The sequence below is a fragment of the Balaenoptera musculus genome, chromosome 13 (assembly GCF_009873245.2).
Source record: "Balaenoptera musculus isolate JJ_BM4_2016_0621 chromosome 13, mBalMus1.pri.v3, whole genome shotgun sequence".
NCBI classification, from domain to species: domain Eukaryota; kingdom Metazoa; phylum Chordata; class Mammalia; order Artiodactyla; family Balaenopteridae; genus Balaenoptera; species Balaenoptera musculus.
The window spans coordinates 10223392-10473791 of NC_045797.1; the positions used below are offsets into that span (position 1 = coordinate 10223392).

At 45.5% G+C, this 250400-nt stretch overlaps 4 protein-coding genes and 1 pseudogene across 10 annotated transcripts; 2 read left to right on the forward strand and 3 right to left on the reverse strand.

The window, feature by feature from the left end:
• Positions 1-11170: 11170 nt before the first annotated feature.
• Positions 11171-30091, reverse strand: LOC118906065 (myelin and lymphocyte protein). Its single transcript, XM_036873310.1, has 4 exons — positions 29904-30091; positions 17281-17448; positions 15954-16079; positions 11171-11720 (listed from the first exon to the last, which is right to left on the reverse strand). Exons 1-4 carry the CDS (start codon positions 29994-29996, stop codon positions 11646-11648), a joined length of 462 nt encoding a protein of 153 aa, XP_036729205.1. The 5' UTR covers positions 29997-30091; the 3' UTR covers positions 11171-11645.
• Positions 30092-68438: 38347 nt separating this feature from the next.
• Positions 68439-172252, reverse strand: NPHP1 (nephrocystin 1). Of its 5 annotated transcripts, XM_036873324.1 has the most exons (23): positions 172145-172252; positions 168815-168888; positions 161823-161883; positions 160608-160732; positions 153443-153602; positions 149521-149622; positions 145919-146019; positions 145547-145589; positions 144489-144576; positions 142902-142996; positions 140818-140946; positions 130617-130691; positions 128184-128294; positions 126674-126756; positions 124764-124840; positions 123731-123830; positions 115307-115419; positions 112787-112860; positions 110830-110874; positions 97110-97310; positions 74416-74583; positions 72067-72189; positions 68439-70063 (listed from the first exon to the last, which is right to left on the reverse strand). In XM_036873324.1, exons 1-23 carry the CDS (start codon positions 172211-172213, stop codon positions 70001-70003), a joined length of 2280 nt encoding a protein of 759 aa, XP_036729219.1. In that variant the 5' UTR covers positions 172214-172252; the 3' UTR covers positions 68439-70000. The 5 variants fall into 5 exon arrangements, with proteins under 5 accessions (XP_036729219.1, XP_036729223.1, XP_036729224.1 ...); XM_036873328.1 differs by lacking the exons at positions 68439-70063; positions 72067-72189; positions 74416-74583; positions 97110-97310 and adding an exon at positions 108033-109345; XM_036873329.1 differs by lacking the exons at positions 68439-70063; positions 72067-72189; positions 74416-74583; positions 97110-97310 and adding an exon at positions 108807-109345 and having other exon boundaries at positions 144489-144573.
• Positions 172253-175943: 3691 nt separating this feature from the next.
• On the reverse strand, positions 175944-177009 carry MTLN (mitoregulin). 2 transcript variants are annotated; one of them, XM_036873394.1, is made up of 2 exons: positions 176657-177009; positions 175944-176041 (listed from the first exon to the last, which is right to left on the reverse strand). In XM_036873394.1, exon 1 carries the CDS (start codon positions 176962-176964, stop codon positions 176794-176796), a length of 171 nt encoding a protein of 56 aa, XP_036729289.1. In that variant the 5' UTR covers positions 176965-177009; the 3' UTR covers positions 175944-176041; positions 176657-176793. The 2 variants fall into 2 exon arrangements, with proteins under 2 accessions (XP_036729289.1, XP_036729290.1); XM_036873395.1 differs by having other exon boundaries at positions 175947-176041; positions 176566-177009.
• A 29094-nt stretch (positions 177010-206103) lies between these two features.
• On the forward strand, positions 206104-244967 carry LOC118906439 (two pore calcium channel protein 2-like). Of its 2 annotated transcripts, none has more exons than XM_036873982.1 (19): positions 206104-206227; positions 213700-213788; positions 214776-214890; positions 217210-217338; positions 221372-221488; positions 221827-221945; positions 222150-222251; positions 223753-223879; positions 227080-227281; positions 234335-234479; positions 235926-236111; positions 237644-237708; positions 238509-238596; positions 239586-239655; positions 240342-240561; positions 240663-240753; positions 242941-243054; positions 243290-243414; positions 244364-244967. In XM_036873982.1, exons 1-19 carry the CDS (start codon positions 206153-206155, stop codon positions 244507-244509), a joined length of 2325 nt encoding a protein of 774 aa, XP_036729877.1. In that variant the 5' UTR covers positions 206104-206152; the 3' UTR covers positions 244510-244967. The 2 variants fall into 2 exon arrangements, with proteins under 2 accessions (XP_036729877.1, XP_036729879.1); XM_036873984.1 differs by having other exon boundaries at positions 243290-243418; positions 244364-244523.
• LOC118906555 lies at positions 242450-242548 on the forward strand (annotated as a pseudogene).
• Positions 244968-250400: the final 5433 nt, after the last annotated feature.

A 250400-nucleotide genomic window follows, 5' to 3' on the forward strand; every position in this document is an offset into this window, starting at 1 on the left:
GCAAGCTGTGTGCAGGCTGCTCCAAGGACACTTGCACAGCTGCCTGCCAGGTGGCTTAAAGCAGGGGTGGGTGGCTGCTACTGTGCTGAGTGACGAAATTGCCCAAAATTAGCCACAATTTACCATCCATGCATTTCCCTGAAAGTCAGAAACCTTCAATAGACTCCACAGTTCCAAAATAGTTACATCAGATTCTGCCAGCACAGTTGTCATTTAGGTGGGGAGACAGATTCCTGGTGCCTGCTACAACCAAAGGGTTCTGAGAACCCTTTCTTGTTGCCCTTGTTCTCTGTTCCTATTGTTGTCTTCCACCCCATCTGCTTTGTGTGTGTGTGTGTGTGTGTGTGTGTTGTTTTAATTGAGCATTTTATATGATTTCATTTTCTCTCTCAGCATGTCATTATACTTTTTCTTTTTAGTGGCTGCCCTAGAGTTTCCAATATAAACTTACAACTAATCCAAGTCCACTTTCAAATAACACTGTACCACTTCATGGGTAGTGCAAGTACCTTATAATAATAAAGTATTTCTAATTCCTCCCTCTTGTCCCTTAATGTCATTCTTTTCACTTTTACATAATTTATAACCAGTGATGATACACTGTGACTATTTTTATTTTGAACAAACTGTTATATGTTAGATAACTAAGAAAAATATTTTATTTTTCCTTCACTTATTCCTTCTTTAATGCTCTTCCTTTCTTTATGCAGACCTGAGTTTCTGGCCTATATCATTTTCCATCTTTCTGAACAGCTTCTTTTAACGTTTCTTACAAGGCCAGTCTACTTGACAAATTCCCTCAATTGTTGTTTGTCTGAGAAAGTCTTTATTTCTCCCTTGCTTTGGAAAGATAATTTTACAGGATACAAAATTCAAGGTTGGTGAGATTTTTTTCCCCTCAACACTTTAAACATTTCATTCCACTTGCTTCTTACTTGCATGGTTTCTGAGAAGATGGATGTAATTCTTATCTTTGCTTCTCTATGGGTGAGATATTTTTTCCCTTGGCTTCTCTCAAGACTTTTCTTTACCTTTGATTTTCTGCAATTTCAGAGGGTACTTTTTTTTTTGGCCATGTGGCTTGTGGGATGTCAGTTCTGTAACCAGGGGTTGAAGCCAGGGCACAGCAGTGAAAGCCCGGAATCCTAATCACTAGGCCATCAAGGAACTCTCTGATTTTCTGCAATTTCAGACTTATACATACATGGTCAAATGATTTTTGACAGACTCCAAGGTAATTCAAGGAGGAAAAGAATAATCTTTTCAACATTTAGTGCCTGGAACCCTTGGATATTCATGTGGAAAAAAAAAAGCTTGACTTTACTTCAGGCTACACACAAAAGTTAACTCAAAATGGATCATAGACCTAAATATAAAAGTTAAATCAATAAAATTTCTAGAAGATAATCTTGAAGACCTCAGTGTAGGCAATAACTGATGTCTTAGAAACACAAAAACATAAATCATAAAAAAGATACATTGGTAGACCAGTCTTCATAAAAATAAATGTTCTGCTTTTCAAAAGACAGAAAAAGAAAACAAAAAGACAAGCCACAGATTGGGAGCAAATATTCACAACACACATAACTGACAAAGGACTTGTGTCCAACTTGGGTCATGCATCCCTCTGACAATGTGTACACTTGCTTCTCATTATTTGTTCTGTACTGTGAATTTGCCAACTGCTAATATTCATTTGTACCCCTGAAGTGGATCCTTATGGTACTTCTGGGTCATTTGTGGACATGTGCAGAGTGCTTGGGAACTTGAGTTGCCTGATGTGCACATTCTGGCTGAGGTTGAACAAGGTGATGCTCTGCTTTCATGTTTCAGCCCTCGTCCTGTAGCCAAGTATCCTTTTCACGGTCTATTTAGCACCATGTGTTTTGCATTCTTGTGCTTTTTGTTGGTGATTTTACTTTTTAAAATGGTGCTCAAGCACAGTTAGTGCTGACTAGTGTCCCTAAGCGCAAAAAGGCTGTAATGTGCCTTATGGGGAAAATACCTGTGTTAGATAAGCTTCATTCAGGAATGAATTACAGTGCTGTTAGTCATGAATTCAGTGTTAATGAATCAACCAAATACATTAAATAAGGTGTCTTTAAACAGAAACACAGATAAAACAAGGTGATGTATTTGCCAGCTGGTTAAAATGTCATGACCATAGGCTTATAGAACCTAATGCTGTATTTATCCTAGGAGCAGTAGTTCAGTATTTACTAAGCCAGTGTTTGTGGTGACTTTATAGAACCTAGTTACTGTGAATAATGAGAATCAAATGTATATCTGCTATGTATATCTGAAGTATTGCTCTGTTGCATTCAAGATTTCAGAGCTGTTATTTGATGATTGGAGGGAAATTATTTTTAACCCAAATTGTATATCCTGCTAAACTATTAATCAAGTGCAAAGGTAGAATAAAATATTTTCAAACACAAGTAGTCTAAAAGCAATCACCTCAGTCCCCATTGAACTATTTCCTAGGAAGTAACTAAAGCATGTGCTCCCCCAAATGAAGGAGTGAGCCAAACAAGGGGCAAAGGTTGTATGGACCACAGGAAACCAGAGAGCAACGTGGCAGGGAGATGAGGGAACATGCAGAGTGATGATGAGGGGACATCTGGGCACAAGGTCCCAAGAGGACAACCAATGCAGATTGCAAAGCTCTGGGAGAGACTTCTTAACGTCAAAAAAACTGAGGGAATATCCGACACATCTCACAACTTGAGAGATTCAGAAAACTACTACAGTATTTCGGTTGAATTAATAATAGAAAAAAATAAAACCCTCCCCTTTAAAAACAAACACAAAACAAAAAAACCACAGATATTAACCCTATGGGAAATAAAAATATTTTTTTAAGGAAAAGAAAAGTAGCCATGTTACCGACACTTTGGATTCAGGCCCCAACAAAGGTCCTTCTGTCCGGCATCACTTGTGCCAATTGGACGAGATGGAGTTCCATTCGGAAGCGAAGGGAAGCTTTATTCTCTGGTAAAAGAATGGAGAGGTGTGAGCGGCCTCAGAGTACACGCTTTTCCCGAAAGGCTATGGGCGGGGCTGCTCAATCGGGTTCTCTTCCATGGAGGGCGGGGTGGGCTCCTGCAGGTCCGGCGCAGGCGCATCGCTCACTGCCCTTAACACTGAAGGGCGGGGCAACGTCTCTGCACACCGCCCGCCGCCGCCATCTTGGATTGAGTGTCTTGTGCACCGTCTGCACACGGCCCGCCGAGCTGAGGTGTTAGGCGCAGCCACTGGCCGTGGGAACTCTGTCCGAAGTGCCGGGTGCGAGGCCTCTGCTCGAGGCACCCTTTGATCAGGTGACACCAGACTAAGCACAAAGGAAAAGAGAAGGGGAAAAGAGATTAGACTTTATTATTCAGATTCTGTTTTTATCTAGGAATTGTTAATGAGCTTTGCCAGTGACGCTAGTGCCCACCCTCTGGGCAAGTGACAGGAGAGCCGTCTTGCATGTCGCTTTGGTGCCCTTGTCCCGGGCACCTCTCCCTACCTCCTGCCAACTCCGGACCCCGGCGGCTTCTGCAGCCGCGTCTGTTCCTGTTCACAGCTGTTCTGGGAAATGACTTCTCTGGGCCCAGGAGACCGGAGCTCGCGGAGTCCAGCGGGGGCTCCTTACTGCTCCTCAGGGTTGGGGGTGTGAGGGGGGTCCATTCCCTGTGGGTCTGTTCTCTCACCCCAGCGGGAAGCAGAGTCTCCTTGAGAGAAAGGTTTCGGGGCCGGGAAGGATGGGATCCTGGTGGCCAAACACCGTTAAAGCCTTCCTTGCAGATTTTCAGGGTCTCCTGCTAAAATGCAACCATCCTTGGGGGCCGTAGTCCCTTTAAGCCCCGAAGGTGAACGGGGGCAGCTGAGAACCTGTATGGAGCTGGCGGAGCGGGGGAGGCAGGTGCTCGAGGGGACCGGGGAAGGTGGGGAATGCGATATGCTTCTGCGGGGATGGCTCCTTCCCTGCCGGGGCGCCCGCTCAGCCTGCCTGCTTCAGGGCCGGGCTCAGCCTCTTAGCAGCGGCCTCAGCGGGGCGTGATCCAGAGGCCGCGCCGTGGAAACGGTGATCACACCTGCCTGGTAGGATCACCGTGAGGTAACGGCAGAGAACACGTGGGGAGCTCTTAGCTTCCGTCCCACTGGGGATGCACGCCAGCCACTGGGGGCCCTCGTGTGGATCACGGGAGGGAGCAGAGCTGAGCGGGTGGTGAGGAGGCAGCATGGGGCCCTATGGTGACCACGTGGCAGCTCCCCCTCCCCCTAAGCCTCCCCCACCTCCCTGTCTGGTGAAGCCAGAGTCCCCTGCGCCTTCCATTACCGCTGGGGGCTGTGCCGGGCCACGGGGGGCACCCTGTCGGGAGACCCCCGAAAGGGTCCGGGGTCCTTCCCCTGTTAGAATCAGAGGCCAGAAATCCACCTGACTTAGGTGAGTGGGGCGAAGGGCGGGCAGCCCTATCAGAGCATCTGGCGGACGAGGCCAGCTCCCCAGGCACGCTGTCTCGGGGTGCATTCCAGGCATTGTTTGCCCAAGGCAGGGCACAGGCCGAGACTGGAGGCCCCTGCCCCACTTTTAGAAGCGAGGGCTTGGCAGAAATATGCTGTCTGTCCACCTGCACTTGCCCTGCCTGCCATCCCTTCCCGACCTGGGCGATAGGAATGAGTCCCAGGAGGGGCCCTTGGGACCAATTCAATTCTTCCTCCTGGGAGCCGCTGAGAGCCCCTCGGTCCTTCTAGCCTCACTGTGTCCTGTTGGGGGGTGGGTAGGGTGAGAACCTACCTTCTGCAGAGAAGCAACAAGTCAGGGCATCTGCCTGGGAGGTGAGGGTGGGCGAGGTGCTTGTAGGTTTACAGAGCAGAGGCTGGCGGTGTGGAGAGCAGGAGCAGGCTGGGTCTGGGGACCCGTCGGCATCATCACAGACGTTCGTGGTACAGTGTTCGAAGAGTGGGCTGGGTGATCTGTGCATGACTCTCAGGGACGGCCGTGCCCCTCCCTAGCCGCTGGTGGATCCTGTCCTGTGGTCCCCAAGGTTGTCATCCGTTCTTACCCCAGAAACTGAAGTCCACAGGGCAGCTGGTGGGCCCCAGAGCCCGCGCACTGGACCTCCACACTCACAGGGATGGCTCTTTTTGACCTCCTGCCCTGTCTTCAGTGCAGGTTGCTAATTTAGCCCCTCTCTCTCTGTTCTGCCTCAGTGCAAATGGCAGAAAGCGGTGGGATATCTTAAAAGAGGAAGACATAACGCCCTCAAGTTCCTGTCAGTGGACACTTGGATTGTTTCTGTGTCTTGGCTACTGTAAATAATGCTGGAGTGAACATGAGGGTGCAGGTGTCTCTCTGGGATAGTGATTACCTTATGCTAAGTGAAGTAAGTCAGAGAAAGGCAGTGTACGATCTCACATATGGAATCTAAAACAAACGAACAAAAACTACCTCATAGAAACAGATCAGTTTTGTGGTTGCCAAAGGTGGGGCTAGGGCGTGGGAGAATTGGGTGAAAATGGTCAAAGGTACAAACTTCCAGTTAGAGATAAATAAGTCCCGGGCATGTCTGTACAGCATGATGACAATAGGTGACAACACTCTTCTGTATATTTGAAAGTTGCTAAGAGAGTAAATCTTAAAAGTTCTCATCCCAAGGAGAAAAGATTGTGTCCACTATGTGAGGTTATGGATGTTAATTAAACCAGTTGTAGCATTTCACAGTATACACATAGATGAAATCATCACGTTGTACACCTTAAACTTCTACAGTGTTATATGACAATAGTATCTTAATAAAACTGGAGGGAAAAAGAGGAGGGCAGCAGGGGCAGGAAGACAAGGGGGGCGGCTTTCAGAGGTGCGTGCCCAGGAGCCCTGAGGCTGCATGCCCACTCCAGCACTAACTTACTGGGTGCTCAGGTGAGTCTCTTGGCCTCTCCAGCCTCCTGTTCTTCATCTGTAATGTCCCCGACCCCTCCCAGCACTGCCCCCAGGAGGGAGGAGTGAAGCTTGTTAGGTCTGGCTACTCATGCCTGGGCAACTGAGGGACTGAACGGTCTGGTCAGATGACCATGACCATGACAGTGACCTGCACTTGGTGGTCAGAGGGCTCTGGCAGAAATGGCTTCCTTCCCAAGGGACTGAAAGTTTGTTTACTATGTTAACCAAAATTTTGGGAATGAAGACTTAATGGAAATAAAGAGGCATTTATTTGGGGTTTTTTAGGACTGCAGCCCGGGAGAGCCAGATTCAAGAAGCACTTGAATTGTGTTCTGCTGGACTACAAAATGGAGAGCGCTTATAAAGGCAAAACCCGCAAGGCCACAGTTAGTTACGAGTTGTTGATCAAGAATTATAATTGGAGCTGGCAGGAGGTAAGGATCAGTTGGAGTCTGAAATGATTGTATCGTTAGAAGGGGGAACAACCTTGAGACCACAATTTTGCAGCTGGCAGATGTTGTTTTAAAAACAACTGGTGTCCTTGGTTTGATACAGTTAAGAAAATGTTGAAGTTCTCAGTGGTGCAGGGACGTGTCTGAGACAAGATTCTCAATGGCCACCTGCCCTGTTTTGTATTCCTGAGCTGTGATTACTTCCGTATGATTTCAGTCTGTCATCAGCTAGGTGGGGCTATTTTAAAGTGTGTCATGGCTGATTAAATGTTCAGTTCTGTGGGGAAAAGCAAAAGTGTCAGTCCAAGTTTCTGACAATGTCAGGAACATGGTTAATTAGTAAACACAATGCCAATAACTATCATCTGCCCAGGTTAGAGACTTAGGATCATTCTAGACCTTTCCCTCCTTCATTCCCATGATGGTGAGCCCAGCTGACACTTCCTCAGCCTTCCTTGGTCCTAGGTGCTTACCTGAACCAAGTTCTTGAATCCTCCCAACAACCTGGGAGGCAGGCTGAATATTCCCCTTCTGCAGACAAGGGCCCCGAGGCTGAGAGAGAGGTCACACACGTGTGCAGGCTCAGGGTCCATGTCCTCAGCCACTGCCTTCCGTGGGATCTCTGTTCACCAAAACCTGGTCAGATCTATCCCACCTCCCCAGCCCAGCCTGTCTGCCGCTCTTCCCCCACCACCCCTGCTAGTGCCCACACCCATAGCATCTCTCACCTGGAGAGCTGCCCCTGCCAACAGGTACTCGCCTTCAGGGCCATGTCAGACTCTCCTAACCACCGGAGGCCTCCCCTCCCCAACCCCACCTGGCTGGATCATTGCCCTGGCTCTGCCTAGGGAAGACTCCCTGCCTGCAGGTGCTCTCATCTCAGACGCACTTCCTTGGCGGGTTGGGCTTCGGCCTGTGTTTCCCTGAAAATCCCTGTGTGTAGTTTGGAACCTTCAGTATCGTCTGTCAGTGTGTGGGTTTGAAGGACTTACTTGGCAGGTCTGTACCCCCTGGTCCTATGAGATGTGGCACGTGACAAGTAACGCTGGGGGCTGTGGAGCCAGACCCTTGGAACTCGAGTCACACCTACTTGCTCTGTGACCTTGGGTAAATCATTTAACCTCTCTTCGCCTCAGAGTCCTCATCTAAACAGTACCCACCACATAGGGTTGTCATGAGGATTAAGTGAATAAAGTGCTTTAAGCAGCACTGGGCAGCCAGTGTTGTTGGCAAGGCTTCTCCCATCATGTCCCTGGGCGCCTGCCTCCTACCAGGCTCTCCTTGACTACAAATTGGCTGAAGGACGTCTTGGAAGCTGAATTCCCTGCATGTATCAAACCTCTCTGGGTACCATCTCTAGAGCCTGGCACTGTGATGGTCCCAGATTACCTGTGAGAGAAGAGAGAGGTCACAGCTAGGAGCCCCAGCATCTGCCTCCAGCACCCCAGTTCTTAGAGGCTGCCATGACCATATGATGGAGACAGAACAAAGCCCATGAGTCACGCAGAGAGTGGGGAAAATCACTTTAAATCTTTTTCTCAAGTCGTGTTATTCTGAATGCCCTGGGCGGATGCCCATGTGTGCAGGAACACTCGGCCAGGCCAGAGGCACTTTGCCCCTCAGAGGCCCCATTGTGACCCCGAGCAGGCCCCGAGTGATCCCGGGAACAATAATCCCTTGTGTGGACCTGAAGGCTGCACTGGCCCACGGCCCACGGGCCACGGCTGGCAGTGCAAAGCCTCTGTCTCTTTAAGGTCAGCATGAGGAGGCCTTAAATCCCCCATGTGGGCTGCTGCAGGGGTTCTGATAAGAGGTGCTTTTCAGAGTTTGGTTTGGGCATGTCGGTGAAGCCCAGCTCCTCTAGACTCTGTCCCCTCCAGGAGAAGGGCGGATCTGGTGGGACCAGCTGTGAGCAGGGCAAGGGGTAGGGGCTCGGTTCCCAGAGGAGGGCTATCTGTGGATGAAGCCCCTCCCAGGCCACCTGCCCTGCGCAGGGAAGGCCCTTAGGATGTGTCCCCAGAGCCGCCATAAAGCAAGGGGGCCACGGGCACTGAAGTCACAGGTCGGAGCATCCAGAATATCCTGGTGGGATTTGATCCACAGCTGCCTCTCCTTCTTTCCGTCCGGAGATGCACACCCTCACCCACGTCTGTAGTCACCACGGTTTGTTCTGTGCTGCAAGCTTTGGCTCTTGGTCACATACAGACATTGACTTCTCACTCCTTTCTCAGGCCCGTGGAGGGACAAGCTCTTTGTTCTATGAACTTAGAGACACCCAGTTATTCACCTTCTTCACAAAGCATCAGCTGGCCTGGGGGGCCTTTGGCTTTGTCGGGGCTGCAGCGTGGGGCTCGGCAGCTGCCTGGACGGGCCTGGCCATGACTTTGCAGCTCAGCGCAGCCAGCCCCTTTCAGGAAGACAACGGTGCCCAGGACCTGGACTCGGCCATGTGGCCTCCTGCAGGCCCTGCTAGTGGTCTGGGTCTGTCCCACATGCCCGGCTTCATCCCCCTCTGACGTCCTCTGCCCACTGGTGTCAGGTCTACTACAAGGTCTTGGCTCACTGTCACTTCCTGAGAAGCAGCCAGAGAACAGACCCTCATGGGGACAGGTCTGGACACGTGAGGACAGTGAGCGAGCACAGGGCTTCAGGGACAGAGGCCCCAGACCCAGCTCCAGGTCTCACCAGCTGAGTGAGTCTGTCTCCTTACCTGCACAAGGACAGTCATAGCCGTCTACTGTGCCCACTGGGAGGGTGACAGGAGGCTCTCTGTATGGGAGGTGCTTCCACAGTGCCTGACCCAAGGCAAGAGCTCCAAACATGGCAGCCAAGATGGTCACACAGTGCAAATGTGGGTCCTTTGTGCAGTCGCGTTTGGGTGTTGGTGTGACCTGCCCTTTGGTCCAAGTCAGGGCCACCAAGCAGGCAACCTCTAAGGCATGTCCCACCTGCCCTTGGGGTGGCAGCCAGATGTGCCCCATAGGAGGTTCCCTCCTGCCCAAGACCCAGAGGCAGAGCTGAGGCATGCCAGCCACGAGAAGCTTTGGGGGGCAGACACCATCCCACACGTGAGGGACCAATGGTCCCAGCACACAGTAGGTGCTCATTTGACGCCCAGTCTCTGTGATCTGAGGACCTTTCTGCTGTTGCCCAGCAGGCTTCTTAAATGCCCCCTTCCCCAGGCCACGTGGGCTCCTGCGAGCACTGCCCTTAGCAAGGAGGCCTGCCCACTGGCCAGAAGTTGTACCTGCAAACACTTCCTAAATAGCTGGATGCAGATGGAGCTGAGCAGTGAGATGCACCAGCCGGGAGACTGGACCAGGGTCTGCTGGGGGTGGAGAGAGGCGGGGTGGTCTGGGTGAAGGAAAACAGGACCAGGAGAGGGCATTTTTTGTGGCTGCCCACCCTTATTACACCCAATGCAAGAGGAGGCAAATCAAATGCCCAATGAAGCTGCAAATTATAATAATGACTCAGGATAGAAGGAATGAGAAGGTCATGTCAGAGAATCTTCTGCAAAGCTTGGGATTAATGAGGGTTTAGAATTAGACAATTCCCAACTGAAAAAGGGAAAATAGAGAAAGAGCACATCAAATTTCCTTTAAAGAGGATAATTGAAAAAACATTGAGAAACCCTTGGGAAATTCGACTAAGCCTCTGGTTTTTTTTTTTTTTGATGGGGTCGAATATGAGCTTCTATTAGCATCTTGGTGCATGATGAAAAAATTATAGACTTCCCTCAGTCAACACCTGGTAGCAAATTTTGTTAAACACGTGACAAACTTCTTATCATTTCTTAACTTGTATTTGTATTTTTCAGGATATAGCCCCAGTCACCTTTTGCTCCTAATAATGTAAAATTTTACCTTAAATTTAAGTGGACTCAGTGAAAGTGGCCTTTTCTGGTACAATTACCCTGGGATAACAGCTCCTGAAGATACCACTGAGATCCAGTTTAGTCACAGGGTCCCCATGTTGGAAGGGGAGTAAGATGTCAACTAGTCAGACCTCTGCTTGAGGCTTTCCGTCTTTGCTCTGCGTGCCTGCTAGCAAGCGGTCGTTCAGCCTCTGCATCTACACCTCCACACTGGAACGTGACTAGCTTTTGAGACACCTGTTCTGGTGTCCCAGCTCTAGAATATCATTACCTTCCTGTAATGAAGGGATAAAGGAGCATTTCGTAACGGGAGCGGAGTTTTCAGGATTCCTTACTGAGTGCCCTCCTTCCTAATCATCCTTTCTCCTCCCGACCCAGACCTCTCGTACCTGAAAGGTAGCACTGCCACTTGTCATACTACTTCCTTTCACACTGTGGCCCGGTCCCCTTTCTCTACAACAGTGTGGTCCAAGGAAATTCTAAAAACAGTTTCTTATCCACGTTCCTAATGGGAATAGAACATGGAAGATACTTCCCAGAAAATTTCTGATCAGCTTCATATAGAGTGAGAAGAACTTCTGCCCCTGTTTTCTTTTGGCTTAAGGATTTTCTAATTTAGCACAGACCCTCCCCCTCTTCTGTTTTGTAGGAAAAAGAAGGGGTCCCCCAGGCTGGTACTTGGTTAGTTTCCAGAGATGGTGAAGCCCTCTGACCTCCCTGGTTCCTGGGGAGGATGGGATACCCACGCCGGGCTCTCTGAGATGCAGTGGCTGGGCACACTGTCACCTGAACTGCCCTTTGATGCTGCCTCTAGAGATTTGGTCTAAACCAAAGATTCCTCAGAAAGCTGACATGATTGTGTTCTCTATACTGGAGAATTAAAAAAAAAAAACAAAACGAAAAACACCCCCATGAAAGTATTAAACATACAGGTACTTTATAAAGTATTTCAAAGGTTTATCACATCCCACTGTGGACATCTGCAAATATTTGTTGGGTGAATTTTATTCCCCATGACAGAATATTCTTGAAGACGGAGAAACTTGCTGCAAGATGGACACTCAAAAGAGCCGGAGGAAAATTCCAGTAGACGGTTCTCACGATCCGGTCCAGGAGTCAGCAGTCCAGTTCTGTGGTCTCTCAGATCACAATCCTCACTTCCCACTCCCACTGCCCCCTTTCAAATAGGAAACGATCTTGGAAAGACAGCTCAATAGTTGGAGGATAAATGTAGCAAGCCTCCTACTCTGACATGAAGGTATATGGGAGAGTAAACCTCTTTCTTTATCCACTATCAAGAGCATTTCTGCATTCTAAAGTGTTATGCTGGAAGGCGGGCCGATCAGTTAACACCCTCTCGGTTTTCAGCTAAAGTTCTTCTGCTGCTTTAGGAAGACTTCCATCTGATTAAAGAAAACACTGCATGGACCACGTACAGCAGAGTGGCTACGAATGAAAACACCTGAAACCAAGATAAATGACAATTAATGGCCGTGCATGGGGAGAGGGAAAGGCATGGGCTGTCCACACCGGGGTCGCCACGTGCATGGCTTGCGGTTGACAGCCCTTAAGTCTGTGGACTGCCACTGCTTCCCATCACACATGCAGATATGCTTTCCCGCAGAGCCTAGGTGTGACCCAGAACGCTCTCAGCACAGACTCCAGGTGACCTGATGTTATACTGAACTTGGTGTGCAAGGTCAACTATTTGCCATCACACGTCATCATATTGGTGCCATCCAACTGGAAACGAGGGCCCTCAGAGACCCTTCGAGTGATAATTGCAGGGAAGTATTCCCCTGCTCTTCATGGAAAACTTCCTTCCTGCGCACCAGTAAGACCAGAGTCCACCAGCTGTGATCCCGGCGGCCTTGGCTAAGAGAGTTTGAACACTTGGGTTTGCTGCCTGGACATCTTCAGACCCCGGCCAGAATTTTATTCTAAGATTCTGAATTTCACAAGCATGGGCCAGGGAGCCAGGCCACAGGAAGTGAGGGGCTGGGATGGGGAGGAGGGATTTTGAGCTTTTGGCAAAAGGAGGGAGCTTACTGAGAAAGCTACTACTGGGAACAGAGGCTGGGAAATGTGGCAAAAGGTCACTTTGTGCCCTGTCAAGGCTCTGACCTGCCGTTGTGCACCTGGGCACCATCTATCCTATCACCCTGCTCTGGGTGGCCGGCCCTGAGGGCTGACTGCTCCCAAGCAAATATCTGCACCTGGCTTCTGACCTTGGGTGTAGGGTCAAGAGTTTCTAACCCAGGCATAACATCAGGGTGGCTACACTCCCGTGACTGTTGAAAATTCCCCTAAAACCAGCCGTAACTGTGCCTGCTCTTCCCCTGCCTCCACACCTGGGCGAACCCTCACCCTCACTGCCGGAGGCGGTAAGTAACCTGAGTTATTTAATAACCAAGGTAAGAAAATTTATCTGGGAATCAAATACCCTGTCTGAAGGGAGCAGTCACACACGAGTGAGAAGCCCCTGGAAGACCCCCCTGCCCATCAGGAGGGAGCAGTGTGCTGTGTCGGGGACCCCGAGCCCAATGGAGACCCTTGGCAGGAGCACCTCAGAAGTCCCCACAGGAACAGGAAACACTTATTTTAAAGGGGGGTCAAGAAATGGCACACGGGACATTGAGAGCCAGGGCCATGAATGGACATGAACTTGGGCCCTTAAAAACCCCTCTCCCTGAACAGCTGCCATTATTGCCCACCACAGTTAAGATCCAGGAACCTCTAGATTTCTCCAGAAATTTCCAGCTACTCTCAGGCAACTCTCACCAATCCCAGGGATCCCTCTGGTGCACATTCTCTGCTGCCAGCTGAGGAGAGAGGGAGAAGCTCAGCTTTTGAGGCAGGTGAGGAGTCCCAGAGGGGTGAGAGGAGGCCAGATGCTCCCAAAGGCCAGGGGTGTGTGGGAGGTCGTGAGATGCCTGCTCACATCCCCGGACTGCCGCAGCCCCGCCCCACCCTGAGACCGTGGGAGGGGCATGTGGGTGTTGGGCAGCGTCTGGGGTCAAATCCTGAGCGTGTCATCATGATCCTGTCTCCCATGTGCACAGACACAAACTGATATTTTGACTAGAAAGACGTGAATTTGCATTGAACTGGGCTCATATTTCCCCTGGGGGTTTCCAGCCCAGCGTTTCCGTCTGCTGGCAACATTTAGAGTCCTGATTCCAGCCCTGCTCACTTTGCCTGGGCCTCCTCATGGTTCTCCAGCTCAGCTCCCAGAGATGTGGGGACGTGATCAGTCGTGGAAGGGATAAATAGATGTTGGCATAGTCCTCAGTGGAACACTGAACAGCAAAGAGAACGAACCTCTACATCCCCACCCAGCAAAGTGGATGTGCCTCACAAACCCGAGGTGAAGAGAGAGAAGCCAGACATGGGAGAAGGCACATCACGCTCATGAAGATCCAAAGCGGGTGAAGTGGAACCTGAGCTGGAAACCAGGGCCGTGCTTATCCTCAGTTAAGGGGCACAGTGACTGCGGCAGGACAAGAGGGGACTCCTGGGAGCTGCTTATGTCGTTTCTTAATCTGGATGCTTTGTTACACAGAGGACTTGTGAATTATGAATAATGGATGGATTATGGAAATTCATCAGGTTGTACACATGCATCCAGGTCACCTCTCTGGATGCCTGTGTATGCTGCCTTTTGGTGGAAAGTAAAAGGGAGAAGTCAGAATATGGTAGAGCCTGGTAGAGCCCAGTGGTTCTCAACTAGATATCTGCCCAGTGGGCAGGTCATTAACTCCCCCCTCCTGCATTGTTCAGTCAAGGGCTGGCCCGCTATCCACATTCCATCTACATTTCACTGCCCTCGTCTGCAATAATTTTACAGAAATGGTTGTCAGATGCCTGGCTGATGTCTGTTCAGAGAGAAGGCTTCTGGGGTTGGGATGGGGGAGGTTATGTATGGGTTCTCTTGTGAGGGGGTGATGAAACAGTCATTTGAAGGTGACAGAGGAGGCAGATGACCAGTCTCCCAAGAGGGAAGAACAGCCAAGGTGCTGCGTGGTTGGGAACCAGCCATCTTGGGAGACGAGCCCATATGGGGGAGGGTCCCACACGGTGGGACATCTGAGGGGGTGCCAGGGACCAGGAGGTGGCCCTGCTTATGGAACTGGAGAGTGGCTGGGAGCTGAGGGCAGTGTGTGGCTTCCCCAGGGAAGGGGGTGGGCCCCTGGGGACCAGCAGACAGGCTTTGAGGAGCTTTCCCCCAGACCCCTCCCTCTGGGAACAGGAAGGGCACCCTCACTAACCCCCTTCCCAGAGCCCAGCTGCGCCCACCCTGTGGGTTTTCTCTCAGCCTCTGCTCTACCCTTCCCAAAGAGAGGCGGGGGTGGCACAGATTTGGCACCTGGGGCGGACATCTTGTGGTGTGTCATCACATTTGACCTTGGGATTTGCTTAATTCATAGGTCGATCGCTAGAAATCTGAGTGCTATTTCTGAAACTTTTTCTTAGTTTTTAAACAGTATCCATGGTTAGAAATACATCTGATATCATGAGTTAGCACACTGGTGCAAGGACACACATGCACAACTCTGGGAAAGAGTTTCATGAAACAATACATTCTCATATCCCCTGTCATTCTGATCCATTCCATCAACAAGAAAATCAGGTCATGACCTCACAGCCCGCCATGGATCTGGTCCCCCAGTTGGAGGTTGTTCATTTTAAAGCTCAGAGACCTACATGCACTGTGCTCCCCAGACACACAGTTTCACCCCCATCTCACCTCCTAATGGGGTGAAGGAGGTTACAGCCCTGTTCCACACATTGCTCATCATGAGGCCTTGGACGAAAGTGGTTTAAGAGCTGTCTCGTTCTCCAGGGAAACAACAGGAATTACTGTCCCATTTTATAGATGAGCAAACCAAGGCTCAGAGAGCACAAAGGGACTTGCACAAGGAATGGGCGAGTGTGAACTCCAGGCTTCCTCCTGCACAGGTTCTCAGAGCTGTCAGGCAGGAGACACCGTCGTCAAGGGACGAAGGCCTAATCCCAGCAGCAACCATCCACGGCTGGGGGTCTGGACATGCTGCGCGTGGCAGGGCCTCCCCACAGCCGCAGAGCCAGGGCCTGGGAGACACTGGCCACTCGACTTTCCATCTGTGGTCTCAGCACTGCCCCTGCCCTGACTGTGTGCTTCCCTGGAAGACACTCATGGAAAGCCAGGAACCCAAGTGGCCAGACATTCTGCTCACACTGGTGGTAAGAGTGTGGGTGAAAGAGCACCTGGCCTGGACACCAGGCCTCTCCAATTCCTGGTGACCCTGGGGCAAGTTGTGCATGCTCTTAGGGCCCTAGTTCTCCATCTGTGAAATGGGTATAACGGCACCTCCCTCCTAGGGCCGTTGTGAGGGGTAAACAAGATTGTTCACAAGGGCTCAAGACAGTGCCAGGCCCCACGGTCATGTCTCCTCCCGCATCTGCCTCAAAGCCCACCCAGGCTTGGACCCCTGGTCAGTGCAGGCCTGGGCAGTGCAGCACTGAATGATGGCTGAGGAAGTCTGGGGCACATCATTTCCCTTTTCTGAGGCTTTGTTTTTTCAGAAATGAGGAGAAGGTTTATTTTATTCAAAATTTAGTGAACTAAAAAAAGTGCGGGGAGGGCCCGGGCAGCCTTCCACTCAGAACCTTTTCAGTGGGAGCTGTGAACAGGGCACATTGACTGGGGGCTCACCACAGCAGCGATGTTTTCATGGTAATATTTGTAGGTGAAGCCCACTTGCAGCTGGATGGCGGCCAAAGCTTCCAGGACAGAGGCACCAAAGTAAAACAGGGAGGCGATACAGTGGTAGGTTGCATCCTGCGGGGTGAGAAAGGGCCATTAGAGAGGTGGGGCACCCAGATCTGGAGATGCGGGGCAGCTGTGTTCCCAGCAGGGCCTATCCACCCCACCTGTCCCTGCCTGGCACGGACCAGGCTCCCCGTCGTCATCTGCTACTCCCTTTGACACCCCCCAACCCTGCGCCCCTCCTCAGAGACATTGATTAACCAGAGCTGCCGAGCTGAGTCATCTCACTGGTTTGGGGCCAGAGTAAGGACTTTGATGGAGGAAGGATACTGCTTCCCCTTGAGGTGGGATCTAGTAAGCGGTGGGGAGGTGGCCCTTTGGGATTGGTAGCAGTTGGTTCTGGGCCTGAGAAGTGTCAGCTGCGGTCACAGTCCCCAGTTCGGGTGTGGCCTTGGTGGCCAATACAGAGCGAGAGGCTCAGGCCACTTCCGCTGTTGTGTTGTTGTTAGCTTTTTCCTGGGGGGAGCCAGGGATTGGGGCTCCAGGTATGTTTTAAAAGCAAAAAAGCAATAGAACAGGTTTTTGAGTAGTTACGATTTGGAGGTGGTTTCTAAAGTCTAGGTTGGAGGCCCTTTGAGACTAAGAGGCCTGGCTAACAGCCCCACCCCCTTCCAGGGGAGATAAGGGCAGGTGGCCCACGTGTAAGTTTACCCCCTTCATGGGCCTCAAAGCAGAATCATACGCAAGAGAGATCATAGGCCTTCCCTCTTCCCGGGCCAAGTCCCTCTCTGGTGACCCTGCTCTAGAAGGTGCTGACTGAGAGCTGGGCAGTGAGCGTGGCCTCACGCTGGGCAGCCAGGACCAGCCCCCAGCACCCTGTCCCCTCCCCCGAAATGGAAGCCAGCCCTCCTGGGTGGTGGGAGATGCCAGCTGGCCCCTGGCAGGTGCAGGAGGTACAGGGAGGGTTGGTTGGGCTGCCGGTTTGCATGAAAAGGGCATTCACACAGGAGAAAGCAGAGCAGGCCCACAGAGGGTCAGGCAGCGACAGTGACGGTCTGCTTCTGCCTTCACCTCTGCCTGACCTCCTGCGGCGGGGAGCCGTGGGCTGCTACGCGCAGCTCGGAGCTGAGGGCCTGGCGGGCTCAGCCTTGGCGCATGGGTGGGAGACGTCTACAGGGCACCTCACCCAGCACTGGCAAAGCCAACCTGCCAGGGGCGAGGGTCCAATGCCGCACCCCACCCCCACCTCAAACATCGCAGGACTGGGACTCACCAGGGTGATCCAGGAAGTTCTGCTGCCGTGGGCACCAATTACACACAGGAAGAGCAGGAGAGTGGTGGCTATGAAGCAAAACACAGACGTGAACATGACCCAGCCCTGGATCAGTGGGATGGGCACATGGGACGAGGCAATCAGGATCCACACCAGCCCCCCAAAGACCTGCAGAGGGAGGGAGAGAAGGGGTGAGGGTCAGACCGGGAGAGCCCATGCCCAGGTAGGGCCAGACCCAGAGGTCACGCTGGGGAACCAGGGGCACTCTATAAATGTTAACTCAGTTAATCCTCATAACATCCCTGTGAGTGTGGTACTGACCCATTCGTGAGATGGGGAAACAGAGGCACCTTTGAGTTAAAAATTTGTTATCCCTAGAAAGGACTTAGGCCATCCAGTTTTTTTTAGTAGAAGGGCAAATTCTGAGATTATAGCCTTCCTAGTATTTTTTATAGAAAACTATCCCTTTTGTTTTGTTTTGGCCACGCTGCATGGCTTGTGGCCCAAGGCTTGAACCCGGGGAGTGAAACCCATGGCAGTGAAAGCACTGAGTCCTAACCACTGCACCGCCAGGGAACTCCCCGAAATATTCTTTCTTTTAGAAAATGGTAGTGGCCAGCAGATGTTTTTGGTCTTTACTTGGCAAAACAAATTAGCCACACTATATCATTAGCATTTAAGAAAAAACTTGACCTTTAAATCCCCAAGTCCCAGAAGTCCTCTGACTTTTGGAGATGGGGTTGGAGTAGGGAGGGCCCAGGTCAGCCTGGTCTCCTCAGAGGTGAGAGAAGCATTCCTCCCCCTGTCATTATCCAGAAGACATCCCACTTGGTGTCCTCAGGGTCAGGGAGCCCCATATTTTCAAGAGAAGCATAAGGACAGACTTAGGGTTCATAATCTCAATGGTACAGTCCGGCTCCCCCTGTGGACGAGGTACAACCCAAGCTGGGATTTCCTGTACTTGTCTTCCCTTCTCCTTGTTCCTCTCCATCCCAGTGAAGTCACCTCAGCCTCCTCCACCGACCCCACCCAGAGAAGGACTGGGCTGGGACATGGATGGAGATAATCACAGGGTCCAAGGTACTGCAGAGCTTAGCACCATCCTCCTGAGGGTCTGGGGGCTGAGGACAGGCTGCCCTCCCAGCCCTGCATCCCCGGGGGTGAAAATGCACGTGGTACCCTGACCTTGTCTCCCTGTACCTGCTGCCCACTTGCTGGGTAAGAGATAGTGCTTCCTTAGGTGTTCTCTGAGACTCTTAGCTGAGAAGCTTCAGGAGACCATCACATTTGGGTAGGAAAATCAGTGCAGTGAAGAATCTGGAGTTATCAAAACCAAGTTGGTTGGATATGAATTGGCTATTGGATATGAGTTGGTTGGCTGATGAATCATATGTGGGCATCTCTGATCAGAAAATTCCTCTACGGATGACTGAGAGGCAGTGGGACACACTTTCCAACTTACAATAAGTGGAGCAAAATGGATTAAATAAAAACCCTCAGACTGCTGTAGAGTAAGATGTGTGTGTAGATTCATCCATAGTTGCCTCTAAGATCAAACAGATTGCTGGGCCTTTATCATAAGGGACGCTTAACAAAAGGATGTGATTGTGCCGATGGCTGAGACAGACTTGGGTTTAGAAGGCACGAGAGTGTGGCATGGAGACGAGGGTGGACCTGGCTTGCGCATCTTGTGAGCGGAGGTCTGCTGGCACACGGCGTGAGAGGGCCTCTCTGCCGAATCCGCTGGAGCATGCTGTAGCATGTGGTTCCACCTCTTGGGCCCTAGCTTCCTCCACTGTACATGGCACTTGGCAGCTCACTCCCCATGTTGCCGGCTGCTGCGAACCGCCTGAAACTGTGGGCGTTGAGTGTGAAGCTTCTGGCCCTGTGCCCCCTCACCAGCCAACAGCAGAGGGAAGACTGCTCACCCAGGATGCCGGCAGCCCAGTGCAGACAGGCGTAGAGTCAGCCAGTGACAGCGCAGGACGATTACCAGCCCCGAATGGGCAAAGCGGCCCCGACTGGGACATGGCCCCAACTGAGTCTTGAAGGGAGAGGTGGACTTAGGCCAAAAGGTCAGGACGAAGCTTTCCGGGGGAGGAAAGGGTACATGCCAAGCCCAAAGGATCTGGAGCAGCAGTGAGGGCTTGGGAAGGCCGTGAGTTGGCATGAGGTTGGAGAACAAGGAGCGGCAGGAGGTGCAGCTTGAGGAAGGGTGACCTTCACACAGGACTGATCGTTGGGCCACCTCAAAGGCGTCCCAGGCCCCGCTCAGTGGAAAGCTGAGATTCAGCATGAATCATGGGGCAGAGTCAGTGCCTGCCTCACTCCACCTATAAAGTTTGCAGAGAGCAAACAGAGCAAGTACAGCACCCACACCTAGGAGATAGGGCATCCCGGGCAGGGATCAGTCCACTCCACCCTGGCCTCAGAACCCTACTGGCCAAATATTTGTCAAGAGCAAAGGGGTAGGTGAGGGTTCAAGCACTTCCCTTCCTAAAGAGAACCCGAAGGGGCTCCCAGCTCTCAGGAAGCACACTGAGAGGCAATCGTTTTGACACATCAGTTACACAGGTGGAGGCATGGCCCCAGTTTCCGTTCATCTCTGTCAACAGGCCAGATTCCCACCACACTCACCTGAGCCCAGGTCACCGTCTTGCATAACAGAGATGGTGCAGCCGGCCGGGGTGGTCTCAGACAAACATCTCTTAGCTGAGTGGCCCGAGAGTCACCAGGGTTGAGCTTGCTCTCTGGGTCCCAGATCCCCACGCTAGAAAACGGGGGTGGGGCCTGGGCTAAGGCTCAGTGGTCCTCAGCCCTCACTCTACACTGGAATCGCCTGGGTCACCTCGAAAACCCCAGTGCCCAGGTCTCATGCCAAGGAGAGAAGCAGAGTGATAGGACAAGAAGCAAACATCCCAGGCTCTTTGCCAAAGACTTTGGAGTATGTTTCCATAACACAAGTGGTCCATGGATGGAGTTTTAGTAACTCCTGTCAAACACGGAGAAATGGCTCCTGTCTCCAATGTCCAGCAGTGCCGGCCAAGATGCCTCTCCAGTTCCTGACTGGCTCTGATACAAAGTTTCCTTTCCTCTCCTTAAGCTTCCATCCCTGTCTTGCTCTGAACGTGAGATCGCTCACCCTTGGGTGTCCTCTAGACACGGGGACACAGCCTCAGTGTCCATGAATGGGGTGGAGCTGGGGATCTGAGGCCTCTACCCACCCTGCTGTTTCAGGACTGGAAACCGCCCATCTTTCATTCAGTGTGGTTTTGGAGGCGGAGTAGAGGTGAAGTTCTGTAAGAACCAAGGATATTGTACAAATCTAGACAAAAAATTTCCAAAGACTTAAAAAAGTTTTAATCTGTGGTCTACCCCATCAAATGATTTTTGTGAAAAAAATTTCCTCAGGAGATGGTCTTGGGGAAGGCTCTCACGTGAACTCAAGGGTAGGTTCTTTCTTTTCTTTTCTGAATTAATCCAGAGGAGGCAGGCAAGGGTGGTTAGGGGTGTAGACTTCAGAATTACTGAATCTGAATCAGCTCTGCCACGTTTTGCTGGGTCACTGGTTGTCTCTGGGCAAGTTACTTCCTCTCTGGTCCCTATCTGAAAAATAGTGATAGCAGTAGTGCCCACCCAATGGGACTGGGGTGAAATGAGTTTATATCTACAGGTGCCTGGCACACGGCGAGTGCTCTAAATACTTGCTGTCATAACTGTCATACGATGGGGCGAAGCCTCTGCTGTAACCACGTGAAAACCCCAGCAGGTCAAGATCTCAACATGCACAATTATCCCCTCCAGACCTTGTTGGGACCCAGAATTTTAAAATAACTTCAGAAGCATCAAAAAGAGAAAAACCTACAATCTCCCAGAAATCAAAAGCTGAGGAAAATGTGTCTGCCTCTGCCGAAGGAAACACAAAGGACATAAAAATATGAGAAAGCCTTCCTTCCAACAATGAGCTTTGGTTACAAAAGTGGGAAAAGGACTCCTTCGGCACATTCTTGAGATTGGTAGGGTGTCTCCATTGCTTGTGCAGGGCTGAGAGCTCTGGGTCCACAATTGTCCAGTGTTTTTGCTGCAGGACTTGGATCATTGAGGTCAAGGCAGAAGAATCGCTCAAATTCTCTGAATATTTTTCTGGGGCTCCATTTTACTCTGTCAGGGTTGCCGCAAGCAGGCACTCTTCCAATAACAAGGCAAGACGTGACCCAAGGAGGACGTCCACGTGGGGCTGTTCACACACACACACCTAGTAGTAAGTCCCTAGGAGCCCAGTGTCAGAATTCCCAAGCTCCGAGGGCATGGTGTGGTCTTGAAGGCACATGTGAACAGGAGCTTCTGCCTTGAACTCTGGAGAAGGAAACTGGCCACAGAACGCAGGTGGCGCACCCAACCCTGAGCAGTCCTGCTACTTTGGTCAGGTGGGCAAAAATCACCTCCCCAGGAGGGAGAAGAGAGATGGACACACCAGTGAGACTTGTCCCGGCTGCCGAGAGCTCCGAGCCCTTAGGTGCTCTCCCAAGGCCACCAGGAACAGCAACTCCAATTTGTGTTTCTGGAAGTGTCTCTATCCACTGAACTCTTTTGGCAGTCAGGGGTCAATGCAATGCTGGGAGGGCCTATGCAGGTGACTTGACCAGTAGAGTAACGGTGTTCCAGGAGAAGCAGCAGTCCCAGCTCTGAGCCTTGGTTGACTAAAAAAAATCAGTCATTCCGTGAGGTAGAGTAGAGGGCATTTTCTTGTGCGTGTGTGTCTGGAGGCTGAGCTACTGCAGAGAAGGGAATAGGCACCAAGTCAAGAGGACATAAGCACCAGGCAGCAGGAGAGTATAGAGAGAGGGAGGTCAGAGCACTGAAGCCTTCCCCAAGACCCAAGAAAAGGGCTCTGAGAGGGAGGCTGGGGACTCCTCCTGTTCTGAAAAGCACAGAGAGCAGGAAGCAAACACTAGTTGTCATATGAGCCCCACCACCCTGGTATGGAGGAACTGGGCTCCCAGCAAGTCAAAGGAAAGCCTTCCTTCACTTGCTCACTTACTCAGCCACCCATTCATTCATTCATTCACTTATGCACTTAACAGATACTGAGAGGAAATGGCAGCACTGGGGGCAGGTACGTGCAGGGAGACAGACTTTATTCAAAGACACACTAGTAAATGGAGCCCATCTCTCCCATCCTGGCCTCTCTCCTCCAGTTTTGCTGCCAAGCCCCACTCAAGCAGCTCTGGGGCCACCAAGGGCAGAGGCAGGTCCTGGTGAGTGTCGGGGCCCCAGTGAGGGTGACCAGCTGAACACCTCCGCCCAGGAGAGGGAAAGAGCCCAGAAATTTGCACAGCGTCCTCTCCTTGGACCTCATGGAGGTATCTGGGGGAAGGTCAGAGATTCTCTCTGTGAGGACCCTCTCCCCCTCTGCCAATTGAGGAGTCTGACCTCTGAGTTTACTCCCATGGTGAACACCAGGAGTGGTGCTGAGGCTTCGTGACTCAGTTTACCTATGCCAGGTGCTCTGCCCTCCTGGCCCCTTTGTCAGCAGGCTCCTTCCTTCTGGGGAACCATCATTACATGACCCTTCCAATATAGACTGAGATAATGTCCCTTTAATCTGAGGGTGAGACCAGGACTCAGGGGACCTTGAGTCTGTTTGTGAAGAGGAGGATAGAGGTCTGGGATTCCAAAAGACAGGGTGTGAGTTCACGTCTGTAGTTGATATTAACAGGGTGAGTGTGGAATGGGAAGTGGCCCCCTGTCCAGGCCTGAGTCCCTCTTCCCTCAGGTGAGTACCCACCCCACCTCTCTGCATAGCACTGGTCATTAGCATGCGGGGGTACTTCTCCCCCTTCTCCCCCTCCCTCTCTTTCTGCCCCCTCGTCTCCCAGCCTGACTGTATTCTAATAGGAACCAAGGCTCCCGTGTGGGATTTCAGGTCGGCTGAGACTGGCTGTGTGGCCCTTCTTCTCACTGCACATGCACATCAGTGTGTGATGGCTGGTGACAAGGCTTTTCTTTTAGTTCCTACATGTATTTTCTAGGTCCGAGGACCTTGGTGTATTAAAATGATTCAACACAGGGGTTGTTTTGCCCCAATGTGAACAGAACATTATTCACGTGGTGGGAGGGACAGAGAGCCTTGGCTAAGTATGGCAGAGAATCAAGGCCACTACATTACCCTAGGAAGTAGTTATGCCACTAGAAGCTACCCATCCAGAAGCTACCAGGAACCACAACTTCCCACCAGAATGCAGAAGACCGGTCAGAGCCCCACGATGCAGAGAGTACCAGGGCCCTGCTTCATGCTCTGAGGAATAATCTGGAACCCGTGAGGAGTTGGCCCACACCTCCCCAAGACGTAGTGCTTCAGGGACCAGGGCTGTCATTCACCTGCTGTCCTCACATTCATCAGCATCCAGAGAGAACACCTGCTGGGGCATCTCATCAGTGCCTGACCCTGGTGGCCTCTGGTCCAAAGCACCAAGTCCAGGGACCTATACTTGAGAGCCAAGAAGAAGCGCAGCTGGGCTTGTATCAGGGGTGGAAGCCAGGGCTCAGCACGGAATCCAGGGGGAGTCAGCCCCCAGCCCCCATCCAGGTCCAGACTGGCTGGCCCCATCCTGCCTGGAGGCAGGCCCCCGGTGGCCCAGTCCCCATGCCCAGCCCTTCCCTCAGGTAATGTGTCCTGAGTCCAGAGCAAAGCCAAGCTATTCCTTGGGTAAAGAAGATGCGGTACATATATATAATAGAATATTACACACCCATAAAAAAGAAAGAAATAATGCCATTTGCAGCAACATGGATGCAACTAGAGATTATCATACTAAGTGAAGTAAGTCAAAAAGAGAAAGACAAATACCATATGATGTCACTTACATGTGGAATCTAAAATATGGCACAAATGAACCTATCTACAAAGCAGAAAAAGACTTACAGACATAAAGAATAGACCCATGGTTGCCAAGGGGGAGGAAGGGAGAGGGATGGACTGGGAACTTGGGGTTGGTAGATGCAAACCACTACATTTAGAATGGATAAACCACAAGGTCCTACCGTATAGCACAGGGAGCTATATCCAATCTCCTGGGATGAACCATAATGGAAAAGAATATTTAAAAAAAGAATGTCTATATGTGTATAACTGAGTCACTTTGCTGTACAGCAGAGATTGGCCCAATGTAAATCAACTATCCTTCAATTAAAAAAAAAAAAAAAAAAAAAGCCAAGCCATTCCTAAGACTCTGCAGAACCAGCCTCGGCTGGCAGCACAGCACACCTCCCCAGCGCTCCCTGGCAGCCAGCGTGGAGGGAGTGGGGGTGAAGAGCCAGCCAGCCTTTGTCCTGGCCTGACTTGAGTGTGAGCTGTGCCTTGCAGGGGCATCTGGAACCTGCCTACTCTCTTCTGAAAGCACTGGGACAGAGAGGGGGGCCCATCTGCGTCGAGTTGGGGGTGACCTGTGGAAAGCTTAAAAGCCATCTTTTCCAAGGCAGCTTGGCTGTGACGTCATATGCATGAGGATCCTGGAGCTGAGCTGCACCATCACGCTTAGCGGTTTCTAGAGGACAGCTCTGAGTCACTGACTTCTGATCAAAGCAGGCCTCCCATTCTGGAAAACCTGGAAAAGTCACTTCTCAGCTCCAAGGACAAACCCCTGAGAGACCTCTACCTATAATTCTTCCCCTCCCTTTAGAGAAGAGGAAAGGAGAAAACCCAGCAGTACCCTTACCTCCTTCTAAGCAGCTCCAGGGAGGGGCCTGCAACACGAGGAGAGACACAGGGCCAGGAGTCGGTGGGCACAGCCAGGGAAGAGAGGATCAGCCACCGTCCTGCGCTGGCAGCAGGGCCGGCCCGCACTCTCTGGTGACTGTAGGAGAGGCCCCTGGCTGGGGCAGCAGGAAAGTTTCCCTAGGAGCAGAGAGGGTGCTTCCCCCGAATCCAGGCGAACCTCAGGGCGCCTGGCTTCTTGCCCAAGCCTTTCACTGAGAGCCGTCTCCAGTATCCTGTTGCCCATTTAACGTTGAGGGGTAGACTGGCCTCCCGCTGACCACTCCAAACCTAGCTGGATGATGCTGGCTGTGCAGTGCTTATCAAATGCAGATTCTTGGGCCGGCCCAGGACCTAGTGACTCAGGACCTCCAGGGTGTTTTTGACAATAAGGCCTAGGCAGCTGTGAGCTCCCCAATGGCTCCGAGCTGTCCCTTCACTCGCTGGGGGGGAGAAGAGGGAACCAGGCCTTGCCCAGGGCTGCCTGGTGGGCAGCGTGGTCCCTTCTGCTGTAGGCGGAAGTTCATCGTGGGTGTTTGGGTGAATGCAGGAAACTGCAAGAGCTCTGCTGTCACTGCAAGAAGTGCCACTGGAGATGGAGGTACCAGGCGAGCTGCCTCCCCTCTCTGAGCCTCAGTTTCCCTCCACCTCTTAAAAACTAGGTTTCTGTGATTCTACATCTCTCACCTCCTAGGAGTCCTCATGCTGCCTTCCCAGTGTAGCCAGAATGTGGACCACCCGTCAGAAAAGTGCTTTGTCATCCTGCCCCCACCCCCACCCCTAGGTGCTGCTGTTCCCCAGACAGGTGAAAATCTAGGGCAGGTCCCAGGACTTTTCTGGTCACTCTCAGATAATAAAAAGTCCCCAGTCACTTTGGGTCCTAGAAGCAGTCTCATTTCAGTAAGTACTCTGTCCAGTTCACTGTAAGAATGGACACTGCCAGGTGATTCCGGGTGACTCCCCACTCCCACCCCCCCCCCCAAAGGGCACACTGCAGGCTTTGCCCCGAGCCAGCTGACCTTCTCCGAGTTCTCCTGCGCACTCTGAGGTGCGCACACTCTTTCCAAAGAAATGTTCTCTCAGTGTCCAGCCATTCTATCAGCGGCTCCACCTCTAGCAGGCTGGGGAAGAGGCAGTTGGGTTAAAGATTATTACATAACCTGTTTTCAGGTATCCCCTTCACAAGTTTCGAAAGGGAGGCGTCTCTCCCAGCACTTGGGGAGACCGGAGCTGACCAGAGCTGAGACAAAAAACATCCTATGTTAACATCCCATTTTCTGAACACATCCCAAGTGTCACGAAGCCGCTGGCTCAGAGGGAAGAGGAGGAAGGGGAGCCAGAGCCTTGGCTCCAAAAGGAAAAATTTCCTTGGGTGTCAGCGGGGGAACAGGCCAGAAGCAAAGCCCTGGGGGGAGTTGTTGGGGGAGGGGAGACATTGGGCATTCCACCTGCACCTGAATGGGGGTACACCTGTGACCCCACCGCCTGCAACAGCAGCATGGCCTCTGGGGTGCTCACAGAGGCAGGGTCACACCACCTGGTTGGGCCTGCCTTCCCCTTCCTGTGAAGACCCTGCAGCTCTCAGAAGTCAGGAGCTCAGGGGTAGGGGTGCAGGGCCAGAGTTGAGCTGCCCTGCGCCACCCTGAGCTACCAGCCTTCCCTGCTCTGTGGGCAGTTTCCATGTCTTGGGAGCTGGGCAGAGGTCCACCCTGTTAGTCCTGGAGGCTGAAAGTTTGGCATCTGCACCTCCCAGGCTGTTGGGAGGTCAGGCATGAGAATACGGACTGGGAGTAATCAACAACTCGCTGGACCACAGATTCAAAAAATAATCAAGCATTTCACACCCTCTGGGCTAGCAGAAAATTACAAAGTCTGACTCTACCGAGTGTGGCAAGATGAGGAACAATGGAGACTTTCATAAGCTGCTGGTGGGGTCAGGAAGTTATACAATGTGGGGACCCTCTTTACGAAAGCATGCAGAGTGAGTCGGAGTCTTGGAAGGGTCCTGAGCAAGTGGGGGTCCTGAGCTTAATTAAGCTTCATCAGCTTCCTGGAAACTTCACTTCTGGCTGTGTAAGTTGGAATAACCCTTTTGGACATCAATGTGCTAGCATCTGGGAGAACAAGGGTGTGCATTCCCTATGACCCAGCAAGTCAAATCTCTGTGTGTTCCCACAAGAAATTCCCAAAAGTAAAGAGGCAAATACAAGGATGTTCTTTAGCAGTTCCATCTGCGCTATCAAAATGCAACAAATTGGAAATTGCCCAAATGTCCATCAATAGAAGACTGAATAAAGAGTGTCAACATGTATAAACCTCAGAACAAGGTTGCATGAAAAGCATGTTGCAGAAGGATGTGTACGGGGTGATAGTACTTTCAGAAAGCGAGAAAATATATAAAACCTCACCATGTGTAGTCATAGATAGTTAGGTGTGCAGTAAAGGTCTAATCTTGAACACACATTCAGCCCAGGGGTCGTCCTGAGGCTGGAGGGAGGAGATTAAGATAATAGCAGAATATCCAGGGGGCTTAGATGTCATCTGAAAGCTCTATTTCCTTAAATACTGAGAGTAAATAAGGCAAAATATTACGATTTGACAAAGTTGAGTGTTAATTACATGGATGCCTATTAAAGTATATATACTTTTCTCTCATTTTTGAAATAGTTCTTAATTTTTAAAAAATTGATTCGAAGTTGGTACAACAGAAAACTAACCATTTAAAATGGACCAGTTCGATGGCATTTAATACATTCACAATGTTGTGCAACCATCACCTCTAACTCCAAAACATTTTCATCACCCTGAAAGAAAAGCCCGTACCCATTAAGCTGCTCCCAGTTTCCCTCTCCTCTCAGCCCCTGGCAAACCACCAATTTGTGTTCTGTCTCTATAGATTTACCCATTCTGGACATTTCATATAAATGGAATCATACACTATGTAACCTTTTGTGCCTGGCTTCTTTTACTTAGCGCAGTGTTTTCAGGTTTATCAACCTGTATCAGTACTTCATTCCTTTCTACAGCTGAATAATATTCCATTGCATGGAATATTACAGTTTGCTTATCCATTCACCCGTTGATGGGACATTTGGGCTGTTTCCACCTGTTGATTATTGCGACACACATGTTCATGTACCTATTCAGGTCAGGGCAAGAGGAAGAGGGTGTGCTAGAGGCTTTTGCGTGAAGCCCAATTAACACACTTAAAAAAAAATTATTTATTTATTTGGCCATGCCCTGTGGCTTGCGGGATCTTAGTTCCCCAGCAAGGGATTGAACCCGGGCCCCTGGCAGTGGAAGCACAGAATCCTAACCACTGGACTGCCAGGGAATTCTCAACACACATTCTTATGATTCTTGTTATAATGCTCCCCAAACAGCTACAAAGGCAGAGTAAAAAACTCATTAGGGCAACTCAAGAGATACTAGCAAGTCATTTTGTTGCTTAAAAATCTCTCTGCCCCATCTCACCTCACCTTTAGCCATCATCACTTACAGTCACCAAATTCTGCCTTTGTAAATACAGTAGCCTCTGAAGGAACCACCTGTTACTTATTACACATGCTCATTTTCAGGCTAAGTGCGACTGCAAGCGCAGAGATGAGCCATTTGGGGAAGGAATGTTCCAGTGACTGCAAGCCCCTTCCACTCTGGGCCTGGGTGTCCCTACCTGTAAATGGTGTGGCTAACCTTAGAGGTGTCCAGGGTTTCTCCCAGATGTCACTTCCTTGATATGGTGCCATCAAACAAACTTAACCCCCCCTTCCCTTTCCCCCAACCCTCCATGGATGACAGAACCTGCTCCCTTTGTTGTTCACACCCTCCCTGACCATCAGGAGATAAGAAGCTGGGGTCCCATTTTTAAACAGGCTTGGACGTTTTCTTTTCCAGCTGACTCTCCAGGCAGCCACTTCTGCGGTGGGGACGCAGGGAAAGGAGTCTCGGAGCCCATGGAACCGCACCCACAGAAGAAATACCGCACCCGCTCCCACCCCCACACCCCCCTTAGGTGAGGCCCTGGGGCCCTGGGGAGTTTAGGCTGAAGGCGGGTCTGCAGCCTCCCCACAGTGAGCACTTTACAGGAGCCCAGAGTAGGAAGCGCTTTCCAGCGGCCACGGGCTGAAGCTGTGCGCCTCCAGTGTAAGGAGAGACCAACCGCGGTGCAGAGGTCTACAGCCTGCTCAAGGTCAGCCAAGGCAGGGGACGGCTCTCACAGGTGCCTCTGCCCTCGCACACCTCCACACTGGGCACCGCGGCTGTGGCGGAGCAAACGACAGCGTGTTTGATTATTTCCAGATCCAAGTTGGAAATAATTCGCGAATTCCTTCACTCGCCAAAAACGTTCATGAGAAAATAATCCGGATTCGGCTCCTCCTATGACACCAACTCAATCTCCACACTTCGCTTGGTAATACTCAGGTTTCTTTTGCTGATTTTTAAAATTTTAAGCAAAATCCTAACCCTGGAAAGAGCTGGGCCCCTCTACAGGGACGTCGCTCTCCAATAAGGGCTTCCTCTGCGCGGCCCATGGGAGACAGGTCCGCAGCGCAGCATCGGAACCGGCGCGCAAGGAGTGGACCGGGGCCGGCTTCGGATATCTGACCCGTGTTGTGAGTTCGTTTTTTCCACCTATGTCTTGGAGACGGTTTCCCCATGGCCGTTAGCCAGAAGCGGCCAAAGTATTACTGCGGGGTGGGCGTGCGGGAGAGTCTTTCCTCCCCGGGCCCGGCTACCGATGCTCAGGGACCCTCGCTGCTTGCGGATCAGCCGGCGCGCTGTGCGGATCCCCCAGGAGAGCGCGCGGCACGACCCATCCCATCCCGCCTTCCCCGGCGCGCGGGCGCGGGGCGCGCCAGCCACTCACAAACTCGAAGAGGAAGAGCAGGTCCGGGAAGGTGGTGAAGACCGCGAAACCGCTAGGCAGGCTGCTGCCGCCCGACGCCGCTGAGGGGGCCATGCTGGTGGGCTGGCGACGGCCTCGGAACCGGACGCGCGCAGCTCTGGCTCTGCGCTGACCGCTCGCTTGCTCGGCGGAGCTCAGTGGCCAGGGCGCCCCCGCGCGCGGGTTAAGAGCAGGGGCGCCCCTGACGAAGAGGGAGGAGCCCCGGCCGCCGCCCGGCCCCCGCCCTAGACTGAGGGGCGCACCCCCAAGGGACCTGCCCAGCGCCAAGGGCGCAGCCCTGAACCACCCCGAGGTTGGAGCGGGGGTTTGACTCCTGATTCCCACGTCTCGTCGCCATCTCCCACCGGGAGCCAAAGCTACCGCGGTGAGGCGCTTCGCACACTTCGCACACTTTGCACTCTTTGCAGGTGATCGCCATTTCTTAAGAATGATCACCATCAACCACTAGGCCCCCCAAACTCTCCACCGTGGCACCCCTCGGGTCACCACTGCTCGAACTGTTCTTAAGTTGGAGCTCTTTCATCTTTCTGCTGGGTGAGTTAATATGCGTGACCTCTGGGTCCAGGCTCACCGTGGGACCAGTTCCCTGCCCTGCAGCGGCGGTGCTGAGACCAGCTCCGGCCACCCATTCCTTCTCCCTGCATCCTCAGAGCCCAGAGCCCGGAACGCTGCACCCCGGTCCGCATCACTCCGTGGTGGAGCTGCTGGGCGGTGGATTAAGGGCAGTCACAGCTGCCTTGGACCTTGGAGGGTGGAGGGGAGCCAGCACTGCTGAGGGCCTACTAAGTGCCCAGCACTGCCATAGGCTCGTTGCACACATGACCTCATTTAATCGCACAGAGCCTTTCCAGTAGGTGTCACCCCACCTACAGGCTCAGAGTGGGGAAGGAACATGCCCAGGCCACATGGAGGGCAAATGGGCCTCTTGACTCTAGAAGGCAGACTGTCCCACTGCCTCCATGCCCCCTGCATAAAATCCACACACTTGAAAACTATATCTGTGAGTCTGCTTCTTTTTTGTTATATTCACTAGTTTGTTGTATTTTTTAGATTTCACATATAAGTGATATCAACAATATTTGTCTTTCTCTGTCTGACTTATTTCATTTAGCACGTCTTCCAAGTCCGTCCATGTTGCTGCAAATGGCAAAATTTTATTCTTTTATATGGCTGAGTAGTATTCCATTGTGTGTGTGTGTGTGTGTGTATGTGTGTATATCTCACATCTTCTTTATCCATTCTCTGTTGATGGACATTCATGTTGCTTCTATATCTTGGCAATTGTAAATAATGCTGCTATGAACATTGGAGTGCATGTATCTTTTCAAATGAGTGGTTTAGTTATACCCAGGAGCAGGGTCAGATGGTAGTTCTATTTTTAGTATTTTGAGAAACCTCCATACTGTTTTCCAAAGTGGCTGCACCAATTTACCTTCCCACCAACTGTGTATGGGGGTCCCCTTTTCTTCACATCCTCGCCAACATGGATTGGAAGAATTAATATTGTTAAAGTGACCATGCTACCCAAGGCAGTCTAAAGATTCAGTGCAACCCCTATTAAAATACCAATGGCATTTTTTGCAGAACAAGAACAAATAATTTTAAATTTTGTATGGAAACACAATAGACCCTGAATAGCCAAAACAATCTTGAGAAAGAACAGAGCTGGAGCAATCATACTCCCTGACTTCAGACTATACTACAAAGCTACAGTCATCAAACCAGTATGGTACTGGCACAAAAACAGACACATAGATCAATGGAACAGAATAGAGAGCCCAGAAAGAAACCCACGCACTTATGTTCAATTAATCTATGACAAAGGAGGAAAGAATATACAATGGAGAAAAGACAATCTTTTCAATAAGTGGTGCAGGGAAAACTAGACAACCACACATAAAAGAATGAAATTAGAACATTCTCTAACACCATATACAAAACTAAACTCAAAATGGATTAAAGACCTAAATGTAAGATAGGAAACCATAAAACTCCTAGAGGAAAACACAGGCAAAACATTCTTTGAAATAAATCGTAGCAATATTTCTTGGATCCATCTCCTAAAGCAAAGGAAATAAAAGCAAAAATAAACAAATAGGACCTTAGTAATAAAACTTAAATGCTTTTGCACAACAAAGACAACCATTGACAAATGAAAAGGCAACCTACTGAATGGGAAAAATATTTGCAAATTATATGACCGATAAGGAGTTAATATCCAACATATATAAACAGCTAATATAACTAAAAAAAAAAAAAAAAAAGATTTAAAAATGGGTAGAAGAACTGAATATACATTTTTCCAAAGAGGAAATGCCTACGGCCAAGGGACATGAAAAGATGCTCATCACTAATCCAGGAAATGCAAATCAAAGCCATGGTGATATATCACCTCATACCTTTCAGAATGGCTATCATCAGAAAGAACACATATAACAAATGTTGGCAAGGATGTGGCTCCCTGCCTTTTTCAAGCTTACCCTAGGGAAAGGAGAGAGAGAGATCAATCAAACACTGTATGATAAATGTGTAAAGGGTTTGGTGCTGGGAGGAGACTGCAGGGATCCTCAAGGGCACCCAGCAGCCCAGCCTGGCTTGGCCTAGGGGTGGAGGGAGCTTGTGGGAGGAAGTGACCCTTGAGCAAGTGAGCAGTGGTTAACTAGAGGGAGAAGGCAGCCTTCCCTACAGAGGAACAGCAGGCATGGGCCCTGGAGGATGGTCAGGCCCTGCTCCACTTGCTGCGAGGGCTGCAGGATAAATAAGGGAATCCCTGATAGGGGTCAGAGCCACTGTGCTGGGGGAGAAGGGAGAAGAGCCACGGGTGTCCAGGGCAGAAGGAAATAGGCACAGATGGTGGGTTCTGGGAGAAGAAGACCGGACAGATGCTGACAGGGCAGTCTGTGCAGGAAGAGGGAGGCAGGGTGCACCTGGAAGGGTGCTGGAGGCTGGAAAGCCTTTGATCTCTGTGGGGAGCAGGGTGGCTCCTGAGGCAGAGCTGGAAAGGCCAAGGGCAGGCTGGGCTCAGAGGAAAGGGGTAAAATTTAAAGAGTACTAAGCATACCTCAAGCGTAGTCATTTCCCCCTGTTCAGCCCTGAGAATAATCAGGTTCATTCTCTCTACCCCAGAGAGGGGTAGGGACCCTGCCCCTCTGCAGGAGAGCTCACCGCCTGCCCAGTGAGTTACACCTAGAGTTTGGCCCAAGTTGCCCAAAACATCAGGAAGCATCAGATGCACAGAGAGGGCTGGGCCAGTGGGTCCCCTGGATGCAGACTCACTACTCAAGCTGTGCAGGCTGGGGCTTGCAGGCTGCTCCCTGTTAAGCACGTCCCTTCCAGGTTTCACTTACAGCACCTCTCAAATAGCCTTTGCCACGCAGCATGCTTCTAAGACTCAGAAGAATTGTTGAGAAAACACCAGAATTTAGCAGGTGCATCCTGGAACAGCCTTGATCCCAGGCCTTTCACTCTCAGACTCACACTTCTACTTGGGGCTTCCTCCGAAGGCCTCCCCATGGGGACTGACCCCTCATGGATGACCAGGAACCCACCTTCTAGAGAAGCCACTTGCCTCCAGACACTGAGAAAATAAGAAAAACCTTTAACCTCCCACCTACCGTGCCAGAGGGCCCTCTCTTGCTATCTGTTCTCTGCATTTCCATTTTCTTTTGAAAAAAATACACTTGCACTTAGAAAACATAGAAAGAAAAATTGTACTAATGCTCCCTGATTCTTCCAAATCAAGGCAAATATTTTCATCTCTGCATATAACCTCTTAGAAGTCATGAATGGCAGACTTGTGACCTCTCGGAGTTTCTGTTTCTACCTGGTGACCTATTCACTCATTCAGTCTCAAACACACCCTCTGAGTGCCACGCTCAAGCTGTCTGAGCACAGGTGACCAGGCTGGAGAGGGAGGTATATGTGGGAGCCTGGGTGGTGGAGGTGAGGCCATTGTACCTGGGAGCATTCCAGGTGGCAGCCATGAGGGCCTTTGACAAAGCCATTGTGAGTTCTCCTCCAAGGAAGAGAGGGGGTTCCAGCAGGTGCCCATGTTTCTTCAGTTCTTGGAAGGCTTGGTCAGTGCAAAGCACTTGGGACAGAGCCTAAAGAAACAGGGGTCCAGGGACCAGTCCATAGTTCTCTGAATCAGCATAGGGACCCTCGATATCTGAGACAGCAGGAAATCAGAAAACACAATAAAACTATAAAAAACCTCAACCGGGGCTTCCCTGGTGGCGCAGTGGTTGAGAGTCTGCCTGCCAGTGCAGGGGACGCGGGTTCGAGCCCTGGTCTGGGAGGATCCCACATGCCGCGGAGCAGCTCGGCCTGTGAGCCACAATTACTGAGCCTGTGCGTCTGGAGCCTGTGCTCGGCAACAAGAGGCCGTGATGAAGAGTGGCCCCCGCTTGCCACAACTGGAGAAGGCCCTCGCACAGAGGCGAAGACCCAACACAGCCATACATACATACATACATACATACATACATAAAAAGAATGTAAGCAGACAAGAATAGCATTAAAAAAATAAAAAATAATAAAAAAAACCTCAACCAAGTGGAATTTGAAACTCGGTGCAGAAGAAGATGGCATGCCCTTATGAAGAGTAGTAGGAACTTGCTAATTCACCTTTCGGTGCCCAGTACTTACCACAGTGCCTGGTACATGTGAGGGGTGACGAGTGTTTGTTGAAGGACAGAGAGAGAGGGTCGGGGAGGAAGAGAAGGGAAGAAGGGGGGAGAAATTAAGCATGCAGGCAGGTTTCTGGAAAGCCCAGGAACCTTCAGATTCCAACGGGGCTGTGTCCCACTGGTTTCCTGAACTTGCCAGGAAGTGTGTCCTTTGGGTGAATTGATTTCTATCACTATAAACAGACTGGCTTTTCCAGATGTGGGGAATAGAAAGGAGGAAGAGCTCTTGGCTGCTCCAGGTCTCGGTCTATGACTCAGAGCAGCCAAGCCCTTGCAAGGAAGGGAGGGCACCTTGTCGCTGCTTCACCTGGATGACAGAGGAGGCTCCGGAGAGCTGCACACAGAAGTGTGCAGGACACAGCCTGGCTGAACAGGGTGGATGGTGCCACAGCCCCTGGGGACGAGGCCTGGCCCTCATCTGACCAGCCCAGCTGTTTTGGGCAGCATTCGTGACAGTGCGGAGCAGCCATTGCATCATGGGAGGTGATTCAGACCCCAACTTAAACATCAGAAGGACCAGAATCCTGGCCTTACCAGGTCCTCTGAGACACGACATCCCCTCCCCACCTCTGGTCAGTTGATGGGAGGGAGCAACTCTGTGGGAAAGGACAACCCATTCTCAAGAAGCCCTGTGACCACATCCACTCAGAATAGGACAAGTCACCCAGACGCACGAGGGCTGTGTCCATTCTGTGGGAGGCCCACTCAGAGCTGGAAAAGGCACAGTAGACATGCATGTGCTGACACAGGAACATGACCAGGAGAGCATAATTTGGAGGTGAAAAGAAGAAGCTGCAGACCAGTACATAGAGACGTGAGGCTGAGGGTAGGAGAGAAATGACACTTTTTCTTGAATAGTGGACATGGAACATAGAACTTGTCGTTGCAAACCCCATTCAGGAAAGCACATCTTGGCTCTTTGCTTGCTTGGGCTGCCTCAGGTCCCCTGGTTGTCACAGTTCTCTTGCCTGGGTTTCCTTCCTGCAAGAAGGACCTGAGCACTCAGGCATCTGGCCGTTCTGAACTGTGGTCTCTGGCTTTCTCTTCTGCATCTTGCGTTCCACAAAGACAGCCACATATTGGGTCAGGGCTGCACCCCTAATTTTATCACAGTCACGGCCCTCCCTCTGGTCCCATGTTGAATATACAACAGATACTTAGTGAGAGACCTTGGCGAGCCCTCAGCTTATAGAGTGTGAATGTGGAAACTGGGTTAAAAGTCTCTCCTGAGAAGAAGAGGTAAATAGAAGTAGATAGAAATATACTCGCTGCAACTTCAGATGAATTACTTGATTTCTTTGCCTTGGTTTGCTTGTCTATAAAATGGCAAGAGTAATCCCTCTCTCACAGGGATATTTGTGAATTAAATGAGGTAATATGTGTCAGGTGCCCTTTGCAGTGCCTGCCATGAGGTAAACTTCAAGACTTGGAAGTTTGTATGAGTAGAGGCTCACAAAATTCCCCTGGGATTCATCATTGCCATGTGTGTGCCCTTTCACACACCTTCATTCTGGGTCCAATAAGGGAGAGGATAAATTTTCCCCCTTATTGAACCCAGATTCCATTAGAGAACATTCTGGCTTTTATTCACATCCCTGCATCCCTGCCTGGTTTCGTGGTGGTCACTTCCCGGGCCTGAGCCTGTTTCTGTCCCTTCCTCTTTCAGCAAGTGGGAGTTTCTGTTCTGGTCACTCAGGAGACACTGATAGTGAATTCCTTTAACTCAGAAGGTGCCAAAACTCTGGGACCGATCCACATTTGGCCTCTGAGACCTATACCAAAGGATTATCCTTGTGTATCACCACTGCTTCACTTTGTACTCTTTAAGGGGTTTTCCTGGCCTTGAAATCCCAGGGAAGTAAACAGGTTCAGAAAGGTCCTAGAGTTTTCATCAGCAAGTAAAATGTCTCAGCCCAGGAGAAGCCCACCCTTGGCGGACTTGTTCCTCCATGGCTCACTCCCATCGTGCCCACTGTGCCATCAGCTGGCATCATCTCATGATGGGAACCAGGCGCCGGCCAGGGAGGCAGCACGCAGCTGCCTCCTCCCCCCCCCGCCAGCCTGCTCTGGACATTCCACCCTTGGGTGACCTCCTGGGCCTGTGGGGTGAATGGGGGCCCACCCAGCTTGGAAGCAGGGGACAGAAGCAGAATTCCCCCTGGCAGCCCCTCGGGCTTGGCCTCGAGTCAGGCCTGGCCCCTTGGGTGCTGAGCAGCTGCCTTCAACCCAGAAGGCTCCGTCTTGCCTCCACGAAAACCTCTGGCCTCGGCTCCAGCACCTCTGGCTCAGAGGGCCTGGGTCCTCTCACCCACCCTACACCTGCACGCAGCTTGTGTCTGAGTCCCGGCCCAGGGAGGTGGAGAAGCGCGAGCATGGCCACCCTCTCACCTGCTCCTTAGCCCTGTGCTCTCCACCCCCATGGCCTGCTCACGCTTCTGCCACCCCGTCCCAATTACCATCTGCAGGAGCCCCTCCCAGCCCCCAGGCCCCTCCTCTACAACCAGTCCAGGCCCAGCTCAGTCACAATTTCTCTTTCCCTCTCCAGAGATCTCCTGCAGTTCACACGATAGATTTACATCTTTCTTCCGGTGATACAGTGTGGGAGTGTGTGTTCCTAATTGTGTGAACAATACGGGATCCCTTTTGTTCATGTAATTCCCTGTGCTCATGAATTTACATACATTCTCTCATTAACTGCCCAACAATTCTACTTAGAAAACAACTGTTTAAATTGTGGTAAAATACACTTAACGTAAAATTTACCATCTTAACCATTTTTGAGTGTGCAGTTCAGTGGTACTGAGTACATTCACACTGTTGTGCAGCCAGTAGCACCGTCCAGCCCTGTGACTCTTTTCCTCTTGTGAAGCTGCAGTTCCATAACTATTAAGCAAAAATTCCCCACCCCCTTTATCCCCAGCCCCTGGCAGCTGCCATTATACTTACTGTCTTTATAAATGTGACTACTCAAAGTACCTCATATAATTGGAACCATACAGTATTTTGTCTTTTTTTTTTAACATCTTTATTGGAATATTTTGTCTTTTTTTGTCTGGCTTATTTCACTTAGCATATTGACCTTAAGGTTCATACATGTTGTAGGCTGTGTCAGAATTTCTTTCTTTTTTAGGGCTGAATAATATTCCACTGTATGTATATAGCACATTTTGTTTATCCATTTATCCTTAGATGGACCCCTATGTTGCTTCCACATTTAGCTGCTGAGAAGAATGCTGCTATGAACCTGAGTGTACAAATATTTCTTCAAGACCCTGTTTTCAGTTCTTTTAGGTGTATACCTAGAAGCGGAATTGCTGGGTCATATGGTCATTTTCATGCTAATTGTTAGCATTTTCATGCTAATTGAGGAAATCCACTATACTGTTTTTCTTAGTGGCTGAACCATTTTACATTCTATATTAGTTTTAACAGGGTTTTTTTGGTGGAATATTTAGGGTTTTCTACATGTAAGGTCATATTATCTACAAACAGAGATAATTTTACTTCTTCCTTTGCAATTTGAATGCTTATTTCTTGCCTAAATGATTTTGCTAGAACTTCCAGTACCATGTTGAATAGAAGTGGTGAAATTGGGCATCTTACCTTGTTCCTGATCTTAGAGGATACACTTCTAGCATTTCACCACTGAGTATGATGTTCATCATGGATTTTTCGTATATGCTTTTATTATGTTGAAGAAGTTTCCTTCTATTCCTAATTTGTTGAGTGTTGTTATCATGAAAGTTCATTGAATTTTGTCAAATGCTTTTTCTGCATCAATTGAGATGATCATGTGGTTTTCTCCCCCTTTGTTTTGTTGATGTGGCATTACATTGATTGCTTTTCTTATGTGGAACCATCTTTGCATTCCAGGAATAAATCTCACTTGGTCATGGTGTATAATCCTTTTAATATGCTGCCAAATTCTGTTTGCTAGTATTTTGTTGAGGATTTTTCCATCGGTGTTCATAGGGGATATCAGTCTATGGTTTTCTTGTAGTGCCTTTGTCTGGCTTTGATGTCAGGGTACTACTGGCCTCATAGAATGGGGTTTGAAGTGTTCCCTCCTCTTCAATGTTTTGTAAAATTTGAGAGGGATTTGTATTAGTCCTTCTTTAAATGTTTGGTGGATTTTACCAGTGAAGCCATCAGGTCCAGGGCTTTTCTTTGTTGGGATATTCTTCATTACTGATTCAAATTCCTTACTAGAAATAGATCTATTCAGATGTTCTATTTCTTTGTTATTTAGTCTTGGTAGGTTTTGTGTTTCTAGGAATTTGTCCATTTCATGCAGATTATCCAATTTGTTGGTGTACGGTTGTTCACAGTACTCTCATAATCCTTTTTATATCTGTAGAGTTGGTAATTATCTCCCCACTCTAATTTCTGATTTTAGTAATTTGAGTCTTCTCTCTTTTTTTCTTAGTTTATCTGTCTAAATGTTCATCAATTTTGTTGACCTTTCTGAAGAACCAACTTCTGGTTTCATTGATTTTGTCTATTGTTTTTCTATTCTCTATTTCATTTATCTTTGTTGTAATCTTTATCATTTCTTTCCTTCTCCTAACTTTGAGTTTAGTTTGTTCCTTTTTTTCTAGTTTCTTAAGTTGTAAAGTAAGGTTGTTTATTTGAGATATTTCTTATTTTGTAATATAAGAGTTATAGCTATAAATTTCCCCCTTAGCACTGTTTCACTACACTCATAATTTTTGGTATGTTGTGTTCTAGTCTTCTTTTATCTCTGAGTATTTTCTAATTTTCTTTCTGATTTCTTCTTGATTTATTGATTGTTTAAAAGTGTGTTGCTTAATGGAGAAAAGACAGCCTCTTCAATAAGAGGTGCTGGGAATACCAGGCAGCTACACGTAAAAGAATGAAACTAGAACACTACCTAACACCATACACAAAAATAAACTCCAAATGGGTTAAAGACCTAAATGTAAGACTGGACACTATAAAACTCTTAGAGGAAAACACAGGAAGAACACTCTTTGACATAAACCACAGCAAGATCTTTTTGACCCACCTCCTAGACTAATGAAAATAAAAACAAAAATAAACAAATGAGACCTAATGAAACTTAAAAGCTTTTGCACAGCAAAGGAAACCATAAACAAGATGAAAAGACAACCCACAGAATGGGAGAAAATATTTGCAAATGAAGCAACGGACAAAGGATTAATCTCCAAAATGTACAAACAGCTCATGGAGCTCAATATCAAACAAACAAACAAACCAATTAAAAAATGGGCAGAAGATCTAAGTAGACATTTCACCAAAGAAGACATACAGATGGCAAGAGGCACATGAAAAGATGCTCAACATCACTAATTATTCAAGAAATGCAAATCAAAACTACAATGAGGTATCACCTCACACCAGTTAGAATGGGCATCATCAGAAAATCTACAAACAAGAAATGCTGGAGAGGGTGTGGAGAAAAGGGAACCTTCTTGCACTATTGGTGGGAATGTAAATTGATACAGCCACTATGGAGAACAGTATGGAGGTTCCTTAAAAAACTAAAAATAGAACTACCATATGACCCAGCAATCCCACTACTGGACATATACCCAGAGAAAACCATAATTCTAAAGGACACATGTACACCAGTGTTCATTGCAGCACTATTTATAATAGCCAGGACATGGAAGCAACCTAAATGTCCAATGATAGATGAATGGATAAAGAAGATGTGGCACATATGTACAATGGAATACTACTCAGCCATAAAAAGGAATGAAACTGGGTCATTTGTAGAGATGTGGATGGACCTGGAGTGTGTCATACAGCATGAAGTAAGCCAGAAAGAGAAAAACAAATATCGTATATTAACGCATATATGTGGAATCTAGAAAAATGGTAGAGATGAACCTATTTGCAGGGCAGGAATAGAGACGTAGACATGGAGAATGGACATGTGGACATGGGGGGAAGGGGAGGGTGGGACGAATTGGGAGATTAGGTTTGACGTAAATACACTACCATGTGTAAAATAGATAGCTAGTGGAAACCTGCTGTATAGCACAGGGAGCTCAACTCGGTGCTCTGTGATGACCTAGATGGGTGAGATGGGGGGTGGGAGGGAGGTCCAAGAGGGAGGGGATATAGGTATACATATAGCTGATTCACTTCATTGTACAGCAGAAAGTAACGCAACATTTTAAAGCAATTTTACTCCAATAAAAGAAAAAAGAAAAAAAAGCGTGTTTTTTAATTTCCATGATTTTGTGGATTTTCCAGTTTTTCTCTTGTTGCTGATTTCTAACTTCATCCCATTGGGGTCAGAGAAGATGTTTTCTATAATATCTATCTCTTTAAATCCATTGACACTTAATTTATGGCCTAACATATGGTCTATCCTGGAAAATGTCCCTTGTGCACTAGAGAAGAACGTATATTCTGTTGTTCTTTGGTGGAGTGTTCTCTACAGTAAGTCCCCTACATACGAACCTTCAAGTTGTGAGCTTTCAAAGATGTGAACATGCCCCTGTATGCCAGCTGTTGTACTGTACTATTGTACTTTTCATGGCACTGTACTGTAAGATTAAAAATGTTTTCTTTATTTTTTGTGTTTGTTTTTTATGTATTGTTTGTGTGAAAAGTATTATAAACCTACTACAGTACAGTACTGTGTAGCCGATTGTGTTAGTTGGGTACCTAGGCTAACTTTGTTGGACTTAAAAACAAATTGGACTTATGACTGTGTTCTCGAAACAGAACTCGTTCGTATGTAGGGGACTTACCGTACATGTCTGTTAGATCTAGTTGGTTTATTGTGTCATTTAAGTTTTCTATTTCTTTTCTTTTCTTTTTTTAAAAAATTTTTTGGCTGTGTTGGGTCTTCGTTGCTGCACACGGGCTTTCTCTAGTTGTGGCGAGCGGGGGCTACTCTTCATTGCCGTGCGTGGGCTTCTCATTGCGGTGGCTTCTCTTGTTGCAGAGCATGGGCTCTAGGTACGCGGGCTTCAGTAGTTGTGGCTCACGGGCTCTAGAGCGCAGGCTCAGTAGTTGTGGTGCACGGGCTTAGTTGCTCTGCAGCATGTAGGATCCTCCCGGATCAGGGATCAAACCCACGTCCCCTGCATTGGCAGGCGGATTCTTAACCACTGCACCACCAGGGAAGTCCTGGTTGTTGCTCTTCTTAACAGGCAAAGGACAGCTGGCTCCCTGGAACTTCCGAATAACTTGTGGATACACCGCAGGGACTTTGTAAGCACTGCTAAATCAGTATTCATAAGTGATAAGTTTGGTACTAGAGTTTTCTGAGGCCTTGTTCAGTATTTCCCTAAGAAATCTGTCTGGCGAGGAGTGTTTAGCTAAGGTGTCCATTGCTAGGCCTGCACATACCCACACGGTGGTTATAATTTTTATAATTTTGAGAAAGGTCACCATAACACAAATGTCACCCTGAGTTTCTCATGGGTTTCAAATGCTACTACACTTGTATTAATTAATACAGCCTTAGAGTAATTCACTGCTTTCTCTTGTTGATTGCTTTGTTCCTGTGTCGACGCATCATTTCCACTTTGTTTTGGTCTTTGTGGGCACCAAGTTCTCTCTGCACCAGAAAGCAGGAACCACTCTGGTGCCTGGCCACCAAAAATCTTCCAACTCTTGGTTCAAAAGCCCACAAGCTGGGGCCAGAAGGAAAGCTGTATTCTTAGCTCCCGGTTCTGGGTTCTGTCTGCCAATGCATCCAGTAGAGAAAAGTAACAACTTGGGTTTGTTTTTATCAGCTGTGGCCTGATGGACAGAGTTGATGGCGTGGAGAAGAGAGCCCAGCCCTTGAACGAGCAGTAGAAACTGCAGCTCTGGGCGGGGCAGGGGGGCAGGGTGGGACCAGTGCATAAGTGGATGGTGGGAAGGAGGGCGTGTGGAGCCCTAGAAAGCAGCAGCGAGACTGAGGCCAGAAGGCGCCGCTCTCCTGCCAGAACCACAGATTTGTGGACACTTTGGGCAGCTTGAGTTCCCTCTCATCATCCTCACACCAAAGCACGTGGAGACTCCAAAAGATTTCACCCTCTGTCCATTCTCTCCCACCGCCCTGGTCCAAGCCCGAGGCCTTCCTCGCCACCGCCACTGTGCAGCCTCTGTGCTGGTCTGGAGGTGCTTTCTGCAGCCGTGCTCAGGGCACATCAAGCCTGTGCTTACAGGCTTCTGGTGGCCTCTCCTCCCCAGCGCTGCCCGGCTGCCCTGCCCACCCCACCCGTCCCTCCTCTCCACTCCTCGAGCAGAGGAAACAGGTTCCCACGTCCAGACCTCTGTGCTTTCCCCACCTGATCACCTCTTCCTGGAGGACTCAGGCACCTGATCTCTTAGAGACCTTCCCTGAGAAACCCTCCTCCCTAGATCATTTATTCTGTCCCCTGATCATTTCTCATGGCACTTTCTTCAATTGAAAATCATCCACTATTAACTTGTTTAATGAACGCTTGCCCTCTGGGACACCTTCCTTGTTCTCCAAGCCTGGAATACCGCTGGCACAGAGAGGGTCCTCAATCACAGTTGTTGAGTGAGTAGATGAATCTCATCAGGTAACATGGTGAGATCCTTTGAGAAACGGGAACGAGGCCTAATTCAGGAAGCATTGCTGGTCCTTCATGTTTCTACACATGAGAATTAGTCTGCAGTTAACAGGATGCTGGAGCTGCCTCAGAGCAAGCGTGCGCAGCTGCGCCCTGGGATGGGGACTGCGGGCTTGTGAGCGGGTCGGGAAGCAGCACGTTCTGAAGTGCCTAGAGTCTGGTTCATGATCTGCGCTGCCTACATGAGGCTGCCCTGCTTTCTAAGATCTCCGATCAGCATCTCATTTTCTCTGTTGATGCACATCGTTCTCTCCCTTGGAGATCAGCCAGAATTCCGTCCACGTGCACTCATTTTGCCCTTGAACTGATGTCTGATGTGAGGCTCACAGGTGATCAGAACCTTCCTTGCCTTGTCTGCATCTGTGCATTCACCTTCCGCCTCTGCTCCACTTGTTGCCTCTCGACTCCAGGTACCCACTACCTGTGCGGTCCCACTATCTCTCCTTCCCACACTCCCAGGGCAGCTCCTTCCCAGGCCTCTCCTGGCACTTTATTCACTCAGCATTTCTCCTGTAGTAATTATTTGGTACCCATGGAACAGGTCTGGGAGCTTTTCAAGGAAAGAACAATCTTAGTCATCTTTCTATGCTTAGCGCCTAGAGCATACATGTTTGATGAACAAGTAGTGAGTAAATGAGTGAATGACCAAGTGTGTGAATAAGTGAGGGGGTGAATGAATGATCTATCCTTCCTGGCTGTCATGGTGTCTGTCTGGTGGTTCTGACACAGGACAAGCAGGGGACAGAATTGGGCAGACAGCAAAGTTTGTCCTTTGAGGCTGACCCTAGAGGCAGTATACCGCCCCGCCCTCCGACCTCGCCTTCTTCCTTGCTCGAGCCCCAGATTTTGGTCAGGTGCTGGGTCCCTGGAAGCTCCGTGACACCTTCCCAGGTCCATGGCTTCCTAACGTTTCCTGAGCCAGAAAGGGTTTGGTCTGCTGGTGTCTTATAAGATTTAAAGATTCTTTTGATAGTGGACACAGCATATTGACACCGGGATAGATAAAAGCAGAATTTTTTGTTCCTTTTGGCTCCAAATGGGAGAAGGCCTCCAGGCAGGGCCACACCAGGGGACGCGCACCTGGGGGCAGAATAACAGGCAGCGGGAGCTGTGGAGCAGCTTGGGTGTGGCCAGTGAGGTGAGCTAACTAGGTTTCACAGGCTCCCCGTGGACTGGCTAATTTGAATAACTTGGAATTACAAGCCCCAGGGCCTAGGGCCTGTCCCTGGTTGGCAGGTACCTGTGGCACCTGGTCCCGGGGCCTGATGCGTAGCCGTCCACAGTGGAGAGCCTGATAAGGGAAGTGGTTGGAGTGTGGACTTAATCATCTTCTCAAGAAAAGGAACCGACAAGCCTCTAGCCACGGCCTCAAAAGTGGGTCAAGATAGTGTTCAAAACACAACTCTATTACAGTTGACCCCTTAATGTCTTGGCATCAGTTTTGAGCTTGATCATTTGGGGTATTACTAGTGGCCTGACTAGTAGAGGAGACTTTTAGAGCGCAGGGCATACATTGCTGTAAATGGTAGGAAAACAAGAAGAAATATCTATACAGGGATTCCGTAAAGGCTGGCCCATAACCAAGTTTCCTAGTGACGTGGCATTAGCTAAGAAAACAGATCTGAAATGTTTTGGGGTCTTTAATAATATCTTGGTGGAATTGTAAAGTATGTTAAAAGTACAAGTGACATTTTTATGACAATAATGTCTTGGTATATTTCTTGGGCCGAGGGGGCAGGTCCAGCAGCTATGTTGTTGGAGGGTCTGAGCTGATAGTTCAGTGAGATACATGGACAAAGGACAGTGGTACTTGCTGGTGACCAAGGGGAAGGAGGTGCTTGTGGTGAGCATGGCTGCACATGCATGGACAGTAGTAACACCTACAAGATTTCACCCCAGGCGTGGGAATATAGAGGTGTACGTTTTGGCAGAGAGCGAGGAGTATACAGGATCATGGGCTAGGCAAACAGCAAGCTCCAGAAACAGAATAGAATCCCTAGTATCAAGGGAAGAAAAGCCATAAATACCCTGAGTCCAGTTTGTCAGCCCCTTAGGAGCGGCCCCCGGCCTTCACTGTGGCAATGGTCTCATTGTCTGGAGCAAAGCCATCTCTAACAATCAGGTCTTGGATGTGGATTGTGGGACTGGGGTAGTCTTTCCAAGTGGAGATCCACTTGGGTTGATGTGGGTTGTGTTTTTGTGGCTCTGTGGCTGAGCTCCTTGTGATTTGAAGCCTGGGAGCTTGATGTGTGAATATCTTTTTTTTTTTTTTTTTTTGGCTGTGTTGGGTCTTTGTTGCTGTGCGTGGGCTTTCTCTAGTTGTGGTGAGCGGGGGCTACTCTTCGTTGTGGTGCGCGGGCTTCTCTTTGCGGTGGCTTCTCTTGTTGCGGAGCACGGGCTCTAGGCACGCAGGTTTCAGTAGTTGCAGCCCGCAGGCTCAGTAGTTGTGGCTCACGTGCTTAGCTGCTCTGTGGCATGTGGGATCTTCCCGGACCAGGATCGAACCCGTGTCCCCTGCATTGGAAGGCGGATTCTTATCCACTGCGCCACCAGCAAAGTCCCTGTGAATATCTTTTAAATCAAGGGGCTTTGTGGGTGCACAGCCAGCAAAGGTGAGCCCAGCATCTTTGATATTGTTGTAACTGGACCAAAGCTCCAGAACCCAACTGGCACAATTCAGGCCCTGTTTAAGCGTGGCCGAATCTAATGGTTTCCAATGTTCCAAGCCTTTGCCCAGATGGGTGATGAGAGGGGTTTTGCCGCAGATAGGCTGGAACCATATGGCCTGATTTGGGCTCTTAAGAGGGTGTCAGGTTGTTTGTCAATTGAGATACCCGTGGCTGAGGTAGGAGTTTAGCATAGCCTGGGGGCAGGCCCTCCAATCTGGCAATTGCCATGGGGCTCCTGGCTCCTGGTGCTGGTTTGGTTGGTGATGGCCACGCCAGCCGGGTCTTTGGGCTTCAGAGCGTGTATCAGCCTAATACAATAGAATGCGTGCGGGCCTTGGCATTTGCCATGGTTGGTTGAAACAGTGGCTCATTTGGAGGGTTCTGGCCTCTGAATTGCAAAGCAGTGAAAGCACCCAGATCAGTATTAACAAGACCAAGAGTTAATAGCATGGCGTGTAGTTGTACCAGACAGGCTTTTCTGGTCTGCTGTCGGTTTTCCCCTGGCGTGTGTTATTACAAATGAAGGATTGGCTGGTTTCATCATTATGGGATACAGTGATTTTTATTTACTGAGTGGACCTTTTGTCTTTTTATCTCTCTTTCTGGTAGTCCACACTATCTGTGGGAACGGCTCTGAGGAAATATACTTTCCTGGAGAGGATCCTTGGGGAAGCCCGGATGAATTATGCACCCTTAGAACCCAGTCGTTGAGGAAGGAGTTTTAGATGGTGGAAGTTTAGTTTCAAATGGGCCCCATACCAGATGGGCAGGTGCCTGGCCCATGAGACAATCTGTGGTCAATGCGTCCCGAGGGAACATATGCCCTCAATCTGGCCTCCAGCCCTTATGGGATGGGGGCAGGATTGAAAATCCATACAGGTAAGGAGAGATGTGAGTAAAGGGCCTCATGTGTAATGAGTCTTCATATATATGAAGTTGAGACATATCTCCCTTTAAATATAGGAAAGGGGAATGGGAAGGTATTTTTATGGTTGGTGTATAATTTATATATATATAATATATATATATGAACCTCCTTCTGTATCCAGGTTTCTTTCTTTTGGGGGGCTTCTAGCAGCCTAACGCTGTGTATTTTAGCTTTTGTCTGTGATAATTGATAGTGTGGGCCTTCTAGGAGGTTAAGGAAAACGAGTGGGGAAAGGGCCTCCCCCTCCCAGAGATGGGGGTTTGCATTTAGAAGAGCGTTAGCAGCCTCTCCTTGGGACAGCACAGTTGGGCCCTCAGTCTGAGGGATCAGTCCCTTTGCATGTTAATATTTGGGGGCGCTTAGTCAGGCCCAAGCACACGTGGCTTGGGCAGGGGCTGGGGGTGGGTGAGGGAACGTGTAACTCACAACACCCCTGAGGGTCTGGGGAGCGGGGAGTGTGCAGGTGAGAGCAGTGAGTTATGCAGCCACAAAGACACAGAGGCCGCCAGCGCCACCTGAGCAACACCGACAGTGAGACGGGGCCCGTTGCTCTACCTCGGGGGGGTCCAACCAGCACACCTTTCCACGGAGATCACCCAAAACACACAGACAAACCAGAGTCCCGCCCCAAAGGACAATTTAAAAAATGACACCGAAGACAGGATGAGGTCCTGGATAAATGCTGGAGACACATTGGAACAACCAACCCAGAAAAGTGCTGCTCTGGTGACCCACATCACTCCTGTGGCCCTAGAGTGGGCCACCTGAGGGGGTAGGCGGTCCCCCGAGCTTGGTCAGTTAGCACCCTTCATTTGAAGGTTCCCATGCTGAGGACGCTTGGGTGAGGGGAGAGTAGCAAGCACACAGCAGCAGCAACAAGCCCGACACGCGAGCCCCAGTTCTGTCCCAAGCCCTCTCACCATGGTCTAGAGCCAATAAATACACCAAGAGCGGTCTCCCGACAAAGCTCTCCAGAAGCCAACGGTCACGGCCCCGCCCTCCTGCTCACAGCACCAATTGTTTTCTAAGACTTAAAGGTCCCTTTGATGGTGGCCCTAACACAAAGATCCTCAGATGTATGAAAGGCAGACTCTGTTACTTACAGCTCCAAGGCAGAGCAAGCTGCCAGGCAAGGCCACACAGGGGCTCGTACCCGGGGACCAGGCAGCTGGAGCTGTAGAGGGCAGCTTGCGTGTAGCGAGAGGTTAGCTAGGTTTCTCGGGCTCCCTGTGGATTGGCTAGCTTGAGTAATTTCTCATCTCCTAGAGTGAAGCCCTGGGCTTTCACTCACAGTCACAGTGACCCCACCACCTCATCTCCCCCACTGCAGAGACCCTCGCCCCAGCCTCTGACGTGCGGGGAGCTGGAGATGCACAACGGCCGTGTACACACAGGGGTGGGGTCGCCAACCGGCTCCAGGGTGTACAGCCTGGCGAGAGACCCTGGAATGTAATCTGGGTTTCCGTCACTCCACAGCTGGAACAGGACTGGCCATCGCCGGCCCGTGCTGGGCTGGGCCACTGGTCACTGGGTGCCTTTAAGTCTCTGTCCGTGGTGGAGGACTGGAGCCCAGGGAGCCCACGGTGGGACTGACTGGGGCAGAGCTGGGTCCCCGCCCCTGCAGCTCTGCCACCTCCAAGAGTGCTGTACCAAGTGCTCACGGGAAGGCCTGTTCCAACTCCTGGCCCCTGGTGTGGATAGTATGGTAGTTGTCGGGCAGGGACAACAGGGATCTCAGGAAGGGGCCCTCGGCGGGCGCTGTGAAGTCTGCTGGGTGTGGGTCACACAGCACGAGTTCAAGTCCACTTCTGTCACCTGGAGGCTGTATCGAGTCATTTCACCCCCCGAAGAAGCCTGTCTCCTCACCTGTGAAGTAGACACACTTGTGGTACCTCCCCTTGCGGCTGCTGAGAGATTAAACCAGCCTTTCCTACCTGGAGCCCATCCCACCAGCGGGCTAATCAAGGACAGCCTCAGGCACTAGTGATGATGCAGACGCCTTCCCGTCTCTCCTCCTCTCTGTAAAACCCACCCAGCCTGCATCCCCCCCACCCCGCCGGCCTTCCCTGTGTCCTGGCCCGGGATGGTCCCTTCCACTTCACCCCCAACTCCTGCTCCTCCAGCAAGCTCTTCCATGAGCCTTCCAGACGGCAGGGGCCTCGGGGCACAGGTTGGAGACATCATCTGAGACGCTGCTTTGACCGCAGTGGAGCCAAATGAGCAGTGTGGTGTTGAAGAGGATATTTCCGGGTTGAAAGGAGCCCTCATGCACCCCAACCTGCCAGGGAGGGGAGGCTGCTTCCCTCTCAAGGTGCCACACTGCTTTCTAGACAGACAGCTGCAACAGAGACAGGGGACCGCAAGCCAAGCTAGAGGGGGTTTCATCACCCCTGCCTTGCAGAGATTCTGGGATCTGCCATGTGGAAACTCTAATGTGAACCTACAGTCACCTGGAGACATGTTCAAATCTACTACATGGAAGGGAGTGTGTGTAGGAAGAGCCCATTTAGCTGCACACGTGTGCAGCGGATGTTAGCACAGAAATGTCAGTTTAGGCAACCATGGACAGTAGATGCTGCATTTCACAGGAGAGGCCGGACCCCACTGGGTAGAAGGAGGAGGGGGCCAAGTGCAACCTACTAGAAGTCAAGAGGCCTGGCTCTGAACTTGACTGAGGACATGGAGGATGTTAGGGCCCCGGTGCGCAGCTGCGTGAGAAGGAAAATGTTCTAGAACAGAGACCAGAGCGACTGCTCAGAGTGGAACCATCTTCATGGGAGTGAGCAAGCTCTGTGAGGTCATGTGTACCACCGTCCATGCATTCACTCGACGAGGAAACCCGGACAGGGCCCAGGGAGGCCATCCCTGCAGCAAGGCCGCCACTTTAGGTCACACTTAGGGAAGCTTTGGCCTGGCAGAGAGGGAAGTTCTCATGGGAACCCCCAGGCACGCTGTGCCCTGGAGCTTTGGAAACAAAGCCATGAAAATCAATTACAAGACTCCTAACAGTGGGCTCACGTCGTGGGGTAAAAGGCTGAGAGTTGGAAATGAGAAGGAGTTCGGCGGGCCTCAGGAGTTTATCCCCAAGGGGAGGGAGGGGGTACTCTCTGCCTCAAGTGAAGGGCTTTAAGGAGGCTGCTTGAAGAGGCTAACATGTGACCCCACAGTTTGGGGAACACAAGGACTGGTATGGGATTCCAGCCTGAAAAATCCAGAGAGTGAGTGACCAGCTGGTGGTCTGCTCTCCTGCTGGAGCCCCCAAGGGTCGTGGCAAAGGATGCTGGGAAGGTTTACTGTGGACCAGAGAGCGAGGGAGGGGCCCGGGGTGGTCTTGGCTCCCATGGGAAGAGGGAGGCTGGAGGCAAGGCTGGCTTCCCAGGGCTCCTTAGTCAGCAGTCAGGGTGGACGGAGACAATCTCCCTCCCTCCGGGTCTGTGGGTCACAGGTGCGCAGCAAAGCACTTGACGGGGGTTGGGGATCTCCCTAGAAGTCACGAAAACACCTGTCTAAGAAAGAGGCAGCTCCCACCTCTGCCAGCGCCGGATCACACCACAGGACCCGTCTGGTAAATCTGGTCAAATCTTTCCCACTGCCATTCCCTCCTCTTCCCTGATTCACCTGGAAGCATCAGAAACTGCGCTGGCAGGAAGCGACATGACCAAGGAGGAAGAGAGCTGCAGCAGGCTGGAGCTGGAGCGGGTGGGATGGGGGCAGTGAGAAGGGGTGCCACATTGGATCCAGTCTTTAGTACCTAAGAATGACCTGACCACCTGTCTTGGCTGGTATCCAGGATGAGAACTAGCCCTGAAGAGTGAGTTGAAGGGACAGAGGGAAATTAAAATGCAGCTGCTTTTCAATTGCTTTGCACAAGTGCCCATGAACATCAGTCTGTTGGAAGGGCTGGGCTGGGTAGGAAAAATAGGAGCAACTTTCTTTCTTTCTCTCTCACCCCGCCCTTCAAACGCCACTCGGGGTCCTTCCTCTCCACACTCCTGGATGACCTCTCAGCTCCTCTCCTCACAGCAGCGCTGTCCGACAGAAAGATAACGTGAGCCACAGTTGCTGCGTGCTGAAGTCTAACATCCTAGTAACCACAGGAGAAAAAGCAAAATGAAACAGGTAGAATTAATTAATTTTAATAATGTATTTTATTTAACCCAGTGTATGTGAAACATTATCATTTAAACATGTAACTAATATAAAAACTGAGCTATTTTACGTTTTTTCCATACTAAGTCTTTGAAATGCAGTGTTTTTTAAAATTTTTTGTTGATGGTTTCCTTGGCTGTACAGAAGCTTTTTAGTTTGATGTAGTCCCATTTGTTTACTTTTGCTTTCATTTGCCATTGCCTCTGGAGTCAGATCCAAAAAAAATACTGCTAAGAGCAAGGTCAGGGAGCTAGCTTACTGCCTATGATTTCTGCCAGGAGTTTTATGGTTTCTGGTCTTACATTCAGGTCTTTAATCCATTTTGAGTTAGTTCTGTGTGTGTGGTGTTAAGTTAGTTCTGTGTGTGTGGTGTTAGGGAGTGTTCTAATTTCATTCTTTTACATGTAGCTGTCCAGTTTTCCCAACACCAGTTATTGAAGAGACTGTCCTTTCCCCAGTGTGTATTCTTGCCTCCTTTGTTGTAAATTAATTGACCATAAATTTATGTTTATTTCTGGGGTCTATTCTGTTCCATTGATCTATGTGTCTGTTGCTAAAGGAAACAGAACAAATGAACAAAGAAAACAAAACAAAACAAAAAACCTCATAGATACAGAGAACAGATTGGTGGTTATCAGAGGGCCAGGGGCTGTGGGTTGGACGAAAGGATGGGAGCTAGACTTTTGTGGTGGTCACTTTGCAGTGTATACAAATATCGAATGATTATGTTGTACACCCGAAACTAATATACTGTTAATACTGCTTTTACGTCAATTAAAAAAATGAAATGCAGTATGTATTTTACAATTCCAGCACATCTCTGTTCAGACCAGCCTCATTTCAAGTGCTCAATAGCCTCATTTGGCTCTCAGATATCGAGGAATGGTTTTGTTTTCAGGTCTTAAAAAATCCAGTCCAGTCTGGAACCAAAGCTGCGATCTTTTATCCAATTCAGAAGTCCAAACAGACTTGGGCTTGGAAACCAGCAGTAGAAGGGACAGAAGGTGGCGGGGTGGGGGGCTGCTTTTCTCTCTTCCTCACTTCACCTGTTCTCCCACTGATAGGTAGTCTTTCTGCCCCTCCACCCCACCCCTTTTCCTCTGCCCAGGACCGGGGGCAGGGGCCATTAGAGGACAAGGACAGAATCCTGGGCCGCTGTGTCTCCCTGAAGTTGGTCCTGTCCGGGTAGCACCCTGGGCTGCCTTCTGCCACCGTGTGCTCCTGTGCTGGGGAATAGCCACCCCTGGTTCCTTGACAAGGGCTCCTCCCCTGCTGGCTGTTTGCACTCAGCTCTGGGCTGCTGTCTGCCCTCCACTCCTGGATTCCCCGGGGGGAGGTCACCTTGCCTCTCCAGGTCTCCCGGGCGCTTTGGAGATGCCTGTTCCTGAGACTGGCCCAGCTGCCCACCCACGGAGGGCAGTGCGCTCCCTGCATTACTCTCCCCGCTCTGCTCCAGGGGCAGCTCCAGCCCAGCTCTCGCTCTTAGATCCTCCAGGCACAAATCTGGTGCTGCACCCTGGCACCTACCTCCCCAACCCCCAGGCGACCCAGCCAAGCTCTCTGGCAGCTCCTTTGATGCCCCTTTGTTTGCTTTGCGGGTACTGTCCTCCCTTACCCTCTACCATCGAAGTGGGTAATGGACAATAATAGTGGTAGAATATCCCTTTGATAAAACCTACGTGGCTGGACTTCCCATCTCTCCACATGGAGATGCCAAGACCCCATTATCACCCTGTCACATTTACAAAGACCGTGTCAGGAAGGGCACGCCCGCACCAAATTATTAACTTTGGCAGTCCCCAAGGTAGAAGCGTTCCAAGTGAGTTTTATTTTCGCTTTTTGCACCTTGGAATTCCCTAAAATATTATAAAAATGTCTGCAATTTACTATTTCTATCATGAGGGTTTTTTTTTTGAGAAAACCAATGAGCCTAGGAATCAAATAAGAATATGAATATTCTAGAGAAAGTACGCATCAAAAGTAAATAGCCGGTGTTTGTGTTCCGGGCTGTGTAAACAGGCTGCTCTGTATTTGGAGAGTAAAACTTCTCACACAGCAGCTCTCCTCCCTTCCTCGGCTCTGTTCTGCGTCCTCTCCCAGGCTCCTCACTGGCTGCTGGTGTTTGGTTATCTTCGGCCAATGGCAGAATCTAGCAGGATGTTGGAAGGTGGTGGAAGGAAGGAGCAGTCGTTCTTTCCCTCTGCTTCTGGCGGTCGTTCTGGCTGAAGGGGATCCCCCGTGGCCGTGTCCCACTGCAGCAGTGCCAGCCGCAAGGCCTCCTGGCGTCTCCACCTCCCCTCCGTGTTCCCCTGGCACTTACCTCCTGCAGTTACTAATCTCTGGGTTACCTCTCATTCCCTTTGTTTGCTCCTTCGGCCCTTCAAACCATCGGTAACAACTTCCCTGAGTCAAACCCCTCTTTGTGGAACACCTAATGCAGTTTTATTTTTCCACGCTGGACTCTGGCTGATTCAGTCAGCCAAGCGCTTTCCCATCGTCAGCCTGGGTGGCTATGTGGGCTACCCAGCATCACAGTGTGCTTGGCCGCTCTGCCTCTCTGCCTCCCGGGGGGAGCAGGGGTGTGGTCGCAACAGGGAGCACCTGCCCTAGGCCAGCTTGTGCCTGGCCTGCAGCGCCAAGTGACCGCCTCAGGCCCGGACTCCTGGTCTCTGTACCTAACATCCTGCGCCACGCCTGCCCCGGCACCCCACCCCCAGGGACAGCGCACACCTCTGGAGACCCGTCTGTTCCATAGACTCGAGGAGCCTCTCACCTGTGGCCTCGGGTCACACTGACACCATAGCTACGACTCCAGACCGTCCACGCTGAAGGACCCCTTCGGGACATTTAAACCTTTATCTTCCGGGTGAGGAAATGAAATTGACACGGAAGCAGAGAGAAGTGATCTGTCCAGGGTCACGTAGGGACTTGATGGACCAGCCAAGGCCAGATGCCAGGCCTCCTGCCTCCTGATCCTAACCACTTAAAAAAAAAGCAAAAATCTTTTAATTTTAGATCATTGCAGATTCCTATGCAGTTGTAAGAATAATACAGAGAGAGACCTTGGTACCCTCTGCCCAGTCTCCCTCCATAAGAACGTGTTGCAAAACCATTGTACAGCATCACAACCAGGATGTGACACTGGCATAGGCCACTGGTCCTGCTCAGATTTCCCCAGTGTTATTGTACTTATTTGTGTGTGTGTGTGTGTGTGTGTGTGTGTGTGTGTGTGTGTGTGTACTGAGTGCTATGCAGTTTTATCACGTGTAGATTTATGTATCCACCACCACAGTTAAGATATAGAACATGTCCACCATCACAAGGAACCCTCATGTGTCCTTTATAATCACACTCAGTATTCACCTGCCCCACCCCCTCCTTAGCCCCAGGCTCACTGTTCTGTTCTTTATTTCTATAAAGTTGTCATTTTTTAAAAAATTTATTTATTTTATTTACTTATTTTTGGCTGCATTGGGTCTTCGTCGCTGTGCCCAGGCTTCTCATTACAGTGGCTTCTCTTGTTGCAGAGCAGGGCTCTAGGCACACGGGCTTCAGTAACTGTGGCACGTGGGCTCAGTAGTTGTGGCTTGCGGGCTCTAGAGCGCAGGCTCAGTAGTTGTGGCGCACAGGCTTAGCTGCTCCGCAGCATGTGGGATCTTCTTGGACCAGGGATTTAAGCCGTGTCCCCTGCATTGGCAGGTGGATTCTTAACCACTGCGCCACCAGGGAAGCCCCTATAATGTTGGCATTTTAAGAATGTTTTTTGATAGAATCATATACTATGTAACATTTGGGGATTTTTTAACTCAGCATAATTCTCTGGAAATTTATCCAGGTTGCTGTGTATATCAATTGTTCTTCCTTTTTAATCACTGAGCAGTGTTCCATGGTATGGATGTACGACTGTTTGCAGAACTAGTCACCCGTTGAAGGGATCTGGGTTGTTTCCAGTTTGGGGCTATTACAAATAAAGCTGCTGTGAACACTCATGCACAGAGTTTTGTGTGAACGTAAGTTTTCATTTCTCTGGCATAAGTGTCCAGGAGTATGATTATTGGATCATAAGGTAGTTGTGTGTTTAGTTCCACCGAGTGCTATGCTATTTTACATACACTCCCATCAACAATGTATAAGTGATCCAGTTTTTCCATATCCTTGCTAGTTTTTGGTGTTGCCATTGTTTAAAATTTTAACCATCCTGATAGATATATGGGTTTAATTAACATTTTCTTACTGGTGAATGAAGTTAACTGCATGTGTTTATTGGCCACTTGTATACCTTTTTTTTTTCATTCAGATCCTTTGTCCACTTTTTAATGTAGCTTTGTCTTTTTACTATTGAGTTGTAAGAGTTCTTTATATATTGTAGATACAAGTCCCTTCTCAGATATATAATTTGCAAATATCTTCTCCCATTCTGTGAGCTGTCATTTCACTCTTTTAATAGTGTCTTTTGAAGCATAAATGCTTTTAATATTTATCAAAGCCAATTTATTTATTTATTTATTTTGCTTGTAGTTTTGGTGTCATGTCTAAGAACCCATTGCCTCATCCAAGGTCATGAACATTTACTCCTATGTTTTCTTATAAGGCATTAGTAGTTTTAGCTCTTACATTTAAAAAAAAATTTATTTTATTTATTTATTTTTGGCTGTGCTGGGTCTTCTTTGCTGCACGCAGGCTTTCTCTAGTTGCCGCAAGCAGGGGCTACTCCTTGTTGCGGTGCGCGGGCTTCTCATTGCGGTGGCTTCTCCCATTGCGGAACACGGGCTGTAGGTGCGAGGGCCTCAGTAGTTGTGGCATGTGGGTTCAGCAGTTGTGGCTCGTGGGCTCCAGAGCACAGGCTCAGTAGTCGTGGCGCACAGGCCTAGTGGCTCCGCGGCATGTGGGATCTGCCCGGACCAGGGCTCGAACCCATGTCCCCTGCATTGGCAGGTGGATTCCTAACCACTGCGCCACCAGGGAAGCCCTTAGCTTTTACATTTAAGTCTTTGATTCATTTTGAGTTAATTTTTGTATCTGGTGCAAAGTAGGAACTCAAGTTCATTCTTTTACACGTGGATATCCAGTTGTCAGCACTGTTTGTTGAAAAGACAATTCTTTCCCCATTGAATTGTCTTGGCACTCATGTCAAAAAACAATTGACCATAAATGTGAGGGTTTAATTCCGGATTTTCAACCCTATTCCTTTGATCTACATGCCTAACCTTTCGCCAGTACCACACTGTCCTGACTACTGTACTTTGTATTGTTTTAAAACTGGGAAATGTGAATCTTCCAACTTTTTCTTTTTCAGAGTTGTTTTGGCTATTCTGGGTCCTTTGCAGTTTTGCATGAATTTTGGGGTCAGCTTGTCAATTTCTACAAAAACTGCCACTGGGATTTTGATAGGGATTGCACTGAGTCTGTTGGTTAAATGGGGGAATATTGCTATCTTAACAATATTAAATCTTCCGATCCATAAACATGGGATATCTTCCTATTTATTTAGGTCTTTCAAAATTTCTTTCAACAATGTTTTGTAGTTTTCAGTGTGTACAAGTCTTGCAATTTATAAATTAAATTCATTCCTAAGTATTTTTTCTTTTTGATGTTATTTTACATGGAATTGTTTTCTTAATTTTATTTTTGGATTATTCATTGCTAGTGAACAGCCAGCACTCACTTTTAATGGGCCTTTGACTAACATTTGTTTTCAACTGCAAACTTAATTAAGGAAAACTCTTCTAACATTTAAAACTTTATAAGTTTAATATACGTTTTCCTTTTTAAGTATTTCAATGGTCTGATGACAAAGTCATTTTGAGCCTTTTAATTTCAAATTCTGAATTTGAATATGATGAACCTTACATCCTCTTAAATGTTCCAGCACTGTTTACAAACTTAGATTTCAGCCTAAACCACAAATCTAAAGCAATTGCATACCAGAGCCTGAGAGTCTCCAGTCTCTAATACATTACTTGCAAAAAATTCCAGATATGAGACTCCTTCCTGACACCCAGACCCGAATACCCAAACATTTCTGAATTCATGCGGAGTCTTTCTGATCTGGGCATCCAGGTGCCTGCTGGCAAGGACAGTTCTTGTGCCAGTTACCTGAAGACCTTGGGGGCAAATGCACTCACTCAACTGAGAAATGATCTAAAAGTCTTGATCAGGAGCTGATTGTAGCCAGTTCAAACAAACAAGCTTACCCACAAAGGTATGTACATAAATGCAAGCGCAAGTTTTTTTTTTTTTGAAAATGTATTTTGATGTTTCATACCAATTCCACATTGAATATCTCCCCCAAACTTTTAAATTTATCTTTATCATAATTGTTTATATACCTAAAGATAATGTAATGAATTTCTTCATTAAGCCCTATCTACTTATCTCAGTTTATCCCAATGTGCAAAAAGAGTTGTATTATTTTCTCTGTGTTCCACGATGTGTAAAGGATTGGGAAGTAAAATGTAAGGAGGTTCTACTATGTGCCTGGCTGTCGATCCACCTTACCTTACTTAATTCTCACCTCTGACTGCTGACCAGTTGGCTGTCAATAAACATTTGTGAAGGAAGGAATGGCCTGTGCCCGCCGCTTACATTTTGGTGTGAAGTTATTTCTAGAGCATTACTTCACCTCTATGTGTGACATGAAAGGCGAAGGTTTCATTTAAACTGCATCAGTAAGAGATGCCCGTGGAGCCGGCTGGTTTCAGCCACACAAGTGTTTCGATCCAGGGCTGCAGAATACTCTGGCCTGATTCGGCACTGAAAATCCAGGAGGTCTGTCGATCTTGGGCAGATGCATCCACCTGCCTCGGGAACTGTGACTTCAGGCAGAGGGGAACCAGCAGCTTCCTGTGGGAAGCCCACTGCTTTGGCCCCAGAGCTGGGGTCATTCATGCCCTGCTTTTTTTCCCTATCTTTCTTTTTTTTTTGTAATTGAAGTATAGTTGATTTACAATATTATATTATTTTCAGGTGTACAGCACAGTGATTCAACATTTTCACAGATTATACTCTACTAAAAGTTTTTACAAGATAGTGGCTCTAATTCCCTGTGCTATACAATGTATCTTTGTCGCTTATCTATTTTATACACAGCAGCTTGTATCTCTTAATCCCATACCCCTAATTTGTCCCTCCCCGCTTCCCTCTCCCACTGGTAACCACTGCTTTGTTTTCTATATCTGTGAGTTTGTTTTGCTATATTCATCCATTTGTTTTATTTTTTAGGTTCCACATCAACCCGTGGGGACTAAAAAATATGCTACTAAAAAAAAAAACCAAGGGGTTAAAGAAGAAGCCAAAGAGGAAATCAGGAAACACCTCGAGACAAATGAAAATGGAAACACAACTTTCCAAAATCTATGGGACGCTGCAAAAGTAGTTCAAAGAGGGAAGTTTCTAGTGATACAGGCCTAACTCAAGAAACAAGGAAAATCTCAAATAAACAACCTAACCTACCACACCCTGCTTTACCTTACCCTTTCTGGAATGCATGGGAGATATTACTAGCCAGTTTCTCACAGAAGCCACCTGAGGTCAAGGGCGGAGCCCTTGTTTCCCTCAGCTTCCCCCAGCTGTACAGGCCCTGGGGGCCTTCGCCGGTCAGACCCAGGCCTGAACGCGGCAGTCCCCCTGGGCCTCTGCTTCATGAACTGTGGCCTGGCTGGGTCCCCCCTTCCACCACCCATAAGCTCTCAGCCGAAACCGAGCGAGGACCCAAACCTCCATCCCAGGGAAATGGGCACCGGGCGACTGACTTAGCTGGGCCACCGCAGGCGTCCTGGAAACAAGCCCACGTGAAGCAGGGCTGTGCTGGGGGCAGGACTGTCCCTTCTGACATCTTTCCAGGTTGCCCATTGCTCCTCGCCTGGCCTGCCCCTTCCCCTCCCTCCTGAACAGAGGAAGATGGAGGCGGACAGGCTTTCCCACAACCCCTGCAGGTGTTCCCTGCAGCTTCCAGCCAATCCCTACAACACAGCACTGGGCGACAGCTGCTCTGGCCTTTGCTTGTGGGCTGAGCCGAAGAGGAAAGGCTGTAGTGTCCACAAGTGCGAGTTCAGGCTCAGAGATCCCACTGTGGGCAGCACCCTACGCTGAGGGGGTGTGTGTGTGTGCAGGTATGCGTGCAGGTGTGCACACATGTGTGAGCTATGCAGGCTGTAATTTCCAAAACCAAAATGGACTTTTTCCTGCGTTGCACATTCTTTTACATGAAAGAATTTTACAGAAGCATAAAAATGAAATCATAGTCAGCTATAGTTCTAGTGGATCACCTCTGAATAAAAGAAAAAAATTACTTTCTATGAAATTGGGGCTCTTCTAAGAAACGCCAAGATTCCCAGCACTAGAGATACCGGCTAAAGACAAACTCAGGCCAGTGGTCAAGTGGCAGGTGGGGGAGTAGGAGCAAGATAGGATCCATGGCCTGGTTTGGCCCTGAAGATGGCGGTCACTGGTGGTGGCCTCCGTGACGCCCACCTCCGAGCCCCCAGCACCTTGCTTGGCCTCTTTCCCCTGGTTTCTCTTTTCAGGGGTCTGTGAGCCCCTCAAGGGCAGAGGCCATTTCTTACTCATCCCGGCATCCAGTGCCCAGTGCCCAGCCTGGGATGCAGTAGGTGCCCCGAAATTGTCAAGGAGTACCTAGGACGGGGTCCTGGGTTGGGGGGAACAGATGGTCCTGATTCTGTGCTTTGTCGCCTCCTCAGATCCCAACTCTTCTTACTCTGCCCCTTCACATTTCAAGTGACCTCCAGCCAGGACCAAGGCCTCCCAGCCTCCTTGGAGACGGGGGCTCCGATTGGACTTGGGAGAGGCCCATATTTGGAGCACCCCCCAAACCTGCTTCTGAGCTGGAGCCTCCTAGGAGCTCCAGCGTGGGGAGCATCTGGGGGCCTTGGAGATGTGGCCCTGGCGCCAGCCCCACCCCTCCGCCTGGAAGGCCCCACCAGAAGACAGCGCTTCCCACTCACTTGCTGGGAGACAGCGAGGCTGTCACTTAAGACCTGTCACATCTCCTCACAAGTAGACACCCCGATGGCCAAGGGAGAAGAGTCCATGTGAGGGCTTGGGTCTACAAGGCTCTATGAGAGTGTTGGCTATTATTCTAAATTACTGATCTAAATGACCAATTTATGACTAATATGAAAAGTGTAATCCTCCTTATATATGTATCATGATGTGGAATCCAGAGTAGTAGTGTTGGGCTTCCCTGGTGGCGCAGTGGTTGAGAATCTGCCTGCCAATGCAGGGGACACGGGTTCGAGCCCTGGTCTGGGAAGATCCCACATGCCGCAGAGCAGCTAGGCCCGTGAGCCACAGTTACTGAGCCTGCGCGTCTGGAGCCTGTGCTCCACAACAAGAGAGGCCGCGACAGTGAGAGGCCCGCGCACCTCGATGAAGAGTGGCCCCCACTTGCCGCAACTAGAGAAAGCCCTCGCACAGAAACGAAGACCCAACACAGCTATAAATAATTAAATAAATAAATAAATAAAAGAAATAACTAATAGCAACAAAAAGAAATAATGCTAATAAAATCTTTAAAAAAACAAAGTAGTAGTGTTTTGTTCTTGGAGAATTCAAGGATACAGATATTTTTTGGCTGCACCCCGCGGCTTGTGGGATCTTAGCTCCCCGACGAGGGATCGAACCCGGGCCCTCGACAGTGAAAGCACGGAGTCCTAACCACTGGACCACCAGGGACTTCCCGAGAGTACAGATTCTTAACGAGGACACAAGTCTCCAAAGATGCTCTGGTCAGCAGGGTGGCCAGTGTAGGCACAAGCATCAGAACTCCCTGCTTAAGCCGCACCTCTACCCCGAGCTCCTCATCCCTGTGGGAGAATCGTGGTAACTGCTAAGACCTGTGAGCCCAGGCGCTGTCACAGTCACCCGCCCCCCTGGCTGCTGTTGGCTCCAGAAACACAGCTGCTTTGGACTCGGAGCCCTTCCTTACACAGTTCCCCATCCCGATGGCCCTCTCCCACCTAAAGGCTGCATCCCACCTTTAGAAGCCCAGCCTGCGACTCCAGGTGGGGGAAGGACTCCAGGTGTTTGATCGTGCTGGTAACTTTCAGGAGGTCCCATTTTCTAGGAGGCCCTTTGTAAATCCCTCCCCGCTATTTCTGAGGCAGGAGATAGATGGGCCCCAGGCCGAACAGCTGGAGTTGGTCCCCTGTGGACAGAAACTCCAAAATAGCAGGAGGGAGGAGAAGCTAAGCCCTGCCCAGATGAGAGACAGGAGACCACATATTTCTCAATCTCGAAGTCAAGGAGACCTTCTCGACTGTAAAGCTTCTTGGAGGTCAAAAGGGGAGTGATGTCGAGCTACCCACAGGCCTCTTCACTGGGATCCATCTTGGCTTAGAGATGCGCGCACACACAAGGGAGGACCCTGAGATAAACCGAATACGGACTCAGAACCAGGCAAGTCAAAATGATTGGCCGAAGGCAACCCAGAAGAAATGCCCCATATAAGTGATTTAAACCACCACGAGGGCGCGGCTCTCTTTGAGCCCGCCTGTGTGTCTATCCACATGTACTGTACTCGTTTCCTCCTAATAAACACTTTGCTTGTTTCACTACTTTCTGTCTCTCTGTGGAAATTCATTTCTACACAGCTGACGGGCCAGGGCCTTGTCACTGGCAACTGGTCCCTGGTGGTGTGAGGCTAGGATTCAGTGCTCTCACTGCCGTGGCCTGACCTCAACCTCTGGTGGGGAACCGAAACCCTGCTTCAAGCCGCTGCAGGCCGAGGCCACCCGAGATCACTTCCAGTTTGGGTCAGTGCCCCATCGCCCTACGACGTGAGCCCTGTGGCCCCTGCCACACCCGACTCCTGAGTCCTTGAGAGCAGAGCCCTGCCCAGGGCCAGGCACACAGCAGAGACTCAGCAAACATGCAGGCGACAGAACAAAACCTGTGAGTTTTTGCTGACAGCAAACATCGAGGCTGCCCCTAGAAGGCATGCGCCCTGCCCCAAAGCTCTCAGCTGCTCCCACCCGTGTCTCCTGAGTCCGCACCAAAGGAGCCTGGCTCGGAGGGGACCCCCCGGGTTTGACTTGGGCCTCATGACCTGCCCTCCCATTGCACAAAAGTGGCCTGGGGTCTGCCTCCTCGATTTTCTCCTCCACCCTCCCTGCCCGCCTCTCTAGGAGGAAGCGGTGGCCCCAGAGGGCCTTCCAGGGCATCTTTGCATCCACAGAGAAGCAGACCCAGGCACAGAGTAAAGGCACATGTCAAGGGTTGCAGGTGTTAGTGCACGCTGGGGGCCCCTCCTCGGACCCAGCTGCAGAATTTCAGCAATGGGTAGGGCCACATAACAGGGCTGGGGCCCAAAACACCTGCATAAACGTATCTGTTCAGGGGCGCTGGAGGGGGCTGGGGAGCTGGGTGGGTGGGGTCAGGGATGCCCCTGGAAGCGTCTGGAAACCTGGGCATATACCTGATAGAAGCTGATTAAAGGAAAGGCTGGCTTTTGACATCGTGCTGTAACCCTGGGATCCCCCATGCTCTGCCCTCCCTCACTCAGTGGCCCCTGGGAGCAGCCTTAGCTCAGCTCCCACCCAGCACGTGTCCCAGCACGTGTCCATCCCCGGTCCAGGCTCATCACCCCAGGGCCCAGGAGTCTGTGGGCGCTCGGTGAACATAGCCCAGTGAAAAGAGTGGAGTGGGCAGTGATGGCTGGGAGGGCATCAGACAGAAGTCCCTCCGCCCCCCTTCCAGGCAGAGCAGACCTCTCCCCTGGCTTGGGCACAGCTATCCCCCCGCGACAGCGACGGTGGATGGACAGAGGGGACCTCCGTGTGACACCCGCCCCCTCTCCTTCAGCCCTGACCCAACATGCAAACTGTGCCAGAGCAGGTCCCTGGGCCTCCTTCCCCATGTGTGAGGCAGTGGGTAAAGCTCCGAGGGCAGGGAGCACCTCTGCTGTCTCCTGCGGCACGGGCAGCTTTCCCTGGCAAAATCCCCAAAGACGCCCGCCTGCGTCGGGTCCCCACTTCCCGCCACTTCCGGCCCGATCACCTCCCGCCACCGGGAAGGTCCGCTCTTTCCCGCATCGGAGCGGAGCCCGCGCGCCACCCAGTGGAGCACTCGGGTAACTGCACCGAGCTCCTTCAACCAGTTTCCCACCTCAATCTGGCTCCTGAATTATTTTCGCTTAAAAGGAGTCAACTGTGAAAGGAGAAATAGTTTCATGATCTTAATGGAGGTGGAGTCGTTTCCTATTGTTGCTGAAGGAAGGGACCTTACCTCGCGGGCGCCCTCGTGGGTTCCTTGCCAAGTCCGATTACACAAGTCAGTAATGATCCCGCTTCACAGGCTCCCATCCTACAGCTGCCATGGCGTCGACAGGTGCCCCGTAGCTGACCTACACCTTGAGGTAACTTGGCATGAGTACACCATAACATAAGCGCATCCTGGTATAGCTCCACTGAACCTTGACATAATACCCCGTGACATATCTAAATCTTGCACAACTGCATCTTGACTTAAACACACCTTAATATTACTCCACCTCCGCGTAATTACAGCTTAACGTTGTCTGTTCCTGGACCTAACTCCACCTCGGCATAAGCCTACCTTGACACAGCTCGTCTTGATGCAACTGCACCTAGATATTATAGTGTAGGGATCCCGTGCCTCCCACTTTACAGATAGGAAATGGGAGTCCTGAAGCAGTGATGCGCCTTGCCTGAGTTCACAAGGCTGGAAAGAGGCAGAAGCAGCCTCCTCTGCACAGCCTTCCCTGCCCTGCACCATCCCCCCACTCCAGGCCTGGTGGAGTTGGCCCCCAGAGAGATGGCCCCTGCATTTGTTTCTTCCTAAAGAGCTGCTCTCCAGGTAAAGAAACAAAGACATGAGGAAGGAGGTGCCCTAAAAAGAGCAGCCGCAGCCCAAAGCCAGGGTCCTCCTAGTGCAGAGAAGAGGACCTGGCTCCCAGTAGCACCCGAAGCTCCCAGTTGCCCCTCCCAGCTCCCAAATCCCCGTGCTTCTCACATCTGGCTCTGATGTTTTTGGAGGCATTGTCTTAACAGTTCCCTCGGAGGAGCCGCCTCATACCCGGGCCCTCGGAGCTCTAGGGCGCACTTAATGCCTTTTTATCCACCCTGCTGTGTGCTGGGCCCGGAACCAGTGTGGACTGGGAAGCAAGCCGGCCAGATGGGTAGCTCCAGCCGACTGCAGCAGGGCCACCAGCGCTGGACTGGGCCCTGGCGGTGACACACTGCGCTCTTCCTCATTGTGGCTGGGATTCTAGGGTGAAAGGAGCTGAACTGTCATGTGAAAGTCCAGGAAGAAAAGGGACAAGGCAGAGAACACCCGTTTGCCCCCGGGATGTCAGACCGTGGGCTGGAGGTGAGACCTGGGAGGGAGGGCTCTGGAGGCAGCTCTGCCATCAGTCCCTGCAGGCCGGCAATGGCCTTCGCAAGGCCGCATCTCTGTCATCAGTGCCGGCCAAGCACTCAGAGCTGAGGTTGGGGGGCCCTGGCAGGGGACGGTAGGGAAGCGCAAAGACAATAAAAACATCCAAGACCCAAACCCCTGCCCTTGAAACGTCCTGGCTGGGTTGGGGGACAGCACAGCATTTAGAGCAACGCAGTGGGACGGCAGCACACGCCCCAGGTACAGAGGCAGCCTGAGAAGGCAATGATTAACTCCAGGGGACAAGAAATCCGTCTTGCAAGATAAACAAGAGTTTTTTACGCACACAGGAAGGTCAGGGCCTTCGAGTTCCCAGGAAGAGGGAATGGAACGTCCACCACATGCACAGACACAGCGGCAGTGCTGAGCTGGACCATCAGAGCTGGGTGAGCCCGGGGTGGCGGTGCAGCTGGACCTGGGACAGGGGTCAGACTTGCATTTAGAGCCTGCGCGGTCACTTTCCAAGGGGTTTGGACTTTATTCTGAGGGCAGTGAAGGATTTGGAGCCAGGGAGGGACAGAATCTTATCCACGACTGGCTGCCTGGCTCTGAGGACCTAGGTCCTGGGATTCCCAGTGATGAGTACCTGGGAGGTAGTACGGAGAAGACAAATTTCAGATTCATTCAGGACCTAGAGTGTCTGGGGATAGGGCTGAGGGGAGGCCAGGCTTTGGGGGTGCAGGGGAAGGCAGGAAAGAATACAAGTCTCAGGCAGCTGCGCATTCAGCCGCTGTATCGGCCAGCAGACCACGGTGGATTAAACAAACAGGGAGTCATCTTTCTCACATAATGAGACAAAAGTCTGAGGAAAGAGGTGGCTATGTTTGCCCAACAGTCACCCGTGTCTGGGCCGATGTCTTTGCCCTCTCCTTGACAGTGGCCCGGCCATGATGTTCTTGCTCGCGGCAGGAAGGGGACATGGCCGAGCAGTGGGCGTGGCGGTGCCTGCCCAGCCCACCTCTTCACACGGATGGACACGCCCCCCCCCCCTCTGGAAACGACCTGATACCAGTGACTGCCAATGATGGCTGATGTGGGAGACGGAGGCGCTGCCCTCCGGACTCAGGCAGGGCATCCCTGCAGGGGGGCCAGCTCATCCACCAAGGCCTCGGCTGCAACCTCACTGCAGGCCACCGCCTCCCTCTGCCCGGCCCTGCGTCCCCCACCTGTCCCAGGTGCATCTCCCAAGAGCCCTCCCCGGTGAAGCGGCACACAGGCAGCCTCGGTCTCAGAGCCTGTCCCCGGGGAAACTCAATCTAAGACAACCAGTGATGTCTGACCCTTTTATCCAGAGAGCAAAAGGTTTCCCCAGTCCTGTACCCCACCCTCCCCTGGAGCAGACCTCTGCTTCCCTCTCAGTAGCCAGAATCGAGCCCCAGCTGCAAGGCAGCCCAGGTACGTTGCTGCTGTTAGCAATAGCTGGATCCTGCCGGCAAAGGGGGAGCCAGACGTGGGCGAGGGAACCCTGACTGTCACACGCGCTTAACTTAACAACTCGGCGCTAACGTGAAAGTGAGAAGAAAGTGTGATTCAGGGATGCACAACCTTCCTGGGATGACGTTCTGCATGTTTTGATAAACTGGGCCGTATTTTTGTGTTTCCTGTGATTTGAGGACGTCTCCTTACAGCTAAGGGTCAAGACAAGGAAGAAAACTTGGAGAAACACTGGGGCTTTGAGCTATGGCTTGATGGTGCAGCGTTCTGGATGTGAGATCCAGATGTCTTCCTCTTCTGTAAGGTAAGGATGCACCGCCTCTGAGGGGGCTGATACAGGGAGCGGGGCTGGTGCAGAGGCCTGGGGGGCGGGGCTGGGAGGGGAAGGATGGGCCAGAGATGACCCTCCTGGCTTGAACCCTGCAGGAGATGCAGCCAAAGGCCCTGGAGCAAGGGTGGAAGCGGGGGACTGGGGCCAACGGGACACTTTAAAGTGGGCAGAAACCAGTGTGCTTCCTGGTCGCCCTGGTGGATAAGTTAGAATAAAAGAGGTGTCTAGGTGGGGTCTTGACTCACCCCATGTGCTTAATCACTACCTCTAACATTTCTTCTCTGATAAGACACACACACAGAAGAGATAGAGGGTCTTACATGCCCGTTCCAGATTTGTATGCAGAGATCAATCCCAACGCAGTCAGGCCGAGGTCCACTAGGTCGGTACAAGTTGCTGGGAGTAAAGCCTCTGTGCAGGGGAGGTCCAGCGTCACTATGGAGATGTCACCCAAAGCCTCCACCCCCCAGCCCACAAGTCGCTGAGAGGTGACGGGCCAGCTGCTGTGTAATGACCAGGCTAGGACAGAGGCAGGGACATGCGGCCTTGGAGATGGTTGACCGAGGGACAGCAGTGCTGGGAATAAGATTCGTCATCTTCTGGTGTCCCAGGAAGCACCAGGTCCCACCCGGGAGAATCTAGCAGCAGAACGTGGGGTGTGAGCTCTGCGGATGTCGGGGGACATCGGCACCGCTCCCCCACTGCCCATCATGTTGATCAAGGGCTGCCTGAGGTCCTCCATGGTCAACGTCCAGCTTTTACTGAGAAGTGTTCCCCGGCAAATCCCTAACGGGAAGGTCAGTGACAGATCTGGGGGCAGGAGGGGGCAGGAGGGTGAGGGTAACACCCTGTCAACTAGAGATTTTCCATTCCTGTTGAGGTAGACCCCAGAGCCTGTGGCCCCAGTGCCCAGCATGGGCTTGAGGCTCAGGACAAGGTCGTGGGATTGAGGCAGGAGATAGATGGGCCCCAGGCTGAGCTCCAAAATAGCAGGAGTGAGAGAGGAGCTGAGCCCTGCCCAGATAAGAGATAGAGACCGCATATTCCTTGTTCTCGAGGTCAAGGAGACCTTCCCGACTATACGTGGCGTGCTCAGGAGGTCAAAAAGGGAGTGATGTCAACCTAGCTATACTCCTCTTTGCTAGAACCCATCTTGGCTAAGAGACGCATGCGCACACATGGGAGGACCCTGAGATAAACCAAATATGGACTCAGAACCAGGCAAAGCAAGATAATTGGCCAAAGGAAACCTGGAAGAAATGCCCCATGTAAGTGTTTCAAACTACCCTGAGGGCGCGGCTCTCTCTCTGGGTCCACCCCTGTGTCTATCCACACGTACTCTTTTTCTTCCTAATAAACACTTTACTTGTTTTGCTACTTTCTGTCTTTGTGGGAATTCACTTCTGCAAAGCCAAAGGGCCAGGGGCCTTGCCACAGGCCATCGTGGTCTAGAGGCTAGGATTCAGCGTTCTCACTGCCTTGGCCTGACTTCAATCTCTGGCTGGGGAACCGAAACCCTGCTTTAAGCCGCTGCAGGCTGAGGCCACCTGAGATCAGGATGTCTTAGTCTGAGCTCCCCTGAAGCCCACCCTGAGGCGAGGACTTGGGTGCAGGATCCAGGGAGCCCCGTGGGAAAGCGGGGGCTCCCTGGATCCTGCTGGGTGAGGGACACCCAGCAAAGCCCAGCCTCGCTCGGCCCAGGGGGTGCACCCCTCTGCTGGGGGCTCTGAGGAGCCTGGTAGGCTGCCTCGGGTCTTCCCCACAGAAGATGAGAGCTAGGGAGAGTCCTAGAGAGAGAGGACAGCCGTCCTGAAGGCAGGAAGGTGGCTGGGAGCTACAGCAGCTGCAGGTGAACTAGGGGGTGCCGGGGTTCAGGGCTGGGTCCACAGTGTCTGCCCAGTGGATGGGGGGCGTTGCAATATGATGGGAGGACAGGACAGCACCCCATGAAGGAGAGCAGGGACATGAGGGCAGAGGGCTGGGTAAAGGGTCTTCTCCTGCCCACCCAGGCCTCTGCACCTCCCAGGCCTGGCCAGGGCATCCCTGACTTTGCTTAAGCTGCATGAGTTTGGTTTCTGGAGCTTGCACCCAAACTATTCTTACTGAAGTGGAAATGACACCACAAACCGGAGCCCTGGAGACAGTCTCAGTGCCCCTGTGTAGCTGCCCTAGAAGCAAGGCCGGGTGGGCTGGGCCTTAAAACCCTCCACGATGTGCTTTCTGTGCAATTGCTGTCGGGACCTGTCACATGGCGGCCAGTTCCAGTGCTGACACCACGAAACCGACCAACTCCAGGTTTTTGACTGTACAAATGACTTTTATTTGGATGTGGCTACTCAGTAAATATTTAACAATGACCATCTCAGATAGCCACCAGACAAGAACGTGAGAGATGAACGGTGGCTTTTCAAGCTATGGGAGCCAATAGAAAGTGAGTTGTCAGGGAATGAAGCCAGAGTTTTCTCTCCGGTGACTTCCCCTCCTGCCTCCCCCTCCCCTTCAGGAGCAGAAAAGAGTCAATACAAAACTGTAAGCCCTAGAATAGGCTAAGACAAGTCCCTTCCACATAATAATTTATTTCATTTCAAAACGGCATCGGGCGCATGCAGTTAAGGGGCTGAGCCCTGACTCAACGTTAGAGATTGAGGCCAAGCAGCTGGAACCCCAGCACAGGGACAGAAACGCCAGACGGCACAGCCTACTTTTGAAAAACATTTACCTGGGAATCCAGCACCTCGATTTTACATTTCTCTGTGCCTTTTCTTTGAGAATGGCCCCGAAGTGCAAATACATTTGCATGTCCTGGCCCCTGGGAGCCCTTCACTGCAGGAGGCTGGCTGGGTGGTTCCAGGCCCCTCCCAGCTGGACCACTCGGGGATGCATGGGAAACAGGAGGAACCCTGGGATGGGTCCTTTCCGGCCTCATCGATGTCCCACGTGTGACAGGAGCCCAGAGGAGAAACGTGGCATGTAACGTCCTGCCGGCTTCCTTGATGGTCTTTTCTGAGGGATAGGGTGACTCCCAGTCCTTAGGGGGTGGGGTCCGGAGGCCTGACCCAGGCGTCCTGCAGCCCTGCAGTTCTCTGAGCAGAGCGGCCTGACTTACAGTTATAGAGAAGCGGATTACACCCTTCCCTCCCTGACCCCCTCCTCCCCTCCCCCAGGTCTTGCTGTGTAAAAATTTTGTAGAGCCAATCTCTTATTATCTACCCTCAAAGCTGATTTTACACAGATTTCCCTTGGCTCCCAAAGCTGGGGAGGAAAGGGGAGGGGATGTGAATGGGGGTCGGGCAGCGTGGGAGGGGGCAGCGGGTTTGGACCACCGCTGAGAAGCAGAGACAGGACCACGGGACAGGAACAAGGTCTGTGGGTCTTCAGATCTGAAGGTGTTGACAGCACCATTTCGATTTTAAGAAAATTATGAAGGTTCCCATAGACCTGCTGTGGGGAATCTCGTTGCTGAGGCAGAATCCCCAAACAGGCCTGATGATGGTAGACCTGGAATATTCAGGAGTGAGGGCTTACAGATGTTAGTTTTCTAGAAGAGCGAGGTTCATTGTCAGATAATTCCAAGAGACAGTTACTTTCCCAGGCAAAACAAAACAAAACAAAACAAAAAACAACAAAGCCCTCCTCCCAGCTTTTTCATATTCATCACAATGAATTAAAAATGTCCAAACAGATCTTGCCAGCATGTGATTTCATCACTCGTTCTGAAAAGATGGTCTGTTGATCCGGTGATGTCATCGCTGAGCTTCTGTTTATCAGCCAGATGGCAAATGTTGAAACCCACTTTTGGGAGCTGATACTCCAGGCTTTAAAAGAGCGTTTCCCACGTCGGCCCAGCTCCCTGCTTCTTCAGTGGTAATAGATGCTGAAGGCGTGGAGGATGTAGAGCAGGGAGGTGATGAAGGCAAAGAACTGGAAGAGCCGGGGAGTTATTTCCTCAGGGATGCTGGTGATCGCTCCCCGCTCCCAACCCACACAGGCCCTTCGCTGCTGGGAGGCCCTCGTTCTGACCCTGCTTCGTCCCCTCTCTGCCCAAGCCCTGCCTGGCTTAAGGGCGGCAGCCACTGGGCAGCCCCTCCATCCTCCTCGAAACGCTCCATCCCCGTGTTCCACTGTGACTTTGCAGCGTCCCTCTCACCTGCAGACGTGTGCTCCTCTACCTGGCCATAAAGTGGGTCCATCTCCATCCCTGCCCTGGACCCTCTCCCCCTCTTCTCTCTCTCTCTGTGTCTCTCTCTCTTGCTGTCTGGTTCTGGGCACTCTCCCCCCACTCACCTTCAGCCACTGTCTGTGCTCTGATGACAAGTTTCACTCACTGGTCCAGAACTCAACTCTGCGCACCCATCTCTCGGCTCCTCAGTGCCTCAGAGGCCCCTCGAGCTCTCTATGGTCCAGACTGAACTCCTGAGACTTCCTCACTAGCTCAGTCAGCCCCAGGACCCTCATCTCATCCAGCTACCCAAGCCACAAACCTGTGACCCCTCCCTTCCCAGGGGTCCATCCCCAACCCGCCACGTCCAAAGCCATCCCCAGAGTTGCCCAACTGCGCTGCCTGATGATGTCCTGGCCCAGCAGACGACTCCAGCCTCACTTCAACCCTCTGTCCAATCACACTCTGTTCCATTCATTCATTCATCCAACAAATATCTTGTGAGCACCTGCTGTGCTTCAAGAGCAACTGTGGCTATAATGCTGAACAAAAATTCAAAAATTCCTATCCTCCTAGAGCTTACCTTTTAGTGGCAGAAGCAGACAATGAGCAAGATAAACCAGTAGAGTAGTATGGAAGGTGGGGCTTAAGCGCGCAGGAGAAAATAAAGCAGGAAGGGGACGGGGAGGGGAACGGTCTCACCCAGAAGGGGAAACCAGCAGGAGGAGACGGAGCTGCGGTGCTTGTCCTGGGGCCAAGGCCAAGGCCAAGGCGAGAGCGGGTCCAGGGGCAGCAAGGAGACTGACGTGGCTGGAGCAGGAGGGCAAGGGCGAGCAGCCGGGCTGGGGGGGCAGAGTGGTGCTGGGCCAGGAACGGGAGGGAGCAGACCGGCCGGAAAGGCAGCCAAAGCCCCCTGAGGCCTCCCTAGTGGGTCACCTCGCTTGCCCGGCATCCTTCTTCCAATGGGGTCAGCACCCTGCGCCACACCCCTTCCTCCTGCTGCCTGATCCCTGTGGGAGTGCCCGACTGACACAGGACCTTCCCGGTCACAGCGGCAGGTGGGGGAGGACTGGGACCCAGCCTGGGGATTAGACCTTCCTGGGAAGGTGTAAGGAAGGTTAGGCGGCGCCAGAGGTGAAATTCCCCAGCTGTGAGCCACCTGCCACGTGAGGGCGCCATCCCACCAAGAGAGGAAGGAGGCTGCCTCGCGGGGACTGGAAAGGCCGGGCCCTGCTGGCCTAGAGTCTCCGGTCCCAGTGGACGTAAAGGCCAGGGGTCCTGCGTGTCCCATGACTCGCCTGGACCACCTTGCCTCAGATTCCATCAGCCAATACGTTACCCTGTGCATGTCTGTCATTGAAATAAAAGGACACGAGAACTTGAGCCATGCTGAGGAATTCCGGCTCCATTCCAGCAGCAATGGGAGTCACTGAAGAGTTTTCAATAAGAGATGTGTATTTTGGAAAATTTACGTTTTGGAAAAACATATTCTGAGGGCAGCGTAGTGGGTGTAAGAGGGAGCAAGAAAACCCGAGACGAGAGATGACACCTGAACTTGGACTTGGTACCCTGCGAGCTTGGGCACACCTGATTGCGTGTGCATGTGTGCACACACACACACACACACACACACACACCCCTCCTCCTATCCTGCAAGGCTCCTTCAGCCTGAGGGCTCAGGAACATCTGTTCTGCAGGAGACAGAATTAAGCCTCATGCATTTCCCTCCATGGTGGCAGCTGTCATGTTCTTGCCCAGCACTCACCGAGGCTGCAGTGTTTATGTAGTAGTTTTTCAGGTCCGTCTTCTCAGATATGATCGTGGCATGTACTTGTAAGACGGCGGCACTCATGTACAGGATGCCAGTGGTCCCGTGGTACAGGCTGTCCTGGAAAGATGGAGCAGAGGCCATGGCCACAGTCACGCGGACATGCGAGCAGGTAACACTTTCCTCTTTGACTACGTAGCTGGGAAGAGGGGGCAAAAGAGATAAGCCTGCTCCCGAAACTCCTGCTTTTTTCTTTTGCAGTGTTTCTAATGAAATTTCTATGTGGTGAACAATAGTGGATTAATATATGGCAATAATAATACCAATATGAACCAACATTTATTGAGTGCTTCTTCCCAGCCAAGCTCTAGGCTAAGCCTTTTCCCCATTTATCTCATTTAACCTTGTCAACTATGAGGTCGGTACTATTTATCGTTAGTGCCATTCTGAGGAAAGAGAAGTTCAACGTTAAAGTCAGTGAATAAAAGCTGAGCCAGGATTTGAGCCCAGGCCACATTAACACCAAGCCTGTGCTCCTAACCATTAGTGCTATGAAGACCTGCTGTGTGCTGGGTGCTGTTCTAACGGTATACACATGTATCATCTCATCTTCACAGCTAATTTCATAAGGCTGCTACTATTAACATCTCCACTTTACAGATGAGAAAACTGAGGCTTAGCTGACACATGGCAGAGTCAGGCTAATCTGACTCTAGATTTCAATTTTTGAACCTCTATGCTAAACTCTCAGCAGAGTTCTTCAATACCACAAGGATGTCATAGTTATCAATTCTGGGAGGAATATCATAATAGGCAAATCGGCATTTTGCAGCCCCTAAAGAATATTCATCAGTAGATGAAAGAAAGCATTAGAGAAAAAGTTGATGGGGTAAGGTTGTCACAGTGAAAGAGGGACCAACAGTCACTATGTGTGATGTCACTTGAAGCCACTTATGAAGCGTTCTTGCCAGAAAGGTTTAACCCATCTTCAGTTTAACCTTTAGATGCGAACTTCCAGCTTACAGAAAATTCAGGGACTAGACCAGCAAGTCAAATCACACCAGGAAGAAGCAAACAAACCCAAAATGTGGGACCTTCTACAGGACAGCTGACCACCCAGTTTCTTTAGCAAGTCCCCGTCAGGGAGAATCATTCTAGATTAAAGGCACCCAATAACCATCACTACCAAGTGCAAGTGGGCGTGGTGAGGACCCCGATTCAAACAGGCCAACTGCAAAAAGATGTTTCAGTTACAATGGGGGAAACCTGAATGTGACCTGCGTCTTTGATGATACCGGGGAATTATTGTTAACTTTATGTTAAGTGTGATAATGTAAGAAAGTGTGTGTATTTTTTGGAGGTATACTGACGTGTCTGGAATGGAATGACATGATGTTTGGGGTTTGCTTTAAAATTCTTCAGGGGGAAAAATAAAGGCTAAGTGAAGCAAGTGTGATAAAATCTTGAAAATTCTGGAATCTGGGTTATGGTTACATGAGGGTCCATAATATAATCCTCCCTACTTTTTGTATACGTTTTGACTTGTTCAATATAGAAGAATTTTCAGTGGTCATCAAGATGATGTGATGAAAAAAATTTAACGACATAATATTAAACGAAAGACTCTACATCCAAGATTATTGGTTCAGTGCGATTTATACATTTTGCATAAAATTTGCCAGGAATATGGAAGATTGAATTGTGATAGGTGATTGTGGTAGGATCTTGAGATTGGGGTGATTCTTTTTTGACTAGCCTTTCCTTCAATGCTGCTCCAATGATTTTACCATAAATTAAATCTAGAGGGAAAACGCTTCCAGATGCACTTGCTGCAGGAGTAGCTGGGCCATGGATATTCCCTAATGAGGGAGGCAATAGGGGGGAATACAGTGAAGGATGGACTCTGGCAGAGGAAAGCTTTCATTCCGACCTAATAGACCTAATAGTAAACACATTCAAACAAAAAGTCGGGGTTCCCTAGGGCAGGGGTTCCCAACCCCTGTTAGGAACCGGGCCTCACAGCAGGAGGTGAGGGGCAGGGGGGAGTGAGCAAAGATTCATCTGCCACTCCCCATTGCTCCCCATCACTCCCCATCTCTCCCATTACCGCCTGAACCATTGCTCGTATCACCGCCTGAAGCACCCGCCCACCCCCACCCCGGTCCATGGAAAAATTGTCTTCCACAAAACCGGTCCCTGGCGCCAAAAATGTTGGGGACCGCTGCCCTAGGGGCCCAGGCCAGGGAAGGTCTCTGGTTCTCCTTCCCGCCCAGGAGGCCTGCTGTCCTCACCACACCCAGGACGTTGGCCTGGGAGGAGCCAAGTGTCGCTCTCACTTGTTCTTACCAGGATTTTCCAGGACTCGAATCTTTTGTAAAATCCGAACCCATAAGACAAGAGGAGCATCAGGGAGATGAGGAACGAGGTGAGCGAGACGTACATCACCCATCCTTGTAGCAGTGGGTCTGCTACCTGGGTGGCAGCCACCAGGATCCAGACCCAGCACCCAAATATCTGTAAGAGAAAACCACAGAAGGGGCTTTATTGGCTGGTCTGGGGCACGTTTCCCTTTGCGGGTCACCTCTCTCCTCCTCTGGCTCTGGTTAAACGCTCTTCAGGTGGAGTTAGGTGGGATTCAAGAGGGAAATGGGGAAGGAAGGCTGGCCCCTGAGCCAGAGTAAATTTTGTTAGGAAATTCACGTGGTTAACACAGAGGTTTCCAATGGAAAGACTTGGCTAAATTCGGCCTGTGGATGTGTCTTCTTGGCCCAAACAGTGTTGGTAGAGTTTTTGAAACATTTCTGCATACGTTGCCAACATTTAAAAAGGGATATTGCACACGAAAAATTCAGATTTCAGACATTTTTTTGAGAAATCCATAGTTCTGGCCACAGTGAACCCATTTCCCCAGCCAGAGTAGCCTGAAACCAGTTGTGACTGGCTCTTTAAAAAGGACCTGGAGTTCTCAGTGGACCACATCCCCAACCTTCCCAATCCCTATGCCATTGTGTGGCACATTCCCGGTTGCTCACTTTCACTGTGGAATAGTATTCTCCTTCTGGCTCCCTTCATCCACTGACAGTGCCTGCCTAGCCCTGTGGATATTTGGTTTGGAGCCTCCTGGGTATAGTATCTGATGCCCTGGAGTCAGTTACCAGTTGGGCAATACAGTTCCATTTAAATCACCTCTCAACTCTGTCTAGCCACTTATTATCCCTTTGGCGGAAAAGCCAAAACTTATTCCTGTTGCCTCGGGCTCTGCACTTGTTTGCTTTGGGGCTGGGCTTGCAGCCATGTTGGTGAGCCCAGGGAGAAACTAAATGTCCACCAGACAGCACATTCAGTTAGAGGCCTGGAGGACAAGGGTTTACAGGCACATGAGCACCAAGGATTTTTGTTCTTGGTTTGTCTCCTCTCCTTCCCGGCCCTCCTTAGAATGTCCTGGCGAGTCTCCTGGGTTCCCCCTGTCTTCACTCCTGTTACATCTGTGCTTTTAAGCACCACATGGGCTGGTGATCCCAGGAACCCAGTGCAGGTCATTTCTCTCTCTGCAGCCTTCAGCCCGGCATGCCCGCTTGATGTCTCTACTTGGACATCTCTCTGCACTTGTATGACCCCTGAGAGCAAGTGCCTCATTACAATTTGCACCCTAGGCACCCCACGTGCCTCACCCCACTCCTGGCCCTGCCTCTCAAGCTTTTCAAGTCTAACAGGTACAAAACCTGAACTCATTGCCACTCCCCAATTCCTTCAAAACCCTCATCAGCACCTCCTGAGAATGATCCTTCTGAGGAAGAGAGTTATGGGATTGGGAACGAGTGTACAGTGGCCTCCAAAGATAATGATAATGTTCTATTTCTTTCACTTCATAGTAGGTACATGGGAGTATATCTTTTATTAAGTAATACGATAATTCTGAAAAAGAAGAATTTGTTGGACTATGAGACCACTGGAGATTTGGAGTGATGGGAAACGGGGAGCCAAGGATGTCTCTTGGGTTTGTGGTTTGGAGGATTCACACTACTAGATTAAAAAAATTTTTTCTCTAAAGTTACAGCACTCAAAATAGTTGTCAGTGCAGGTGACTCACATTTCTGCCCATCTCAGGAGAAAACTCATCCCCTTCCCTAGTTCTATTGCCTTTTCACACAAATTTTATTTTAATTTTTTTTTACTTAAAAAAATTTTTTTATTTTATTTTTTGGCTGTGTTGGGTCTTCTTTGCTGCTCACGGGCTTTCTCTAGTTGTGGCGAGTGGGGGCTACTCTTCGTTGCGGTGCACGGGCTTCTCTTTGCCGTGGCTTCTCTTGTTGCGGAGTATGAGCTCTAGGCGTGTGGGTTTCAGTAGTTGTGGCACACAGGCTCAGTAGTTGTGGCGTGTGGGCTTAGTTGCTCCACGGCATGTGGGATCTTCCTGGACCAGGGATAGAACCTGTGTCCCCTGCATTGGCAGGTGGATTCTTAACCACTGCACCACCAGGGAAGTCCCTCAGATAAATTTTAGAATCAGGTTATCAATATCTACAATATATATCTGCTGGGATTTTGATTGTGTTAAATCTATAGAACAATTTGGGGAGACTTGACATCTTTACTATGATGAGTCTTCCAATCCATGAACATGGTATGCCTCTCCAATGATTAAGATGTTCTTTGACTTCTTTTATCAATGTTTTGTAGTTTTTAGCATACAGATACTGTACACATTTTCTTATAGATACGCATAAGTATTTTATTTTGGGGGAGCTATTGTAAATAGTATAATTTTTTTAAATTTCCATTTCCCAGTTGTTCCTTGCTAGCAGATAGAAATATGATTGACTTTTTGTTTGTCAATATTGTATCCTGCAACTTGCTAAACTCACGTATTACTTTAAGGAGGGTTTTGGTTTTTGAGGGGGGGGGGGATGTTATTTGGTAGGTTCCTTGGGATTTTCTATGTGTCTCATTAGATTTTAATCTTTATGATTACTAATAAGATTGAGTCTATTTTCATATGTTTCATGTATTTCTTCTTCTGTGCAATTTTTTATTGTTGTTTTTTAATTGGTTACATATTTCTTACAGGTGTGTCTTTTTTTTATTGATTCATAGGAATTCTTCCTAATAGTGTGGATCTCATTAACTGTTATAAATATGGCAGATATATTCTGCCAGCATATGTCTCTCACATTTTTTTCTGTTTTGTTATACTTGTTCATTTGTTTTATTTTTTAGATTCCACATATAAGTGAAATCATACAGTATTTGTCTTTCTCTGCTTTATTTCACTAAGGATAATACCCTCCAGGTCCACCCATGTTGTCACAAATGACAATATTTTATTCCTTTTTAATGGCTGAGTAATATTCTGTTGTGTGTATATACCACATCTTCTTTATCCATTCATCTGTTGATGGACACTCAGGTTGCTTCCATATCTTGGCTGTTATAAATAGCACTGCTATGCACTATATGCACTGAGGTGCATATATCTTCTTGATTAGTGTTTTTGCTTTCTTTGGATAAACACCCAGGAGTGGAATTGCTGGATCATATGGTAGTTCTATTTTTAATTATTTGAAGAACCTCCATATTGTTTTCCATAGTGGCTGCACCAATTTATGTCTCACATTTTATGATGTCTTTTGGTGAACTGAGTTCTTGATTTTAACGTAATTGAATATGTTAATTTTTTCTTTTATAGACTGTGCTTTTTCGGTCAAGTTTAAGATCTCCTTAAGAAATGAAGATTTTCTTGCATCTCAGATATTCTTCTGGGATCACTTTCTTTCTTCCTGCAATACAACTGTTAGTAGTTTCTTTAGGAAAGTTCATTTGGCAGCAGTCAGTTTGTTGGAAAACTGTCCTTATTTCCCCCCTGACAATTATTTCCTTTGAAGGTATTTTCTGTGTTCTACATCTTTCCATAGTATTCCATTTTGCTCCAGCTTCATTGCCGCTGTGGAATCTGTCTTAGGTATCTGGCTGCTTTTAGAGTCTTCCCGCTGTCTCTGGTGTTCTGCAGTTTGTGCAATAGTGGTACAGGGTGTTGAGATGTTGTGTATCTTTTCATTAATTTTGCTTGGTATTTATTTTATATTCAATAGCTGATGATTCCATTGTCTTTGTCTTGGTAGCCTGATTCTGTAGTTTGTGGCTTCTGTTAACTTTCATTCCTGTTCACTTTTTCCCTCCTATGTTTATTGAAGTTTGATTGTGATCACGACTGTGGGTGTAGCTCAGTTCTGAATGATGCTCTTGGAGACTTCCTGGATAAACAACTCCACTTACTTCTGTCCAGCTCGGCTGAAAGATATGCAGCTTTCGGGTCCTGCTTTTCTGGGACTAGAGTTCTCATCTTACAAATAAACAATAAGGTTCCCACTGCCGTTGTCCTGGAGAGGAAAAGTACGTTTGAATTTATGGAGAATTCTCAGGTTCTTCTGAAGAGAAAGGCACCAGGAGGAGAAGCCAGAATAGACCAGAGAGTTGGCAACAAGGCAGAGCTTCCTAGGCTCTTGTATGGCTGGGCAACATCCCCAGAAGCCTGGACGCCTCTGAAAGCACCAGCTCTGGGAGCACATCTCCCCAGACCTCAACAAACAATCTCCAAGTGAATTTTGGAAGTCCTAGGCTGGGCCTGGGACTGCCAGTGAGTGAGCCAGGGCTGCTCTGTCCTGAGGAGGGAGTGTTGCAGGATGACAGCCGCTGTCCCCAGGTTCTTGCCTGTTGATCCCAGTGACGGGGGCACTGATGCTGCAGGGAGGTGCCAGGGCTTGGCTTGTGGGTACCCGTACCTGCCAAGCACCTTCCCCACCAAGCCATGGGAAGTGCATAAAGATGCTGGCCCACCGCCAGTACCCGAACAATGCTGGCTATTAGTGGGAATGGCATTCGGGAGTTAGTGACTGCACCAGAACCTGTAAAATTTTAGAGTCACTTGAGACCTCCGAGGGCAGAGAATGGTCTGTGCCATTCACCATTGTATTCCTAGTTCCCAGCACAGGGCCTGGAACAAAGTAGGTGGGAAGGGTGTCAGAGAGCATTCTTTCAACTGACTCAGTGATAAGCCCACCACCGCCTCACATTCACTAGGGGCTTTACAGTTTATAAAATGCATTGCACTCAGACGGCCTCATTTCTGTACAGCAATTCTAACTCCCTTGGGCTTTCTAAGACCAGAGAGCTGCCACTTGATACCTGCCGCCACTTACTGCCAGCTCACCTGTGCCAGGTCCAGGGGAGCGGGCGAGTGTGCCTCAGCCCCACCCGGCCTGTCAGTGCTGGCAAAGGGGTCCCCGCCCAGCTCCTGCCATCAGAGGCCACACTGGGCAGACACTGCTGCATGCACGCAGTCTATATGTCCCCACTTCATTCTCACCACGGTCTGTGAGGTGCTGCTGACCTGGAGGGGACTGAGGTCTGAGGCCACGCAGGGCACAGGGTAGGGTACCTGTGCGTCTCGCCTCACAACCAGATTTCACACCCCAAAGGTAGGACCTCTGAACATTTGGGAATCTACTCAAATTGCACGGGAATCTTCTTGGCATAAAGTTTGCATAATCCATAATCAACATTACACAGAGGAATGTTATTTACTTTTTATTTCCACACCCTCTACCTTCTGAACAGTTGAAAGGACCAGGGCCAAGGACAAACTCCAGGTGAACTGAGACCCAGTGGAGTTTGTTATCCTGTTTCTGCCTCAAGCAGCCTAGGTTGGATTCATTACAGGGAAGGCAATTTCGAGTATTTGTCCTGACTTTTTTTTTTAAACTTATATTTAGCTTTCCAAATTTTCTTTGGCAACCTAAACTGCTGTCTCCTTTTAATCCTCATTTTGTATTTCTCAAGAGCAGGAGATATTTTTAGATGTTTGGGGCTGGCCTTCAACTTGGAAGAATATTTTATTAGAGGCAGACATTTTGAGCAAGTGTATTGCAAATACAATTTTGGCAATTTCTTAAGTCTGTTCCTTAAGAACAATCACGGATTACTCCTCTATGCATTTTCTAAAGGCTGAACCGAAACTGGAAAGGATCACTTAAGGGAGGACAGAGCTTAACAATAAGTTTATTAATTACTCATTCTTCTCTAGAACATGGAGAATAGCTCCCTCACGTTTAGAGAGCTGGTTAAAGAACTAGAGGATGAGAACTGGGGTAACAGCACCCAGATGGGAGCGATGGCTGATTCCAGGTCTAGGGTGGGAAGTTGGGCCTGATACCTCATCAGAGCAGATAGCAAAGGCTTCTGGGGTTAGGTCAGAAGGATTCAGAAGGCTCCTGCTGGCCAAAGATGGGACAATTTGACCTCTAAATAAATATAATAACTACTATGGGATTGGACTGTATCAACCAAGTCGCAAGTCATGAGTTGAAAATGATACTCTTTAAAAAGCCCTACTTTGGTCACTTTTGGAAGATGCTTATTATTTTGGAAGGCAGCTATGTTCACCACTATACCGCCAATAATTATTATTTTGAAAAATGCTTAATAAAGGAAAAGAATTAAGCCAAAAATATGGCATAAGGGTAAGGAGCTTCTAAAATACATGGATTCCTGAGTCTTAACCCTCAGAGCAGCACCCTGAGTCTTGCTACTCCTAGAACCATCCAGGGACTTTGAGGAAGCCCCAAGGTCTGGATCCTGCCCCAGAGATTCTGATGGAACTGGTGAGGGAGGCTGCGTTGTTAAAAGATCCCCAGGTCATGCAGCCAGGACTGAGAACCCCCAAAGCCCCTCTCTTTGCTTCCAGGCTCATCCACTTCAGTTCATGAGACAAGAAGCATCGATGTTCCCGGATTCAAATCCTACCTCTGCCTATTGGGCAGGTTATTTAACTCATCTATGTGTCCATGTCCTGGTCCATCAAACAGAGGAGGTGGGGATGGCTTCTCTCTCCTGGTTTCTGTGAAAATTAGACGAGTTTCTCTGGAACAGGGTGAGTGTTGAGTAACCATTTTTGGCCATGTTGTTAGCTATAAGGAGATTGGAGGGAATCTTCCCTGAGAAAGACCCAGAAGAGGGAAACTCCAAGGCCAGCCTTCCTGAGGGATGGGAAGTTCACTTCTGGAAGAGCTGGAAGACTAATCAGCGGGGTGAGTGAGAACATTCAGTGGGCACAGACCCCTTTAAGGAGTTGATGAAAGTTTTGGTCACCTAGAAAAATGTACCGATGTATGTGCACGATTTTTGTCTACAAATCTTGGGACTCACAGACCCTCAAAGTCCACCTGCAGCCCCCAGGTTGAAGTCAATTGCCATTGCCATTGCCAGGTTAAATAACAGTGCCGTCAGCCAATCTACTATTTTGACAATATTGATCAAGACATTAAATGCACATATTGTTCGACCCAGTAATTTCACTTTTTGGAATTTGTCCTATAAATAATGCACGTGCACAAAATGATGAATGTATAAGGTTGTTTATTAAATCCTTGCTGCAGAAATAGAGACACAGATGTAGAGAACAAACGTATGGACACCAAGGGGGGGAAAGTGATGTCGGGGGTGGTGGTGGTGGGATGAATTGGGAGATTGGGATTGGCATGTATACACTAATATGTGTAAAATAGATAACTAATAAGAACCTGCTGTATAAATAAATAAATAAAATAAAATTTAAAAATTCAACCCCCCCCCCAAAAAGCCTTGCTGGTTACAGAAAGATAAAGAAACATCCCAAATGTTCATTCAGAGGGGGCTAGTGAAAGCAATTACGTCTGCACAATGGAACACTCAGCAGCCTTCAAAAAGAATGAAAACTCTGTATACCAAAATGAAACAAACTCTAAGAATTGTACAAGGCAGAGACCAGCGTGCCCAGTGTGCTATGATTTATATAGAAAAAGAAGAAAATGTATGTGCGTGTGCTTGTGTATATGTGCATTTGTTTGTAGATGCACAGAATGTTTCTGGAATGAGACTCAAAAAACCAATCAGTGCCCTGGCCTCCTGGGAGGAAAATTTCTTGGCTCAGGGACAGGGTTGGGAAGGTTTAAACTAATCCAAATCACCAACATATACACTGAAAAAGAAAGAAGAAAGACGCTGTGCTGGATGATGGATGCTCGTTTCAAAAGTCAAAAGATTTTGTAGCAACATGGATGGACCTAGAGATTGTCATACTGAGTGAAGTAAGTCAGAGAAAGACAAATATCATATGATACCGCTTATATGTGGAATCTAAAAGAATGGTACAAATGAACTTAGTTACAAAACAGAAATAGAGTCAAAGATGCAGAAAACAAACGTATGGTTACCAGGGGTGAAAGGGAGGAGAGCGATAAACTGGGAGATTGGGAGTGACATACACACACTATTATATATAAAATAGATAACTAATAAGGACCTACCGTATAGCACAGGGAACTCTACTCAATACTCTGTAATGACCTATATGGGAAAAGAATCTAAAAAAATTTTTTTAAAAGAGTGGATATAGGTATATGTATAACTGATTCACTTTGCTGTACACCTGAAACTAACAATATTGTAAATCAACTATACTGCAATAAAAATTAAAAAAAAAAAGATTTTGAATGGGAGAGACAAAAAGAGAATTGCCTTTCCTTTGATCTGTCCACCTGGACAGAGCAGCAGAGAGCTGAGGGGCCTCCGAAGGGCCCATGCAGGGGCTGGGCTGCCACAGGGCAGTGAACTTCACACCCTAAGAGCTTCTGAAGACAGTGCTGTCCTAGCGATGACCCCATGTGAAGGGGGGAGGAGGAGCCAGAAAACACCTGGCTCAGGTCTGCACCTGGGCTCCTGGCTGCACCTAGGAGGTGTGGTCCAGGTGGGGCGGACCAGGTGCTGAGAACCAGGAGGAGATGCTGGCGATACTACAGGTGATACTACAGGTGATAGTACAGGTGATACTACAGGTGGCAGGTTTTTCTGCATAGCTGGGCGGCATTTCAGCCTGGCTGGTCCAGTCACCACCAACACTGCATTCCTTTTCTTACCACTTGCCTTAATCTTCATGAAGCGTTCACGGCCCCTCCTTCCCTTTCCTGGTACTCGGGTGAACGCGGACTGTACCACGAAGCCTGAGAAACTGCAGGCTGGGAGGAAAAAGCCTGACTCAAGACGGGGAGGCCCAGGAGGTCAGCAGTGCCAACTGAACTGGGGGCTCCCACCCCTTCTGATGGCCCGGGAGGAACGGGCTCCGCGAAGGACAAGTTCTGGCCTTGTCCACGGTGGGAACCAGAACTCCCTGAGGGCTCCCTCTGATGCTGAGATGTCTCGAGACGAAGACAATGATTGTCCCTCACATTCAGGTGTCCATGGCCCACGTTGTGTAAGTCCAGGGTCTTTTGGCCATTGTTTACCCCCCTCCCCTTTAAAAAAAACTGTGGTAGGGCTTCCCTGGTGGCGCAGTGGTTGAGAATCTGCCTGCCAATGCAGGGGACACGGGTTCGAGCCCTGGTCTGGGAAGATCCCACATGCCGCAGAGCAACTGGGCCCGTGAGCCACAACTGCTGAGCCTGCGCGTCTGGAGCCTGTGCTCCAAAACAAGAGAGGCCGCAAGAGTGAGAGGCCCGCGCACCGCGATGAAGAGTGGACCCTGCTTGCCTCAACTAGAGAAAGCCCTCACACAGAAACGAAGACCCAACATAGCAATCAATCAATCAATAAATAAATCTTAAAAAAAAAAAAACTGTGGTAAAATACACTGAACAAAATTTACCATTTAAACCATTTTTAAGTGTACAGTTCAGTGGTATTAAGTGCATTCATGTCGTGTAACCATCTCCACCGTCCATCCATCTCCAGAATACTTTTCATCTGGCAAAACTGACACCCTGCACCCATTCAACAATAACTTACTATTTCCCCCCTCCCCCAGCCCCTGGCAACCATCCTTCTTTTGTCCCTATAAATGTGACTACTCTAAGTACCTCATATGTGTGGAATCATAGAGTATTTGTTCTTTTGTGTCTGGCTTATTTCACTCAGCATATTGTCCTCAAGGTTCATCCATGTTGTCAGAATTTCCTTCCTTTTTTTTTTTTTTTAATTAATTAATTAATGTATTTATTTATTTACTTTTGGCTGTGTTGGGTCTTCATTTCTGTGTGAGGGCTTTCTCTAGTTGTGGCAAGCGGGGGCCACTCTTCATCGCGGCGCGCCGGCCTCTCACTATCGCGGCCTCTCCCATTGCGGAGCACAGGCTCCAGACGCGCAAGCTCAGTAGTTGTGGCTCACGGGCCCAGTTGCTCTGCGGCATGTGGGATCCTCCCAGACCAGGGCTCAAACCCGTGTCCCCTGCATTGGCAGGCAGATTCCCAACCACTGCGCCACCAGGGAAGCCCTCCTTCCTTTTTAAGGCTGAATAATATTCCATTATACCATGTACCTATTTTGTTTATCCATTCATCCGTCGGTGGACACGTGGGCTGCTTCCACCTTTTGGCTATTGTGAGCAGTGCTGCTGTGAACATGAACGTACAACTACCTGTTCGATGCACCTCCTTTAAACGGGAAAAATAAGAGGAGATGCATCCAGGGGCTGCACTTTGGACCCCGTCGGGCAGTTCTGGTGCAAATGCCCGAGAGACACAGCTCCTTTGAACAGAGCACCCCCTGTTCGTGCCACTGTGGCCAGAGCACCTGTCCCTCGGGAGTTTGGTACCGTCCACTCAAAATGCTTTAACTCTGGGGTGATGTTAATGGCTTAAACGGCATGCCAGGAATTAGATCTGTTATTATTTTTCAACCCTAATATTTTAAATTGATTGTAAAAATAATGTTAACAGCAAAGGAATTTTTTATTATGCTTCTTCCCAGGCCCAGCGCTGGTGTATACATATTCTTTATAAAGTTGTAAATCACAGTGAACATACATTTTGTATTCAACTTTCCATATTTTTCTATTTTGCTATGTGGCTCAATAATACAGTCGATTCTTGTCGTTCAAGGTAGTTCTGTAAAGTTGCCCTCAGCACTGGAAAATTTAGTTGTGAATCGTGAAGCATTGCTCCTGGGAAAATACAGAGCTAGGTTCCTGCGAGCTTGTGGTCACAATATTTTCATCAACTGATCAACACATAACTTTGTTTTATGTGTGTTTCTGTTTAAAGACACCTTATTTTAATATATACTGTTGATCCATTAACACTGAGCTCTCAGCCAACAGCTCTATAACTACAAGCTTATCTAACACGTATTTTCTACATAAGGCAAATCACTGCCTTGTCAAACTTAGGAACACTAGAAATAAGTTCAGCAGAGGACTTGGGGCTATTTTAAATAGCAAAATCACCAACAAAAAGCACAAAAATATGCATGACATGGCACTAAACAGACCTGGGAAAGGACCCTGTTTACAGTATGAGCTGTAAGAAGGCAGCTATCAACCTCAGGTTTACTGTGTGTGTCTCTAATTTGTGACTTAAATGTTTTTCCACTCTGCACATGTCCTCGAATGACAGTGACAACACTGCAAGTATTGATTTGGGGGTTACACATAAATTTTAGTAAGTGAATTTGCAAATGCAGAATCTGTGAGTAATAAGGCCTGACTATACTTTCAATGCCACCATTACATTCCATCAAGTTGACAAAACTTCATTTACTCAATGAGGCCCCAGGGCAAGGAGGTTGGATGTTTCTAGCTTTTCCTGTTATAGATGATGCCACAGTAAATAACACTGCAGAGATAGTTGTCTTCTTCTAAATTCTTTCTATGGAGTAAATTGCCCAACTGGGCGTACTGGTGGGTGGCGTGGGGAGAGAGGGGATGTAGTGGGTGACTTTCCAACATGCGTTAGGTTCAACGCATCCCTTGGCTGGGACACATATGTGACTGCCCTGGCCAGTGAGATGCAAGCCTTCTGGGGACTCCTGGGAAGGGCTTCTTCCTGCCTCAGTGATGAGACAGTCCCACTCTTGCTCTGGCCATGGCTGTGTCTGGTATTAGGCCTGGAGCTATGATGAGGAAGAGGAGAGAGAGAAGGAAAGATGGACAGCACAACCAGCCCAGGCAGAGCCTGCCTAACTTCGGGCTTCCCGGGACATGAGATTGCCTACTTCCCTTCTGCTGGAGCCAGTCTGAGCCAACGACAGCCCTTGTCATAGCCCTGCTGAGGATGCGGGATGCGAGTCTTCGCACATCACCCACACCCCTCACCCCCTCACTGGCTCCCCGTGACCCCCAGGCCACACTCGGCCACCACCCAGCAGGCCCCGCCTGTGCCAGTCTCCCTGAGGCCTCTGCAGTGACCCCAGCATCGGGCCTTCCAAATGTGGGCTGAGATCTGTTAGTGGGTGTTGAAATCCATCTAGTCACCACCAGCATTAAGAGGTTAAGTAGACCAGCAGCAACATGGATGGACCTAGAGATGATCATACTAAGTGAAGTAAGTCAGACAGAGAAAGACAAATATCTTATGATATCACTTATATGTAGAATCTAAAAAACGATACAAATGAACTTACTACAAAACACAAGCAGACTCACAGACATAGAAAGCAAACCTATGGTTACTAAAGGGGAAGGGGTAGGGAGGGATAAATTAGGAGTTTGGGATTAACAGATACAACCTACTATATGTAAAATAGATAAACAACAAGCAGCTACTGTCTAGCACAGGAAACTATATTCAATACTTGTAATGACGTATAATGGAAAAGAATCTGAAATAAAATATATACATATAACTGAATCACTTCGCTGTATACCCGAGACTAACACAACGTTGTAAATCAACTATACTTCAATAAAAAGTAGCTTGTTTTGAAAAAAAGTTAAGTAGACTAGAAGAAAAAATACAGTGCATTGTCCATAGAAAGGGAAATACTGTTTCCTGAATCTTTTGTTTCAGTTACACACACACACATACACACACACACACACACACACGAAGTTGCCATGAAAATACATTTCTTCAGTGCATCACGGTCAGCTGTGGAAACCCCAGCTCTAGCCTGCCTTCCTGCCTCTGGCCGAGGCCCCCTGTCCCTCTCCACAGTCCCTCCCTGCACTGTGCCAGCGGGAGGACACTCCCCCGACGTCAGCTCAAAGCCCTGGCAGCTGCTGCAGCCAGAGCCCCATCCCGGGTCCTGGGGGGCCATGCTGAGGCCTGTGTGGGAAGCATGAGCCACTGAGAGGGAGGGAGAGGGGACGGCGGGTTGTCAGACACGCGGGGGAGTCCTGGAACGTCCCGTATCTGCGGTGATGGGACTTAGCATAAAGGCACGGGGGGCTTCCACAGCTGGGGGGTTGGGGCCCAGCCTCTTCCAGGCCGCACGCCGCCCCTCCGTGGGGTCAGGCACCCCTCAGCAGTCCTCCCCTGGCTGCGGGCCTCCCTGCGGGCAGCGCAGGGCCCCCAGTGCCCACGTGGGTCCTCTTTAGCACCCACGAGGCCACTCCCATCTCCACATCTGGGGCCCGCAGCCTGTGAGGATCTCTGGGCTGGCAGGTCACCTCCTCTGACCCGGGAGGAAACCGGTTCTGAGAGGTGGAGTGACTTCCCCGGGAGGGCGCGGCCAGCCCGGGCTGCCATTCCGGACCCCGAGGCCACCCAGGCCACTGGCATTGCGTGGAAGCGCTACGCTCCATAATTCAACCCAGGACCCTTCCATGCACCAGCCGCTCCGTCCTGACTCCCCGAGTGAGAATTTTCTCTCTGTGGCTTTAAGGTGAGCAGGAAATTGCCGGCCCAGGCCCCTTGGCCTCCGCGTGAGGACCCCTGTCTTATCCGGTCCACTCCAGGAACAATGGTGCGGGCCAGAGTTTCCCCCCCCCCAGCAGAAGAAATCATATACGAACCCCTGGTACCCACGAGGGCTCTCAAGACTGGGCTGGCCGCGCGCCAGGAAATCAGCCCCTGCCCTGGGGCGTGAGCCTGGGAGGGGCAGGATGCCGCCGGGAGGGGCTGGTGAGTCAGCGGCCAGGCCTCCTCTGCCTTCCTCCCCGCCCCCCCCCCCACCCAATCGGCTTCCTCCCCCAGGACCGCGCCTGCCCATTCAGACACCCACCCCCACTGGCCCCGCTTCTCATGGACTCAACAGTCCAGATTTACGATGTAACATAAACTAAGATAATAATAAACCTTCTTATTCCTCCAAAGTCTAAAGGGCTTAAAAAAACAAACAAAAAAACTAAGCATTTTAGGGGCAAATTTGTTTCCTTTTTAAAAAAAGTTTGTGCGCCTTAGAAAAGTTAGAAAGTACAGAAAAGATGTAAAGAAGCAGGATAAACACATCCCACTCCCCACCGTGATCCCCATTTCCCAGGCCTCCCCCCTGGTCTCTCCCTCCTTGCCTCCCACTATGTTTATTAAACTTGGCTCCCTTCACATGTCCCCAGATGAGCCCTGGAATTGGGCTCGGGGGAGGGCTCCACCTTCTCCTTCCCTCAGGAACCGCAGACATCCTGTGACCCGTGGCCATGTTCCTGCCCTTCACCAGGCACCGAGGACCCACTCACTCTAGTTCCAGTTGACTCTTGCTCAGCTTGCACTTCCCCTGCTTGTCTAAGACCAGACCCTCGAGGGCAGGGACCAGACCAATTGTCACCTCCTCCAGGAAGCCTCTCCTGACTACTCCTCCCCAGTCCCTGAGCTCCTAGCTCCTGGATGCAGGACTCTGACCTGTGATCTTTGCGTCCCCGATGTGGGGCACGGAGCCTGGCATGAAGCAGGTGTGCAGCACGTGCTATTGATCCACTCAAGAGGCAGGTGGCAGCTTGCTGGACTCTCCCCTCCTGGCAGCGCAGTCTCATCTTCCTGGGCCTGATTCCCACACAGGTGGCAGCACCTGACGCCTTCTGGGCCAGCCACTGGCCCAGCCACGGACTGGCATTTCTGCCAGGAGCCGGGACCACATGGGGACAAACACCCATCTGTTTCATCCTCACGCATTTCCTACTCCATCACCTCCCGGGCCCTAGAAATTCTCTAGGTCAGGAGCATCTCCCCTGGGAGAGCAGCTGGGCTTCCCTGGAAAGCTTTTCCAACCCCCTTCCTCCTCCCCGGGCACGTAGGAAGGACTGGGCAAGAACGTGCTGTCGGAGAGGATGGTGTTCAAATAAACACACACACTCCCACTCCGACCCAGCATCACGTGGGCAGAGAGAGGGGCCAGGTGTCAGGGGGTGGAAACGTAAGCAGTAAGCAGTAAGCAGTGCAGGCGCAGAGAAGCAAAGCGCAGAGAATCCCTCCAAGGGAAGGGGCTGGGGGGCGACGTCCTTGAAATAGGTCAGAGGACTCTGGAGCCCCAAACCCGTGATGTCTGGCCCCCCGTGGGTGGGGAGTCCACAGAGGCCCCACTCTGGGGCCTACGTGGTACCTTCTGGGTCCAACCTGAGGCTGGAGGTTGGGGGGAACTGTGGGACATGGGCACCGGCCTACTCTGCTACAACAGGGCTGGGCCGAGATGGGGAAGGTCTGACCAGGTGGCGACAGCTGAGGGGCAGCCTGGGTGGCAGGTAGGGAAGGAAGCAGGGAAGGGCTGGGGAGAGGGGGGAGGGGTCAAGTCCAGGGAACCGGCGTGGGGCTCCTCCGCCCACCCTACTCTGGCCTGCTTCTCTACTCCGCCACTTGCCCACCTGGACGACACTCTAGAAGCCTCTCCTGCCTCCCACGGGGAAAGTTCCGCAGGTGGAGAGCCCCTGGCAGGGCACTGGCAGGGGTGGAGCCTTCTTATCAGTGAGGCTTCTTATCTGGGGCTCCCTCGGCCCAGCGGGACTCAGCGTGCTGGGCCCCTCCCTGGTTCCCTCTGCCCGGGGGCCCGGTTATTTCCTTCAGGGCACCTGCCGGTTAAGAGAAGTCCTCCTGGTGGGCTGACCTTCCAGCAGCAGCCTTGGTGGCCTGTCTTGTCTGAACTGAGAGAGGCCACCAGCTCAAGGAAGGTTGCTTATGGTTTGGCTGAACGGTCGGGGGAGGAACAGGACCAGACGTCCAGACACAGGCAGAGGGGAGTGTGCAGATGTGGGGATGTGGGCTGTTAGTTAGTTAGTTCTGAGGGTCTCAGCTCAAGCCCATCCTGCCGTGGTCTGCTCTGCCATGCGGCTGAAACCCTGCAAGCCACGTTTCCCGGTTCCCTTTGAAGCTGGATTCTTGCTAGGTTCTGGCACTGGGAGGACTTGGAGGGGACTGGAAAAGGAGACTTTTCCAGGTCCTGTCACCGTCACACCAGCAACAGTTGGCTCCAACCCCAAGGTCCCTGTGACCCTCCTCTGGGGCAGCCACTGCCTCACTGCAGCCCCACCGCACCCCCGCCAAGGCTGGGCTGCCTCTAGAGGCTGGAGGACGCATGGTGCTTGCTTTGTGTACTCATCACTCTCTGGTGCTTCAGCGTCTCCTCGCTGCTCCTTCAGCCTTTCAACTGCAGGAGCAATTCCCTATGTCGAATGCCCTCTGTGGGCAGAACCCCCTGTGCTTTCTGTTCCCTCCTGCACTGAAGGGCACCACTTATTGGTCTCCTTGGCTAGTCTCCATCTGCCCCCATTAAGCATCAAACTCCCTAAGACGGGGCCATGTCTGTCTTCTTCCTCACTGTATTCCTGTGGTAGGCACAGGGTAGGGGCTCAATACATATTTGTTGAGTGAATACATGGGATTTAAGTGGGGCCGACTTCTTCTTTCCTTACAGCTTGATTTTATATATTTGTTAACCTCTCAGACCTAGGAAGTCTTAGTCTGAACAAGCAAATATCTAATCCCTAATCCATATTCTGTAAGAATGCCAAGCCCTCACCCTGAGGGAGCTTGTCCGGACAACTTCTCTAGCTGCAGGAGCCTTTGACAAGTGAGGCTGTGCACCCCTGCTTTTTACCCTGTTTCCTATCTTGGGATGCTCTTCAATGTTCATGCATCACTCCTTTAAGACAGGGTCCAGGATTTACCATATCCCTCTTATTATTACCTTTTTATTCTTGTATCTCCCAGAGATCAAAGCATGGGGCTAGAGCAATAGTAGAATCTCAGTAAATATTTCTTGGTTTACAACTGGGATTTGCTCACAAGAGACCCATGCTTTCTAGTAAGAGGTCCAGACGACCACCAACAATAACATAGTATGGGCTCACATTTCTAGAACAGTTGTTACTGAAACCCCAGAGCGGTCTTAGGAGATCTTTGCTGCTGCTGCCCCATTGTTAAGGCTCAGAGTGGTTAAGTAACCTGCCCAGGGTCTCACAGCCATTAGGTGGCAGAGCCAGGCTTACCCTTCCCAACTGACTCTATTTTACTGAACCTGAACAGCACGGGGGGGGGGGGTGGGCTCCCAGGGTAAGGGCTGGGCCTGGGGCCGGGAAGCCAAAATGGGTCCAGGCAACGGGGGAGGCTGACATCCGACTCCTTTCCACACGGCCCCTCCCATTCTTCTCAGGATGCTTGCTCTTCCCAGCCCCACACTTTAATTTTCCTTCTCTTTGCCCTGTTCTCCCTCCCTGTCGCAGCTTTCCTGGGGCCTCCTTGGGCATCACTGCGTTGGGTCTCAGTGGTGCCCTGGCCATGGAGGCTGTTGGCCCCTGGTCCTGCAGGGGCTGGGCAAGGTCAGGGGCGAGGCCGGGGACCCGGTGTGGAATGAAGGGAAGGACAGACGCCACAAAGATGAAGTAAAGCTGGGGCAAACTGAGTTTACTTTTACTGCTCCCCAGAAGTATGGAGAATTGAAAAGAGAGCAGAGGGAAACAAGAGAAAGGATTTTTCCTTTTGGAAAACTCAACTTCTAAAGAAGTGTTATAACAAAGGGGAGGTACCCGCCCTAAGCCAGGCCCAAGATGAGCCCTAATTCCCTCTCTCAGCCTCACACAGTTGATTGACGGCTCTGGGGCTCAGTAAGCTCTCAAACAGGCTTTTACATATAAACAGAGTAGAAAAAGAAACAGGCTGAAATGAAGGGGAAGCTGGGGATCTGGATAAGATATAAAGGTGAGCTTCCCCAGCGGGAAGTTTCTGGAATGAGCTCCTAGGGTGGTCAGAGTATTTCCTTCTGACCACTGTGTGGGCAAATTAAAAAGCTGAAAGCATCAAACACCAGAGTGTCCAAATTGTCTCTCCTTTTAACTGGCTGACTCTCTAGAAACCTTCTTAGCTGTTTCTTTGTAATTAGTCAAGTATCTAATTAATAAGTTAACTAGTGAAAAGGCTGAAAGTTAAAAGACTTCCTTGGACTCTTATTTATAAAGTTGTCCCTCAGTTGAAGTCACCAGGGCCAGCTGTGTGTCCATCTTTCATCCTGTAAACAAGCTGATGAGCCAACTCACAGCAGGCAGGTAATAGTCACGTGATCCCTGCCCCAGGCCGGCCACCCACACACTGTTTGCTCTGAAGAGCCAGGCAGTGGGGCTGTGAGCCACCTGGTCCGCAGCCCGCGGGGCGCTGGTTCCAGCAGGCTCCCACACTCACTGAGGAAACGAGGGAATAAACAATGCCTGTTCACTGAATGAAGGAGAAAGGAAATAAACGACATCTGTTCTCACCTTAAAATGCACTGATTCAAAGGCTCCTCACGCTTGGAGCTTACGTTTTGAAATTAATATTGTTTTCAGATGAGAAATCTGAATTCAACGGTAAACCAAACAAAATACAAACTTTAATGTTAAAATCTCCAAAGTCTTGTCCGTTGCCGGTGGGAATGTAAAATGGCCCAGCCACTCTGGAAAACAGTTTGTCTGTTTCTTAATAAAAATGAAGCAGACACTCTATTATACAACCCAGCAATCACACTCACTCTGGCATTTCCCCAGAGAAGTGAAAATTACATCCACCCAATAACCTATATGAGAAAAGAATCTTAAAAAGAATGAATAAATTATATGTATAACTGAATCACTTTGCTGTACACCTGAAACTAACACAACATTGTAAATCAACTATATTCCAGTAAAATTAAAATATTTAAAAAAAGAGAAAATTACATCCACCCAAAAGCCTGTATGTGAATGCTTATAGCAGCTTTATTTAGAATAGCTAAAAACTGCAAACAACAAAAATGCTTCTCACTGGGTCAATGGTTAAACAAACTATAGTAAATCCACACTGTGGAATACTACGCAGAAATGAAAAGGGAGTCACTACTGATATACACAGGACTGGGATGGACCTTGAGGGCATTTTGCCTAGTGGAAGAAGCTAATCTCTAAAGACCACGTACTGTACGATTCCATTTATTTCTACAACTTTCTTGAAATAAGAAAATTATAGGGATGGGGGGCTTCCCTGGTGGCGCAGTGGTTAAGAATCCGCCTGCCAGTGCAGGGGACACAGGTTCGAGCCCTGGCCCGGGAAGATCCCACATGCTGCGGAGCAACTAAGCCCGTGTGCCAGAACTACTGAGCCTGCGCTCTAGAGCTTGCGTGCCACAACTACTGAGCCCGCGTGCCATAACTACTGAAGCTGGCGCGCCTAGAGCCCATGCTCCGCAACAAGAGAAGCCACCGCAATAAGAAGCCCACGCACCACAACGAAGAGTAGCCCCCGCTCACCGCAACCAGAGAAAGCCCGCGCACAGCAACAAAGACCCAACGCAGCCAAAAATAAAAATAAAAAATAAATAAATTTATAGAAAAAAAATTATAGGGATGGAATTAATAGTCTCCAGGGGTGAGAGAGAGAGTGAAAGAAGACAAGATGGGGTGACTATAAAACAGAAGCAGGAGGGAGATCTTCATGGTGATGGAACGGTTCTGTGTCTTGGTGGTAGGGGTTACGTAAATCTACACGTGTGAGAAAATGGCATGGAAGTAGAGACATAGCTTACGAAGGTCGGCTCCCTGGTGTCATGTTGTAAGAGAGAGTTACTACAAAAGGTGTGGCTACAGGGAGAGGCTGGGGGAAGGGTGTGGGAGGCCTCTCTGAACTATCTTTGCAACTGTCTATCAATCATAACTATGACAAAGGTCTGAAAATGTGCATTTTAGTGTTAAAAACTCTAAAATAAAGCCACTTAGGCAAAGATCGTTAACAGCAGGCTGTGGGGAGCAGAGCTGGTAGGGAACACGCAGACCCCCTGGTGTCTGGGCCATCCTAGTCTGTCATCATCATTGATACAAAAGAGCTGGAGGCTGTTGGCAGCGGGGGCTGGCGTGAGGCCTCAGGGGAGCCCTTGTTGAATTCTGCTCTCCCTGTGCTTTTGGGCCCTCGTTTTATAAGAAGGCCCTCGCTGTCTTAGGAAACAGTGGCTGGAGGAAGGTGTGCCTGCAGTCACCCCCGATGTGCACCCTGGCCGCCCCCATCATGGACCACATGTGAATCCAGGTTATAGATTTTGCTTTCTCTGCCCCTTTTTGCTGGCCTGAGCTCCCAATTTGAGAATCCACCCTCTGGACTCATGGCCTTAGAAAAGCATACGCCTGTCCCTGATGCCTTAGGCCCCCCAGACTGAGAATCTGGGACCCCCCAAGGCCTGGGGCTCTGTGGTCAGCCCCGTGGGTGGCAGCAGGCAGCATTATCCAGGCGGCTGGGGACAGAGGGGCTTCTGCTAGGCTGATCCTGCACTCTTCTCTCCAGCCCAGCACATCTCCTGCTCATGGGGATCAGAATTCCCTGGCGGTTCAGTGGTTAAGACTCCGCGCTTCCACTTAAGGGGGCACAGGTTCGATCCCTGTTTGGGGAACTAAGATCCCGCAGGCCGCGCGACGCGGTTAAAAAAAAAAAAAAGAATTAACCACCAACTGGACATTCTCCCATCCTCTCCTGTTTACCTTCCCATCCGCACCCCAGATATGCTGCACACTTGGTCCTATATTCCATGCTAGGAACGCTCATTTAAGGAGAAAGCAGGTGCAGAAGAGCATGTACCGAATAAACCCATGAAATATATGTGTATAAATACGAATATATGCATATACATGGATTATAATTCTTTCTGTATTTTCTAAGTGTTCAGCAATGAACAAGGATTACTTATGAATTAAAACGAAAGTTGTAATGAGGAAACATCAGACAAGGCCAAATGGAAGGACTTTGTACAAAATAACTGATAAGTATTTTCAAAAGTCTCAAGACAAAGATGGAGGGAATCGGCCCAGATTAAAGCAGATGAAGGAGTTACGGCCACCAAATGACATGCAGAATTCTGAACTGGATCCTGGACCAGGAAAAGGACGTTTGTGGGGAATTCAGCACAATCTGAACAAGGTTCATTAGAACAGTGGAAAGCATAGTATCAATGTTAATTCCCTGATTTTGGCAGTTGTACTATGTAAGATGTGGCCCTTAAGGGAAGATGAGTAGAGTATATGGGAACACTGATCTACTGTTACTAGCATTGCTATACATCTAAAATGATTTCAAAAGAAAAAGAAATGAACGATATGGAACCAGTGACATCATCCCACCCCCTGAGATACTCAAGGCCCCGGAGCCCAGCATAATCAAGCACTTTTCTTCCCCGCCGGGAATTCCGCTGCAGGAGCCCAGCGTCCTGGGGCTGCGGGCACCAGATGGCCCTTCTCGCGACTGCCGGGTACTTTCCTGACTCCTGAAGCCCCATCCCTCCAGGCTCCTGCCTGCCAGCCTCTCCTGGGGTCCAGGCCTTTCCCTCTCCTGCCCCCCAGCCAGGAAATCCAGCCTGTCCTTTGAGGTCCAACTGCAAAGTCGCCTCCTCAGTGACAGGCCTGCACCCCTCTCCGAGGTGACAAGGTCGGATGGCCTCTCCTTGCTGGTGTCACAGCGCAGGACCTTCGCCCCCTCAAGCACCATCCGACTGTAGCGAGGAAGTGCTCGCGGGCCTCCGTCCAGCAGACAGGGAACCTGGGAGGGCATGGGTCCTGTCGCCAGTGGCTGGTGTGACTGACACGGAGCATGTGCTCCATAAAAAGGGGAGGAGTTGACCCCACCCTGGCCATTCTTGTGGCTGTTCCGAGGCGAGGGGCACACCTGGTCCAGAGAACTCACAGGAGCGCTGAGATGCCATCAGTCTGGCGGGACGCCCTGACTTGTATCCCCCTAGGGGCCAGGCCTGGCAGAAACCTGCTTCTTGGGTGGGGTTTCAGCTGGAGCCACCCAAACGCGGGGCCCACCCTGCCTGGCTTCCCTTTCTTTCTTTCTTTTTCTTTTTTTAAAGGCAGTGCCACACGGCATGCAGGATCTTAGTTCCCCGACCAGGGATCGAACCCGAGCCCCCTGCAGTGGAAGCACGGAGTCCTAACCACTGGACCACCAGGGAATTCCCAGGCTTAGCTTTCTTGTTGCCATCAATGGGCTCCCTTTAGCCAGTTTGCCAAAAGATCACTCAATCAGGCCAGCCTTCCAGGCAGATGACAGGGTGAGAGGATCGTCAGTTCCAACTGGAAGTTGGAACCACTTTCTGTCTTTTCCTCCCTGCCCAGGGGCGGCACTGCCAAACTCAGAGTTGGTAAGAAAATATCACCCACAAATTAGAAATTTCAGAAGGTGTTCGAAAACCAAAAGAAACTTCTCTGCCCTAAATTGTTCACCAGACTTGTGATCCGCGTCGGTGAAAAGGACACGGTGACAGCTGCTGGCTCAGAGTGGACTCGAGTTCTGTTGAACACTCTGGACCCAGCAGGGATTGGGGCCCCGTTTCAGCTGCAGGGACCCGGAGAGGAAGGCAGTGACAGGTCGTTGAGAGCACCCTGGGCATCTCACACGACTGTTTATGGCAGATGTCATCATAAGCAACTTCCCACACAACTCCAAGTTCAACGTTAGCTGACGTGACAATTAATACTGGAAGAGCTGCTCTCAGAAGGAAAGACAGAGTGCCCCCGTTGTGAACTTTAGAAAAGCACAAACAACAAGTAGTTGGAGAAAAGAAACCACATAATAAAAGTCCGTTCCCAACATCTTCCTGAGGACCCAGGATACTTTAGCAGTTTGCCCACACCTCCGATCACCAGGTCGCCTGCCCAGTTATCCCGGTGGGTTTCATTTTGGGAGGAGGTGACCCACCCATACTGCAGAAGCCCAGAGGCGCTCAGGGAAGGGTTAGGGGGACACCCAGCCTGGAGCCCCGTGGGGGAGACTGGAGGCCACGGCAGCTCTGGCCTTGGAGCCCCTTCCCCTTGGAGCTGCTTCCAGCTCCAGGCCGGCATCTCCCAGCCCCCGCTTTAGGCAGGTGGCCCCCACGGCCGCACTCACCAGCTCAGGCAAGAAGAAGGCGTAGGGGATGGTGAGGAACAGCGCGACCACCGAGGGCACTTCGGGCTGGGCGTAGATGGTGGGAGGTGGGTCGCGGGAGGCCATGCTCTCACCCACTGCCTGGCGCCCTGGCTCCACAGCCCGTGCCCGCAGCCCTTCAAATATCACCTCCTGCTCGACACACCCATCAGAGGACGTTGCCTGGAAGGAAAAAAAAAAAAAAAAAAAAAAAACCGTTCCAGCTCAGCAGGTCCTTCCACTGGCTCCAGCCAAGAGAATCCTCGGTGAAATGCGGTTTGTGCATCAGACAGGTTTTCGCCCGGGCTGGGGCAGAGTCGCTAAGGAAGGAGAGCCGGAGCCTCTTCCTAGACTTTTCCTCCTAAGGAAGTTTTGAATCCCAGGAGTGCTACTCCAGGGGAGGCCAGCTATAGCCACCACCCCAACCGGGTGCCCAGAATGCAGGCTGAGCCGCTTGAATGACAAGGACCGTTTACTGAGGAGCTACTAGGCGCCAAGAAATCTGCAGTCAACTCTGGTGCTCCCCACAGACCGGCACGTGGCTGGTTTGCCCCTTTGCCAAGTGAGGAGACCAAAGAATCTGCCAGGTCAAGTCAAGGTCACAGCATGCCCTGCTCCGGCCTTCTCCATCCTTGGGGGCCTCAAGCCAGAGGGAGAGGAGCAGCCCTCGCTTCCAGCTCCTGCCCCATCCTGGGGACGTGGCACTTCCTTCTCTCTCTGCACCCTTGTGTCACCGTCCTCCTCTCCTATTTTTCTCTCCCAGCGGAGGAGGCCTCCCTCTCTGGGAAGAATCCGCTCCAGTGGGCACCCGAGCTCTCCTCCCCTCCCTGCCCCAGTGCCCCAGCCGGTGCTTCCAGGAGCCAGGCTTGGGGCCAGGCGGTTCCTTCCTGCCTTCCGCCTGCCTGCTGGCCAAGCTGCAGGGCTGTGACCCAGCGACCAAGTGGCTCCTTTCCCTCTAAAGAAAGGGCCTGGAGATGTGGGCCCTTTGCCTGTCAATCTGAGAATCTGCCACCTTGCAGGAAGGCCTGGTGCCCCAAAGTCTGCTGGGGATGCTCGGGGTTTGGAGGTCCATTCTCCCTGCCCTCCGTGGCCTCAGCCCTGGAGTGGAGGGGATGTGGGAGGACTGCCCTGTGTGCTGGGGTCAGGAGATGTCCACCACAAGAGGTCAGTTCCTGAACAACCAGGGCCGGCCCTCCCGGGCCCAGGTCTTGAGTGGTTGGGAGAGAGCTGGGTGAGAGCCAGGCGACAGGAGAGTTTGGACAAATGAGCCCAAAGCAAAGTCACTGCAAAGAGAGGCAAAGGGCACATGGAGTAAACGTCAAGCCAGCCCGGTCGTGCCCTCCTTCAGGCCTGTGGGGATCTAGCGGGGAAGTGAGGCCCTGATCCCACCTGCCTTCCAGCCCCACCTCATTTGCAGGATGAACCCAGCACAGCAGGCGCTGCCCCAGGAATCCCACCTCTTGCCCCCTCTCCGGACTGCTGTAAATCAGCCGTGGCCACTCTCTTGGTCTGTAGGATACCTTGGACTCAGCCACCGACAACATGGCACAGAGTCTATGGGAACAGCTCAGGGAAAACAAGAAGGAAAATAACCTTTCTCAGGCTTATTTCTCATCTATGAAGTAGAGTTAATACCAGAACCTGGACAGGGCCTGAGCCACTTCTACCTTCTGAGACAATTCATATGTTTAGGAGGGAAGATGCGACAAAACAAGGCTGTAAAAAATTTGGCATATTTTAAACATTTTACATTCAGCCAAGTCATGTTTTATTATATGCGATGAAGTATAGCACGCTCTACTGAGGCTCTTCATAAGAAAGCTGTGGGATTCATAACGCACCACAGGCAATGGGGTGCCGGGACGGACAGAAGTTTAGAGCTGTGAGAACATCTTCGCCTTCCAGTCTAGTTGATGCCTCGCTGGGGCTGTAGGTGTGAATGCGCTGTGAGACAAGGTCAGAGCCTGGTGTGAGGCTGCGGGTCACATTTTCTCCTTTGTGTGTTGGGGCGAGTTAAATGAGATATAGTCTATTTGAAAACTTCCAGGACAGTTCTGGCTAATGGCAGACGCTTTATAAGTAGTTGTTCATCTAATTCTCATCCTGAAATCACTTCTCTTTGCTTCTCCTTTCCATAGTAAGACCAGCACCTCCTCTGTTAATATTTCCATCCTGATTTTTTTTTTTTAATTTTATTTATTTTTGGCTGCGTTGGGTCTTCATTGCTGCGCGCGGGCTTTCTCTAGTTGCGGCCAGCGGGGGATACTCTTCGTTGCGGTGTGCGGGCTTCTCACTGCGGTGGCTTCTCTTGTTGCAGAGCACGGGCTCTAGGCGTGTGGGCTTCAGTAGTTGCAGCACTCGGGCTCAGTAGTTGTGGCTCGCAGGCTCCAGAGCGCAGGCTCAGTAGTTGTGGCGCACGGGCTTAGCTGCTCCGTGGCATGTGGGATCTCCCCAGACCAGGGATCGAACCTGTGCCCCCTGCATTCGCAGTTGGATTCTTGACCACCGTGCCACCAGGAAAGTCCCTCCATTCTGATTTTTAAAAATCATTTCAAAATTGTTTTTATTGATGTATAATATGCTTACAGAAAAATTGCACAAAACATACAGACCATGAAACCACCACCCAGAGCAAGAAATAGAATGTTGTCAGACTCCACCCAATCATTTTGCCCTCCCTTCTCCCCAGATGTCTGCTCCCATGATGTCTAACCCTATCACTCAATTCTGCTTGTTTTTGAATGAATTTCTGTGCGTCTGGCTTCTTTCGCCTAACATTATGCCTGGGAAATTCATCCACGTTGTTGTGTGCTGCTGTAGTTCACTCGCTGCTGCACAGTATTCCATTGTATAAATAGTCTACACTTTATCCACTCTATTGTCTATGAACATTTGGGTTATTTCAGTTTGGGGTCTTAATTAGTAACACTGCTATGAAAATTCTAGAACATATCTTTTAGGGCATCTAGGTATGCATTTCTACTGGGAATATCTCAGGAATGGAATTGTGCGTCATGTGGTGTGCATTTTTAGATAATGTCAAGCTATTTTTCAAAGTGGTTAAACCATTTATACTCCCACCAACAATGTATGCAAATATTGTTGCTTATAATTGATGTTTGCATGTTTATTATAATACACTTGGTGTTTGCGTGATATATATGTTCCTACTCTTTTACTTCTAACTTACCTATATCACTATATTTATAATGGTTTGTGTGTGTGGTTATGACAGAGTTGGGCCTTTGTTTTTAATCCGTTCTGCAATTTGCTGCTTTTTTTTTTTTTTTTGGCCGTGCCACACAGCTTGTGGAATCTTAGTTCCCAGACCAGGGATTGAACCCATGGCCATGGCAGTGAAAGTGCTGTGTCCTGACCACTGGACCTCTAGGGAACTCCCAACAATTTGCTGCCTTTAATTGTATTTTTAGACTATTTACATTTAATGTAATTATTGATATATTTGGATTTTGGTCTACCATTTCAGTTTTTGTTTTTTATTTGTTTGCTCTGTGTTTCATTTCTTTGTTTCATCTTTTGGGCCTTCTTTTGGATTTTAAAAACATTTTTGGGATTCCATCTTAATTCATCTATTGAGTTTTTTACCATGTCTCTTTGTATTATTTGTTTAGAAGTTGCTCTAGGATTTACAGTATACATACTTAACTTTCCAGTCGACTCAAGAGTATTTTGCCACTTCGGATGGAGTGAAGAACGTATAGGTCCCTTTACCCTTTTCTTTTTAGTTGTAGTTGTCATTCATGTTATAAATGGATACGTTGAGAACCCCATCAGACAATGTTATGTTTTTTGCTTTCAACCATCATACATATTTTAAAGAGCTTAAGAGAAAAAATTAATCTGTTTACCCAGATATTTACCATTTCTGTTGCTGTTCCTTCATTCTTGATGTTCCAAGCTTTCCTTTGGTATCATTTCCCTTCTGCCTGAAGAACTTCATTTAGCATTTCTTTCAGAGCAAGTCTGTTGACAATAGATTCCCTTAGTTTTCCTTCATCTGAGAATGTCTTAATTCCACCTTTGTTCCTATAGGGTATTGTTGCAGAATATAGAATTCTGAGTTGCCAGTTTTGTTTTTTTCTTTCAGCACTTAAGAAATGTTTTGGCCTCTGGTTTTGATGAGAAATTCTCAGTAATTCAAACTCTTGTTCCCTATATTGAATGCATTGTTTTCCTTTGGTTGCTTTCAAGACTTTTTTTCTTTGTGTTTAGTTTTATAGTTTGATTCTGATGTGGCTGGGCATGGCTTTCCCTGAGTTTATCCTTTTTGTTGTTCACTAAGCTTCTTGAATCTGTAACTTTAAGTCTTTCATCAAATTTTAAAAGTTTTCAGCCACTATTTCTTCAAAAAAACTTTTTTTTCTGTACTACACTATCTCTCCCCTCCTACTGAGACTCTGGTGACAAGAATGTTAGACCTTTTGGCATTGTCCCATGGGTTCTTAAGGATTTGTTTATTTTTTTCAATCTATTTCCTTTCTATTGTTCAACTGGACAATTTGTATTGATCTATCTATATTGATTTATGTTGACCTATTGAACTATCTTTAAATTTACTGACTTTTCTATCATCTGCATTCTGTTATTGAGTTCATCCAATTAATCTTTTTCATTTTGGTTATTGTATTTTTTATTTCTAAAACTTCAATTTGGTTCTTTTTATATCATCTCTTTCTCTGATGAGACTATTCATTTCGAGGGGATTTGCCCTTACTTCTTAGAGCACGATTATAACAGCTGCTTTAATGTCTCAATTCCAAAAACCGTGTCATCTCAGACTTGTTGTCTCTTATTGTCTTTTCATCTTTCCCCTTTGAGAAATGTTGAGATTTTCCTGGGTCTTCAAATATCAAGTAATTGTGGATTTTATCTTGGACATTTTGAATATTATGTTATAGGATTATGGGTCTTCTTTAAATCCTATAGAAAATGTTGACTTTTGCTTGCTTTAGCAGGTGACCAGCCTGGTTAGATACAGGCTGCAAGTTCCTGTCTACCTTCTCTGGTCTGAAACCACCTGAACAATGTCAGTTCAGTTTTTAAGGCTTTGCAGTGCTATTGAGACCTGTTTGGTGTGTGTGCTACTCTTGGACCTAGGATCAGTCTGGGACCTTGCTGCTCAGTCCTAAAATCTTTTGGCATGCTGTTTAGGGGCAGCTAAGACATTCACACACTACTTTATGGGATCACTTTCTTTAGCTCCCTCCTCCGCATGATCCCCCCCCCACTTTCCAGTTCCCAGGTGATCCTGACCCCTCCACCCTCACCTTGGTCCTCTGGCTAAAAAGCCAGGGTTTTACTTTCCCTGCTCTACTGTGACAAAAAGCAACAAGATATATTTACACAGAGAAAGAGAGAGAAAGAAGGATTTCCCCCCATGCTCTTAGGACCACAGTTCCTTTGGTCAGAGAGAAGGGTGCCCCTCCTTAGAGTTTAGTCACCTGTCTGGCTGCCACTGCCATTGTCACCCCTACTGTCATTAGATTGCCTGGGGGCAGGAAAGAATGGAAAAAACCCCACAAATAAACAGGGGTTTTCTACACTCTCTCTGACCTATATGGGGGCTCTCTTTCCCATTCCTAAGCCCAGAAATGGAGGGCTTTTTCGGAAACGTTTTTGTTTGTATCCTGGACACAGTTCTAGGTTTCATGTTGTCTGAGCCCAGGCCTGAAGAATCTGGAGGGAAAAACTGGGAAACTCACCACCACTTTGGTAGTATTTTCAATTCTGGTTTCCTTCCCAAATAGTCCCACTTCTACTTATTTTTCAGAGACCTCAGAAAGCTGTTCCATGCATCCTGTCCAGGGCTTTAGTTGCATTCAGTGGGGAGGAAAGGGTAGAATATCCATCTCTATTTGACCGGAACCAAAACTCTACCAGCCTGTTTTGATTCTCTGTATAGCACTTATCACTACCTCGTATTTTTGTTTATTGATTCATTTCCATATTGCATATTGTTTGTCTCCCATCCCTGCCCTCCCTAGGATGTTGGCTTCAGGAGAGCAGTAACTTTGTTTGTTTTGAATATTGCCTGGCACACAGTAAGTACTCAATAAATGTTTTCGAATGATTGAATCTACCCTCTCCGTCAGAAAGACTTTGGAGACAACTGCTTCTCTCTTTTTTTTTGTCTCTTCTTCCTCAAACTCTCTCACCACCAATAAATCGCCTTATACATTTTTCATAAAAGATTTATTGGTTGCCTGACAGATAAGAGGCAGGCCAGGAGAAAGCCAGAGATGCTTGGGGAAGGAACAGTGTATCCATTCTTCCCACTGCACGTGTTAGAAGAACCCACCCCAACTGGCTCTAACAACCAAGGGAATTTATTACCTCAGGTAAGTGAGAAGTTGGGGGAATGTTGGCTTCAGGTCAGGCTTGATCCAGGGACTCAAACAATGTTACCAAGGACCTAAGATCCCCTGTTTGCCAGCCCTGCTTGCCTGTTGCTGTCACTACCGTTGGCTTTATTCTTAACCTCACTCAGTGCTAACCCCATGTACACACAGCTCTAGGCTTTCAGTTCCCAGTAGTAAAATTGCTGCAATACACAGTGGCTCCAGATCTCACATCACCTGCTACACTGGGCAGGGAAGGAGAGGGCTCTGGAGTAAATCTTCTGGGGTTTGCTCTCTATTGGCCCATTCTTAATCCAATCACTGTGACCAGGGGAGTGGCGTATCCTGATCTTCTTAAGCTAATCATAGCCCTTCCTGGAGCTGTGATGAAAGGGATGAAAGGGTGTGGTGTAGTGGAGGGGGGGGCTCCTCCAGAAGGAGAAGGGGGGTGAAGCTACCAGAAGTCTATGGATATTGGACAGCAAATGCACCAGATGTCCATGCACTTGCTTCCCCCTGTAGAAGGAGGAGCCCAGCCCTCCCCCTTCACTCTGCAGGGACACTCATGTCTCACTGGCTCTGGCCTGCTCATTCAGACACAGCTGGGTTGCAGCTACTATCTCTACAAATCAATCTGACTCCCAAATGGGGGAGTTAGAATGCACACACCCACAGGACCAGGCTTGGGAGGAGGCTGCGGGTAATGCTGTTTGTGGCCATCAGGAAGAACTGAGTCTGGTTCCCAGTGTCCTTGGGGTCTGGGCAGGCACAGAATGCTTCAGGGTCAAAGGACAGCTGGCAGGAAAAAGGACGGGCTCATGGGATAATGATTGGGTCATCCAGAGAGACCTCCCTGGAGAATGGCTCAGAAAGCCTGGAGCCTTTTTTGTTATCTCCCCAAGTGGCCTCTTTGAAAGGGCAAAGTTCGGCAAGGTTAATCTTTGTTGGCAAAGTCAAATACAAATGAGCAGGTTAAGGTCCAGTCTGTCTCCAGAGCATGAGAAATGGACTACCCAATGGCCATATTACCAAAGTCCCGAGTTCAAGCTGTTTTCCATCCATGATTTCTGATTTCCATTTTATACTCTGCCCGCACGCCTGCACGCCCTCATTCAGTGTCAGTCACTGAGACATAAATTCCGAGGCCTCCGTTTTCCTACCCATCATGGCCCAGCCCTTCACTCACCATTCATTTATCACTCCTCCCATCCCTCCCCGTCCAAATCTATGTGATTACTCGATTACTGCCTTCAAATATCAGAATTTCCGCTAGCAAGTCTGGCTCTTGAGGGATCCACATGTTCTTAAATCCACATATTCCTGAGTTTCAGACAGCGAACGGTGGGAGTTCAGAGAGTGAGGGATTCATCCACTTCCAAAAACTGAGTGGAAGCCAGCTGGTCCCCAGCGTGGGATGGCGGCGTCTAGGGAGAGCGCGCGGTAAGAAGGACCACCTGTGCTGATCGCTTACTTGGTGCCCCCTGCAGGGCTCTTAACCCCGTAGACACGGGATGGCTGGAATTTAAATATCACAGCAACAACGGAAAGACACAGTGAGAGGCCCTTCCAGCAGCCTGTGCCCTTCTTCATGGTTCTCATGTGTGATTACGTCCACATCGTGCATTGTAAGTCAGGACAGGGATCTCATCAGGGCTGCTCCCACCGGGTCCTCCAAGCCGAACGCTGTGCCTGGAGCATAGTAGGTGCTCAGCAAATACATAATGAATGAATGAATGAATGAACGAACGAATGGGTGATTATAAACCTCAGATGTACGGTGCCTTGAGTCAGTAGGGTTCTGTCTCAGATTCTCTGTTTTGAGGAAGCAGAACACAAAGCAGCTAGGTTACAGCCAGCTCTGGTCACCTCCACGCCCAGAGAAAACCTCCCAACTTGGAATGCTTCACACCAGAGGAAGTGAGCAAGTCCACAGCAAAGGACGTCCTGTAACACTGTAAACTGACAAAGCCCTGGGCTGGCAGATGACACTTCCAGCTCCCTCCCTGGGCCCTGGGGGTTTCCTAGATGCTACTGGGTTGGCAAGTCAAACCTGCTCCGTTTGTATGTGGTATCATGCATTTCAACCACTCCCTTGTGAGTTGTTCTGGCCTCAATCTTAGACCATAAAACTACTGGCGACTGAGGCGGTACCCGCTCTGTAGTACACGCCCCCCGGCCCTTGCCATCCGGACCGGGCCCCCAGGCCAGGGAATTGCAACATTTTCCACCTCCAGCAGACCTGATGGATGTGATGTTCAATCCGGTGTATGAGGCTGGAGGTGGAGGGAGCGGGCCAATCCCCCCGTCCTCCACAAAGGTTCCTTTTTTTTTTTTTTAAGATTTTTTTTTTTTTTTTTTTTTTGATGTGGACCATTTTTAAAGTCTCTATTGAATTTGTTACAATATTGCTTCTGTTTTATGCTTTGGTTTTTTGGCCGGGAGGCATGGGGGATCTTGGCTCCCCGGGCAGGGATGGAACCCACACCCCCTCCACTGGAAGGTGAAGTCTTAACCACTGGACCGCCAGGGAAGGTCCCCCTGCCCCGACCCGTGATTCTGATGTGGGCACCCCCCCACCCCTCACAGGGAGGCACCCCGTACTTGCCCTCTTGCTGCAGTTCACGGTTAAGTCGGTGCGTTGTCAAGTCTTGCTCCTTGACACGGGGACCCCCAAGGACTCATTTCCAGGATGTTTCTGGCTCCGTGACAACCTCTTCCTGTTTTGGAAGCTAAAAGGTGGCATTAAAAAGCCAGAGAGGTTTCATTGTTTTTTAAAAAAAAAAGCCTCCACTGACCGAGGAGGGAACTTCAGCCTCTGGACGGCGGAGCCGCACTCACCCCTGCGGCCCAGCCTGCTCCGTGCGGCCCAGCTGCCTCCGCGCCTTCCTTTTGGGCCCGAGCATGACTGAAACTGTTTTCTCTCCTGTCTCCGTGTTTGGCTTCTGTGTCAGAAACCCTGAAGTTGGCCGCCTTCGTCAAGCACGACACATTTCAAATGAACACAGAAGACAGTCTGTGAAAACAACTTCTAAGGAAAGCTCCCTCGCTCCACACCGTACATTCATTGAAAGGAATTCACCAGCAATATTTTCTTTCGCTCAGAATGCCCCACCTCAGGCTTGATGCTAAGAATAAGCTAAATGATTAGAAAAAGTAAAAGGTGGCAGCTAGGAATTAAAGACCTTCGCAGTGGGGAGCGACATGGTCTCATGTTCTCTCAAACGAGACAGCAGGGACCTAAGATGACACAACTCTGACAGAGCGAGGAAATCTCTGTACACACGCGCACCACATCCATTTACACAGGCTGGAACCCCTCTCCTGTAGCAGGAGCCGTGGAGGGCCACGGTCCCAGAGGGAGAGAGGCACCACCTTGGGAAGGGGACAGGCAGCTCGTCATGATGGCTTCCCACACGTCACTGAGGGCATGGGGTGGGGTCTGGGTGGGGGGGCGGTGGAGACATAGTGAAATCTCTTCTCCAAGGCCATGTTCTCTCATGACATTTGTGGCTGGGAGCCCTTTCATACCACGTTAAGTTCTGAGATGAAGGCCCAAGTTGAGTTTTGGTTAAGGGTTTAGCGGAAGCTGACTAAGATGTAGCCCAGGAGTTTCATAATACAATGGATCTCTAAAAGTAAATGCCGGGCTTCCCCGGTGGTGCAGTGGTTCAGAATCTGCCTGCCAATGCAGGGGACACGGGTTCGAGCCCTGGTCTGGGAAGATCCCACATGCCGCGGAGCAACTAGGCCCGTGAGCCACAACTACTGAGCCTGCGCGTCTGGAGCCTGTGCTCCGCAACAAGAGAGGCCGCGACAGTGAGAGGCCGGCGCACCACGATGAAGAGTGGCCCCCGCTCGCCGCAACTGGAGAAAGCCCTCGCACAGAAACCTAAGTCCCAACACAGCCATAAATAAATAAATAAATAAAATTTAAAAAACAAAACAAAACCAAATAGAATCAAAAGTAACTTTAAAAAAAAAAAAAAGTAAATGCCTCCTTTAAGGCAGCATGCTGTCAAAAAAATTCCTCGGCTGGTACTCTGATAATTTAGGTTAAACTCTAATTTGATCGTCTTTTCCTTCCAATAGCCTTCTCATGTTTTATTTTCACATGCAATTCTTAAATGTTTGCACTGATGAGGGGAATGTCTTAGGTTGTAGATTATACATGGTGTCTCTACGAGGTACATTAGCTGTGCCACTTACTAGCTCTGACTTCAGGAAAATTACCGAATCTGCCTGGCCTGTTTCTTCAGCAGTAGTAATACAGGAAAAAACCAGTGCTGGCCTCCTATAGTAGCTGTGAGCGCTAACCTAGTAAATGAGAACATACGCAGCAGGCACTCAGCAAATGCCAGCTGTACTGTTATCATTAACGGTGAGGGCTTGGGACAATTTACTGGCAGTCACAGGTTTATTTGAAATGCAACAAAATCTTTGTTCTTTGACACAGGGGTGGGTTAACTTAGTCCCCAAAGCCTGGAGGTGTTTTTTTGTTTTGTTTTATTTTCTTTTTAAGAGCACCAATTATATGGACCTGAAAAGGTAAAACTAGATTCTGTTTTTATATCTAATTAGAATCAACCACATTCAAATATTAGACTGAATTCAGTGATTAATAACACAACTTTCTCAAATAGATTACTCTGATTTCCCCTACATTTCACAACATAAAGTTTATTAACAAAAATCATATATTTAATATATTCTCAGTCCTAGACTCTTAACAGATATATCATTTGCAAATATCTTCTCCTATTCTGTGGATTATATTTTCACTTTCTTGAATAGTCATAAATTTAGCTTTTGATAAAATCTTGCTTTCATACAAATCTATAGATACAGTTAACTGAAATTTGTTACTTGGTATTACATACAGAATGGACGGACAACAAGGTCCTACTGCATAGCATAGGGAACTATATCCAATATCCTATGATAAGCCATAATGGAAAAGAATATAAAAAAGAGTGTATATATATGTATAACTGAGTCACTTTGCTGTACAGAAGAAATTAACACAACACTGTAAATCAACTATACTTCAATAAAAAAAAAAGAAACAGACTCACAGATATAGAGAACAAACTAGTGGTTACCAGTGGGGAGAGGCAAGATAGGGGTAGGGGATTAAGAGGCACAACTATTAAGTATAAAATAAATAAGCTACAAGGATATATTGTACAGCACAGGGAATATAGCCAGTATTAATAACTTTAAATGGAGTATAATCTTTAAAAATTGTTAATCACTATATTGTACACCTGAAACTTTCATAATATGGTAAATCAACCATACTCAATAAAAAAGAAAAAGAAAAACGAAACAAAAATTTGTTAGTTGGTTTTTGAAAAAAAACTCTCTTTAAATTTAGATATAATAGTATTCCTTATAAAAATTTACTTCATTGTATTAACACATATTCAAATGATCAGATAAATATTTCTTATAGAATGTGGCCTCAACAAAAAAGAATAAAGCCTAAGTTATGATGGGACAGTTACTTCTGGTTTTCTCACGCGATGCAGGTTGTCATGGAGGGTCTATCAGATTCAGCGGGAAGTGGAAGGTCAAGGGGCACCGCTGTCAGGCTGCGTTCTTTCTTATTTCACCCAAGAAGTCATAGGTCTGCTCTGAAATGTCAAAAGGTTCATGGAGCCCCGCTGGCGACAGCAGAGCCTGGAGGGCACCCTCGTTTTCTCGGTTTTGCTTGAGGAAGTCGGCGATGACCTTCCATCGGGCGGCCTCGGTCTCCTCCTCTGCCCACCTGAACGGGGGCAGGAGCGCGGAGTGGAGGAGGGGGAGCACGCAGTCGTGGTAAACCAGGAGGAACACGGCCTTCAGGAGCTCCTTGTCTCTCTGGGAAAACACCGGCACCACCAGTGGCTGTGAGTGGACCCAGGTCATTCCTCCTCAAGTGTTACATTGTATGAACTCTGTTAACTAGAAGCTGTCTAGGGGGTGGGATGGAGGTGCCATCAGTGTCTGGCAGGTAGTCGGCTCTGAACCGGCTGCTCAGTCAGGACGTGGACACAACAGGAGTCACCGCGGAGAGAGACAAGTGGCTCTCTCTGAGGGTCTGCAAGGGGCTCCTTGAGGCCAGGGTGCCCCCTGAGTGCCACGGAGTGTCTCGGACATTCCATCAAGTGGACTGGGGTGCCAGAATCTAATTCCGGGGACAAGGGTGCGGTTCCAGGTAAATGGAACTAAGACACAACGTGAAGTCAGCTGTACTGCCGAATGAGGTCAAGGTGATACAGGGGAAGGGTAGCAAGGGCTCTGCGTGAAAGCCGGAGAAAGGAGCCCCAAGCAGTAAGAATGTGTTGTCAACCCCGCCTCCCCATAACAAGAGCTGGGCAATATCCACGCGGGCAGGCGGCCCGGCTCTGGCAGCTGGGGTGGGAATCACAGCCGGGGTGGCGGTCTACACTGCGATGTGGCCCCCGCAGGCTACCGTGTGTGGAGAGGCAGCTTCTACAGGCCCGAGGCCCAGCACCTGTCCACTGCCGAGCTAGAAGGGCATTAAACCTGCCAGTTTTAGTCAAACAAAAACTCAAATAAGGATATAATATATACACTTTTTTTTTCAGTTTTTAGTGTCTTTGTTTGTTCTCCCATGATTCCTTGAGGATAATGAAAAGTTCAGACTGGAAGTCCGAAAACCATGGACCATGGGCCCAATGCAGCCCATTGCCATCTCTTTTTAGAAATAGTTTTACAGAAAACAGCCCTGCCCAGGTGTTTACACATTGCCTGAAGCTGCCTTGCGTTACTGTGGCAGAGCCGGGTATTTGAGACAGAGCACATGTGGCCAGCAAAGCCAAAAATATTTACTCTCTGGCCCTTTACCAGAAAAGTTTGTCAATCCCAGACTAGAGCAGTCAAGCCACTACTCACTGATCACTGCAAGTTCTGTTTGGTAATGACCACGCTCTCCGGCCATGTGAGCACAGCCATGCGTGCTTTCAATGTGTGCTACAGCTTATGCCAATTTTCTTCTTCCCTCTCCTTACCTGATACGGACTTTGAGAGCTAGGGGAATTTTTTTTTTTTAAATGAGAGAAATCTGATAGCCAACTGGGACACTTTGGCTTAGAAACTTCCCCTCAGTTCAATAAACTCAGTGATCTGAAATGACTGTCTCGATCAGGTGTTTCTTTTTACACTTGGAATCCATCACCCATACCCTTCTTGGAAGGTGTCTTTGCAACCGTAATAACACCGTTTAACTGTCAAGAGGGATTAGGACCACGGTTACTTCAGCTAAAAAAGAGGCATGATTAGGATGTGCAGCAGACACTGAGCACAGAACACGTGAAGCTCAGGGTGCACAATCACCTTACCTTGTCTGACCTTTTTAATGCACTCTCTTTCTCAGCCCAGGAACTCTAAAAAGCAAATAGAAATATTATGTTAATCCGAGTATTCACAAGTCTTTGCCACACCTCTGCAACTTCACTCTGTAATTAAACTTACGGACAGGATTACAAACGCTGTACAGATCCTGCACATGTAAGGAGTGAATCTCTAATTAGGCATCAAGTGCTAATGACCCAGAACCAGACTGACGAGGCGGGATGTATCAGTGAACGATTCCTCAGAAGCCCATGATTCTTATAAGTCAAAACTAATTTAAGAACAGAATCAGTGCGACGCTAACACATCCATGCAAACTGCACCAACGCAGCACCTAAACAATAAAATACCATTAAGCTTTTAAGGTAAGACAGTCATGAACATAGAAAATTCTGCCAAATACCATACTCCTCGACAATTCTGTTCGCCGAGATGAGGACAATGGTCAGGGAGAGACAGAATGAAGTACAGCTTTGTAAGTAACTATTTCCAACCTGTGCACAAAGTTTCACAAAAGCTTCTTTAAAGAAATAAAAAACCCAGAGTTCAATTAACCCCACAGAAGTATGCATCAAAGACCTTCCAGGGCCCAGCATGGTGCCTTAGCCATAGTGGGCTCTCGTGAAATATTTGTTGAATGAATCAACTTATGTACCTTTTGTATAACGAGTAAATATTAATATACTAATGCTTTGTAGGGGAAGAAAGAGAAATTCTGCGTTATCTAACTATAGTGCCGGATGAGCTTGTCTGAAATTACAGAAAAGCAAATGTACAGAAAAGAACATTTTCTTACATCTTTTTCTAAAACCTCACCATTACTGTTGACACCCCCTCCCCAGCCAAACCAGCACGTGAAATCAGTTGCAAAGTCTAATAAACACCTCCGTAGATGATGCTTCGTCCTTCCAACTCAACCGGGCCGTACGACCTCCCTCCTTATCGAGAGGACTCACCTCCCAGCACAGCTCCCCTCCCTCCTGCGCATGTGCTTCTCCACGTCTCTGTGCTGTCCGGGGTTCCGAAAGCAAGACCCTTCATGGATTGCCCACCGCCTACCACACTCTTCACCCACAGGATGAGACTCAGATCGACCCTGACCGTCTACAGACGACATCCGACACGCCAGACTGGGTCATCTGCTCTCCTCAAGAACACGCCCTATTCCTTCCTGCCTCAAAATGTTCGCTCATGCTGATTCTCCCACCTGTGATGTCTTCTTCTCCCGTCTCGGCACGTCGAAGCCCGACGTGGCCCCCAGGCTTTTATGAGGTGCATCTCACGGAGGACCTCGTCCATGAAACGGGATCCTGATCCTCATATGCTGCCTTCTTTACATCTGCAAGGACCTGGGTTACACATCCCCTACGGCACTTATGTTATCTGAGTATTTGCCGCACAGGCCTAATATTTGTTGATTCTGATATTTAAGTTGAACTTTATGAAACTGCCGCTTTTGAAGGCCAATAAATGGCTAAAAATTAAGAGATTTCATATGGTTCAACCTAATATCCAGCTGCTTTTTCATACAACAGATAACATACTTCAAATTAAAATAAAAATGATATGCGTGCCCTGATTCTCCCCTGAAAACTCAGTCAATTTATCTAACAAACCGTTTTGGATTTTTGCTCTTAGGACACAATCGGTGGCCATCTTAAGTCAAGGAACAAACAGTAGGGAGGAGACTGCATTGGGGTATACGGCAGGCACTCCATCTGCTTATTGGGTCAGGGAAGGCAGCCCCGGGGAAGTAACATCCATAGTAAGAAAGGACAGATGAGACCAAGTTAGCTAGACAATAGACAGGGATCGGGAGACATCATCCAAATAGGGAAGAAACAAATCCCACAAAGACCTAGAGTCGGTGTCAGAACTCATTATGCAGTATGTCTAACCGCTTTTAGAACCCGCCAGGTTTCCATCATGATGCATACTACCCACCCTGAGTGCATCCATTATGTCAGGCTGCTCCAAGAGCTTGGGGAAGGTGGCCAGCACTGGATTACTAATTAAATCTGAAATACAAAAGAATAAAAAGGATTTTATATAAACTTCAATGTATTTTATAGCAACAGACATAAAAACATTCATTCAGATTGAAATTACCGTGCCACATGATTTGTTTTTTTTTGTTTTTTTTGTTTTTTTTAATGTTGCAAGTACGTTTTAAGGGGATTTCACTGTTTCCCCCCCTGGCTTTTCTTTTCTTTTCTTTTTTTTAAATTATTAGCACCTTTAATTATTATTTATTTTATTTTATTTTTTTATTGGCTGTGTTGGGTCTTTGTTTCTGTGTGAGGGCTTCCTCTAGTTGTGGCAAGCGGGGACCACTCTTCATTGCGGTGCGCGGGCCCCTCACTGTCGCGGCCTCTCTTGTTGCAGAGCGCAGGCTCCAGACGCGCAGGCTCAGTAGTTGTGGCTCATGGGCCTAGTTGCTCCGCGGCCTGTGGGATCTTCCCAGACCAGGGCTCGAACCCGTGTCCCCTGCATTAGCAGGCAGACTCTCAATCACTGCACCACCAGGGAAGCCCCCACATGATTTGTTGATAACACATTCTACCCACTTTAACCTCTCGGAGGGCTGGAAGCTGCCCCCTCAGCCTCCATCTGCGCCTATATCCACACCCCGGGGAAGTCTGAAATGAGTCTGGTACCAAGTAGATAAAGCTTTTAGGTGGGAGTAAAGTGGCTCTGAACAGAATAAGACTAGAACATTTTGTTCTTCTTTCTATGTTTTTTTTTCAACCTCTCTTTCCTCCTCATGACTGAAGTGTGGTGTGGTAAGAGAAATCTTCCAATTAGGAGGCACCCACACTCTCAGGAGGCTGAGTGGGAACCAGGAGGCACCAAGGGAAAGGAGGTGGAGGGCGGGCAGCTCCTGCCCAGCCTGGGGCCAACGGATGGTCGTGGATGACATCGGAAGGAATCAGGAGCTGGGGATTCTGACCACGTGCCTAAATACTGAGCAGGAGAATACTGATATTTCACAATCAATAATGGCACGTGGAAGGCTGTGCAAAGAGGCCCACCAGGAAGGACACTTCAGAAACGGCAAGGGCAATGACTTCTATAATCTTGTGTCCTCAGTAGAGAAAAATCCTCTCTCTAGGTCTTGCTAAGATTATTCTGATGCGCAGGTTCAAATGAAGCCAACAATTCTGAGTAGCCTTCTCCCTACCTATAGGAAAACAAATAAGCCTTATCCTCTCTAAGGAGTCAGGTCGTTCGTAAAGTTTTTCTAGAGCCATTGAAACAAATTCAGAGGCAAGTGATGACTAGAAACCTTAAACTGTCCCTCCTTTAGAATTACAATTATTCCTTGAGAAATGCTGGTGCTTCTCTGACTCTAGGTAGTTCCATTTCTATCTACCTATCCAGGTGGTGTGTCCCTGGGAGGGGACTCATGTCTAACCGTGAACTCCACTTGCCCACGAGAGCCAAGCCGTCATGGGGCTCTCTCTCCCTCTCCCTTTAGTCCAGCCACACTGGCCTGCCTGCAATTTCAATCCCTCCGGTGCACTCAGGTTTTCTTGCCTTGGGTCTTCAGACATGCTGGTCCCTCTATCCAGAAAGGATCCGCCCCCACCTGTCTCCCCTGTATGTCTAGCCCCTCTCTCAGGTCTTGTCTTAAATATTCCTTGCCCAGGGAAGCCTTCCCTCATCCTATGAATTAATTCAGGTCTTCCTAGGGTGCGCTCTTGTTGTGTATTTCCCTTCAGAACACTTGAGGTTGAAAAGGATTATTCATATAATTTTGTGTTTGAAGTCTGTTGCTCCACGAGAGTAGGGATGATGGTGCCTGTCTCATTCATCACTGGGTCCTGGCACAATGCCTGGCATATACTAGGCACTCAATAAAGAATATCCAATAAAATTAAACTTTCTTTGGAGGTAATTCTTACAACACATGCATATCTCCGTGCAAGTTCAATCATGTGTGACAGTTCACTGATTTTTTTTAAAATTACTTTTTAACATTTTACTTGGAAAAAGTTTCTAGCTGACAAAAAAGTTGCAAGAATAAAAACAGAACTCCTGAACACCTCTTACCTGGATTCACCAATTTTATTGATTTTTAAACTTCTTGCATTAAGAACCAGTTATTTTGGGTAATTTTGGTCTCTTTCCAAAAAGATGATAATACATATCAAACACGTAGTAAAAACATTATTAAAGACATTAAGGGAAAACATGATTACATCTGAAATTTAGGATCTCAAGTCACCAGAATCTGAATGGTAAAAAGTGTATATTGTAAAGAACGTAACAGTACGGAGCTCACACAGGATGCACACTGAGCACAATGCTTTGCATCTGAAGTAAGTGACTGACACTGATGCTATTCTAAATACTTTATTCCAAATGTCACCTTCAGAAGCAGAAGATAAAGGCTGGCAGAGGTTACATTTACTCAAAGCGTGATGCACTGCTGTATGTAAGGAAACTGTGAAGACTTCTCACCAGCACTGTGCATGCTCATCCTGTCTTTCAGCAGCACGTCTCCAAGAATCTGGCGATAAAATATCAACAGATGAACGGAGCACATACTTCCAATTAATGTTTCCGGCAGTAGACTATTAAAGAAGAAAAAAAAATGTATTCATTAAACAATCCCCTACAATCCAACCTACAGTGTTTTTAAAATGTATACTTATTACTCGAATGAAGAGTTTCAAGTTTTGCTTCATTATTGAAAAAAATTTTTAATAATTTTAAGGAAAACTTCCACTATAAGTTGACCACGTTAAACTTCAGAAAACTTTTATTTTTACGTGTATACTTTCAAGTTGCAACTCTGGGTTCCCATTCCTGTGTTTCCGTGTTCGCATATACACCCATGTTAAATGTCGAATAAAAAATAAAAGTCATCAATTATGTGTTTTAGAAAGAACGGGACTAGTCAGCTACAAGTTTTAACAAAGCCATGTTGCCACCCCACCTGATGTGACGAATGCAGAGGAAACGAGTTCAGACGGTTCCCGGTGCTGGGTGGAACACAGGAGGGTGTGGCAGATCAGACTGAATTCTGACTTTGCTGTGCTACCTCCTAGCTATGTGATTTGGGGTTAATTATTTATTCTCCTTGTGTTTTGGTTTCTTCATTTGTAGAACACAGATAGTCAGAGCTGCATCTCAGGTTACTAAAAGGATTAAAATGACGTAAATGTAGAATGCTTAATGCAATGCCTGGTACATACTGTAGTAAGGTCTCAAGGACAAGAAAATTTCAATATTGAAGTTACATTGATATCAGTTTAAAATAGACTGTAAGAACTTTAGGATGTTGTATGTAATCCTCATGGTAACCACAGACACACAAAAAAGTATAGAATATACACAAAAGAAAATCAAAATGTATCATTACAAAAAAAACAATTAAATAGAAAGGAAGGCAGTAAGGGAGGAAAGGAGGGACAAAAAAAACCCTTAAAACATATAGAGAACAAATAACAAAATGGCAGTTAAGTCCTTCCCTATTAGTAATTATTTTAAATGTAAATGGATTAAACTCCCCAACCCAAAGACATAGATTGGCAGAATGGATGAAAAAAACAGGATCCAACTATATTGTGTCTACAAGAGACCCGCTCTAGGTCTAAGGACATTCATAGGCTGAAAATGAAAGGATAGTTAAAGATATTCCATGCAAATAGTAAACAAAAGACAGCAGGGATAGCTATACTAACATCAGACAAAACAGACCTTAAGCCAAAAAGCTGCTACAATGAAAGATATTATATAATGATAAAAGGGTCAATTCATCATATAAAAGGGTCAATTGAAGATATAACAATTATAAACATATACAACAAACGTCAGAGCTCCTAAATATTTGAAGTAAACAGTGACAAAAGTGAAGAGAGAAATAGATCTACAATCATAGTAGGGGACTTCATTACCCCACTTTCAATAAGGGACAGAACAACCAGATAGAAGATCAATAAGGAAAGAGAACTTGAACAACACTGCAGACAAACTGTAACTGACCGACATATACGGAACACTCTGCCCAACAGCAGAATATGCATTTTTCTCAAGTGCCCATGGGACATTCTCCAGGACATTCTCCTAACATATGTGGTCATATATTAGGCCACAAAACAAGTCTTAACATTTTAAAAGACAAATTATACAAAGTATACTTTCTTTTTTCCAAAGTATATTTTCTGATCACAATGGAATGAAACTAGGAATCAATAGCAGAAGGAAAACTGGAAAATTCACAAATATGTGGATATCAAACAACATACTTTTAAGCAACCAATGGCTCAAAGAAGAAATCACATGGGAAATCAGAAAATATCTTGAGACAAATAAAATGAAAATACAACACACCAAAACTTATGGGATGCAGTGACCACAGTGTTAAGAGGGAAAATTTATAGCTACAAATACTTACATTAAAAAAGAAGAAAGATTTCAAATCACCAACCTAACTTTGCACCTTAAGGAACTTGAAAAGGAAAACAAATGAAACCCAAAGGTAGCAGAAGAAAGGAAATAATAAAGATTAGAGCAGAAATGAACAAAATAGAGAATAGAAAACAACAGAAAAAAATAAATGAAAGCAGAGCTGGTTCTTTGAAAAGACAAATAAAACTGACAAACCTTTACCTAGATTGACTAAGAAAAAAAGAGAGCAGACTCAAGTTACTAAAATCAGAAATGAAAGGAGACATTATTACTGATTTTACAAAAATTACAAAGGATTATAAAAGAGTACTATGAATAACTGTATGCCAACAAATTAGATAATCTAGATAAAACAGACATACTCCTAGAAACACACAACCTACCAAGACTAAATAATGAAAAAATACAAAATCTGAACAGACCTATAACTAGAAAGGAGATTGAATAGTAATCAAAAACCTCCCAACAAAGAAAACCCCAGGACCAGATGGCTTCACTGGTGAATTCTACCAAACATTTAAAGAAGAATTAATACCAATCCGTCTCAAACTCTTCTGAAAAACTGAAATGAAAGGAATACTTCCAAACTCATTCTGTGAAGCCAGCATTATCCTGATACCAAAGTCAGACAAAGACACAACAAAAAAACTACTGACCAATATCCCTGATGAATACTGATGTAAAAAATCCTCAACAAAATACTAGCAAACATAATTCAACAGCGCTTTAAGTTTTATACACTATGACCAAGTAGGATTTATTCCTAGAAGGCGAGGATGGTTCAAAATAAGAAAATCAATCGATGTAATACACTAGATTAACAGAATCAAGGCAAAAAAAACAGGTGATTTTCTTAGCTGATGCTGAAAGCATTTGACAAAATGCAACGTATTTTCATAATAAAAACACCCAACAAACTAGGAATAGAAGGAAATTATCTCAACATAATAATGGCCATATGTGAAAATCCCATAGCTAACCTCATACTCAATGGAGAAAGACTGGAGGCTTTCCCTCCAAGATCAAGATCAAGATCAAGATCAAGACAAGGATGCTCGTTTTCACCACTTTTATTCAACATATTACTGGAAGCCCTAGCCAGAGCAGTCAGGCAAGAAAAATGAATAAAAAGCATCTAAGTTAGAAAAAAAAGAAGTAAAATTATCTCTGTTCACACACAACGTGATTTCATATGTAGAAGACCCTAAAGATTACACACACACACACAAAACTGTTAGAACTAATAAACAAATGCAGCAAAGTTGCAGGATATAAAATCAACATACACAAATCAGTCATATTTCTATATACTAACAATGAACAATTTGAAAAGGAAATTAAAACGTTAATTTCCTTTAATAGCATATCTAATAGCATTGAAAGAAAGAAAATACTTGGGAATAAAAAAACAGAAATAAAATTTCAATATTGAGATTTCAAAATATAATCTGGAAATACAACAAGTGAGTGCTTTAAAACCTGACACCTGGTACACACTAAATACTGGGAATATTGAGCACCAGAGTTAACCTTAGCAGATACTCAAGAAAATGTCTTGAATCATTCTAAACACACATTTTCTGTGTTATTTTTAGAAATACATGAACTCTGTCACTAAGCATGAAGAATGACCGTATAGGAAATCTTGAAAATCTTGCAAACAATGTCCTCTATCAAGAGGAAGATGTGTTTGGGCTAAGGGAAACCACCTAAAGTTAAAAGAGACTTTAACTTCAGAAAACAATCCTTCATTCTAACTTCTAGGATGAGAATTTTAGAAGGGAAAATCAATCACAGAGGTAACATCCAGGTTTCCCGCCTGCTGAAAGAGAACAGAATGAACGTGACCCCAGGGGATGGTGCAGGAGTAATGGGTCCCTATGACTAGTTTCAGGGAATTTAGATACGTATCCTTGACCACTCCCTAACCCTTGCATTTCTAGAAATGCCCCAAAACACAAGATAGATTCTCTTACCACACTTATATTCATATAGAGCATTTCATACACAGAGCCAGAAGTCATCTTTTTCCAACCCTGCTAAAATTCTGATCTTGTATATACCTGACCTAGATTTCAGGTTGGCTGCAGGGGGAACGTTTAAGCTGCCTTGATGCCACCACATGCCTTCTCGGTGTTGATGCTGTGATTCCCAAGGGTGGTTCTACACCCCGCCCTCTGGTCTATGGCTCACGTGGGCAGTGTTTCAGCAGCAAGCCCAAACTCATGTCTCATGTGGAAAAACAGACATTCATTTTACGAGGGGAAGGGGTGGAACCTTCCTTCCATTCTCTCCTCCCCTTCTCTCCCAGACCGGCCTGCTCTGTCTGGCAGGCATTGCGGCCAGTCTGCAGCAGAGGCCTTCAGCGCCCACAGTGCAGGCACTCCTTTCCTTCTGGCACCTCCCCATAACACGAAGCAACGCTGCCGGCTCTTTATCAGAGCTTCCTTTAGGGAAATCCTTTGATTTTCCCAAATCCAAGGTGACCAGGAAGCTCTGAGCTGAAGAAGTAAAGATATACTTCTTTCTGACCTCACAGACTGACCAACAGAAAGGCAATAAACATGATACTGGGCCCCTGGCAAGCAACACTATTACTTCATTTATTTTTAGCAATAATACAATGGAAGTAAAAGAGAAAAAAAGATGGCATACATCAAAAAGGCAAAGGAAAATAAACAAATTTATAGCAAATTTATATACAGGCATGTAGCCTACTGCCACAGACCGGTATTTCTCGGTGTTCAGAACCCGCGCTCTGGGAGTCTGGGTCTAAATTCAGGGCTTTCCCTCATCAGAGGCTTAAAAGCGTGCATTTGGCCAATCACACCAAGTTAAACCCCATCAAAAAACAGCTCCAAAATCAGAAAGGCAAGTCTTGGTGAAACAGGATGATCTATTTGCTCCCTCTTCCATCTCAGCTGAGGGTCAACATGATCGGAGCTGTCTCCATAAAAGGAGACCCAGGGACAGGATTCTGGTGCTGTTTCTTTGGTCAAGGAGACGAGTCCACGTTGATTCATCGGATTTTCACAGGGCTCCTGACAGCCAAAGGAGACACACACGGAAGACTGCTGGCTGGTGAGAGGGCAGGATGAAGCCGACCAGCAAGGATACTGGGCAAACTGGGCACTAATGCAGATTATAACTGGGCTTCCCACCCCTGGCCCTGCCCGCATTTTTGTAGGTCCCTTGGCATAACAAAAAGAGCCCCTGTCCTTTCTCCTTCGAGCAGAGAAATCTGGCTAAACAAAGATGAAGGTTTTTGTTTGTTTGTTTGTTTCGTTTTTTCTTTTGCGGCACGTGGGATCCTAGTTCCCCAACCAGGGATCGAACTCGCGCCCCCTGCAGTTGAAGCGTGGAGTCTTCACCACTGGACCGCCAGGGAAATCCCAGAAGATGAAGTTCTTAAGCAAGGGGGCGTGGGGACGGGGCGGGACGGGCTTTGGAGGAGGGCTGTTGGTAGCGGCAGCTGCCTTCTTTCCCCACTCACTGCAGGTGGCAGGTCGGGGACAGGAGACTGGGGAGGGTCAGCCCCGCCTCAGGCTCCACCTCCAGGGTGCACAGGCCTGAGCCCAGCCTCTCATCCTGGACCCACAGCACAGCCCTCGCACCCCAGCCCATGGCCCGGCAGTAGGGCCCAAGGCCTCTGGCTTCACCGTGCCCACGGCCTGCCTCTGGGAGGGCCTGCCTGCGGCCGGCGGGCCCCGCGGCCCACGCTTGACACTACCAGGAGAGCAGAGCGCATTTCTGAACCAGGCAAATGGAGCGGCAATTTCAAGACGGTGCTCAGGTCTCTCTCGGGGCTCTGGGAGGAGACAGGAGCGCCCACCAAGACGAGGTGGGGGAGGCCAGGGACCGCAGAAGGCAGAGCAGAGCTCCCGACCACTTTTACACCAGCAGGAAGAGCTCTACTTGGAAATTATTTCACAAACGTTTTTCGGGTGCTTACTGTATGCGGTGACCAACAAGGGCTCAGTTCCTGAGGTCAGGGGATGAGGACCTGGGACCCTTCTTTGAGAACCCAGCATACAGAAGAACGTTCATTGCTTTGGGAGAATGGGCCCACCCATCTGACCGCCGCACACCCAAGTCAGATTTGATCTCTAGATTGTAAAGCGTATCTGCAAACTGATATTTGGGGCCAAAGAAACGCTACTAAGAGCTGTACTTGACAGACACGCTTGGGAGTGCTTCGGACTGTCGAAAGCTTATCAACAAGAGGGGTAGCGGGAGGCTGAAGAAGTAGGAAGGATGAGGCCAAACAGGATTCTAGCTTTTCTTCTACAAAGACCGCTACTGTGCTTCTTTTTTTAATCTTGAAAAATAAAAACTGTCCAAGGAAAGATTGGCCAAAAAAAGGGAATTTATAGGCTCTATGAACATCAGGAAAAAAAAAAGGCCAAGAGAATGAATACTGCCCATGAACACATAATTAATGGTTATTGAAAGATTTAACTGTTAACACTATAATTATAATACATATTTCGGTACTAGAGATAAGAACAAGGGATATTTAAACTGGGAGCATGATCTAGAATGAGAAAAGCAACCATTCACAGAGGTGGGCCAAGGTTCCCTGCTTCCTGATAATCCGCGAGCAGAGAGAGCAGTTCACGGTGGGGCCAGTCAACTGCATCAGTCTCTGTTCCCGAGCCACGCTCTTCCCTCTGCCCCTTCTGTCCACTGTGTGCTCTCCACATCTCCACATCATCAAATGGCACCTCTTCCAAACCTTCAAAGCTTATTTTGAATCCCCCTGATCTTACCAGCTACATAGCACATCCTCATCTGAACAAATTTGATGACAGTGCCAGCCACCTGTCATTATATTTACATTTATCTAGACATATGATAATAATAATAATAATAATTATAGCTGGTACTTATTGTGTGTTACTGTGTGCCATGTACTATAAATACTAACTGTTTTATATATTTTCTTTTCCTTAAACCTCTTTAGAGCTTGATGGGATTAATATTATTATTATGTCCATTTTAAAGATGTAGACCTTGAGACCCTGAGAAAGATGGTAAATGACTTGTCCAAGAGGTTACTGAGTTAGAAATGGATCGACCTGGGATTCTACCAGTGCAAAACCTCCCTGAAGAAAATGCAAATTAAAACCACCAACAGCTACCACTAATCATTTATTAAAATGGGCAAGGACTTCCCTGGTGGCACAGTGGTTAAGAATCTGCCTGCCAGTGCAGGGGACACAGGTTTGATCCCTGGTCTGGGAAGATCCCACATGCCGTGAAGCAATAAGCCCGTGCGCCACAACTACTGAGCCCAAGTGCTACAACTACTGAAGCCCGCGTGCCTAGAGCCCGTGCTCCGCAACAAGAGAAGCCACCGCAAGGAGAAGCCTGTGCACCGCAACGAAGAGTAGCCCCCGCTCGCTGCAACTAGAGAAAGCCCACGTGCAGCAACGAAGACCCAATGCAGCCAAAAATAAATAAAGAAAATGGGCAAAACAGAAAAAAATTGATCATATCAAATGTTGTCAAGAATACGGAGTAATTGGAACTCTCGTATGTTGCTGGAGAGAGTATAAAATGGCCTAGTCATATTGGAAAACAGTTTGGCAGTTTCTTATAAAGTCAAACAAACACCAGATGATCCAGTAATCCCACTCCTAGGTATTTATACCCACGAGAAAGGAAGACATGCCCACACACACAAAAAAACTCTTATGCAAATATATAGAGCAGTTTTATTCATAATTGCCCAAACCCAGAAACAACCCAAGTATCTGTCAACTAGTGGATAAATAAACACATTATGGTATATCCACCAAATGGAATACTAGTTAGAACAAAAAGGAAAAAACCACTAGCACATGCAACAGCATGGGTGTATCTCAACTGCGTTACGCTAGATGAAAGAAGCCAGACTCAAAAGGCTATGTATTGTGTGAGTCCATTTGTAGGACATTCTGGAAAAGGCAAAACTGTTGGGAAAGAAAACAGAGGAGCGGCTGCCCGAGACCAGAGCTGGAGAGCTGATTACAAAGGGGCATCAGTTCACTGTTTATAGTGATGGAAATATTCTCTATCTTGACTGTGTGGTAGTTGTATGACTGTATATACTTGTCAAAATGCAAAGAACTTAAACTAAAAAGGGCAAATTTTACTGCGTGTAAATTATACCTCAACAAACTTGACATTAAAAAAAGTTCCCCAAAGTTCCCTAAGGGTAGGACTGTGGATGGTAAGTCCCGTTGACTCAAAAGTTTCTCTACTGTTTCTGACTGCATCTATCATTTGTGCTAACTGGTAAACAGAAGAATAAGCTCATCTGAAATGTATTATTATTCCATTTCCCTACTGATCCTTGGCAGAAGAATTAGTGAGGAAAAAAAATAACTAACAAAAGGTGACCAAGCATGTGGAGAAGCCAGAAGCAGAGATGGTCCACAAACGCTGAATGGGCCCAAGTTCACCAGACAGGTAACAGCAGGTACCAACCTTAGCATGTTCCTTGATCTTCTGTTCAAAGATCTCAGTTTTACTAGAAGTTGAGGCTGCCTTCTCACTGTCATCATCTGATGGAAAACACTACCATGTGCTTTAAAAAAATAAAAAATACATCTCAAAACTTTAAGTGCTTAGGCAGTGAATATAATAAAATAGAGTATTTTATATACATTTTTTATATATAAAAATAAGACAGTTTTTTTCAGCACCAGTGGGGCTGAATTGTATGAGAGGCAGGAGTTGCCCATACTCCCTAAATGAACTGATGAAGTATGATGTGCCCTAAGGACCTTCAGAACGTACCCAACCGGCCCACCCCTGGAGCTGCCACTACATCAGATACCGTGACAGCATCACTGCTGCCAGATGACAAAGAAAAAGGGAGTTTAAAAAGCACGTCTGACTCCAAGTAGAACCAGCTACATCCCAGACCCCAGCTCCTTCCTGTTCCAAGAAGGTGGGACTGGCATTGCTGGGGCGGCAGCAGTGCTGTGTGTCCTAAATCACGAAGCAAGGAGGGGGATGTCTGAGGAGCAAGAGGGGAGTTTCAAACCCAACAGGCTCTGAGCTCCAAGAGGCAAGGGCCCTATCTGCCTTACTCTCCATTTTCCCTTTACCTAGCACAGTGCCTGGTCAATGAACACATTAAAAGATGCTCAGTATTTCTGGAGGGCAACCTGGCATGTATACCACAATTTCAAATGTCTACACCCTTTGACCTAGCAATAGGCAATCACTGAATTGGCCTATTCTATTAATTCTGTGGCCCATGTTCAATGAAAAGGAACCAATACAGGGTCCTCATGCATCCTAATTTCCTACGTTAGAGTCTCAAATATGCTACCAAGAAAATAAGCACTTAGATAAAAATGATTAAGATTTTAATATCAAACGACATATTTTAAAAAATGTGAATTCAGGTGAAAAGTGTTATGCTTATTAGACTATAGGTATCTTCTCCGATGCATCTTCTGCTTGTTTAACCTTTAAGGAAAGGAAAGAAAGCAACACAGAAGAGTGGTACCTCTTCTGGATACCGAAGGGTCCACTTCAACACCTTTTTCATAAGGGGTGCCTCCATTCAAGAAGAGTTCATAAGTTCTACAAAAGAAAAATATACCATGATGGATACATGTTCTGGACATTGTGAAACAGTAGAGTCAGTAGTGGAACATTTTTTAGCACAGACGCATTCACAGACATTTTATTTATGCCTCATTGGTAAACGAGAATGAAGGTTGTTGATACCTCCATGGGGTTACCATCTCAGTAAATAAAGTCTCTTTCTTAACTAGGAACCATAGAAAATACATTTTTCTACATAAAAATGAGAAAGATTAATTGATGTCATTAAGGTCTTTTGACTTTAATGACTCGTGTTATTTAAATGTATTTTTCAAATCATCATTGGAAATAAAGCTATTATGAATTCATACTATTTTTAAAATATAAAAGTAACATGTAGATTGTTGTAAAAAGTTCAAATGGCATAGAAATGATAAACAAAAAATGAAAAATCCCTCCCCCCTTCTTTCCCCCCTAGTTTGGTAGCCCCTTGTCCTATCTGTTTCTATACAAATGGAAACAAACACATACATTTAAACAGTAAATCTTAAACTGACACACGTTTAAAGTTGCGTGCTCCGTAAGTGTGGAAGCAGAAGGTAAGAGGCCTCCTTAATCCTGTGGCACCACCTCCCCAGTTCTGCTCCCCAGAGACAACCTCCGGGAACGGTTTACACACACGCACACGAACACAGCTCTTTGTGAACAGAAGTGGAGTCAGCACACACACGATTCTGCAACTTGCTGTTTTCACATAATAATACACATTGGAGATGTTTCTGTATCAATACATAGGCCTCCACCTCATTAAAAAAAATAGCTATGACTTCACTTTAAGGAGGATTGGATAAACACATTTTTCCCTCCCACTAAGCACAGCGAAAAACCCTGAACCGTATTAAAGACAAAAAATAAAAGCACAAAAACAAAAAAAACCCCACAAGAAGCCTGGGCTTCTACAGCTACAGGCCCCTCCCCCTCCCACTGGGGTAACATCAGGGGAGGGCTTTTACCTCTGTCCTGTGGTAAGGAGGTCACACCCACCCCTGCGGTATCAGTAAAGATGGAAGAGGGGAGCATTATCTGAATTAAACCTTTGGGCTTGGGAACTATTATGATCCCATTTTAAAGATGGGGGAACTTGAGGCTTGCAGACAACCTGCTTACAGTTACACGGACAGAGCCCAGGCTACAGCCCTGAATTTTACCATTCCAAATCTGGGATCTCAATCATCATCCTAGTGACGGCCCCTCTGTATCTCTTCTGTGGGTTTCTTATCTTCTAGACTTAGATTTGTGTGTGTGTGTGCCCATTTTCAAATTTGGATTGTCCTCTTCTTAATTTTTGAAAGCTCTTTTTTTATTAGGGATAATAATCTTGTGACTGTTATGTATATATTGCAAATGCATTACAAATGTTTGTTTTTGGTCTTAAATTTTAAATTTGTTTACAGTGGCTGCCGCTACAATTTCCATGTACCACCTACGGAAGAAAGGCAGAGTCACGGAGGACCTGGGGACCCCAGACTCAGCTTTCTCACTCTTTGGCGAGAATGAGGCTGTATTTCAGCACTGTGAAATGTACTAATACCACAGGAAATCACTGAAAGAATATTCTCGGCAGACAACCGGTGCAAATATCTTTTAAAATACCTTTGCTACATGTGTCATTTCTTCCCCGCTAGGATGAGATCATGTGTGCTGTTTTCATATACTACCTAAAAGAACATTAAAATCAACATTAAAAGCCCTCTCCACACAAGTTACTGAAACGTTAATAATACACTCTGGAAACCTGAGGTATCTAGATTCTAAAAAATGAATTTCCACAAGATTACCCATTTGGAAGGAATATATAAGCCAACTTACTTTGCTGGAATAGGAATTCCACTGGCATCAAAAAGTTTAAGAAACACCCAGCCACAACTTAATTCTCCTCTCTCACCAGTTGACTAGAAAATAAAACAGTGTATAAAACTTAATGTCTGAATCAGTCAAATCTATAAGCACATACCAAGTTCTTCTAAAAGGAATAAAACTAGTATTTGCCTTTAGAACTAAAAAGTTCTTCACAAGAAAACAAAGTGAAACCCAGTGGAGTCCCATTTGACTTGCAGGCCAGATGGTAAAGGCAGGATGTAAAGTGAAAATCTTCTCTCGTTAAATTGCTCCTGAAAAACCCCTAAAGCTGATGATACGACAACTGTTACTATCGTTTCTTTCTTTTTTTTTTTTTTTAGACTGTAGCAGTTTTTTTTTGTTTTTATTTATTTATTTATTTATTTAATTTATAGCTGCGTTGGGTCTTTGTTTCTGTGCGAGGGCTTTCTCTAGTTGCGGCAAGCGGGGGCCACTCTTCATCGCGGTGCGCGGGCCTCTCATTATCGCGGCCTCTCTTGTTGCGGAGCACAGGCTCCAGACGCGCAGGCTCAGTAGTTGTGGCTCACGGGCCTAGCTGCTCCACGGCATGCGGGATCTTCCCAGACCAGGGCTCGAACCCATGTCCCCTGCATTGGCAGGCAGATTCTCAACCACTGCGCCACCAGGGAAGCCCACTATTGCTTCTTGAGTGACATAAATATGCTGTGGGATGATTCCAGATCACCTCAATACTAAATGAGAGTAGGAGGCTCTGTCTCAGTAAGAAATGGAATGAGCCGCTTAAAGCATTCAAGGGTCCGTCTGCTCAGAACTTAACCCCACTGTCAATTGTCAGAGGCGTCTGGGGTTCACCTGGGGGACCTGCTCCTGTCCTACCCACCCGCAGCAGACGGATGAATTTGCCTTAAAGAAATGAAAGGACGGTATTACACCATTAACGTAACAGGAATTGGCTCTCTGGGTTATCACGAGGCCAAGCACACATACTGCACCTATCAAGCTATTACTGGAACATATGGAAATATATAATTATTACCACAGACCCACACCCACTGATTCAACAGTCTGTATGATGTAAATTAATCCAAGTTTCTGGTGCTCCCTTTATAAAAATTACCACCCTGCCAGGTCCCTTCATTAGAACCCTCATTTACGAGGTTAGGGGCGCTCTGACCCCCCAGGACAGAGCTAAAGCCCTGCGCTGCAAAGCCGCTGAGCATCTTTTATCACTTTCTGCAAGGTCTCATGTTTTTCCAACCTTCATTCTTTAAAAGCACGGGAGTTCGCTCAAGCTATAAATGTAAACAAGTACACTTATTTTAAACACTCCTGGAAAAGCAGCATCATAAAAAATTTAGAATCACTGTCACTCTCATTCCTCAAGAGATTAAAATTCTATTACACATAAAAACCTCAATTATTTTACTAAAGACGGACATAAGGGAAAACTTTCCCTTTAACGGACACCTTAGAAAGCTTTATCTTTCAACTGACATACATTGCGAATATAAGAAATTCCAAGTTCAAATAATATTCCAAGATCTGGAGAAGAAGAATTGGACCTGATGAAACAGTCACCATCAAGCAAGCAGGGCAAGATGCCAGTAACCTGAAATGATACCAAAAACGAAAATTACTAATAAACATGAAAAATGGTTGGAGGATAAACAATGAGGTCCTACTGTATAGCACAGGGAACTATATTCAATATCCTGTCATAAACCATAATGGAAAAGGATATGAAAAAGAATGTATATATACATGTAACTGAATCACTTTGCTGTACAGCAGATGTTAATACAACATTGTAAATCAACTACACTTCAATAAAATAAATTTTTTAAAAATGGAGGGAAGGTTCAGCTCTATTCATCTATAAATAGTTTATGCCGCTGCATCATAATAAAGGTCTTTTAAAGGAAACAAAAAGCAGATGGATTGGACTCATCTATACCAATGATTTGAAATTTTAAAATGTAATTTTTGTGTTGAAGAAAACTACCTTTACGTTCACTTACTCTATGCTTAGAGCAGAGGCTAATGTGAAACAAGCACTGTACCAAGGTCTTCAGAGGTATCACAAAAATAGTTTGATATATGATAAGATTTTTTTGGTGGGGGGCTGTGCCACGCGGCATGCGGGATCCAATTCCCCGACCAGGGATCGAACCCATGCCCCTTGCAGTGGAGGTGCAGAGTCCTAACCACTGGACCACCAGGAAATTCCCTGATAAGATATTTATATTTATATTAACCGCTGTCCTTTGGAAACAGAACTAAAATTGTAGACTGCACACATACTTGCTCAACTTTCCTCAGGCATGCCTTGGAAATTTTCCTTTCCTTCCCTTCTGCCCTTGCCACTCGCCCTCCCTGGAAAACTACATCCCTCTTCCTTGCCTATAAAATCCTACCCATCCTTCAAAGTTTAGTTTCTCGTCTATAAAACCTTCCCTGAGCCTAAGGACTAGAATTAATTTCACCCTCCTCTGTGCTTCCACAGCACTTGGATCCCCAAGTGCTGCCTGTATGACATGACATTCTGCCCATGTGACGGTTATCAACAGCACCCACTCCTTAGAGCGACCCTAAGGATTAAATGAGAAAATGCACGTAATGGCCCACTTCAGTGCCTGGCACGTGGTCAGAGCTCCATAAATAGAGGATATTGGTGTTACATGTGTTTATGTGTCTTCTCTACTAACGTGTAAGCTCCCACAGTACCTAGGAAGAATGCCTCACACCTAAGGATGCTTAATTTCGTTCAACAAAGCAGCATATACATATTATTTATCCCTCCAAACAGTTCATCTTTATATCCAGGAGAACCTTGGAAAATTCTACCCTAACCACGTCACATGCACAGAGACGCACTACCAGAACTGTGAAGTTCTGTGTCAAAATGGAAGCAGTAGGGGGACTTCCCTGGCAGTCCAGTGGTTAAGACTCCACCCTTCCACTGCAGAGGGCACGGGTTCGATCCCTGGTCGGGGAACTAAGATCCCGCACTCCGCGCGGGGTGGCCAAAACATAAAAAAAATAAAATAAAAGGAAATTAAAAAAAAAAAGAGTAGAACAATTACACTGTTACAATTTTTTTTAAATGTAAGCAGTAGGATGCTTAGAAGATCAAACTGGACTTGTAGGAGTCGTGTGGTAGACAAGTGTGGACACACAGCCCACAGGCGAGGTGGCCGGGCCTCCTCCACATGCTGTGTCCTCTCAGTGAACCTCTATCTTGCTGTAAGATCTTCTGATGCAATAGGGGAAGGTTAATGAAGGGTTCTCAGGGGCAGTGACATAAGGGAGTTAGCTGTGGGAGGGAAGTAATGAAACTCTGGAGGTAGGAAAAAAGTAAAGTAAATAAAACTATAGAAAATTAACATTATTAAAAGAACATAAAGATATCTTTGTCTCCACTGGCATCTATGTGGCACTGACTCGGTGGTTTCAAGCCACTTAACCTCATTCCAGCCTTTGTTTGTCCCAGCCTTGACAGTCCCTGGGTGTAATGACCAGTTCCCTAGGCGTCACCCTTGATTTTATCTGAAGAAAGCACAACTCCCATGAGCACAGTTGGAGATTGCATTTTTGAAAAACATTTCCTAAGTTTTCTCTTTCTGTTTTCATTTTTCATCAGAGGGAATTTTCTAGAATTAAACCCTGTGATCCATTGAATGAGATGATTCATAGGCATTATAACTTTGGTGAGTCAGAAACATGAGTAATTGTTATCAAAGTCCTCAAAGAACATTAATCTAAAGATTCAGATCTGGCCCCATATATTGTGTTAAATACAAATACATTATTTCAGGAATACACTTTGACAATCTTGCCTTAGAAATTAATCATATAATACTTATCAGGTAAAAAAAGTTCATGTTTCATTCCATTCTGCTTACTTCCATTCACAAGTAAGCAGATTACTTACCTGGGGAGAAAAGGTCCATGTTTTGGGTTTCTTAGGTTGCCATGTGGCCCTGACTGTATGAATGTTGCTCAGAACCTGAAATGAGATTTTCCCATTTGAAATCATATTGTAGAAAGCTCTTTGAAACATTACCACTTCCATGTCCCAAACAGTTAACAGTTGGGCAGAGGGAGAGGGGGATATTTTATTTCTTACTTTGTGTAATTCTGTAATTCTTTTTTCTTTTTACATCAAGTATTACACATACACAACATTTAAAACGATTAACAAAAAAACAAGTGTTACAGCACTTATAACACAACGAAAGAACTGATAAATGAATTCAGACTCAGATCTTTGCACTAGTGATCAATTGTATTAAGTGAAATACTTAATATATGAGCTAGATTAACCAGAAAATTCAGAGAAATTTTAGGTATGAACGACCTTTTAAGAAATATGACCCACAAGAGCATTTTATGTGCAATCCATTACCCTGCCATCAAGACAGACACTGCTACCAGCTCAGATATACAGTTACAGTTTTCTTCAAGATCCCTAGGCCCATAAAGTATATTTTTCCTGGAATTTAATCTCTTATAAAATGCTATTGCAAGAAGTTAGTCCTATAATATACACAAATCAATAGAATACAAAAGGAGCAAAAACTGTAAAAAAAAAAAAAAGAAAACAAAGAGTTCAAATTCTATAAAGTTATGACCAAGACTGACATTTTCCAGAAGCATAGATAATATACAATTTTTATTTTAGATAAAAATATTTTAGTATAGCATTTCTAAAACTAAGCTTTAAAAATAATTAGAAATCATCCTGAACGTGTCCTATGAGGTCAAATTCAATTCACTGCCCTCTGTGTCGCTATTGGTAGGCAACTAGGAGGATCTTATGGGCAGCTAAGTTGTTTTCCACAGAGAAAGTCTCCATTTCCTTCCACAACTAATATAAATGAATTTATTTAAACCCTTTCTAAAATGATATATATTCTCAGACTGGGCTCTTGGAGTACAAACTCCTTTTGATTACTATCTGGTGTCTAATCTAAGACTGCATTTTATTTATTCTAAGGTCCTTCTTGGTTTTTCAAGAAGTGTTCCCCACTTCTAATATCTAGGAAGTCCTTTGCAATCATTGAAATTGAGATCTCATACTATCTCTGCTTTTATCTTCTCAACTTGGAGAATGCTGATTTTGACTGAGGAATAACTTCTGCTTGATAATTTTACATCTTTCTTGACTTACTGACTCTGAGAGCTAAAAAGGACTTAGTCCAAACATCTCATTATACATTTGAGAAAACTGCCTCGAGAGAGGGTGAATGACTGGCTCAGAGCATAAGGATGGAATAATCAAGGATTCAAAATTTTAGAGATTTTTCCACTTAGCAAACTGCATCAAGAATGCATAAGGGGGACTTCCCAGGTGGTCCAGCAGTTAAGACTCCGCGCTCCCAATGCAGTGGGCCCGGGTTCGGTCCCTTGTCAGGGAACTAGATCCCGCATGCCACAACTAAATATTCTGCATGCCGCAACTAAAAGATCCCACGTGCCGCAACTAAAAGATCCCGCGTGCCGCAACGAAGATCCCGTGTGCCGCAACTAAGACCCGGCACAGCCAAATAAATAAATAAATATTTAAAAAACAAAAGAATGCATAAGGACTTCTGCTCAAGATGAATTTATGCCTCAACACAGCTGCTCTGCTCCAAACATAAAGCAGTGACACTTAAAAAGACAGAGGAGGACTCAAAAGTGAGATGAATATTTCAATGGCCCATAAACAGAAGAGCAAAACAAAGAATAGGGTGAGACTAAAACTGGGGGTCTCCTGGGCTCTGAGTCTAGAGCGGGATGTGGTGACAAGGAGCCGGATTTGTATGTCACAGAGGCTAATGGTACTCAACACGTGATAGAGGAACAGAGACAGCCTTATTGCTTGAAGCCGGTAGGGTGGAAGAAAGATGGTGGCCAACCTGCCTCCTCACAGGAAGTAAAGAGCCTAAGCAGGCAGGAGGACAAAGATGGAGCCATGACGCCAGGATCAGAGCCAAGTAAACAAGTGAACCTTTTAATGAATCAGTGATGTCCCGGACATCACCTTAGATCAAGAACGCTGAACTCCACTGTAAGATCTGGTTCTGGACTGGAGTTTGGAGGTGGGGGTAGTATTGCTGGTAGCAACCACAACACCATTAGATTGGTGGGGGCTTGGCTGGGGGCGGGAAGGGTAAAATATCTTCTGCATAAAATGTGCTTCTAAGGACACACGAAGAAATCAAGTACTAACAATACAAGAAACAACCCTGAGCATAGATATTAACAAAATATGTCACTATACGTAATTACATATTTATTGTTTTTAAAAAAACGATTTGTTTGCATTAAAAAAAAACCCAAAAAACTTCTAGGCAACGATGACAAGATGGGGCAGTAGGTAGCTAAAGCACGTTAGTATCTTTGGTGTGTTAGGAGAAAGAAATACAGAGTGATTCTAGATTTATGAGAATAATCTACAGCTAAGTAGGTAGGCTAAACATTTACATATTGCAAACTGAGAGGCTTCAATAGAACTAAGTGACAAGGCCATGGGTAGCTGTTATGTTTTTTCTGCATGTTTCTATGTATTTGAAATAGTTACTAATTTAACAAATATTGCTAATTCCAGTAAAAGTCAGATTGTGGTATAAAATACATGTAAAAGGAAAAGAATAAACAAATTGGAAGATTGTAACGTTCTAAGATGAGTTTAAATGTGAGATTTACACTTGTTTTCTATTTCTTTTATTATTGGCAAAACGAATACAATTAGTTGATGTATTATTTCTTACTGAGTTCTTAAGGGTTTTCAATCAATTTTTAAGGATGAAACATACAATGGTGGTTAATTATGAAATGTGTCAAATACACCAGACAAGTTAAAAGAAACTTACAGTGAACACCCATAAGCTTATCACCTAGATTCTGCCATCAATATTTTACTATACTTGCTTTATCACATATATCTTCTGTCCATCCATCAATTCACCTAATTTTTTGATACACTGCAAACTTGCAGACATAAGTAAACTTTTCTCTAAATACATTAGCATGCATATCATTAGCTAGAGTTCAGCATTTGTTCACAGTTCTTTTTCTGATGGAAAATTTAACACAATGAAATTCAGAAGCCTTATTTTTTATCTTCTTGTAATGTCCAGAATGGAGACAGGAAAGTGGGCTGACTAGGGGTCATAGGTCCTGAGGAATGACACAGTGAGTGCTGTCTCTGGAGGCCTAGAGAGGAGCCTGAACTTCCACTAGGGCCCAAAAGTAAGGAGGCACACCTACCCCCAGGGGTGTGGGCAGAGGCCAAGTGGGGAATCTGGACTTCCATTCTCACCTGGCAGTAATGGTGTCAGAGGCCTGCTAAAATAGAAGTTAAACTTACTAAGATCCAGAGACTCCAAACACTCAAAATGTCCAAGATACAATAAAAAAAAGAAAAGAATCACTCATTATACCAAGTACCAGGAAAATCTCAACTTGAATGAGATTGGTATCAAAAGATACCAATACTGAGATGACACAGATATTGGAATTATTTGACAAGCATTTTAAAGAAGCCATCTAAAAATGTTTCAATAAACAACTATGGAGATGCTTAAAAGAAATTTAAAACATAGAAAGAAATACAAAGCCTCAAGAAAGAAATAAGGAAATCTCAACAAAAAAATGAAAGATAAAGGAGACCCTAATGGAAATTCTAGAACTGAAAAATACAATAACCAAGATTAAAAACAGACACACACACACATACCTCCACAAGTCACTGAATAGACTCAACCACAGAATAGAAGAGAAAAGAATCAGTGAACTGGAAGACAGGAAAACAGAAACTATGCAGTCTGAACAACTGAGATAGAAGAGATGGGAAAAAATGATCAGAGCCTCAGGAACCCGTGGGATTATAACAAAAGATCTAACTAACATTCATGTCATCGGAGTCCCAGCGGAGAAGGGAGTTTGGAGCTGGAAAAGTATTTGAGAAAATAACGGCTGAAAAATCCCCAAATTTGGCAAAAGACATAAACCTACAGTTTAAAAAGCTGAGAAAATCCTCAACAGGTTAAACCCAAGAAATCCATGACAAAGTACATAAACTTCTAAAAACTAAACACAATTATCTTGAAAGCAATGAGAGAAAAACACCACCTAGATTCACTCATAGGGAAAACCCAATTCTCATCAGACAGAGGCCAGAAGGAAATGGAACAATATTTTTTGAGTGCTTAAAGAAAAGAATTGCCAAGCTAGAATTGTATAGCTAGTGAAAATATCCTTCAGGAATAAAGGGGAAACAGGCATTCTCAGATAAAGAAAAACTAAAAGAATTTGTAGCCTGCAGACCTACCCTTAAAGAATGGTTAAAGGAAGTTCTCTAAATAGAAAAAAACATGATAAAAGAAGAAATCTCTGAATATCAGGAAGGAAGGAAGAACAATGGAAAGAGTAAAAACAAGGGTAAATATGAGAGGTTTCTCTTAAGTTTTCTAAATTATGCTTGACGGCTAAAGGAAAATTATAACACTGTGTGATGTTGTTCTCAGTGTATGTAGAGGAGATATTTAAGACAATTAGAAAGCAGGGAGGGTAAAGAGGTTTAAAGGGAGGTAAGGTTTCTACATGTCACTTCAACTGGAATGTTGACACTAGCCAACTATGGGAAGTTATGTAGGTATAAAGTCATGCCAAAAGCTATACAAAGAGATCCACTCAACAACACAGCAGACAATTCAGAATGGAGTTCTAAAAAATGTTCCGGTAACACATAGGAAGACAGAAAAAAATAAAACAGAGGAATGAAAAAAGAGGGAACAAAGAGAAAAAATAAAACAGCAGTCTCAAGAGTTAAAGATGCCCCTCCAGGACCTGCCTGCTTTGGGATGCTTTTCAGAGCCCTGAGGGAGTTGCTTTGCAGATATTACCCAGAATTTACAGTTCTCATCACTGGGCAAGTTATTCGGAGAGGAGCTTACTCAGTCATTATTGGAAGTAGTGTCTCATTAACTAGTTTTAGTAATAATGCTTTTTATTTGTAACTTGGCTTAGGCTTATTAAAGAAGTATTCTTAAGTAAAGAGCATGAGTGTGTAACTACTAAATATGTTCTCTAACTCCTCGATTTGGAAAATTTGGCATAAATTTGTTTCATAAACTAACTTCTATTATTTTTATATAAAATAACTTCTACTATTTTGATATATTATTCAAAATAAAATTCTAATCTTTGTTTTATGTTGTCACGTATGAGAATAGCGAGAGGTACAGCAAAAAGTGTGGAACCAGATCTGGGAAAAAAGAAGGCAATTCATCTTTTCTTGGTCACGGGCGACACCTACTGGCTCATTTTTAGCAGTGATCTTGCGCAGAGCATGTAGAAGGAAGGAAAGACCCTTACAGTAACACAAGTTCATTCATTTACCCCCAGTTCAGATGAAAGAAAGGTACCTTCCTCATGCTGCGAGTTAGAAGTACACTCAGCAGAAGGAAAGATATCTATCAGCGTTCTCTATCTCACTGCACGTCACCACCATCCACCCCAATGTGGAAGTCAAAGACCTCGTGTCATGCTTGGCGTCCCACTCTCCCTCACCTGCCACATCCAACCCACCACCAACCAAACTGTGTTGGGTTTTGCCTCCTAAATATCCCTCCGGCCACAGCTCTCATCTCCACTTCCCTAATCTAAGTTACCATCGTCATCTCTCATCTGGTCAACTTATGATGTTCCATGTATTGGTCCAAGTGCTTTACTTTCATTAACTCATTTAGTCCTCACATCGACCCTAAGGGATGCACATGAGACAGAGAGCAAGGTCGAGTCATTTGGTCAGCGTCCCACACCCAGCTGGCAGAGCCAGGGTTAATTCCAGGCAAAATGGCTCCAGATTTCGTTTTCTTGAGGCGACACTTGCTGCCCTTTGACCACCACACTGTGACATAGCCCCCAAGTGGTCTACTCAGATCCCTCTGACCCCCGCCCCACCTTCAATCCATCTCCAGAGAGGAGCCAGAAATCATCCCCAAACATACGTCTAAGTCATGTCCTACCTCCAATGACTTTCCCCGCTTTTAGGGTAAAGACAAAACTCCCTACATCATGGCTTACAACGTCTTACGCTGTATCTCCTGCTTCATCCCGCCCTACACTTCCTCTTGCTCCCCCCACTCAGCCCCCGGGCTCCCCTTCCCAAGTCCTTTCCTGCCAAGGCCCTGGCCCGTGCTGCTCCTTCAGCCAGGTACACACTCCCCTTGTCCCCTTTTCTCTTCACCTCCTTACGGCCTGTTCACCCCTCAGATTTCAAGGCAAGCATCACCCCCTCAGGAGGTGGACTATGGAATTGAGAATTCTTTTCTGGTGCTACAAATCTCCCTCTAAGCAATGCTTTCGCTAACATCCCACAAATACTATGCTGCATTTTCATTTTTTTGCTCAGTTCAAAATATTTCCTAATTTCCCTTGAAATTTTCTTTTAACCCATTGATTCTTGAGAAATCTGTTGTTTAATTTCCAAGTATTTAAGGATTTTTCCAGTTATCTTTCCGTTTCTGATTTCTAATTCAATCACATGTGATCAAAGACCGTACATTGTATGATTTCAATTCTTCTAAATCTGCTCAGGACCATCTATTTTGCTGAATGTTCCATATGCACTAAAAAGAATGCGTACTTTCCTCTTTGGGGGTGAACTGTTGTACAAATGTTAATTAGATCCAGTTTGTTCATGGTGTTACTCTGTTCTCTTATATTCTTACTAATTTTCTGTCTACTTGTTCTACAGTACTGTAGAGAGAAGTATTAAAGTCTCCAATTATGATTGTGGCTTTGCCCATTTCTCCTTTCAGTTCTATCCATTTTTACTGCATGTATTTTGAAGCTCTGATGTTAGGTGTATACACATTTAGGATTGTTACATCTTCTTGGTGAATTGTCCATTTTATCATGTAATGTACCACTTTATTCCCAGTAATTTTCCTTCTTCTGAAGTATACTTTGTCTGATATTAATATGTTTTGAATGGTGTATCTTTTTCCACCCTTCTACTTCTAACCTGCCTATATTATTATGTTTAAGGTGGTTTCTTAAGCATAGCCTATGGTTGGCTCTCTCTCATTCTGGTTTTAATTTGCATTTCCTGGATGACTTATTATATGTTGTGTATCTTTTTATAGGCCCATTGGTTTGTCATATTTTCTTTCTTTTTTTTTTTTTAAACATTTGTACTATACTTTTTAAAATAATTAATTAATTAATTTTTGGCTGCACTGGGTCTTTGTTGCTGTGCGCGGGCTTTCTCTAGTTACGCCGAGCGGGAGCTACTCTTCGTTGCGGTGTGCGGGCTTCTCATTGCGGTGGCTTCTCTTGTTGCAGAGCACGGGCTCTAGGCATGCGGGCTTCAGTAGTTGTGGCATGCAGGCTCAGTAGTTGTGGCACACGGGCTTAGTTGCTCCGAGGCATGTGGGATCTTCCTGGACCAGGGCTCGAACCCGTGTCCCCTGCATTGGCAGGCAGATTCTTAAACACTGTGCCACCAGGGGAGTCCCCATATTTTCTTTCTTTAAGTGCCTGTTCAAGTCTTTTGTCAATTAAAAAAACCTGAGTTATCTTTTTATTTCTTGGATATCCTTGAATCGTTCCTGACTGTAGGGGAAAAGTGTGCAATATTTCACATTAAGTATGATGATGCTAGTAGCTTTGCTTTAGTTTTCTCTTGTTGCCCTTTACCAATTTGAAGTTCCCTTCTGTTCTTAGTTTGGTGAGAACTTTTTTAAAATCATAAATGGGTGTTAAAATTTGTCAACTGCTTTTTCCGCATCTATTGAGATGATCAGGTGATTTTTCTTCTTTAGTTCTGTTAATATAGAAAATTACAATAATCTACTTTCAAATGTTAAATATTGGTTACACAGGTGTGTACATTTGAATTCCTGGAATAAATCCCAATTAGTCATGATATATTGTCCTTTTTTATACATGGCTGGATTCAATTTGCTAATATTTTGTTTAGGATTTTAGTTTATATATTCATGAGGAATACTGGTCTTGTAATTTTTCTTTTTTGTAATGTCTCGTCATATTTTGGTATCATGTTTTTCCTGGCCTCATGAAATGAGATGGGAAGCATTTCCTCTTTATCTATTCTTTGGAAGTTTGTGTACTATTGGTATTATTTCTTCCTTAAATGTTTGGAGGAATCCACCAGTGAAACCATCTGGGTCTGGAGTTTTCTTTATTGCAAGGTTTTTAATTACTGTTTCAATTTCTTTAACAGGGGTCATTCAAATTGTTCTATTTCTTCTTGTGTCAGTTTCATTAAGTTATGGTTTTCAAAGAATTTACCTGTTTATTGATGTTATCAAATTTACTGCCATAAAGTTGTTCACAATATCCCCTGCTTATCCCTTTAATGTGTGTAGGATCTGTGCTGAGGTCTCCATTTTCATGTCAGATGGTGATCATGTAACCAAGCAGGACCCTACAAGGCCTTCCCAGAAAAGACCCCACCCCTGTCCTCCGCCTGCCTTTTGTCTGTAGAAAAACTTTAGTCAAAGAATAAATTTAATCAGAGAAGTGAAAAAATGCAGAAAGAAAGGAAAACAGTCAAGCAAGACAAAATAATAATACTTTAGCCATTAAACAAAGTCAAGGACCTTTAGTTCTTCCTCAAGGGCTGTAGATAATATTCTGAGTCGTGTCCTGTGAGCTGGTTTGCAGATACTGAAACCCCCTCCAGGTGGGAGAACTTAACTGTGTGCTGCCCACAGGCACGCAGACCCCAGACTGGTTGGAACCAGAAGGTTGATGATGCTGGCTCCCAATTACCTTACCACCAGCCAGTCAGAAGAATGTCCATGAGCCGATCGTGCTCTGCTCCTTGAGCACTATGACACTCTTTGCTACCCGCTCCAGGGTGGAACACACAGTTTTGAGGGCATTAGCCTACTGTGGCCCCCTTTGCCTGGCAAAGCAATAAAAGCTACTCTTTCTACTTCACCCAAAACTCTGTTTCCGTGTTTCTATTTGGCACCGGTGAACAGAGGCAGTTTCGGCAACAATCATTTGTTTTCTTTCTTTCTCTCTTTAAAAATTTCTTGGGGCTTCCCTGGTGGTGCAGTGGTTGAGAATCTGCCTGCCAATGCAGGGGACACTGGTTCGAGCCCTGGTCTGGGAGGATCCCACATGCCGTGGAGCAACTAGGCCTGTGACCCACAACTACTGAGCCTGCACGTCTGGAGCCTGTGCTCCGCAACGAGAGAGGCCCGCGCACCGCGATGAAGAGTGGCCCCCACTCGCCGCAACTGGAGAAAGCCCTCACACAGAAACGAAGACCCAACACAGCCAAAAATAAATAAATAAATTAATTAATTTTAAAAAAAATTTCTTGATCAGTCTTATTAGGCATCTCTCAATTTTATTAATCTTTTCAAAGAATAAACTTTGCCTTTTCTGATTTTCTCTTGTTTTCTATTTCATTAATTTCTACTCTTTATTATTTCCTCCATTCTACTTCCTTTGGGATTGACTCACTCGCCCTTTTCTAGGCTCTTGAGTTCGAGCTTAGATCACTGATTTAAAAATCTTTCTTCTTGTCTAGTGTATGCAATTAAAGTCATAAAGTTCCATCTATGCACTGTTTCATCTGTATCTCATAAATCAATTAATTAAGAGTTATTCAAATTTTTTGGTACTGGGTAGAAAACATTCTCTTAGGAATCAGGGAGGAACAGAATGGAAAAGGACACAAGGCAAATTTGTCAGGTGATGGTAATGCTCCATATGTTGACTGGGATGTTGGTTACACAGGTGTGTACACCTGTCAAAAATGCAATACTCTAAACTTCAAACCTGAACTGTATACAATACTAGAAGATAGGTATCAGTACCTTTTTGTAAGTGAAAAATCTAAGGCTCAGAGGCGTTAACTGTGATGTATAAATATCACACACTTAGCAACTGAAAGAGCCAGGAGTTAAGTCTGTGTCGTCAGAACACATGTAGTTTGCACTCTACCACACGTTATTTTATATAGATACTTATACACACACGCACGGAGAGAGAGAGAGAGGTTGAGAGGGAGAAAGAGATAGACAGACACTGTGCAGTACGTGGTGAATATGTGGCATTAACGTATGGTGGGAACCGGTTTAACTCCTCAGCAAGCTCACCTTATTGCCGTCAAACAGACAGAAGCGCACGTGTCTGCTCAGAACCTGGATGCTCGCTCCTGGAAGAGGAATCATCTTACAGCTCCAGAGGGTCAGAATCAAGGAAACACGACTTGGTCTTGACCTAATCTGAGAGAAGAATTAGTTATGAGGAAGGTTTACTTTTATGACTTATAAGACAAATTCATTTTCAAAGCACCTTTTGTAAATGCTTAAGAAAATGCATATAGAATAAAAAAAGAACAAAAGAATAAATTTTGCACACAACATACACACACAAGAAAAGTTTCAATAGTCTGTTTAATTTAACCCAAAACTTCAGCTAAAATTTTCATAAATATTTATATTTAAAATATTTGCTTTTGGGACTTCCCTGGTGGTCCAGTGGTAACGAATCCGCCTTACAATGCAGGGGACGTGGGTTTGATCCCGGTCAGGTAACTAAGATCCCACATGCCGCAGGGCAACTAAGCCTGCGTGCCACAACTACTGAGCTTGCGCGCCTCAACAAGAGAGCCCGCGGGCCACAAACTACAGAGCCCACGCGCTCTGGAGCCCGCATGCCACAACTAGAGAAGAGAAAACCCGCACGCCACAACTAGAGAGAGGCCCGAGTGCCGCAACGAACCTCTCGCGTGCCGCAACTAAGACCTGACACAGCCAAAAATAAATAAATAATAAATAAATCTTTTCTAAAATTTTGCATTTTTTTGTTAAATACACAAAAATTGTGATGAAAAGAGTAGTCAGTACAATCAGGGAAAAAGAATGACCTGACCATGGAATCAACTGTATTCCGGGTTCATTCTTACAGCTCCTTCTTACACAAGGCAGGTCCGCGTAGAAGGTCACCACAGCGTAGTGACCAGTGACACCTGGCGTTAATATTATCCAGCTAGCTCCTCCTTGTTTCAATTCCAAGCATTTATCTACATTGTTCCCTGGTTTCTTATATAGATGTTTTGACAGAGAGAACGCACTGACCATTGGATGTAGTTATTCAGTTCTACTTCACAAGATAATTCAGAATGTCAATTAAAAAAACTGGCATTCTAGTGTTTTTTTATTTAAGAACATCTTCAATTCTTAACATTCTGCTTTATGGTCCTGGACCTTTCCATTTAAATAACATCACTGAAAAAAATCAGACAATGTTTAACAGTTTGTCACCTTTTCAATTTAAGAAATGAGAGCTGACAATTGAGCTCTCTGGGTACAAGTTCACAAAATTAAATGCTATTTATTCAGTACTAGTATACTACACACACCAAATATAACATATTTGTAAACTTGCAATAGGAGATATTTAATGCTAAAAAGATTCCAGGTACTGCTCTGGTTGAGAAGAAAAACAGCACGAAAATTCTGCACCACCCCTCCCCACAACACCTGACCACACTGGGTTCTCTTATTCTTCCCTGAGGCTCTGGGGGAGCAAGGGAGAAAAAGCAGAAGGTAAACAGGAAGGGGAGTGAGGGGCTCAAATGCAGTTTATATCTTCTAAGGAGGAGAAGAGGAGAATTAAATGTCAAGAGCATTTCCTACTTCAAATAAGGGGGAGACCAGTAATCCTTCACTCCAAGCTCCCCACAAAATATCATCAGAAAGTACTGCCAAGTTCCTCATTCCTATTTAATTAAAATAATATTACTACTACCACTAATAATAATGATACTGGCTAACATTTACTAAGTTATCATCATGTGTCAGGCACTGTTCTAAGCCCTTCACACATTCAATGCAATTCTCATAATAAGCCTATGTTGGAAGTATTATTACTATTTTTCCCTTTTTACAGATGAAAAAATTGAGGCAAAGAATGATTAAGATTGATACCTAGTATTATTTCCTTGGTAACAACGGGAGAAGAGAGCAATGGAGAAGAGAAACTAGATAAAGTCAAGGTAACAGACCCAAGTTTTGTCTCAGCTATGAAACTGTCACTAAGTGTTTCAAAATTACAATACAGAGACAATTTTTTTTTGTTTTTTTATAATGCATTAATCAATTTACGTTACCTGTATATTTGCAACCATGACAAAATCTGGAAAATTTATAATTTTACTGACAGTAACCATACTTACAGAGCCCGTTTTAGCATCCCACATTAGATCTCTGAAGGCCAGTTGTGAAGTAGTGAGCGCTGGTTGTAAGAAGTAACTTGCTCGAAATTGATTCCCTGCAAAAATAATTGTTCCTTTATTTTCTTACAAAGAACGAATGAAATTCAAAACCCCAAATTCATGATGTTAGGGTACAAACTTAGGAAACAGACGTCGAAAATGCCAAGCTGTTTACTAGAAACTTGCTTCCTAAGACAGACATACCAACAGAGATAAGAACAACAGCAGGAAACGTAAGGATAGAAGCACATGAGAGCTGATCTTAAAGTGGCTTTAGGAAAGATCTTAAAGACTTTTAGGCCAGTAACATGCCCCATGATGAAGATGATCCATTCAAATATTTTTGTAAAATGCAGAAAATCTGTGAACACTTTTTAGATATTTTAGAAAAAGTATATAATCATTAATTTTACTTCTTAACACAAAAGCATTTTAATACTGTTCTTCCATACTTGTGTCATGAAGAATACTTATTACAAAATCATTTACTCACCCAAGAACTCATTTTTGAGTTCCTACTCTGCCAGGTGCTATGCTGGGAGCTGGAAACATAAACGTGAATCAGAGAAATATGGCCCCTGCCCTCATTAGCTTACACTTCAGTGGGGGAAACAGTTACGAAAAATAAGTAGACAAAAAGAAAAAATAATTATAAGCTGACTTAGACTTATAAAGGGTGCTCAAGTGAATGGGAGTAGGAGGGCCTACATGGAAGGTGTCTCTGGGAATGTACCCTGAGACCCAAAGCATGAGAAGCGGGGAATTCCCTGGCGGTCCAGTGGTTAGGACTCCACGAGGGCCCGGGTTTGATCCCTGGTCGGGGAACTAAGATCCTGCAAGCTGTGCAGCACAGCCCAAAATAATAATAATAATAAATAGATAAATAAATAAGTAAAAAGAGATTTATAATAATTAAAAAAAAACAAAGAAACAAAGCATGAGAAGGAGCTGGGTGTTCAGGGAGGGCTGAGAAGAGCTTCCCGACAGAGAAGCCTCAAAGCAGCCCCTCCACAGATGACTGAGCAGCTCAGGGTATACAGGGGAGCCTCCCCACATTATTCCTCTTTAAAATGAGCTTATGAACAAATGTTGCCAAGTACAGGGCAATCCAAGAATGAATAAGGAAACGGAAACAGCGAATAGGGAAAACTCTTTGGAAAAGTCTCACTGTGAGGAAAAGCAGAGAAAGGGAGGCTTCATCCAGAATGGGACAGGGCTGGGGGGAGCTGGTCCGTAGAGGTGGGAGGTCTTAGGTTTGCTAGGACTACTGATGAGGGAATCAGCCAGTGGGGCAGGGGAGAGCAGGCTGAAGATACAGGAGAGGGTTGATCAAAGGGTCGTGTTTTTGAAATAAAGGAAGGGGGCTTGGCCTCTGATAGGATCAGGGCTCCTTCCTCCTTCACAGGCAAGATGAAGGAAAAGATGAGTGTCCGAGAGATGTGAGATGTTACATCTTTTTCAATGACTTGCTTTGGCTGTGCCAGAAAAATTAGATGTAAACGTGACCGCTTAACTATATGTCTGTGGTGGCTGATGGACACCTGTTACCTTCCTCCAGAAGCTGGAAGAGGGTGGAAGGCCTGAACCCGGCAGGAATAGCTCCCATTGTGGTCAATACGTCGACGGTGTTTATCTGCTGAAGAGAGTAAAACAAAAATTTGCTTGGTTTCATTCATGTTTCCTCACCTCTAGGATACTCTCTCTTTATCACTATAGCAACTACAACCCCCGAAAGAAAAATACAAACATACAGACTTCAGCGGAAGAATACAGCAATTTAACCCCCAATTCCCGAGAAGACGCCATTGCTGAATCCTGGCCTTTCCTGAGGACCTAAGCCCCGTGCAGTGCCCAGGGGGCTGAGCTCCGTGCTCCAGATCTGCTGCTTCCTGCACGGCCCCCATCAAAATGGCCTGTCCTGCTCCACAAAGTACTGCCATGTCACAGATGAGTTGATATCGTAAACTGATATGCACTGAAGAATTAATGGCTTTTTTGTACACTATATGTACATACACACACTCACACACACACACGCATGCGCACACGTGCATGTCCATGTAAGTGATAAGTAGGGTAAAAAAGACAAAAAGAATATATTTACTAAATGGTTAGTGATGATTACTTATGGAAGGAGTGGATTTTCATTTTGTTATGCAACTTTTTAAATGATAGGATTATTGATAGTTTCTTACTTTTTTTTTGGTTGCGCCCCGTGGCATGTCTTAGTTCCCCGACCAGGGATCAAACCCACGCCCCCTACACTGGAAGTGCGGAGTCTCAACCACTAGACCACCAGGGAAGTCCCAAGTTTCTTACTTTTTTGAGCTTTTTGGAATTTTTTAATATTAACAAAATTTAACAACTGTCTTTACCCAAATGATAGAAAATTCAAGCAGAATCAATGAGAGACATTTCCAAGCCCTCATAGGCATAGGCTTACTAAACCAGAAATATGTTTTAATGCTCTGTGCATTCCATGCTCTGTATCCTGCTTAAGATCCAATGCTTTCATTTAAAGTTTCCATCCTGTTTTGAATCTGAACTCTTATCAGAGCTATTAGGTAACAAAACGAGACATCATTAATAAGACAGGAGATACCAACCTCTGAGATGGCTTTTCGGACAGCACTCCAATGAGAATCGGTTCTAGGGAGAAAGCGTAGCTAGGTGGGTGCACAGAAAGGTTATACCTATTCACTCAATTAGGGAATTTCATTAATCAAAGAACAAAGTATATAATTGTAACTTCTGAAAACCTGAAAGAGTCTACCTGAAACTAAGCATAATATCATGTGCTAAAAATAATCACCAAGTTAAAGTTGTAATGATCTTAAGCAAACAGTAATATGAAAAGCCCTGCTCCCAAACTATAAGCTGTTTCCATTTCAAGAAATTCTTGAATTACTTATAATAGCAAAAATAAACAAATAAAACGTTTCCTAAACCTACTTTGATGTCCCCTCACACCTTTTTACCTTTGTTTAACTTCTGCTCCTTCTGCCGTTTCATCCCCTACCTCTACATCTTCTTCACTGCCTTCTTCACTAGACTCCTCGCCTTCTTCTTTATTATAGGGCTGAAAAATTATTGAAATATGAAGTACTTTTTACCTAATGCAAAAATCAACCAATAAACGTACTTTCAGAAAGGCTCAAGTGTAGATAGGGATTTAGTATATGATGGGCATATAAAAAATCAGTGGAAAAATTTCAATACATGGTTGATAATGTCACTATATGAAAAAATTACAATGACAGAGGTAGAGAACAAGTTTAATAAAAATAAATGCCAGATGGGAATTATTCAAATGAAAAAAAAAAGAAGAAAAGACAAAAAAGCAAAAAGAACTATACAAGTGTTAGAAGGAAATAATCTTTTTTTTTTTCTTTTTTTTGGCCACACCACATGGCACGTGGATCTTAGTTCCCAAACCAGGGATCAAACCTGCGCGCCCTGAAGTGGAAGTGCGGAGTCTTAACCACTGGACCTCCAGGGAAGTCCCCGAAGAAAATAATCTTGAGATTCGAAAGCCCTTTCCAGTCATGATATCAAAACCATGGAACATTGATTTAACTACATAAAAAATAAAACATGGCTGAAAGTCAACAAAGAAGATATCTGCCACAAATCTCTAAGGGCTGATAACCTTATTATCAAGATATTACAAAAACTCTTATAAATCAATACAATTTTCAAATATCCCTTAGAAAAATGAACTGAAAAGGCAATTTACAAAGAAGAAATAGAAATGGTCATAAAGCAAATGAAATCATGCTCAACCTCACTAGCAGTACAATAAATGCAAATAAAAAACAATAATGAGCCTTTTGTTTTTTTTGGTCTATCACACTGGCAAAAAGATTGATGACAACCATCACTGGCAAATGTGTAGACAAACAAGCACTCTCAGCTGCTGGAGATATAGGCATAACTTTCCTAAAAGGAAAAATGGCAAATTCAATCAAAATACAAAGGTGTAAACCCTTTGCACCAGCAATGAGCATTTAGGAATTTATTTAAGGGGAACAACCAGACAGTTTACAAGGTATATGTGCAGACTGATCACAACACAGGGTCTTCTTTTATAACAGAATCCCTGATTATAGCAATGAATCAGCTAAAAGACTACATTTTCCAAGCCCTCCTTGCAGCTAGGTGTTGTCAAGAAACTAAATTCTGGCCAAGGAGATATAACTGGAAGTTTTTTGTGTAACTTCCAAGAAACCTTTAAAAGACTGCAACTCATGCCTTTTGACTTCTTTTTCCCCTTTCCTCTTTCACTGCTTGGAATTGTTAATAACGAAAGATCTAGCAGCCAACCTAAGCTAAAGAGATAACTACCCTAGGAAGAGCTGCTCGCACCTACCCACAGGGTAAAATATTAAATAGGGCCTTACCATTCCTTGATTGCCCATCTCCACACTTCCTCCACACACAAGAGAAATATGCTTCTACCTTATTTAGGCCACTATTTTGGAGCTCTTCTGTAACTCATAGCGGAAGCTAATCTTACCTTCTTTGCAATGTCATTTATAGTTATTATAGGTTGGAAACAACCTAAATGTCCATCTAAATGAGACTGGAATACTATGCTACCATTGAAACAGATGACCCAGAGCTGAGCTGGGCTACAGGGCAGGCACTCACCACCTGTGCCTACTGACACTTGAAATGTGACCAGTCTAAACTGAGATGTGCTATTTAAGTATAAAATACACACTAGAATTTGAAGATTTAGCATTAAAAAAAAAGAAAGGATTTTAAAATATTGATTATATGTTGAAATGAGATAATATATTTGATATATTGGATAAAATAAATTATTAAAAATAATGTCACCAGGCTTCCCTGGTGGCGCAGCGGTTAAGAATCTGCCTGCCAATGCAGGGGACACGGGTTCGAGCCCTGGTCCGGGAAGATCCCACATGCCGCGGAGCAACTAAGCCCGTGCGCCACAACTACTGAGGCTGCGCTCTAGAGCCCGCAAGCCACAACTACTGAGCCCGTGTGCCACAACTACTGAAGCCTGCACACCTAGAGCCTATGTTCCGCAACAAGAGAAGCCACCGCAATGAGAAGCCCGCGCACCGCAATGAAGAGTAGCCCCCGCTCAACGCAACTATAGAAAGCCCATGCGCAGCAATGAAGACCCAACGCAGCCAAAAATAAACAAATTAATTTAAAAAAAATTAATAATGTCACCTGTTTCCCTTTACTTTTTAAAAATGTGTGTGGTATAATAAAAATACACATTTGGTCTTTACACCCAGTTCTTGGCACAGAGTTCCTAAAACTCTTAGAATTTCCTGAGTGTCAGGAGTGTCTTTTGTTATTCATAACAAGCCCCTTTCAAACATACTTGAATTTATGCTCATGAGGTCATGGCTTGGGGAGGGGTGGGTGCTGGTGGCCAGAGGAACCAGTGATTAGAAGGTGGCAACTTTTAGTTCCCCCCACCCCCTCACCTTCAGGGAGGGAAAAGGAGCTAGAGATTGAATTTAATCACTGACGGCCAATGATTCCATCAATCGTGTCTATGTAATGCAACCTCCAAAAACCCCCTAAAAGACAGGGTTTAGGGAGCTTCTGGGTTGGCCCTCACTTGACGTGCTGGCAGGGTGGCTCCAGGAGCCCGTGGAAGAACCAGGTCCCACTCCCTCCCTCTCCCAGTACCTTGCCCTGTGCACCTCTTCCATTTGGCTGTTCCGGAACTATATCCTTTATAATGAACTGGGAAGCAAAAGTGAAGTGCTTCCTGAGATCTCTGGGTCCCTCTAGCAAATTATTGAACCTGAGGAAAGGTGTGGGAACTTCCAAGTTTAGAGCCGGTCACTCAGAAGCACAGCTAGCCCCTGGGACTTGTGACTGGCACCTGAAGTGGGGCGGTCTTGCGGGACTGAGCCCTTACCTTGTGGGGGTCTGTGCTAACTCCAGGAGCTAGTGTCAGAATTGAACTGAATTGTTGGATACCTGGTTGGTTTCAAAGAATCAGTGTGGAAAAACAACATGTATTTGGTGTCAGAAGAAAAACACACAGTTGGTGTTAGAAGTGGTGTGAAGGAAAAACAAGACAGCTCAGTGTTGTTACTAGAAAACTTTAAATTACATTTGTGGTTTGCATTATATTTCTATTGGACAGCACTGATCTATATATATTGGCACAGAAAATGACCATGCTATATTATGAAATGTGAAAGAAATAGGCCATAAACATGCATATATAGTAAAGGATCTTAGTAAAGGATCATATATTTGTGGAAGTTAACACAAAGTTAACTGTGGTTTTGTTTCACAACAAATAATAAATGCCTATTAATTTTTATGATCAACATTAATCCACAGAACATCTTCATTGTGGGATAACATTCTAGGGCTCAGCTACATAAGGGCACTTCACAGGTCCCCAGAACTATAATACACAGTATTTTTCCCATGCTCTGTCCCTCTAAAATTGAGGCAAATTCTATATCTTAAGTCATTCACTAGTCAATTGATCAAAGAATACATCTTAGTGTTTTATTATAAATGAAAAAATTCTTGAAGAAGAAAAAGGAAAGAATAAACAAAAAAGACTAACCTCCAAGTAGGTTCTGGGAATAAGACCTTTGTTTCCTTTGGCGTTCTTAGCCATCCACCAACCATCAGGGTTTTTTTCAATGATAAGGAGAATTTCCCCTTTCTTAAAGAAAATAAAAGTAAAAATTTTTTAATTAAAATTTACCCCTGCCCGCGCGCCGGTGGGGAAGGGGCTCCGGCCGGGCCGAGGTTCGGGGGGCGCAGGCTCGTGGCCTGGGGGCGAGCGCGGCTCCGAGCGGTGCGTGTGCGGGAGGGAGAGTTGCAGTAAAGAATTTTGAATTGTCCAACTCAGTTACTCCTAAAAACTGTTGCCCAAAACAAAAGGCACAAAGAACGGTGACAAAGATGCTGCTTTTGATAAGAGACCAAAGCAGGCTTTCTGAAATTACTATAAACTGGACAAAATACAAAAGCACAGAGATTTTGGAGAGGAGTCAACACTCAAGAAAAAAAGGGACATCAGGGAATTTAGTTGCCTTTTTTGAAATGTTTATTCAAGTCTTCTGCCCATTTTTCAAATTGAGTGTCTTTTTATACTGAAATGTAAGAGCTCTTTATATATTCTGGATACAAGTCATTTATCAGATATATGCAGTTTTGGAAAAAAAATATAATGCTGTGGAGATAAACTTATCTTCTTTGTAGCTGAAACAAGAATTCCTTTGTAGGAAGAGGTCTAACTCTGTTGGAAGATCAGAGAAATAGTCACTGATTGATCTTCCTGAAACACTTGCTCAAGTGGACAAGTTGGAGCTTGTCAGGAAATCCAAGAAGCCAAGCATGTCCAGCCATGGAAATGGGACTGTGGAGGGGAGAGTTCTGTGAATAGCTATTGTTGCTACTACATCTGTGGATCTGCAGCTAAGTATCCAGTGATAGGTCTGGGGCCATTGTTGGTCAGCAGGGCAGCATCTGGGAAGATGAGTTGTTCATGGAACAAAGAAGAGTGAGGACAAACAGGCACCTTCAAGGACCCCTGCATATGTCCTTCACTGTCCCTAATCCCTGTGTCTCATCACTGATAAGTGGCTGCTGATTCATCTCCATCTTCCAACTATTGTGCAGTTTCTTCTTTGGGACAGTTCTAACTTGGAACCATACAGGGAAGAGGATTCTAAGAATCATAGTTCCTAGTTTAATCAATTTGACAATATCACAATCTAACATAGATTCATAGTCTGAATATATAAAGGACTCCAAAAAAATCAATAAGAAAACTGCAATACAACACAGTTTAAAAATGAATGAAACACTGAAATAAGCACTCTCATAAGATATCCAAATGGCCAATCAGCATTAGGGAAAATACAAACTAAAACCACAATGGTGTACCACCATACACCCATCATAATACCAAATATTGGTGAAACTATGGAGCAACTGGAACTCTTATATATTGCTAGTAAGAGTTTACATTGATTCAACTACTTTGGAAAACTGTTTTGCAAGATCTACTAAAGCTAAATACATGTATATCTTATAACCCAGTAATTTTGCTCCAAGTGAAATAAGCACAAATGTTCACCAAGCAGTATATTCGTATTCAAGAATCTTCATAGCATTGTCATTCATAGTAGCTTCAAACTGGTAACAGCCCACATATTCATCAAAAGATGAATGGGCAAGTAAATTGTAGTATATACACAAGATGGAATACTATACAGTAACAAAAAGAATGAACTACTGTACATGCAGCAATATAGCTGAATCTCACCAATAAATTGAGCAGAAGAAGCCAAATCTGGCATACAAAACAGGAAGACTATAGTGATGAGAGTCAGAGGACCGGCAACATCTGTGTTGACTAGAAAGTATAGAAGAGTCTTCTGGAGTGCTATAAATGTTCTACATTGATCTGGGTGGGAGTCACATGAGTGTATAGATAGGCACAAATTCACTGAAGTGTACACACTGAAGATAAGTGTACTTGTACACTACTGTAGGTAGTATTTTATACCCCAATTTTAAAAACATTTAAAGAAATCTTTATCAGTAAAACATTCTAGGCAGCAAATACTATTAGAACTGCCATTCTAGACTAAGTTGAGCTGTGACAATGGGAAGAAGACAGAACTGATGGAGTCTGTCATGATTTTGTATTAGGAAGTTGTGTGGGGTTGGAGCAGGTAGAGTGAGTGAACTTTCAGGTGCTGACGAGTGCTGCGATTCTTGTTTTTTTAGAAAGTGTTGTGCTGAATGTGTGTCCAACGTATGTCACCATGTCCACAATCAGGGTTTGGATGGTCTGAAGTGTCTACTTGAGTAATGCCATTGCAGAACTCAGCACAAGGGTGAGCTTACCTGAGAAGACCACAGCCAACTGTTCCACTGGAACAGGCTACCTGCTTTTGGCACCTTAGGAGCAGGCACCAGGCAGCTCTGGACTTCAGCAGATGCACCTCCATCTACATGTCTGCTGGTTGCACTTTCTTGGTTGTCCTGAAGGCCACAGCTGAAGAAGGATGGCTATAAAATTCCTGAGCAGGATTTGCTGCCCAGCACCCTAACATATATAGATCTCTGAGGATGGCAGTACTAATGATATTTGCTGACTGATGTGTGGAGGGTGTGGAAGCAAACTTCTTAAAAAAGAGGGCCCACTTAGGCTGTCAAGCCGAAACCTCCAAGTTTATCCCATCTGCTCTGGGCAACAATATCCACTCTCCAGGCCGGACAGTATAGGGCTCCCTAATATTGTCTTTCCACATCTGTGAGGCTGCCTGGATAGTCAGTAAGTCCTCTTGGGGCAAGTTGACTTCAGCTAAACCTGAGAAGAAACACATGAGTGAGGTGCCCAGGTTGGGACCCTTTTATTCAGGATAAATATCAGTGTTGAAAGTATCAGTTTCTCTTAAGGAAGCTTGTTTGGGCTTCCGTGGGCAAAGATCCAGGTGGAAGTGAATTGATTTTGTTTGTTTGTTTTAGTTCCTAAAACACTGTAATGAATCTTAGATATCTTTCCTCTTGTTTATTTTTTTATTTTTTATTTTTATTTTTTGGCTGCACCACACGGCATGTGGGATTTTAGTTCCCAGACCAAGGATTGAACCCTTGCCCCTGCAGTGGGAGCGTGGAGTCCTAACCACTGGACTGCCAGAGAAGTCCCGATATCTCTCCTCTTGGAAGTTGGTTCTAGGTGGTCAGGACTGTAAAATTTAGGCAAAACCACAGTCAGTTGCAGAAACCTCGGGCATATTCTATTTATGACTTGATATCCTGAATTTTTCACTTAACATTATATTATAAACATTTCCAACATTCTTCAAAAAATTCCTTTTGAATGGCTGCATAATCATCCATCATGAATGTCCTAGAATTTGTTTAACTCATTCCTCTGTTATTGGATATTTCCATTGTTTCCAACTTTTCACTATTGTTTTTTTAAATTTATTTTTTATTGAGGTATAGTTGAATTACAATGTTGTGTTGATTACTGCTGTGCGGCAGAGTGACTCAGTTATACATATATATACATTTTTTTTGTATTCTTTTCCGTTATGGTTTATCACAGGGTATTGAATATAGTTCCCTGTGCTATACAGTAGGACCTTGTTGTTACTTTTTGCTATTATAAATTTGTAATAAAAACCTTCTGTTTTGGTAAAGGCAAAAAAAAAATAAAAAAATAAAAAAAAAATAAAATAAAATTTACCCCTAAATTCAGAATTATCAACATGAAAACTATTTTCAAAAACAGAAGAGCATCTACTCTTTTTACCATTTTACTACCAGGTAACTTTGATAACAGAATTTCGCCTGACTACCGCTTGTAAATCTTAATTATCACTTATTTTATTTATACAGATTGAGTCTTCAAAAAATTAATATCAGGAATATCTAATCCAGGAATACAGGTAGAGTTTTCTTACTATGTTAGGTACGAAAATTTATCCTTCGGTTAGCTTCCAGTCTGTTTCTACTACCTTAAATGTAAGGTCTCCGACTTGCTGAGCCGTAAAATCTCCAACAGCAATGTATCCTCCACTTGTGGCCTCTTCATCTTCTTCTTCTTCTTCTTCTTCTTCATCATCATCTTCTTCAGCAGAATTGTCATCGTCCTCTCCTTCAGTAAGCGCCCCAGTTCTGCAAAAAATAATTCTTTGACAAGGGTCACCTGAAATAACGTATAAGAACAGATCCAGATTGAGTACAAGTATAACTTCTACATATAGAACTGGCCTATATTTGGAAGTGGCAAATAAAGGGAATAAAGGGAAAGTGCAACTAACAGCTTCTACCATCTAGCAAAGAATATGTGACCGAGGAACTGAGAGTGATGAGGAGTTAATATATCTGAGGAACGTATGGGACCTGGTGAAGCATGTGCTGGACTTGAGGCCAAGAGACTTGCACTGAAATCTTGGATTCATCCATTCAGCAGATGCTGCTTGAGCATTATTGCACAGTGATTAGAGCACGGGTTCTGAGTTTAAGTTCTGGTTCTATCTCCTTCTCATTGAGTGACCTTGGATAGGTTTCTTTTAATCTCCCCATTTCTCATTGGTAAAGTGGAGATAATAATAGAACCTGCCTCATAAGGTCATCATGAAGATGAGAGGAGTTACAAACTTGCAAAGTGTTTACAACAGTGTCTGCAGGCTTTCAATAAAAGTCGGCGATGATGATGATGATGATGATATATGTCAGGTTCCATGTCAGACACAGTAGATACAGAGATAAACGAGACACAATTCCCTGTCCTCAAGGAGGACAATGAAACAATCTATCAGACGGATAAGTAGTATATAGTTCAGCAGATACTGCAGTAGAGGTAAACACAGGATACTAAGGAAGCACACAAGAGGGACACCTAACCTTGACTGCATGAGTGGGGATGAGGAAAGGCTTAGAATTAGGTCTCGAGGGATGAGTTGGAATTAATCAGGTAAAAGGGGAGTAGAAAGGTAAGGAAGGGAGTGGAGAAAGGAGGCTCAAGATCAGGGAACCTCAAGTAGCTCACGAGTGGTAGGACGAGGCTTGGGAGAAATAAGCAAGAGATGAGATTGAAAAGAGGTGAGCAGAATGCATCCCACGTGAGCTTTATCTCTAAAGGTACTCCCTAAAAATGAAGGAAGGGAAAGGCATGATCTGATCTGCACCTCAGGAAGATGATTAGGCTGCCACGTGGGGAAGAGATTGGAAGAAGGGCTAAAGGCAAAGATGGCTGTTAAAAGTGAGACATGAAACAGTTTAAACTAAGAATTCGGGATGAAGAGAAAGGTGTTTGGGAAAGATACTGAGGAGGGAAGACAGAGGAGCTAAAATACTAGCTTGGATAAGTCATTAAGTCTCCCTGAGCTTTATTTATTCATTCAACATTCAGCATTTACTGGGCACCTACTGTGTGACAGACACTACGTGTTAGGGGTGTAACAATGAACAAAACAGAGGTCTTTGCTCTCCTAACGCTTACATTAGAGAAGCTTATCTTTAAAATGGGATAACAGGGGCTTCCCTGGTGGCGCAGTGGTTAAGAATCTTCCTGCCAATGCGGGGGACACGGGTTCGAGCCCTGGTCTGGGAAGATTCCACATGCCGTGGAGCAACTAAGCCTGTGCGCCACAACTACTAAGCCTGTGCGCCACAACTACTGAGCCTGTGCTCTAGAGCCTGTGAGCCACAACTACTGAAGCCCGTGCACCTAGAGCCTGTGCTCTGCAACAAGAGAAGCCACCGCAATGAGAAGGCCGCTCACCACAACTAGAGAAAGCCTGCACGCAGCAACGAAGACCCAATGCAGCCAAATAAATAAATGAAATAAATTTTAAAAAATAAAAAAATAAAATGGGATAACAATACTTTGATGCAAATGGACATTGCTAATCATAAACTAGCCAAATAGACCCAAATGGCTCTTCTTTATTATGCTAATACAGTAAATTTCAATTACTGATTTTTCAATGTTAAATTAACCTTGCATTCTAGAATAAAACCCACTTAGTCATGATGTACTGTCATTTTTATATGCCCTGGATTCTATTTGCTAACATTTTATATTGAGTTTGTACATTCATTCATGAAGGCCTTGTATTTTTCTTATAATACTCTTATCAGATTTTGATATTGAAGTTATCTAGCACTCAAAAAATGATTTGGGAAATGTTTTTCTATTCGCTAGAAAGATTTTATAATACTGGTATTATTTCTTACTTAAATGCAGAAATTTATCAGTGAAGCAACCTGAGGGCTTATTCTGTGGAAAGGTTTTAATTATATATTCAACTTCTTTAGTAGACATTTTTATTAAGATTTTCTATTCATCTTGTGTAAATTGAGTACATTTTATTTTTCAGGGAACTTATTTTATCTAAATTTTCAAATTTATTGGCATAAAGATGTTCATAGTATCTTCATAGTATCTTTTTAATTTCTGTAGACTCTGTAGTGATTAGTTTTCTTCCCTGTTTTATTGTTGTTGTTTTCCTTCTCTTTCTCTTTTCTTAATCAGTCTTGCTTGGAATTTACCCATTTAATTAACTTTTCCAAAGAACCAACTTTTGGTTTATTGATTTTATCTACTGTATGTCTGTTTATTATTCACTGTCTTCTGCTCTTTATTATTTCCTTACTTCTATTTTTCTTGGGTTTAATTTGTTATTCTTCTTCTGGCTTCTTAGGTTGGAAACTTCAGTAATTAATTTTCAACTTTTCTGAACTATGCATTTAAAGTCACAAATTTCCCTCTAAACACTGCTTTAGCTGCAGCCCACAGTTGTATTTTATTATCATTCAAAATATTTTAAGATTTCCATTGTAATATTTTCTTTGACCCTTAGGTTACACAGAAGTATGTGACTTAATTTGCAAACATTTGGAGATTTTAGTTACTCTTCTGTCATTTGAGTTTTTTAAAAAATTGATATATAATTGACATATACCATTGTATTAGTTTTAGATTGTCACTGAGTTTTAATGTAATTCCAAGTCATCAGACTATACACTACATGATTTCAATCCTTTGACATTTGTTGACAATTGCTTTATGGTCCATTATGATTCATTTTGGTTAACATTATACGTGCACTTGGAAGAGAGGTGTATTATCTACTTGGATACAGCATTCTACAAATATATTTTTAATTGGGTAAAGGTGGTTAAGGTTTGTGGATTATATAGCTCTCCTTCAGTGCTAACAATTTTTACTTTATACGTTGTAAAGCTATGTTATTAGGTGTCTACACATTAGGGATAATTTTTTTCTATTCAATTGATCCTTTTATTATCATAAGATGTATTTATCTATTAAATTACTTTTGACCTTACAGTCTTCTCTGCCTGACACTACTATAGCTGCATCACCTTTGTTCTGGTCAGGGTTAACATGGAATACCTTTTTCCAATCTTTTACTTGCAACCTACCTATGCTGTTTTAAATGGCCCCCATACTGCTGAAATGCTGTGTAGTGTTCCCAAGCACAAGAAGGCTGTGATGTGCCCTAATGGAGAAAATAAGTGTGTTAGATTTCTTCAGGCATGAATTACAGGGCTGTTGGCTGTGAGTTCAATGTTAATGAATCAGTAACATACATTAAATAAGGTATCTTTAAACAGAAACACACATGAAACAAGGACATGTATTACTCAGGTTTCAAAAACAATTGTGACCAGAGCCTCACAGGAACCTAGCTGTGTATTTTCCCTAGAAGCCATGGTTTATTATTCACCTATTCAGTATTTGCAGCAACTTTATGGAACATAACCACTGCAAATAATGAGAATTGACTTTATATTATAAATTCTTAAATATATATTTTGCTTTACACAATCAAGTGTTCTCTAAACATTTAGAAAAGAAGAAATAGGCTTTTCTATTTACCCACATACTGGTGCTCTTCATTCCTTCTTGCAAATCCAGGTTTCCTGTGGGATCATTTCCTTCTTGCCTAAAGGACTTCCTTTAGCAAATTTCTCAGCATTTGTTTGACAAATTTTCTCAGCTTTTGTTTGTCGGAAAATGTCTTTATTCTACTTTAGTTTCTGAAAGACGCTTTTGCTGTACACAGAATTCTGGGTTGATAGATTTTTTTTTCTTTCAACTCTTTTATGATGTCACTGCATTATCTTCTGACCTGTATTTTTTCTAACAAGATGTCAACTTTAACTTGAATTGTTGTTTGCCTGTACATATGTTTCTTTATTTCCTTTATTTTTAGTTTTCAGCAGTTTAACTCTGATGCACCTATGTGTAGGTTTCCTTATATTTATTGTTTGGGGTTGCCTGAGGTTCTAGGACCAGTGAATTGATAACTTTTTTAGATCTCAATTTAAAAACGTATTGAAATATTTCTTGTGCTCCACTCTCTCTCCTCTCCTTCTGGGACTTCAATTACACATATGCTATAACCTATGACCATGTCCCAAATCTTTCTTACATTTTGTTCTGTTCTTTTCATTCTTTTTTTCTTTTTGTGCATGAGTTTGAAAGTTTTTCATTGCTCAGTCTTTGGGTTCACTGATCTCTTCCTCTATTGTATACAGTCTTGTGTTAAACCATCCAATTTTTTTTTTCTTTTCATATATTGTGTTTTTTAGTTTCAGAATTTCTATTTTGGTTGGTATTAGTTTCCATTTCTCTGCCTAAGATTCCTCTCTAGTCAAGCAATCTGCCCATCTCTCTAAAATATTGAAAATTGTTGTTTTATAGCTCTGGTTTGCTAATTCTCACATCTGGGTCATCTAGACTTCCAATGATTATTTTTTCTCTTTATTATAAGACATTTTCACCTTTTTGAAGCTATATATTGAACCAGATTTAGAAAGTCCTCAGCCATTATTCCATCAGATATTATAATTTGCAGTTGTAGAATGTTATTTGGTTATTTTTCTATATTTTAATTCTCTTAAAATATGCCATGTTTTTTCCATTTCATCCATCTTTTCTTCTATTTTCTTCAACATATTAATCATATTATTCAGAAATCCTTGTCAGCTTACTCTACTATCTGGCTCAGATTTGGCTCTGCTTTTATTGACTTTCACTGCTTAATTATTATTTATTTTCCCTTACTTTTTTTTTGCATTTCTAGTCAGTTTTTTTAAAATTACTAGACATTGTGGATAATGCATTTAGAGACTTTGGATTATGTGGTCACCCTTTAAAGAGTGTTGTATTTTGTTCTGTTATACAGTTAAATGATCTTGTTCCTGTTAAGGTCTGATTTTAGGCTTTGCTGGAAAAGATTTACTTCAGTTTTGTCTGTATTCCAAGATCACAGTTCTTATTATTAGGGTGTCTTCCTTACTCCTAGGGCATGGGCCTTATGTGACCTCCAACTAAATGCCTGAAGCATTCACCAAGGTCTCTTTACTCCAGCTAGGTACAAACTCGAATATTTTTCCAGGATTCTGTGGCCTCCAGAATCTTTTAAGCTCTCAGTCTCCCAGCAGGTGCTTTCTGCCAGGCCTTCTGGCATCATGCTCTGTGTAGCCCAGGAGTCCATTCGGATTTCTGGAGCTGTCTCTCTGCAACTCTCTTCTCTCTCTCCACTCTCTGCACAAGTACCAGCAGCCTTAGCAAGTCCAGAATGTGATCTCTGCCTCCTCAGCCTGGCGAGGCTGCTGTTCCCTGTTTGGGATTCCGGCACCACTGCCCATAAACTAACTCCAGGAAGAGGGTCTGGGTAAACGCAGGGCTCAGCTTGTGTCTCCCTGTATTAACGATATCAGCCCTGCTTGGCTGATGTTCAATGAGTTCAAACAGCCATTTTGTATATTTCGTCCAGATTTTACGGTGTTTATGGTAGGAAGGGTAAGTCCAATACCAGCCACTTTTGTCATTCTCAGTACTGGAAATCAATGGAAATTCTAGAATCCTTGCATCTATATTCTTTAGCATTTTATCCCCAGGATACAGTGTCAAAGTACGGGAACAGCATTTGAAGAGTCTAAATAGTTGATTTTTTCCTTTTTTCCTCCTATGAACTGGGTTTGTTTATACTATCAAGTTTTCTTCCCATTTTACAAAGGCTATTATTAACATCCACTCCAGCAGGAAAAGAATGCATGTTTCTGCCTCCAATTTTTAAAGAATATTTATAAAAGGAGTAAATAAATATGCAAATAGACAATCCAAATAATTTTTTTTACACATCAACACTGACATTAAAGGCATGATCCTTATTTTCTTTTTTTTTTAATTTTTTAATAAATTTATTTATTTATTTATTTTTGGCTACGTTGGGTCTTTGTTGCTGCACGTGGGCTTTCTCTAGTTGTGGCGAGCGGGGGCTACTCTTCGTTGTGGTGCGCGGGCTTTTCACTGCAGTGGCTTCTCTTGTTGCGGAGCACGGGCTCTAGGTGTGCAGGCTCAGTAGTTGTGGCGCACGGGCTCAGTTGCTCCGCAGCATGTGGGATCTTCCCAGACCAGGGCTCAAACCCGTGTCCCCTGCGTTGGCAGGCATATTCTTAACCACTGCGCCACCAGGGAAGCCCATGATCTTTATTTTCTTTTTTTTTTTTTTAAATTTATTTATTTAATTTGTTTATTTTTGGCTGCACTGTGTCTTTGTGGCTGTGTGTGGGCTTGTTCTAGTTGCGGCGAGCGGGGGCTACTCTTGGTTGCAGTGCGTGGGCTTCTCACTGTGGTGGCTTCTCTTGTTGCGGAGCACGGGCTCTAGGCGTGCTGGCTTCAGTAGTTGCGGCACACGGGCTCAGTAGTAGTGGCTCGCGGGCTCTACAGCACAGGCTCAGTAGTTGTGGCGCACGGGCTCAGTTGCTCCGCGGCATGTGGGATCTTCCCGGATCAGGGCTCGAACCCGGGTCCCCTGCATTGGCAGGCAGATTCTTAACCACTGCACCACCAGGGAAGCCCGATCCTTATTTTCTAACATCTGTTTATTTAGCTTTTCCAATCTCTGTTTTGTTTCCCCAACTAGCTTATAAATTACCTGAGAGCAGAGATTACGGCTTCTACTTCTTTACATCTCTCATGGGATCGCACACTTTCTACTATACACAATAAATAAATGTTGACTGATTGTACTGCTACTGTCATTTGTTTTTATCTATGTATGACTTTATTCTGAGTCAAACATTAAAACTGTTGGTGACATAATATCTGAAAGAAAGAAAGGAAGGAAGGGAGCATACTCAGCGACATTTTCTCTACTTATGGACACAGCAAGTTCCTGCAGTTGGTGGGTGAGCTTATCCAAAAGATTGTGTTCCTCCTCTTTCTTCTGATCGTAACTCCCAACAGGGGCAGGTTCATCAGCCTACAAGAGAATATAAGTCTATTTCACTAAAAAATTAAAAATAAAAATTTCAGTTTCCGATTATATTTATTTTAAAAGTAAAAAACTCCAATAAGTGCTATAAGACAAAGCAAATATTGATATGAGACTATGCCTACCTTAGAGAAGTAAGTTTAAAAGAAATGTAGATTATTATGTTGGAATGCAAACCAAATGACAAAATAAAAGTATACCTCCTGTTTTTTTGTTTTGTTTTCTTGCTTGGTATTGCAGTCCCTCTACAGTCAGTAAGGGACAGGTTCCAGACAGAGGACTGGCTTTGGAGTCAAAAACACAAGTGCCAAGTCCAAGTTCTGCCACTTACTGGCAGTGAGACACTGGGAAAGCTGCTTCACCTTTGGAAGCCTCAGTTTCCTCATTTGTGAAACAGGAATAGTTAGGTTTTCAAATTTAGGGTCAGTCTGCCTCCGGAATTACAGTTTTGTGTCACTGGAGAAATGCAGAAGAGACACTCAGTGACCACTTGTCTCAGACGCAGTAGAGGAGATTCACATTCAGGCAGGCAGATGACTTTCAAATGCCTTCCACCCTAAATGCTCTGTGAGTCTCTAGCCCAGACACCTAGCTGAAGCTCAGGCTCATATTAAAAGAGGAAATCCTGATGGGAACTGCCCAGAGTAAATTCTAGTTTGCCCTGTTTCTGCAGAGTCACCAATATCAGGGCTGCCATGTGATATAAGAAGTTTCTCTACCACGTACCCTCAGGGCCAGATTATGTACTCTCCCCACAAGGTAATTAAAATGAAAACAATTCTAAACTGTAAAACATAAAACTTACACAATGCAAAAATAAAAATAGCTCCTTCTGGGTTTTTCCGAGTCCTCAATGCTGGGTGAGTTCATTAAAGCTGAACTTCTACCAGGATTTGGAGCCCTGGCTTTTCTGCTCCCAAGCACATTCAGTAAGCCCATTGGGCAGGTCAGCACTGACCACAGTTACACTTCATAACTTATGTGAACCCAGGAACTTACCCCCTCTAACGAGCTTCCACTTAACAAAATATTTGCGTGAAAATGGAATTTTTTTAACATGATTAACCATAATACTTACTTTGCTTAATTTTTGAAGAGCATTTTTATTTTCATCTATTGCCTGTTTTAATTGGATACATCTAAATTTTAAAAAAGAAAGAAACAAAATATTGATTTTTTAATTGTCAGAACGAAAAGCTATTTTATAAAATCATACATAAGTCTTTAAGCAGGTAAGGCAAGTTCTATTGCATGAATGATGTTTAAAAATTCACATGTAAATGCCTTTCCATCCATTAGCTTGGGTGATCCTCATAGTCAAGATCTCAGGTACGAGGTAGGATAACCAGAACTCAGAAAACTTCAGTGACTCTGGGCTTCAGTTTCCTATCTCTAAAATAAGGAAAGCACTGGACTTTAAAAATGCTTCTCCAGCTCTAAAATTCCACAAACCTAGGATGCAACCAAGATGACAAAACTAATAATGATAATAACAGCTAAAATTTATTTTTTGCGCCACAAATACTGCTAAGCAGTTTACAAGCATCACCTCATTGGAGTCTCATAACAACCCTCACTCCAGTTGAAGAAAGTGAGGTTCTGAAAAGTGACCAGAGCTAGTCAGAGGGAGAGTAACCATGTGAAGGCAGAGTTTAGCATTCTACAGCTGGCCCCTCCCCCAACAGCACACTCCCCTTGTGAACATGGCCCACCCATATGGGTACCGTGTTTTAGATAGTTCATGGACAGCTCACATAATTTGGCTTAAGTCTTAAGACACCCAAATTAGAAGCATAATAACGACCAAGTTTGGGGTTAGTGCAGGCAAACTATTATATATAGAATGGATAAACAACAAGGTCCTACAGCATAGCACAGGGAACTATATTCAGTATCCTGAGATAAACCGTAAAGGAAAAGGATATAAAGAATAATGTATATATAGGTATAACTGAATTACTTTGCTGTACAGCAGAAATTAACACAACACTGTAACTCAACTATACTTCAATTTAAAAAAAAGAGAGAGAAAAAAATGACTGAAAATGGGCTATAGCTAGTTATGAGTTTTCAAAAATCAAATGTTTTCTCCACCAATAACCTGAAAAAGTCATTATTTTTTATGCTGAGTTATTTTTTTTTCTTCCAGAGACTCATAAAATGAAATAAGCAGGGAAAAGGGGGACAAAAATCCTTTGTGAAAGAGGCAGAAAAGAGAAGTAGAAACATCAACCTGCAGCTGACCCTGCTAGTTGTCTACCCCAAAGCCCTTCTGCCACCCTCCTCCACGCTGGCGTGCTTGGCCTCCCACTGACACGCAAGTGTTCAGCCTCCACTGCAGGTAGGGTGCGTGTATGGCCCAGCGCTGGCCAATGATACACAAAAGAAATGTGTTGGGCAGTTCCTCCCATTTTATTCTCCCTGATGGAGCAGGTAAAGAACCATCATCTTTTCTGCTTTTAGGTAATGATGACTGGGGACTTTGTAATGGTATGCAGGGCTGTCACCGACAAGCTGAAGATGACAGAGCAAAATGACAGGAAGGGCTGGTCCTTGAGACCTATACACACAACAGTAGAAGAACCCATGGCAACTCTCTAGAATAATCAACTTAGTCCCTCATTCTTAAAAAAATAATCAACTTAGTCCCTCATTCTTGAAAGATAATCCAAGGACCATTGGGCATAATGAAGAAAACTAGCAACATGGAAGATAAAATTTAAGACTAACCAAAAGTAAACAAATTAAAAAAATCTGAGCCCCGAGGAACCAAAGACAACTCAGAGAACAGAAAAGAACTTAAAAAAAAAAAACAACAACTCCCAATCATGGAAGTATTAATGAGATAACCTAAAAACAGGAACACAATGCTAGAAAAAAGAAAAATTAAAGAACAAGGAAGAACACTTGTAAATTAACAATACAGCTGCTGAAATAAAACATCCACGGAAAAGTTAAAAGAAAAAGTTGGCTGCTCTCGCCTTCTGAGATGGCCCACACTCTGTGGAGCGTGTTTCTCTCTAACTAAATCCACTCCTTACCCATCACTTTGTCTCTCACCGAATTCTTTCTGCGATGAGACATCAAGAACCTGAGCTTCATTAAGTCCTGAGACCAGGTGTGTGATCTCAGTTAAAAGACCGTGGGTTCAAGTCCCAATCTGGGTTTTGGCTGGGTCTGAGACCCGGCCCATGGGTTCAAATCCCAATCTGAGTTGCACGGTTTCAGAAGGTTTGAGGAAAAGGAACACTGAGAAAGGCTTGTGCAAGGTCAGGATTGGCTAAGACAAGACTGAATTTAGGGACTTCCCTGGTGGTCCAGTGGTTAGAACTCCACGCTTCTACTGCAGGGGGCACAGGTTCGATCCCTGGTCAGGGAATTAAGATCCCGCAAGCCAAAAAAAAAGTGTCAAGAGAACCTCTCAGGCATAAACAAAAAAACAAAGAAACAAAAACTAGTGGGGAGAGACCGAGAGACAAGAGTTTTCAAACTGAAAAGACCCCTTGAGTGTTGAGAAGAATTAAAACAACACCTAAATACACCGTGATGAAATTTCAAAACACCAAGGCTGAGGAGAAAAGCCTCAAACAGAGATCAATTACAAAGGAATGACCATGAAACTTGTCAGCATCACTGGGTGTAAAGGAACCAGACAATGTCTTCAAAGGTTTAAGTAGAAAAATTTTTTACTCCATATCTACCCAATTATTAATCAAACATAAGGGCTGAATGTTGTTTTCAGACATGCAAGTATCAATGTGTATTTTAAAATGATTGTGAGGGGATCTTTTTATACACAGAGAAGACTATTACTTGGGTTTAAAAATAATTATTAGCTTATTAAAATAAAATTTAAAAATCTAGTTTTCCCTGGGACTTCAATTCAGCATATAACTCTTATTCTATTTTAAAATCTAGTAAAGCAAGTACAATAACCTTCCCTTTTTCTTTCATTATTGTTTGATTAATTCAACTTGAGCTAAATTCCTCAAATAATCAATCCTACTAATGAAGGTAGTTAATTAAATTCCCACATCTTAAAATTTTATTTTGCTTTTAAGCACTCTGAATGCCTGACTTAAGTAAAATTTTTCCAAATGTTCTAATGAATCATTTAAACTAGTAGCACAAATCTCACATGCAATTGAATGTTATAAATTCTTTAAATACCCAAAATATACAGATTATTTTAATGATGTCCTAAACTTAATACAAAAGTAATAATAGTCTAATTTGATTTAGTTCATCATGTCTATGTAATTTTAAACTCTAGTTAATTTTAAACTCTCCCAAGGATTAAAAAGAAAATTCAAAACAAAACAAAAAACAATCATCCATCATGAGAACAGTTTTCCCATCTCAAGTGAGCTAAGGTCACCACCCCAAACAAGGCAGAATTGCTAATAGACAGAGACTTCTGACAGGTCACAGGATCTGGGGCTACATAGGCCAAGGACTTACCATAATTTGGCCTAAGCCACTGATGTTCACTCTTGAGCTGTTTTTATAGTTGCTGTCACAACAGCAAGTCCATAACCTTCAGGCTTAGGTTGGTTGCTCTTAGATCCAAGTTATACCATGACATAATTCTTGCATTTGACTCAAATGGACCAAAGGCTGCAACTCCACTGAGATTGTAGTGAAGTTCCTTCTCTTGCTTAACTAAATTCTGCATTTCTTGGACAAGTAAGTTTCTAGAAACATACAGCCCACCAAAACTGAATCAAAAAGAGCTAGATAATTTGAACAGACCAATCACTAGAAGTGAAATAGAATCTATAATTTTAAAAACTCCCTGCAAACAAAAGTCCAGGACCAAATGGCTTCACTGGGGAGTTCTACCAAGCATACAAAAAAAGAACTATACTGATCCTTCTCAAACTCTTCCAAAAGACTGAAAAGGAGGGAACACTCCCAAAGTCATTCTATGAAACCACCATCACCCTGATACCAAAATGAGACAAAGACAACACCAAAAAAGAAAATTACTGGCCAATATCTTTGATGAATATAGATACAAAAGTTCTTAACAAAATATTAGCAAACTGAATCCAACAACACATAAAGAAGATCATACACCACGATCAAGTTGTCAGGGTCACACAGATGGTTCAACATATGCAAATCAATGTGATACACCACAACAACAAAAGAAAAGACAAAAACCACATGATCATCTCAATCGATGCAGAAAAAGCATTTGATAAAATTCAACATTCATTCACGATAAAAACTCTTACCAAGGAACTTCCCTGGCGGTACAGTGGTTAAGAATCTGCCTGCCAATGCAGGGGACATGGGTTCGATCCCTGGTCTAGGAAGATCCCACATGCCGTGGAGCAACTAAGCCCGTGCGCCACAACTACTGAGCCTGCGCTCTAGAGCCCGTGAGCCACAACTACTGAGCCCACGTGCCACAACTACTGAAGCCCATGCACCTAGAGCCCGAGCTCTGCAACAAGAGAAGCCACCGTGATGAGAAGCCTGTGCATCGCAACAAAGAGTAGCCCCCGCTCGCCACAACTAGAGAAAGTCCACGCGTACCAACGAAGACCCAACAACGAAGACCCAATGCAGCCAAAAATAAATAAATTAATTAATTTTTTTAAAAAATCACATCAAAAAAATAATAAAATACTTCGGAATAAACCTGAGTAAGGAGGTGAAAGACTTATGCTGAGAACTATAAAACACTGATAAAGGAAACTGAAGATGATTCAAAGAAATAGAAAGAATTAATATTATTAATTGGACTGGAAGAATTAATATTGGATTAATTGGATTGGAAGAATACTATTAAAATGACCATACTACCCAAAGCAATCTACAGATTTAATGAAATTCCTATGAAATTACCCATGACGTTGTTCACAGAACTAGAACAAGTAATCCTAAAATGTATATGGAACCATAAAAGACCCAGAATTGCCAAAGCAATCCTGAGGAAAAAGAACAAAGCAGGAAGCTTAACCCTCCCAGACTTCAGACTACAAAGCTACAGTAATCAAAACAGCATGGTACTGGCACAAAAACAGACATATGGGTCAATGGAACAGAATAGAGAGCCCAGAAATAAACCCACACACCTATGGTCAATTAATCTTCAACGAAGGAGGCAAGAATATACAATGGAGAAAAGACAGTCTCTTCAGCAAGTGGTATTGGGAAAGCTGGACAGCTGCATGTAAATCAATGAAGTTAGAACATACACTCACAATGTACACAAAAATAAACTCAAAATGGCTTAAAGACTTAAATATAAGACATAGAACCACAAAACTCCTGGAAGAGAACATAGGCAAAACATTCTCTGACATAAATTGTAGCAATGTTTTCTTAGGTCAGTCTCCCAAGGCAATAGAAATAAAAGCAAAAATAAACAAATGGGACCTAATCAAACTTACAAGCTTTTCCACAGAAAAGGAAACCATAAACAAAACAAAAAGACAACCTATGGACTGGGAGAAAATATTTGCAAATGATGCAACCAACAAGGGCTTAATTTCCAAAATACACATACAGCTCATACAACTCAGTAACAAAAAAACAAACAACCCAATCAAAAAATGGGCAGAAGACCTAAATAGACATTTTTCCAAAGAAGATATACAGATGGCCAATAGGCACATGAACAGATGTTCAAAATCACTAATTATTAGAGAAATGCAAATCAAAACTACAATGAGGTACCACCTTACACTGGTCAGAATGGCCATTATTAAAAAGTCTACAAAAAAACAAATGCTGGAGAGGGTATGGAGAAAAGGGAACCCTCTTACACTGTTGGTGGGAATGTAAATTGGTGCAGCCACTATGGAAAACAGTATGGACGTTCCTCAAAAAAATAAAAATAAAGCTGCCCTATGATCCAGTAATCCCACTCCTGGGCAGATATCCAGACAAAACTCTAATTTGAAAAGATACGACGTGCATCCCTCTGTTCACAGCAGCACTATTTACAATAGCCAAGACATGGAAGCAACCTAAATGTCCATCAACAGATGAATGGATACAGAAGATGTTATATATATATATGTATACACACACACATGCACACACACACACACACACAGTGGAACACTACTCAGCCACAAAAAAGAATGAAATACTGCCATTTGCAGCAACATGGATGAACCTAGAGATTATCATATTAAGTAAGTCAGAAAGAGAAAGACAAATACCATATGATAACACTTATATGTGGAATCTAAAATATGACACAAATGAACTTATCAATGAAACAGAAACTGAGTCACAGACATAGAGAACAGACTTGTGGTTGCCAAGGGAGGGGTGGGGGTGTGGGGAAGGGAAGGATTGGGAGTTTAGGATTAGCAGATGTAAACTATTATATATAGAATGGATAAACAACAAGGTCCTACCATATAGCACAGGGAACTATATTCAATATCCTGTGATAAACCATAATGGAAAGAATATGAAAAAGAACATATATATATATATATATATACACACATATACATATATATGTATAACTGAACCACTTTGCTGTACACCAGAAACTAACACAACATTGTAAGTCAACTATACTTGAATTTAATTAATTAAATATATCTATAAATTCTGCATTTATCTCAAAACATTTTTATTGCCTTCCCACTTTAACATCTTATAGCTAAGTAATGTTAGACATATTAACTAACCACTGTGAAGCTTAATTTTCTCATCTATATTAATGAGTATCTCACAATGTTATTGTAAAAATTAATTAAGAAAAAGTTTTTAGAGCGTGGACCACACTGCTTGGTACATACAGAGTACAAAATAAATGTAAGCTGCCCCTTTTTAACATTTGTAATTCTCTATCTAATCTTATCATTCCCACATTTAGACTAGGTAGACATAGATAATTGTAAGAAATATTGTAAAATACATTTTGGAAAATTTCATTCATTGTTACCTCAATATTATTTCCCATTATTATTTTGTCTTTTTAGAAATGTTATTAATTACAAAAAGAAATAATGCCTCAATTTCTATGCTGTAAATACTGCTCACTGAAATGTAAGTACAGTCCCTACAAAGCTAACATAATTTTGTATGCTTTACCTTTGGTAAATATCTCGCCTTTTACTGGTTTCTAGAGCGCCTTTCAATCGACTCTCAGAAAGCAAATCATCAACCTACAATAAATGGAGACTGTTTAAAATATCATATTGTTAAATACCATATAACCTTAGGAAATAAAATTTTAATTCTTTTTTCCCAATATTTTATAATGAATACTTTTAAATATACAATAAAGTTGAAAGAACTTTATAGTGAACATCCAAATACCCATCACCTAGATTCTACCATTAACATTTTACTATACTTTTTCTTTTTTTTTTTTTTTTTTTAAATTTTTATTTATTTATTTATTTATTTATTTATTTATGGCTGTGTTGGGTCTTCGTTTCTGTGCGAGGGCTTTCTCCAGTTGTGGCAAGTGGGGGCCACTCTTCATCGCGGTGCACGGGCCTCTCATTATCGCGGCCTCTCTTTTTGTGGAGCACAGGCTCCAGAAGCGCAGGCTCAGCAATTGTGGCCCACGGGCCCAGTCGCTCCGCGGCATGTGGGGTCCTCCCAGACCAGGGCCCAAACCCGTGTCCCCTGCACCGGCAGGCGGACTCTCAACCACTGCGCCACCAGGGAAGCCCAACATTTTACTATACTTTTATGACCCATCTATTCATCAATTCATCTTATTTTTTATGTATTTCAAAGTAAGCTACAATCATCAATATATTTCCCCTTAATACACCATGGGTATCACTAACTAGAGTTCAATATTTGGTGTAAAATTTACATACAAATGAAATGCACAAATCTTAAGTATACATTTACTGAGTTTTGGCAAATGCATACACCCATGTAATCCAAACCCTTATCAACGTACAGAAAATTACCATTACTCCAGAAAGTATGTACTCGTTTGTGTAGTCATTTCACAAGAATGTTTTTGAGATACTTCCATACTGTTGTGTGTATCATTAGTTTATTCCTTCTTATTGCTGAGTAGTATTCATTATATGAATAAACCACAAATTTTTTAATCCTCATTCTTATATCTTATATTGTGACTTAGTAATTTCCAAACACTACGTGTAACTTTGCCAACACACCCACAAAAGAGGCACATACATCTTTTGCATTCTATAGATGTGGAGAAGATAAAGTGGATGAAAAAAGAGAAATAAAAATTCTCTACTCTTGCCATTTTGCATCTGTCTGTTATTTACAAAATTCACACACATGGTGACAGAGTCGGTCATCACAGGCATGACCCAGATGGGCTATTGATCACTTGTCCCATGGATACCTAGTTGGAAATCTGTTCCATTTTTTGCTTCAGGTGTCTTCCGTGGGGCCAGGGAAGAATGAGCTCACACTACCTACAGAGTCCTTCACAGACATGCAGGGTATCAAAAGGCTCCGGAGCCAATTTGTCTCCAACTTGAATAATCCTGGCAATAGTTTGCTTTGTTACATCTTTGTAATAATAATAATTTTTTTAGTTTACTTCTACAACATTTCCTGGTTCTCTCAATGTCCCACTAAATTTAAAATTAAATACAAAACCATATTAAGCATCTGGCCAAAGCTTAGCTTAAGTCAATGTCTCATCAAGTTTTATTTTTATTTCTACCAGAAGAGTATTCTGTTTTGTTGTACCACTATAATTCCAATAGAGTCCATTAAGAAACATTCATCCATCCTGTCTTTTGTACTTTTTAAGTGGAAGTCCAAAAGTGGATAAAATATGAGCATTCAGTACATCTCTTACCTGCTAAAGTTATAAAACAATTCTATTTAGTGGAAACAATATTTGGTAATAGATCAAATGAAAATTAAAAAGTAAAATTAGCAAAGTGAAATAGGAATTTCAGAAAATAAATTAACAACCCATTAATTACTACTTACTTTTTCTTAAAAAAATTTTTTTTCTTGGCCATGCCACGCGGCCTGTGGGATCCTAGTTCCCTGACCAGGGATTGAACCAGGGCCCTCAGCAGTGAAAGCGTGGAGTCTCAACCACTGGACCACCAGGGAATTCCCTTTCTTAATTTTTTTTTTAAAGATTTTTTTTTAACGTGGTCCATTTTTAAAGTCTTTATTGAATTTGTTACAATATTGCTTCTGTTTTATGTTCTGTTTTTTTGGCCCCCAAGCATGTGCGATCTTAGCTCCCCGACCAGGGGTTGAACCCACACCCCCTGCACCGGAAGGCGAAGTCTTCACCACTGGACCGCCAGGGAAGTCTCCCCGCCCCAACCCAAAATTATGAAAATATCAAAAAGTATGAAGCGAAACATAATAGTCATTAGCATTCTGCCACATAGAGTTACCATGCTGGCATGTTTCCTTCCATCTTTTTTTCTATGTATATTACATAGAAAATTTTTAAATTGAAATACTGTATATTCAATTTTATATTCTTTTTCTAACTTGACATTTTATCACAAATATTTTCCCTAACATGTTAAAATGTCCTTAAAATTTTAATCTCAGTATTATATCCCAACATAAGTTATTTATCCATTCCCCTGCTACTGATCATTTAAGTTGCATCAGCCTTTTGTATTATAAGTAATACTATGATGAATACCTCCATACCTCAACCTGTGTCTCAATTTTTTATTATTACGTACGGTAAATTCCTGGAAATGTAATTCCCAGCTTAGGAGCATGAATACTTGCTACATCTTGTCAAACCGCTTTCCAGAAATGCTGTGCCTTATACCCTGCAGCAGTGTAAGTGCCTGTTTCATCACAGCCTCCCCAATACCAGGTATTGTGATATTTTAAGTGTTTGTGATCTCTTACTTCCTTTGCAATTACTTGATTATCTTTTAAGTTAACTTTTCTCATATTTGTGTGTTACTAGTATTTCTCCTTTAGTTCAAGTCCTTTGCTCATTTGTCAGGTCTTATTTTTCTTATATATTAGGACTATTCCTTGACACCTATTTCGCTTGGATTCATGTGAAGCAACAACACTCAATAGCTCCACTGGATGAGGGATAAAGGAAAGGGGGCATGGAGAGTGGAGGAGAGTGATGTTGGGCGCAGAGGTGGTTGGAATAATTATTGTTAAAAGTTTAGATTTGGAGGTGAGATGGGTTAAGGGAGTTGTTAGGTTGGAGATGCAGACGTTAGGGTGAGGTGCGGGGGAGGGAAGCACTTAGTCGATGGTCCCGATTTTCTAGCCTCCCCGGGGTTGGGTTGGGAGTGTGAAAGATTAGAATCAGTTTGGTGCTGGGATCAGTTTGATGCTGGGGGTGGGGCAGGTTACAACTTGGAAAGGGAAGTGGGTTGGGAAGGCTCCCAGGGTTAGGGTGCGCCCCAGAGCTCGCCCGCCGCCAGAGCCCAGGTTCCCCACTGGACAGCCAGATGATACCTGCTGCTTCAGCTCCTGATTGCGACGCTGCAGGGACTGGAGGGGATCGCGCTGTCGCCTCGCCAGCATCTCCTTCGCCTCGGCGCGGAGCTCACGCCGGTCGCCAGGGAAACCAAGACGGCGGCACAGGAAGGTGACGCCATCACCGCGCGCCCGCCTCCCAGCCCGACTGGCTGGTGCGGGAAGTGTGTGGGGATGATTCTCCCTCGAGGAAGCCGCTCCGCCAGCCCGCAGGTCCTGAGCTCACTGCCCAGCTACTCACCCTTTTCTCGCCAGTCCCAAAGGATTGGGGTGGAGATGAGGGAGAATGCCCCGCGGCGTCCGAAACTACAAGTCCCATAATACTCAGTACTACCACGACGTTCCTCCTGGGGCACTTGGTGTTTTGGCACTTGTTTTCTGACACCAGTTTTTCTAAACTAATCTTAAGATACAATTTAAGCATCTCAATGTCTTAAATTAACTGCAAGGATAGCTTTCCTATATGGCCTTAATGGGATACGTGGTTCTGGCGCATACTCTCACTTCAAAAAGGCAGTTCTTAATTCTTTGCCGCTTGGGATACTGCTGAAGTATCACTTCATTGTACTTTTGCACATTGTCCATCCTGAGTTCTGGGAGGTTGGTGACTCTGTTCCACAGCAATTTCGTGAGCACCTAATTATGAGCTCCACTCTACATCTCTCAGGGAGGTTGTAATAACATTTCCCCAAGTGGGACTCAGTCCTATAAATCCAATTCCCAAACTCTTTCCACTACACCGAATAAGAATGACGACCTGAGCTCACTTTTCAAGAGATGAACCACACTGATGTGTTCTTCAGTACAACACACAAGGTAATTCCACAGGCCCAACTGCCATGCTATTTGCGATACTTTTTTCTTCAATAGAGAGAAGTGACAAGCGCCCATCGCACTGAATTTTCACGCTGAACACACCCCCACGTAACATAACCCAGATTTGGATACAGAATGTGACCAGCACCCTAGCAGTCTTCCCCTCCTCTAGTCCCTGCCCACCTCCACCCCTACACCAAAAGTAAACACTATCCCAATCTCTAACTGCAAAAATCTGTCTTGCCTCTTTTTGAACTGAATAATGGAATCACGCCGTGTACTGGCATCTTGTCAGGCTTCTTTCATTCAACCTGTTTGTGCAATGAATCTGTATCATCGTGTGGGTTGTAGTTTGTTCATTCTCATTGCTCTCTGACGTTTCACTGTATGACATACTCTAATATACTCATCCATTCTACTCTTTTTTGTATCTCATGTCTTTACTTTGAATTAATTTCTCCATCATGGCTCATGATACTTAAAAGTTCACTTAAACAGCCATAGTTTTTCCATTGAAAATCTAACAACAAATGAGTAAGTAGTAAGTGCTATAAGGTATTTTTAGACGGATTAATAAATCGGTACTTGTAAGTGATCTTGTTAGAGGTAGGCAAAAAGAAAAAAACTGCACTAAAGACAACCCATCATTTATGGAATCCTTATTTATTTTACATATGTCTATAAAAATTTTTTTAAAAAATCTACCTGCTTTATAGGGATTTCCATATTTTAAATGGAAAAGTTACAGGGTCATGAAGATGGTACAATTCTATGTTGGTAAAAATAAACAAAATAAACCCCCTACACGTGCATATATGTATGAGGAAGGGTGCAAAAAAGGTTTACTACTCTTGTTCATCTCGGGTGGAAAGATGCTTTGATTTTATACATTTCTGTACACTATTCAGTGTGAGCAGCATTTATTCCTTATGATTCCCGCATCAGTATCATCAATATCACCTGGGTGACTGTTAGAAATGCACATTCTCAGGCCTCACCATAGACCTACAGGATCAGAATCTAAACTTTAACAATACCCCAGTGTTTCATGTGCACATTCAAGTTTGAGAAATACCACTTAGGTATTCACGATGCTGTAAGGAACGAAATTACTCAGCTAGCTGCCTTCTTTTTCGTTAACTTACATTTCTTTTGACTTGTAATGCTCAGTATAGTCACTTTAGCACTAGTCACTGCTTCTGTCGTCATCCCTTGATGCCATTACGAAAATCAGAGTAACCTACAAGACCGTTTTGAAGTGAGGTAGCCGAAACCAAAGCAAACCATGGCCATTGTTTCTCCCGAGAACAAGCTATTTCATAAAACTCGTTATGATTTTCTTCCATCAGTGTGTTACAATGTATATCAACTTTGTACCGCTGTCTCATAGGAGATACTGAAAAAGAATTTAACAGCTTCGGAGAGACTCATAGTGTAGAACTAGTGGTTAACATGGAAAATGTAACATCTCCATGTAAGGCAACAGTTTCAGGGAAAAAACCAAACACATTTAAGTAGGGCAAGGGGTAGACAGCTAGAGGAGAAACAGTGAGAGGCAATGTCATCCGAGGGAACTGTCCACCACAGGGCTGGGGACACATGGGCACAGTGTCAAGAGGCAGTAGGCAGAAAATGAGGGGCAGACTGAGTGGTGCAGGGTGGCTGAAAACCGCATCAGGACTAGACAGGCCTCAGGGGTGAACAGCACAGGCCCAGAGGGGCAGGATGACAGAACACTGGGGTGAGACAGGAGAGGGAGACGAGTGTGTCCGGGTGCTGCACGTAAGTAATGGGAAAGGAGTCACACTGGAAAGACCAGGTCCACCAGGAACGTGGCACAAGAACAGGCGCATACAGGCAGAACTGGTCATCACCTAGACGCTTAACCAGGCACATACCAACAGTCTGCAGGCACCGTGGATGTGCCATAAGAAAACTACCTTGTCTCAAAGAGCCTCAACTCCTTGACCCTCAGTGATGAATGGTGACTCAGATACTTCAGCCACCTGCAGCCCAGATGGAATGCAGCTCTAAGAACCAACATTTCAGTCCTTAAGTACTGCATTCACAGAATGAAAATAAAGTTGGAAGTAATAGAGCATAATGGCCCTACTAAAATGGAAAAAAAAAAAAAAGCTTTCTGTGGAAACAACTTTCCTGAATATTCTTGTGTTAATACAGAGCTGATCCTAAATTTACTGAGAAACAAAATTAATCTTTATAGGAATGAGCAAGGGCAGTGTTCTAGAAAAAACCTCTTGAAAATCAAAAATAACCTGGGACTTGGTCACTCACTCTCGATTTTCAGACACAGTTATCCCTCGGTATCATCGGAGGATATCATCCTGGAACCCCAGAGGCTGCCACGGACACCAAAATCCAAGGATGCTCAAGTGCCATAGTTGGCCCTTCCTATCCATGTTTCCGCATGCACAGACTCAACCAGCCATGGATAGTAAGTGGACAGTGGTCCACTTACATATAGATTTATTGAAAAAAATCTACATGTAAGTGAACCTGTGCAATTCAAACCCATGTTGTTCAAGGGTCAACTGCAGTTGGGATTTATCACTAAGCTCTATTCAATGAGGTTTCTCCTTCACATGTATACTCCATAATGACACAAATGAAGTTTCTGTCAATAAAAACTTATACTTTGTGCTTGGAGTATGCTGTCAGCCTCAGATGTGTAAAGGTCTTACATACATTACCCTTACCTCAGTTATTTTTACATAGCCTTTTGCTTTCCAGAATAGGTCCAGCAAAACTGCTAACCAAAGGGAATCATAATGGTTCCTAGACCAACATTGCTTTGCAGTTGTACAAAGGAACTAGCATAGATTCTTTAGAAAACAAGATATCTGACCAAAAACAGTAATTATAAGTTTTGAGGATCCAAATCTCTTAAGGCAGTAAGCTGCATGGGAGGCAAGATACTCCTTTTCTGTTTAATAAAAGGTTCAAATATGTTTAATTTTTTTTATTTTAAAAATAAAATTGATTCATAAAGTGCAAGGAAAAACTATTTCTGTCCAGTTCTCTATATCCATCTTCAACAAGCTGTTGGAAACAGAAAAGAGAAACAAAAATTAGAAATGCATAATGGTTAACTTCAAATTATTCTATTGTTTAGTTAAACCATGAACAAGATCTGGTGTTACAGATAAGAAAACTGAGACCCTGTAAATTTGCAGAGCTCTGATGAAAAAGCCAGGACTAGACTCAAGGCTCCTGACTTTCAAGCCATTGCCAGCCTGCCAAGGACCTAAGAATTTAGACTGGAGATGACAAAACATGAATGCAAAGATGTACTATGGTGCTACCAAGGATATTTTTAAAAATAAATTGATGTGGGGAGGGGGGAAGGGTGTGGTAGGAACACCTCCACGCTCCTTTTTTTCATTTTCTATTCTTTCCAGTATTTTCCATTTTGAAGTTGAATGTTGCCAAGGTGCAACGACTTTGCACGTGGTTAAGACAGTCCCGTTAAACACACGCAGTGAACTGAACTACGACACCAAAATGTGAGTTATTAGGGAAAACAGAACTTCCTTCTCTTTCTGGTGCCTGGGGGGACAAGTCACCTCCTGTGGGCTCTCCAAAGACCCTCCTGTCCCAAGATATCCGTCCGTCCCCGAAGTCTCCCCTTAGAGCGGCGCTGTAAGTACTGCTCACCGACTCCGGCAAGAGCCCGGCACTGCGGGCGGAGATAGTGAGGCGAGCCTGGCTTCGGCTGGAGCCCCGCGCCGGAGAGGCGAGGTGGCCTCAAGGTGGCCGCGCGGTGGCCGGCGGGGACCGACAGCGCGGGGATCTCAGGCCAGGTCCAGCTTCTTCTGCGTCGCCGCCAGCTTGTCTTGCAGCCTCTTCTTTCTCCAGTCCAGGTAGCGCCGCCGCAGCCGGTGTGCCTGCCAGCCCACGAGCACTCCGGAGGCGAAAGCCACCAGCACGGACAGCTGCAACGTCCTCTCGGACACGTTCGCCATCGCGGCTCCCAGGCTTGCAGGGCGGCCTACGGCGCGGCGGCCGGGTCAAAAGGCGCAGCGCGTTTCGGGGCGGGGCGCGGGCCGTGCGTGCCCGGTGCGTCCTGCCGCGCAGCTCTTGCAATTTACAGATTCGTCGATCTCGCCTGCTGCTGAAGACTTGCCCCGCCCTTGGATGACCCCACAGTTCCCTCCTCTGAACCCCTGCCATACTTATTGTTTGGCATTCATCAGACGTTGCCTTGATTTATTATTATTAGCTAACTACGGTGGTGCGTCTTTCCAACCTCATGGTCAGCTCAGCCTCTTTATATTTTCTCTCAGCAGTAGAATGCGAGCCAAATATGTGACTTTAAATTTTCTGGGAACCCATTAAAAAAAATGCAAACAGTTGAAATTATTGTTAATAACGTATTTTACTTAGCTTAATATACATAAAGGATGTTATCTTTTCAACATGTAATCAGAAAAGCTATTAATGAGATCTTTTATTCTTTTTTTATGCTAAGACTTTGAAATCTGGTGTAGATGTTATAAACAGCACATCTCAATTTGAACACTACATTTTCGGTGGAGATACTTGATCAGTTTCTAGAATTCACAAAAGTTAGTCGAAAAATTAGATTCATATACCCACGTTGTTTCAAACACATGTAAACATTTCCCCAATATCTGAGTTGAGTATCTTTTTAAAAATAAATTTATTTATTTTTGGCTGCTTTGGGTCTTCATTGCTGCGCGCAGGCTTTCTCAAGTGAGCAGGGGCTACTCTTTGTTGCGGTGTGCGGGCTTCTCATTTCAGTGGCTTCTCTTGTTGGGGAGCACGGGCTCTAGGCACGCGGGCTTCAGTAGTTGTGGCATGCGGGCTCTAGAGCGCAGGCTTAGTAGTTGTGGCACGCGGGCTTAGTTGCTCTGCGGCATGTGGGATCTTCCCGGACCAGGGATTGAACCTGTGTCCCCTCCATTGGCAGGCAGATTCTTAACCACTGTGCCACCAGGGAAGTCCGAGTATTGGTTTTTAAACTAAATTTTATGAAGTTGTTTTTAAAACTTCAGAAATCAGTTCTTCAGTCACACTAGTCACATAAGGGGCTAGTGGCTACCATATTGGACAGCAAGGTCTAGAGAGCCATTCTATTCCACAACTAACACTAGGTCAGAGTTGTGGGGATAGAGGGAAAACAGATTCTAATGATGAAATTCATTCTAGTGGACAGACCCTAAGGTAACCTCCAACAATTTCCACTCCTGAAGTTCATGTCTTAAGTCCTTCCCCTAGAGTATGGGCTGATCTGTGATTTGCTGGGAGGTCACTCCTGTGTTTACCTTATGTGATATAAAACTTCTTAACAGACTGAAGACTCCCGTTGTGGGCTTGATGAAGTAAGCAAACATGTTGGAGAAGCTTATATAGCAAAGAACTATGGGTAGCCTCTAGGAACAGCAGCATGCCTCCAGCCAACAGCTAGCAAAAAGCTAGAGCCCTCAGTCCTACAACCACAAGGAAATTAACTTTGCCTGTAACATGAATAGGCTTGGAAGCAGATTCTTCCCCAGTGCAGCCTCCAGATGAGATTACAGCTTGGCTGATGCTTTGATTGTAGCCTTGTGAGACCCTAACAGAGGACCCATGTGCCTGGACCCCTAACCCATAGAAAGCTGAGATTATAAATGTGGGTTGTGGTAATTTGTTACACAGCAATAGAAAACAGACACAGTCACGAAAGGGAGACCAGCACGTGGAGCCTGAACTCTTTTAGAGCACAGACCTGACCTAGCCTCTCTATAGATATCAGCAAATGGACTTTCATACTTGAGATGAAACCTATCTTATTAGGGTGATGATAAAGACAGTATTGGGTCCAATGTGAATTCAAGTCTGCCATGCTTAATGATCATTTACTTAGCAAATATTTCTTGAATGTTGCAGTAGGTATTGGGAATGTAGAGGTGAATATGGCACAACAGCTGCCCTCAGACAGCTTAGTGCAGAGTGAAAGAGATGGAAAGAAATAATTATGACACACTCTGATGAACTGGAATATACAGTTAAGTATGTAGCTTAGCCTTTAAAAAAGAAAAAAACCCTCAGAAACCTTCTCCTTCTTTCATATTCCGTTCAATCTATTAGTCAATCCTGTAGGTTCTAGTGGAAGAAATCTTCACATATTGAGGTACAGGGAAGTCATTCTGGCTTATACGTGATGTGCCTTGAACTTTATGCTAACTAAAACAGCCTGTCTTATGGCCTGTCAAACATACATTATACACCTGCATTAACCATTAAAGAAATTGCCCATCATCTGGTACTACAAAGGGATAAGTAGCAACCCACTGCAGTTGCCCACCTAGAGTACCCCCTGAGGGAAATTCAGGGGGAAAAAATGGATGGGTCATTCTGTGATTTGAATAGATGGTCCCTAGGTAGTTAAGATGCATACCTCAGAAAGAATTTCAATGACCCCAGATTTTTGCATCTTCTCTTACATAGAAAGGCACTAAAATCATTAAGTTGTGATATGTGTTCTTTGTGATTGGCAGTAATCTTTTATCAAGATGTATGCTTGACTACGTGTATTTCCTAGCCAAAAAAAATCATGTATATATACTCCTCCCCTACCCCTTCAGAGCAGTCCCTCAGAGCTACTGAGAGGCTGTTTCCCAGGCTATAGTCCTCAGTTTGGCTCAAATAAAACTCTCTTCTATTCTTATTATAGATTGTTTATTGATTATTTGCATCAACATTTCTACTTTCAAAATATGACCAGAATTAAACTTCTTCTCACCTTACTGCTACCACTGCACCCAAGCTACCATCATCTCTTACCTGAGATACTGCAATAGCCCCTATCAGGTTTCTGTGCTTCCATATCTGTCCACGACATTCTATTCTCAATGCAGCAGCCAGAGTGAGCCTTTGAAATCAGAAGGTGGACTATGCAATGCCTCTGCTCAAACTCTGCAGTGCCCAAAGCCCCTGCATGGTCAGCTCTCCTCTACCTCTTACATCTCACTGGCCTGCTCACTGTTTCATTTGTTTTTCTGCTCATTCTTTTTTCTTTTTTTTAAGATTTTTTTTTTTCGATGTGGACCATTTTTAAAGTCTTTATTGAATTTGTTACAATATTGCTTCTGTTTTATGTTTTTGGTTTTTTGGCCGCGAGGCTTTTGGGATCTTAGCTCCCCGACCAGAGATCGAACCGGCATCCCCTGCATTGGAAGGTGAAGTCTCAACCACTGGACTGCCAGGGAAGTCCCTGCTCATTGTTTCTTGAGCTCACAAGGTTCCGTGCTACCTAAGAACATTTGCATGTGCAGTTCCCCTGCCTGGCATACTCTTCCCCCAGATACCTGAATGACTAACTCCTTCACCTCCTTTTTTTTTTTTTTTTTTTTTGGCCATGTTACTTGGCATGTGGGATCTTAGTTCCTTGACCAGGGATCAACCTGTGCCCCCTGCACTGGAAGTGCAGAATCTTAACCACTCCCTCACCTCCTCTAGGTTTTTGTCAACTGTCACCTTCTCAATGAGACCTACCTGACTATTTAAAAGTCATAAGCCCAACCAATCCCCACTCTCTGGCACTCCAGATCTCTGTTTTCCTGCTCTGTTCTCCTACTGCATAGTACTTACTGCCTTCCACTTGCTGTAGGATTTACTTATTACATAATTGTTTATCTCCAGCTCTCCCACTATAATGTAAACTACTTGAGGGCAGGGGTTTTTGTCTCAGTTGTATGCTAATGAATCCCAAGTACCTACGACAGGGGCTGGCACATAACAGACCCTCAGTAAACATTTGGTGTTGATGACAGGCAGGGAGTGGTCAGAGGAGGCTTCTTTGTGGGTGGCTGAACTGAATCTTGAAAGATAAGTAGGATAATCAGAAGAAAAAACTAAATTTCCCTGAACCTTTGTTTTCTCAGTTGTAAAATGAGGAGCTTGGTATGGTTCAATAGCTACAAGGCATTTTTAAAAGCCAGTTTTGGCAGCCTGACCTTGTGTACTTGGGCCACTGGTGTTATTGCAAATTTGAACTTCACTTGGAATCCGTGCCTCACCCCTAAGTGGCCTTTGTGTTAAAAATAAGCCAGATGGGAATTCCCTGGGGGTCCAGTGGTTAGGACTCCACCCTTTTGCTGCCGAGGGCCCAGGTTCGATTCCTGGTCAGGGAACCAAGATCCCACAAGCCACGAGGCACAGCCAAAAATAAACCCAGATCATGTACATTGGAGCCTTAAATATGGGAAAACCTTAGACACATAGACCTGGCAGAGACCGTAGAAATGCCCTTGTTTTAGCAGAAGGGAACTCTGGCCAGACGGAAGAATGGAACTTCTGGAGAGGAGACAGCTGTGTAAGATTTAAATCCCTCTTAAAAAGCCAGTGTGTCCCTGGCTTGAGACTTTGTATTTTTCCCCTGGGTACGTTGTTTCAACGGAACATTTTAGTAGACTTGATAATGGTCAACCAACTTTGAGGTGATGATTACTGTGGATTTACAGGCTGAATAGTCAAGTGTAATGAGTTAACTGATTACAAGAGTGTCTTTTGAATAATACATTAACTGCCACTATTGAGTTTGCTGTTTGAAGTGCTTGCCAGGGGAAAAGATACTACCATTTACAGTATTAGACTTTTATTCGTTGTAAGTTCATTTAAAGTATATATGTATTGCAACTAGAGATTATCATACTAAGTGAAGTAAGTCAGAAAGAGGAAGACAAATACCATATGATATCACTTAGATGTGGAATCTAAAATATGGCACAAACGAACCTATCTACAAAACAGAAATAGGCTCACAGACATAGAGATCAGACTCGTGGTTGCCAAGGGGGAGGGAGGGGTGTGGAGGGGGAGAGGGAGAGGGATGGAATGGGAGTTTGGGGTTGGTAGATGCAAACCATTACATTTAGAATGGATAAACCACAAGGTCCTACTGTGTAGCACAGGGAACTATATCCAATCTCCTGGGATAAACCATAATGGAAAAGAATATTCACAAAAAAAGAATATTAAAAAAAGTATATATGTAAATGGAATTGGTTTCCTCTACAACTCCAGGGCCATAAGCAACGCAGCAGGCATTTTACAGCCTAAAAGGTATAGCTTTGCCATGATTAAAATGGAACATTCAACTCAGTAGGTCCTTGAGTTCTGGCCCTGAAGAACTCTTGCTGGGCCAGTTGTCCCCAGGCCACAAGCCCACACCCCGAGTCTCCAAGTTTAACTGCCGGAGCCTTTGTTTCCCATTCTTGTCCCCTGAACTGTTGGGGTGGGAAGAGAAATCCCTGCATGGTTGGGGGTCGTGCTGAACGAACTCACCTGCCCCCACCAGTAAGTACACACTCTAAGAGCCTGGGACTGAGGGGAAGTGGGCAAGCAATATCAACTAAATATACCTGGTTGTGTGATTTCTAAGTGTGAATCATTTCCTCCCAGTACAGAATCAAAAATGCAAGGGGTGCTACGGGGAAAGCTGATTCTTCTCTTTGGCAGAAACCATAAAACACTTCTTCACGTCTGCCTCTCTGTTCTATAATTCTGGAGACATGCACAGTAGAGTGGTCTCCTATAATCCTTCAGAGAGAACAGAAAAATCCTTCTGAGTAAGACCCCAAACCAGTCTCCTCATAATTCCGAGGTAAGTGGTCACCTATAATTCACTAATTATCACCAGTATTTCCTGAGTGCATACTCTGTGCCAGATATTCAGTGCAACATAATCCATGCTGAGCCAGTCTCCAGGATCTACTGGCTAAGAGAAAAAAATGACAACAACCAAATCCTCACACAAATAAATACAGCATTACAAACACTAATCAGTGTGTAGATGGAAAAGTACCATGTACCATGTCTGAGGGAACCCAAAGGAAGGTAATCAAGGTTGGGAGGGTGGGAGTGGTCAAGGGAAGCCTCCTATGGACTTTACATTGAAAATCTGAAGGCAGACTTAGGAGTAGGAATAGCAGGGAAGGGCCTTCTCTTGGCTGAGGGAATACATCTGTGAACATTGTGAGGCTGCAAAAGGCTGACTTAGTGAGAACTTGAGTGGCAGGAGAGGAAGGGAGGTAGGAAATGTGGACAGGACTTTCAGGCCACTCTGATTTTTTTTTTAATTTATATTTTTAATTTTATATTGGAGTAGAGTTGATTAATAATGTTGTGCTAGTTTCAGGTGTACAGCAAAGTGATTCAGTTATACATATACATGTATCTATTCTTTTTCAAATTCTTTTCCCATTTAGGTTATTACAGAGTATTGAGCAGAGTTCCCAAAGTCCCAATCTGTCCCTTGCCCCAACCCCAGGCCACTCTGATTTTATTCACAGTGAAATAGGCAGGCTTTTTTTTTTTTTTTTTTAATAACAGGGGAGCTGCATGATCCTGTTTGCATATTATTAAAATTAACCTGATTTTAGTGATTTAACAGAAAGGAAACCAAACCTATCCTTTCATGTACATACACACACACAAAAAGGTTTATGCTAATCTGGAAGATCCAGTTTCGCTGACTGTAGAAAGATGTTATGAGATCTCAGAAAGCTTTTTCCTTTTCTGCATTCCATGGAAGACATTCTAAGATATTCGACTAAATTAAATTGTATAGAGTCCTTGCTATTTCAGAAAAGTTTGGTACCCATTGTACCCAATATCCAATTAAACCCAGAAATCCTTCTGGCTGTCTTTCCATGGTTGATCTTGGATAATTTTGATTAGTTTGTAATCGCTCCTTAGATACTCTCCTTCCTTCAGCCAATATGTCTTGGCCAGGTCAGTGAGCAGATGTTTACAGTAAGTCTTAGAATCATCCAGATCAGAGGAACCTAAGAAGAGGGCATTTCCATATGGGATCGAAGGGATCACCTATGAGAATAGCATATCCTTACAGTTTTGGTTTAAGACTTGGGAGAACTATGACGAGGTCTCAATGAATTCCTGGGTCAAGTAATATTGACCATCTTTCTTAACTGGGACACTAAAGAAAGTCAAGTATAAAACTGCTGCAGTGAGGAGAAGATGGTGTTTAGGTTAGGCACTGCAAGGAAGTGAGGTATAACTATTTTGCTCATTCCTCACAGATCTCAAATCTGTATTCTCAGCCATTAGGTATTTTAACAATAAAGCAGATGTATTACATCAACTGGTACAAGGAAGAATTGGTTAGTTACAGTAATGCCCACCACTGGCTGGTCTTAGGCCTAACTAGACAATCAAACTCAATGACTATAATAGGCCACACTTGGATAGGACAGAGGTTAGGAAACAGTATTCTGACCTGGCAGTGTCAAGTGTGTTGCTCAGCAATAGTTTCATAGCAGCACACAGAGCAGTCCAAGTGGAGAGTTACATGTGAGAGAATGAGATCACAGAGGTGGGTGTGAGAGCCAAGCTCAAGTCCCAAATAGGAATCAGCATCCTGCATAATCATCCCATAGGCAGAGCTTCCAGGCCACAAGTCCCAGTTACAAGTCACCACACTAAGGGAAGCCCAGAGCTATGGCTTTCCACTGGCGTTTATACTCCACTCATGGTCCTTGCAATCTAGATGCATTTTACCAATCAGGGCTCATTTTTACCATAAGCAATATAGACGTTCCAGCTCTGTCAGGTTTCTAGGGAAAAGGGGCTGGAAAGATAATCCAAGGTCACTTTTTTTCAGTGGAGGATGATTGTTGTTAATCCTTTGCTCACAGGTACATTTGGTCTAAGATCTTCCTTTGCTTCAACATTAAGAAGACATTAACATAGAACAGAATAAATTCCAGAAATAGACCCACAAAAATATGGTCAATTGATTTCTGACAAAGATATGAGGGCAGTTTGGTAGGTATAGGATAGTATTTAACAAATGGTGCTGGAATAATTGGACACCCATAAGTAAAATAAGAACTTTGACTCTCAACTCATACTATATATAAAAATTAATTCAAAATGGATCGTAGATCTAAATGTAAAACATAAAGCTATAAACTTTTAGAAGAAAAGAGAATCTTCATGAACTTGGATTAGGCAAAGAACTCTTATTATGATATCAAAAGTACAATCCATACATTGAACTTTATCAAAATTACACAAGTTTACTCTGCTACGGACACTGTTAAGAAAACAAAAAGACAAGCCAAAGACTGGGGAAAATATTTGAAAATCACATATCCAACAAACACAGTGTGCAGAATACATAAAGAACTCTAAAAACTCAATGCAAGAAAACAAACGGCTTTATAAAAATAGGGAAAGATTTTATCAGACACTTTACCAGAGAAAATATACAGAAGGTAGGCACATGAAATAATGTTCAACATCATCAGTTATTAAGAACATGCAAATTAACACTATGATGAGATACCACTACACACCTATTAGGAGAGCTAAAACATTTTTCAAAGAACAATACCAAGTATGTTGGCAAGGATTCTGAGAAACTAGAACTGTCATACATCTCTAGTTGCAAGTGCAAAATGGTGTCATCACTCTGAAAACAGATGATCAATCTCTTATGAAATTAAGCACACACTGACTAGTTGATTCAGCAATTCCATTGCTAGGTATTTGTCCTAGAGAAATGAAACTTTATGTTTACCTTCAAATTTGTACATGAATTTTTTTAGCAGCTTTATTCATAATAGCCAAAAATTGGAGAAGACCTACATGTCCTTTCATGGGTGAATGAATGAATAAACTATGTTATATCTATACAGTGCAACAGCACTCAGCACTAAAAAGGGATTATTCTTGATGAACATGGCAACAGGGAAGAATCTCTAAAGCATTTTGCTACATGAAAGAAACTAGACTTCAAACTATATGATTCTATTTATATGACATTCTGGAAAAGGCAGAACTATAGGTTAGACAACAGATCAGTGGTAGTCAAGGGTTAGGGCAGGGGAGGGATTTGACTACAAAGGGGTAGCACAAAGGAATTTTTTAGGGTGATGGAACTGTTCTGTATCCCGGTTGTGGTGGTGGTTACACAAATATATATGTGTGTTAAAATTTATAGAATTGTACATTTTTAAAAAGTTAACCTTACATATTAATTTAAAAAATAATAAAAGGTAAACCCAACTGATTTGGAACTATGTCCACATAAAACTTGCACATGAATGTTTATAGCCTCTTTCTTCATAATGGCCAAGAGTTGGGAGCAACCAAGGTGTTCTTCAATAGGTAAAGGGGTAAACAAACAGTGCTACATCCATACAATGGAATATTATTTACAAATAAGAAATGAGCCATGAAGCCATGAAAAGACGTGGATTAATCTTAAATGCATATTGCTAAATGAAAGAAGCTAGTCTGAAAGGCTACTTACTGCATGATTCCAATTACATAGCATTCTGGAAAAGGCAAGACTATAGACATAGTAAAATATCAGTGGTTACCATGGGTTTGGGGGAGGGGGAAGGGTTGCACCGTGTAAAAATGCACTGTGGATTTTTTAGGGTGATGAACTACTCTGTATGATATGGTAATGGTGGATACATGACATTATGTATTTGCCAAAAACCCATATGACTTTACCACACAAAGATTAAACTGTAATGGATGCAATCTGGGGAGAAGTTCTTTATTGTAGTAAAAATACATAATGTTATATTTACCATTTTAACCATTTTTAAGTGCAGCTATCACAACTATCCATTTCCAGAACTTTTTCATCATCCCAAACAGAAACTCTGTCCCCACTAAATAGTAACTTACCCTACCTCCTTTTCTCCAGCCTCCTAGTAGTCTCTATTCTACTTTCTGTCTCTATGAATTTACCTTTTTTAGGTACCTCATATAAGTGAAATCATACAATATTTGTCCTTTTGTGTCTGCCTTATTTCATTTAACATAACGTTTTCAAGGTTCATCCTTGTTGTAGCGTGTATCAGAATTTTATTTCTTTTTATGACTGAATAATATTCCATTTATATGAAAAGACCACATTTTGTTTGCTCATTCATCTGTTGATGGACACAAGTTGTTTCCACCTTTTGGATATTGTGAATAATATTGCTATGAACATTGTTATCCAAGTATCTGCTTTCCATTCTTTTGGGTATATACCTAGAAGTGGATTTGCTGGATCATATGATAATTCTATGTTTAACTTTTTATGGAACCTGCATTGTGTTTTCCATAGAGGTTGCCCCATTTTACATTCCCATTAGCAATGCACCAGGGTTCTAATTTCTTCCCCTTCTTACCTTTTAAGAAAAATAACAGCGATCCTAATGGTTGAGGTGGTATTTCTTTGTGGTTTTGATTTGCATTTCCCTAATGGTTAGTGATGTTGAGGTTCTTTTCATGTGCTATCTGTATATCTTCTTTGGAGAAATGCCTGTTTAAGTTCTTTGCCCGTTTTTGTTTTAGATTGTTTTTGTTGTTGTTGTTGATTTTAGTAGCTTTTTATTTATTTTGTATATTAATCCCTTTTTAGATGTATGCTTTGCAAATATGTTCTCCCATTCTGTGGGTTGTCTTTTTACTATCTTGATAATGTCCTTTGAAGCACAGAAGTTTTACATTTTGATCAAGTCCAATTAACCACTTTTTCTTGTTGCCTGTGCTTTTGGTGTCATACCCAAGAAATCATTGCAAATCCTATGTCATGAAGATGTTCTCCTGTGTTTTCCTCTAAGAATTTTATAGTTTTAGCTCTTAAATTTAGGTCTTTGATTTATTTTGAGTTAATTTTTGTATATAGTATAAGGTAAGGGTCCAACCTCATTCTTTTGCATGTGCATATCCAATTGTCCCAACATCATCTGTTGAAGAGACTGTCCTTTCCCCATTGAATGGTCTTGGCATCCTTGCTGAAAATAAGTTGACCATGTATGTGAGGGTTTATTTCTAGACTCTATTCTATTTCATTGGTCTATGTGTCTGTCCTTATGCCAGCACCACACTGTTTGATTACTGTAGCTTTGTAGTAAGTTTAGTAATCAGGAAGTGTGAGTCCTCCAACTTTGTTCTTTTCAATTTTTTATTTTATCATGAACATTCTCCTGGATGTGAAGTGGTATGTCATTATGATTTTGACTTGCATTTTTCTAATGACAAGTGATGTTCAGTATCTTTTCATGTGATTATTGGCCATTTGTGTATCTTCTTTAGAGAAATGTCTTTCCCCCACTTTAAAAAACTGGGTTGTTTTGTGCCCTTGTTGTTATTTAAATTCTGTATATATATTTTAACACCACAGACCATTATTATTATTGTTTTACAACCAATATTCATTAGGATTCACCCACGTATTTAACCTTTTCATTGCTCTTCATACCTCCTTGTATCTCTGTGCTTCCATTAGAATTATTTTCCTTCTGCCTAAAAACTCCAGTTAGTATGTTCTGTGGTGCAAATCAGCTGCTAAAGAAATCTCTCAACTGTGATGTGCTTAATTATCTTTATTTCACTTTTATTTTGAAAGGATAATTTTCAGGGCATAGAATTCTAGGATGGCAGTTATTTTCCTTTAGTGTTTTGAAGATATCATTACCTTTTCTTCAGGCTTCTATTGCTTCTGTTGAGAAGCCAGCCATCAGTTCTATTTTTGTGTCTTTCATGGTAACAAAGTTTTACCTTTCTTCTGACTAATTTTAGGATTTTCTCCTTTACTTTAATTTTTAGTAATTTTATATGCTACTCTTAAGTGAGTTTTTATTTGTATTGATCCATCTTGGGCTCATAGAGTTTCTTGGATCTGTGACTTGATACGTTTTTATCAGTTTTGGAAAATTCTTGGCTACTACATTTTAAAATATTGCTTTGGCCAATATTTTTTTCTTCTACTTTTGAGATCACTATGTGTTAAACATTTTCACTCTGTTTTATATGTACTTTATGCTAATTTCAGACTTTTCTACCTTTTTGTTTCTTTGTGTTTTAGTCTCAATATTTTATTCTGATCTATCTTCTTTCACTGATTCCCTCTGTAGCTGTGTCCACTCTGTTGTGAAATCCATCCATTGACTTTTTTTTTATATAATTTATTTATTTTGGTGGGTTTCTCATTGCGGTGGCTTCTCTTGTCGTGGAGCATGGGCTCTAGAGCACAGGCTCAGTAGTTGTGGTGCACGGGCTTAGTTGCTCTGCGGCATGTAGGATCTTCCTGGACCAGGGCTCGAACCTGTGTCCCCTGAATTGGCAGGCAGATTCTTAACCACTGTGCCACCAAGGAAGTCCCCATCCACTGACCTCTTAAACTCAGTTCTTTTATTTTAAATTTCTAGAATATCTATGTGATTCTTTTCTATGATTTTTGGTTCTTGGTCAGGAGTCTCCATCTTGTCATTTAATTTATTATGCATATTAATCATAATTATCTTAAGGTTTCTGTTTAATAACTCCAAATGTCTGTATTTCCTATGGGTCTCTTTTTATTATCTATTTCAGTCTTTGTCTTTCTAAGAAAAATTCTTTTTTTTTTTGGCTATGTGGCTTGCAGGATCTTAGTTCCCCAACCAGGGATTGAACCCAGGCCCTCGGCAGTGAAAGCATGGAGTCCTAACCTCTGGACCGCCAGGAAATTCCCCCAAAAAATTCTTCATAATTTGAATCTGTGGACAATATCTTAATCCAGAGAGGACTTATCTTGCTTCTGAGGTGGAACTTATTATTCTCTTTTCCCTCTCTATTAGTTTATTAATTATACATTCTTTTACTTTTGATATTTTCCCTAGAGGTTACAACATTCATCTTTGACTTATTAAAGACTAACATAAATGTGTCCTGTTAGGGACTGAGTGAAAAAGGTAGGCTTCAGTCCTTGTAAAGGTGGATCTATTTCTACTTCATCCTTCCTTATAGACTGTAGCCCTTTAGGGTCCCTCCTGAAAGCCCGAGATATTTAACAGGGCTCTATCTCTGGCAGGTCCTGAACTCGAGTGTTTGTTCTCCCAGCACTGACACATCACCAGCTCTACGTCCAGCATCTGAGCATCTCACCTGCTGCGTTTGGCTCAGCCTGTCAGTCCCCACCTGCCAATTGTCAAATGCCTTGAAGAGAGAAGCCGAGTCAAGTGTGAGGTCACTCTCTGGGTTCCCTCTTTCCAGGATGTTGGCTCCCTGCAGTTCCTTGCTGCCTTAGATTTTTTTAAAAAAATGTTTTGTTAGGATTTTCTAGTTATTCTCACTGGGAAGTTTGCCTGAAACAAGCCACTGCCAGAAGCAAAGTGACATTAAAATTTGACATATTAAAATCAAATTGTCTTCCTCAGGGAAAATGGACTAACGATATCTCCTCATTACAGAAACACATTTAGGATAATTCATGTTATATATTGGATCTTCCACTTTATTTTCTGTTATTATTATTATTATTATTAAGTATGCATTAAAACAAAGAGTATGATTGCCCCCAAATCTGTACATTTTAATAAAAACCTAGCCTTCCTGAGTAATCAATGCCACTTTTTGGAAATCTAACAGTTAGAATTCATTCATTAATATTATTGTTCCCTATAGAGGTTCCTTTTCCAAAGACTTAATCTCAACTAATCTGGATTTAATCTGGGTAACTATTAGTTTGAATAATGACATATGAAACAACGGTTATTTATAAATAAAATTTAAGAAGTATTAAAAAAAATCAAATTGTCATGCCAGTCTTTAAGAGGGATTCATTGCAATTCAAATACTACCCTCTATCATCCATTTAAAAGCTACGTGAACAAGCCCTTTGTTAAGAGTGTCTTTCCAAATTTTATCCTATTTCAATATGTATTTTTATGCTTGTGAGTAATTTGTTCCTGTGTACCCCATATGTAGGGGGAAAGAATGTATATGTATACATATGTATGTTTATATTTAAAACTTTTTCTTGTGACAAACTGTCTTCTGGATTAATTTATTATTGTAAGGATCAGTAGAATACAATTAATCTAAACATAAATATTACAACTTCGATAAATAGTAAACATAAAAAATAAACTATTATTGGAAGTGCATGACCCATTGACGTGGATCAGGCTGATTTTTTTCCTACTCATGTATCCGTGAATGAATATTACTTATTGCTAGCATTCAGCAATAGTTTTATTCCTTTTTATAAAATAAGGCAGTCACTCAAGGTTTTTTGCATAAATAAATATATAAAAATGAAAGAAGTTTTGTTAAAGAAATGTCATTAAGTTCTTCGAACTCCTTCTGATTTATTTTCCTAAATAATTCCACGGTATTCTGTTATCAAAAATTATTTCTAGTGAGTCATCATCTGACATCTCTTTTGGTTTTCTTTTAATTTTGTGGAATTCAAAGAATTGGAAACCATTTGACTTGCAAAACAGTTTTTTTACCCGATCACTGAAGCTTCATTTCACTTTCTCAATACCTATACCAATATTCCGAAGTATTCTTTTGTTTAGAACAAGGAGAGATTGCACATTATGGTAGGATTTAGAAGAGGTACATTTCTTATACTATTTTTTTTTTTTTTTGGTAAAATTGTATATGAGAACGATTTTAGAGAAAGTTTATTTGAATTAGTGCAAATTAGTTCTCTTCAAATGATTCCCCTATGAAAGTCCTAATGTAGATACATTACTGTACAGATGTACGGATACTGGCAGCCCAGGCTGAAGACTTTAGAGAGAGAAGAGCCCTCCCACAGCAGCAGGTGGCAATAAAAACAGAAGCTAAAGAGATGCTCTGTCTCTCTCTCCGCTTGGCTCGTGGAAGCCATCTGAAGCCCTTTGGACCACACAGGCACTGCTACTCGTGGAAGAATTATGCAAACAAAAATCTTCGAGAGGAAGCTGATTGATCTCCTGCTAATAAGACAGTGGGATCAGAGACTGAATAAAAATTGAAAGAAAAGTGACCACATGTGTGTCACCTGGGCACGTGGAAAGCGTACATCAGTTACACACACCCACGTGGGTGCAGTGCATACACAGACACACACCCCTTCATTTTATCCTGCTCAACCCCACTCTGCAAGCTACTGTCCAGTGTCTTTCCATCATTACCAAAAATGTTCAAAGAGTATTTTACATTGGTTTTCTGCGTGTTCTTGCTTCTCATTCCCTTCTCAACCCACTGTTGTCCCCTTCACTCCATTGCAACGACTCTTGCTAAGGTCACGGGTGACTTTCTTGTTAAGAACTTGAGTGATGGGCTTCCCTGGTGGCGCAGTGGTTGAGAATCTGCCTGCCAATGCAGGGGACACGGGTTCGAGCCCTGGTCTGGGAAGATCCCACATGCCACGGAGCAACTGGGCCCGTGAGCCACAATTACTGAGCCTGCGCGTCTGGAGCCTGTGTTCTGCAACAAGAGAGGCCGCGATGGTGAGAGGCCCGCACACCGCGATGAAGAGTGGCCCCCACTTGCCACAACTAGAGAAAGCCCTCGCACAGAAACTAAGACCCAACACAGTCATAAATAAATAAATAAATAAATAAAAGAACGTGAATTTCTTAAAAAAAAAAAAAAAAAGAAATTGTTTAAAAAAAAAAAAAGAACTTGAGTGACCGTTTTCGATCTTCTTTCTGCTCAAACTCATGATGGTACTTGATCCTCCATCTTGGAAACTCTCCTCTGTAGCAAAGGAAATATTCTCACATTAAGAAATGAATCAGCCACAGGTATTTATTATAGTGGAGCCTGAAGGGAGAAATCCAGACAATGAATCTTAATGTTTTCTGTTTAAGAAGTGAATTTCAGACGCTTATGTTCCTGTGGCATCACAGAACACAGAGGGTGAATTAATGGATTGAGAGACAGATGCCCTAGTATCAATAGGTACATTACTTCCTTCTGACTCAAAGACTGGGCAAGGACCAGTAGCACCAGCTTGCTGGAAATGCAGACTCTTGCTCCCTCTCCCCACTATCCCAGACCTACTGTCTTATCATGTGCATTTTAACAAGACCCCAGTGATTCATGGGTACATTAGCATTTAGGAAGTACTCTGCTACATGATGGGTGAATACATTTAATTTCCTATAAGAAACATATTCTAACAAATATAATTTCCAAAACAGATATAGAATGAGTAAATAAAACTCCCCATAACAAACAAGGTTAAAGATTATTTTCCAACGGCAAGCTCAGTAAGCTAAAGTCAAGATGTCTCGAGGAACTTCTAGCTAACAAACAAGATAACAAGACTAAAAATAAGTATTTATTTGTCAGGAAGGAAACTTAACCTCAATCTGGGTTAAAGCTCACATTTTTAGTATGCTCAAGGTAAATGTTTTTTAGCGTAGCTACCAAAATAATGGTATTTTATTTAATAGTGCCGAGGATCAGTCATCATTAAGTACATAGTGCGTTAGAAAAATTTTAATTGCACTGGATTAGTAATGAAGAGCTATGAGAAAAAAAATAGACTTAAAATTTGCAGAGCTGAATTTCACCATGATACTAGAGAAACACAATTATAGGAGAAACACATTTCTTCGTTTATTATTTTTTAAGCGAACTGTATTTGTTTCCTAGGGCTGTGGTAATAAATTACTACAAAGTTGGTGACCTAAAACAACAGAAATTTATTCTCTCCCAGTTCTGGAGGCTAGAAGTCTGAAGTCAAGGTCTTACAGGCTCGCACTCTCTCAGAAGGCCCTAGGGGAGAACCCTCCCTGCCTCTTCCGAGGTTCCGGTGGCTCCAGATGCTCCTGGGCTTGTGGTCACATCACTCTAGTCGCTGCCTTTTCTTCACATGGGCTTCTCCTCTGTGTGTGTGTGTTTTCTCCTCTTCTGTCTCTGGTAAGACACTTGTCATTGGATTTAGGGACCGCCTAGATAATCCAGGATGACCTAATCACAAGATCCTTAATTTAATTACATCTACGGAGACCCTTTTCCCAAATAAGGTCACGTTCAGAGTTTTGACGTGGCTATTTTTGGGGGGGACCATTTTTTGCCTACCACACAAACTAAAAAAGTTTCTCCTTTTACAGCATCTTTTACCATCGAAGATGAATGTTTTACCATCATTTTCTAGCTTTTACTTTCGTCTACATGGCCAGCTCACGGTCTTGGTTTTTCAAAGTTCCTGTGTCAAGAATCTCCTATTTTGTCTCCTAATTTTTTTTTTGCAAACTGCTAAACTTTTCATTTCTGCATGCAGTTTGATTTTTTTGTCAGGGCTGAATTAAAGAACAGAAGGCCCAAACTTTTCAGTTTCCATATTTGGTTTCCCAGACATATCTTTACCCAATCTTCTACCTCTCACCAACTCCTATTTTGCCCATCCCTATGTTTTGGTGTTTTTCCAGGTGCCTATTTCTTCTTACTTTACGTATTCCATCTAGAATATTCTATTCTATTTATCCAAATCTATATTTCCCCAACTTCTCTTTTAAGTACTATGTCCAAATTTCCAGCCAACTACTAGACATTTGTTTGTGAATATCCCACAGGCACTTCAAGTTCAATATGTCCAAAACTTACCCCTAATGTTCTCCAACCTCTATCCATTCCATTTCTGCCTCAGGAGGCTGACGTACTTGACCATATCAGTGGGCTCCCTTGCCCTCTGGCTTCTGGTTGGTTTTTTTTTTTTTTTTAATTTTTATTTTATTTACTTATTTATTTTTGGCTGTGTTGGATCTTTGTTGCTGCGCGTGGGCTTTCTCTGGTTGCGGTGAGCAGGGGGTCTACTCTTTGTTGCAGTGCACGAGCTTCTCCTTGCTGTGGCCTCTCTTGTTGAGGAGCATGGGCTCTAGGTGCGTGGGCTTCAGTAGTTGTGGCTTGCGGGCTCTAGAGCACAGGCTCAGTAGTTGTGACGCACAGGCTTAGTTGCTCTGCAGCATGTGGGATCTTCCCGGACCGGGGCTCGAACCCGTGTCCCCTACACTGGCAGGCGGATTCTCAACCACTGCACCACCAGGGAAGCCTCTTCTGGTTGGTTTTATATGAGGGGAGCTCCTGAAGGCTATTAGGAGAAAGAAGAGTGAATTTAAGATATCCCTCCCCGCCCACAGTGTAGGTCATTCCCTTCAGGGGTGCTTGCTCTTGGCTATGCCCTTTGACTGACAGTTGCTACTCTTTTAAGGCAACCTTCTCTACATGACTCTCTCCTTCTGGGTTCTAGTAATTGCTCCCCCGTCCCCACCATTCCTTTGGGCCTGGGAGTGTAACAGTTCCACTGTTTCTAGGCTGCTCAGTGGATTTGTATTTCCTGATCTCAAAGGGAATAATTGGACCCTGGCATGATAGAGGCCAAGGGGTTATGCTTAGCTGAAATCACAATAACACACGGGAGGTTATCAGAGTGTTTTGATTAGCAAGCATCTGTGGCAATGGTTCAATCAATCATGAAGTCCCTAGAAGTGAACTAGCTGTGAAATCTTCTAAGTTGCTTAACATATAGGCAGAAAAATTCTAGTCTGTTAAGCAGAAATCTAACTCCATTTGCCACCGTGGAGGTTCACGGCCTGTGATCCAGCCCCAGACTAAGCCAGGATTTAGATCCAGAGGCTCTTTTTAAATTTTTTTTTTTTTTTTCTGCTCTGCATCTTGCAGGATCTTAGTTCCCTGACCAGGGATCGAACCCATGCCCCTGCATTGGAAGCACAGAGTCTTAACCACTGGACCACCAGGGAGGTCCCAATCCAGAGGCTCTTAATTGGGGTACAGGCTGGATCCCTTTGAGTAAAGGTCTGGCTATGGAGCCACAGAGGTACACTGAATCTTCCTCCACGCCTTTCCCAGGGAGGCCTGCACCCATCTGCCAAGAGGACGGTGCACTGGAGAACGGGAAATACCCAGACCTCCCAAAGGTTGTAGGAGACTAGCTCTGAACTTAGGGAGTCCTTTGCAGCCACAGGTGCCACAATGGTCCACTAGTCAGAGTACAGGCTTATGGAGGTCAGGTTATGGTTGAAGGTTATGGTCTGAATCCAAGAATCAAAGACCCTTCCCATGGGGTTTTTACCCCATTCCCAGAATAGACACTGGAAATAGATTTAGTTGGAAACTAGCAGAATCTGCACATTGGCTCCATGACAATTAATGTTGACTATTATGGTAACAAAGGCCAAGTGGAAGCCCCTGGAACTTCCGCTCCATTCCTCACTGCTAAGTTAGTAAACTAAAAGCAGTGCTATCTCTCTCTCAGGAATTCAAAGATTAGTATTGTCATCAATCACTCACAAGATGTAGGATGTGGGTCCTGGAACATCCTGATTTAATTTGCCTGTTTAAGTGGGAGGGGAGGGGAGACCTACCTGAGGAAGAAAAGAAAAAGTTTATATTTCAGTACCTTTAATGTCATTTTTCTCCGCCTTTTGAGCAAAGGTGCTCACATTTTCATTTTGCACTGGCCGCCTCTGAAGGCAGCCCTGTCTCTGTACTCTCTCCTCTGCCCTCCAGAAAGAGTCCCTTCCCCTCATCTCTTTGGGCTGGGTGGGCGCTGGTTGCCAGCTCTGCCTTACTAAGCCTAGGGACTGCACATCCCTTACATCCCACCCACACCTTTGTAAGTAGTCCTTTTATTAAACCCTCCTCAAATTTTCCAAATTTGAGTGTCTCATCTCTTTTCCACTGGGACTCAGAGTGATACATCTCCCACCTCCGCCCCCAAAGGCCTGCTCTTTCTCCTGTATTTCATACCAAATCAGCTGTACAATTTAGAGCTATGTGTCTGTTCATCTGACATGCTTTTCCTGAGCACCTGGGACATACCCAAGAGACTGACTTGAAAATAAATCGTTGGCAAAGAGTAAGACTGAGAGGTGTGGCTTGTGCTGGGTGCTGCGTATGAAGTGTGTAAGAGATAAAACAACAGTAAACCCTACAGGGCAACAAAGTAATCAGGATGGATGTTCCCCAACTCCCATGCACTGACTGGGGTGGGAAACAAAACACACTGTGGTGAAAAAGACTCCTGGGTAAGCAGAGAAATTTATGTAAATTCTCACTGTTGCATAAAAGTCCAAAATGGGATGTCCTTGTCTTTGGCCATCACATTGAAATGACCACAGCTCTTTCAGAAGTGGCCTGCTTGGGACAAGTCCACCCACCTAGTTACCATAGGAACAAATCTGGGTCTGTAAAACACCATCCATTCTCATTTGTGGATTCCATGTTTACAAATTCACCTATTCCTTAAAATCTATTTGTAATATACAAGTCAACACTTGTGACGGTTTGCAGTCTTTCATGGACATGCGCAAAGCAGTGACAGTTTTGAGTTGTCTGATGTGCACATTCCCAGCTGAGGTCGAAAAAGGTTCTGCCTTTTTTTCCAGCTCTTGTACTGTAAACGTGTCCTTTCCCATTTGTTTAGTGCCATATGTTTTTGGCATTTTTCTGTTTTCTGTTGGTGATTTTGCAGTTCAATATAGCTCCCAAATATACTGTCAATGTGCTGTGTAGTATCCTGAGCTCAAGAAATCTGTGCTGTGCCTTATGGAGAAAAGAAGTGTGTTAGATACAATTTGATTAGGCACGAGCCCCAGTGTATTGGCAATGGGTTCAATGTTAATGAATCAACAGTATGTATCAAATAAGGTGTCATTTAGACAGAAACACACATAAACAAGGTTATGTTGACTGGTTAAGGAAACATTGTGATCACAGGCTCCCGGGAACCTAACCTTGTATTTCCCCTAGAAGCAATGGTTCAGTTTTCACTAATTCAGTGTTCATGGTGACTTTATGATGAGAACAATGAGAATCAACTTTTTGAGTTTCAGCACTTCTAAAAATCTAAATTCCATGCCAAGAGGCTTTTTTTCCCCTCTTCCTTCCTCCCTTCCTTCTTCCCTCCCTCTTTGTTTTCTTCATTCCTTTCTTCCTATCTTTCTCTCTAATACCAGGAGTTTGAAAACTCCAGCTATTAGTTCCCAGAAACACTGGTGAATTGTTCGTAATTGGCAGTGTAGCTCAGTGGTTCCCCAATCCCATCAGGCATCGAAATCACCTGTGGACTTGTTACAAAATACAGTGCAGAGGGCCCAACGCCAGACCTACTAAGGCAGCATTGCTAGGGACAGCCCTTGGGCATCTATATATATATATATTTTTTAATTAATTAATTTTATTTTTGGCTGTGTTGGGTCTTCGTTTCTGTGCGAGGGCTTTCTCTAGTTGCGGCAAGCGGGGTCCACTCTTCATCGCGGTGCGCGGGCCTCTCACTATCGCGGCCTCTCTTGCTGCGGAGCACAGGCTCCAGACGCGCAGGCTCAGTAGTTGTGGCGCACAGGCTTAGTTGCTCTGCAGCATGTGGGATCTTCCCGGACCAGGGCTCAAACCCGTGTCCCCTGCATTGGCAGGCAGATTCTCAACCACTGCGCCACCAGGGAAGCCCGGGCATCTATATTTTTAACAAGTGCCGCAAATGATTCTGTTGAGCAGCAGGATTTGGGAAGCACTGATGTAGCTGGATGTGGAAAACATATTATGTATCCACATGTTGTGGATTTCTTTTGCTCTTCTTTTCTGTGTTGGCCTGGCAGCTCTATTGTGTAACTGGCTCACTGTATGTTTCCTATTATTTTAACCTGTCTCCAATTCCTAGATTATTTCTCCACAAACCCTGCTGACTCAGGGTGAACCAAGGAGGTCGCGACTATATACAGATTTGCCTCCAAATAGGTGGGTGATTAGTGATGCAGGTTAGACTTTCTTCACCATATTTTAGGAACAGGAGCATGTCTGTCTTGGATACCTGGTGTGCACCAACGGAAATTCCAAGTGACAGAAAGAGGACATTTTAAGGAGATATCATAAAGTAACACTCAACATTAAGGCTCCTAAGTTTGAGCAGTCAAATCAGAAAGAGTTGTAATTTCAAATGTATACAAAAGTAAAAAGGATAATATAATGAACTCCCCTGTCCACATTACGTGGGAACTTCCACATTTATCAAGCCATGGACAGCGTTGTTCTAGCTGTAGGCCTACTCACCTCTCCTCATTAGTTTAACACAAATCTCAGACCTCTTGTTATTTTACCCATCAACATTTTTGATATTTATCTTTAAAAGATAAGGACTCAAAAACATAATCACAACACCATTATTACATCTAAAAATTTAATAATGCCTTAATATTATTAAATATCCAGTCAGTTCAAATTTCTCTGATTGTCTCATCATTTTCTTTTTCAATTTGTTGGTTGAGGAAATCAGGTGATTTGTCTTATAGAAATTTCCACAATCAGAATTTTATTAATTGCATCCCTTTGGTATCATTTAACACATTCATTGGTTCGTTGTACAGACATACCTTGTTTTATTGCACTTCACTTTATTGTGCTTTGCAGAAATTGCATTTTTTTACAAGTTGAAGGTTTGTGGCAACCCTGCATTGTCAGATGATGGTTAGCATTTTTTAGCAATATCATATTTTAAAATTAAGGTATGTACGTTTTTTTGAAGAAGTAATGCTATTGCACACTTAATAGATTACAGTATAAACATAACTTTTATATGCACTGAGAAACCAAAAAATTCATGTGACTACTTTATTGTGATGTTCACTTTATTGAGGGGTCTGGAACCAAACCTGCAATGTCTCTGAGCTATGCCTGTATTCCTCAAAACTGATAGTTTGATTTAGAGATGATCATATTCAGGTTCTAGTTTGGGGCAAGACTATGCTGTAGGCAGTGGTATGTTCTCCTGTAAGGAGGCAAAAGACATTCTCTCTCTCTCTGTTAGCAGTCATGGATAATCACTGCCCATATCCATGAACTCATCAGGGATTGCAAGTGGTCATATTTTAATTCTTCAATTCTCAGCTGGAATACTTCAATAAGAGAAACTTCCCATCATCCACTCTTAGTTACCTTGAGTATCATTTGACTAAGAAAGGTGGGACAGGCGCTTGAATCTTCCCCTCTGTTTACCAGTTTTCTAAATAACGAGTTGGTTTCCTAGCATTCTCTAGCTGTATTTTCAAAGTATCATTAGAAACTCACAGTTTTTTGTTTTTTGTTTTTTTAACACACATAGTATGTTTCCATTTATTCCCATTGTATTCCTTATTGGTGTTGAAATCATTCCATCGTTGGCCAGTGGAAACTCTGCAGGTTGCTTCCAAAGTCCTTTTGACTTTGTCTTAGTAGACCCAGATAGCCTCCTTCTTTCTGGTGTGACAAGATGTTCCAGGATCATTTGTATATTTCCTTCCCTGGTCCTGGAATCAGCCACTTCTCCAAGGAGCTCTGATTCCTTTGAGTGGAATAGGCTATCTAGAGACCACACTCTGAGTGTTGAGGTGTCCCTATTCCCTCATTCCCCCAAAGATAGTCTTTAAAAAGGGTTCTAGTATACCCTTCCTTTGGTTTTTAATATGAGCAAATGCGTTTATATATTCATAACCCCCTCTTAGATAAATGGCAGTATTTCCTACCCACTTTTCTCCACCTTACTTTTTTCACTTAGCATATCCTGGCCATCACTTCGTGTTATGTAGAGATATCCTCTTTCCTTTTAACCATTCAACAGTACTCCATGGTGTGAAGGTACCACAGTTTATTCCATCAGTCCCCTCTTAGTGGACATTTGGGTCATTTGCATTCTTTTCTGTGCAAATAATAAAAGCAGTGAATTTTCAAGAAGAAAATAAATGTATGTACAAGTATGTAATGAAGAGTTTATCTTATCCAAAGAGAGGTCTAGGCTTTGCCCTCAGCTCCTGGGAGGTGATTTCTAGGTCCCTGGAATGTCCTGCCTGATAGGAGTGTCTTTGTTTGCCTGGGGACGCTGAGCACATTGTTAGATCTGACTCCTGGAGGGATTGAAGACCAAAGGTATTAGCTAAACATCTAGGAGAGGCTAGAGATGAAAGGCCAGCTACGTGGGCAGTAGGTAACTGAGCCCCAATAAAAACTCTGGACGCCAAAGCTTCCTTGGTTGGCGGTCATCTGTGCTCGTTGCCACACATCATGGCCAGGAGGAGGTACCACTGTCCAGGACTCCACCCGATCAGATGACTGGAAGCTCTGAGTTTGGACCCCTCTTGCACTCTATGGACCTTGTCTTATGCACTTCTGCCCTTGGCTGATTTTCATCTGTATCCTTCTTTGTAATAAACTATAACCATGAGCATAACAGCTTTCAATGAGTTCTATGAGTCTTTATAGCAAATTATTGAACCTGACGGTGGTCTTGGGAACTTCCCAAATTTGTGAGCAGTGTTGGAAGTGAGGGAAGTCTTGTGGGGACTGTTTACTCAGACTTTGCAATTTGGCTAATTTCTCATAACAAAAAACTAAGGTATTTTGAGAGAACTGCTTTTTTCAAAAGCGCAGACTTCACAAAAGAAAGAAATAACTCAAACAAAATAGAACTATAAACAGCTTGTTATGTGGAATAATCCACGATCATTTTTTATTTTATCTATTGTTTTAATAATGGGCCTCAATTTTGTTTATAAAATTCTCAACTTGTAACAGATCAGCATTTTAGGCTGAAAACTTTGTTTTTGGTATCTTACATGGCTTCAAAGGATATGTAACTAGGTCAAACTGGAATTCTGGCAATAGCCCTTCTGCCTGCAGGGGTGGGGTGGGGTGGGGTGGGGACAAGTGATCATCTCCCCATGAGGGCACAGGGGAGGGGACCAGGGAGCCCTGAGAAAACTGTGTCCTCTGGGAACCGAAAGCACAGAACAGCCTCCTACATCCTCTTTTCTGTGGTTAATTACAAGGTATTGATGGAAACCATTCCACACCACTTCCAGAAATTTCCATTCAACAAATACTTATTGAAACCTTTTATTTTCCAGACACTGTATCAGATGCTTGGGAAATATCTGTGGACAAGATAAAGATGTCTACCCTTGTGGAGATTACCTTCTATACAGCATAGATAGACAATAAATAATAAACATGAGAGATTAAAAATTACGTAGTATGGTGGAAGGTGATAAGGGCAATGCAAGAAAGTAAAAGATCAGAAAGAGGGGTCAGAAGGACAGGAGTGGATAGAAGAATTAAGTGGGATGGTCAGGGTCTGTCTCCCTGAGAAGGTGGGATCTGAGCAAACACTTGAAGGGGTGGGGAGCCGGGCAGGTGGGTGCTGGGGAATGAGCCAACTGGGCTGAGGGAATGGTTGGAGCAAAGACCCTGAGGAATGTTTGAGAAAAAGTGTGGAAGCCAGTGAGGCTGGAGCAGAGCATGTGAGGGGAAGGAGAAGGAGATGGGGCAAAGACTGAGCAGGGATGGCAGTTGGGCTGCCAGAGAAATACATTTGAGAAGGTTTGCCCCCTACTGTCAACCATGACTGTTGTCTTTACCCACACGTCCTGATTTGCTGCCTTGCAATGTTCAAAACACTCCCACAAAAGCTCATGGGATTCTAGGGGATAACTGGCTGATTCTTTGGTTAGGCAGAATTAGGCAGATTTCTTTGGTGAAATATGAACTTTCTTCATGTTATCAATTGAAACTCCCCAGTAGCTATTTCTGGACAGAGCATAGTGGAGTGGAAATTCCATGGTGCCAATAGGTCTGGATTTGTGATCCCACTGCCACACTTTCAAGCTGTGTGACCTAGGACAGGTTGATTCTCCTCTCTGAGCTTCTGTTTCCTTAACTCTAAAGTGGGGATGGTAACCGATACCTGTTATGGGCCTAATCGTGTCCCCCCCAATCCCAAATTCATGTGCTGAAGTCCTAATACCCCAGCGCCTCAAAATGTGGCCCTATGTGGAGTTACGGTTTTTACAAAGGTAATTAAGTTAAAATGAGGTCATTAGGGTGGATATTTGCCAAGCATCTGATACAGTGTCTGGAAAATAAAAGGTTTTCAATAAGTATTTGTTGTATGGAAATTTCTGGAAGTGGTGTGGAAAGGTTTCCATCAATACCTTGCAAGTAACCACTGGTGTCCTTATAAGAAAGGGAAGCTTGGACACGGACATGCACAGAGAGAAACGTATGTGAAGACACACGGAGGAGAAGACATCCATCTACAAGCCAAAGGGAGAGGCCTCCGAAGAAACCAACACGCCAACACCTTGATCTTGAACTTCTAGCCTCCAGGACTGTGAGAAAACAGATTTCTGTTGTTTAAGTCCCTCAGTCTGTGGCACTTTGTTACGGCCACCCTAGCAAACCAATACAGTACCTCAAAGGGTTGTAATAGGGTGTGCTTTGTGTTAACTGGCCTCTAAAGGTTGTGCTTTCTAAATTGGATTCCTTCTCACCCTGCGGAGGTGTGTTGTCCCCACCAGCAGAGGTGCTGCCAGGAACAGGCGTTTTCAGACATAAGGACCAGAGTTGTAATGTTTTCCATTACAGAAAATATTTTTTTCATGAAACAGACAAAATTGCTGATTAAATTGCATCCCACCTCCCTGTTGTTCTTACCATGTGTGAACACATAAAAGTAATACAGAAATACAGTGAAAAATGAAACCTTATAGAAAAGTATAAAATAAGAGGAAAAAGTCCCTCTCCCTTCATGTTTCTACCCCTTGTTGTTTCAGCTGTGTGCTCGAAGGTAAACACTGATTAGTTTCCTGATGTATCCTTCCAGGAAAATATTTTATTCATTTATCAGAAAATATAGGTATCAAACTCCATGCAGGGTACTACCACCATGTACTATGTTGCAGATTTTTTCCTGTCAGCCATACAGATCTACCACATTCTGTCTCCTGAGTCCTATGATATAGCTCACATAATTCTCAGTGCAAAGGTTAGACAGTTCTAAGGATGGAAGTACCAAAAAGCAACCTCTTGCCAAGGCCCTCAGAGACCTGGATGCTTGCATCTCTCTGCTCTGACGTTCACAGAATCATCCTTACCCAAGGCTGGCTGCAAGATCGTTGCCAGTGGCCATTAGGAATCCGTGTTTTTTGGGTTTTAAAAAATTTACATTTATAGGAGAAGGGGAGGGGAGAGAGAAAAAGAAACCTTTCTTCTTAAGCCCATCGCTTCTTTTTAGTCAGGTTGAGCTACCTTAAGTCGCATACTCTCCTTGGTAACTGTTGCCAGGAAAACACCCCGTTTGGATTCGCCTAAACCAGGTATAATTATCCTCTAGTGAGAGATGGGTGGAGGCCTGGCCTGATTCTGGGTTCCTGGGTAGGAAGGATGTAGATAGAAGGTCAAGGTCAGCAGCGTCTGCAGGGTGGGATGCAATCTCATTTGCACAGAGCTGCATACATGCGTGTTAAAGTGTGTGCAGGTAGAGAGATGTGGAGAAGGATGCTCGCCTAAACTCACTGACCACGGTTATCTTTGATTAGTTGTTTCTACTCTTTACAATGCACACATTTACACTGTATCAAAGAAAAGCCATTTTAAAAGACCCCACTGTAAAACAACCATTCCATAAGTCACGACTTTGGATAGAAATAGAATCATTGTCTTTTCTCAAGAGCATGCAGAGAGCTTTAGGGTAATCCACACAATAAACAGTTATAAGAAGTAATTATTTCAGACACCCTGTAGACGTGGGTCATCGGCTACAAGCTGGTATGAATTCTGCTTTTGTATTTCACTTACCTACCACGTGCCTGCTCCGGGCTAGGAGCTGGGGATACAAAGATGAAGGTTTCCTGCCCCACCTCTGCCAGGTGCTTGTGGCCTAGTGGGGCAGGACAACATATATAAATAGAGGAACTGAGGTACCATGTGGTTGTTTTCATGAAGAGCATGGGAACACAGAGAGGAAGTGATCTACTGGCTGGGAGAAGTTGCGGAAGGGCCTCCCAGAGGGTGTGATGTTGGAATTGAGAGGGAACAACCAGAGGAGGTGGATGGTGGCAAATGCAATGCCTGGCATGCCTACTAAGGAACTGGGGCCACCTGACCTTCTCATTGTAGGCCAGCCTCACTGCAAGAACTTGAATCTGGCATTGAAAGGCCAGTGTCCTGTATTCATTTTCTCTTGCCGTGTAACCAAGTGCCACAAACTTAGGGGCTTAAATGAACATCCATTTAGCTCCCAGTCTGTGGTCAAAAGTCCAGCAAGGCATGGCTGGATTCTATGCTCTGAGTCTCAAACTACTGAAATAAAGGCACTGTGTTCTCTTCTGGAGGCTCTGGGAAGAATTCCCTTCCAGGCTCATTCAAATTGATGGCAGATTCAGTTTCTTGTAGTTCCCCTCGTCTTCAAGGCAGTAGCATTCTGAGTCCTTCCCGGAGTTTCATCTCTCACCAACCCTTCTGCCTTCCTCTTCTGCTTTTAAGGGCTCATGTGATTTCACTGGGTCAATTTAGATCATCCAGGATAATCACTCTTTTAAGGTCAACTGATTAGTAACCCGAATTACAACTGTAAAGTCTCTGTAGAGGAATAAAGTAGCAGATTCACAATCGCGGGGATTAGGATGTGGAATTTGGGCGGGGGGCAGGGGAGATAATTCTGTCTGCCACGGTACTGGACCTGGACCTTGGCATCCAATAGTACAAAGCACAGGGTTCTAATGAACCCAGAGGGACACCATGCCTCCTGTTCGGTGACCAGGGCCAGTCCCCTACCTGCCTGGCCTCTTCGTCCTCTGGGAGGTGTCAGTGAAGTTCGTTGGTACAGGAGCTGAGGACCACCTGCCCTACAGGCCAAAGCCCATCTAAGATTTGGCTTGCAAGTATTTATTATCATTATTTTAAATTCATGACTAACATTAATAAAAATCAGGAACATCCTCATGAAAATCTAGATTTCTGCTTTCTTTCAAAAATTCAGCAGCTCTGTAACCCCAAGTTCCTGTCCAGGCTGGGACTGGGGGAAGGGAGGAGGGGTCGCAACCCCCTCCCCGGAGGCATCTGCCCCGGGGAGTCTTCTCTCTGGGTCCACACCCAGCTCTCCAGGGGGTTCTACTAGGACGGGGAGGAAACCATCATTTACTGGGCACCTGCCAGTGGCAGCCACTAAATATATTAACTCCTTTAATTCTCGAGACAACCCTGGGAGGAAGGTCTTGTTCCTATTTTATTGATACAGAAACCCGGGTTCAGTGACACGCCCGGGGCACACGGCTGGGACCCTTTGCCCGCTTGGCCTCTAATCCCCTGCGCCTCGGGCCCCCCGGATCCGCGTCCCGCCCCCGCCCCCGGCTGGACCACGTCCCCGCCCCCGGCTCCAGCAAGAGCCCGGAGGCCGGACGGGAAGGGGCCAGAGCCAGGGACCCGCCGCGCCCGCCCCCAGTCCTCCGCCCGCGGGGCCCCGCCGCGGTCACGTGAAGGGCCGAGCGGAGAGCGCCGAGCCCGGGCCTGCTGCCGCCCGAGGGCAGAGTCCGCTGCCCGCGGCCCCGACGCTCCCCCATCCCCGCCCCGCGCGCCGCCGCCGCGATGCCCGGGGCCCACCGAGCCGCTGGGCTGCATCGCCCACGCCCGTCGTCCCCCGAGGAGCCGCCCGCCCTGGAGGTAAGGGCGCCCCGAGGGCTGGTGGCCGCGCGCCGACGGCAGAGTCTCCCGGCTCCGCGCCCGCCGTCCCCGGGACTCCCGGGTGGAGAGCGACCCCGGGCCCAGCCAGCGCCGTCTGGGGGGAACGAGGGCCCCGGGGCGGGGATGCGGGTGCGGAGCCCCTCCGCCCCCGGGCTTCCTCAGTCCTCTGGGTCCTCCGCGTCCTCTGGGCGCTCCGGGTGCGGGAAGCGCACCGCCGCTGGAGCGCAGAGGCGCCCTGCCTCAGGCCGCAACCCCGCACGTTAGGGTCTTTACGGGAGCTGTCAAGCCTGCACCCAGAGGCCCGCCCGGAGCCGCCTCCCCGGGACGGGGGCCAAGCTGGAATCGGGGCCCGGGCTGCGTGTTGGGGGTCCTGTCCCCGTGTGGCGCGCCCCCGGGTCTGGGTGGCCCGTGCCCGCCGCACGGCGCTCCATGGCGGCGGGAAAACAAGCGAGGGTCCCGCTGCAGGGAAACGCCCGGGAAGAAGGCTGCAGGATGTGGCGCTGGGAGTGCTGATGCAGCCCTGGCTCTTCCGATCCCTGCGGGCCAAGCAGACGCGCTGCACAAGTCGCCCAGCTCTGCTTTCCCTCCGACAGCCTGAGCTTTGGAAGACTTGGGGCTTTCAAGAGTCCTTCTTGGGTTGTTCCCTTTCGCTGGATAAGAACTCAGAGAGTGGAGAGGGGGGCAAGGCTCCAATGGAAAGAGCCTCGGCTCTGATTCAGGAAATTTTAGCTGTGAATTGCAAGACGCTGAAAGCCTCTGGTTTCCCCCTCTGTAAAGTGGCAGTGATAAATCACTCCCATCTCGGAGGAGTCTCGAAGACCCTGTCCCTCAGGCCCAGGACACGGTGCCTGGCACACGTAGGCTTTTCATGTGTGCTGCATTTCCTTTGGTTGTGCCAGTGTGTGGGAGCTGGAGGGTGTTGTAGCTCTGTCTTCCTCTCCTTGAGTGGCCCCTTCAGCTCTGGGCTGCTGTGCCAGTATGGCTCCTGCGGCCTGCTCAAGACGGTCCACAGGGCAGGCTTATGTGTGGGGTGAAAAAGCCCTGCCCCGGTCATTGCTCCCTGGCCTGCGGGCCTCCCGAAGGGGCTTGGCCACTTCCAACAGGTGGATTCTACCATGTCCCTGTCCCTTAAGGGAACAAGCAGGGCAGAGCAGTTCAAGGAGAGGAGGGAAAGGATTCTCGGTCCCCAGCTCTGACCCAATCCAGGTCTTGCTCCCCTCATTCTGCAAAAATGATGGAACTGACGGTGATCACCCACCTTCTATGGCAAGAAAATCTTTTTAGCTTGAGACTGTCCATGTCTCTCTCTGTATGTACTTAATGCTTCTTTGTCAAAATAAGAGAAGAATGTAAAAAACTAATAATTTGAGACCTCAAGAAATGCGAGGTCTGAAAACAGCCCAGGGTCCTGGCTGAGTCCTGTGTGAAGCGTTGGCTTAATGCATGCCTGCAAGGGCCAGCTATTTATGTCTCAGTATCTTTCAAAGACCTCCCCCAGGGGAGCAGGCATAACAGGTGAGGAACCTGGTACCAACAGGTAGTTCTCAGCAGAACAGTGACAATTGAGTCATTAAACTGAAGCTCTGACCTTGGACACTGGGTAGCCAGTATGACCTGGTTAACCTTTTTAAAAGTTAGTTTGGGGTCACTTCATAAGAAACTGCCTAGTCACCTGAAATGCATTTCCACCCTCTCCTTTCAAGGAGTTTTTTAGAACCCTTTTCTGCCTGGAGTTTCTTTTGGCTGCTACTAAGATGGCCACCCATTCTGGTACTTTGACCAACACTTTCAGCTTTGAAAAAGAAATAATCCAATGCTAGTGATTCTCAGCCTTACTGTTGGTCAGAATTACCTGCTTTTAGAAATGTGGCTACCCTGAGATTCTGATTTAATTGCTGTTGCCTGGTCTGGACCAGGCAACAGCAATTTTAAAGCTACCAAGGATTGAAAGTGCAGCCAAGGCTGAGAGCCAGTGTCCTGTGCTGTTTCTTTGTGACTGTATGTGATCACCTCTTGATACTTCCTGTGCTTCTTTTTGAACATTCTTATTCTCAAACCTGTTCATCCAACTCTTAGATCACTTGATACTTCCTGTGCTTCTTTTTGAATGTTCCTGTGCTTCTTTTTGAATGTTCTTATTCTTAAACCTGTTCATCCAACTCTTAGATCACCGTGTTTTGGGGCTCTTGGGACTGTGTGATGCACATGGCCAAGATGTGTGAGTGCAGCTGTTCCAGACCATCTAGCCCCAGATGACCATAGAGACCAGCTAAGTTGGCCCGGACCAGAACGACTTCCCGGCCGACCCACAGAATTGGGGAAAATAATAAGCGTTTGCTCAGGAGACTGAATATCAGGGTGCGTTACAAAAACTTACTGCAATACAACCCAACGTGGCCAGATGTTATGATCTTTTGAAGAGAAACCAGAAGTTCACATTTTTGTGTCTGCTCCAGTTTTTAAGAAAATTGACTCAGTAGCCAGCATCCAGAAAGCGCTCTCTGGGCCAAAGAAAACACATGTTCAGGCTGCCCTTGGCCGGGAGGTTGTCGCTTTCTGCACAGAGGGACATGAGGTGTTTATACCCACACCGAGCGGCGCCCTATTTTCTCACCCTTCCTGCCTCGGCTGCCATGCCCAGCTTACCCTCAGCAGCCATTTCTTTGTATGGAATGCTCACCGTATACTTCACAAGCTTCCCTTGGCCGTCTTCCCATATGGAAATGGAAGCTGCTGGTATGGGCAGCCCTTGTGGAGAGAGTGAAATTTGAGATGGGTCCCCGTGAAGGGAAATGGAAAGGATGTTCCTGGTTTTAGGCGAGCAAGGGATCAGGCGTGGGAGTGGGACAGTCAGTCCACGAATTTGGGCCAGAGAAGGGGGTTCCTGCAGGGAAAGTGAGGGATCCAAGACAGAGGGGAGATTGTGAGGCCCCTAAGTGCTAAGCCAGGGGGTTGACATCTGATTCCGTGGGCACTCCAGGCAAAGAGAAGTCGCCTGAAGCTTTTGAATGGGGGTGCATGGGAAAGAATGACCTACTGTATTCTGGACATCAGAGTGCCCATAACCTATGGGAGGAAAGAAGGGAGGCAGAGACAGACAGACAGACAGAAGGTATAGTGCTTGTAATGACACAGGGAAAAACTGAGACAGGGAAGAATTTTTTTACTTGAAATTTATGGTAATTTCTCTTTACCTTAAGTTATGTTAATTTTCTTCTATATCTAAGCAAGTCATATTGGCTTTTTTCAAAGCACTTCTATCAACAACTTCAGTTTTGTCAAGGTTCCTGTTGCCTGATTTAAAGGTATCTGGAGCTTACAGCTGTTTATTCCCACACTTCCTTGCTGTCCGCCAGAGCTTCTGGAATCCATTTTTCCCTCCCTCTTGTACGATCTCCTCCCTCTCACCCGGAGGGATTTAAGTTATTCACCTTCTTCAGACTGAAGGCATGCAAAGTGGGGAGCGTGGAAGGAGAAAACACAAACATCTTAAATACGTTTTTAAGTCTTGGGGAGCGGAAAGGAAATGTCACGGCTCTGAGAAAAGGAGAAAAAGAAAATCAGGAGAAGTCAGTTATTGTCAGGGTGCCAAGAAAATACAAAACCTATGAGAAGCAGTAGTAAAATGGCCATATTTAGACCAGTGATGTTTCAGTCTTGACTGCACGTTGGAATCACCGGGAACTTTAAAAATTCAATCCTGCGTCCCACCTCCCAGAGATTCTGATGCAACTGGTCTGGGCAACAGGATCTTTACAAGCAAAACCTCTGAAGGTGATTGTATTGTGCCTCGGAGGTGAGATCTACTGTCCAGGGGGTCAGCAGGGCCTCCCCTAGGGTGGGGCTGCTGTTTTGATGTACAAAGCCACTTATCAGCTGCATCTGGGGAAACGCCTGATAACTGGTCTTTGCCATTTTCATGGTAGACATGGGCAGTGGTTCTAATGTAAACTTGAAAAGTATGTGCAGTTTTGGAACGGCATGTCTAACATAAGCCACATTCTTGGGGTGGATGAAAAAAAATTCATTTTATGGGAAGATACAAATGGCCTTAATACAAGTGAGAATGCTCATTTACCATAAGTTTGCCTGTTGAGAGTACTTCTTCCCAAGCAAAAATGGGTAGGAGACTTAGAAGTTGTACACAAACGGGATGGAGGGAGGGAAGACAAGAAGAACCAGAAGACAGAGCAGATGAGATCTTAAAAGGAGACAGACTGTCAGAAACGTAATAGCTGTTAAGAATGGGAACACTTTGAAACGTTACTGTAAAGGTAAATTAGCTATTATGAAAGTGTCAGCGTATTTAAACGTGACAGGCATAAGTTCAGCTGGCAAGGGGGCAATTGGATGGGGTGCTGTGGTGCTTGTAGATTCAATGCCGGGAGTCTGGGTGGGGTCTGAGGGAGGTAACCCCCAGGGCGCGGCTGGCTGAGGAATTGCTTGTGAGCATGTTTTTCCTGTTCGTGTTTGTGGACAAACTGTTTTGCTGGGTCTGTTATACCCATCTTTTGGGGTAGATATTAGTACCATCATATTTTTTTGCTTGTTTTTTGCTTTTTTTGTTTTTTGGCCACACCGTGCGGCTTATGGGATCTTAGTTCCCCGACCAGTGATCGAACCCCTGTGCCCTTGGCAGTGAAAGCAGGAGTCCTAACCACTGGACCGCCAGGGAATTCCCTCGTCATCTTTTAAAATTGGGAACAGTAGTGCCTTTGAGACATTTTGCTTTAAATATTCTTTTTAAAAAACCTTGATATCAGAATTCTTTGCTGTCCCATTATGATCTTTTTGAGGCTTAATGAAAATTTCTTAAAATTAACATGTGTTCATTTAAAAAAAAAAAATCAACTCTTGCTGATGCTAGGCATTTTATACCTAAAATAGATTTCTGAGCATATCCTGGGGAACTCTGGTGTTCCTCAATGTTCAAGATGTTCCAGGGAAAAATAATTGATATTAGATTTTCTACTATATTTCTAAAATATTTTTTAAGTATGTAAAAGTAAATGTGTGATAAGTGTTTAACACATTTACATGATGCTTCTTCGGTTTTAATAAACTGCCCTTAAGAATTGCCATACCAGCCCTGAGAATGCACATGAATCAGTAGGTGATGGGTTCTTAACAGCAGTTAATTCACCTGTGGGATTATTGTTCCACATCAGTTTTGAATCCAAACCGTTATCTTTTCTGGAGGGCAATTTTTAAAGCTTTATTAAGCTATTATTGATATGCACTAAGCCACACATTTAAAGTCTATAGTTTGATGAGCCTTGGTATATGAATACACTTGTGATATTAACACAACATTCAAGGTGATGAATGTATCCATCACCCCCAAAAGTTTCTTCATGCCTCATCTCTCTATCCCCTTCCTCCTCCTCCCAAGTGCCCCGTCCCCAGGTAACTGATCTGGTTTCTGGAACTATAGATTGGTTTGCATTTTCTAGAATTTTATATAGATAGACTCATATAGTAGGTACTCTTTTTGAGGGGGGAGGGGTTGGCCTCTTTCACTCAGCACAATTATTTTGAGATTCATTCATTTTGTTACGTTTATCAGTGATTCATTCCTTTTAATTCCTGAGTAGTATTCCCTGGTACAGATATATCACATTTTGTTTATCCATTCACTTGGTTGTAGAGCATTATGGTTGTTTCCAGTGTTTGGCTATTAAGCTGCTGTGAACATTTATATACCAGTGCAACTTTGGAATGGCATGTCTAACATAAGCCACATTCTTGGGCTGGATGTACAAGTCTTTGTGTGGACGTATGCTTTCTTTCTCTTTGGTAACTACTTAGGAGTGGAATGGCCAAGAAAGCACCAAACTGTTTTCCACAGTAAATGCACTGTTTTCCATCCCTACCAACAAGAGTTTTAGTTGCTCCACATCCTTGTCAACACTTGGTGTGGTCAGTCTTTATTTTTAGCCATTCCAGTGAACATGTAGTAGTATCTCATTGTGGCTTAAATTTGCTTTTTCCTAATGACTAAAGATGTTGAGCATCTTTTCATGTGCTTATTTACTATCCTTATATCTTCTTTGGTGAAATGTCTATTAAAAGACATAATAACTAATGTTTGTGTTTTTAATGCAATAGAACTTATTTTTTAAAGTGTTGCAATATGAAATAAATTTAGGAAACACAGTTCTACTATGTGTACAAATATCTACTATGGGTGTTTGATATGAAAATTAAATATAAAATTTGGAATCTTTTGACCTCTCCGAATACTTCATGCATTTTCAAAATTAACTTTCTTGACCAGTAAGAGATTTCCATACCAGTCCAGGCAGGAAGATGTCCTCTGTCTTGAGGAGGTAACTCCGGTAATCAGTTGGAATCAGGTTGTGTTTCCTTCTGAAGTACATAAGGAGGTCTAAATAGCCAGTCTGTTTGTATGTATTCTTTATCTAATTTATACAGAATCAGAAGTGTGAGCCATCACCAATGGGGCTCAGCTGTACAGGTCATGGACAAATTAAACTAAATCTCAAGATGCCCCTTTGGTTGATTGGATGTTATCAACCATTTAAAATCATATTAATGTTGGTGAGAAGCAGGAAAACATGTATATTCATGTACTATTTTGAGGCATATAAAATGCGTAACTTTGGGGTAGACAATTTGGTCGTACCTATCAAAATAGAAAATGACATACCTTCCATCCACAAGTTATACTCTATCCTACAGAGACACTCCTATGGTACAAAAGTATGTGTGTGTAATAAATATATATTAAAATATTCAATATAATTGTGTTCAAAATATATTGCAAAAGGGAAACTACCTAAAGGAAGAGGCATTTGTTAAAAAGAATGGGTTAGATCTATAAGTATTGTCATGAAAAAAAAGTCCAGAATATATTGAGTGAAAAAATAAGCTTTGTGTTGTATGAAAACAATTTTATTCTTTTAAAATTATGTGTATGTATAGAATGAGGTCATACCTTGAGAAGGAGTTAAGTTCAAAAATTGTCAAGAAAGGCAATAATTGACTTGTCAAAATTAAATTTGAAAATCCCTCTAACCAACTATCAAGTAGCCTAAATATAATTTTATGTTTATATGTATGTGTGTGTGTATGTATATATTTGTGTACATAACCCTATATATGTATGTATAAATACACCATTTAAGTACATCTGTATATACTGTTCAGTGCTTTCTTGTTTTCGTTTCCTCCTCTGAGAACCTACATTTAAATTCAGGAAAGTTAAGCATGCCTGTGCCTCAGCCCCACTGCAGGATTCTCATTGCTCAGGAAAACATCTGGAGGTGAACATACAGTACCATTAATGCTGGTTCTGTCTGGCGAGAGTGGGGCCCAGGGGAGAGGTGAAGAGGAGTTTCCTTTTATACTCAATAAGTACTTATAAACGAAAAAGTAAAGTATCCTTTCCGACTCTGACTGTTGTTCTCCCCTTACTTTCTCCCAATGAGGATCAGGACCTTCTCCTGGCAGCTGCCTATGTTTCTGACGCTCAGTACAACAGAAACGTTCCATTTGAAACATCCCCTCAGGCTGTCAGGTAATTAAAGTGTTAAACTATCACCTAGAATCACCTTTCCTTTAGCGCTTCATATTCTTGAAGTTGAACCCAAACTGAAGGCATTGTTTCCACAAATATTTTGAGAAGTATATAGGGTATGGCACACAGAGTTGGGTAAATCCTATCCTTTTTTTTTTTGTTCTAATAGCATGGTACCTCACAGGTAGGGACGCATTCAACAGATATACTAAGAACAGATAAATGAGTAAATAACACCCAGGACAGGAGATAAAGCATCCAAATTAAAAACACGTCATCATCTTTTCCTCCTAGATATAGTTGTCCTCTTAGAGGCGCCTAAATGAAAAGAAAACTTGTCCTTTTCCTTTCTGTTGCCTTTTGACGCGACTTACATGTTTGTTCTTTTCATGGGAATTCAGCTTTTTCTCCCTAACCCCCTAGGGGTTGAACTAAAACCAAAGATATGGCTCAGGATAAGAAAAAAAAAAATTCTTATCATCAGGACTGAGTGTCAGTGCCTGAAAGGCAGCAGTGAATACCTCATGCCTGGATGCTGTGGGACTGTCCCCCTGATGGGAAGAGACCCGTGTGACCGCGAGATCTCTCTGAGTCCACCATGCCCTGATGGGCTGATGCACATTAGAAATCGGTTAGGCTCCTGTGCCACGTAGTAACAGGTCACTCTAATGAGGGTTTGTTCTGCATCAGTCCTCTAAAAGTACATCCTAGGGTCACCACCACCCCACGGGGAGGGTGCTAATCCTAGCTTGAGACTGTTAAGAGAATGTGCTTTGAGATATGATAATATCCCTGATTTTTTCTGTTAGTGTTTTATAGTGTGCGCTCAATGAAATGCTACCCCTCACTCTCTAGAATTGAAAGGAAAGGTGGCCAGAGAGGGGACTTTGTATTTTACCTTCCACTACTCTTCTTCTGATGGGATTTGGGGGTGCTGTTTAACTCCTGCTCATTGTTTATAACCTTCTTTATTCTTCTCTGCTCCAGACTTTACCATTTCTATAACCACTGGACAATGCGGGCAGCCACTTACTTCTTCATTTGGGTGGACCTCGCTCTTGCCCTCTTTGAGGAACCGGCCTTGTTCCCGCTCCCTTTCTTGGTAAGCATTCAGCACAGAATGGCTAACCAGACTTTGTCAGAGATGAGTTGGGTCCCATGCCTCTTCCTTTTTTTTCCCCTCAGATTTCAATAAGTATGGATTTGGTTTTATTTTTCTTGCTGGGGGGGTTGGAAGAATTCTGCCTACTCGCTGAGCTGATGCTTTCATCAGTAGGCACTGGAAAGGGAGTGGCAGTTTTTGGTCTTCTCTGCCTACAGGGACAAACTGAACAGACAAGTGATGTTTTAAAAGCATATTTATTTAATGCCGAGTAGACAATGTCATAATATAGTGTAATATATGACTTGTACTTGCCACATTTCCAGCTTTTTTCATAGTCATAAATCATTATTGATAGGTGCTTTTAAGTAATACATCAAATTACCCAGCTACTCCAGATGAGTCTAAGTAATAAATTGATGACCTGCTCACATTAATTCTTGACTCGACACGGCTCTTGCCTCTCAGAGTAGGCAAGAGACTGTATAACTTGCAGAGCCTAAAATATTACTGTCTGGTCCTTTGACAGAGAGAGTTCCTTGACCCCTTGCCTTAAAGAACAGCCTTTTATTATCTCCCATGATTCTGCAGGTGGCTGGGCTGAGCCAGGTAGATTTTCATGTTGGCTAGGGTGCTAGATCTGTGGCTGGCAGCTGGGAGCTCACCTGGCTGGAGCTGTGGACCAGAGTGCCCCTGCTCCCCTCCACACGGCCACTCCACATGCTCTGGGCTTCTCCCAGTGGGTGGGTGGGGTCCAAGAAGGAGCATCCCAGGGAGCAAGCACCATCCGCCTCCTCACACACCACACTTGCTGATGTCCCAAAGCCAAAGCCCATCACATGCCCGAGCCCTGAGTCAACAGGGGAGGACACTGCACAAGGGGGTGAAAACCAGAAGTGTGGTTCTTTGGGGGCTCAAAGTTGGCGGTCTTCCACACATCCGTTTGATGAGGATGTCCCGATTAATGAAGCCTCTGGGTAGAAAACTTTTAGCCCAGTGACTTTCGAAACAAACACCAAGTTGATGAAGCAGCGCTGTGCATTCACAAACCTGGACAGGGTCGGTTCCCCTACCGCCCCCCCTGCCCTCCCCACGGCACTGGCCAAGGCGAGAGGTCCACAGGGTCTCTTCTCAGTCCATGGCCTCCCTCTGAGTCCTCACCTTTCTGTTTGTTATCGGTCACATGCAGCGTGGGCTTGGCTGCCTGAGTTCCAGAGTGTCCCTTCAGCCAGTGTTTGTACTTCAAGCCTCTAAAATCCAATGCATTATGCGGGGGAGCTTTGGCCAGATTCAGCATTACCAAGAAAATCTTATCTTGAGCAAGGGTGTCCTGGGATTGCCCCAGGCCCTTTTGCAAGCCTGGCCTTGACAGTGAGTCTTTATAGCCCCTGAAAGGTGAACAGGCTGAGAGCTAGAAAGTTTGAAGGGGCTGCAGCCCATATCGGAGCCCAGGCCTCATGAGGGCCGGGGTGGGGATGGGGGAATTGTGCCACCTGCTGCTTTCAGGGCCCAGACCCAGCCCCTTCCTCCTGTCCCTTAGGAAGTTCATTCCCTCCACCCTCACCCCAGACCTTTCCATCTTCCTAGCCTGAGCCAAACTGTCCCTTTCCCCATCTTGTCCTACTTTGCCATCCTCCTCTCCCCATGAATGGAGGAAAGTGCCCTTGTTCAGGAGGATTTACTGTCTCCTGGCAATGGCAGGCAAAGCATGGGCCACACACACAGCCTGCAAATCTAGCTGCCTGCGGGGAGTTTGGAATTGATGTCCTGGAGCCCACGGAGGAGATGGTCAGGACTTTGCAGTGGGCCCAGGGGTCTCCGTTCTTTCCTCTAACCAACCAAATACAGGCAGTGGCACAGCAGTGGCGGCGATGTCTAAGTAACGACCTGGCATTTCGAAACACATCTTCGGAGCGTTATTATTAGAGAAACTGAACTTCTAGGTGTCTATTCTGAGTATGAATGTGGGGAATTTGAGAGCATAGTGGTTGCCCCTGCTTCTGCCATCCCTGACCCCCCCCCCCCATTTTCTGAGGAAATGCCTTCCGGGGGTCCTCTGCCTGCTGATTCAGCCCCCGCCCCAAGGAAGCCCTGCCAGCTGGGTCATGGGATTTGTGGTTCAGGGGCAGGTTTCCCCTTAAGAAAAAGAAACCATTCCAACCAGCAAGGAATTTTGCTGCAACTTTCAGTAAAATTAAGGGACATTGCTAATGCTCACAGGGTGGTGTCAGGGGGGGTCGGAGGTCAGGGTGGTAAGAGAGAATTAAGCCATGCCTCTGAGCGGCAGGGCGCTGGTTCCCTCTCTCTCGTCTGTCACAGGCTACCTCGATAGCAGAAGTACTCTGTCTGACTGCATTCTTTGGGAGACTTGTACACTTTGCGAAAGTCACTCCTCAGATGGTTTTCTGGAAGGATACGAAAAACATCTGCATCATGGTAACCATAGTGGTGAGTGTTCATGACGGTGCCTTTGAGAGTTTGTGGTCAAAGGTAGAAACTATGAAGAGAAAACTATGAAGAGAAACTCAGTAGGTTTGGGTTGGTTCAAGAAATAATGACAGGGCTTCCCTGGAGGCGCAGTGGTTAAGAATCCGCCTGCCAATGCAGGGGACACGGGTTCGAGCCCTTGCCCGGGAAGATCCCACACGCCACGGAGCAACTAAACCCGTGCGCCACAACTACTGAAGCCCGGGCGCCTAGAGCCTGTGCTCTGCAACAAGAGAAGCCACCGCAGTGAGAAGCCCATGCACCACAATTAAGAGTAGCCCCCGCTCACCGCAACTAGAGAAAGCCCACACACAGCAGCAAAGGCCCAATGCAGCCAAAAATAAATAAATAAATTAAAAAAGAAAAAGAAATAATGACAATGTTTGTACAGCAAACACCATCAGCACAACTGCCAGCAGATCACAATGACTGAAGCACAAATTGGGCAAAATATGACAGTGTGACTATTTAACATATCAAGAGCACTTCCAAATTAAAGAAAAAAGAGACAGAAGCTGCAATAAAAAATGTGCTCAAAATCGGTGAAGGCATCTCATAAAAGAAGAAATAAATAATAGCAGATATGAAAAAATGTTTAACTTTAAGAACTACATATGAAAGCAGCAATAAAATACCGTGTGTTTGCCTATAAAACAATGTTAGCAAGATTGAAAACAGAACCCGTCACACTCTACTTGAGGGAGGAATAAGCTGTCTTTCTGGAAGGCTGGTTGGCAGTTCTTTTCGTAAAGCCTTAGGTATGCATGTGCTTGCTCCCAGATTTCCAATCCTGGGACTTGATCTTTAGGAAAAAAGGCTGTGTTCAAAGATTTAGCCACAAGATTGGTCATGGCTGAGTTGTTCATAGTATTGAAAAATTGGAAACAACTGGATTTCCTGACAATAGGAAATAAATAAAACATGGTACACCCACATCTGTTAAAATGGCCTTAAATGCACTTTCATGTCTATTCTCAAGGAGAGATGCTTATGGTCCATTAAGCCAAAAGAGCAGGTTACAATACAGTTGGAGCATATCGTTGTTAAAAGAAAAGAGGAAGGAGTGTTAGAGATCCATAGAAAAATCTGGAAGGACATATGCTAAGAGGTTATGCCAAGTGAGGCAGGGTAATGTGCTCTGAAATGCTGTGATGAGAGAGGGGCCCGGGCAGTGATGAGCTGAGGGTACTTTATAATTAGCATCTCAGCACAGCAGGCAGCCTGCCCGAACCACAGTTCTTCCCAGTTAACCCCCCTCAGAGTCCTCGTCTCTGCTCTTTCTACTTGATGTTCTTTCCCTGGAGGGCCATCCATTCTCAGAGCTTCCACGAACAGTTGGTGGGTAGGGGCCCCCCAGGCTGTAGCTGATACTGGTTTCCCCTCTGAGTTTCTTCACTCTGTGGCCACCTACTTGTTTCCCCATCAGTGTTTCAACTCAAACTCAAAGGGACCAAACCCACCCTTTTCATCCCACAACTCCCATAGCTGTTTTTCATTGGTCTGTGGTGCTTTATCTCCCATCACTCACTCCAAGTCCTCCTTGTCAGGATTCCCTCCGTTCTCTCTCCTCCTCATCCTCCCCAAAACGCCTCAGGATGCCTCTTGCACCGTTTCCCCCTCTCCCCACTGGGACCACTGCCGTGGTCTGATGTGGCCACGCGTTATCTCTCTGCTGCACGCCATTCTGTTCCCACGGTGTGGTCCAGAGCCCCGTCTCCCCTTTCAGGAACTGCCATACTCACCTCAACCTCAGATCCTTGATACATGCATTTGAGATGCCACTGCTGGGTTAATTCTCCGAAGCACACCTCAGATCACGACCCTCCCTTGCTCAAAACAACTCTGTGAGCCCCACAGACTGTTGAGCCCTCCAACCCAACCATCCTGCAAATGTGCCTCACGCGGTCCCCCCACTCCAGCCGCCCGAGCTGCCTGCTGCCCCGCATGCTCTTCCTCCGTGTGCAGTGCCTCTTGGGCCTAGAATGTCCACTGTCTTTTCTCGCCCTTTCTCTATTTTTTTCGACTTCCCTTCACACGTCTGCTGAACGCTCAGAATACACAGAGTATCTGTCTGGTCTTATTTTTTAGAAATATCTTCACTTTCTATTATTAAAAAAACGAGTGCAAGAACACTCAGTCTGGGATGAGACCTGTGACCACAGCTTGGGTTCAGTCCAGAAAACAGTGTTACCTGACACAGGAAGGTGGAGAATGAGATGGGTGGGAAAACTGTAAAAAAATAAATAAAAAGTGCGGGGAGAGGTTATTTTTGGAAGAAAGAGAAATCCAAACAATAGAGTATATAAAATAGAAAAAGGCACCCCTGCTCTTCTTCCGGGAGAGCAGGCACCTCTTTTGTGGCCCTTTTTGCTACATGGCCCCCTCCTAGGACAGGGTCGGAGGTCCCTCCTCATCTCCTAAGACGCCCAGCGTGCAGCCTAGAATATGATGGGCTCACAGGCGCTTTTCAAGCCCAAATCCTAAGTCCAGTCAGCGTGCTCCCTGCTTCAGATCGTTCAGCGGCTTCCCATAACCCATCAGAAAAAAGCCAAGGTCCTCGTCGTGGCTGAAGCTCTGTGTCCCTCCCCACGCCCATGTCTCCCTCCTCGCAGTGCTGTTTGGTTGCCCCTCCCTGCGTGCCCTCAGCCCCTCGCCTCACCTAGGTTTTCCCCGGAGCAGGTCCCGCCACCTGCCAAAGAGCATACTTGACGTCAGTGCTGCTATTTCCTGCCGGAGGATGCACCCCTGAGGGCAGGCACTCTCTAGCTAGCTCTCTGCTCTCTCTCTGGAGCTAGAACAACACCCCGCACGTAAGAGGCGCTCCGTAAAGGTGTATGGAGTGAACTGGATGAGGAGACACGGTTGCCCCGTCCAGATCTGTCCTGCATCTGTTACCAGGGGTTGTCTCACTCCTTTGCCCCCATCACCCTTATTTGAAAGACTTTCTGGATTCCCCAGGCCCTGGGAATAAGACTTAGCTTTTTTAGCCTGGCCCTCAAAGCCACCTGCCCTCGGTCTGGGGTCTGGTCACTTCCTGCTCTCCTCTGCCCCCACCCCCAGGACCCTCTGCTTCCCGAGAGTCCCTTTACTGTGTCTGCCTGCCATGGCTCTTGACTTCTCTGGGTTTTATCCTTTTAAAGTTTTGTCTTTGCTTTAAGATTACGTCAGGGACTGCCTTCTCCGGGAAGCCTCCTCGGATACCATAAGCCTTGGTGATCTGTCCATCCGTGCTGCCCGGGACAGTCACCCTGGTTCCCTCCAGTGGGCACCCAGTGCAGCAACCAGCAGCAGCGTCTTTCTGTGTCTCTGTCCTTCTCTCCCCCGCGTTGGCTCTCTCTCCATCCTCTATGCCTTGCCGCCAGAGGGACTGAGCTAACACTTTTGATGACGGTAGATTATTCTTTTTTAACTTGTATTTTTCTAAACTGCGCTGGGTCCTTCTTCTTTTGCCTGTCCTCAGGATCACAAACTGACATTAATAAGCAATGATAAAAATTTTCTGTAGTCTAGATATTTCTACCCCGTTGCTGGGCTAGAAAACCTATCTCATATGCAGAATCGAAGAAAAGTTAAAGTCAAGTACAATGTAGTGTGGGTGCGTGTAGCAGTGTGGGTAACCGCTGGGGCTCTGACGCCAGACTACCTGCGTTCCAGTCCCAGGTCTGCCCCCCGTATTGGCTGTGCGACCGGGGCCACGTGATCTCCCTCACTGTGCCTCAAGCATTTCCATCCAGGAATGGTGCCCACTTTAGGGGTGTGGTGAGATAAACGGAATAATCTATGGAAAGCTTATTAGAGGACATGGCACATAGTAAAGTCTCAAATGACAGCTGCTATTAATGTTCTATTATGAAACCAGATTATGCTGTTTATGAAACGTGCCTTTTTCCATGACGTATTGTGACCCTCCTTCTGGGTCAGTGAACATGCGTCCACATGGTCACTTCCTCTGTCCTCTGGCCGTACCAACACTGCTGTCCCGTGTCTCTCACAGCTGACCTTGATTGATCTGATCACCTATGGGTCCCTGGAAGCTGTTAACATCCACGGAGTTCGATGGTCAAGGGCCTTGAGGCCAGTCTTCCTAATTAATTTCCCTGAAAGTCGTCAGGTAAGGATATGATTTAGGATACAAAAGGGCGTGTTTTTTTAAACTTATTTTTTACTGAAGTATAGTTGAATTACAATGTTGTGTTAATTACTGCTGTACAGCAAAGCGACTCAGTTATACACATATATATATATATATATATACATTCTTTTTCATATTCTTTTCCATTATGGTTTATCCCAGGATATTGAATATAGTTCCCTGTGCTATGCAGTAGGACCTTGTGGTTTATCCATTCTCGATATACCAGTTTGCATCTGCTAAGGGGGGGTGTGGTTTTTGTTTTTGCAGAAAATTAGCTGATTGCCCGTAAACGAAATGAAATGTTGTCTTCACAGATCCGAAGGGCTTTTCGAAGCATCCGGAACACTCTGCCCGATATCCTCTACGTCTTCCTCTTGTTCATCTTCAGCGTGTTGATATTCTCCCTCATGGCCTTGAAGCTTTTCGGGGATAGGTGAGCAGGCTGCCCTGGAAGTTTCTGCCTGAGAATTCTCCCACGTTTGAGTTCAGCCCGTTCATGGCAGAATCGGTCACTAGATGCTATCTTCCTGGTTCAGGCACTCCAGGAGGGTTCTCGAAAGGGGAAAAGTGTGTCCGGAACCGCAGCTTCATTTATGTCCATGGGTTTTTTTCACTCTGTGTTGTGGTTCCTTTTTAGGGGTCTCAAAACAGTGCAAGGATCGCCCTACTTCACCAACATCCTGGACATAGCATTTGAGCTCTACGTGCTGGTCACCACCGCAAACAGCCCCGATGTCATGTACGTGAGTCCCCAATTCGTGTTCACGGACATCTGTTACCGTAACAGAATTCACTTTCTTAAAAGCAGCTGTAAGAAAAAAAAAAGTGATTTTCTGTTTATTCATATTCATTGTAAAATGTTTGTATACTATTTTTTTTTTCTTTTTTTTTTGTCCACACGGTGCGGCATGCAGGATCTTAGTTCCCTGACCAGGGATCGAACCCATGCCCCCTGCAGTGGAAGCACGGAGTCCTAACCACTGGACCACCAGGGAAGTCCCTTGTAAAATTTTTGAAGAGTGCAAAGTGTTGGCACTAATGACAGCCTACCCACTCTACTGAAAACTAAATTTAGATGAATGTTTTAAAAAATGAAAGCAACAGGAGACATCTCTGGAGATACAACTTAAATATTTGAGCCCACTTTCTATTCTGGAATCTTCTTTGAGTCTTGAGTTGAAACGCCTAAGCCATTTTTGTAAAGGAATCATGGCTTGTTCTCCTAAGCACTGAGGTGGTTTTCTGGCTAAATGAAGCAGGAAAGAAATGTAAAAATTAGTAGTTGTCACCTCCCCCCGCTCTCCCAATGCCAATTCTCCACACATGTGGACATTATTTAGGAGAAAAACATTACGGTTTTTTCCCCCCTAATGTCCTGTATATTATGGATTTGCCTTGTTCATGGAGGTAAGATTATTTACCAGTGCTACCCTGAGTAGATAGCTCTTGGGGTTCTAGAGTGTAGATAGAATTCTAACTGCAAACATCAACCCCCATCACTTCCCATACTGCACTGCGGGAGAGGGGCGGACTTTCTGTTGTCTAGTTGTGTGTAGGATCATCACATCAACTTGTTCTGGGTTCCTGCTCACTCTTGGGCCTGGCTCTGGCAAAAAGTGAGCAAGGTGAAGTTCCTGGCCCTCCTTGTGTTTTCTTGGATCTTTCCCTCAACCTTAGGCTGCCCTCCTCAACATCCCCTCCTGCACAAAATCCAGTTTCCATTGAAGGTGGCGTGAGCATGCATCCCAATTTATGCCTTTTGTCCCGGCACCATTATTAATGGTGCACTTTTCATTCTCACTGTCCCAATGTGGACAGAAAACTATCTGCTCCCCAGCAAGGCAGTCTGGTGTCCCTGAAGAGCCTTGAGTATAACTCCAAGCCATAGTTCAGATTCTTTTTGTAATTCTGGGCAAGTGGCTCTCCTTTCTGGGTTTTGATTTTCTCATTGTGAAGGAAGGGATGGGGGAATCTCCAAGGTCCTGCCTGCTTTGAAAGTTGGCACCTCTCTAAGGCTCTAAGAATTTCAGAAGGCAGTCTGGAGCGAGCTCTTTAGCACTGACGATGATTATGGCTTTGAGGCCTCATAGCACAGTTTGGGGGGAGAGTTAGAGTGAGAGAATGTTTTCCTGTGCCTCGAGCACATGGATTGTCCACGTGGGATGTCACCTACGGTCAGCCTTCTATGCACTGTGGACCCAGGGCACGGGAAACCATGAAAGATAATTATTTCCTTCTAGGATGCCTGCCTATGAGTTCAATTGGTGGTATTCTCTGTACTTTATAACCTACATCATCATCAACACCTACATCTTCATGTCCGTCTTTCTGGCCGTTGTCTACAACAATTATAGGAAGCACTTAAAGGTAACATGCATGATCTGGGGGTCAGGGTGCCGGGCTGGGTGCAGTAGCAGGGAGGCTGGCAAATGCATTTGCTAAATATTTGAATGTGTCCATTTACCTTTTGCTTTGGTGAATCTGAAGGCTCGTTTGGTGCCTTGCTGTCCTCTGCTGGGCCAGGCGGTTCTTTGCCAGTCTGCAGTGGGTCTGACGGTGTGTCCCAGCCTCATGTGCAGGAAGAGGTCCTGGCTTTGCTCCTCACTTTTTTTTTTTTTTTTATTTTTACTGGAGTATAGTTGATTTACAACTTTGTGTTACTTTCTGCTGTACAGCAAAGTGAATCAGTTATACATATACATATATCCACTCTTTTTTAGATTCTTTTCCCGTATAGGTCATTATAGAGTATTGAGTAGAGCTCCCTGTGCTATACAGTAGGTTCTTATTAGTTATCTATTTATATATAGTAGTGTGTATATGTCAATCCCAATCTCCCCATTTATCCCTTTCCCCTTTCCCCCCAGTAACCATAAGATTATTTTCTACATCTGTAACTCTATTTCTGTTTTATAAATAAGTTCATTTGTACCATTTTTTAACATTCCACATATAAGTGATATCATACAATATTTGTCCTGCTCTTTCTGACTTACTCCACTCAGTAGGACAATCTCTAGGTCCATCCATGTTGCTGCAAATGGCATTATTTCGTTCTTTTTTCTGGCTGAGTAACATTCCCTTGTATATATGGACCACATCTTCTTCATCCATTCTTCCTCACTCTTAATGCATCTAATAGTTCATGGCTCCTGGAAATGTTTTGTGTATCATTGGGGTTGGGGATATTCTCCAAGCTCCTTTCCCCACCTCTAACAGAAGCAAAAATACCTTAAAGCCAATAGTTTCTGCCCTGGTGCCTTCTTGTTTGATTGATGTCTGAAGAATTCCTGGAGGTGTTGCATGGGCAGAGGCTTCTGAGCGCTTGGGGTGCAGCGTGTTTTATTTCTGGGATCTGCCTGGATACCTGGGTCATCTTACCTGCGGGCCCCACTGTCACCCACCTGAGCACGCCTCTCATTGGCTGTTTTCTAGGATTGTAAAACTAATTGCACAGAGAAACATTTCATCCAAGGGTCATTTTCTTTAAGGGAAGACATAGCCTTTTGAGTTAGATCCTTTTGGTTCTGTTATGAATTTTTCTTTGCTTAGGGATGTTCCCACCACGGGGCAAGTAGAAAGTCGGGGAGAACTTAAATGTTCGCAGCTAAGGAGAAGTGGGTGGTGGGCTGAGCCTGAGATTCGGCCAACCTCACTTTGAAGGTGTCTGGCCTGTCCAGGCTCTGAGAAGTCTGTGCATTGTGGGCACCTCAGCTGCTCCCGACCCCAAGGCCAGGTCTCCCAGTGACCCTCCTCCTCTGACTTCCTCCTTCTGGGCAGAAAGAGGCATTCCCAGAGGGTCTGGTGCGCTGGACAGAACTGTTGCTGCCCCTCCCCCAAGAAGTGTTTCTTTTAGTTAACACTTCTCGAAAATTAATCTTCTGCCGCATGGATCAGTCAGCAAGCGTATCTTAAATGTGTTTTTTGTGCCCAACACCAAAGTTCTGAGGAGCCAAAGGCGATGAAGACACAGCTGCACCCATTAAGAATGTAAGGTCTATAAATAATAAATGCTGGAGAGGGTGTGGAGAAAAGGGAACCCTCCTACACTGCTGGTGGGAATGTAAATTCATACAGCCACTATGGAGAACAGTATGAAGTTTCCTTAAAAAACTAAAAATAGAGTTACCGTATGACCCAGCAATCCCTCTCCTGGGCATATACCCAGAGAAAACTCTAATTCAAAAGGACACATGTATCCCATGATTATAGCAGCACTATTCACAATAGCCAAGACATGGAAGCAACCTAAATGTCCATCAGCAGATGAATGGGTAAAGACGATGTGGTACATACGTACAATGGAATACCGCTCAGCCATAAAAGAGAATGAAATAATGCCATTTCAGCAACATGGATGGACCTAGAGATGATCATACTAAGTGAAGTAAGCCAGACAGAGAAAGACAAATATCATATGAAATCACTTACATGTGGAATCTAAAATGTGATACAAATGAACTTATTTACAAAACAGAAACAGACTCACAGACATAGAAAACCAACTTATGATTACCGAAGGGGAAAGGGGGACAGGGATAAATTAGGAGTTTGGGATTAGCAGATACAAACTACTATATATAAAATAGATAAACGACAAGGTCCTACTGTATAGCACAGAGGACTTTATTAAATATCTTGTAATAAACTATAATGGAAAAGAATATATATATATATATATATATATATGTATATGTAAAACTGAATCACTTTGCTGTACACCTGAAACTAGCACAACGTTGTAAGTCAACTCTACTTCAATTTAAAGAAAAGAATTTAAGGTCTAGCCATGTACTCAGCTTACAGGGAGCAGTAGGGGTGGGCATTGAGGTGGCCGATTGTAACATGAGGGGGGTTCTCCTTGTCTGGAAGATTCCCTGTGCACAGTCAAGCCAGATGGCAGCTCCTGGCAAACCCTCTCTGACCCTCCTGCCCTGGACCTCTTCTTTCTGACCACTTCTAGCCTAGTGTCACTTCCCTGCCTTTCTTGCCCCTCCGCTTCTCTTTCTTGATTGACTTAATGGTAGATCTGTCTTCTCCCTCTCCTGTGTCTCCCTCTCTCTCGGCAGCAAACCTGATTTCCTTCCTTTCTGGAATCTCCCTTCCTCCTGGGCGGAGCGGAGTTTGGACCTGTCTGCCTCCTGCTGCTCTGTTTCTCACCACACAGGTTATCCTTCCGGGGTTCCCTCATTTGCACTTGGTAAGCTGAGTTCTGTTTCTGCAGGTGGGGGTTAGCTACCCATCCCTGGAGCCGGGGAGGGATTTGGTACCTTGCAAATTAGCAGAACCATTGGTGACTTCTCTTTGCAGTTCCTCCTGTAGCGTGAATTCCTGAGTTGCTCTTACAAGATAGGCTGTTGTAAACCCAGGAGCGGGGGCTTTTAGGGGTTTTTGTCAGGCATGGTGAGGCCTTTACACTTGGGTATCTCCTGCTCATCTAGAAAAGATGCACATGGTCCCCAGGACACACTCAGATGAACTCTTCCATTGCCTTGAAATTTTTAAGGTGGAAAATCAAGACTTTCTTGAATCTTCCTCTTAAAAAAACATACTTCTGTTTTTTCAAGAATGAGATTCGCACACTGGCATACCTGAAGCGTCACAAAATGATAGAGGCTTTCAACATTCTGAAAGTCAAGGTGGGCACAGAGTTTGTGGTGAAGGAGGCCCAGTGGAGGCAGCTGGCCAAGGTCGTGGAGCCAGACATCAGCAGTTCCCACCTGGAGCTCCTTTTGAGGATCTCCGACGAGGGACAGAAGGGGTATGTGGGTAAGAAGCCTTGGCCGCTCAAGTTCCTCTTCCCCGTGCATCAAAAAGTGGGGTGGGGGGCTCCTGAAAGTGATGGGATGTTTGTTCATTTTCTTAAGTTTGCAACTGAGAACGTATATTGGCATTCCCCGCTGGCAGTGTCACAGTGGAATTAGGTTCCTGACGCTGTGTTCTGACAGGGGTGTCGTGGTGTGTGTTGTCAGCGTGTGATGAGCCTTCCAGAAGCCCTTCACCTTGTAACACGGTCATTCCCCTCCCAGGATTCTGCTTTAGGGAGCTCATCTAAAATATGGAAAAGGGCTGTATAAATAAACATCTAAATTGCGTTTAGCGTTTGAAAGGTTGAAAGTCACCTAAATATTCATGTATTAGTGGTTGATAGTTACTGTCAATCATGTTTAACATTGGTAGCATGCTTGCCACGCATGAGACACTGTCATGATTGTTGTGTGTTTGTGATCTTCCCCAGACTTACTGAGGTGGAGGTCTTGTTGTCCTCATTTGTCAATATGGAAACTGAGACTCAAAGAAATTTGGTTGGTTGCCCAGAGCCACACAGCTGCAGCGTGTACAGGCCATCTGACTCCAAGGCCCCTGCTTTTTATCATTACTCTAAGCTGCCCCAAATTCTGAGGGTCACTTAACGGGAAATTCTGGTGACATTAAAAATGACTGTGAAGATGAGGTAACAGTGGGGAAAGATGTGAGATGACTAAAATACACCCCAAACTGTAGGACACACACATTTCTCTAGTTTCAAGAAAAGTCTAGATGGAAACACACCCAAATGGAGTGGGAGGTCTGATAGAATGTAAATTTACGTGAGACAAGGACTCTCAAACTAGTCTAGCAGAGCCATGGGCTTTTTAGGATTCGGTGCATGTGTGAGAAGAAGGAAATGACAGTGATTCTCTGGAACTTACATGAGTGTCCAGGGAAAAGAGAACTGTGTGGCAAGACACTGTTAAATGGGTGATGCCAGCATCTTCCAATGAGGGTGTTGGATCCAGGATGGAAGGTCAGCAGGGTTTGACAGGCGCCTTCCATTGAGCCCTGGGCACGTCCCTTCAGCCACCCAGCTCAATGGCTCAGGAGCCAGGCTTCTCAGACCCTGAAGAGATGGCTTTGGTGCCCCCGTTAGGGATTGGCGGTGATGCACTGTGATATCCCATGTCAGGGTTAGGGTTCTGCTAACGGTGGGGGAAGGGCGCCTGGACAACCCTTGAGTACCGTGCTTCCCAAGCTCTTTGGGAAGTGCAGTGAAGCTTTTAAATTCCTAGCCTGTCATGCAGCTGTATACTTGGGTAAAATACAGCAAAAATGAATAACTACAAAAATGAAATTAAAAAAACATATAAAACGCAAGTCCCAATTTTTCATTATTAGAGCCAACAGACATGAAATGATCCTGCCAATTGTTCTATAAGTTTCTAAATTTTCAGAGCTGATCTCATGGGGGTGAGCGGGGGAACACGAGGACAGGGCCAGCCGTGGCCCAGGGACCACGCACCTCCTCCAGGGAGGAGCACTGCTCTGGGACTTGGAGGAGAGATCGGGACCTGGGCCCCCTTGGATCTCCCACTCGAAGAACTGGGGTGGGATGGTGGCCCATGTCAGTCCAGGATTCCTAGACCTCAGCCCCTCTGTTTCTGAGAATTCTCTTTTGATGATTTAATACCTCTGCTGCTTCTAGAGAATTGAGACTCTGAAGATGTTGATGAAGCTTTAGGGCTTTATAAACTGTCTCTGCGATTCCTCCTGTAGCGTGAATTCCTGGGTTGCTCTTACAAGATGAGCTATTGCAAACCCAGGAGCAGGGGCTTTTAGGAGTCTTTGTCGGGCTTGGTGAGGCCTTCACACTTGGGTATCTCCTGCTCATCCAGAAAAGATACACATGGTCCCCAGGACACACTCAGATGAACAGTGTTTCTTTGTTTATAAGGTCACCCAAATTGCTAACTATTGACACTTGGGTGTCATGAAGAACAAACATATTAACCCATGGGGACATAGCATCTTAATTTCTTTGGTAACTTCTTTGGTAATTTCCTTATGTCTTTAGGTAAATGCAAGTTATTGACTATTTATCTCAATATGCATTAGGCCAATGCCCTGAACTCAATTAGTAATTTTAGAAAATATGTTTAAGAAATCATGGGTAGTTGATTCCCTGTTGACACCAAGGATTTGTCAGAGAAGCGTGAAACTCTGGACACTGTATCCATATAGTTTAAGCAAGTTACCCTATAGGGCCTTGTGGTTTACAATATTGTGTGATTTACACAAGCCAGTTGACAAAGATTCGAGTTTTTAAATCACAACGCAGTTTGAATCATGCCGCTTGGTTCTGGCCTATGTTTAGGTTTAAAGACACCTAAATGTTAGCTGAGATCATGATACCAATTGACCCATAAGATAAGGGGGAGGAATGTTAGAAGTTCCAACCATTTTAGCCTCTTTAGAAAACAAAGTCTGCATGAACTAAAACTCCATATTTGCACTTTGTATTTACATTGGATAAAATCAGGAAAAAGATGCGAAGCCACATTTTAAACCCTAAATCACAAAACAATTTATTAGTTTTCCTGTCCTAGGAGCATTAAATACATTTGAATTCAAATTTTAAATTATTTTAATTTGATTTATAAAGTAATTTTAGAACATTTTAATTTTTGGTCAAAAGTCCTTAGATTTTAAGTGTGTAACCAGATCTTTAAAATGTGTCCTTTTTACCAAAAAAAAAAAAAAAAAAGAAAGCTTAATTTTTCCCCCTAATGGCCTTTTTACAACTACTAATTGCTGGTCTATTGTTAATTTGCATATCTTAAAAAAATTTTTTTTAACTAGGTAGAGACACTAAGAACATTAAATGAAGTTAGAATTCCCTGGTTCCCATCTGATTTTCTTAAGAAATTAGAATATAGAAATACTATTTAAATGAATATTTTGTTGTTTTACATATTTTATACTTGTGGGGGCGAGACTTCACAAACTGATTTGTTAGTTCAAGTTTTTATCTGGAAGGCACCTGTGTCAAGGAGAAAATCATTTTAAGACCTAGTTTCTTTAGCATTTTAATACGTTTGTGCAAGCCGAGAGTTTGTCAGAGACTTTGTTAAAAGAAAAAAGGTGATCATTAAGCTTGAAATTCCTTTTTTCCTGCACCCTGGTGAGTCTTTTTGTTTGTTATGTTTGTTTGGTTTATCTATTTTTTTTTTTTTAGGGGATAGCACATTTAAAGCATAAAGAATTTTTCCTTGACTTCTTAACCCTGAGAGGACCTTTAAGTCTCCATTCAGAGTTTAAGGAATGCATAGTGTTCACTTTAAAACAATTCATTTAACAATTCATTGAGAAATCATTGCTTGTATCAGTTTGCTTGGGCTGCCATAACAAAGTCCCAGACACTGGGGGGGCTTAGACAACAGAAACCTATTTTCTCACAATTCTGGAGGCAGGAAGTGCAGGATCAGGGTGTTGTCTGACAGGCCTGTGTCCTTGGCTCCTAAATGATTGTCTTCTGTGTCTTCACACCATCTTCCTTCCTTGCATGTCTGTGTGCAAATCTCCTCTTCTTATGAGGGCACCAGTCATACGGGATTAGGGCCCACCTAATGACCTCCTTTTAGTCTAATTACCTCTTCAGAGGCTCCATCTCCAAAATACAGGCACACTTAGAGGTGCTGGGAGTTAAGCCTTCAACATATGAAATTTCAGGGAACACAGGTCAGCCCGTAACTCCTGTTTTTGGGGTTCTGTCCTTAGACTGTTGCCTTCTCTAGAGCTTTCTTCTATGGTTCACTGTCCCCCACGCCCCAATACTACTCATCTTCGAAAGTCATATTCATATTATTAGTTTATCAAAATCTCAAACTTGAACATTTACACCGAACACACAGAACCGCCATGGTTCTGGTTCAGCTGCTGCCCTTTCCCCTTCACACGATGCGACTCCACCCCGTCTGAGGCTGCAAAGCCACAGCAGGACGACAGTGACAAACCTCACCTGTGCAGTACTCTTACTTTCTAATGCCCTGGGGACATTCAGCCAAAGTAGCTCTTGACCTTCTGAGCAGGTGAGAGGGGGCGAAGGAGGTCAGCAGATGCCCTTGTGACACACCCATGACCTTGGCTGCCATTGGCTGGCTCGTGACTGGAGTCCACAGGTCTGGGTCCCCCGCCCTGAGCCCTGCTCAGTTTTGCCGCCTGGGTCGTGATCCTATTTGTAAATTAAATGAGCCCAGCACTCATCTAGTTTGAAAAAAGGAATCCATCTGAGTCACAGATTTTATTAGAGCTTCATGGATGTGGCAAGAAGGCGCCCGTGAACTCATGGCTTAGCAGACTTCCCCAGTATTTTATCTTTTACAAAACAGCGATGTCAATTTAAATACCGTTACCAGGGCAAACACATCTTTAGGGAAGACAGCCAATCAGATTTGTTGGCTTTTAGGGATCGCATGTTATCTTTTATAGGAGACAGCGGTCATTTCTGATGTCTGGGTGTCCAAAGACTCCTTTGTTTAACCAACACTTTCAAAGACAGTTTTAATAGCAGAAAGCCAAACAGAATTTCATGCTTCACGACGGTCTCCCCTCAGTACAGGCAGGGAGATCGCTAGTTCTGTGAACATGCTCGCTTTCCCCCTTGATCGGCAGTTATGGGCAGGTGCGGTGTCCAGGGCTAAGCACTGGGATTCTATTAGTGCCCAAAGTGTTAGACTTAAATCTAGTGTTAAACTGAGAAACATGAAACTTACAGATGTGGAAAGAAAAGGGCTGCATAGAATGATTAACAAAGAATATGGAGAATAATATGTCTACAACAAGGGTTGGTACCCAACGGTCCACAGGCTAAATATGGCCACTGGCTGTTTTTCCTAAAGTTTTACTGGAACACAGCCATGCTTATTCATTTGTGTATCGTTTATGGCTGCTTTCATGCTATAATGGCAGAACTGAATAGTTGAAATGGAGACCATATTGTCCACAAAACCTAACTCTCTGGCCCTTTACAGAAAAAGTTTGCTGACCCCTGATCTCCAACATAAAGTACCAGATGGGTACAAATTCCTTCTTGACACAAAATTACCATGCTTTTGATTCTCTTTGTCCTTTCTTGTTCTATAGAATCTTCTGGATTAAAAGATGTGAGCCCTGTGATAGTGATGGATTCTCCGTTGGTTGAGGTTACTTGATGGCTGATGTGTTGGCTGGATTCTTGTCAGTAGGTCCCCCCAAACCCTATTTGTGGTTGTCACGTCACTGTCTCCCTACCTTCTGATGGTGGAGCTCACGTAGCCCAGGTCCTGGATCCAAGTTATCACATCATCTAATTCTCTAACGCTGCCCTTCCCCCTCAGCGGGTGCTACACGTCTTGGCTATTAAGACATGTCTATGCATTTTGCTTCTAACTCTAAAGACCCAGGAACTAAGATATCCTAAGACATATAAGAGTGTTTTTCATCCAACTTGATGGACTCATGTTCTTTCATGTTCTTAGGACCATCTGACTCTTCAGGAAAATAGCAACGTGAATGTTTAATATCACTCAGGGTTTTGTCTGATTCAGGCTCCTCACTCAAATGAGGGCACACTTCTGACGAGGCTGCGGCTTTCTCTTTGCCTGGGTGTCTGTTGGTGGCAGTTCCCCATCATCTTTCTTGCATAAACCACTATGGTGGCACCTGTAGAACCATGATTCGTTGTTTACTTCTGAAAACTCGAAATGGAGACCTACTCATTTCCAGACCTCTAAATGAGAAGCATTCTAGGATTTAAAAACTCCACCCCGGGACTTCCCTGGTGGCGCAGTGGTTAAGAATCTGCCTGCCAATGCAAGGGACATGGGTTCGATCCCTGGTCTGGGAAGATCCCACATGCCATGGAGCAATTAAGCCTGTGCACCGCAACTACTGAGCCTGCACTTTAGAGCCCACGAGCCACAACTACTGAACCTGCGTGCCACAACTACTGAAGCCTGCACGCCTAGAGCCCATGCTCCGTGACAAGAGAAGCCACCACAATGAGAAGCCTGTGCACCACAACGAAGCGTAGCCCCCGCTCTCTGCAACTAGAGAAAGCCCGTGCAGCAACGAAGACCCAAGGCAACCAAAAATACATAAATAAATTAATTAATTTAAAAAAAACAACAACTCTGCCTTCAAAAAAAAAAAATGCCCCCAAAAACTCCACCCCAGTCTTTAACAGCTGTCTCAGCTATACCTGATCTGTACCTGCAATTTATTACAGCAACTTTCTTTAAAGTTTGCAAAGCATTCAACTTGGTTTTCAAAGAAGCAGCAACACCCTATGTACAATCTGATTTCATCCGTTGATGTGATTGATATTTCTTTAAGTTGTATGTAACAGGAGGTTCACGCCTAAACAGATTTGAGAACCAGCCCAGTGGACTTGTGGTCAGCATCCTGGTGAGGGAGAGGCGCATGGGGTGATGGAGAATAGCCTGCTGGCTCCAGGCATTCAGCAGGTCAAGGGCATCACCTCCGCAGTTGGGTGGGTCCCGGCCGGTCAATTAAGTGCCCACTGTACTTTGGCCCGGGGTGATGGGCCAACTTGTTATAGAGGCTGTTGCTTTGAGTGAGTCCCTGAGAAGGGGCAGAGAGGGAGGGTAGGCAGAGAAGAACATAGGGGTTCAAGGGGAAGGGTATGGATTATACCTACCTTGGAGGCTTCGTGAGAAGGAAGGGGAGGTTGGGTTGAGCCTGGAAAGGTAGGTCAGGCAGACCTTGAAAGCAGTGATGGCTGAGTGAGGAGGAAAGTGAGGTGGAAGGCAGGGAGTGAGGCGGTGGCGTCTGTGAACTAGCAAAGTCACATGCGTGGGTTGGCTGCCTGGGGCTGGCTCGGGGCTGAGTGAGGACAAGCAGGAGGCTGTGCCACCCACTGGCCCGTTGGCCTTGGGCCTTCGTCCTTTGAGGCTTCACATCTTCACCTGTGAAACGCAGATCCAAGAGTCCGTGCTGGCTTTGTCTCACCCGTTGAACCTTAGTGTCACAGCAGCCATGTATTTGGGGGTCCTTTTTTCATTGCAGACAAAACGAACTTTCTACGCTTGGCTGACCTCCTCAACATCCAGGTGGTCACCATCAACATCAAGAGACACCCGCTGGAAGCCTGGATGCCTCGGGTATACCAGTCGTCCCCAAGCCTCTTGGTTCAGAAGATGGTTCGGCACAGGCAAGTGAGACGGGGCCGGTTTTCACCCAAATTGCTTTGAAAATCGAGGAATCTGAATGAATGCGTTTCATCCCTGAAGCTATAAATCATTCCCCTGCTCACTGCTTCTGGTTTCTTGGGAAGGCATGGAAAGGGTTCTGGACATGCGATGTTTAACCTTACCCAGAGGACAGGTTTCTAGATTATGCTTCCTTCTTCAGTGTTTTTTTTTATTTTTTTTAATGCTCAAGAGCCACAGACTGGCTGTGCTTTCTGAGCCAGGGAAGCTGACCACTCTCTGATTTCAGGAAGTTCCTGCCCCATCAGAGTCATTAGGAAGTTGATGTCAAATATGGCATTTTGACTCTGTAAAGTATCTGGTAAGAAGACATGAGTTAGAGTTACTGGAATGACTGTTAAGAATGCCAATTAATTGTTTTATTCCCAAGTAGATGGACTCCAGAAGAGTCCTTTATCCCGGTTGGAGAGTTTATTTTTACTATGTGTGGCCTGGAACACCCCTATCAGCAGAGGCTCCCCTCTTGCCTTCTTTGAATTTAATGTTTCATAAAAGTGAATGGTTCACTTGGGAGATTGGGATTGACATGTATACACTGATGTGTATAAAATGGATGACTAATAAGAACCTGCTGCATAAAAAAATAAATAAAATAAAATTCAAAAATTCAAAACAAAACAAATAAGTGAACGGTTCAGAAGTCCTTGAATGCGGCATCCAGGGCTGGGACCTAGAGTCTGCAGCTTCCCCAGGACAATAGGGTAGGAGCCCCCGCTCCTCCCCTTTCCCATGGCCACGCCCACAGTTCACCCAGGATTCTCTGGAGCTCAGGGCACAGATGCCTGTGAGGGGCAGCCTGATTTGCAATTGAAAATTTGAGTCAGAGCCCAACTGTCATATTTTTTTCACCCCTTTTCACCCCAGACTTGGTGAGAAAGTGGGGCACGTCAGTCCCCTGGAAGACGTGTGTGCAATAGGAGTAAAGAGTTTTTCAGAAGCTTTCTGAGTTAAGGATGTTAATTTTCCAGGGTCAAGTAGTCAAGGTGTAATGGTCCTGGGCTAAGCCCTAAACCTTCTCCTTGCCCCCTGATTCTACTCAGCCTTTCATCTGATCCAGGTACTGTGCCCAAAAGGCGAAACTGGGAAAACGAGGCTTCTGTTCTTCCCCCTCACTCTGTCTTCATTTTCTCCTTGGTGGGAAAGGCTGTACCAGTGTACCAGTGTCAGTGAGAGGCAGGTGAATTTCAGAGCCCTGACCATGGTGGAACCTTTCCTTCCATGATGAGTGAGTAGGTGTGTGTGTGTGTTGGCGGGATGGGGGGTGGTGAGTATCTCACATTCATCACACTGACAGGAAACACAGTAGTTCCTGTAGGGCTCTGAACCTGCTTTCTTTTTTTTACTGAAATGTATGATAACAGAATCTTTTCTTTTTTCCCTCCTGGCAGGATTTTTGTCTGGGTTTATGATGTCATCATTCTAATAAATGCCATATTCATTGCTTTGGATGAGAAAAACCCCTTAATTTCCTACGCAGAATGGCTTTTCCTTTCTCTCTATATTATTGAAATTCTCCTGAAATTGTACACGTACGAACCCAGAGCCTATTTTGGAAGGAAGCAGTTCTGGAACTGGTGAGTCTGTGTGTTTTGGGGAGGGGGCCGTGGGTGAAGAGAGGGGCTTTCTGTCACACTTTGGGGAATAAAGTTGTGGAGTGTTTCAAGCTCCATCTGCCTAGTTTTGAGGCTTTTTTTAAAAAATAAATTTCTTTATTTCTTTCTTTCTTTATTTTTGTCTGTGTTGGGTTTTTGTTGCTGTGCGCGGGTTTTCTCTAGCTGCGGCGAGCGGGGGCTACTCTTTGTTGTGGTGCGCGGGCATCTCATTGCAGTGGCTTCCCTTGTTGCGGAGCACGGACTCTAGGCACGCAGGCTTCAGCAGTTGTGGCAAGTGGGCTCAGTAGTTGTGGCTCGTGGGCTCTAGAGCACAGGCCCAGTAGTTGTGGTGCACGGGCTCAGTTGCTCCGCGGCATGTGGGATCTTCCCGGACCAGGGCTTGAACCCGTGTCCCCTGCATTGGCAGGCGGATTCTTAACCACTGTGCCACCAGAGAAGCCCGAGGCTTCTTATAATGAAGTCTTGAGGGCAGGGGAACATCTGGTTGTCAAAGCTGTTATTTAGGAGGACAGTTTGAATGACTGGCTAAAATTAGAATCACAGATCACGGCATCTTGGATTTGGAAAGGATCTTAGAATGTCTCACCCAATGAAACAATTCCTTCCATGGTTGCCCGGCCCACTCCGTACTCTTGTTATCGGAAAACTTGGCCCGCGTGGCTGGACGATGAGGACCCTTAGCAAGCTCTTTCCCGGGCTGGATGTTTCTCCTGTGACCTTCTTTGCTCCAGGCTCTGTACCTCCCGGTCTTAAACCATCACCCACATGCTGCAGACCATCTCGAGTACCACTGAATGTCAGCCATCACGGGATACCAACTTCAGTAGTGCACAGCTCAGCAGGGTTGGATCTCTGTGGTCACTGCTCCCAGTGCCAAGAAACTCACTAAGGTGTGCGTGTAGCCAGGTGGCCAGTGTTGTCCAAGGCAGTGGCACCGTTGTGAGAAAGAAAAGTCACGGCATGATGAATTTCCCCTTTAATTAAAAAGTTGCAGGGAATTCCCTGGCGGTTCAGCAGTTAGGACTCTGTGCTTTCACTGTCAAGTGTGTGGGTTCAATCCCTGGTAGGGGAACTAAGATCCCCCAAGCCGCACGGCAAGGCCAGATAAATTAAAATAATAATAATAAATTAAATAAATAAATAAATAAAGTTGCAATGCATTTAGTAAGATGAATACCAAGAAAGATTACACTATGTATTCTGAAAATGTGTCAAAGTTTTCTTGCAAGTATATAGTTATGTTGGAAGACAGAGTGATATGAATTAGCTGATTCCTACAAATTTCCTTGGGTGGCTCATTGCAGCAGCCAGTAAATGATCAAACACAGTGTTTCTTGCTTTGCACCTGCTGTCCTAGAAATGATGGAAGTCAGTTTGATGGCTGGATCATTGCTTTGCGTAAGAGACTGGATTCCGAGTTTTCTCAGGATTCATTGTATCCTGAGCTTGACAGGCCTTTCCCTTGATGCCTCACTGACGTTGCTTCTCCTTAGGTTTGATACTCTGATCATCATCGCAGCCCTGGTGGCCACCGTGGCCAACACCACCATTCAGTCAGGTCAGTGTCACCGGCTCTCAGCTTCCCCGTCTCCCGGAAGCGTGTGTTCAATCAGTAAACTTTGTAGAACATCCGTGGTGTACCATTAGGGTGTTTGGGGCGAGGCAGTTGGGGACACAGGAGAATTAGTAAAACTATTCCACTTTCTGGAGAGGGATGGTAGCTTTGTTTGTGTCTGGCTGTATGGTAGAGATTTCATTTGTAGGTATCACCACACCAAACACTCACCTGGTCATCTCTCCAAACTGCCCTTGGTCTCAGGGCTCATCCTTGACCCTCTGCCCATGTTGGCCCCCAACCCAGGGTCCAGCTGTAGCAGGAACTCCGCATCAGCCTCTGCCCACCACCCTCTCCTTTCTCCCCTCCTCTGGCTCCCCTACATGTGCCACCACTGCCCTGCACACTCCTTCCTGTAGATGGCGGAGGGGATTATTTAGAGATAGAGCAGCTTCTTAACACGACTATGAAATGAATGCTGGGTGGGGAGGAAGGGCTTGCTGAAATGTGTTCTGTAGAACGGGATCCACAGTCAGTTCTTGATGATGGTCTGAAGTCTGCTCCTACACTCGTGCTTCTTAGTTCTAGGGCTGGAGGGGATGCTCAGCTTGGCGCTGATTTGCTGGGGGAGTTACTGATTGAAGGCAGTCCTCACTTCCTCGTGGCTCAGAGCCATCGCCCTGTTCTTGAAGTGAAGGGCATAGTCCCCCAGGACCCACAGAGTCTCAGACCTCACTGCATAAAAGGGACAAGCCAGAGGTGCTCTGAAACCGGAATGTTAGATGGTTGTGTTCTTTTTCCAGCGAGAAAATACAACAGTCAGCAGATACTGGATATTGTCTTGATTTTGAGAATACTCCGGCTCTTACGGGTCATTGTCAGCATTCAGAGGTAAAGATGAAGCCATGGGAAACAGCTGCACCCGGGCAGTTCCCCATATTGGGGCTTGACAGAAACCCCCCTGCCTGGGAACTATGAACACGCCCAGCTGTGAACCCCAGGATATAACTTGTGTAGAGGACCTGGGTTCTCTGGGGGTGGTGGGGAGGGGCAGGGAGCCCGAGGAGGTGGTGAAGAGCCCCCAGGTGCAGCTCTCTGAGGGCAGGGATTCTGTCCGTCACTTTCAACCCTGTGATGTGGTCCCTCAACTGTGCCTGCAGCCTGGTGACTGGACAGTGGTCATGACGGCAGCTGATGCTAACGGAGTGCGCTAACCATCGTCTTGTTAAATCCCTCCAGCAACCCTTGATGTAGGGGCTTTAATGATCTTTAGTTCCTGGGTGATGACAGTGAAGCTCAGAGAGGTTAAGTAGTTCCCCCAGTGGTGCACAGCTAGAAAGAGGCAGAACTGGGACGCAAACCTAGGAGTCTGATCCCTAAACCTGGAAAAACCCACCCTGTTTTGGATAGGCCAGGTTCCTTTCAAGGAGTGTGTGGGATGCCTCCATCTGAGGACTGGCCTGCTCCCCCGCAAAATAAATAGGGGAGCAGACCGGGTCAGCTAAGTCTCCAGGTCAGCTTTAATACAGGCTGAATTTTTGATGACGGAAAAGGTTGGGGGAAGAAAGCAGATGAGGGTGGATGGTTTCTCAGCCTCAGTACCCACCTGTGTCATACTAGTGAAACTCTCTGTGATTACCATTCTTATGTTTTTAAAAACGGTCTTGCTTTGTTTTGCTTCAGGGGAAACTCAAGTTAACTCCCCCCTCAGTTCAGTAGATGGACTGATGCTGACAAAATTGTAAAGGCAGATTCCTGACAGCATTTACAGCACAGATCCAGGACTGGGGGGAGGGGCATTAAACCAAACATGCTAGTGTGGTGTCAGTTTTACTTACATCTTCCCTCTGCCTTGTGTCGGAAACTTTGTTTTATCCCAGATTCCGGGTGATCGTGACCACCTTAATTAACATCGGCCCCACGATGCTGACGTTTGGCGGCCTGGTCTTGGTGAGTGTTCTGTTCCTATTCTACGTGAAGCAAGCGATAAGATGTTCATTCTTAGCAGGTCTCTGTGAGCCTTATTTTAAGTGAGGGAAAGAAAGGGAGATGAAGTCAATGAGATTCAAGGGGTTTCTAGGAGCTATTTTTAGAAATATCAAGTGTGTAGAAACATGGGGCATATAGCTGACCCTGGTGGTCCGGTGGTTAAGACTCCACGCTTCCACTGCAGGGGGCATGGGTTTGATTCCTGGTCGGGGAACTAAGATCCTATATGCCGCGTGGTGCAGCCAAAAAAATCCAGAAAAACAAAAAACAACAAAACAAATGAGGTAAAGATCCAAATTTATTATTTTTTTCCTTAGAGGCCTAACTATTGATATTATTTATTGAGTATTTAACCCACTAACTTGCTAACAGCATCATTTTGTCTTTGCAAACGGAGACCACAGCAGAGGTCCAGGTGTGGTCCAGCTGGCCGTGCCCCCTGTCCCTGAACAGCCCAGTGGCCGGTGGGCTGACCCATCCCACCCTGTTCCTGCTGCTGCTGGAACTTGTGGCCGTGGGGAAAGCCATCCCCCGAATGAGGGTAGCAGCCCTCTCTGCTGGCCATTGTCGCAGGCTGACCTGTGTCCACGTCCTTCCGCCTCCCCTCATCCCGCCTGCCCACTCGTGACCGGTGCCGCCCACCCTAGGTGGTCTACTACGTGTTTGCCATCATCGGGATGGAAGTGTTCCACGGCAAAGTCCACTTCTTTGACCCCGGTTCCACCAGTCCTGATGCCCTGGTGTGTGGGAACCCAGCCTTAAAAGACTCAGCGTTTGCCCGAGGCAGGTACTGCAGGAACAACTTCAATGACTTGCCCGCCTCTCTCATCCTGCTGACAGAGCTCACGGTGGTTAACCAGTGGCACAATATCCTTTCCGAGGAGGCGGGCGCGGCAGGGGACGCTGAGAGCACCTTCCGGGAGGGTTAGGTCTTGGCTCCTTGAAGGCTTGGTTCCTTAGCTTCGCACTCCTCGCGGACGGCTTTGCCCTCGTGACTCACCAGGCGGCAAAGCTGTATTTCATCGGCTTCCACGTCGTGGTCGTCATCCTCATTGTTAAGTGAGTTTGCTCCTGCTGGGTGGGCCGTTCCAGATCCCCCCTCTCAGATCTACAGCTGCTCACACCTCCCTCCTCCCTGGCTCCACCCTTGAGTACCTTGTGGGTGGGTCCCATCTCCCCTGCTAGATGCTAAGGCACCAGAAAGGAGGCATCTTACTTTTGTTCACATCTGTGTTCTTCAGTGTCAGCCAGCCGTGCACGTCAGTATCTAATATACATCTCATAGCCTCGCCAGTTGTTTGGGTCAGAAGGGCTCTGGGGTCCTGGCCGGTCTCCCTACACTTCCCCGGTGGGATAAATCACCTTTAGAGCATCCTTGTGAATTGTGCCCACCCTTTGATGAAACCTGCGCAACTCCTGGGACTCATTAGAACCTATACGAGTCAATTTCCTTGTCGTCCAGCTCTGGTCCTCACCTGTCCTTGCACAGGTAGAATGGAAATGTGCTTACTGGTTAATTTTCTTCATTGGTTCCAGTTCTGTCCTGAATTCTCTTCCGGGGAGAACTCAGTCACCGTTTGAAAGCTGCTATGACATCTCACCACTCCAGAGGGCTTTCCTTCCTGCTTATCAATCTCTGATTCTAGCTCCCCTGTTCCTTGTGGGACCTGAATTTGAGTCCCCTTGATCCCTGTTTTTTATTTCCCCCCAGAGATGTTTTCTGGTTGTCATATCCCTCTTAGAGCCTGGGGCCCACAATTCTTGGGGTGACAGCCCAGCCCCGGGCCTTCCTTGTCACATCAGGGCTGCTTTGGCCACCATCCTGCTGATTTTGGCTCAAGAACGTCCCAGCAGAGGGAGGGGAGGGGAAGAACTGCTCAGGGCTGCTTGTCCTGCACCGTCTGAATGGAATATGTAGAGGAATGAGAGAGGAATGCTTCTGAGTGATTCTTAGAGAGGTTTCCAGAATGCTGGGATAGGCCGAGGCAATGCGAAAAGCTGTAGGGGTTTTTCAGCTATTCCCCCAAAAGCTTGCGAGTGTGGTGACAGCCCTGGGCTCCATCAGCATCATGTTAAGTCAGAAGTGGTGAAGGGATTGGGATTCCCTACTCACAAGTTGCAGATCAGTGTGTGTGTACGTCACGTGTATATACTGACAAAGTGTGATACCTTGGGTCCGAGACAAAGACAGTTTATTCCTCATGGCAGAAGCTGCAGCCAGAGCAATACTTGGGGCAACTCCCTGAGCCCTAATCCCCACTGCACAATGAGGTGAGGGCCAGTTGGATGGGCTGCATTGCAGGAGGGGAACTCCAAAATGAGAAAACCCCGATCTGTGTAGCTGGGGAGACCTGCCCATCCTCCCCTCTGGAAAGAGAGAGAAAAAGAGAAAGACCTTATTTTTACTCTTGAATGTAAGCAAGTCTCTGGGGAGGGCAAAATGAAGTCTTTGCTACCCTAGTGGTCACTGGGGAGGAGACGGTAAGTAACAGTAAGCTTTACTATTGTGGAGCATATCCGGAGACACCCGTATTATGTGGACAAAAAAGTTCATTTGGGTTTTTCCATGCCACAGACCACCCGAACGAACTTTTTGGCCAGCCCAACATATCCCTAAATTGGCTCTCAGTGTCTTTGCTCAGAGGACCCAGACTGTGCAATAACACGAGATATTCATGGAGAATTGTCTACCAACAATTATGTGGCCTAAGCTTCCCCTTAAAATAAACTCGAGCTCACTCGAGTGTATTTTCGAGCTCACTTTGGCAGCATATACACTAAAACCGTACAGAGAAGATTAGCGTGGCCCCTGTACAAGGATGACATGCAAATTGGTGAGGCATTCCATATTCTTGCAATGTAGGGGGAGGGGATTAAGAGGTACAAACTGTTAGGTATAAAATAAGCTGCAAGGATATATTGTACAGCACTGGGAATATAACCAATATTTTACAATAACTATAAATGGAGCAAACCTTTAAAAATTGTGAATCAAACCCCCCCCCCATTTTCTTCTTAATAGTCACCGTTTAAATACTATGTAGAGGAAGAATGATTTTCCAAATGAAAGAAAGTTGTGCCTGATGCTTGAGAGACATTTTGTCATTTCTTCCCCATGTTGTGTTTTCTTTGCAAAGATGGGCGGCCTTTTTATTTGGGTTTGAACACTCTTTGGAGCCATGATTTCCCATCACCTAGACCATGGCTGACTAGATGTAAAACCCTCTGCCTTTTACTTTTTCTCAGTATTTTCATAGCGTTCATCTTGGAAGCGTTTTTTGTGGCATATTCGTTAGAAAAAAGTGAAGTGGAAACTGCCATTGAGAAGAAGATTCAGGAGCTTGGAGTTGGGGTCCAAGAGTGAGTAGCATTTCCCGACGTGGCTCATGGACTTTGGAAGCAGGATGTTCATGGCGGGGTGGGTCCTGATCACATTTAACCCCCGAGACCCCATGGCAGCCACCCTGGTCCTGGGTGCCAGTTCTCAGGGACCCTCCGCTGGCTACATGGGTGACATGGGGCCATGGCTGGGAGGACAGAGGGGAACTCAGCTGAGGGACCCGGCTGTGTTCACACCATCTCTTCCTCCCTGAAGGGAAGAAGTGCAGGATGGGAAGCTCATTGACAACGTGGACGCCAAGGACAGTGGCTTCAGTGGGGACGATGGAGACAACAAAAGGAAGGCCTTGAAAGGACTGTACTTTAGAATTGCATCAAAAAGTAAGTTTTAACCCAACTCGAAACTTCCTCCAATCCATCCTCCTCACAGCAGTCAGTGAGATGTTTCCAGAATGCAAAACCGACCTTCAGGGGCTTCCCGTGTCTCAAGGGCGCCTGCCGTGGCCTCTAGGGGCCACATGCGTGGTTCCCTCAATATCTCAGCCCGTCTTCCTTCCCCCGGGACCCCCCATGCCTCTGCCCTTTAGCCCTGCTGTCCCTTTACTTCTTTGGCTCCCCTGCTCCATCCTGCCACAGGGCCTTTGCACATGCTGCTTTCTCCCCTTGCTCTCACCTCACCTTGCAAAATCAAGGCTCTTCCTCCTGCAGGTCTCTGCTCAGGCAGCACTTCCTCAGGGAAGCCCTCCGGGCTCCCCGAGAGGTCAGGTGCTCCTGTGACACCCCCCCACTGCCCCAGCTCTCCTTCCCTGCCTTTCAGCACCTGTCAGCTGTACATTGATCACTGAGTGACTGTCTGGTCACCATCTGTCTTCCCTGCAGACTCGAAGCTCCACATGTGCAGGGCCATGTCTTTTTTGTTCTCCATTGTATCCCCAGGGCCTCACCATGTGCCCAGGACATGCGGGCCTTAATAACTGTTTAAGTACTTTATTAATTCTCAATGAGTTAACGATTGACTGAGTAAACCCAAACCTGTCTGAATCTCAGCTGGGCCTTTGGTGGGGACACCATATGGTACACTTAGACACAGCACAGCATAGATGGCAGGTGTGTGTGTGTGTGGGGTGGGGGGGATGCCACCCCAGAGGCGGCCATCCTCCCCCATCCTTCAAGGAGGACCTTCTCCTTGGTCTCCAGAGCCTGGGGGGTCTGGGGAGCTCAGTGGGGTGAGCTCAGAGACCCTCCTTCAGGAAAGCCGAGCTCTGCGGGGCTGGGTGCTCCCCTCCGACCCACACGGGCAGGTCCCATGTGCCCCTCTCCTTCCTCCCAGAGTACAAGACCGTGGATGCTTTGCTGCAGCAGATGTTTGAGTCTGAAATAGCTCCAGAGGATGAAGGCCCTTCCTTGGAGGAGATTCTGAACTTCTCACCCAGTGACGTACATCCCAAGAATCCCAGTTTTGAAAACAGTGCCTGACCCTGGGCCTGTAAGGGCCACAGGTATCCACAACTGGAAACCAAGATAAGCTGTCGTCACTGTTTGCAGATGCTACCTAGAGGTTACTTTCCCAGCCCAGGTTCTCTTCTGTGTTCTGATAAGACTGTGAATCGGCCTCCCTTGTCCTGAGTGGTCGGCTCTGTGTGCTCTCCTGAGGTCATGCTTAGGGCTGATCATAGAAGTGAGGAAAGGAAAATCTACAAGGAGACTGTGGAGAGCACTTATCATACAAGTGTTCGTACGTGTGTAAATCCTCTCAGTGGGTATATAAAAGCTTTCATTTATTTTTATATGATATTTTGCTACCTTATTAAATGAATACTGTGCTACAGTGTTACATAAATGAATTTAAAATATCTTAATATGCTAAAAGAACACGTTCTAGTACAGAAGCTTTTGATGCAGTGTTTATTCGAAATGAAAAATATGAATGTGAAGATCAAATGCTGTCACAATTGCTTCTTTTTTGGGGGAGGCTCTCAAAGGTTCTTCTGTTTTATGTTTTGGTTTTTTGGCCGTGAGGCATGTGGAATCTTAGCTGCCCGACCAGGGATCGAACCCACACCCCCTGCATTGGAAGGCAAAGTCTTAACCACTGGACCACCTGGGAAGTCCCTCAAAGTTTCTTTAATTAAATTACAATTATAGCAAGATTTTGAGTAAGTTGCTCCCTGAGGTCACTTTCCCCAGCTGGAAGTCTCTCAGTACAGCGACCTACTCCTGGGAAGTTAAAGGGATTTATTTCACTTTATTTTATTTCATTCTATTTTATTTAAAACGTTTAATTGTGGTAAAATATACAACATAAAATTTACCATCGTAACTATTTCTAAGTGTACATTTCAGTAGTTTTATGTATAGTCACATTTTAGGTACACTCGACAGACCTCCAGGACTTTTCATCACCCCAAATGAAGCTCTGTACCATTAAACAGTATCTCCCTAACCCCTCCCCCTTCCAGCTCCTGGCAGGCACCATTCTACTTTCTGTCTCTAGGAATTTGGCTACCCCCGATCACAACTGCACTGTGAGCAAGTGAATCCTTTCCAGAGTTGTCAGGGTAGGTAGGACTCCACCTTCTTCTGCACCTCGTCGCAGGCCCTACCCTGAGCAGGGGAATCGGGGGTGGGAATCGAGGCTTCCTGACCTGCAGTCTCTGAGTGCAGTGAGGCTGAGTCACGTGTCATGTCATGTGTCACACGTCAGGGTGGCAACCGAACCTGGCCTGGGAGGGAGCTTTCCTTGGTCTGAGGGTGACCTCTGGTGTCGGAGCAAAGCGGAAGTTTCAGGGCTGGGACTCTGGGGCCAGGCTGGTTTCATGCCTGGCTGCCCACTGACCATGCCACCTAACCTCTCTGGGCCCTACGTCCTCACCTGCAAACTCGGGGCGGATGGCACCTCCCTCCCTAGATCGTGCGGACTAGGGAGGAGGAGGGTGGGTGAGGTGCTGACCGTGCCGTTCCAGAGGGCGCTTCCTGGTTTGGATCCTGGAAGGCTGGTGTTTGGCGTCAGGGTTTGCGATTCCATTACCACCACGATTCCCAGGAGGTGGGAGCCTTGCTGACCCATCTGATGGGATTTGTGGAGTCCTGCCATCCATCCAGACCTCTCTTATTTCTTTGTATAGTTAACATTTACCATTATATAAAGGATTAGGCTAAATATGCTGAGTGACAACTTAATGTTTTTAATTTGAAAATATGCTGGGCATTTATCTTTTAATTAGAAACCATGCGGTCACTGTAAAACATTCAATACAGAAATATAGTAAAAAGTCAAAAGTTGCTCTTTATTCTTCCTTCTCCTCACCCCTTCCTCTCATTCTTCCACTCACAATCTGACACCCCCTTTCCGGTGGGAACTGCTGAGTTTGTTGTTTTTCCTTCTGGAACTAAATGGATATCATGAAGATTAATATATAATCATTTTTTAAATCATAAGTGGGATGTCATGACATTTATCATATATAGCTCAAGAACTTGCTTCTTTCACTTACTAGTAATTGTTTCATGTTGAGATATAGATATAGAAATAGATATAGACACACACACACACACACACACACACACACACTGCTGTCAAGTGTTCCATACCATTGATGTTTCTTTATATAGAAGAATTCACATATTCATGGACCTGTACGTTGTTCCATGTGTTCAGTGTTAAACGATAGTGGAGGAAACTTTGTTGTGTAATTTTTTCTGAAGTGTGAGCCCTTCAGTAGCAAAGTCTCGGGCTCAGACTCCTGGGATCCGGTTACCACTGTCCTGCAGCAGCCCCCGTGGCCACCAGGGGGCGCCACCACCCCAGCCGCTGCACACAGTTCAAGGGAGGGGACAAGGGGCAGGAGTTGTGGCAGCATTGCCACTTTTCTCCAGGTCTTTCTTCTGTCTTTTAGGGAACTAGTCACCCCGACATTTTGGCCCATGGGCTCCCAGCTGGACACTTCATTCCTCAGTCTCCCTGGCAGGGGGATGGGGCAACATGATTGTGCTGCCCCGTGGGCTGTGAGCCCAACTGGGGTCCACACCTTGCAGGTCTTGCCCGTGGGAACGATGTTCACCTCTGCTGGGATATGACAGCAATCAGAACATCCTGGAAGCCTTCTGTTGAGGACGGCAGGGTCGGGGCCAGTAAAGGATCGCCCATCCCAGACTGTAACGCGAGATCGAAATCACTTGTGTCTTCTCTAAGCTGCCCTGTGTGGGTTCTGTTACCGGAGCTTAGCCTGCCTGTAGCCTGACCCATCCAGAAATGGGTTCATCTGAACCATTCGGAATGGAACCAACGGGACAGATGGACTCAGTGGAGGGATGAGGTAAGAGGAGGACCAAGGACACTGACTCCTGGGACAAGTGGCAGAGAAGCAGCTTTGCAGGTGTACTTGCACATCGTGCCGATGCCCGCGCATCTCGGAGCATTATTTCTGATAGGCCCGGACCACACTTTCGGTGTCTCAGGTGCGTCTTATGAAAAAATACATTTTAGAACCATTGCCTTAGACACAGATATAATCCAGCGTGAAAAGGCACTGGTAACAGGAGTCTCTGAGTCTCCGGAGTAACGAGCCTTGTTCTTAGCTGGGACTTAGAACGTGGAGCAGGGCTGCCGAGAATGAATGGGGAAGGCCTTGGCCCGAGTAGGTATTAAATCAGAACCTAGGCTGAATCTAGCTGGTATTTGGGCACTTAGGATGAGCTGGGCCCTTGCTCAGCTCTGTCCCCGGGGAAACTCCAGTCTCCTTAGTGGGTGAGCTGGAGGTTTCTTTGCCTTCCAACTCTGACGTCTGTGGCATCCGTCTCAGTGGCCCCTTAGATGCAGAGCTTATTTCCTTGTGCAGATGAACTCTGTGTGTGTGTTTGTGTGTATAATTTATAATGAAATGAAGATGATCACTGTAGTTTGTACCAGGAAATGAACCAAAAAACCCACCTACTTTCCTGAAGTGCTTAAAGCAACTTCTTTCATTTGGATGGAGCCTTCCTCCCTGGGGACAAGGCTGTTGCTTAGGAAATCTGACTGTGAAGTTTATGTAAGCGGAGCCCTTGGCAAAGACTGGACACCAGATGGGCAGCAGCAGTGCTGAGATGGCGCTGGTCAGGTTGAGGTGGTTGGTGTGAATGGCATGGAGGGTATCCTGGGTGTGATAGGAGCTGAAGATCCAGTAACAGCAAACGGGCTGGCGGGGACACAGGATATGTTGACAGGGGCTGGAAGCCGAGGCCAAGTGTCCTCTCTGCCCAAGACTGAAGGCACCCACAGCTGCCTTTCATGGATGGACACATTTAGTTCTTAGTTTAGTAAAATAGCACCCTTATCTACTTTAGTCTTGTTTCCTTTGAAAACAGACATCTTCAAGAGGAAAAATTTAAAAATCCCACAAATCTGGCTTTATCAATGCTCACTTTTAACACTAGTAAGTTTAATGTTGGTTTGTCTGATGAAGTCTTGTCCCTGGATCAACTTCCTTCCAATTTCAGTGTATGTGTGTAATCAATTGTGTAGGTTACATTCTTTATTTTCAAAATAAAACATATTTGGAAGCCCATTCTATTAATTTATCCGGCAGACACATTTGCACCTGCACTCACTTTTTTGTAGCAATAAAACTGTGAAACTAATTGTCTCTAAATAGAGAGTTGGTTAACTAAAATATGGTACATTCATATAGGGGAATGGCATATAGCTGGTCCAATACAGATGAAAAGAGGGGCAAGAAAACTGTGAAATAATGTTATGATTCACATTTGTAAAAAGAAATGGATGGATACTTCTTCAACGTGATTAAAAAAGGCTACCTCAGGCCAGCCTCATGAGCTTACTGGATAAACATGGGAGGAGCTCCTTCTAAAGCAGGAGACAGAGATGTCCAGCACCATCCCTGTTTAGCCCTCTTCTCATGGTCCTGGGCAAGGGCGAAGGCAAGAGGAAAATCACCAGCAAAAAACTGGCAAAGATGTAAAATAAGCAGCATTTTCATAGTGATGGTTATTTACTTGGAAACTTCAAAACAATCAACTGAAAAGCTTTTTATAGAAATCAATAGGCTCATATAGTCAAAGTACCAGCTAGACAAAATAAGAAAAAGTGACATCTGATTTAAAACAACCAAAAGTTTAGTCTTAAGTATTTAAATAGTACTAATATAAAAACATTAGAAGACTCTCTTCTTATTCTCTCAATCGAAGACGGCATTTTAAGATGCAAAAGCCAAAAAAGGCTTCAAAAAACTTTATAAATCAGAGTACGAAACAAAATTTTAGGAAAATCTTCATGTCAACAGAAATCTTAAGTCAAGAGACAGATGACAAATTGGGAGAAATACAAAGGGGTCCTACAACTTAAACTGAAAAAGAGCAATCCCAAGTGAAAAACTGACAAAGGATGGAGTTCACAGGAAAAGAAAAAAACACATAGCTCTTGAATATATGAATATATTTGGCCTAATTCAGAAGAGAATGCAAATGAAGACCACAAGGAAATACCATTTTGTCACCTGGCAGAGTGGCAAGGGTCAAAGAGCCTGACGTGTCCTGTTGGTGGACGTGTGGGGAACAGACTTTGATCCTTGCTGGCACAGCCCTACAGGGGGATTATTTGCAATATGGAGACAAAATTTTAAATGCCCTCACCTTTGACCCAGCAATTTCGCTTCTAGGATTTTACACCACAAATTATGGCTATATATCATACAACCAAATATTACACAGCCATCACAAGAATGAGACCATTCTATATGTACTTACATTCTCCACCATACATTGGGTGAAAAAAAGAATTATGCTAGCTTTGTCAAGAAACCTTATATATATATATGCATGGAATAATTTTTGGAAAGGTCAGAAAACGTGGGCTGAGGTTGTCTCTGGAATGGGGAACCTGGTGGCTGGGAGTGAGGGAGGAGGCGGAAGCCAGTCACTGTGTCTTCTTGAACTGGGTGTCCCCTCACATTTGCCTTCATCATGTGCTAAGGGAAGAGGGAGGGATGGAGGAGGGAAGCTCAATTCAGGTTATAGGACCCTTCCAGCTTTAAGTCAATAAATGCTAAGTTGGCTGCTATAATTTCAGAGCTAATTAATGATGCATGGAGCTTACATGACTATTTTCAAGATCTGAGATATTCTTTTGAATCATACTTTTAAAAAACAAAGCTTGAGATTTATACCTGCAATATTTCCCATGGATAGCAATGAAGAACAAGTACAATAAAGGACAGGCACATTCAATTCATAAAAACATTAAGTCTGCTAGATATATTTGGGGAATTTTTATTTTACACAAACATAAACCCCCAAATTTAGAAACAAACAAACAAACCTGACTTGGCTCTTTTTTGGCTTAAAGTAAACAGGTCAGTGCTTAAAAAGTG

What these genes read in the sequence shown, in the direction of transcription:
- MTLN (XM_036873394.1), bottom strand. Translation starts at nt 176,964, where the DNA reads ATGGCGAACGTGTCCGAGAGGACGTTGCAGCTGTCCGTGCTGGTGGCT.
- LOC118906439 (XM_036873982.1), top strand. Translation starts at nt 206,153, where the DNA reads ATGCCCGGGGCCCACCGAGCCGCTGGGCTGCATCGCCCACGCCCGTCG. An exon ending in ATTTCCCTGAAAGTCGTCAG is followed by an intron (nt 221,489 to 221,826) that starts GTAAGGATATGA and finishes TTGTCTTCACAG; the next exon opens with ATCCGAAGGGCTTTTCGAAG. An exon ending in GTCGTCATCCTCATTGTTAA is followed by an intron (nt 240,754 to 242,940) that starts GTGAGTTTGCTC and finishes ACTTTTTCTCAG; the next exon opens with TATTTTCATAGCGTTCATCT.
- NPHP1 (XM_036873324.1), bottom strand. Translation starts at nt 172,213, where the DNA reads ATGCTGGCGAGGCGACAGCGCGATCCCCTCCAGTCCCTGCAGCGTCGC. An exon ending in CCTTCTTCTTGCCTGAGCTG is followed by an intron (nt 74,584 to 97,109) that starts GTGAGTGCGGCC and finishes TTTCTCTTACAG; the next exon opens with ATATTTGGGTGCTGGGTCTG. An exon ending in TCGAGTCCTGGAAAATCCTG is followed by an intron (nt 72,190 to 74,415) that starts GTAAGAACAAGT and finishes CCATCTTTCCAG; the next exon opens with GACAGCCTGTACCACGGGAC.
- LOC118906065 (XM_036873310.1), bottom strand. Translation starts at nt 29,996, where the DNA reads ATGGCCCCCTCAGCGGCGTCGGGCGGCAGCAGCCTGCCTAGCGGTTTC. An exon ending in TGCTCTTCCTCTTCGAGTTT is followed by an intron (nt 17,449 to 29,903) that starts GTGAGTGGCTGG and finishes CTCCCTCTGCAG; the next exon opens with GTCTTTGGGGGGCTGGTGTG. An exon ending in GAACTTCCTGGATCACCCTG is followed by an intron (nt 16,080 to 17,280) that starts GTGAGTCCCAGT and finishes CTCACCCCGCAG; the next exon opens with GATGCAACCTACCACTGTAT.